Source organism: Dermacentor andersoni, chromosome 9 (assembly GCF_023375885.2).
Source record: "Dermacentor andersoni chromosome 9, qqDerAnde1_hic_scaffold, whole genome shotgun sequence".
NCBI lineage: Eukaryota > Metazoa > Arthropoda > Arachnida > Ixodida > Ixodidae > Dermacentor > Dermacentor andersoni.
Genome location: NC_092822.1, coordinates 126,153,086 through 126,435,000, shown reverse-complemented (window position 1 = coordinate 126,435,000; position 281,915 = coordinate 126,153,086). Strand labels below are relative to the sequence as shown.

General features: G+C 47.0%; 2 protein-coding genes, 1 long non-coding RNA gene and 2 pseudogenes across 15 annotated transcripts in view; 1 reads left to right on the top strand and 4 right to left on the bottom strand.

Annotated features, from left to right (window-relative positions):
• LOC126529739 (uncharacterized) overlaps positions 1 to 53,620 on the bottom strand; it is a 345,564-nt gene extending 291,944 nt beyond the window's left edge. For 3 of the 13 annotated variants that reach the window (XM_072284293.1, XM_072284295.1, XM_055069955.1), the window contains exon 1: positions 9,309 to 9,403. In XM_072284293.1, the coding sequence (XP_072140394.1) occupies positions 9,309 to 9,388 (80 nt within the window). In that variant the 5' untranslated portion in view covers positions 9,389 to 9,403. Of the gene's footprint in view, positions 1 to 9,308; positions 9,406 to 10,275; positions 10,390 to 53,528 lie in introns of those variants that run through there. The other 10 variants (XM_055069962.2, XM_055069964.2, XM_055069959.2 and 7 more) reach the window with 6 other exon arrangements.
• Positions 53,621 to 79,336: 25,716 nt separating this feature from the next.
• On the top strand, positions 79,337 to 81,693 carry LOC129384479 (uncharacterized). The gene is made up of 2 exons (XR_008612200.1): positions 79,337 to 80,134; positions 80,454 to 81,693. It is a non-coding gene; the product is annotated as an uncharacterized lncRNA (long non-coding RNA).
• A 5,962-nt stretch (positions 81,694 to 87,655) lies between these two features.
• On the bottom strand, positions 87,656 to 271,764 carry LOC126529734 (uncharacterized). The gene is made up of 11 exons (XM_055069954.2): positions 271,327 to 271,764; positions 249,060 to 249,273; positions 212,801 to 212,863; positions 191,707 to 191,770; positions 179,378 to 179,462; positions 158,981 to 159,137; positions 144,927 to 144,983; positions 141,287 to 141,356; positions 120,061 to 120,276; positions 109,925 to 110,202; positions 87,656 to 92,192 (listed from the first exon to the last, which is right to left on the bottom strand). Exons 1-11 carry the CDS (start codon positions 271,596 to 271,598, stop codon positions 91,815 to 91,817), a joined length of 1,854 nt encoding a protein of 617 aa, XP_054925929.1. The 5' UTR covers positions 271,599 to 271,764; the 3' UTR covers positions 87,656 to 91,814.
• On the bottom strand, positions 167,757 to 169,193 carry LOC140213261 (uncharacterized; annotated as a pseudogene).
• Positions 169,252 to 169,996, bottom strand: LOC140213260 (uncharacterized; annotated as a pseudogene).
• Positions 271,765 to 281,915: the final 10,151 nt, after the last annotated feature.

Sequence of the window (281,915 nt, the reverse complement as noted above, 5' to 3'; positions counted from 1 at the left end):
TGTTTGCTTTGCTCCCTCTCTTTTTTGCTTGCGTGCGTGTGCGTGTGCGTGTGCGTGCGTGCGTGTGCGTGTGTGTGTGTGTGTGTGTGTGTGTGTGTGTGTGTGTGTGTGTGTGTGTGTGTGTGTGTGTGTGTGTGTGTGTGTGTGTGTGTGTGTGTGTGTGTGTGTGTGTGTGTGTGTGTGTGTGTGTGTGTGTGTGTGTGTGTGTGTGTGTGTGTGTGAACATAGTTGTCTATGAGAACATCAATATGGGCTGCGCACGCGTGTGGTAAGTCATAATAGTACGATAGCGTAATAATAGTATGCATATAGTCGCAGAAAGATACACGACTAGAAGTGTTCCCCCGAGTTTTTTCTGCAATTGCGGACGTGGACCACGCTGCTGTCTGTGGTAGACCCTCCGTGAGACCAACAGCGCCAACATCGGCTTTTGTATGTTTTTTTGCGATGCAGCACGCTTGTCTTGGCATGGCCCATTGGGCCACGAAAAAGAGCATGAACACCGCCTCGTCTTGCTTATAGTGAATTCCAATGGCAGAATCAATGGTGAATTCAATTTACCGACGAACTCTGCGGCGGAGCCCAGCAACTCCCGAAGGGGCGCTAGCGCACATTCGTTTCCGAGAGCGCCCAGCATTTCTCGCATTTTTCGTCGTTTTCGGCCTTTCTAGCACGGACTCGCAGGCACGTTATGTGCAGAAGTTGAGCGCTTCTTCTTACGCCACGTGCGCTCTAATGGAAATCACACCACATGTAGGTCTGCTTCTCTCGTCCGCCCTGACTGTGCGTCGGAAACATCAGAGACGAGGCGAAGCCCGCGATCAGTTCGGTGGCAACCTATTGGAACAGCCTGAAGTGCCTTCGGAGCTGCATTTCATGAGCAAAAGTAAAGGCTGCTAAAATGTAAACCTCCGAGCCTTGTTACCTGGCGAATGACGTCGTCGACAAAAAGCGTAACTTTCAGTGTCTTGGCCGCCTGCCAAAACATGATGTCGATAGCTTGCTTGAATACACTAGCTACCGGAGCTTCGTCGCTTTAGACCGCGCTGGTCAATTCGGAACTTGAGCCAGATGAATCATCGCTCTCCGCAAGCAGTAAAAGCGCAGTTGACTATGCGAAGTACCGCTAATTTCTTCCCAGAGATTCGCGTTCACAGGCGCCCGCGCCATATGTTGGCTGTGGGTGGACGGATATCAAGCGATTTCCGGTCGACTCCGCCATTTTTGCGGAGTGGACAGCGGCACTCCGTGGAGTGGATCTAGTGGCCGAGCTGCTCCCGATCCGCCAATGAAAGATACGGGAGGCAATCTCAATCTCCCAATTGAGTAGACTCGCTCCGCGAAAACCAGTATATCTACTACCGCAAGTACTCCTAATCTGCAATTGGAATTCACCGTTAGGAAACCGATGGCTTCATTAAACTGCGCGATAAACAGCAGTGATAACTGCTCGTCTTGCTATCCAAAATGTGGAGTGTGTGACAGGCCAGTCGGAGTGATCAGATTTTGACATAACTTGCGGGAACGCGAAAGTCGTATGTGCCGCCAGTTTCGTTACACAGGTGAAAGTGGATGGCGCGGGATAATTTCAGCCTGTTTATACTGGCTGCGCTGTGTGAAAAAATGTGATCTGAATGTTTTCGTCTGAGCATCATAAACACTAAAGTTTGATTGAGCATGTGCGGTACCAGGTACTTTTGACGCATAAGCATTCTAGGTCGACTTTCTTCGGAAATATGTCCATCGAGCTGTCTCTAAGGCGTGACACGATGCGCTCCGTAGGTACACATGGGGCCGTGCGGCGTCGGTCGTCTCCCTCTTTGTCGTCTGCGTCTCTCTCACGCAGTTAACAGGGCAACATGAGAATAGCATGTGACTACGTATGGCCACCGAGATTTACGATTGTGACTCATATCATAAGAAGCCAACAAACAATGACACCAAGGAAAGCATTGGGGAAATAACTTGTACTTACTAAACGAATTAAAGAAATGGTAAATTAATGGAAATGAGAGTGGTAGCATCTGTGGGTTCATTGACCAGTCACCTTCACCCATATAAAGTTCACGTACTCGTGACGCCTGCGGCAGAAAGGATGTTCCACATCCGCCGACATGGTTTGTGAGTGGTGGCACAGGCTAACACTTCCGGGCTTAGATCTAGTTGTAACACATAAATACCCCAGAAAATGGACGGGAAAACGGCGCCGTGGTAGTTCAACTGGTAGAGCATCGCACGCGTAATGCGATGACGTGGAATCTTTCCCCAACTGCGGCAAGCTTTTTCATCCACTTTCATTTTCATTCATTTATAATTTCTTTAGTTGAATAAGTAAGAACAAGTAATTTCCCCTGTGTGGCCATTGGTGCCTTTGTTTGTTGGCTTCTGATGATTTGATTAATAAAAATCGGGCCCCTCGGTTAACTCCCGCTCTTCTTTTATATATATATATATATATATATATATATATATATTGAAATACCACGGTCGAGACGACGCTTTATTCCAAGAAGGAAAAATGGAGCCGATGCAAAAACGAACACGAGCTGATGATTGATGATTACTTTGTACAGATGAAGGTGAAGTCCGCATAAATGCTTACACTAATTTCCCTCGTGGATGGAAGTGGCCAGCCTGGCTGCATATTAGACAGTGGAACAGAGATGAAAGGGCTTCAGGAGGGAAGCGTGCACGATCTCTGTTTTGCGGTAGCGTCCGTCAGTTGGGGCATCAACGGGTGTAACGCGATAGTTCACCGGCGAGGTCTGCTCTATGACTTTGTAGGGGCCATTATATCGAGACTCAAGCTTCTCACATAAACCGGGTGTTCGTGCACGTGTCCATAGGAGCACATCGTCACCAGGGCGGCAGGAAACGACGCGGTGAGAGGCATCGTACCAATGTTTGCGATCGTCTTGTCTGGCTTCAGTGTTCATACGGGCGCGACGACGACATTGGGCAAGACGAGACACAAAGTGGTCGCAAATGAATGGTGAAGCGTTGACGGGGCCAGAGAAGAAAGAAACGTCGAGTGATGAGGTTGGGTGGCAGCCGTATACTAAGAAAAACGGCGAGTATCCGGTGGTCCGTTGAACAGGCGTGCTGTATGCAAATGTTACAAATGGGAGAATCGCATGCCAGTTACGATGGTCAGGCTGAATATACATGGATAGCATGTCGCATAGCGTGCGATGAAATCGCTCTATTAGGCCGTTGGTTTGAGGGTGGTAACTAGACGTTGTCTTGTGCATGGTGCTGGACGCTTGCAGAACTTGATTAAGAGTGCTTGAAAGAAATGCCTTGCCTCGGTCGCTCAAAAGAACGTGAGGCACCCCGTGACGTAAGTAGATAGCCTCCAAGAAGAAGGCCGCTACTTCTGATGCAGCTCCTGAACGTATTGAGGCTGTTTCAGCGTACCGGCTCAAGGGGTCGACTGCAGTGACGATCCATCTGTTGCCATCTGGAATAGGTGGGAGGGGCCCGAAAAGGTCACTGCCAACGACAGAGAAGGGTTCTGCTGGACAAAGAAGTGGCTGTAGCGTCCCGACCGGAGCAGTAGTAGGTCGCTCGCGGTGTTGGAAAAGCGCGCACGAGGCAACATATCTAGCTATGCTCGTGGAAAGACCTGGACAAAAGAATCGGCTGCGTATGAGCTCGTGCGTTTTGTGGTAGCCCAAGTGGCCTGACGTAGGGCGATCGTGTGAGGCCTGCAGAACTGCAACGCGAAGAGAGCGCAGTAGAAGGGCAACCCATCGATGGTCTCCCAGGTGAAAAATGTACCGGTAGAGCACGTCGTCTTCGAACTTGAACGGTTTGCGCTGTTTCCGTAGCCTGGGATTGGGTGGAGATGAAACACCGCTAAGGGGATTGATGATACCATGGCAATAAGAAACGGCGCGCTGGTGAGTGGAAAGCACTGAAGGGTGGTTTGATGGAGTGAAGCAAGAAATCAGTGTAATAGACGATGCGTCCTCCGTGCAGCCAATTTGACAAGGGGATGTGATGTGCTCCGATGATGGTGGTAATGGGCATCGTGAAAGAGCATCGGCATCTCAGTCCTTCCTTTCGCATTTGTATATGACATCGAAATTATATGCTTGCAATCGGAGTATCGAGCGGCCAAGGCGTCCAGACAAGTTTTTGATTGTCGTCAACCAACATAGGGCATGGTAGTCGGTCACAACCGTGAAATGTCGACCGGGGTAATGTGGACAAAATTTCTGAATGGACCAGAAAGCAGCCAAACACTCTTGTTCGGTTATCGAGTACTTCTTTTCCGCAGAAGTGAGAACGCGGCTTGCATATGCAACAACCTTTTCGCAAAATTCGTGGTCACGCTGCAGCAGTACGGCACCAATTCCTTGACCACTAGCGTCAGTATGCAGTGATGTGGGCGCCTTGTCATCAAAATGACAAAGGACAGGTGGGGGACATGCTAGTGCGCGCTTGAGTTCTTGGAACGCGGCTTCACATTGATCGGTCCAATCGAGGGAACTGGAACTAGCAAGGAGCTTGTGGAGGGGCGAGGCAATGCTGGCAATGTTCCGGAAAAAAGGTCGACAGTATGAGGCGAGTACAATGAATCTGCGCAGTTCTTTTGCACGTAGTGGGCGTGGAGAGTTGAGCGCCGCGGAAATTTTGTCCGGATCGGGCTGGATGCCGTCTTTGCTAAAGGGATGACCCAGGACTTTAATCCTTGTACTAGCGAAACGGCACTTCCTCGTGTTTATTTGAAGTTCGGCATTAGAAAGGCACCTGAGCACTTCATCTAAGCGTTGCATATTGTCAGTGGAAGTCGTGGAAAACACAACGATGTCGTCGAGGTAACATAGACAAGTTCTCCACTTGAGGCCGCGAAGAACAGTGTCAATCATTCTTTCAAATGCGGTGGGGGCATTGCATAGACCGAAAGGCTTTCCGTTAAACTCGTAAGGACCATCCGGAGTAGAAAAGGCGGTCTTTTCTTTGTCCGCTTCGTGCATCGGAATTTGTCAATATCCGGAGCGAAGATCAAGGCTGGAGAAGCATTGCGCGCCTTGCAAAGAATCAAGGGCGTCATCGATACGGGCACCGGATATACATCCTTACGGGTGATCTTGTTTAGCGCGCGGTAGTCAACACAAAATCGTACCAATCCATCCTTCTTCTGCACTAAAACGACGGGTGATGACCAAGACCTCGTGGAGGGACGTATGATGTTTCTTTTCAGCATATCGGCGACGCTCTCCTCGGTGATTTTGCGTTCGGCCAAAGGAGGACGTCCTAAAATTGTCTGGCCATCGGTGTCAATACGATGGAAGGCAACGGAAGTCTGTCCGAGTGACGAAGTATCCATATCAAAGGAGGCCTGATGCTTCGTGAGCAATTTTTGCAACACTGCACTCTGAGCAGCAGTAAGGTCAGGACTTATCACGGAAGCAAGGGTAGGTGAAGCACATATGCCCTGTTGCGGAAGAACTTGCGAGGCGGCAAGAGGAAGCTGTCAGACTTGTTGGGTATCCACACAACAGGTCACTGCGGAGCCTTGAGGTAGGAGGATAGTCTCAGTGGTTGCGTTTAAAGCGATGATTAATGTAGAGCTTTCTTTGAACCGCACCAGGCAGGAAGCGAAGACAATCCCACGGGCAAGACAGCGGTCTTAAGGAGTGATGAACACGTCGCCATTGGTGATGTCCGTAGAAGAGAGACTTATGATTTGCTCGTGACCTGGAAGCAGTACAGAATCGGCAACAGTGAGAAAACGGAGTCATGGCTCATAGGCACTACTGCTGCAATGAACTGTCTCGGTCATATGGACTACACGTTGACGGCAAGAGATTAAAGCGGACGCTGACGAGAGAAAGCCCCAACCTAAAATTAGTTCATGAGCGCACGGGAATAAAATCGCGAACTTAATGTGATGACGGATACCATCAATGAAGACGCGTGCTGTACATTGGGCTGATGGTCGAATGATTGCTCCATTAGCCCCAATCAAGGATGATCCAAAATAAGGCGTCTTCACTTTCTGCAGACGAGACCACAGGTCCGCCCGCATAAAACATATAGTAGCTCCCGTGTCAATCAGAGCTAACAGACGCACACCCTCTACAGACACCAATAACATGTTCGAAGGACGTTAAGGAGGAGTTGGAGCACTTCGCGGCGATGCAGTTTTCCCTCCAAAAACTGCACTGGTTAGTTTTCCGGTTGCTGGACATGTAGTTGGGAGACAGGTCGAAGTGGCGAAACAGAATGTCGGAGCGGCGATAGGGAGCGGCGTCTCGAGGCACGTGTGTTATGTGCGGTGTTGGAGAAGTCGGCCGGAGATGGAGATCAGCGAACGGGAGGAGCATCGTCATAAGTGCGGCAGACGCGAGGAGGTGGCTCATCGCGTTCAAAGGCAGCGTAACCACGACGTTCGTCTTGCTGGCGGCGTCTGCAAAACCGGGAAATATGTCCTCGAAAGCCGCAGTAATAGAAACAGGCCTCGACGAACGCCAGGCAGAGTAGTAAGGCGGGTTCGGAGCTCGGGCGACTAAAGGTGCCAAGTGATCGTGAACAGGCGCAGGTGGTGTGATTGGAGACGGCGCGGCTGGCATTGCAGCAACCTAGTCATAAGAAGCCGGTTGTGGGCAAGGAGAAGCGGTGGTATTGTGGGCGTTCTGCAGGGAGGCCCATTCCTCTTTAATAATGCCGCGCAGCTCAGCAGAAGCAGGTTGTACGTCAGCGCTGCTGCAAGGGAGTGAGCCATGCGCTTGCAATTCCTCGCGAACTATGGCTCGTATGATAGACCGGATCTCAATACTGTTTGCCAGGAGGTTGTCGGAAAATTCCGGTTGCAAGCGAATCGATTGTAACCGCTTGAATTAAGTATGATGAATTAAATAAAAAATAAAATTAAATAATTTATCATTCGCAACTGACTTTTTAACCTAAAAAGTTGTAGATGACAGCAACCCGGACACTCACAGAAGGTCTTTAGAATAAAGAAAATTTAAATGCTTATTAGTCTGCTTTCACCTGACGGCATGGAAGGAAACTTGATTAAAAATATTCTTCGTATAATTAAAAGCCTATCCATTTGAAACCGTTCCATCTGAGTTGCCCCTTTGCGTGCTGATACCGACATGAAGGTGGTTCGTATTTGACCAACCGTCAAACAATCCGAGAGTTTCATTTCGGGAAGGCGTGTTACCCTCCTGCCTTTCACTTTTGTGTCAAACCACGCAAAAGACTTAAGTTCTGCTTGAGCAGCGTCGTTAGTCCAAACCCACGAGCTACCGTAACTCGCCTCGCCTGTATCGCTGTCATTCAGGCTTGGATACAAATGTAGATTTTAAATCGACGCAGCACGAATTCAAAAAGAGCTGCCCGCGACTAGCACAGCTAAGTTTGTACTTCGTCCTGTGAGGGATGAGGCAGGCCACCGGTAAGTGCGACATACAAAAGAAAAGGACAGATAATGGAAGAGCGAAGGGCGTGCCCGACTGGCTAGCATGCACAGGGGGAGAGAAAAATTTAATGGTAATTTGATGGCAAATGCGAGAGAAATGCGGTAACTTAAGCTTTACGTCGAACCTCTGTATCCATGATTTATGCCACGTTTACCAAATCGCAAAGTGCTCTTCAGGAGCTTACTCGACACGCGTCCTGTCTCTTCGAAGAGCGAAGTGTAACCGAAGGTAGAGTCAGGAGCAGACCACCGTCCATTTATATACATTCTCCCACGAGACCAGTTTGCCAACTTCACACGTTTACACTTTTTTTTCCTTTGACAATCCTAATACTAATCATTCAAAGATAAACAGAGAGATAAGGAATAAGGAAGATAAGAAAAAGAATGAAGAGGTAACCAGAATGGACACTGCAGTGCACAAAGTGCAGGCTCTTTCAAGAACTACAGTTGGTGTTTTGTGGCCTTGTGCATCGAATAATGCTTAGGCCAAGTTCCCAGGATATTTTTCCTCTCGAATGGTCTGCCGTCGAAGCAGCTAACGTAGCTCACGGAGCAGAATGTTGAGTGTGGAAGTGGCAGAGATGGTTCTCTACACTGTGTCGTCACCCGCCGAAAATTGGACGCGCCGCTCCTGGCCATTCCTAGAAAGCTGTGTATGCGACGCCCAGCCATATGCAACATGGCAACATTGTTTTGCAACGGCAGATTCCAGGTGAAAGAGAGGGTGATTATGGAGATGTAGAGACGAGATTATTTGCAGCAATCTAGAACTGAATGAATGAATAGATTCATTTAAAAAATGAGAACCAAACGTCGGTGGAAGCACGTCTCAGCACATTGGGAAAGGAAACGAGGGACAAAAAGAGGGAAAATGCAGTCTAAGTGTCTAGCGAAGTCGCAGTGAAGGGTCGAGAGAATGTAAGCGGGAATTGGTGAAACCAGCTTAATTTCAGTGCAGATGTGTGATGTAGCGAGCAAATGGAGTCACCCCCCAAGCATCCGTCCTTTGCGGTAGTATAAGCACCCGCCGTTCTTGGTATTTAACGTTTACTGAATACAAATCTTGGCAATTATTCATCGGCCATACTTCGTCGCGTATTCCTTAGTGGCAGGCTCTGAATTACATCTGCGCTGTCATGACAACTTACGACCATACCGTGATTCTAGCGGTTACGGGTGTCATACTCATGACTCTTGCTTTTGCGGGAACACTATAAACATGGGTTTACTGAACAAGTTAGAGAACATACAATTTAGAACAGCGTTTCTCGCCTTGCATACGCTCAACGCAAGCGCCTTTGCAGTATGTTACGGTGCGTGTCTCTTCAAGACAGAGACGCGAACGCAAACATCACAAGGTGTTAGTAGACAGGACACTCTCAAGGCAATCTCTGCCGTCTTGGGCCTCGTGCCGAGCAGGAGCGTACTTGCGGTTCCGCGATGAAAACTCAAATAAACCACTTTAAGAAGTATATATCAGTCCGTCGCTGGTGCAGAAAGTCATGGTGGCGAGTGCCTTGTGTTGTGTGTATAACAAGCTGCGAGAACTGAAAAACTCGCCATTTTCGGTTTTCATCATCCAGTACCTGCTACGTGCATCGGCAGTATGATGCCATTTCGTCGATACATGGTGCCTGCCCCTATTGGCAGCGACAAGACCTGAAACATAGTATCCTTATGCCATTTCTTTAAAAAAATAACTATTTCTGTAAATGATTGTTCAAGTCATGATGAAACTGTTGCTGGTTTGAAGTTATGAATGAGCGTTCTTGGTTTAAACCAACAAAGCAAGAAAAAAATACAAGGGCATGTCTCATTTTTGTCGAGCGTATCAGTTTTAAGCGATAAGAGTAAGTGAAAGCAAATTTACAATAAAGCTAAGGCGACGATCTGCACGCATCCGCAAGCCCACGTGCGCTTCGATGAGAGTAGCCTGCCAAAGTTAGCCATGTGTCCGCTAGCGGCTCAAGCAATCTCTTCTTTTCGTCCGTTCTGCCTGCGTCAGCGAAGAAAACGAGAAGTGGAAAGGCAGATAAATCGAAGGTAGCGGAGGGAGGCGGTAGCGCAGTGGTTAGCGTGCCCAGTTCCCAAATGTAGAATGCTGCAGATATATGGGCTCGAATTACGTGGCTTGTTTGTGAAGACACCTTTCTGTGCTCTCTGGGGATGGCGAAGCTCATAATGAGGCGGCGGCCTGACGACAACGGTCGCCGTCAGAGTAACAAAATAAGCGGGTGTGCAATGTCGCATCTAAATCCGAAAGTATATTCAGAGCAAATACAGTATGCTCCTATCGAAAAAAAAAGTTATGAATAACGAGCGGTGTCGTTGAGCGAGGTTGCAGACCGATAATGTCACCAAAGACAGGCCCACGTTCCTATCCCGGTAATCAGAGAAAAGGTACATCGACAGCATGTCAACTAGCGTGTAACTGATACTTCATTAAGGTAGTTGCGTGTGTGCGTTGTGTCTAACACGAGCGAGTAGTGTATGCAATGACACTGGAGGGAAAGCGGTGGGCAAAGTACGCGAAAAGTACTTGAGGATAGCCATATTGAAGCTGAACACCATGTTGAAGAAAGCCTGCGACTTCAGTAGCTCAGGTCGCCAGAAAATCTTGAGTGGTAGCGTACCGTTGGGCGTATTTTGTAACCACAGCGATGGACACAAAGTTTGCGAAAACGAAAACAGAAATAAGGCCGAGTGAGTGGAAAATTGGATTAATGAAAGAACTCGTGTTGTATATCAAGAGATTGAAGAAGGTAATCAGGTTAGATGGGACGGCCTTTTCAAGCTCTGGGATAGATGAAAAATGAATGAGGCGAAGTATAACGCACAAAATAGTGTATGCCAACCCAAATGAAGCAGCCTGGTCGTACTTGCGCGACACGCCACGGTTGCCTGCCACCAGGACATCATGGAGTTGCGGCGATGGCAGTTTACATTGGGTGCTAGAAAATAAAAACGAGCACGTCAGCTACGTCCGAGGGACGCTTCTACGGTACAAAATAACATCCCGAAAAAAAAAAGCTTGCGAATAGGGGCATCAGAAGACCGAGCACTACAGCGTTTGTTAATCAATTGTTTAGGATGACGTCAGCGTTTATTTCTAAGAAAGTGAGTTCAAGTTGCGCTTATTTGCATTACAATTACAATTACAATTACATTACAATTACAATTACAATTACATTACAACGGCGGGCATAATCAGGCAAAAAGTGAAAGCATTTCACTAGAGGGTGCCTGAGTACTCTCTGTGTGTTACGTAAGACTAAGATAGTAAAAATACGGCATTATTAGAGAATATAATTCGAAAACAAGTTCACTTATTAACACAGTGCCGTAAAAAGGAAGTGCCTCCCCGATATAGCTGTGGAGGACGCAAATAATGAACAGGCTGAAAAAAAACAGTCTTGTAGGTCTGCAGTAACCTTGATATACAATTCGCGTCTTGGCAGCAGGATAAAGTTACTCCAGAAGGCAAAAAGTCTAGTGGGCGGATCAGACAGTTAGATAGCTATAGGGGCTTGTTGGTGGGGCTCTCGCAGTGGTGAAACCCCACGAAGGACGTGATGACGCCGCGACGACACGCGACCTTACGTCAAATAATGAAAGCAATTTTTTTTTAAAACGACGCTTTCTTCGCCTCTTCCTTCGTCTTTTCCAGTGCTGCTGCTGCTGCTGCTGTCCTGCACACCGCGACGGGGGAGGGCGTGCATATACATGGAAGTAACGGGGAAGATTGGAAAGGCGACGCGAGAAACTTGTTTGGACCTTTTCATCGCGTTACGTGTGCACAGTACTCTCTGGAGCTCCCTGGGTGTCGTTAGATTCGCCTCTTTACAGCTGTAATTATCTGTGACCCCCGCCTAAGCATTGCACAAACTTTCGTTCTACAAACCGTTCTACTAACGTGCAAGTCCTGAAGAGAGGTAAGCAGAACGGTAGATACGGAGCAAGGAGATGAGGCAGCGAATGCATAAAACTGGCGCAATCGCGAGACGAGTGAATATTAGCCTTGCCACTCTTCGCTCGCAGTTCGGAAGGAAAGTCGGGACATGGAAAAGGTGACGTTAGGGAAACGAGGATAAAGAAACGCTGCTATCATAGACACGACAACAGTTGTGGGCAATCTAAAGGTATGGTACCGAACGTTTCTGCTATTTCTGAAAAATAAACACCATGCGACTTCGTCAAGCGGACAACTGACACAGGGCGTGCAGATGCAAAGCCATATTAAATCACTGTAGGGTCTATGCAACACTGCGGAAGAGATCGCACTTCAAATCAACGCTTCTTTGCCCACCACGGTAGCTTGCATCTATGGCATTGGTCGACGTCATGGTTTCTATCCCGGCCGCGGGAGCTGGATTTCGACGGGAGCGAAATACAAAAACGGTCGTGCACGTTAGGTTAGCTTCAGGTGCACGTTAATAAACAGCAGGTTGGGACGACAAGTAGGCAGCTGCTCGCGCTTACAGAGAGGTTCTTCTTGTAGAGAACATCATTACGGAAGCAGAATGATGGCAAGCTTCTTGCAAATGTTTTGGGAGCGCTTGTAATCCGGCCTTCCAAACATTTTACTAGCGGAATCAGTTTGCTTTCTTCCCGCTACTGACGAGCAATAGTGGCCGTGTCTCGAACTCCTATAAAAGCCATGTCTTCGCCATCTTCTGTAACTTCCGGCTTAATCGGTGACCTTGATAGGCAATCGGCCGGACTTGTACACCACTGTCATATCGAATTCTTGAAGCCTTAGGCTCCAACGCGCTAGTCGACCGAACGGATCCTTCAAGTTCGTCAGCCAGCAAAGTGAGTGATGACCGCTGACGACACTGAAGGAACGATCATAGAGATATGGTCGAAACTTCATAACTGCCCATACCACCACAAGGCATTCCTTTTCTGTGGTTGAGTAATTAAACTGCGCACCTGAGAGCGTCCAGATTGCGTACGTAATGACTCTCTCGGCTGAGTCTTGCCACTGCACGAGCACAACACCTAGACCTACGTTGCTAGCATCCGTATGAATCATGGTAGGAGCGTCCTCGTCCAAGTGAGTCAGTACAGGATGTGCTTGCAGGCACTGTCGGAGATGATAAACGCTGCTTGTTCTTCTTCGCCCCATACGAAGGCAACGTCTTCTCTTATAAGGCACGCTAAAGGTGAAGCTATATGCGAAAAATTGGCAATAAAGTTTCGGTATTGCGCGCAGAGACCTAGAAAACGCCTCACTGCCTTCTTGTCCGTTGGCGCTGGAAACTTTGCGACGGCAGTGATCCTGTCGGGGTCAGGGCCGCCGCCTTGATTACTCACAACATGACCTAAGAACTGGAGTTCCTCGAAACCAAAGTGACACTTTTCTGCTTTCAGTGTTAGGCCGGTGGGCCGTATCGTTTGTAGAACTTCCATCAGCCGTCTCGGATGTTCCTCAAACGTTTCCGAAACAACTATGACGTCATCAAGTTACACGAGGCATGTCTGCCACTTCAGGCCTGACAGAACCGTATCCATGAGTCGTTGAAAAGTTGCTGGAGCTGAGCATAAACCAAAAGGCAGGACCTTAAATTCGTAAAGCCCGTCAGGCGTTACTAAAGCAGTCTTTTCTCTGTCTCTCTCGTCAACCTCGATTAGCCAATAGCCGCTTTTTAGATCCATCGACGAGAAGTAGCGGGCATACCTCGGCCTGTCGAGGGAATCCTCGATACGCGGTAATGGGTTATACGTCTTTCTTTGTCACCCGGTTCAGCTTACAGTAGTCGACACAAGAACGTCGACTGCCGTCTTTTGACCGTCACTACCGGCGATGCCTACGGCCTATTTGATGGCTGGATAACGTAGTCGTCTAGCATCGTTTTCAGGTGCTCTTGGATCGCTTCGCGTTCTTTTGGTGCTACGTGGTACGGTTTTTGTCGGATTGGTCTCGCTCTCTCCTCCGTGATCATCGGTGCTTCGTCAGTGGCGTCTACCCGACTCTGAATGTCAACGAGAAGCAATCGCGAAACTGGTGCAACAGGTTCACAAGACGCTGCCTTTCCGCTGACAATAAGCACCCGCTCACGTCAAGAACAGGTACCCGTGCCGAAGCGTCTTGCTCTCCCTGTTCATTCGCATTCGCCGAATTCCGCAATCTCGTCGAGGTAAGCAACTGCTGGGCCTTATGCAATGTGTCGTCCTTTCTTGCTGAATTTTGTCAGCAGTACTGTTTGCCCATGCCTTACTAGGATGAGACTTCTGGGTATGACAATACCTTGAGTGAGCAAAAGCGTAATTATCTGCTCGGCATGACCTTCCCCATCGTACACTGTGTCGCACCTGACGGAAACAAGGCGGCAAGATGACGGTGTTACGGTTACGTCGTCTATGATGCGCAAGGACTTCCCTTGTAGTACTGCACTTTCGTTCCCAGACAAAATTAGTATACCTTCTGGTATGTTCATGACGGCGCTGTACTCGGGTAAGACGTCTATACCTAAGATTACATATTTGCAGCAGTTGGGGACAATAACAAAATTTGCGACGAATGACGAATCTCCTGTGTTGACCCTTGCAGTAAACTTGCCAATCGTCAGTAGCTGGCCTCCAGCACGTCTAATGTGTGGCCCTGGCCACTCAATTTTCACTTTGCGAAGTCTGTCCGCGCGTTTTTCACTTACAATCGAAAAGTCCGCGCCAGTGTCTACCAGCGCCATCAAGTCGTGGCTATCAATTGAGACAGTAACATCGGCGCTAACAATCTCGTTTGTCATCAAATCATCCGGCTGTATTGGCTCTTCGTTCGACGCCAATGGGGGATTTTCGGCACTCCGACGTGTGGCAACTCCCCCCCTGAGGTCGCGGCCTTCAGTTTCCCCGGCGTGGGCTGGGGGATCGCCCTCGGGCCACGTCGGTGGAGAGGGAGAGTAAAACATCTTTATTAATAATATTTGAATGGCGAGAGCAGTGCGGGAGGAACCCTCAGTCCAGGGTCCCTAAGATGATTCCGGCGATGTTTCGAGCCCGTTTTATCACAGCTCGGAGGATCGCGGGATGTCCGTCGAGGACGGCGGTGGTGCAGCGTGGGTGCGGCGAATGCGTGTATAGTGACGGAGTATGTCTTTCTAATGGAGCAAGGGATGCCCCCACTCTGAACTAGTCACTGCACCACGCCGAGTCGCCCGGAGGGAAATTTATCGGGCAACCGCATGTGCGCGTTCGTTACCCGGCAGCGAGGTATGACCAGGGGTCCAGAGTAAGTGGATGCAGGGAGGTGTGGTTGGTGTATTTTGCGGGATCTGTTTGAGAATTTGGTGCGCCGCTCTCGGGATGCCATGTCCTGATAGGAACGCCCGGCATGCCTGTTGCGAGTCCGTCAATATATACACTTCCTTAGGAACACGGATGGCGTATCGAATTGCAAGCGCAACACCGAGAATTTCTCCGTAAGCGGCATTTGTTCCGCGCATTGCAGCAGAGTCTCTCAGGGATTAGGTGTCATCCAAAACTACCGAGGTATAGCCCTCTTGAGTGCGTGATGTGTCCGTGTATAAATTATGTGTTTCCGGGATGTTTGCAAGCATGCAGCCAATGTATCGTACCCGGGCTTTGCGCCGCCCTTTGTCATGCTCGGGGTGCATATGACGTGGCAATGGATGAACACTTAGTGCTTGGCGTATCGCTGACGACAAGATTGATGGATGGGTTTCAGACTCAAGGGGAGGGACAGAGTATCCTAGCTGTGTGAGAAGATGGCGGCCAGTAGGAGTGAGTAGGAGGCGCTGGCGATGGCTGAACCAATGTGCCTCTAGCAGCACGCCTAGTGTGTTATGTGTCCCTAAGTTCAGGAGACGGCGTGTGGAAGTATAATTCGGGAGGCCATAGGCCAGCTTCGTCGCTTTGCGAATCACTGCGTCTATGCGAAGTTGTTGCGCTTGGGTCAACCGCTGAAATGGGAGATAGTATGTAAGGCGGCTGATCACGCATGCCTCCACCAAGCGCAGCAGGTCCTTTTCTCGAAGGCCCGAGTGCCTGTTGGAGACCCTCCGGATCATGGCCAGAATTTGCTCAATATGTCTGGATAGAAGGGAAACAGTGTAGTTTGACCTGCCATCCGCTTGGACGTGTAGGGCGAGGATACGAGCACGATTAACCTGTGGTATCGGTGTGCCATCCACGCGCACAGTGATAGGGGGAGTAGAGGAACGGCTCCGGGGGCGAATGATTATGAGCTTTGACTTTTCCGGAGCACATCTTAAGCCGCATTTTTCTCGCGTACTCGGAAACTGTACCGACTCCTTGCTGCAGTCGGTCTTGGATGGCTCCGTCGGAACCCCGTGTCGACCAGATAGTAATGTCGTCCGCATAAATAGCGCGCGCGACATCAGGGATCTGGTCGAGTAGCCGGGGGAGCCCTGCGAGCGCGATATTGATATAGAATAGGGGAAAGAACTGAGGCCTGGGGTGTCCCACGTCATACAAGACGAATCGTACCGGATAGATGCGGTCCCATTCCTACGGCGGCTGTGCGATCTCGAAGAAATGCGCGGATATAGTTGTACATACGAATTCCACAGTATGAATGTGCAACATTGCGAAAGATGAGGTCATGTTCAACATTATCGAATGCCCCTTTTAGGTCTAAGGAGATGAGTGCTCTCGTTTGGGCGGACGACGGAGGTCCTATGACCTCCTCCCGCAATTGTAAAAGCACATCTTTGGCACACAGATGAGCCCGATATCCGAATTGTGAGTTAGAAAAGAATGATTTTTCTTCGAGGAACGGCTGCAGACGCCGCAAGAGTACATGCTCCATGAGCTTACCAATGCAGGATGTTAGGGAGATGGGTCGTAAGATTTCAACCTTAACAGGCTTGCCCGGTTTGGGGATCAGTGTGATGTCGGCGCGTCGCCATGCTTGGGGAAGCATGTCCTTGCGCCAGCAATCATTGAAGACATGGGTGAGGTGGCCAATATCCGCGTCACTGAGGTTACGAAGGGTGGCGAACCCGATGTGGTCGGCTCCCGGTGCCGTGTTGGGGCGTAGGTCTTGTAGGACCACCCGCACTTCGTCAGATATGATGTCTGCATCGAGCAATTCGTTCATCTCGCCTACATAAGGATAGTCAAGGTACTGCGGCGGCGGGCCTGTGGGTATGAAATACTTATCTAGCTCTCTGAGGAGTGTCGAGACATCGTCCCTGTACTCGTGCATTAGGATGTGCAGCTGGTGAAATGTTTTTCCCTTTGTTGTGGTGGGATCTGTGAGAGTGAGCGAAGAATTGACCACGTTTTTGCTGTGCTCAATGTGCCTGAGAGGCGATCGCAAAATCCTCGCCAGTTATTCCTCGTAAGGATCTCTGCATACTCCTGAGATTCCCGTGTAATTTGAGCTATACGTTTCCTAAGTTTGCGGTTGAGGCGTTGTCGTTTCCATCGTCGTGTCAACCCTCTGCGGGCGTTCCAAAGATGAAGTAAATGCGGGTCTGTGTCTGGTGTCTCGGTTGTGGTGCACAATGTGCTCGTGGTGGCCTCTAGATTTTGTGCGAGAGAGTCAAGCCAGCGTTCGTACCCTTGGCGCTCAGGTGGGTCCTGGCGACGTTCCCTGAATTTCGCCCAATCCATTATACGCACATTTCGCTCGGGCCTGCGCGCACCCCGTAATGACAAGGTGGTCGCCACAGTGTAGTGGTCACATCCAAGGTGCTCCTCTAAAGGCCCGTGCGCAACGACTGGGCCAGTATTGCGCACGAAGGTAAGGTCAGGGCAGGTGTCACGAGATACGCTGTTGCCCATCCGAGTGGGGTGCTCTGGGTCGGTAAGCAGTGTGTATCTCATGTTACAGATGGCATTACATAAGCGGGTCCCTTTAGCCTGCGATTTAACGTAACCCAATGCAGTATGCGGAGCGTTAAAGTCGCCGGTCACCACACAAACCCGTCCAAACCTACCAAATTCTGTTAGTAGGTGCTGAAAACAATGCGTTCGCGAACGGGGGGAACTGTATGCATTGAGTATAAACAGACACTCGCTGCGTTTACCTTGCGTAATTATTTCCAGTATTTGGTGAGGAATGTCCATTTTAGTGGTATGCGTGCGACATGTAACATGTTTCGAAACTAAGGCTCCCACAAGAGGGGAGACACCCGGGAGCGTGCTGTAGCCAGATAAAGAAGGGGTGCAATTGACTTCCCGTAAGAGGATGACATCGGGAGGGTTCGTGGATGTGGCGATATACTGCTGTAGACAACCTCGTTTTCGGTGGAATCCCCGACGATTCCACTGCCACACCACTAGTTGCTCTGCGTTACGCGGCGCCATCATCATCGCGAGAGGAAGCAGGCGGTCGTGCATAGGGATGCGGGCGTTGGGTGCCCACATTTGAAGGTTGCGACCGAGAGGCTTGGTCGGAAAGCGCGCTTTCGTTGTTACCGCTAAGCTCAGGAACTTGCTTGCGTGCGAAAGTACACTCTATACATGATTTCACTTGCTCCGTAATCCCTATTTGAAGGGCCTCCATTTGGCGTTCTATCCTGTCCAGAGCCGCCTGCATACTAGTGCTCATGTCTGCCACCAGCGCGTCCATTTGTTTTTGCAGGCGCTCACAGCGCGCCTCCATGTCACGACGTTGGCGGGCTATTTCTATTAGAGGATAGGGATTTGATAACGAATTGGTAATAGGGGAAGGGGTAGGGAGAGATTTACGGGGCGGAGCGAGCTGTGGGGGACCCTCCGCCCGACCTACCTCCCGAGGCGCCTCCATTGCTGTTTTCTTCTCCGGGGTCCGCTGCACCCCTGAAGGGACCAGAGTCACCTTGGCGGGGGCGCTGGTCTGCAGGGCCTTCTTGTAAGGTTGTTGGGAAGATGGGGAAGGAGGGCGCTTCTCTGGGAGGCGCACCGATGCCTCGCGGGATCGGGACCGAGACTTGGAGGGGGTCCGGAACTTGCGGCGGTATCTCGAACGCGTCTCCGACCATGTCTTGTCTGGTCTCCTTCGTTGGGGCGTGCGACGTTCGGGTCTCCGCCGTATCTGTAGTAGTAGTCGGGTCACTGGAGGGTTGGCGTTCACGCTGCTCTTTCTCGAGAGCTTTCCGCACCCAAGCCTAGCACGCCGCGGGCAGTTTGGATCCGCTGTAGGGTGGGTCCCGTCACAGGATCTGCAGTGTGGGGTGCACACATGTGACGGGGTGGGGTTGTCAATCCCGCACGTCGCGCAAATGACCACGTGCGGCGTAGGACAGTAATCAGCCCAGTGGCCGAGTTTGTGACATATCTTGCAGACCAGTTGGCGGGGTCGATAGGGGTAGCAGCGGAGTTCTGCACCATAGAAACGCACGTAGCGAAGTACTTTAAGCCCTTCCAAGGTTGCCAACGCAACGTTGGTTTGACCCATCATTCGTGCTTGAAGTATTTGAATTCCAGGAGCCAAAAGCTCATCCACTAGCTTGGAAGACGGTGTACCGGGCAAAAGACCAGGAACAATTCCCTTGCATGAGTTGTCTGGGGCCGCAAAATATGTTGTGATGGGATAGACCCGCTGACCAAGGTTCAGCTCCCTCACCTTGTACAATGCGTCGGCTACGTGTGACTGGGGTGTGGTGATGATTGTCAAGTTCTGCTGAGGTCGCAGTCGGAATATGATGTCCTGACGATCGTCGGTGGTGAAGCCGGCTGCACTCCATAGAGCACTGGCGAGTTCTGGGCGCGCCCACTTATTGAGGCAGAGTCCTCCGCGGCATGGCATGGCAAGAACTTTATTTTAGTCCAGAGAAACTAGGGTCCGAGGGCACAAGACCCCAGGCTAAGTCGGTGGCTCCGCCCACGTAGGCACCGGTAGGCCAAAAGCTTTCCCGGTGTCGTGAGCTCTCCGGACGGCCAGGAGTTGATCTTGGAGGACTTCGCTGGATATGCGCCGACTCCAGTCCTCCTCACTGTTGAGATCCGAAGCCCTTTGGTTAGGGCACAGCCAGAACATATGATCAAATAGACACGGAGTGTGTCCACAACTTTTACATTCCGCGGGAAAATCCTGGTCAATTTTGTTAAGCACAAAGGGAGTGGGATAAGATTTAGTTTGAATCATTCATAATGTGTCTGCCTGAGTCGGTTGAGCTTCTGATGGGGGGGGGAGGAAAAAACCTCCTGCCGTCCCTATAGTGTGAGGTGATCTCGTGAAAAGTAGTAAGTGGGTCTTTGTAGGAGCCGCAGTCATCCTGGAGCAGTTCCTGATCTGATGCGCGGCATGTGAAATCTCGCACAGCAGAGTGAACTTGCTCGTTAGGATTGCAGCCATTGGGGCTGACCGAGTGGCCCTGATGAGCCGGATACAAGACTAGGTGTGAGCTATCCAGTTGGTCGTAATTATGAGTATTAATACTGTGTATAAGTAACTTGTGTGCTTCCACTGAGACGAAGCCGGCTGAGTAATTCCTAATAGCTGTACGGGAATCGGAGAAAATCGTGGAGCCTCTCCTCATTGTAATTGCAAGTGCTATGCTTGCTTCTTCGGCGGCATGAATGGAGCTCGTTCTTAGTGACGCCGCGCTTATTAATTTACCGCTCTCATCGACCACGGCAATAGCGTAGCGGTTGCCCGATCCATAACTAGTTGCATCGACAAAAAGAGCTGAGCTGTGTTGTTGGTGCAGTTTACCCAGAATGCATTTGGCCCTGGCGTCCCTTCTGCCCTTGTTGCGGACAGGATGAATATTTCTAGGTATGGGGTCTACAACTAATTGTGTCTCCACCTCCTTGGGTATTTTGAACTTAGAGACGTCTCCTCCTCGAGGCAGTATTCCGACTTCATCTAGAATTTTACACCCTGGCTTAGTGTTGGAGAGTCTTGCAATTTGTGACATCGAATGTGCCTCAATGAGCTCATCTATAGTGTTATGAAGTCCTAACTTGTTGAGGAGTTCGGCGCTCGTTCCGTGCGGGAGTCCCAGAGCCCTTTTGAGTCTGGAGCGTACAAGTGCGTTTAGCTTAGCCTTCTCTCCTTTCCCCCCGTTCAGGGTATGATGCAAAGTACAAGTCATCCGTGAGGCCGCAGAATTATCTTTTCATCGTGCAAAGGAAGTTGAGGCAGGTTCTGATTCCGACTGCGCTTGCGTACGGTAGGCTGGGAGACGTCCGGAATGCCCAAGATGTTCTCGGAGGGTTGCGTCTTAGCGTGCGTTTGACGTATGCGTCCCTTATGTATGGCTGTCTTCCAACAGCCACCTGTGTCGTCGTCAGTTTTGTCGTCGTAAATGTTCGGGGTAGAATCTTCCTCCATCCTTTCCCCGGTCGGAGTGTCTACCTCTCGTTGTTGGGAGGGAAAATTGGCGACGATGGGATCGGCGGCCACTCCCGCGGTATCCCCCTCGGGCGTCTTCGTTGTTGTCGAGGAACGCGCGGCGGCGTTCTCCGTCGCCGATTGCGTCTTCTGCTCGTTTGAAAATGACGTTGCGGTAGCTAAATGCTCCATCGAAACAGAGCGGTGAATTGGCCGAAGGCCCTTTGCACGCCCGTTTAGAACATGGGCCTCGGAAGAGCTGGTCGCTTGGCGCTCTTGTATCATGGTGTAGAAAACACGCCTACGCAGCCATCACGTCGGTGGAGCTGCGTCTTGCAGCTGGAAAACGATGTCCCGGAGAAGGGGAGCGTGACCGGTAACCGGGAGAATCGGCTTGCCAGCTCGTCGAATACGCGTCGATTCGCGTCAACACATTCTACTTGAAGGCATTGACATTTCGTGGCTTCATGTTTTATAGTTGTATTATACACAGTAGGTACAGTTATAACTTCTTTATGCTATGTGCATGTTGCAGTTTCTGTGCGTAAATGTTGCCGCAATAATAATTTCTTTGGAATGCACAATCATCGATTGTTATTTGCTGTTCTGCCTTACCTCTCCTAGGGCTTTCATTCCTGCCTTAATGCAGCCATTGTACTAGCCACATTGTGTATGTTAGTGTTTTTAGCTTTCAGTTCTTTTTGCTGGCATTTATTCTTATTTTTTCAGACATGACAGCTCTCTTTTATGGAGGGCTGGGACTCAATATGCTTTACTTCGGGCATCGTACCCAGTATTTTCAGACAGCTTGGGTGGAAACTTCAGCACTCAAGGCCAGTGGCAGAAAATGAGCCTCGGACCTGCATGTCTACAGTGCCATTGAAGGTAACGTTAGAGAGCTCTTATTTGACGAGGCATAAGTGCACTGATTCTTACTTCCAAAATTCATGGTGTTCGGAATGAAACAAAAATTGATGGGAATGTTTTAAAGGGAAAATTTTAATGCACCTAGTGTTGGCTACAGTTTGGTGGATGGAAATTTTTATATAGAACTTCCTCCTCGGTGCAGTTCCATAGAACTGAGTTTCCACACATTTAATTAATTAATTGCGGAACTGTTTGTATGTCACAATGCTTTGGATATCAGCCAAAACTGTTGATACTCTATGTTACTTGCATTGTTTACCTAGGCGATTTGGTTTTCCAGAAGTTCTTCTACAAGGGAAAATGTGACGACCCATGCCATTTGTCAAGCAGCAGTCGCCTGGTTGAAGAATTTCCCTTTGCGAGCGGATAAGAAGTTGGCATGTTATGTTATGCTTATTGTTCAGTTAGTTTTTATTCAGAAATTTAAACTACACTAATGTTATTGAATAAGTCATCATTGTGCAGCATGTTTACACTTCCATAAAATTGACTGTCGGTTCTACATAGAAATTTAGTGCATGGTACATGATTAATATTTTGTCTTAGGGTTCTAAACTCTACCTACGTCAAATGTCACATGTGGTCTTCAAATACCTATGGACAATGGCCAGATAACGTCCAAGGATCATCTGTGCATGCTCTTCTGACAACATGTCTTACTGTGGTCTTTCGGAAACTTGTATACATTGTGATATATCATATATGATATAATTTTTCGAACACCAAGTAGTGCAAGACATCAGTTATTGCAGTGGTAATTGGCGTTTAGGGCAGCTTGCCAACAAGATGCAACGTAAAAGAAAGCGATAATAACTTCCAAGCAGCAAAAGAACATGGAGATGCTTTGGGTGAACATGAATAGGCATTCTAATTTGTAGAGTCAATTATACCGGTCTTCTGGCATTATGCTATGCCTTCACTTTTATATTTTCGTCCCTAATTATGGTGCTTGTTATTGTTGTATTTGTTTTTATGCCGTTGTTCAGCCTTGGGGACAGCCACTGAAAAGCGAGGCTTAAAACAAGCGATCATGCAATGTGAGTGTTAACTCAGGTAACTCAGGTAACTATGCATCGTGAGTGTTCAGGTCCTAAAGTATTGTAATTTCATAACTAGCATAGAATCAGTCCTTGAAGTCGATGTCAGCATTACAGAAACTACAGGGTTATAAATATACACTTGACAGCTCTCAGTGGGGAACAGCATCTTTTTGGATAGTGTCATCGCTATTTTTTATATGTAGACATTATTTCTTAATCATGTTTATGTTAAGCATGTAACTCTTATTTGCTGGTTTTACTCTAAATGAGGGTTTTCTTTTTTCCTTTCTTTTTTTCACTAGCGCAGGTTCTTCAAAAGCCACTGCGCCTGCCACCAGCTGACATGCCTTTCTTTGTCTTTCTTAGTTCTGTACCTTAGTCTTGTTAGGATACGAATGCAGGTCAGTTTTTCTAGACATACCATTCATAATATTATAAAGGAGATTTATTCGAGTTCGTAGCGACCGCCGGTTCTAGGATGTACCGAGAAGTTTCCGAGCTCGAGCCTCTGCTGCGCGCTTGATGCTGCCGATGCTGCTGACCCAGTGCACCCGTTCGTCCTTACAATGGCCCCGCGGAAATAAAGGAGCCATCCTGGCGACTTAGTTTTCTGGAAGAACGGTAGAATGGTGATACGGCTTGAGACGCTGAACGTGAACGACGTCGCGGTTACGACGTCGCATGTCGGACGGCGGCGTTAGCGGCTCAACCAGGTAACTAACGGGTGATGTTCTCTTCAGAACGCGGTATGGCCCGTCGTACTTCGGAAGGAGTATTGAAGCGAGCCCAGGCGTGCGGTGTGGCCCTAAAAACCAGACGAGAGCGCCCGGGTGGAAAGTGGGAGTCGAGTTCTGGGCATCTTGAACGGCTTTTTGACGGTTCTGGTCGTCCGAGGTGAATCGACGGGCCAGCTGGCGACATTCTTCGGCGTGTCTGGCGGCTTGCGAGATCGGCAGGCATTCGTATGGGTCCGGCCGGTGGGGCAGAATGGTGTCGATTGTGTGCGAAGGATGACGGCCGTAAAGAAGGTAAAAGGGTGAGAATCCGGTAGTGGCCTGAGAGAGAGTAAACCATCTTTATTATTAATATTTGAATGGCGAGAGCAGTGTGGGAGGAACTCTCAGTCCAGAGTCCCTAAGATGATTCCGGCGATGTTTCGAGCCCGTTGTATCACAGCTCGGAGGACCACGGGAGGTCCGTCGCGGAGGGCATCGTCCCACAGCTCTTTGTTGCGTAGGGGGTAAAGGAAAGTTGGCAAGGGAGGAAAGAGGTTTGCAGTGCACTCAATCGTGACGTGGAAGATTGTGGGCGAGCTGCCACAGCCAGGGCACAAGTCTGCATAACAGTGTGGGTAGAATTTATTGAGAGAGACAAAATTTGGAAAAGTTACGGTTAGTAACTGGCGTAATGCTACTGTTTCCTCCCGCGAGAAGGACGGTGGTGGTGCGGCGCGGGTGCGACGAATGCGTGTATAATGACGGAGTATGTCTTTGTAATGGAGCAAGGGATCCCCCCACTCTGAACTAGTCACTGCACCACGCCGAGTCGCCCGGAGGGAAATTTATCGGGCAACCGCATGTGCGCGTTCGTTACCCGGCAGCGAGGTATGACCAGGGGTCTAGAGTAAGTGGATGCGGGGAGGTGTGGTTGGTGTATTTTGCGGGATCTCTTTGAGAATTTGGTGCGCCGCTCTCGGGATGCCATGTCCTGATAGGAACGCCCGGCATGCCTGCTGCGAGTCCGTCAATATATACACTTCCTCAGGAACACAGATGGCGTATCGAATTGCAAGAGCAACACCGAGAATTTCTCCGTAAGCGGCATTTGTTCCGCGCATTGCAGCAGAATCTCTCAGGGATTCGGTGCCATTCAAAACTACCGAGGTATAGCCCTCTTGAGTGCGTGATATGACCGTGTATAAAGTATGTGTTTCCGGGATGTTTGCAAGCATGCGGCCAATGTATCGTACCCGGGCTTTGCGCCGCCCTTTGTCATGCTCGGGGTGCATATGACGTGGCAATGGATGAACACTTAGTGCTTGGCGTATCGCTGACGACAAGATTGATGGATGGGTTTCAGACTCAAGGGGAGGGACAGAGTATCCTAGCTGTGTGAGAAGATGGCGGCCAGTAGGAGTGAGTAGGAGGCGCTGGCGATGGCTGAACCAATGTGCCTCTAGCAGCTCGCCTAGTGTGTTATGTGTCCCTAAGTTCAGGGGACGGCGTGTGGAAATATAATTCGGGAGGCCATAGGCCAGCTTCGTCGCTTTGCGAATCACTGCGTCTATGCGAACTTGTTGCACTTGGGTCAACCGCTGAAATGGGAGATAGTATGTAAGGCGGCTGATCACGCATGCCTCCACAAGCGCAGCAGGTCCTTTTCTCGAAGGCCCGAGTGCCTGTTGGAGACCCTCCGGATCATGGCCAGAATTTGCTCAATATGTCTGGATAGAAGGGAAACAGTGTAGTTTGACCTGCCATCCGCTTGGACGTGTAGGCCGAGGATACGAGCACGATTAACCTGTGGTATCGGTGTGCCATCCACGCGCACAGTGATAGGGGGAGTAGAGGAACGGCTCCGGGGGCGAATGATTATGAGCTCTGACTTTTCCGGACCACATCTTAAGCCGCATTTTTCTCGCGTACTCGGAAACTGTATCGACTCCTTGCTGCAGTCGGTCTTGGATGGCTCCGTCGAAACCCCGTGTCGACCAGATAGTAATGTCGTCCGCATAAATAGCGCGCGCGACATCAGGGATCTGGTCGAGTAGCCGGGGGAGCCCTGCGAGCGCGATATTGATATAGAATAGGGGAAAGAACTGAGGCCTGGGGTGTCCCACGTCATACAAGACGAATCGTACCGGATAGATGCGGTCCCATTCCTACGGCGGCTGTGCGATCTCGAAGAACTGCGCGGATATAGTTGTACATACGAATTCCACAGTATGAATGTGCAACATTGCGAAGGATGAGGTCATGTTCAACATTATCGAATGCCCCTTTTAGGTCTAAGGAGATGAGTGCTCTCGTTTGGGCGGACGACGGAGGTCCTATGACCTCCTCCCGCAATTGTAAAAGCACATCTTTGGCACACAGATGAGCCCGATATCGGAATTGTGAGTTAGAAAAGAATGATTTTTCTTCGAGGAACGGCTGCAGACGACGCAAGAGTACATGCTCCATGAGCTTACCAATGCAGGATGTTAGGGAGACGGGTCGTAAGATTTCAACCTTAACAGGCTTGCCCGGTTTGGGGATCAGTGTGATGTCGGCGCGTCGCCATGCTTGGGGAAGCATGCCCTTGCGCCAGCAATCATTGAAGATATGGGTGAGGTGGTTAATCTCCGCTTCACTGAGGTTACGAAGGGTGGCGAATCGGATGTGGTCGGCTCCCCGGCGTAGGTCTTGTAGGACCACCCGCACCTCGGCAGACGTGATGTCTGCATCGAGCAATTCGCCTCGCCTACATAAGGATAGTCAGGGTACTGCGGCGGCGGGCCTGTGAGTATGAAATGCTTTTCTAGCTCTCTTAGGAGTGTCGAGACATCGTCCCTGTACACGTGCACTAGGATGTGCAGCTGTTGAAATGTTTTTCCCTTTGTTGTGGTGGGATCTGTGAGTGAACGAAGAATCTACCACACTTTTGCTGTGCTCAATGTGCCTGAGAGGCGATCGCAAGATCCTCGCCAGTTATTCCTAGTAAGGATCTCTGCATACTTCTGAGATTCCCATGTAATTTGATCTATACGTTACCTAAGATTGCGGTTGAGGCGTTGTCGTTCCCATCGTCGTGTCAACCCTCTGCGGGCGTTCCAAAGATGAAGTAAATGCGGATCTATGTCTGGTGTATCGGTTGTGGTGCGCAGTGTGCTCGTGGTGGCCTCTAGATCTTGTGCGAGAGAGTCAAGCCAGCGTTCGTACCCTTGGCGCTCAGGTAGGTCCTGGCGACGTTCCCTGAATTTCGCCCAATCCGTTATACGCACATTTCGCTCGGGCCTGCGCGCACCCCGTAATGACAAGGTGGTCGCCACAGTGTAGTGGTCACATCCAAGGTGCTCCTCTAAAGGCCCGTGCGCAACGACTGGGCCAGTATTGCGCACGAAGGTAAGGTCAGGGCAGGTGTCACGAGATACGCTGTTGCCCATCCGAGTGGGGTGCTCTGGGTCGGTAAGCAGTGTGTATCTCATGTTACAGATGGCATTCCATAAGCGGGTCCCTTTATCCTACGATTTAACGTAACCCCATGCAGTATGCGGAGCGTTAAAGTCGCCGGCCACCACACAAACCCGCCCAAACCTACCAAATTCTGTTAGTAGGTGCTTAAAACAGTGCGTTCACGAACGGGGGGAACTGTATGCATTGAGTGTAAAGAGACTCTCGCTGCGTTTACCTTGCATAATTATTTCCAATATTTGGTGAGGAATGTCAATTTTAGTGGTATGCGTGCGACATGTAACATGTTTCGAAACTGAGGCTCCCGCAAGAGGGGAGACACCCGGGAGCGTGCTGTAGCCAGATAAAGAAGGGGTGCAATTGACTTCCTGTAAGAGGATGACATCGGGAGGGTTCGTGGATGTGGCGATATACTGCTGTAGGGAACCTCGTTTTCGGCGGAATCCCCGACGATTCCACTGCCACACCACTAGTTGCTCCGCGTTACGCGGCGCCATCATCATCGCGAGAGGAAGCAGGCGGTCGTGCATAGGGATGCGGGCGCTGGGTGCCCACATTTGAAGGTTGCGACCGAGAGGCTTGGTCGGAAAGCGCGCTTTCGTTGTTACCGCTAAGCTCAGGAACTTGCTTGCGTGCGAAAGTACACTCTATACATGATTTCACTTGCTCCGTAATCCCTATTTGAAGGGCCTCCATTTGGCGTTCTATCCTGTCCAGAGCCGCCTGCATACTAGTGCTCATGTCTGCCACCAGCGCGTCCATTTGTTTTTGCAGGCGCTCACAGCGCGCCTCCATGTCACGACGTTGGCGGGCTATTTCTATTAGAGGATAGGGATTTGATAACGAATTGGTAATAGGGGAAGGGGTAGGGAGAGATTTACGGGGCGGAGCGAGCTGTGGGGGACCCTCCGCCCGACCTACCTCCCGAGGCGCCTCCATTGCTGTTTTCTTTTCCGGGGTCCACTGCACCCCTGAAGGGACCAGGGTCACCTTGGCTGGGGCGTCGGTCTGCAGGGCCTTCTTGTAGGGTTGTTGGGAAGATAGTAGTCCTGAGTCGCGGTTTTGTAGGCGTAGGTGACAAACGGTAGAACTTGGTCTCAATCAGGTGAGACATACATGGCGAGCATGTCACCAAGAGTTCGAATAAAGCGTTCCATGGTACCGTTAGTCTGTGGGTGATAAGCAGTGCAGCGATGAACAATAGCGCATTCCGCAAGCAGTTGTTCAATGACTTCAGATAAGAAAACGCGGCCTCTGTCGCTTAAAACTTCACGTGGACCTCCATGACGAAGGAGAAAACGGCGAAGTGTGAAATTGGCGACCTCCTGCGCTGTAGCATTTGGTAGAGCAGCAGTCTTCGCATAACGGGTTATGTGGTTGTTGTAGCTTCGACGGGGCGGCCGGACGGAGGGTTTACGGAATGAGGCCTACACGGCCGGGGCGCGCAGCGCCGCAAGAAAGAGCCGGACTGCTCCAGTCGGGGACCAGACGAAGAATGCACTTTTATTTCGCCGAGGGGAAGCAGGAAAGCAACTTACAGCGTTTGGCGCTGAGTGGCGCCCTGATGTAAAGACCCAAAACCGAAACCAGAAGTTAACACAGGATACCACATCACCTCTCCATCACTTTACATTTTACGTCCCCTTCCCTTTCTACTTCTGCTGGTCCCCTGCTTCCGGCATGCAAGACGCTACGTCCACTTCGACGTCGTCCACCGCAACTCCCCCGCCTTTGTTCTCCGTGCCCAACATGGCGTTCGCACCACCCATGCCGCCTTTCCTTGCATTACCCAGTACTCCTCCGGTACCGTGGCTCACATGGAAACGTTCTTTTTGCACGTTTCTTCAGGCGACCGGATGCCAAGCATTACAAGACGAGAGGAAGAAAGCGATTTTACTGAGTAATTTAGGCTTTGAGAAGCAGCGTCTCTACTATGACCTCGCGTCGCAAACGGACCAGACCGCCGCTACGTTCGAAGACATTCTTCGCATCTTCGACCAGCACTACGAAGAAAGCTCCAATCCCCTGGTGCACCGCATTATCTTCCGGGACAGGAAGCAACTACCTGGGGAAACCTTCCAGGACTTCATCACCGCGCTACAAAGGCTAGCGCCTGCTTGTGCGTTCGGCGCTTGGCACGACGAGTCTCTTCGCGACCAAATCCTCCAAGGCGTCGCATCAAAAAGAGTACGAGAACGGCTACTATACGAAGGATCGTCCCTCACGCTCAAGAAAGCCGAGGAAATCGGACGAAGCGTGGAGCAAGTTGACAAGTAACTTGAAGTCTTCAGCAGTTCGTCTATTCAGCGCGTCTCGACGCAACGCCAAGATGGCGTCGCCAGCCATCTCCTTCCTCGCCCGGGCGCGCAAGATGGCGGTCTCCGCCCCCCTTCTCCCTCGACCCGGCGCCTTCAAGATGGCGATCAACGGCGTGGCGGACAGTCGCATCCTCGAGCGGCCGGCCACCGTGACGCCCTGCCCGAACTCTGCGAAGCCAGTCGAGAATTCGCACCCCATTGCTACCGATGTGGTTCACCTCACCACATCGCATCCGATCCAGCCTGTCCGGCAAAGCACGTTACCTGCCGTGCGTGCGGAAAAGTGGGACATTACGCTTCGGTTTGCCGTTCCAGGAACCGAACGCAGCGACAGCCTCCTGCTCGAACGCAGCTTGTTTCCGTTACCGCTGATACAGAATCAGCCTCTACAGTCCCGTTTGTGCTTACAATTCAAGCACCGAATTTCCGTCCGGCAACAATTCGTGCCGAAGTCCTCATTGCGAATACTACACTCGAGTTGCTCGTGGACACAGGAGCTACAGTGTCGCTGATGAACAGCTCCCTATACGGAGAACATTTCAAGGTTTTTCCATTATCTCCTTCGAGTCTTCGACTCAAGAATTATTCGCAGCAAGAAATTCTGCATTCAGGACGTTTCTCCGTGCTCGTCAAGTATCGCAACAACGCTGCAGTAGTGACATTTCACGTCACGAACCAAGGCACTTCTCTTCTGGGCTTAGATGCCATTCAAGCTTTGGGCATTGACATTCAAGGGTCTTCGCTCACATGTCAAGTATCAGGACTTCCAGCTGACCCAAGCGTTCAGCCTCCGTCTCTTCCGCACAACGCTCCAACAGAGTTCGCCCATCTGTTCTCAGGGCAATTGGGACTTGTAAAGGGCTTCGTCCACGACGTTCGTCTCAGACCTTCAGTGCAACTAGTCTCAGCGAAACTGCGTCCTCTACCTCTGGTTCTCCGGGAGCAAGTCTCCGCCGAGCTGCAACGCCTGGAATCAGCTGATGTCATCGAACGAGTCACTGCGTCCGAGTGGATTTCTCCGCTCGTCGTCGTTCGAAAGAAGGACAATTCCATTCGACTTTGCGTCGATCTTCGAGACCCCAACAAGGCTATCATCATCGACGCCTTTCCACTACCAAGAGCTGACGAACTGTTGCATCGACTCGCTGGTGCTACTGTCTTTAGTAAGTTGGACTTGCAGTCCGCTTATCATCAGGTTTTATTATCCGAGAAAAGCCGTGAGCTTACTACTTTTATAACTCATGACGGTCTTTTCCGCTTCAAGCGTGTTTGTTTCGGTTTGGCATCTGCGCCATCAGCTTTCCAGCAGATCATGTCATCTGTTCTGAAAGACTGTCCAGGCACCTTGTGCTACCTTGATGATGTGCTTGTATGGGGTGACACTCAACGTGACCACGACAGAAATTTGCAAACAGTCCTGTCTAGGATAAGTAATGCAGGCATGCAGCTTAACCACAAGTGCGTATTCAGTGTCCCAGAATTAACTTTCCTAGGACATAAAATTTCCGCAAACGGCATTTCGCCGATGGATAGTAAAATTCAGGCAATCGTGGCGGCACCACAGCCTAAGGACAAAAAGGCTCTACATTCATTTCTGGGCCTCACGGTATATTACGCTAAATTTATCCCGCAGTATGCCGACGTAGTCGAACCGCTAAGGAAACTCCTAAGGCAAGGACAAGCTTTTGTCTGGGATCGGGATACTGAATGCAGCTTTCAGGCTATTAAAGACGTACTTGCATCACGCCCAGTGGTACGCATGTTTCAACCGCATCTGCCTATTGTTGTGACGGTTGATGCTTCTGACGTTGGTATAGGAGCTGTCCTACTGCAAAAATGCGTAAATGAGCTCTTTACAGTAGCTTTTGCTTCTCGTACGTTATCTTCCGCAGAACGACAGTACTCAGTAGGCGAACGGGAAGCATTGGCATGTCTTTTTGCGTGTGAACATTGGCATGTTTACTTGTGGGGTCGACAGTTCACTCTACGAACTGATCACCAAGCTCTAGTCGCATTGCTCTCTTCAAAGGGTCCTGGACAGCGACCGTTAAGAATTTCAAGGTGGAATGCAAGATTGCTGTATTACAATTTCTCCATTCAGTACTGTAAAGGTGACCAAAATGTCATTGCGGACGCATTGTCACGCCTACCTGTCCCACCCTCGTCGCCAGTTTGTTGTAGCTTCGACGGGGCGGCCGGACGGAGGGTTTACGGAATGAGGCCTAAACGGCCGGGGCGCGCACGCCGCAAGAAAGAGCCGGACTGCTCCAGTCGGGGACCAGACGAAGAATGCACTTTTATTTCTCCGAGGGGAAGCAGGAAAGCAACTTACAGCGTTTGGCGCTGAGTGGCGCCCTGATGTAAAGGCCAAAAAGCGAAACCAGAAGTTAACACAGGATACCACAGTGGTCTACCGCAACGATTATCTACCTGTTGCCGGTAGGAGTCAACGGAACTGGCCCGTAGAGATCTATGCCCACGCGATCAAAGGGTCGGGATGGGCATTGCAAAGGCTGGAGTTCACCGGCGCAGTTGTGCGTAGGCACTTTGCGGCGCTGGCACTCATGACAAGAGCGGACGAACTTTCGAACGAAACTGTACATTCCCCGCCAGTAATAGCGGTGTCGAAGTCTTTCGTAGGTCTTGAAGACTCCCGCGTGGTCACACTGAGGGTCGACGCGGAACGAGGAGCAGAGCTCTGATCGCAAGATTTTCGGAATGACGAGTAACCAGCTGCGTCCCTCTGGGGCATAGTTGCGTCGATATAGTACCTGGTCTCGAAACGCAAAATGAGGAACTTGGCGCCGAAGCGTACGTGAGACTGGAACTTTCGACGTATCCGAGACAAGGTCGAGCAGAGATGCAGTCCAGGGATCATTACGCTGTGCAGCAGCGATAGTGTCAACGTCCAGAGAGGATAATGTGTATTCGCAGGAGGAGTCGTGACTGGCCTTCGGGGGAAGCGGTGATCGGGATAGCACATCAGCGTCGGAGTGCTTTCGCCCGGAACGGCAAACCACGCGGATCTCATATTCTTCGATTCGCAATGCCCAGCGGGCAAGGCAGCCCGATGGATCTTTGAGTGTCGACAGCCAACATAGTGCGTGGTGGTCGGTCACTACGTCAAACGAGCGGCCGTATAAATATGGGCGAAACTTGCCAAGCGCCCATACAATGGCCAAACACTCCTTTTCAGTAACGCTGTAATTGCTTTCGGCCTTGGTTAACGTGCGACTCGCGTATGCGACGACGCATTCTGTGGCCAGGTTGATGCTGTGCCAACACAGCGCCAAGGCCTACGCCGCTTGCATCGTATGGATTTTGGTTGGCGCTTGAGGGTCAAAATTGCGAAGAATGGGTGGCGTCGTGAGAAGACGGCGCAAGGTTGTGAAGGCGTCATCACACTCGAGACCGTGATGAGAGATCTCTAGCGCCACCAAGGAGCTGCGTGAGAGGCGATATAATTGACGCAAAGTTTCGAACGAATCGCCGGAAGTAAGAGCAGACGCCGATAAAACTGCGTAGCTCTTTCATAGTGGCACGTTTTGGGAACGCAGTAAGAGCACGTAGCTTCTCGGGATCCGGGCGAATGCCCTCCTTTGACACGACATGGCCTAAAATTGTGAGCTGACGAACAGCAAATCGACACTTCTTCAGGTTAAGTTGCGACTGGGCGTTCGTCAAGCAAATGAGTACGTGCTAGCTGCGGAGCAGGTGCGTTGCGAAATCAGGGGCCAACACCACAAGCAAAGACAGACTTTTCATTTGAGGCCACGCAGAACATTATCCATGATTCTTTCGAACGTAGCAGGTGCGTTACAAATTCCGAAAGGCATGACGGTGGATTAATACAAGCCGTCTGGTGTAACAAAGGCAGTTTTCGGGTGATCGGCCTCTGCCATCGGAACCTGCCAGTATCCCGACCGCAAATCCAGCGAAGAAAAGAACTCGGCTCCCTGCAAACAGTCCAGAGCATCATCAATGCATGGTAACTGGTAGACGTCCTTCAGCGTGACCTTGTTCAACCGTCGAAAATCAACACAGAAGCAAACGGGACCGTCTTTTTTTTTGTGTGTGACGAGGACCACAGGAGAGGCCTATGGGCTTTGGGAAGGTTGAATGACGCCTCGGCGGAGCATGTCATCGATCTGGTCTGCAATGGCGCGACGTTCCGTAGCGGACACGCGATATGGTCTTTGTCGCAGCGGTGAGTGAGAGCCAGTGTCGATGCTCGACCGTCGATGCTCGACCGTCGATGCACGGTGTCAGATACGGGACCGTTTCCTGAGCCTACTTCGAGTTCCCCAGACCACATCGAATCGCACCACAGCTAATTAAGGAGCGCAGAAGCACGGTTACCACATTTCTGAGGCACGGCACGTGCAAACAAGTTGGCGGACCCCACTTCGTGTGCAGCCGGTGGAGCTATTCACTGCTTGGCTCTTCCCGAAAGTGAAGCGAGAGCCTGGCACTGTGGCGGGTAAAGTGGGTCCCGAAGCAAGACGGCTGTAATGCGCCGTGACAACCTGGCGGCGTAGCCCCCATCCATGTATTGTGACGGCGCATTGCAAGTCAGCAAGGCAGGACCGCAGGAAGAAGAAAGCCCTCGGACAAACACACGAGCAGCGACTCTCTTCGCCGGGTGTGACTCCATCGCACGGGCGCTTACCATTGGCCGAAAATGACGACACCCGAGCGGGCTCGCCGATTGGCCGAAAATGGCGTCACCTGAGCGGGCTCTCCCATTGGCCGAAAGTGACGTGTCTTCGAGACACAGAAGGGCTTAAAAGACGCAGACCGGGAGCAGCAGGAGAGCATTCCTAGACCATTCCTTGATTCATCTCTTTCGAGCTTCGTGCCACGGGCCGCAGCGTCCGAGTTGCTGCCGGCCCGTAATGACTTTAAGACTGTTAATTGACTCTCACTGTAAATAATGTAAATAAACCTCCCAAGTTTTTCATCCCGACGTCCTCCTCAACTCCTACAACTGGTTGCTAGCGGTGGGATCGCCTCCAAATGCAACAACGGCCAAGAGGTGTTTGTGCAACGTCGAAAGAACGGCGGAAGTGCTGAAGGATTGCGAGAAGTGGAGATCGCTGCGATTGCGTCAGATGTTCGGCGATGAATGGGCTGAACACACCAGTCCATGTTGAGTCGGGTATGGAGAGGGCACTTAGTTCATAGACGGCAGTAGAAGGCACTTCGTCAATGACGGAGACAATTCGCGTAGAATCGACCGACTCGATGTAACCAAGGCATTCGCGGCGGAGCAGTGATCGCGGCGATGAAAGATGGTTGTAAATGGGCATCGTGCTGACACCGGCGGCAAGGTCAAGAGCTGCAAAGGGCAAAGGAAGCGCTTTTCGGGTAACAAAGTGAGGAGAGGGCGTGAAGAAGACCGTCCCGTCGGATATGGTACTACAGAAGACTGGTACGAATGCTGAAGGGCACGGGCGAATACAGGTGTCTTCTTTCACGACAATTTTAGCGGCAGGATGAGCATAGATTGAGGCCAGGTCACCAAGGTGGAAAAGTTCAATCTCAGCCCGAGCGCAATTGATGATGGCATTGTGGCGTGAGAGAACATCCCATTCTATAATAACGGCGTGGGAGCCCGATGAAAGAACTATGAATTCCATCGTTTACAAAACGTCCTGTATGGTCACACGGGCCGTACAAGCAGCGGTAGGGCGAATGGGTTGAGCACTCGCTGTTCGGAGCGACAATCCACACAGAGACGTCGTCACTTTACGAAGCGAACGGCAAAATCTTGCATCCATAACTGAAATAGCGGCACCAGTATCGACGAGGGGGACTGTAGCGACATCTTCGATAAACACATCAATGGCATTGGCAGGTAAATGAGGAGGACCTCGGCATGTCGACCTTTGCGCAGTTCTTGCCTCAGGAACTACATCGTCTAGTTTCCCTCTTCGTTAGAGACGGGTGTCGACGCATAGGGGAAAGCGATCGGCGACGTGGGGAGGGTGACCGGAGGCGTTTGAAGCGAGGACGTCGATCAGTCTGGGAGCGAGCTGGTGACGGGTCGAAGGGTCCGTAAGGCGCATTTGGATCAGGCGGCGATCGTCATCGAACGCCTGCGATCGACGGCGGCAGAACCTTGCGACATGACTGGGATACCTACATGCGAAGCATATAGGGTGATTGTCCGGCGTATGCCACGGGTTAGCGACGGCAGTAGTGGTCCAGGGGACGGGAGGTGGAGGGCGGTGCACAGGCTGCTGAAAGCGACGCACGGGCAGTGCGAGGGGCCATTGCAGCAACCGTAGCATAAGTGACTGGTGTATTCACGACATCCTGCTGGTGAACAGCCGGCAGCGCTTCCGCGACCTCTTCATGGATCACGTTACGGAGATGAGACGGCAAAGTGCTGGCAGACTCCTGAGTGACGGACACCAGGGATAGCTGTCGTGCGACTTCTTCGCGGACGAAATCCTTGATTTGTGTTATTAGGGAGGCTTGTTTGGGGCCGGTGGTGAGGCTGCAGAATGACGCCGCATTTGCTTGGGATGTCGCCTTGTCAGAGCTCGCTGCTTACGTAATTCATCATAGCTTTGGCACAAGCTGATGACGTCGCCAACAGTGCGCGGGTCCTTGGCCAGGAGCATCTGGAAAGCGTCATCATCGATTCCCTTCATGACGTGCTTGATCTTTTCCGGTTCCGTCATGGCAGCGTTCACGCGCCTGCAGAAATCTAGAACGTCTTCTATATATATAGCTGGTGAATGCCTCACCCGTGTCCTGTGCGCGTGTATGCAAACGCTGCTCGGCTTGCAGTTTCCTGACGGCGGGTCAGTCAAATACTTCTGTACTTGACGTCTTGAACGCCGACCATGTTCGGATATACCGCTCATGGTTTCTGAACCAGAGACTGGCCACGCCCGCGAGGTAGAATGATACGTAAGCCAGTTTGTCCGAGTTATTCCATTTGTTGTGAACGCTCACCCATTCGTAGGACGACAGCCACTCTTCAACGTCGTTGTCGACGGTTTCGCTGAAGATAGGAGGCTCCCGCTGGCGAACGGTGCTGGCGCAAGGGACGGGTGGCGATGGAAGAGTCTGCTGGTCGGCGTCCGGCATGGCGGAGGGTGGCGTCCGAGAACGCAGTTCCAGGATGGCAGAGTGGAACGTTACCCCGCACGGCTCCACCACTTATAAAAGCGATTTATTGGGGTTCGTAGCGATCGCCGGTTCTAGGATGCACCGAACAGTTCCCGAGCTCGAGCCTCTGAGCGCTTGATAACGATGATGATGATGATGATGATGACGCTGGTGATGATGATGATGATGATGAAGCCCCAGTTAATGGCACAAACCCACTGTGGGGGATAGGCCACGAATCGGGTGGTAATATGATTCAATAAATAAAATAAATTGGTTAATAAATAAATAACACACGAAAAAAAAGAAAGGAAAACAAATAATCCAAGATGCAAAATAAACTGTGAATACATGAGATAAAGTATTGATCAATACTATAGTAAGCCTTGCGTTGATAGGAATGTTAAGAAGAAAAAAGTAAGAAAAAAAGGGATATACCTAAACATGAGTAAGGTAAATTATGAATAATAATAGTGACTCTGTGCGCACGTTCGTTACCTTCCTTACAATATATATATTCTAGTCAGTTAATGCAAAGGATATGCATGCGATTCATTACCTTCATATAAATTTAGTCACTACCAGTGCAAGCCAAGCAGATGTACGTAATTTGCAAGAATAAGAATTTGTATTTTGCTGGTTTTCTTGCCTCCTAAACCTTGGTATGAAAGGCTGGTTATAAAAAAGGCACCTTACAATATTTTTACAAGGTGGCTTTTCAGCGTGTCTCATTCAACATCTTTGTATGCTGCATGTATTTTTTTGTGTTAGCAGTATACCCGAATTCCTAAAGTGCTGTTCACTTACGAAGTGTTATGCTGTTGCGAGACTATTCATACATGAAGAATTTCATTTTGGTGCAGAAGTGACATGGCTGCCATATGTGCATGTTTGTGTGTCATACACAGGCTCTATATGTTATATACCCTGTCAAGCGGGCAAGTTAAGTGCATTTACGGAGAGTGCACTCGATATTAAGAGCACTTTCCCAATTCTAAACGTCGCAAGCGGAGTGTACTGGCAGAAGAGTGCGCTCTGGTCGTAGTTCGTGCACGGAACGCACTTTGCTGGTCAAGTGCGTAGCCTCGCCGCCAGCGGTTTCAACGATGCAAAACACAATGTATATAAAAAGGACGCAGAAGTTCATTGCAGCTGTTGAACAGCTTTTAACAAAATAATCACAACTCGCTGATATTCTGTTCTAGTAGGATCAAATGCCTCCTCGCCGCACGGCACCGTCTTGTTCTCAATTGGCTAGACATTCGTCTTGGCTGGCCTTGACTTGTAACACTCTTATGATAAAAATATTTTTGTTTCTTGTTGGGTAAATATAGACTAACATTGTTTTTTATTTATAAAACAACTAAAGCAAAAGCTCTTTAGAAGGTTTTTTTTATTTTAATCTACATCTTCAAATATATTATTTTAGTCTGTCGCCATCTATTTTAGTGCGAGTGCACTCTGTTTTCCCGTTTAGCACCGCGTAGCCTAAAGTCACTCAAGTTCCCGAAGTGCACTTCCCGTAAGTGCACTTAACTTTCCCGCTTGACAGGGGTATTACACCTTCACAGATTTTATTCCAAACTGTGGAATCTATGCAGGTGATTTCAATAATGTATGCCTTTTCAAAAGCCCGCATTTAGCCCCTAATACTGAATGTCTTTCAGATTAGTAGATTTCTTACTGTTTTAATTTTGAGGTTAGAACCAGTCGTATTGAATGCACGTACATTTACTAGAAATCTTGAATCATGACACTGGTTCCAATAAAGGCATATCAGTACGAGTGATCTGCATTAGCGCATGATTAACATAGTTAACCTTTTTTTGTTACAGTGCAGATGCGTACAGGGTGTTTCAGCTAACGATTTCACAAATTTTTATTGCCTGTGGCAAATAGCACAATTATAGTCCTAGAGCTGGCCTACTCGAAGAGACAGAGATTGCTAGCACAAAAAAATTTAATTTATGATCGACTCATTATAAAATTCACTAATTAACTTTTAACTAATTACCTTATGGTACATATTGCAATTTACCAATTCTAGCCTGACAGTTCGCAAGGCGGATCCACTTGTAACGAATTCTCAGAATGACATTTGCGAGATATTAATTCCCAAACTTTGCAGAGAAACGCATCGGTGTTCCAATTACTTTTCAGCTTCAATGCATAAAACGACGTTTTTTTTTTTTAATTAAGTGGCACGACAGTACATTTTTACTGCAAGTTTGACGGCGCATATTTCGTAAATGGTGTCATCCACACAATTCTTTTCAAGTGGATATGCCTTGCAGTCTCGCCCGTTGGTATTTCTAAATTACAATATGGGCCAAAACAAATAGCCTAAAACTTATTTAGTGATTTTTTTAATTATTCGAATATGCATTTCAATATTTTCTGCAAGTAATGCCAGCCTCTTCGAGTAGACCGGCTCATGGAATAGGATTGTTCTATCTGCCCCAGGAAATTAAAAAAAAAGTTTGCAAGTGTTCGCTGAAACATCCGGTATTTTCTCGGGCAAGCAAAATAAGCCCTTATGCGCGAGTTCTACACATAGTCTAACGAAAAGCTTGCGAATCCTTCCCCAAGACGAATACGCAGGGAGCATTAGCTTGGCTTCAGGAGTGCTTGTGGAGTTTGAGGGCTATTGCTCAGCCTGTACAAGCCGGATTGTAGACAACCTTTTGTCTGGAACAAGCCCAAATGTATATGTCTTCTAGATGGGTTTGTGCTACCTGAGATAGTAATCAGCAGATTTGACACTCAGTCATGGTGATTTCCCGCTCGGGATCATGGATATCGACACACTGTCAAACCCCCATTGTGACGTGACTTACTGTGTGCGGCGTATCGTTTGCAAGCTGGACAAAGCTAATAACAGCTGCGCTCTTGCTCTCGGCTGGTAAAACGCAAGCCTCGGCTATCTTATTGTTTCGTTTTCTCTCCCGCACGCTGCAGCGTAATCGATCAGGCTTTATCATCTAACAATGCCTGAATGTAGGGATTGTTTTCTTTTTATGGTTAGGAACCCTGAAACACTTTTTATCCACGTTTAGAAAGGCATCTGAAGTTAGAATAGACCATTTCAGAAATACTTTGCAGCAAGAAGTACATCAATGCATTCATAAGAAGCGCAGTTATTGGCAATCAAATTGGCGAAGATTACGGTGGAGCAGGGTGTGCTTACAACGCTCTGCCTACCAGTACAATTCACGTAGACTCTTGTCAGCAGCTAAAGTTCGCTCAGCCAGAGGACTCGTCGCGGTGGCCGTGGTATCTACGCTCCACAGATACATTCTACGCTATTAGATCTACGTATCTACGCTACGTAGATACAGCAGCTACATTCAACTGTAGTGCCTATGCGCAGCTTTGAATTTGTGAGGGCTTGAGGCTTGAATGCGCGCTCATATTGTCACGTGGTGGTGACGTTGAATAACGCAGCAGCAATACTGTGAACGACAAAACTAACTTTTATTGGGTGAACCTGTGCCCACAACACAGGCTACACTTATAGCACAACGATAGCGGCGAACACGCTCGGCGATCGTCGGAAATCTGATCAGCGGGTCAAGCGCGTCGGCTTTTATAGATCATTCATCGAATGTTCCAGACTAAACGTTGGGACCCGCATGCCTTCTACAAAACTCTACACCATTCGTGTCAAGCGATGAAATCAGATAAGACAAGGTTCGGCGACAACAGACAGCGGATAGAAGCACCGATAACTTTCCAGAAACTTCGGATACATGCAGGCGCGTCCCGCGCTGTGCGATAACATTTGTTAGGCGGCAAAACGTGTCGCCCGATAAAGACAAGTACACGTGTCAATATAGTGCCGTCTGGCAACGCTATGTTGGTGCGGTCCGGCCTCCTGCATCACCTTGACCGACGGATAGCAGCCACATCCAACATGCGCATTTTGAAACGCTGTCAATAACCGAAAACGAAATCAAGTCGGCCAGGAGCGGAAACGAGGAGTGAGATCGCGCTGGCAAGCGTGTGTGGTTCGTGTTCAAAACTGGTCAGCGAGACCCGATGGCTACGCCACAGGGCGGCCATGGCTTCATTCCTACGCGGGAGGCCGCGGCCGAGCGTAAGCAGACGACAGTCTGTTTTTTGGATGTGCGTAATTATTATCGAAATTCGAAAGTAGATTTTGGCTTACTTCAGCCTGTTCATTAAACGGAATCAATACATACACGCACTAACAGTAGTAAGAAGCGCATTGATCCAAACAACCTTCTTGATCGGTGTCAGCTATTGGCCAATAAGCAGCCCCGTGTATGATCTGCAATATTACGAAATAATCGTCCAAATGAGTGAGGAGTTGGCTTCTGATGAACATAGAACGTTCGAGGGAAAGCTGATTTCGGGCTCCGCATGCAAACTCTACGCGCCACGCATGACTGCAAAATTTGGCTCAAGTGTTCACAGTAGCGTGTGTTATCCGCAGACTGTGTTTTAACGGAAGAGCGCTAAGGAGCCGGTGCAGCAGAAATTCCCGCGTCGGCATCCCACGTCGGACGTTGTTTTGTGAAAAAAAAAATTCGGACCAAATTCCGAACCGCGCATACCCAACCACTTCTCTGACACCAAAGTTGCTCATACCTTGTCTTTCATTCTTTATAAAGTTATTCCTCGGAATTTTGAGAACGGCAGCCCGCAAACAAATGCAATGGAAAAAACACCGACAGTCATTTATGTTAGGTCTTCTCAGACTGAAATATTAAAACTGTGAAATAATAACAGGAGATCGACCCACTCAAGAGGCCGCGTTTATACCAGAAAGCTCGCCTTTGTGCATAGCGTTCGGAGCCAGCGTTTCCCGGTAAGCATTATGGTTACATAAGCTGCAGTTGCCGGGGACCATGTAAAGCCGTTAGAGGTATTTGAACGCTATCGCGTTCTATTCTTAAAGGCGAAGCTAAACCGCCCTCCATTTTTTTTTTCACCAAGCCCGAAGGGTTGTTCAGGACCCTTTTAAGAGAATTTTTAACAATCATCTGGGGCATGCAGCACATTTCAGCTTCTAGAGCTGCATTACTCTCAGAGGTGGATATCGTTTGCATGAAGAATCAAAATGAATATTAAACTAATTAACAAAGTTTCGCAAATAAGCTTTTAAACTAAGCACTTTAGGCACATATTGCAATTTACCAATTGTTGCAGGTGACTTCGTAATCGTATCCACTTGGAACTAATTCTGAGGATGGCACCAGTTTCAAGATATGCATACTCAAAGCTTGTTCTTCATTTGTATTACAGTAATATTTGAGCATCAATGCATTAAAATACGTTGTGTTAAAAAAGTCTCAGGTATACCCAAAAGGCGAAGCATGCTTTGCGATAGCCAATTAGTAGCGAGTTATACGAAGTAAGCATAGCAGTGTTATCGGCCATATAAACTTCTAAACATTCGCTAACTAACTGAATTAACAAGCAGTGTCACTCGCGCACAAGTAAACATGAACACATCTCACTCGATGACCGCGAACGCACGCTGCCAAAACGCTGGTGTGAGGAAGCGCAGCAGCAGCATCGAGCGAAGTGACCGTCCTGCTGCCTATCGCTTCACACAATCTGAGCGGCGAGAAGACAGTGCCACGAGACGTTCATTTGAGGGATCGCCAGCCATCTGTGCTCAGGCGCGAGAGAGAAAATCTGGGGGCTTTTGCTCATTGAATACTGGGGGCGAGCTCCACCACTGGAAAAGCTGGCGCCACCGTCGGCGTGACGTGACATGAGGGATCACGTGGACACAGCGGCCGCGTCGGCTGCTTCGGAAGTGCCGAAGCGAGCTGAAAACGGAAGTTTAAAGTCCGTCCTGCGCCGCAATTCTGATTAAGTGATGAGGCTTTACCGCCTTGGGTGTCTGCTTGAGAACATTTGAAAGTACTATAAAAGGAAGTGGCTGTCTTTAGAGGCGTGCAGTATGGTAGGCTATTGCTCGGTGCCGCAGTGCCGTACGTACGCGACGGAGCCCGGTGTCAGCCTTATTCCCACGTAGCCGCAGGGCAAGCAGCTGCGGGAAGCTTGGCTGGCGAAACTTAGAACCGGCTGACAGCCATCGGCTACAACTCGGGTATGCAGCAAGCACAGACGCGAGGAGCATTTCTACTACGGCGCCGGGGCTACGCGATGTTCGGTGAGTAGCAGAAAGAGAGAGACGCTTGGCGCGTTGAGTCGTGCGGATGTGCTCCGTATGGGCTCCCGAGTTCTTGGTCTTTTCCGAGCGACTTTCTGTACCAGCAGACTCGGACCTGCTCCCACAAGGTCACAGAGAGTGCCTGGAACCCTGCCGCTGTTTTTCGAGGCGCAAGACCCCTTTTTACCCCTCTAGGGGCACTTTCGTTCACCGGCCGCAACTAGTCGAGCTGGACCTACTTCAGGCCTAGCGCAATTAGGGGCGCTATCGGCGTCGCCGCCGGCCCCTCGAGCCGTCACTGACGCTGTCGCGATGGAGTACGCCGTAGACGGAGAAGAAATCTCCCCGGAGGAATATGAAGACCGAAGCCTATGGATACAGGCTGCCATCAAAGCCCATGATCGAGCTCACCCCAAGCATGGGGACGCCAATACCCAACAGGATGCAGCTATGACACCGACGGACGCCACCGGCAAGGCCGCCCAGACCAGTGGGGTGAACGCATCGATAAGACGCCGCCCATATAAAAAGTAAAGATCAATCCTTTTAACAACTCCTTTACCGTGAGCACCCCTTCTATGGAACGTGCAGGGAAATACGCGGAAGTCCAGCATATCAAAATCCTAGACCAAGTCTATTCGACGTGTGCCTACGTAGCGGCACCGGACAACAGCATCAAGGGGATTGCGTATCGCGTTCTAGAAGACCAAAGCCACGCCGAGATCATGGGCGACATCGTTAAAGTCAACCCACAGCTAGAGATTGTGGACGCAAGAAGGATGGGAAAATCATCAAAAGCCCTGTTCATCACTTTCGCAAACACCAAGAGACTCCATTAGATTCGGCGGAGGAATCCACAACTGCTACCTCTTCAGACCCAAAGTGGAAGCATGCTAAAGCTGTAGAAGACCGGGACATCGCTCGGACGTGTGTCCGGATGAACGAAGAAATCTCTGCTACAGGTGCGGCGATGAGCATCCGGTCCAAGACGAGCCCAAGGGAGATCCTGTGCAAGGGAGATCACTTCACGGGATCCAACCAATGCAAGATCAGATATGAGAGACCGCCCACCAAGGGAAACAAGAAACGAAGTGGCAAGCCTCAAGTGGGATTTCAGCGACCGGAGGGACAGGGAGCGCAACCTGCGCACCCGAAACAGCAGCAGCAACAGCGAGGCAGAAGCAGATTGAGAAACCGAGCCCAGGGTAACGACCGAGGAAAACGAGACCGCTCGGAGTCCTACCCGGCGCTACCGAACGCCTGGCGAGAAGGAGCACCACATCAGGTGAGCGGGACACCGCAATCCTCCCACGAGAGCAATGAAATTAAGGAACTTAAAGCAATCATACAAAAGCAGGAAAGAATAATTCAGGAACTAATGAAGGCAATAACGCAACAGCAGCAAGAAAGTAAAACACATATTGCTCAACAACCCGCGATAACACAGGAACCGTGGAGGGCATCCCTCCCCCCGTCAAACGCATCCTCTAGGGCACCCTCACCTGCAAGAGGGCCACCGGCAAAAAAGAGGCTGATGGAAGACTCAGAGAATCACGAAAAACGGAATCACGATGAAGTAATGAGCCAATTAAGAACAGTGGCAACGAGATTAGATAAAATTGAGGAAAGGCAAAACAACATTGAAGCAAACATAGAAGCACGCTTCACAGCTATCAGAAACGAGACCAGGGAACAATATAAAACCTTAGCAGAACAAGTAAGAGTCCTTACAAATGCAGCAAAGGCTACAAACGAGCTAGTACAGAAACATGACAATCAACTGGTTAAGGTGATGGGCAAACTCTTTCCGGCCCCAGGACCCATGGCCTCCACCACAGCGCAATCCATCTCCCTCCCTAAAGCCAATCATGGGGAAGGGCCAGACAGAGATAAGAATATGGCAATGGAACTGTAGGAGCTTCCGCGGAAAGCAGGAGAACCCAGAGCTCCACATTCAAAACCTTGAAAAAGAACAAATTCCCGATGCCATAGCCCTACAAGAAACCAAGAAAAAAGTAAAGCTTCGGGATTATAAAACGTATGAAAACGGCAAGGAAGAAAAACCACTCACGGCCTTCTTGATCCATAGAAATCTAACTGCAATGGAGCACGAAATTCAATCGAACGGTGCAGACTGCCTCCTGATAGAGGTCATACCCCTAAAAAGAAGCGAGGCCCCGCTCTTCATTCTAAACATATATAGCACCCCCAAGGCGGGATCCTCCCCCATAATAAAAGCCATGAACGAAGCCAGAAAAATCAGTAAAACGAATCCCCTAATAGTAGTCGGAGATATGAACGCACAACACATGGCATGAGGTTACAGAACAAATTTAAAGAAGGGTACTAGCCTCTGGCAACATGTTCCGGACGAAGGATACACGCTCCTGACAGATACGCTGGTGCCAACTAGGATAGGAAACAGTCTGCAAGCTAACACATGCCTTGACCTGACCCTATGCAAAAACATAGTCGACGCACAATGGCACAACACGAACGAAAACCTAGGGAGCGACCATTACATTATAGAGACCACTATACCCAGCAGTACGCTCAAGAAGGAAAGAAGGGTGACACGAGTGGTAGACTGGGATAAATTCAGAGAAAGGAGACAGGGTAACGCAGATGGCAAGAAGATTGAAAACCTAAATGAATGGATTCACAAACTATTGAAAGACGCAGATCACACACTAAGACAACAGAGATAGCATCCGAAAACAAAGCCGCTGATAGCAGATTATTACACAAGTGGCAGGCACATAATAGCTTAAAAAAATATGGATGAAACAAAAACACAACAGAAAACTTTGAATTAGAATAGCCAAACTAGAAAGAGAAATCGAAAGTAATTCTCAAAACTTAGTTAAACAACAATGGGGACAAACATGTGATCAAATGAGCGGAAAATTGGGGCTCAAAGACACATGGCATTTCTGAGACATCTTTTAGACCCAGAAAACAGCAGAGCCGCTCACCAGAAGGATGTAGCACGCATAATTCATGCAAGCCCACTTAATGACGAAGAAATGATAACGGAATTACAAAACCGATACCTATGCACAACGATAAACCTGACGCTTCCCAACTACAGCGGCAACCCCAACCCTGAACTTGACGAAAACATAACGGTAGCAGAGGTAAAGGCGGCCATGCAGAAACTTAGAACATCCTCCGCTCCAGGAGCGGATGGGGTGACGAACAAAATACTAAGAAATCTAGACGAGGACTCTATTCAAGGGATCACGGAGTACTTAACAAGTGCTGGAAGTATGGGTGGCTGCCAGAGACGTGGAAACACGCCAATGTAACTCTCATGCCCAAGCCAGGCAAGAAACCCGAACTAAGCAACCTCAGATTCATATCCCTAACATCAGGCTTAGGGAAGCTATTGGAGCACGTGGCGTTATCTAGATTACAAGACCACATGGACAAGCACAATTTCTTTCCGCACACGATGATAGGCTTCCGGCCCAACCTGTCTACGCAAGATACAATGCTCAGGCTTTCGCAAGAGGTAATAAACACACCGAATAACACCAGCAGTAAAGCAATAATGGCACTGGACCTCACCAAAGCCTTTGATAATGTCACCCACAACGCCATCATGAATACCCTCTCCGACTTAAACGTGGGGGAGAGAATTTACTCATACATCAAGGCTTTTATAACCGACAGAACGGCTCGAATAACATTCGGAAGCATCAAGTCGGATACACTACAATTAGGAAGCAAAGGCACACCGCAGGGGTCAGTGCTGTCACCCTTTCTGTTCAACATAACTCTTATACCCATGGCCAAGCTTCTTGCCGCCATACCAAACTTATCGTCGGCACTCTACGCAGACGACATCACCCTCTGGACAGTCAGGGGAAGCGGAGGTGATATTGAGAGCACGCTACAGACGGGAGCGAATATAGTGACCGGATGCGCCAGGAGAGTTGGGCTAACGTGCTCGCCACAAAAATCTGAACTCCTAGTTATCAGACACAGACCTAAGAAAAACGATCCCCCGGCACAATTGGATGTTAGGGTTGATGGTACAAAAGTTCCAGAAGTACAAACCTTGAGAATCCTGGGAATGCACATTCAAAGCAACGGGAAAAACACAACTACATTAAACAAACTAGTCGCATGCGTTGGACAAACCAACAGGCTCATAAGACGAATAGCTAACAAACACCAGGGAATGAAAGAAACAGATTTGAGGAGGCTAGTGCAGGCTTTCGTGCTCAGCCGTATAGTATATTCTCTCCCCTATCTCAAACTTCAGGCTGCGGAAAAGAACAAGGTTGAATGCCTCATAAGACAATCGTACAAGGCAGCCCTTCATCTCCCTAAGTATACATCAACAGAAAGGCTGCTAATGTTAGGCATACACAACACGCTTCCCGAGCTAGTCGAGGCGCACAGAATCGCACAGTACGACAGGCTAACAAAAACACCCACGGGAAGACACAGTCTAAGGACCTTGGATATCAGGCAAGAAAGCATAGGGACGGATGCCGTGCAAATGCCTAGAGACATACACAAGTATCTGAGAATAGATCCAATCCCGAAAAACGTGCATACCGAACACCACGAAGAAAGGAGGAAGGCGAGAGCCAAAGCCCTCCACATGCAATATTCAAACCGTAAGGAGGCAGTCTGTACGGACGTTGCAGAGCTCTGTGATCACGATGCCTTTTCGATAGGCGTCGTGGGCATGGACCTAAAACCAATCTCAGCCGCCTCTGTGCGGAGCAAAAAGGCACACGAGGCGGAGGAAGCGGCCATCGCCCTAGCCATTATAAGCACTAAAGCAAACACGATTTTTAGCGACTCGAAGACAGCCGTTCGAAACTTTGCAAAAGGGAGGGTCCACAAACCCGCCAAACAAATCCTAAAACCGCAAAATTTCAACGCCAGACCCATTAGAATCATATGGGTTCCGGCCCACGCGTCGCATCCTGAGAACGAGGCGGCCCACAACGTAGCCCGAGATTTCGTCAACCGGGCAGTGGGCGAGCCGGTCCTGAGGTCAGCCAGAGAGACCTTGACCACCTACCACGAGATCACATTATATTACAGAAACAACAGAAGGACGCTCCCGCCGCCGGACAAAAGCCTTAGTAAACGTCAACAAGTGGCCTGGCGGAAGCTACAAACTAACACCTTCCCCAACCCCTATATATACCCAAGGCCTACCCAGGAGTCTACACCCCCGAATGTAAGCTCTGCGGGGTCACAAAGGCAGATTTAAAACACATTTTATTCGATTGCGACAATCTAAAACCGAAAAGAGAATGGCATCTCTCTAACGAGCAAGAGTGGGAGGATGCGGTGTCCAGCTCGGACCCAGCGGTTCAACTGCAGGCCGTCAGCTGGGCTTTGGAAGTCGCCGACAGACAGGGCCTCACGACCATAACAGGTGGCACTAGAGGAACTGATCGGACGGCCACCTCACGCACCCTGAAAGCCCACTAAAGTTAACCAAATCTTTTCTGTTGACAAAATAAAGTTGTTACCCCCACCAGTAGCAGAAAACGCGCACTGAGACGCTCGCCGGCTGCCCGGCTAATGTCATGACGGTTTTGTCTATTAACTTTTTGATGCTAGATACTGGCAAGTTCACTGGAACGGAAAGAGAGCGGTAAGACGCACCTTAAAAAAGGCCACGGCATATGGTCATGTTTGTGAAATGAATTAATGCACTGGATTACGAAAAACAAGCAGAGGGAAATCGCACGCTGAGAAAGCCGATAAACCTACAGTACGACGCAACTTGAGAAATAATATTGACATGTCCAAGAATTTAGAAGAAAAAAAAAGATTGAATCATCGCGACGGCACATCACAGTCGCCGTAGCTAGGCGTCGAAGTCTCTATAACGGAATTATTTTTGAACAGTTCTGATAGCGTCCACGGAACAATGGTTGCTGGTGTACTCTCAAATGCTTATATACTACTGCCTAAAGCTCACGGCATCGTGCGAAAACGCGCTCCCAGCCAAAGCAAAACATTGTGCGCGGACATGCACGCAGACGCGCCGTCGCTAGCTGCGAACCCATGCTATCGCTGGATTTAGGCTCTATTCTGTTATGCCCCATTTGCTTATACAGACAGCCCACTATAAGAGCATATTTCACATACTTTACTCTCAGCGTTTGGCTACCTTTCACGCAAGAAGCCGGTTCGGGAGACTCCATCGCGGCGACCGCGCGCAGTGACATTCGCTGTACTTATTCGATAAAGAGACAGCGTCTGTAAACGATTGTGTGCTTTCAGTTTGCCCAAGATTATTATATCGACAGCCAAAAACCTCCCTCGTTTTGAGAGCCCCTACATAAATGTCCAAGGGGGCTGCCGCGTGGTGTTCTTATTGAGCGCCGTAAGCGAAACCTATGAGGAGCGCGCCACGTAATCCCTCATACTACGCAAGGGCGGCGCTTCCGAAAGATGGCGACTCCGTAACTTCTCGCCGCCAATATGACTCTGCCTAGGCAATACGGAGGAGGTTTCTTAGCGTGTGTTGTAGGCGTTTGTCCCTCGGCGTACTTAAGGTCCCTTAGGCGTGCCGGTATTGCGGAGTGGGGTCGAGTTTGTTTACGCTCGGGCGCTGCTGAAGGACCGCCAGTGACGATGACTGACCCAGCGCCGCAGGCGCGAGAGTCTGTCCGACGTACCTTCGACAGGCAAAGTCCTGACTGGTGCTGCACAAGTCGCGGGGCGCGGTAGTGTTGAACTTAGCGTCACAAGTGGGCGGCTGGACGTAACTATATTTATTCAATCGTGCTCTTTTTTTTTTACTAACTGAAACAACGTGTCATCATTTCGCATTATTGGCGGCGCCTCCAGGACACCAAAGAGGCAACGCGGACACCAAAGCTAGAACCCGGATTGGTGCGTGGGCTGGCGCTCGCCGAGGCCTGCGCGTGCCCAACCCACAAGCCGCCCTGCCTCCAGCTTTGATCACCCCGCTCGCCCTTGGGTGCCCTGGAGATGCTGCGCCGCTTGCTTTATTATAATCTCAGGTGCTTTCCTGAGACCTCCGTTTGCCGGTTACATGCGCCCTCCTGTAGCAGTGCTTGTAAAAAATCCAATCTATCGTCGCGACGAAAAAAGCGACCCGCGGCTTATACGACACCAGTCAGAACCGTGCCCGTTCAGATAGAGCGATCACCAAATAGGAGGTCCGTGCCCACTGCCTCATCGCGCTGGCAGCCAGCGGCGGAGCGTAAACAAACTCGACTGCACTCCGCAATGCTGGCATGTCTAGAGGACAAACGCATACAACACGTGCTAAGAAACCTCCTCCGTAGTGCCTAGGCGGAGTCATATATTCAAGGAGCAAAAGCCTGCTCTTACTCGCGCCTGCGCACAAACGACTAGTGATCCCTCAAATGAACGTCTCGTCGCAGCGCCCATGCAGCTAGGAGCCGTCGGCGCACCTAGACTCTGCCGGCAAAGCAGATCGCTTTCAAGATAAGGCGCGCGCGATCGCTCGCGGCCCCGCCATACGCAGCAACCGCAGAACGCCCCCCCCCCCCCCCCCCCCGTCCATAGCCCCCCGTCTGTTGCCCTGCGGAAGACGGCGCGCTTAGTCCCCGCTTTCCACCATTGCGCGCGCGAGATTAAGCCGCCATGGTCGGCTCACCTTCACACGTTTACACTCGCACGTACGCAGCGTACGCAGCGCGTCGACGATGTTATCGCCCCTAAGCTTTAAACAAACTTTACTTAAACTTTACACTGGGACGCCGACGGCGACGGCAGAGATTCTCCCGCAGGGTCATTATAGTTGTATCGCGATAAAAAGTCAGATGAACAACTGTCCAGTTTTACCGCAAGTTTTACAGCGCTTATCAAAATTGGCGCTAGTTTCAAAATTTTTTCCAAGTGCATGTGCTTTGTGATATAACTGGCATCAATTCTAAAATTGCAATACGTGCACTAAAGTAATTAGTTAAGCAGCTGATAAATGAGATTTTCTTGATAAGTTATTTTCGCGACGGTGTTTTTTCTGCAAGTAATGCCTACCTCTACGAGTAATCGAGCTCAATTAGTAGATTTACGGTATATGTAAGAGCAGGCGTTTAAAAAAAAGTACCGTTAAAAACACCCCGTTTATTTATTTATGCTGCATACTTTCAAGGCCCGAAGGCACAACAGAAAGGAGTGGTAAGAAAGCAAAAGATCTGCAGATTCACGTCAGACTTGCACTTTGACATGAACAGTAATAAACAAATTGACTGCACCTTTTTGGACTTCTCTAAAGCATTCAATCGTGTAGCGCATATTCGCTTGATATCAAAGCTCTCTGCAATTAAACTTGACTCACTAACCCTACCATGGATTCGCTTTTGTCTTTCTAATCGCGCTCACTGTTGTTGGTAACATTTCCTCTGCTCTGTCTGACGTCACTTCCAGTGTACCTCAAGGCAGTGTACTCGGACCTCTTTTCTTTTTAATTTACACTAATGACTTACCGAATAATATATCCTCTTCTGTACGATTATTTGCTGACGACTGCATTGTATACCGTTCGATTAACTGTTCTGCTGACCACGCGGCACTCTAAAATGATCTTGCACATATAGATTGGCGTGCTACTTGGCTCATGTCCCTAAACCTGTCGAATTACAAAGTAGTTTCCTTTTCTTTAAAAACTGCTAACTCTCACTTTTCTTATAATTTGGATTCTAGCATAGTTGACTACACCACAGAATATAAGTACTTAGGAGTGCTCCTTGCGCAGAATATTTCATGGACTAATCACATCACCTTTATTTCAGCTAACGCCTCCAGGTCATTAGGATTTCTGCGCCACAACTTAAGAACTGCGCCTTCACCACTGAGAAAACTAGTTTACATAACTATTGTACGACCACAAATTGAGTACGCCTTTTGTATATGGTCTCCTCATCAAAAATACCTCATCGAACTCCTCATCGAACATCCAGAATAAAGCAAGCCGTTTCATTTCAAAAAATTATAGTGACCTGTCAAGTGTAACCCAAATAAAAGTCGATCTTTCGTTGCAGCCACTAACCCTGATATTTCCCTTCTATCATTATTTCCTAGATTCATTCACACAGTTGGCCTATTGTTATCGAACCTGAAAAAAGCATCCTCGACGTCACAAAGACTGTACAATCAGTTCAGCTGCACCCGAATTTATGGCAACACACACGCTTTTAATTATATGGAACGCTCTACCAGACAACATCGCTTGCCATTCTAAACACTGTGCATTTCGCAATGTTCTAATCGGCCAATACGCCGTTTCAACCGTTTAACACGTCTTCCCTTCTTTTAATTTTTGTCTTCTTTCCTGTATTTTTCTACAGGTGAATAAAAGAATTTCAGTGATCCTAATTTTTTACTACACTTATTACTATATACATGCAAAGACGTTTATAATGCTATTATGCTATTAGGTTTACTGTTTTTTGTTATTGCTCTTTATATTGTATTTGCTAATGTCGTATTAATTTTCCATGTTGCGTGAATATTTCATTCATTGTACTGATGTTTCTTTCCCCCTTACACAATGACTTCTCGAAGGCCAGTAAGGTACATGTAAATAAATAACTATAATGAAAAAATGTTACTTGATAGTGTGGTAGCTTGCTGTTTTAAATCAAGAGATGTATGTAATCTGAGTTCTTGAAGCAGGAAAGTGTTTCGGAAGATTGTTCACATGACGCTGGTTCGATTCTGCCCAGCACCACAGAAATTTGAAAGTACACTTTTATTTTTTGTCATTGAACAGGGGCACATAGCATACGCACTGATCCAAGCTAGTTCCCTCAATATAATAGCTGGTTTCCTCCACACAGCATCCCGATGACGCATTAGACTATGAACTACGTATGAGTTGCGAAAACGGTTGGATACCAGCACAGGTAGACATCGGAAAGGACGCAAAGTATCTTAAGAATCATAATCACACTACAAAAGCCGTCAATCCGGCCAGTCCCTGCATGGCGACGGAACTTGGTGTCTAAAGCCCGCACATTGCCATGCATTATCGTAGTGCAGAATTCAGCCTCCCCCCTTCGACCTCGTGTACGCACGTTGAAGAGCCCCACATAGTGGACATTAATCCGAATCCACTCACTGCGGCGTTCTTGATAATTAGATCATGGTCTGGGCACCTAAAAGCCCAAAATTAAAGTGTTTTGTAGCAAATTTTGCTCAGGAGTCATAGTTCATCATAGTACATCTTGGCGCAAACCATCTTTAGCTCCAAATTTTCAGTCAAAGTCCAGTCAACGAATGGCTTTCCTGCACCAAATGCTTGTATTATCATTCCAACACTCCTTTCGCGGCCATTGAGCATGAGAGAACGCACACTATCAACTTTCTGGTCTTCGCATGACGTGGTCGCGCGACGTGAATCTTGCACCATCCTTGCGGTCTTCACTGCCTGGCCGAAAACGCAAGGCCCACTTTTCTTCAGCGCACTATTTTGCCGACTGACAGCATGAACGCTTGGCATAGAACTTGTGTGTGTCACACGACTCCATAAGCAGAGTTTTTTTCTTTTTCTCATCACTCTAAAGAACACTCGTAACCAAGCCCACTGTCCCCATGTGGCAGCTTTTCACATATCTTCTCAAATGTGACTTCAAAAACTGGCCGGCACAGCAGGAAGGACTATGGAATATACGGCAATTGTGTGGAAGCGTTTCCACAGGGATAACCAGGAAAACAGGTGAGCATATTGGCACGAAGATTTCCCGTCTCCCACTAGAGCTGGAACAAGCGGAGTGCGTAAAGCGACTAAACACATTCTGCGAGTAGCCAACAGAAACGCGAAGTAACTTCCCAGGAGAAAACTCCATAAAACACGCTCTTAAATATGGACGAGAGCAGCCTACGGAGCATACAAACCGTTAAGTACGAACAATAATTTCCAAAAGCCACTTATCAAGCTTCTTTACAAAGAATGTCAGCACGCGCATTTATTTGCAAAGGGTTGTGTAGCAAGCATTGCGAGAAAGCTGTGCATTAAAATGACAGCAAACAGAAGATCCAAAATTTATCTCGTAAAGTTGATCAGAGTACGAAGCGCCGTACGAAGAATGCATGAAAAATGCGCACGAACGGATAAGTCTCTGTTCGGAACTCACCAAGCCCGGACAGCCGGTTTGCCTCAAAGCATGCCGATGTGGTGCGGCACTCGGCGCAGCAGACGTCGGCCTGAAGCGACGTTGTCTTATCAAGTACGTGCGCGAAATGCAAACACGGCCCATATTGCGCAGCAGCTAGACTGATAACGTTTATCTAATTGGCATCTGCGTTCATGGCGCGTCGATCCAAACATGTTGTTATGGGAGCAGCGATTGAAGCGCCACTTTGTGACGAGGGAACAAAAATTGAGAAAGAAAAACCATTAGTTAATTAAAGCGACATACAGTTTGAGTTCACTGAACGGAAACACAATTCCCAATACACCTTAGATAACTGCGGTGAGGAAAGAAAGTATTATCTGTTTTTAATTTATCGTTACGAATAAACACTGCTTTCTAGCACTGACATTGAACAGCACGAATAAAACAAGGACACCAAGAATCAAATATTACAGACAAGCGTTGACTGCCAGCTCGAAGTATATTTCAAGTTCACCAGCCATTTTATACCTTTCCCAGTATAAGCATGCGCATACGTACACATCAACAAAGTCAGCAAAATCCTGTTATTTCATGCAAGAAAGCTATTTCCATTTCCGACGAAGCTCACGAGGGAGCGCTTACCCATTCATCTCCTTCCTCTAGAATATGACATGCCTCTATTATTTCCCTTTCTATCTTACTTTTTCCGATCCCTATTATTTTCAAACATGGGAGTGCATGCGCACTTGTTACATTTACCTGATAAATGGCTTAATTCCATGTAAATTCTTTACGTCTCTTTACGTTTCTGTTAAAGTCTGGAAGAAGGCCAAGTGCCTTTCAAAACGAAAGCCGAGTCTTCTAGCTCTACTCCTAGTGCTTCGCTCGTGAATAGCTGTTCCCTGCTTAGTCGCGATGGAGATGGAGGCGCCTCCGCCGGACTCGGCAGTGCCCACGGCGGCTGCCTGCGCAACTGCACCGACGACACCGTGCCGTACTCTGTCAGCAGGGATGTATCTTGTGACAACACATTCGAGCTTGTGTGGAGTCGTAAAGCAAAAAGGTTCATCGAATTCGACTGCGTCCACCGTGAGATCTGCGCGGAATACCGAGGTACTGACCATCCGTTTCGCGCCACTTCTCGTCATTGAGAAACTGAGGCACTTCAACAGACAAGCCGTGTCTTCACATATACAGGCGCTGGTTCCGATTGAAATCAATGACATCAGGGTGAACACCTGTAAGAACGTCTTAGCGATTGACAATGCACGCGTGGTTGCATTGGATTCTTTGCGCAAGGTTCCGATTGAAATCAGGCGTCAGAGTAAACACATGTAAGAAGCTCCTAGTGATTGACGATGAACACGCGGCTGCATTGGATTCTTTGCGCAAAGTCGTGAAACTTGACGGGATGAAAGTCCGCCCTCATATTCCTCTGGGCCAAGAAGTCAGTACTGGCGTAATTTATGATGTTGACGAGATCATTACCGACTGTGACCTGTCGATCTTAAGCCAGCTACAGAAAACACCGTCATCACAAACGCGTTTCGTCTAGGCACGTCACGGTGTAGAAAGATCGTGTTCAAGGGCGAAGCCTTCCGTCATATGTAAAGGTGGGTCACATCCGACACGCAGTTCGCCCCTTTATACCAAAACCGCTAGAGTGGTGAAAGTGCATGAAGTTAGCTCACGTGACCGTGGGTTCTCAGTGCAGTGGGCTTCACACGTGCGAGACCAGTGTGCTGAAATGCACAAACTGCACCTGCCGTCACGCTCCCTCCTCGAATGAATGCCCTTTGGTTCGAAAGGAAATGGCAATATTGAAGAAAATGGTTAGAGACCGCTCGCCTCACCGAGAAGCGGCAATTAAGCGACGACGGTCACATCGCCGACGCCGATTAAGGACTTCCGAAGCCTCTATACATCACCACCCCTTCTCCCGCCCAGACAAAACGCCGTCAGTTCTAACGACAAATGAGCATCGAACCGCACGGCTGCTGTCACTTGGCCTGGACTCCCGAGGCAATATGCACCTACTGAGCGAGATCAGACTTCTACAGCAAAGGACACTTCGTCTGTCCCTGATAAACTGACAGACCAAGATCATCAAATTGTTCTCATGATCAGCTCTCTGGTGAATGCTATTCGCGTCCTTCTGGACGCCAAAATCTCCAAGTGCGTTGCAAGTGCTGGATACCATCAATCCGGTCCTGACAAGCCTTCAGAAGTCCAGTGCTTGGAAGCTTCTGCAGCAGAACCATGGCTCACCGAAAAAAGCAGCGATTGCTCCAGGATGATGTCAGAAGCGCCTCCATATTCCAATGGTATACGAGAGGCCTGAGGTCACGTATTTCGGATTTCTGGCAGTTCGTGCTTGAAGACCACTTTCTATACTGGTCGTCTGTGAACAGAACCTATCAGCCGCCGTAAGCATACCCATGAATGATTGACATTTTGTTCAGATTCCTTTTCTTTTTTTTGCCACCACGTGGCGTATCAACCTAAAAGATTTCAAAAATCGCGCCATGACGTATGTCATGACGCACAACTAAAGAAAACACAATAAGAAGAAGCACGCCCTGACACTGTCGCTTCCCCTCGGTACATGGAAACGAGTGCGCGTGTATAACACCGTTGTCTCCAAGACGGCCAACTACTTGTTCTACTAATAATGAATCGAAGGTTTTGCTAGACACCTGGCCACACAGCGCGTCGGCATTCTGGAGCGATCTCTGCCCTAGATGAAGGCTCCCGCGAAGCTTCCGTCGGATATGTTTTTCTTGAGCGGCTCTCTTTTCTGCGTCACGGTGGTCGCGGGCTTGCGGATATGTGAGTGTTTTGTTTCCAGGGTTTTCTATAGAACCGGCGAGATCTATCGTTTAAGAAGCTTTAGCTCGGGCCTATCTTCGATTCCGGCTACTCGAATACATGTAAAACGCAGGAATGCTTTTATGAGAAAACAGCGGAACCGACTTGAATAAAATTTGTTGCACTTAAGAGAGAAAGTTAAATTGCAGTGACTGCATCAAATGGAATTTTGATTTAGACAAAGGAATTTTTTATAAGAACTGCAGGAAATCGGTAAACTTCCCAAAAGAATAGAAACATGAAGTTTAGAAATCCGCGACTCACCTATGGAAAACAAATACGAATTTCTCTTAACTTCATCGGTTGGAGCATCAAAAGTGAACAAATCTTATGCACGAATTTACAACTTATGTGAATTTGTTACAATGTTTGGAAGGGTGTTGCAACATTCACAAGTTAATTAGGTATATATTTCACGGTGGCATATGATATAATACTGCTGTCCGCTTTAAATGTATTATCAAGCGCAGTTTTCAGAATTGCGATATCGTTTTTAGTTGGTGAGGTAATACTCTACACGTGAAGTTCTGTTTCTTGAAATTTTGCGATATTTTGAAGGTTTACGTAAAGAATGTAGACAACGTAAATAAAATATCGCTTCCTGAAATTACTACATTCTAACGCTTTCTTTTAAATTCAACATATTTCATAACATTCGGCACAGTGGTTGCTCTGAAAAGCGGTCGCCGATTTCGCATGTATTTAGATAGGAGCCCCAGCTGAAACGGTAAAAGAAATCAAGATTGCTGCAGTACACCACATCCGCAGGCAATGGACTCCAAGCGACAGTTGTTATTAAAAGAAAGAATAAATAAAAATGTTACTGCACAACTAATCTCACGATGACTGTCGATAGGGACGCTTAGCATTCGAGCGTGTAGCGACGCACCATATTTCTGAATTGGCGTTTGTTTAGCATCGGTAGTTGTGAGACTTTCGTTGGTATGGTTATGTGTGGCCTAATCCAGTATCCTCTCGTGTTGTTATAGCATTCAATTGCCATGGCAAGGCTTGAACATGGCGGTGTGACGACGACTGTATGACGCCGACGAACTAACGACTATGGAATCAGAGAAAGAGTGACGTCGATGAAACGACAAAGGCGATATGACGACAACGGGCATCGTACGAACATTCTTAAATGATGACGTTGGCATAACGGCGACAGCGTGACGACGATGACGAGTGTATGACGGCGAGGGCGGCACGGTCTGGACACGGCGCCACCGACAGCACAATTACGATAGAATTACCAAGACGGATTGACCGCAGGGCGACGATGGGATGACGTTAGTGACAATGGTACAACGACGGCGTGGCCACCATGGTACGACGACTGTGTGCCAACGCGGCTTGACGAGAACGAAGATGATAGAACGACGGCATCACGGCCACGCTACGAGGACGAATGCACGACGACGACGATGGCATGAAACGAGGAAAATCAGATGACCGCCAGTGTACGAGAACAATGGCGCAATATGCGTGACGACGCGGCGGCATGACGAGAGGCGCGGTTGACGAAGCTGGAATGACGATGTTGCGACGACCACGACACCTCGTGCGTGGCCCAAAACAACTTGGCTCACCGGGTGTGCGTGACGATGACGCCATGGTTTAGTTTTATTTCCTCCCCTATTTCAGGGGGCGTTACATAAGGGGTGGGATTATATTTCGAATAACATTTAACATTGAAGATGAACATGTTACGCGTTCTTGAAAAGTAGATAATGTAGCGATGGACGCGATGTCATAAGGTAGGCCATTCCAGTCTATACCTGCTCTAAAAAATAATGAAGCCGAAAGCGTAGTAGTGTGCGATGGTGGACGGACAACTTGAAATGGATGACTTGTGCGGCAGGATATATGCGTGCTGCGGCTGTAATATACGTTCTTTAATTGAGAGAAGAATAAAAAAAAAGCTTGTGAAAAAGAGCGAGGCTAGCAATGCGGCGACGATAGGAGAAGGACGGTAGTCAGGATTGTGCTTTCAAAGATAAAATGCTGACGTCGTATGAATATTAGGAATGAATGAACGGCTTCCAATGTTGTGATTAGATACGCTTGATGCGAGCTCCAGATGGCAGTTGGATATTCTAATTTCTATAGTCGTATTCTGATAGTCAAATAACAAAGCTTAAATGACGATGATTGAACGACCACGATGACATCACGTCCATGACCTAGTGGTCCGAGCTGCTAGATAACTTGGGCAATTGTGTCAGTGAAAGAGTCTACGCAGGTAGATGCGATATACAGGGTGTTTCAGCTAACTTTAGCCAGAGCTTAAAATATGCGGATGCACTCTATAAGACGACGCGACCAAATGCATGTTGCTCACTTTTGTATGTAATGTGTCACGCTATTTTTTGTGTTATGCTTAATTAGATAATTAGTCAAGATTTATTAGCTAACTTCTGAAGCAACAAAGCTAGGGAAAAAATTCCAGTTAGAAAGTTGCAGAGCGGTTTGCAAAGCGTCCGAATAAACAGCTTCCGTCTTTCTGCCTAGTAGGTATCAGTGTTTTTTTATCTTACTGCCGGTGCCCGCGAAATACAAAAAAGCACAACGTGACATGCCCGCTTGCGCGTCGTGATTGCGCTGCTCCCAAACCTTCCGCGCACAAACGAACATATCATTTGGTCGGGTGTGCTTCCGCTGCGTCTGCTTATCGCTATCATGGACCGCCGCCAGGGACGCACATCGCCCGCGTAAATCGCACAGCCAACGCTTTCGTTACTGCCCTGTCTTCTTTTAAGCGGCAGCACGCCCTGCTAGGCTGGTGCAGCGGTGGCGTAGAGGTATAGTATCCGCCTCGCGCGCAAGAGGACCGTGGCTCGAATACCGGTGCCGCGCAATTTTCCACCGGAAAAAAAAAAAAACAATCCGCGTGTTGATAAAATTGCACAAACAGGCCTCGGGTGCGGCCTGATCCCGGTGACCAGAACCGGTAACGCACTCCCTCACCAGAGCAGGATTGGCCACCCTGGTGCAGTACTTGGCCACAACCTCCTATATGACTACAACAATCAAACCCCGGCCCCTCAGTCCCCAGCAGCTGCGAAGCAACTGACCACGGCGGCGGTCAGACCTGCGACGCAGCAGAGGGTGCTAAGAATCCCTGGCTCCCGACAGGCCGCCATTGGAATATAAACCTGGCAACGTTTAACGCTAGAACGTTATCTAGTGAGGCGAGTCTAGCAGTGCTATTGGAGGAATTAGAGGGCAGTAAATTGGATATATTAGGGCTCAGTGAAGTTAGGACGACAAATGAAGCATATACAGTGCTAAAAAGCGGGCACGTCCTGTGCTACCGGAACTTAGCGGAGGGACGAGAACTAGGAGTCGGATTCCTGATTAACAACAATATAGCTGGTAACATACAGGAATTCTATAGCATTAACGAGAGGGTGGCAGGTCTTGTAGTGAAACTTAATAAGAGGTACAAATGGAAGGTCGTGAAGGTGTACGCCCCTACATCCAGTCATGATGACCAAGAAGTCGAAAGCTTCTATGAAGACGTCGAATCGGCGATGGGTAAAGTCAAAACGAATTACACTGTACTGATGGGCGACTTCAATGCCAAGGTAGGCAAGAAGCAGGCTGGAGACAAGGCAGTGGGGGAATATGGCATAGGCACTAGGAATAGCAGGGGAGAGTTATTAGTAGAGTTTGCAGAACAGAATAATATGCGGATAATGAATACCTTCTTCCACAAGCGGGATAGCCAAAGTGGACGTGGAGGAGCCCGAACGGCGAGACTAGAAATGAAATAGACTGCATACTCGGCGCTAACCCTGGCATCATACAAAATGTGGACGTGCTCGGCAAGGTACGCTGCAGTGACCATAGGATGGTGAGAACTCGAATTAGCCTAGACTTGAGGAGGGAACGGAAGAAACTGGTACATAAGAAGCCGATCAATGAGTTCGCGGTAAGAGGGAAAATAGAGGAATTCCGGATCAAGCTACAGAACAGGTATTCGGCTTTAACTCAGGAAGAGGACCTTAGTGTTGAAGCAATGAATGACGATCTTGTAGGCATCATTAAGGAGTGTGCAATAGAAGTCGGCGGTAACTCCGTTAGACAGGATACCAGTAAGCTAACGCAGAAGACAAAAGATCTGATCAAGAAACGCCAATGTATGAAAGCCTCTAACCCTACAGCTAGAATAGAACTGGCAGAACTTTCGAAGTTAATCAACAAGCGTAAGACAGCTGACATAAGGAAGTATAATATGGATAGAATTGAACATGCTCTCAGGAACGGAGGAAGCCTAAAAGCAGTGAAGAAGAAACTAGGAATAGGCAAGAATCATATGTATGGATTAAGAGACAAAGCCAGCAATATCATTACTAATATGTATAAGATAGTTCAAGTGGATGAGGAGTTCTGCAGAGATTTATACAGTACCAGTGGCACCCACGACGATAATGGAAGAGAGAATAGTCTCGAGGAATTGGAAATCCCACAAGTAACGCCGGAAGAAGTAAAGAAAGCCTTGGGAGATATGCAAAGGGGGAAGGCAGCCGGGGAGGATCAGGTAACAGCAGATTTGTTGAAGGATGTTGGGCAGACTCTTCTAGAAAAACTAGCCACACTGTATAGGCAATGCGTCATGACTTCGAGCGTACCGGAATCTTGGAAGAACGCTAACATAATCCTAATCCATAAGAAAGGGGACGCCAAAAACTTGAAAAATTATAGATCGATCAGCTTACTGTCCGTTGCCTGCAAAGTATTTACTAAGGTAATCGCAAATCGAATCAGGAACACCTTAGACTTCTGTCAACCAAAAGACCAGGCTGGATTCCGTAAAGGCTACTCAACAATAGACCATATTCACACTATCAATCAGGTGATAGAGAAATGTGCGGAATATAACCAACCCTTATATATAGCTTTCATTGATTACGAGAAAGCGTTTGATTCAGTCGAAACCTCAGCAGTCATGGAGGCATTACGGAATCAGGGTGTAGACGAGCCGTATGTAAAAATACTGAAAGATATCTATAGCGGCTCCACAGCCACCATAGTCTTCCATAAAGAAAGCAACAAAATCCCAATAAAGAAAGGCGTCAGGCAGGGAGATACGAGCTCTCCAATGCTATTCACAGCGTGTTTACAAGAGGTATTCAGAAACCTGGATTGGGAGGAATTGGGGATAAGAGTTAATGGAGAATACCTTAGTAACTTGCGATTCGCTGATGATATTGCCTTGCTTAGTAACTCAGGGGACCGATTGCAATGCATGCTCACTGACCTGGAGAGGCAAAGCAGAAGGGTGGGTCTAAAAATTAATCTGTAGAAATATAAAGTTGTAGCAAGTAGGTGACGCCCCCTTGGACATAATCTTGGTTCACCCGCCAAGCTCGGCGGCCTGCTATAGCTCGGCAGGCAACAGTGGTCACCTGTACCACAATAAACACCGACGAGCACGGCAGCTCGCCGGTCAGTAATCTTTCAGCACCACCACGCTGAGAAGCCCTCCCTTGTTCACGACCCGGGGTGGATCGTGACACTGGCGACGAGGATGGGATCCTCGTGACTCTAGCGACGAAGCTGGCGACGAGTACCTACGGAGCGTCGCACGCCGCCGCGAGCGGCGAAACACCGCCCCCCGTTGCTGTCGCCATGCCGCTGTACGGAAGGCTCGAGCCGTTCGAGGGAGATGGGTCCGCCTGGCAAATTTACGAGGAGCAAGTCCACGTGTTCTTCCGGGCAAACGACACACCCGAGGCCAAACAGCGGGACATTTTCCTGGCCAGCTGCGGGACCCGCGTCTTCAGCCTCCTGCTCGACCTTCTCAAGCCAGCCACGCCGCACGTTAAGACGCTGGGTGAGCTGCTTGCCATACTGCGCTCGCATTTTAACCCAGCACCGTCCACGCTAATGGAGCGTTTCCGCTTCAACAACCGGAGCCGCCGGGAAGGAGAGACCCTCGGGCAATTCGTTGCTGCGCTACGAGGGTTAGCGAGTGCCTGCGCCTTCGGGGACCAACTGGACTCGCTGCTCCTGGACCGTTTCGTCTGCGGAATCAACAACCCCGCCAAGCAGACGCGACTCCTGGAGTTTCCCGACCCGTCGCTGGACGACGCCGTGAAGGCAGCGCTGGCAATGGAAGCTGCCGCCAAGGACGCCGGCGAGATTTCCCGTGCGACTGGCTTACCGTCGGCGGAAGCGGCGGTCAACAAGTTCGCGACAAAGGGCAGTACCTGCGGTCGCTGTGGTGGTGCCCACTCCCCTTCACGGTTCCAGTTCTCTCAAGCACAATGCTTTACGTGCGGGAAAACTGGGCACCTGGCCCGTGTATGCCGAAGTGGGAGGACGAACAGCAAGCAGCAGCCTGATTCAAGCCCAGCTACAACACAAGCCCGCGGCCAGGGTAGCCGTCGCAAGGGTACGCGGCGGAGGCATGCGGCAGCAAGCTCAAGCTCTTCCGCGGCCAGGCTCCACGTCGTGGCCGAGGACCCGCCGATTTTCGACATGTGGCACACAGGCTTTGTACCGTCGTCTGTGCCGCCATACATGCTGACCGTCGAAATCTGCGGGCACCCCATTTCCATGGAGCTGGACACGGGGGCCAGCGTGTCTGTAATGGCCGGGAAGCTCTTCAAGCGGACTTACCCCGGCGTGTCCGTCGAGGCTTCGGGCGTGATGCTGCGCAGCTCCTCCGGGCAACTCTCCCAGGTCCAGGGTCAGGCACAGGTCAGCGTTCGTTTTGGCAACAGGGAGGCAACCCTTCCCCTTTACTTAACGAAGGGGTCGTCGCCGACGCTGCTGGGCCGAAACTGGATTCATGTACTGGGCATTCGTCTGCCAGAGTACCCGGAAGCCAGCCTGCATGTGATGCAGAGCTGCCAAATCTCCCAGGAGCATCAGCGAGCCTCGCGTAATGTGGAAAGCACCCCCTGGCCGTTCCCACAGAGACCCTGGTCCCGCCTACAGGTGGATTTTGGGGGCTGTGGCGGTGGTGGCGGAGCAGCCTCCCTGCGCTTGGAGGACCTGCAGAGCCAGCTCGAGGAACAGTGGGAGCTGGCATCGGCACGGCTGCTGGAGCTGGAGCAGCTTCAGCTTGACCACAAGGAGGCCCTGAAGACGGTGGAGCGGCTGCGGATAGAGCTGCGGTCGCTGCCCAAGAGCCTGGTGGTGAGCACGGCAGAGTACAAGTGCCTGCAGAGCCAGTTCTCCGTGCTGTACAACGAGAGCACACAACTCAAGACTCAGCTGGACGAGTGGCGCTCCTTGCTGTCGACAGCCAAAAACTCACACCTTCGCCACATTGAGCAGATGGAAAGCGAGGAGCTCGTTGTCCCGAAGAAGCTTCGCTCGGAGGTCATCCGCCTCGAGGACAACATCGCGCAGATTCGTCGAGAGTACGAGAATCTGCGCACTGAGTTTGAGGCGTCGTCGGTGTCCAGCGAGCAGGCTCAGCCAATTAACCGGGAGATGCGGCACATTATAACGAGCCTGCTGAGCCGCAACAGGCAGCTCAAGAGCGAGGTCTCCCGCAGTAAGCGCAAGCTGCGCAAGGCTCAATCAGAGAAGCAGAAGCTGGCTGCTGACCAAGGGTGCCGTCCCGGGCCTTTGCCAGAGTCGGGAGCTCCAGTTGTCGCCAGGAACTTCCGTCCTGGCCCACCCTGGTCTGCCGGACAGGTGGTGTCTCCTGCCAGCGCCTCATCGCTGCTCGTCCGCATGCCAGATGGGGCCATGTGGCATAGACACGCCGACCATGTCAGACCTCGCCTCGGGACCTGGCCAGCACCCTCGACTGCCACTGAGTTCCAGCCCGCAGGAGGACTAGCGGCAGCACCAGTCGCTTCCAGTGGAGTACCACCTACCTCGGAGGCGGCAACCGTAGCCAGTGGTGCGGCACCCGTGGGACCGGTGTCGAGCCCAGCACCACTCACGAGGCCGACCACTACGGACCCCCCGGACGGAGCAAGGCTGGCTCAGGCAGCACCCGGCGTTACCACAGCCGACCCGTCAACACCGGTGCCCAGGCGGAGTACTCGACGGCGGAGGCCACCAGACCGTTACTCGCCTGGGTAGCAGGCACCGTCGACCCAGTTAGGGTGGAGGCAGAGCCTCATAGTGTGAACTTGGACCTTTGTTTGAACTTGGACGTTTGTTTTTTATTTAACAAACAAACTGGGGGTGAGGGGTTGTAGCAAGTAGGTGACGCCCCCTTGGACATAATCTTGGTTCACCCGCCAAGCTCGGCGGCCTGCTATAGCTCGGCAGGCAACAGTGGTCACCTGTACCACAATAAAGACCGACGAGCACGGCAGCTCGCCGGTCAGTAATCTTTCAGCACCACCACGCTGAGAAGCCCTCCCTTGTTCACGACCCGGGGTGGATCGTGACAGAAGTAATGTTTAATAGCCTCGGTAGAGAACAGCAGTTTACGATAGGTAGCGAGGCACTGGAAGTGGTAAGGGAATACATCTACTTAGGACTGGTAGTGACCGCGGATCCGGATCATGAGGCTGAAATAATCAGAAGAAAAAGAATGGGCTGGGGCGCGTTTGGCAGGCATTCTCAGATCATGAACAGCAGGTTGCCATTATCCCTCAAGAGAAAAGTGTATAACAGCTGCGTCTTACCATTACTCACGTATGGGGCAGAAACCTGTAGGCTTACTAAGAGGGTTCTACTTAAACTGAGGACGACGCAACGAGCATTGGAACGAAGAATGATAGGTGTAACGTTAAGGGATAAGAAAAGAGCAGACTGGGTGGGGGAACAAACGCGAGTTAATGACATCCTAGTTGAAATCAAGAAAAAGAAATGGGCATGGGCAGGACATGTAATGATGAGGGAAGATAACCGATGGTTATTAAGGATTACGGACTGGTTTCCAAGGGAAGGGAAGCGTAGCAGGGGACGTCAGAAAGTGAGGTGGGCGGATGAGATTAAGAAGTTTGCAGGTACAACATGGCCACAGTTAGTACATGACCGGGGTAGTTGGAGAAGTATGGGAGAGGCCTTTGCTGTGCAGTGGGCGTAACCAGGCTGTTGATAATGATGACGCCCTGCTAGATGCTATGTTCGTTTGTAGACGGACAGTTTGGGAGCGCTGCAATCACGGGGCGCAAGCGGGTATGTCACGTGGTATTTATCGGCATTCCTTGCGCTACTTCAGGCACTTTATCTATCTATCTATCTATCTATCTATCTATCTATCTATCTATCTATCTATCTATCTATCTATCTATCTATCTATCTTACGCCGTGAGACCCAGTTGTTTTCTATTAACTTGAGACACTACGCATGTCCTCGGGGTCATAGCAGTTCCATTGTCGTCATAGTCATGATGATTCCGTTTTAGTCACGTTCTCGTAACGCTGTCGTACCATCGTCATCATCTCATAAACGTCATCAAATTGTCGTCATACGCTCATCCTCATACCACCTTAGCAGTTCCACCGACGTCACTCCATCGTAATCATGATGTCGTCATTCAATCGCGATTATGTCCTAGTCATATCGTAGTCATTGCATCGTCGGCATAAAGTCATCGTCATGCATTTGTCATCGTAGTCATGAGATCGTCGTGGCAGTTCTATTGGCGTCATTCCAGCTTCGTCATCCGATTCTCGTCCTACTTTCGTCGTCCCGACATTTTCGCCATAAAGCCGCCTTCACACTGTCATCATTGAACATTTGTCATTCGATTGTTGACAGGACCACGTCGTCACGCTGTCGTCGCATCGTCGCCATCATTACAGAAATGCCGTACAACTGTTGCCATGCCGGCTACGTCTTTCCATCAACACAATTTCTCCTCACAATTGTGCAATCAGTCATGACACCATCGTCGTGGCACTCTGATTGCCTCGTGGTTATTTATCATCACGACTTTAGAATCGTGCCATCATCGTCATACCATCGTCCTCATAATGTTTTCGTCGTTCTATCGACGTCATTATGTCTTCGCAATTCCATCGCCGTGACTGCATGCGCCGTCGGCCTGCAGTCCTCGTCCGACAAACTTGACAAGCGAAGTATATGTTGCATATAGCCGAATCACTTGAAATCTTAGGAGGATCAATACACATTCTAAATAAAGATATCTTCGTCGATACGGTGAGTCACGGCGGCGTTGCTACATTGTGTGAGTGCTGATCGCATGAACTTCGACAGTCATTTTAAGGTGGGTTCTGCCTAAATTATCTTGTCTTCGCGACACCAGAAAGCTCTGGTGAACGTTGTTCCCATGTTATTAAGGCGGAAGCCTTTAATGGCTCATTGTCAAGGTCATCTGGAGTTAGCAGAAACTGTCACAGTTTTCCGGCCTCCTGATTGGTATCCTCTGTGTCGTGGCGTCACTGTCACTAGGCGCAGGTGTGCGCCTCCTGATTGGCTCGCGTGCGTGACGTCACTGTCGTCAAGTGCGGATGTCGGGGTGGTTCGGCGCCGCGCGGGATGACTCATCACATCGGCACGCGTGGCGACCGTGTGTTCCACGGTGCGCCCTGACGTCCCTGTCAGGCGCTTGAGGTGGCCTCCCAATTGGGCGCTGTGTGGTCTGACGTCACTATCGCGAGGCGCGCGTGGCGACTGTCTGCTTGGGTGTGGTGTGGCGGCGGCGGTAGCGGCAGTTTACTTTGCAGTATCGTGTGAGAAGGATGCCTCGTCTCGCCATACCAGTGTCTCCCAACACGCGACGTGCGGCAGCCGCTGAACGCAAGCGGCGCACAAGAGAAGCTGAGCGTATACGTCGCATGCATCAGGGCGGCGAGGCGCGTCCGACACTACAGAGTCCAGGGAAGCCATGGGCCAACGCAAGAGAGGCCATGCGTTTGAAGCGACTCGCTGCATCTCCGGGTGCCAAGGCAAATGAAGCTCGGAAGCGCCGTGACCGCCATCTTGCCGCGGTAAGCCGAGCGAAGTGGATGATGAGGACTGCCAACTACACCCCGACACCGCCATGGAAGACGCGTCTCTTCCTGATCCAAAAACGGCGCTGCAACAGTTCGGCGCTGCAAAGCAGCAATCCTGGATGTGGACCCACTAAAGCGCAAGGAGTTCACCGGCCATGAGTTGCAAGCCGACATCCTCCTAGATGACAGCTCTGAAATGATGCACTCAGAAGACATCGACACGATAGACATATGCTTAAACGACGTTGCAGGTATTTAATAAACAAACAAACATTCACATAACAGTGTACGAGTTGTGTGCCGCCGTGGTGTTTCCGACGCAACAAATCTCCGTTGGCAATTGGTGTCAGGCTTCCGCCGTTTCACACTTTAGTCTCGACAAAGTGTCTTCCGCTTTTTTTTAAGGCTTGGAATTCCTAGAGGTAATCATGCTCAGGCGTGGGAAAGACGACCCGCAGTTCAATGGACGTAACGCTGGGAGTTTGACAAGGGGAAGCGCAATGGGGTGGTTGGAAATGGCGGAGAAAGGCAAACTTCAAGAGTCGCTAGACCTCACTGAGTCTAATGAAAATGACGGATAATTAGAAAGGTATTTGCATTGCAATCGCGATAAAGAGAGTGGGAGCTATTTGATTGGTGCTTGACTCGCTGCAAAAAAAAAAAATTCACTAGGCTGTGTTCAGGTATCCAAGAAGCTATCTTTCATATAGCAACCACAAGAAGAATCAATGACGAGAGGAGTTTCGGTACAGCTGGTTACATTTTTCAAAAGCGCAAGACGTGCCTAGAGGCAGAATGGTCTGCAGCATTTTGTTGTTGAAAAAGAAATTGGCATGTTATAATTTATTTATTTATTTATTTATTTATTTATTTATTTATTTATTTATTTATTTAAAGATATGTAGCGTTCCTAGTTAAAGGACACAGTAGATGTAAAGCATTGCTGTGGAACTGGCGTCCATCTCATCTACATTTATTTCTCCCTTCTCTTCCTCTGTCCCCCTGGTTCCCGCGCTTCTTCATCTTCTATTCGAAGGCTCATACCGCTTCACCCTTCCATGTTTCTTTTGCTAACCCCTCCTGGGGTAATACTTGAAAACGTTTCCAAGCGAAACACATTCAACTGAGCCCCGTTCATTAATGTACCACACAGTCTTCAATATTCCTTTCTGAGTGGCTGTCTTTGTCACAGAGTAAGGACCATAAAATTTGGCACTGGATTCTCTTACTCATTTCCTAACTAGAATGAGGTCGGTAACTTGAATGTCTGGGATATCGGAGCGATGTCTCTTGTCAAAATTTTTTTTTCATTCGTTTACGGTACCTCTCCTCCTGTGATTTTTGTTTCCTCTCCTCGACGATCTTGAGCTTTTCTAACAGCCCCACTTCACGGTCCGCTTGAAGAATAGGGGTCTCTCCTGAAGAAGCAAACTGCGGGCTGCATCCCAAGCCACTGGTGTAGGAGCGATTGTGATGTCTTACAGCTGCTTCTAAAGAGCATTTCCATCCACCAGGGAAACTATCGTACATCCTTATGTATTGTTTCACATCTCGTATAGCACGCTCTGCAAGCCCACTCGCCGCGGGATGGTATGGCGCACAGAATTTGATTGATATATGGTGGTCTCAAGCCCATCTTGCTAGTGTTTCACTCTTGAACGCTGGACCGTTGTCACTTACGATCTTCCTGCTTGTCCTAAACATATCCCGCTGGAGGAGGGCGATGACACTATTCGCATCTTTTCCTGCCCGTGCCGCGACCATCCTGGTGCACTCATCTATGGCCAGAAGAAAAGCTTGCGTTTTTCGGACTCCTTCGCGTTTCTTATTTAGCTCGGTAAAATCCAAGTGTATAACTTCAAAAGACACGTTCGAGTGGCAAGGTATTATCACGGCGTCCGTAGGCTGCTTATATTTCACTTTGTGGACTTGACAAATGTGGCATGAACGAACGTATTGATTGACGTCTTCTTTCATGTGAGGCCACGTAAATCTCTTGACTAGTTTGTTGTAGGTGCGCCAAAATCCGTCGTGTCCTCCAGATTCTGGGCTATCGTGGTACAAATAAAGCACCATGGGAACCAGCGTTGACGGGACTTGATAGCGACCTGCCATAAAAATTAATTGTTCAGTGCCTTCCCACAATTTTACTTCATTGATTTCTTCCGATTGCTCTTTGTTGGCCTGTAACATCAGTCTAGACAATGCACCTGCATCAGTCAGAAGGGGTCCAGGTCTGTGGGAGATGGTGAAATCAAACTGCTGCAAATAGTTCACCCATCTGGCGATAGGTCCCTTAGGTTGGGTCATATTCAAGAGATGAGTGAGTGCCTGGTGATCCGTGAACAAAGTAAACTTCGCACCTTCTAGGTACGTACGGAAGTACTGAATTGCTTTAAGGAAAGCAAGAGCTTCCTTTTCAGTAGTGGTGTAGTTGACTTCAGGTGGCTTGAGGGTGTAGCTGTAGTAGCCTACTATATGTCGCTTTTCTCGGCCGGATGCTTCTGGATATTTCTGGTACAAGACTGCACCTGTTCCATAATGTGAGGCGTCGGTATTCAGTTCAAAGGGTAAAGTGAAATCTGGTATGCGTAGAATAGGGTCAGCAGAGATTCTGTGCACCAGATCACGGTAGACTCTCTCACATTCCTCATCCCACTCAAATGGAACTTCTTTCTGCGTTAGGCGCGTGAGGCATCTTGTTTTTATAGCAAAGTCTTTTATGAAAGGTCTGAAATGTCCTGCTAATCTCAAAAACACACGCAATGAGTGGACGTCATATGGTTTCACCAGTTGGGATATTCTCTCGACGGACTCTTGTTTCGTGCTTTTGATAGTCCCATCAAATACTCGTCGAAGAAACACAACATTTCTTTGAAAGAATGCACTTTTCTTAAAATTAACCTTGAGTTGTGCCAAGCTCAAGGCATTTAATACCTGAGAAAGGTGTTCCTGATGTTCAGCCTCTGTTTTGGAGAAGACGATAATATCGTCTATGTACACGTTACAAAAGACACCTAGGAAAGGCTTCACGACTTCGTTCATAATCTTCTGGAACCATGCTAGCGAGTTTTTCCAGCCGAAAGGAAGCCGGTTGTACTCGTACAGATTGAAGGGCGTGATAAAAGCAGTGTACATTTTTGTTTCTTCGGTTAGCGGGATCTGGCAGAAACCTTTGCACAAGTCAATGCGTGAAAAACTCCAGCAACCACCTGTCTCATCTATAATCGTGTCTATCTTCGGCATGGGAAATGATATGGGTTCTGTCTGGCGATTGAGAACCCTGTAATCTGTGCACAGTCTGAAAGTTCTATCTTCCTTCGGCGCAATAGTTACGGGAGAAGCGAAGGGTGACACCGAAGGCCGCATTATATCGGCGTCTAGCATCTCCTGCAATTCTTTCTTCAACCATATCTTGCGTTCTCTTGACATGTTATAAAGTGATTTTCAGATGACGGTCTTGTCAGTTAGTTCGAAAGGCACCTTGTGCGACTTCATCGCTTGTGGATAGCTTCCTATGCATACCAGTTCAGGGTAGGTCATTGCAATATCCTCCGCGCACTTGACAATTCGCAGGTTATCTTTTCTATCTTGCTGTGTCTCTTCCCTTGATAGTCCTTCCACTAAAACTGCATCGTCCCAGTATACGTTGATTTTTAGTTTCTTTATATCTGGTCTGGATAGCAGAAAGTCGTACGTCACCCCCGTTATCACCAGTTCTTCACTATTTCATGACCTTGGAACTCGATGTTTACTGAGGCCCACTGATTATGCATTCTCACTTTTCCATCGTACCCTTGCACCCGTAGTACTCTTCCACTATGCAGGTGACTTGAATCTACCAGCTTGGCATTTATTACAGACACAGAAGCACCGCTGTAAACCAAAGCCATGATATGTCTATTTCCCACTTTGACAGGAATGTGAAGTAGGCTAGAGCAAGTTAAATAAACAGTCTCAGTTGTGGTCATCGAGTCGGACTGATCACCCTTGTTTATTAGTTTTTTGTCGTCAGAGACTCTTGAGCGTCTGAAAGTAGGGGGACAGGGTCATTGTCGACGTTATTCACGCGACCACTGGGAGCACGCCAACCCAAGTTCTCTGTACTGCCTGCAAGGCGGCTCGGTTCTCGCGGATTACGGCATTACCAATCCGCGCCGGTCCGTCTGAAGCGACTGCTTGAGCCAGCGGTTATATTTTCTTCTGAAGTAGATGGTATGTCGTGAAGGCACTCCAGGAGCCCGTCTATAGTTTTAAGTGATCATGCTTGCACTAGCTTCAGGACTTCCGCGGGCAATCCGTGCATTATTAGAGCTACTATGGCAGAAGGAGGAAGCATAGGCTCGGCCAGCTTTAAAAGGCGGCGTTATTAAAAGAAATACTCGACGGGCGAGCCCTGCTTGAATTTGAAATTAAGCGCGGCGGCCCATCTTTGCACTGGGATGCTTCGGAATGTCGCAAAGAATTTTTCCTTCCACTGGTTCCAAGAGTTGCCAACATCTTCAATAATGTGCAGATCGTACCACTTCCGTGCAACACCTCTTAAATAACTACGCATGTTGGCAATCTTGTCCTCATTAGAGTGCCATTTGTTCTTCCCAGCGGCATATTCATAGAATTCAAGCCAACTTTCTGGGCTTGAAGACATGCCGTCGAACGCATCGGGTTCTACAAAATTAGTCGCCGGCTTCTCAGCGTTTAGAGAGCTTATAAGTGACGTCACCAGTTGGTTTTGTTGCGCCATCTGTTCTTGTTGTAGCTGAAGAGCTTTCAAAACGAGGCTCACCTCTTCTGTCGAAGACCGTGATCCAGAGTCCTTTGGACGCATCGGTTGAAGAACAAAGTCGTCGAAGATCGCCAGACGCAAGTTCACTTTCACCGCACCCTTCCGACGTAGTTCAGCAATGTCTATGGAAGCCTTCTCTAAAACCAGGTTCACGAGTTCTGCCGAGTTGAGTTCGCGAGGTAGTTCCACCGCTGGTTCCTCTTGAGCTTGGTATCTTGAAAAGATGATCTTCTCTGCGGAGGTCTCCTCGAGGAAAAATGTCACCCACATGTTGGAGTCAGTTGTCGGCTGCGCCAAAATATTGTAGCGTTCCTAGTTAAAGGACACAGTAGATGTAAAGCATTGCTGTGGAACTGGCGCCCATCTCGTCTACATTTATTTCTCACTTCTCCCTTCTCTTCCTCTGTCCCCCCGGTTCCCGCGCTTCTTCATCTTCTATTCGAAGGCTCATACCACTTCAAGATACATCACAGGCTCCGGTCGGAGCACTGAGTGACGGGGGATTACACAACAAAATGCTTGATGAGCATGAACAAGAACAAAAAGTAACAGTAAGCAGAACAAAATAATACACCATTATACAGTCTCAGTTCCTAAAATGCGCATACAAGCGCTCGCGGGAAAGTTTGCGGTTAGTGATTGAAACAATGGCATTTAGAAGATCGTTCCAAAGTGTGATGGCTTGTGGCAAAGCCGAAGAATTGAAAGCTTTACGGTTTTCATAAAAAGCGCTAAAGACGAAGTCGAAGGAACACATACGACAGGAGTGGCGCCCCTGTCTTCCTTCGCCTTTAGCGCGTTTTATTAAAACCGTCAAGATGAACCAACTCGCCCAAATCAAAGTATTGTTGAAAGCTGCAGTTTTACCAAATACGCATTTGATGCTTTTATTTTATTTATTTACAAATACTGTCAGTCCACATCAGGACGAAGACAGGAGTGGTAACAATATATCAACATACAGCAAGCAATGAACGGAACAATAGAATACAGTGATACAGCAATATATGCGCTATTGTTGAAAATATTCGGACAAAAGTTCGGAAAACTGCTCGCGGGTCCCTGCGTTTACAATGTTTGCAGGGAGACAATTCTACTCACGTGCTGTCGAAAGGAAGAATGAGTATTTGCAGCAATGCTTGTGAAATCGATTTTCCTTAACGTGTCTGCTATGTATATTTCGCACTGTGCGGGTCTTAGATTCATTTATGTAGCGAGACTTATCAACAAGTAGCAGCTCATTAATGATTAAATAGAAAAGGCTAAGTCGTTTTTCCTTCCTCCTGACAGTAAGTAGGGGCTTGGCAGCACCGGAGAGGCAAGTATGTTAAACCCTGTCTTGCTGTTTGCACAAGTGCTGCTGCTGCTGCTGCTTCGTTCGCCTACAGGACAGGCAGATAACAATTTTACTCCGTCGGAACATGCTGCTTCGTGTTTGGACGTGTTTGGACGGGGATTGCGAAGGCGCCTGGATGTGCGTTATGATTTTTCAAGTGGCAGTGGGGATGGCATTACGCTGTGAATATAGTTGTGTATTAGGCATAAATGTGCAACAGAACGACGATTACTTAACGTCTGGAGTGGAATGTCTAGCTTAATTTTTGTTATACTGAAATGGCGGTTATAGTTACATGAAATGAAACGAAGGGCTCTATATTGTACGGCTTCCAGCATTAAAATTGAATACTCTTGATGAGGCGACCAGATGGACGAAGCAAATTCAAGCTGTGGGCGGACAAAGGTTAAACATGCTAGTTTTCATGTATGAGCTGTGCAGTCACGCAAATTTCGACGTAAGTAACCCAGCGTTTGTGACGCTTTAGCACATATGTTGATGAAATGCAATTTCCATGAAAGGTCGGATGTAAGATGCAAGCCTAAGTATTTATATGACACCGCACAGTGAAACGTCGTTTACAGAATACGTGAAGTTAGAAAGTGAGTAAAGTGAAAGAAAGTGACGTAAGGAAATTGTTTTGCACTTATTCGAGTTCGTCATAAGCCAGTTTTCACACCAGGCATAAACAAGGTTAAGGACCTATAAGGTTAAGGTGCACTCCCATTTAATGGTTGCGCACTGGAAAAAAATGTCTGAATATTGTAACAGGCATGTTTGTCTCAGCAACGTCGGCACGGCGTCAGGAAAAGGGCCACTAACCCAAGGTAGCCACAGCCCGAAAAACCGACAGAGCGAGACACACACAAACGTCAACTTCTTCCTCCGTGCTGGCACAGAACTGGCGCCGAGGTGCTCCAGTACAACACTCACCGCATAGAAAGGAGCCAGCCTGGCGACATAGGCAGAAGACAGCACAGGCAGGTCGCGGCACGGTTTAAGCCGTGCGACTCGAACTCTTTCGCGCCTTCGGAAACGATTGTCGGGAGTTGGCTCGACCGGCTCGATGACATAGTTCACGGGCGACGTTTGCTCTAGGACTCTGTAAGGACCGTGGTACTTGGACAAGAGCTTTTTAGAAAGGCCGAGAGTGGTGGGTGGAACCGATAGTCAAACCAGCTTTACGGGGGAATAGTGGGCAGTAGATGCAGCGGCGTCATGGCGAGATTTTTGATGACACTGGTCTTGCGTGGTAAACGAACGCGCCAGTTGACGGCAATCTTCTGCATAAGCAGCCGCTTCAGAAATAGGTTTCACTTCAGAAACGTCAGGTCGGTATGGCAGAATTGTGTCTATGGAGTATGATGGTTCATGTCCATAGAGAAGAGAGAAAGGTGAGAAACCAGTGGTAGCTTGGGCGACAGATTTATCAGCATAGGTTATGAATGGAAGTACCCGGTCCATATTCGTGTGATCGTCGGACACGTACATCGCCAGCATGTCACCGCAAGGGTACGATTGAAACGTTCCGTCATGCCGTCAGTTTGACGGTGGTAGGCTGAGGCGGTGCGATGTACAATTTGGCATTCCTTTAAGACGGCTTCGATGACGTTTGAGAGAAACACGCGGCCACGGTCGCTTAGTAATTCACGTGGCTGGACCATGTCCCAGAATGACGTGATGAACTTAAGGAAGCAAGCAAGCTCTTTTGCGCTGGCGGTTGGCAGCGAAGGTGTTTCAGCATGCACTGTGAGGTGGTCGACGGTGACAATGACCCGCCGGTTGCCGTAAGGATTCGGGAGGGGACCGAAAATATCACTCCAACGCGGTCGAACGGTCGGGCAGGGCAATGGCTGTAGAGGACCGGCGGTACTGTGCCTTGCGGCGCTGACACGTAAGACATGATCGAACATACTGGCGAACGTAGCGATACATGCCGCGCCAGTAGTACCGTAGGCGAAGACGGGAGTACGTCCTGAATGTGCCAGCGTGGCCACATTGGGGGCCATCGTGGAAAACGCTGCAAATGTCCAAGCGCAAATGACGAGGAATAACAAGGAGCCACCTGCGGCCGTCGGTTAAGTAATTGCGACGGTACAACAAGTCTTCGCGAACGGTAAAGTGTGAAGCTTGACAACGAAGGGTGCGTGAGGGAGAGTAAGGCGAAGCGATCCAGGGGTCTGCGTTGTTGCGCCGGCATGTCGGTGATAATGAGGAATGACGAATAGCAGGTGGAAGTTGTTGAACAGACAGGTTCAGAAGGTAGGGGTGAACGGGAGAGGGCATCAACCTCAGAGTGTTTTCTTCCGGAGCGATAAATGACAGAAGTATCATAACCTTGAAGGCGTAAAGCCCAGCGAGCGAGGCGTCCAGTGGGATCTTTCAGCGACGATAACCAACACAAGGAATAGTGGTTCAAGTAAAACTCTTGCTTGGGCTAGTTGGTTCATGCTTGAAGTAGGTAAAGGCAAGGCGCAGAAGACCAGGACTTAGGAAGAAGAACACAAACGACACAAGCGCCCGTCTTGTCGTTTGTGTTCTTCTTCCTAAGTCCTGGTCTTCTGCGCCTTGCCTTTACCTACTTCAAGCATAGTGGTTGTTTCATCGTGAACCGATTCACGCCGAGTGCCTGCGTAGTTTTCTCATGGTCTGATTGCCTACTTTTATGCGAAGCATATTACTAGAGCTCAACCCAGCTCCTCAGGCGCGGCGGTGTCGCCTTCAATACCACGTGACACCGTGACGTCACGACAGAGGAGAAGCGGGGCTCCAACTCGCGGCGTCGCCTTCAAGGCTGACCACGTGACACCGTGACGTCACGACAGAGGAGAAACGGGGCTCCAACCAACACCCTCTCAATATTCTTCGAAGAATATTCAGAGGGTGTTGCTCCAACTCGCGCCGTCGCTCGCGGCGTCGCGGCGGTATATAAGCAGCTGCGCTTGTTTCTAGGTGGCTTTGGCTCAACTCTTGCAAAATGGGCTGGGTGGGAATCGAACCAGGGTCTCCGGAGTGTGAGACGGAGACGCTACCACTGAGCCACGAGTACGATGCTTCAAAGCGGTACAAAAGCGCCTCTAGTGAATGCGGTGTTGCCTTAGAAACGAGCTGTTTCTAAGGCTCAGGCGTGAGTCGCTTGCTCAGGCGCACATTTCGTTGCCGCGCCGAACGCTGCGTTGCTCGACGCTCACCGCGTCCAATGCGGGGCGCGTAGTCGCTGCGCCGTAGCCCATTGTCTTACACCCCTTGGCGGGTCGACGGGAACGCTGTCGCGTTCCACTCTTGAAGGCGAAGCAGAGTAACGCATGAGTTGTTTCTTCGTCTAGCCGAACCAAATATAGCCAAGCAACAGCAGTTCACCAGGCTAAACAGTGGTTCAACAACTAAAATAAAGTCTAGTATGCTTCGCATCCTGGGCTTAACCTTAGCTAAGCCACAGCCATTTTTTTAAGCTGGTACTGTAATTACATAAACGCGAGCTATACCGTTTATCGACATGTATTACTTCGTTGACAGTCTTAAAACTGCATCACGATGCGAATACTATATATCTGCGTCCCTCCGATTAATTGCATCGACACGTAAGCACGTATGTTCACTATGTCCACTGCGTTCTCTTTTTTATTGTCACTTTGATCTTCACATTATAGAAAACTTCGCAAAACTTGTTTGGTCCCATAGCCTGGCTAGCTAGTAACGGGACCAATTGTTCGACATACCTACATAATTCGGCTAGGAAAACAAAACTAAATGCGCATATTAGGAAGCGCAAAAGGAGAACAAAAAGCAACATGGCGCACCACAACAAAGTGAGACTTCGTGCGAATGAAGTCTCAATTTGTATAAAATACGCTTTGATGCAATTTTATTTTTTAGTACGCGTGGCCTTGGAACAGCAAAAGCTTGATGCCCTGCCCAATACAAGCACTCCTCCACAGCAATGCTGCCCGATGCAGTGAGGCAAGCATTTCAGCGAATATGAACCCTCATTTACATGCATAATGATTGCACTCGCGTAATGATCGCACCCCTGAATTTTGCCGTCAAAATTCGATTTTGTTTTTTTTCCCCGTGTAATGATCGCACCCCGAACTTGTTGCAACGATATGTTGTGTGCTGTCGAATGCTAAGCGAACGACTCTTCAAGACATACCAAGCGGTCTGCACACACCAAACATGCTTAAGCAGATGCCCCATTTTATTCCTTTCATCACTTTCCACATTTCCATGAAAAAAAAAGCTACAAACAAACTTGCCTTGGCTTTATTATTTGTAGGCTTTATAACGGTTGTGGTGAACAACAACAAAAAAGGCGCCTTTCGATTCTTCTCGTCCGCACTCGTGGGCATGCAACAAATCGCGAGCGGTAACGATAGTAGCCACGTTTGCACCGATATGTTAGAAGTGTACCCTATTCACACGCCGGCGCTTGTAACACCCCCAAGATATTCGCCCATCTTTAGTGGAAACGCGCCATATTAGGATAGAAGTGAAGACAAATGCCGCAGTTTCCGCAGCATACCCGCCATGTGTTTCTACGTCACTGGCAGCTAAGCACGCCCATCTCTGTTTCTGCCCCCCTCAAAGTGGATATGGCTATGTTATTGTTGCAGACTTGCCGATATTAACGATATTATTCATTACTGATACGGAAGAAATCACTTAAATGCGCGTAATATACTCGTGAAAAGAAAATAATTCGCGTTCGGCGCATGCGGCTTGCTCCACCGGCCGCCATTTTTGTTTTGGTGTCCCACACTGTTACAACAACAGCCGCCTGTTTGTTGACCTGTTGTCATCCCGCAGCAAATGCGGGATGAAGGAAAAATTTTATTGCGAAAGCAATACTACGCCAGGTCTAATGGCTCGTCGCGTATGCCGTGCCCCCCCCCCCCCCCCAGAGCCGGCGCTGCGCTTAGCAGGTGGTATGACGTCAGCTCTCTCCGTTGCAATGACGACGCGTGACGTCAGCTTGATCCCCGCCGCAGCTAGAAGGGAGCCGCTCGTCGCGTGTGCCGTGGCCCCCAAAGCCGGCGCCGCACCTAGCAGGTGGTCTCTCCGTTGATATGACGATCTCCTCGCCTTGCGCTCGCTCTGTGGCGGCTTCACTGGGATATATAGCGGTGCGCCATGCTTTGGTTGATCAGCCTCGCCATGGAAGTTACCAACGAAGAGTCTATATCTGAATCTAGTTGTTCTACTGCTTTGGAACACTTAAATTCTAAGGCGAAAGCTAAGCAAGCTAGGAAGAATGAGAGAAAGAGGTTGCAACGTTGCTTTCGCAATTCAGCCAGGTTTAACCAGAGCTAAACCACAGTCAATTTTTCTTTTCGCGGGAAATTTAACCCGTGTTAATGATCGCACCCCTGAATTTGCAGCAATTTTTCTGACAAAAAAGTGCGATCATTATGCGAGTAGATATCGTAGCATCGAGCCAGTTTGCACCAATGATGAGACTAGTTTCCAAGAGCTTGGGAAACCAGGATTGAACCTGCGCAGCTATATAGGAGCATATTTATGCAAGCTGAAGGTGCATCATGCAGCATTAGCTGCCGTCCAAGCTGTCAAAATGTTCACGACTCCTGTATGTCTTTTGCAAGTGCTTTCAGACATTTGCGTATTAATGAAAGACATGGGAAGACTGTAAGACATTAAGATCAAAGGCTCTTAGCAGTAATCAGTGTTCCCTACGAAACTCGCAGAATGGCAATGGCCGATTACAATATGTTCTTTGAAGACTAGGATAATGTGACCACATTAGAATCCAGGTTCAGCTCCAAACCTGCTTGTCGATGTCAGCTTGTAAACAAGACCTTTATGAATTTACATTATGAGCACGTTTTCATAACTCGTGCCAGATGTAATTTTTCCCTTACACCTGGCACGAGTTACAAAAACATGGTATGAATGTTAGTGACTTCATTATCTTATTAACGAGAAGGAAGGGAATCGAGAGGCCCGATTTTTATTAATCATAAAAGCCAACAAACACGGGCACCAAGGACAACATAGGGGAAATTAATGGAAATGAAAATCAATGAACAAACAACTGGCTGCAGGTGGGGAACTATCCTGCGTCTTTGTATAACGCGTGCGATAGTCCTACCAACTGAGCTACTGCGGTGTCCTTTCCCCAACCACTTTCTTGGGTATTTATGTTTTACTGCTAGAGCTTACCCTGGGAGTGTTAGCTAGTGCCACCACTCACAAACTTTGGCAGCAGATGTGGAATATCCTTTCCGCCACAGGTGTCGTGGGCACGTGATTTTTTTGGTTGAAGGCAACTGGCCAGTAAGCCCGCACATACTGCCTGAAGGCCGTATTTGACATATCGTGTCCATGTTTTTGAGTTGTTGCATACACAGTAGGTACAGTTACAACTTTTATGCTGTAAATCTTCCAGTTTTTGTGCGTACGTGTTGCTGCAATAATAATTTCTCAGGAAAGCATAATCATCTAGTGCCATTTGCTATTCTACCTTAACTTTTCTGGGGCTTTTATTCCTGCTTAATGCAGCCATTGTAATCGCCACATTATGTATGTTAGTGCTTTTAGCTTTCAATTCTTTTTGCTATCATGTTGTTGTTTTTTTTGTTTTTTCTAGACATGACAGCTCTCTCTTATGGGGACTTAAGATGCTTCATTGCGGGCATACTACCCAGTATTTTCAGACAGCGGAAACTTCAGCACTCAAGGCCGGTGGCAGAAAATGAGCCTCGGACCTGCATGTCTACAGTGCCATTGAAGGTAACTTCAGAGGGCTCTTGTTTGACTAGGCATAAGTGCAGTGATTCTTACTCCCAAAATTCATGGTGTTCGGAATGAAACAAATTTATGGACACCTTTTAAAGAGAAAATTGTCATGCACCCACCGTAGCTGCAGTTGGGCGGATGGCAACTTTTATATAAAACTCCCTCCCCCTTGCAGTTCTATAGAACTGAGTTTCCACAAATTTCATTTATTAATTGCAGAACTGTTATTATGTGACAATGATTCGGTTATCAGCCAAAACTGCTGATACTCTGTGTTACCTGCATTGTTTGACTAGATAGTTTGGTTTTCCAGAAACTATTCGAAGCTATTCCACATGGGAAAATGCAATGACCCGTGCCATCTTCCAAGCAGCAGTCACCTGGTTGAAGAATTGCAGTTTACAAGCGGGTAAGAAGTTGGCATGTTGTGTTATGCTTATTGTTCAGTTAGCTTTTATTCAGAAATTTAAACTACACTAATGTTATTGACTAAGTGAACATTGTCTAGCATGTTTACATTTCCATAAAATTGATTGTTGGTCCTACATAAGAATTTAGTGCATGGTATATGATTAATATTTTGTCTTAGGGTTCTAAACTCTACTTACATCAACTGTCACATGTAGTCTTCAAATACCTATTGACAATGGCCAGATAACGTCCAAGGGCTATCTATGCATGCTGTTGCAACATCATGCTTCACTGTGGTCATGCAGAAACTTGCATAGATTATGATATATTCTATTTTAGACAATAAATTTTGGAACACCGAGTAGAGTAAGACATCCGTTATTGCAGTTCTAATTGGTGTTCAGGGCAGCTTGCCAACAAGATGCAAAGTAAAATAAAGCGATAATAAGTTCCAAGCAGCAAAAGAGCAAGGGAGATGCTTTGGGTGAACCTGAATATGCATATTAAATTATAGTGTGAATTATACTGGCATTCTGTCATTAAGATATGCCTTCACTTTTATATTTTTGGTCCCTTAATTATGGTGCTTGTTATTGTTGTATTTGTTTTTCTACCATTGTTCAGCCTTGCAAGGACAGCCACTGAAAATCGAGGCTTAAAACAAGCGACCATGCATTGTGAGTGTTAACTCAGGTAACTTCATAACTAGCATAGGATCAGCCCTTAAAAATGATGTGTGCATTACAGAAACTACAGGGTTATAAGTATACAGTTGACAGCTCTCAGTGGGGAAACAGCGTCGTTTTGGAGTGTCATCGCTATTTTTTTATATGTAGACATTTCTTAATCATGTTTATGTTAAGCATATAACTCTTATTTGCTGGTTTTACTCTAAATGAGGTTTTTTTTTTTTCTTTCATTTTTTTAGTAGCACAGGTTCTTCACAAGCCACTGGGGCCTGCCACCAGCTGACATCCCTCTTTCTCCTTCTTAGTTCTGTACGTTAGTCTGGTTAGGATGGGAATGCAGGTCAGTTTTTCTAGACATGCAATTCATTACCTTTATATAAATTTAGTCACAATCGGTGCAAGGCAAGCAAATGTACGTAATTTGCAAGAATAAAAGCTTGTATTTTGCTGGTTTACTTGCTTCCTAAACATTGTTCTAAAAGGCTGGTTATAGAAATGGCACTTACAATATTTTTACAAGGTGGCTTTTCAGTGTGCCTTATTCAACACTTTTGTATGCTGCATGTATTTTTCTTGTGTTAGCAGTATATACTCAAATTTCTAAAGTGCTCTTCGCTTACGAAGTGTTATGCTGTTGCGAGACTATTCAAACATGAAGAATTTCATTTTGGTGCAGAAGTGACATGGCTGCCATATGTGCACGTTTGTGTCATACACAGGCTCTCAACGTCATACCTTCACGAGCTTTATTCCAAACTGTGTAATCTATGCCGGTGCTTTCAATAATGCATACCTTTGGAAAAGCATGAATTTAGCCCATAATACTAAACGTTTTTCAGATTAGTAGATTTTCGAGTGCTTTTGCGAACAGATGAAGCCGAAATCTTCAGCACCTTCATGAACCTCAACAATAGCAAGGCCTTAGACGTAAACAATATACGAATAAAGCCTGTGAAATATGTTATTACAGTCGACTCCCGTTGATACGAAGTTCACGGGGACCGCAAAAAAAATCGAATTAAACGAATTTCCAATTAAGCATAAAAACAGCAGTTTATTGGTAGCGAAATCGAGTATTTTCCCTAAGAAAAATAGTCGGTCATCTTGCTGTTTCTTCTTGCCGAATCGCGCTGCTGAAAGCAAGTTCTGCAGGCTGTAGATGTGGCGGAACGCTTCTTCCGCGTTACCTTCAGCGGCAAGGAAGCGCTCCGCGAGAGCAAGGCCCGCAGCTGCATCGGCAGCCTTAGGTGGCGGCTCGTCTTCAACGTCATAGTCGCTTTCCTGGGGCCGAATAATCTCCACAATCTCTTTATCCGTTAGTGCACCGCACGTTTCGACCGCCTTGTCTACGGCGACGTAATCTTCAAAATTGACGTCCCCGAGAGCATCACCAAAATCAGTGCTATCAAGCTCGCTTGTTGACGCTTCCTCCGATGAAATTGCAGAGGCTTCCTCCGAAGAAGCTGTCACAAAACCGCAAGCCTTGAAGCAGTTTGCGATTGTTTCTTGCTTCACACGATCCCATGCTCGCGCTAACATGTGAATGGCACTGAGCAGGCTCACCTCGTATTTTGCGGAATTATTCATGCACAAAATCATGCGCTCGATGAGGTGCCGCCTGTACAGGACCTTAACATTCTTGGTGATGCCTTGGTCCATTGGCTGCAAAACAGCTGCTGTGTTTGCAGGCACAAATGCGAGGCGTATTGCACTTCGAGGCGTATTGCACTTAAGGCTGGCACATTCACGTGAGCACTGCAGTGATCCACAAGGAACAACACCTTGCGGTTCGAAGAAGCAAACTTGCGGTCCAATTTCGTTATCCAGCTCTTGAAGATTTCGGCCGTCATTCACGCTTTCTTGTTCGACTCATAGTCCACAGGCAGCGCCTTTATGCCTTTAAAACACCTCGGCTCGGCGACTTTCCCGATCACAAGTAAGCGACATCGTTCCGTGCCAGTCATGTTTGCCGCGATCCGCACCCACACCCTTTCCTTGCTGCGTTTGCCCCCAGCACAGTCGCCGTCCTTGAATGTCAGGGTATTCTCTGGTAGAAGCCGATAGAAGAGTGCAGTCTCATCTGCATTGAAGATGTCTTCCGGTCTGTATTCGCCGAGATATTCACGCAGCTTTCCGTCCTTCCACGTGGCCCATGTTTCCTGGTTAACGGACGCTTTTTCACCACACACGCTCTTAAAGACGAGGTCATGGCGATCTTTAAAGCGCGTCAGCCATCCACCTGACGAAACGAAGTCATCGATCCCCAACATTGTTGCAAGCGTTCCGGCTTTCATCGCAACGATGTCTCCGCTGAGAGGAAGTTTGTTGCTCCGGGCCTCCCTACCAAACCAGCAGAGCCTTCTCCAGCTCTGGGTAAGCGCCGGTGCGCATTCGTTTCCGAGACGTCTTGAACTTGTCGTTCTCAAATGCATCCATTATTGTGGATGTAGTTTGAGAGCGTGTTCGGCTTGATCCCGTAGTTCCCGGCTATGTCTTGTTTAGCGGCACCTCCCTTCTCAACTTCCTTCAAAACCTCGACTTTCGTTGCCAGGTCGAGCGTGCGATAAGAGCCACGGTTTGCCATGACTATCAACTGTGCGACTATGTAAAGTCAATTCCGAAGCGTAGGATCACCCGCGGAACAACCTAGCCAACGAGCTACCCGCACAAAGGCCCTCGACCAACACACGCCACAGCACACGCCTCGACATACGCTGCAAGCCTAATCTCGCACAATCTCGCCACTGCCAGTATGCAGCGCTGCGTGCCATCCACGAGCAAAATGCTAGTGGATGGCAAAGTACCTGACGAGTGGAGGCTAAGTGCGATGAGAATGATATATAAGGGAAAGGGGGACAAAGCTGACATAAATAACTACCGGCCTATAACAGTGACGTCAGTGGTTTACAGGGTGGTTACGCAGATTATAAAGGACAGACTGCAGGCATGGGTAGAGAACGAGGGGGCACTTGGAGAGCTACAAAATGGGTTCCGGAAGCATAGGAGGATAGAAGACAATCTGTTCTCGCTAACACAGTGCATCGAAATAGCTGAAAAGGAACACAGACCCGTATGGCTGGCTTTTTTGGACATCAAGGGAGCCTATGACAGTGCACTTCAAGAAGGCTTGTGGGGCATTCTGGAAACTTTAGGAGTGCAAGATGGAGTAACGAATTTCTTAAAAGATATCTATAAAGGTAACCGGGTCATTATACAATGGGAAAAGCAGGTTTCGGAGCTTGTAATGATTCGGCGGGGGCTTAGGCAGGGGTGCCCATTGTCACCTCTGAGGTTTATGCTGTACCTACAAGGTTTAGAGGCCAAAATACAGCAAAGCGGACTCGGCTTCAACCTATCATTTTTCAAACAAGGAAAATTGATTGAACAGTCATTACCAGGACTGATGTACGCGGATGATATTGTATTAATGGCTGACAATGCAGAAGATCTGCAGGAATTAATGGACATATGTGGTACAGAAGGAGACAGATTAGGCTTGAAGTTTAGCAAAGAAAAATCAGCAGTCATGATTTTTAATGATAACATTTGCGGCGAGCATAAGATACAGGAGGCCACGCTGGAGATAGTCGATAAATACAAGTACCTTGGGGTGTGGATAAATAATGGCATTGAGTATCTGACAGAGTACGAAAAATATCTAACGACTAAAGGTAACAGAAGTGCAGCGATTATGACGAGTAGGGCACTGTGGAACTACAATAGGTACGAGGTAGTACGAGGGATATGGAAGGGGGTAATGGTACCAGGCCTGACTTTTGCCAATGCAGTTCTATGTATTAGAACAGAGACCCGGTAGCAGTTGGAAATTAGGCAACGTGGTGTGGGTAGGCTCGCTCTGGGAGCACATGGCAAGACACCAAATCTTGGAGTGCAGGGGGATCTGGGATGGTCTTCTTTCGAGGGCAGAGAGGCTAGTAGCAAGATAGCATTTGAGGAGCGATTGAGAAAAATGGAGGAAATTCGGTAGGCTAGGAAGGTTTTCAGTTACTTATACACGAGGAATGTTGACACGAGGTGGAGGAAGCGAACTAGAAAATTGACAAGCAAATACTTGGGCAGTAGCGGGGGGACAAGTAAGGAATCATCTGTCAAGAAAAAGGTTAAGGAGACAGAGAGGGGTATGTGGAGTACAGAGATGCAAACCAAATCGGCATTGGAGACATACAGGACGTTTAAGCAAGAAATAGCCAAAGAAAATATTTACGATAACTCTAAGGGAAGCTCATTGTTTGAAGCCAGGACAGGTGTACTGCGGACTAAAACGTTTGGCGTGCGAGGCATGTGGAGAGGAGAAGGAAACGGCTGAACACCTGATACTTGCTTGTAAACAACTTCACCCTGCAGTTGAATCTAACGGGGAACTATTCAAAGCTTTGGGTTTTAAAGACAGTGAAAGTAGAATAGACTTTGAACAGGTAGAAATCGGGCGCGCGCCGCCGCCGCCCGATTCAAAGGGTTGAGCCTCAATCATCCATCCATCCATCCATCCATCCATCCATCCATCCGCATTGGTTAACCTCGGTAGGATATTAGAGGTCTCCTCGATTTGGCTGCACTTTTTGCTCTAGTTCAGAAAAGTGTCGTACCAGTGTAGCGCCAGTTCTTGAAGTGTGAGCGTAGCGCCACACTAGCGCTTTCGGTGCAGCGGTCAAATCGAGGACGAAAGTGCAGGAACGTACAGGCCTTCGTCTGCTGCGACTGGGCGGCTGTGGCTTTTCTTTTGTTGGTGTGTACCGCAAGCGTAAACGTGTGCGCAATGGCCCTTTTTTTTTGTCCTCTGGGAAGAATTTATGTATTAGTACCTGGAAATTAGTTCAACTTCGGCATAATTATTCGGAAAGCCAGACCAAGCGCAGTTTCCACACCTTTCTGAATCATATAGGGCACAACGTTTCAAACGACGGACCGATGTGGTTTCGCGTAAACTTAACGTCGAGGTAGCGGTAAGCTCGTGAAAATTATTACAAACGACTGTGACCGTGGGAAAATCCCGGCCTTCAGTGCACTTAGCAGCAGCTGAACCCGGAAAGCGCCCTTAACAAGATGCTGCTTACACATCCTGAAGAAAACTGGCGTCCGTGCTGCGTTACTAACAGGCGCCGTCGATGCCGTCTACCAACACCCGCATGGCCACGGAACCGCATGTGTCGTCTGCTACCAAGAACCTTGCACTACGTGCACGAGAAAAGAACTTGCGGAGAGTCTAGTGCCAAAGTGTACATGAACTCGTGCAGCGCGACGTCAAATCGAGTGCCGAAGTGCAGGTGGCGCTAGCTGCACTGGCAAATCGAGTGCCTGAGTGCTGCACCCCGTGAACTAGTGCAGGAAGTGCAGCCAAATCGAGGAGACTTTAGGCAGCATAGTAGCAAGAGCTTGGTGGCGCAACCCACCGCCCTGTTCCAAAGGGGACGCTCATAACATCCATCCAGCATCCGCGTGGCCTCCGCGATCAGCTCCGGCGACGCGCGGCAGCCGCTCCGCCGCCGGAGCTTATCGCAGAGGCCACGGCAGCCGTAGCAATAAATAATCGCGCCGCTCCAAGAAGGGCGGCGTCGCGGACGGCTGAGGTGGCGATGACACCAACGCAGAACACGGAGTTGTTGCAGCACTTTAAAAAATTGCACATTCTACCAAAGAATGACGGTCACCTCGAGGATCCCGGCTGAAAATTAACTTCCAATTAAACAATATTACTGGATGAGGACTTCGAATTATCGAGCGATTCCTTCCATAGGATTACATGCAAAACTGACGGGACCAGCACGTCACTTCTAATTAACCGAAAATTCCAATTAAGCGGCTTCGAATTATCGGGAGTCGACTTACAACTCCAACTTCTGAGCCAAAGCATATATTCAGTCTTGAGCTAGAAACTGCCACTTTTTCTTAACAAATGAAGAAAACAACGATTTCTGTAATACATGAAGAGGGTGAAAAGCAGATAATAAATAACTACAGACCTATTTCTGTTCTCTTGGTTTTTCAAAAGGCTTAGAAAAATAATTTGCACTCATATAACAAGCTTTTTTTCTAGCAGACATATTTTATCAGATGTGCAATTCAGCTTTCAAAAAGGAAGGTCGACCGAAACAGCGTTACTAACTTTGAAAGAAAACGTAGTACATAGTATAGATAACAAACTTTACACGCTAGGCCTGGTTGCCGACTTCTCAAAGGCGTTCGACTCTCTCAGTCATGACATTCTTGCAGACAAATTATTCATGTGTGGTTTTCGTGGGAATCCTTTGGATTTGTTGAAATCTTACACAATCGCCAGCAGTAAGTATGTTTGTAAGATTCACAATCGTCGTTTCTTCCTGTTCTAAGAGGTGTACCCCCAAGGGAGCATTCTGGGTCCCCTTTTATTTAATGTATACGTAAATGATCTCATAAATATTGATAAACCAGCGAAATTTATTATATTGGCCGATGACAGCACCATACTATTTTCTGGTCCTGACATCAACGGTTTGGCATTTAAAAGTAATAATGCACTTTCAAAGTTTCCCACATGGTCCAGCTTCAATGAAATAAGTATTAATCCTCTAAAAACAAAAGTAGTTCTATTCCGTGCAAGAAATAAAGCACCCGATCTGCTAAACCCTATTTTATAGAAGGTCAGAACATCACTAAAGTAAGCGAGCACAGGGTACTCGGTGTTACATTTTCCGCTCACCTTCACATGTAGAAGCTGTGCAAAAGACTTTCATCCACTGCTGGTACGTTATCACGACGTCAACACTTACGTCCCTCGAAGGTAAAACTCCAGGTGTATTACGCGCTATTAGCGTCACACATTAATTACTGCAGCTTGGTATAGACTACTACAACAGAACCTAAATAAAATTCTGCTTTTGCAAAAGAAAATTCTTTGACATGTAGCAAATATTCCTTATCTGGCTTCAACTAAAACAGTCTTTTCAAGATTACGATATCATACAAATTCGGCACCTGTACAAATGTCAGATTTTACAATCTCTTTACTTTTCAGACACTTTTAAAGAATTCCTTGCGACAATAGCATGCCTAAAAGCTGACACTAATAGGCGTACGCGACAAACGCCTCATGGTTCGTACCTTGTTTCTGAACTAACTACAATTTACAAGCACTTCATTTCAACTTACCATGCATTTTGAATAAATTTCCAGAAACAATGACTGCTACACACTGACAATTGCGGCAACAGTTCGTATCCATGTCGTGAACAACAGTTTTCACGTGATTATTGGAATGACATATTTATGCCATTTTATATATTGCTCTTACCTTGTCGCCCAAGTAGGTATCAGTCTCTCTCATCCACTATTTCGCTATATGTTTCTTAAATTTCTATTCTTGTATTCTTCATAGTCAATTTTACTTGCTCATTTTCGACTACAAAGACTTACTGTGCATTTAAAATTTGTATATTAAGATGGTCAATTTATTAGTACTTTGTCAACATTTCGCGTGCTTCATATTGTAAATCTGTTATCTTCATAAGTACCAACATCCACTGTAATTGCGACATGTCTGCATGATTTGCCGCATTTGTAAAATTGCGGAAGGAACGTCGCATGCTGCCAATGTAACGGTCTCCAGGGACCCAGTCAAGCTGCCTAGAGCGGCGCCCTGAAGACCATCCAGATTTTCTGGATAAATAAAGATTGATTGATTCATTGATAAAGATTGATTGAAGTTAGAACCAGTCATATTGAATGCATGTATATCTACCAGAAATCCTGAATCATGACACTGGTTTCAAGAAAAGCATACCAGCACCAGTGACCTGCATTAGCGCATGATTAACATAGTTCACCTTTTCTTTTTAAAGGGTAGATTGCATACCGGGTGTTTCAGAGAAGCCCTTCACAAATTTTTAAAAAATTGCCTCTGGCAAATAGCACAATTCTAGTCCACGAGCTGGTCTACTCGAAGAGGTGGACATTGCTTGCACAAAAGAAATTTAATTTATAACTGACTCATTAAATCTTCCTAATTAAATTGTAGCTAATTACCTTACGACACATATTGCAATTTACAAAATCTAGCCAAGGAGTTCAGAAGTCAGATCCACTTGGAACGAATTCTCAAGATGGCACCAGTTTTGAGATATTAATTCACGAACTTCGCGCAGAAATGCATTGGTGTTCCAGTTACTTTTGTACTTCAATGCATAAAACGATGCTTTGTTAGGAAATTAGGTGGAAAGACAGTGATCTTTTACCGCAAGTTTGATGGCGCATATCCCACAAACGGTGTCATCCACACAATTCATTTCAAGTGGATATGCCATGCGCTCTCACCCGTTATAATTTGTAAATTATAATATGTGCCATAAATCAATAAGACTACAACTTAATTAGTGTATGTTTGTTAATTAGTCGATTACGCATTTCAATTTTTTTCTGTAAGTAATGCCCGCTTCTTAGAGTAGACCAGCTATTGGACTAGGATTGTGCTATCTGCCCCAAGAAATTTTCTTTAAATGCTTGGAAGTGTTCGCTGAAACCCCCTGTATTTTCTCGGGCAAGCAAAATAAGCCTTCACACGCGAGTTTTACATGTACTTCCCAAAGACGAATACGGAGGGAGCATTACCTTGGCTTCAGAAGTGCTTGTGTAATTCTAGGGCTATTGCTCAGCTTGTACAAGCCGGATTGTAGGCAACCTTTTGGCTTGAACAAGCCCAAATACTTTGTCTTCTAGATGAGTTTGTACTGCCTGGGTTGTATACGAGACCATTAACAGGGCCTAGCAAGCGTTCCTTAATTATATGCGCACACCTGCGCCATGCACCGAGAAGCTGAGAAAAACCATCTATGTTTTGGGAAAGCTAGCGAAACAGGAAGGCAGTGAAATGAAAAAAAAATAGTCAATTAAGGAGATGTTTAAAGCCAACAAAAGAGGAGGGATCAACCTAAAGCTCTGAAGGCCGGCCAGTGAACATATGCGTCTCAGTGCTCATACTGAGACCGAAACAGCGCACGTGCATGTGTAAATAAAAAAAAACATGTGCCATGTCCCGTAACAGTCGCACTTTTTTCAGGTTGGTATGCTTCACCGCATAACGTGGCTGTATTGCGGTGACTGCCAAGGCAATACTGCCAAGCAAATCAACAGCGTGTCCTGGCATTTTTTTTGCCTTTCGTTTAATCTGAACCGCCGGATAATACATGCCACAAGTTTCGTCAGTCCCATACTTAAGGACTGTATTAATGGAAGTCAACTGCATATTGAACTTATTCGCATATTTTTGTGAACTCGGTTGTATGCGTATTTGACAGTATCAATGTGTACGCTCATAATGATTGTTAGATATAATGAAGGTATGTTTGTGTCGGATCTGACTGCATTATAACCCCATTCGACTTTAACACTATTCTAAAAGCTCTGCTGTGCCTCAACCACTACGCCTACCAGCTTTCACTTGTGCGTCTGGCTGCAGGTGCACTGGACCCGATCATGACAACCGTCGTCTTACAAAATGGCTGTCCTGTCACTTTGACATGTGTGCCACCGGGTGTCGTTCAACAGCTAAAGAAGCCCTGTAACACTTCTGTAACTAATCATGGAATGGCCTCACTATTAAAGAATGTTGTCTCAGGAATCTCATGCCGAAAAAGCTTCATGAATCCTTCAACTGTGGGCAGAGTTATCACACCGATACCTGGCTTTCTTTCTCCTTTCGTCTCTGCTAGCACACTGGAAGCTACACAGCGGATAGGCCAAGAGGACAAAGCTCTTGACCAAAAAAAGGTTGAGTGCCACAGTGGTGAAAGGGCTTGTCGTGGCACCCAGTGACGGCTGCAGTAGACAAAGCTGTGCAACAAAGCTATGCCACCTCCGAGGCCACGCACAGTGGAAAGGTGAAATATTTTTTCTCTTTTTTCACATTGCGGACAAATATTGTTCATTTAATTTAAAACTAGCAATTATGTATTACTGGGAATGCTCTCGCAACCAAGAAATCAGCAAACAGTATTGGTGGCCAGCTGCTTTCGATGACACTGCATAACGGCATTGCAGAAGCGAGAGCAAGCATCCTTTTGCTTTTTTTGACATGAGATTGTAAATTCCCTGCTGCATGCAATGCAGTAATAGTTGGCTCACAAATTCACAACAGCTTCTAAGACAAATGAGCAAAATTTTCTTACAATGTTCGTTGAGCAGCACATTTCATAAGAACTTTCCAATAGTGCCTGGCAAATGGCCCACAAGGAGTTTCCACTAAAGACCTTTCTGCCTTTAGGTCAAAGAGCCATTTAGAGGAAACTAAAACAAAACGATATTTTGAGGGGAAACCCATCAACAGTCGACACCGTACATGCCAGAACAGCCAAGCCCGAGCACTGTGACGTTCGACCTCCACCCATCAGGAACTTTGAAGAATGGCTCCACAGTTTTCTGTCTATACTCTGTCCAATGCAAAGCCTTCACATTCTCACCACCACACTGTAAAACCACTGCAGACCTGTAAGACCACTGTAGAAACGACTTGACACGTTCTGGGGAAGTGTCATGTTGGCACAGGCTTCGAGCCGAGTTTCGCCAGAGCAACGCCGTAGTCACGTCTAGGCGGCAAGCAGCATGGATCGCAGTTTCCCGCACACACTGTCCTCTGCAAAGCCTCTCTCCTCGTGGGTGTTGCCGGCATTGGCCAGAGCACTGGTGAAGCGGCTGCATGCCTCCGAGCGAAGCGCCAAGTCGGCGCGACTCTCTGGCAGCGTCGTCCCGTGCAGCAGGGCCACCAGCAGCGGCTGCAGGTGTTGCGGCAGATGGTACCGCTTCTCGGGCACCAAGTCGAGACGATCGGGCAGCGTGGTGTACGGCAGCCGGGCCACCGCAATGTGGCAGTAGTCGCCCAGCGCTTGCGCGTGGTTCGAGAGCAGCGCCGCATATGTCGTGTGGTACAGCTCATCGATGTTGCTCTCGCTTGCCTGGCCCAAGTCCTGCAGAGAAATGTAGTTTTGCACTAGACCAAATGTTGTTTTAAAAAAATTTAACTCTAGGGCTTTACGTGCCAAAGCACAACCTGACTATGAGGAAGCATAGTTCATTTTCACTCATTGGGGTTCTTTGACATGCACCTAAATTTAAGTACACATGGGTTTTCTATTTTAATTTCCCCATGGTCAAAATGCGACTGCCGTGGCCGGGATCGAGCTCAGCAGTGCAAGGCTGCTGCCACTGGCCTACCATGGAGGGTGAACAAAAGTGGGTCGACCAGCTTCTGTTCGATCCAGTCACAAAAGCTCAACACACATAGTACACCCCAGTCCAGTGTTCAAGAGAAACCAGTTGGGCGAGGGAGTAACATACCTGAACTAAACTACAGAATCGTAAAATAAAATAAAATGCAATAACAATATGACATGTCGGGGCCTTCACAGGCTCTCAAATTGCTTTGTCGATATCACCTTTTATTTGGTGGCCGTGCATTTCAGATTAATTATACATAATACAGATGGGCAGGCACAGTAGGCATCAGTAGTTTACAGACCAAAGAATATGAGAAATTATTGAATTTCCAGAGAAATTTGTGACCACAACCAGTAAAACTGCATGTCGCTATGTTGTTGATGTACCGTAAAGTCTCGGTGATACGTTTCCATTATGTATCTTTTCCCGGCGCCAATGTTCGCAATTGAGAACACAAAAAATTACCATTAAAGTAAAGCTAATTTTTTACCGGTTCATATGTTTCCGGAAAACACAATTTTTTGGCACCAATGTTCAGCACGTTGCCAAATTGTGATCGTACGATACGTTTTCCAGCAGCTAGATCCCATGTAAATAAGGAAAGGCACGAGACGCGTGCAATCGAGAAGAGTGTATAGCCACCAATCTCACATGAAAATGACGGCGCCAGAAAATTCCGGTACTAGCAAATCTCCGCCCCAGTCGTCACATGCTGCATTCACAGTTATCACCGCCCAATTTATTGCAATAAGCATCTTCACCTATCTGTTTTACAGTGCGTGGTGTGTAGTGCCATTAGTAGCATACTACATGCAGTTAGTAGGCGGTAATCCAAACGGGCCGCCATTCCCCGCTGCAGGCGGCGGCACTCACCAGCTCGATTTTGTTTTGGTTTCTGGTCGCTTTCTTAGAACAACACGCAATAGGAAAACAACAAAACACATCTCGGGCGGCCGGAGCACCACCAGCCCGATGCGCGACACTTCGCATTACATAGATGTCAACTATAGTTGTCCGCCAATCTTTTTAGTTACTTCGGATCATACGTTTTCCCAGTTAGTATGTTCTTGTAGTTTTCTTTTTCCAAAATCTATGAGTGAGGTTCTATGGATACAGTTGCCGACCGTTTATTTGGACCTCACGGGGACCGCAGAAATGTCCTAACAAAACAGGCGTCTGAAAAAATAGTTCTGGAAAAAAAAAAAAGAAATCTGTAACGAAGAAGAGTAGCCTGCCTGCGCCACAGCACCATCGCTACCGGCATGAGCTCGTGGTTGCTGTCTTTTGACGAACGCTTGTGACGGCTACCCATTCGCGCCCGTTGCTAATAAATCTCTTAGCAAGTGGTGGACGTGCTGGGTTTCGACCACCTTGGAACTTCGGAGTCGCACTCTACCCCCCATCATGCCCGACGACGCACGCACTCCTCCAGCTCCTCCAACCTTGGTTTGTGCCGGTGCCTTGCGTCAGCGAGATCCCCCTATCTTCTCCGGCACAGATGACAAAGACGTTGAAGATTGGATCTCGTCTTATGAGCGAGTGAGTGCCCATAACCAGTGGGACGACGTTACCAAGTTGAGAAACGTCGCATTTTATCTTACGGACGTTGCGAAACTATGGTTTCTAAACCATGAAGCCGACCTCACTTCGTGGTTGGTCTTCAAGACCAACTTTACCCAAGTTTTCGGTCGGCCTGCAGTAAGAAAGCTTCGTGCAGAACAACGTTTGCGCACACGATCCCAAGAGGCCGGGGAAAACTTCACGAGCTACATTGAGGACATTCTCGACCTTTGCAAACGGGTGAATGCGTCGATGTCAGAGGAGGAGAAGATCAAACATATAATGAAGGGTATTCAGGACGACGCATTTAAAATGTTATTATCGAAGAGTCCTCACAATGTCGCTGAAGTGATAGAATTGTGCCAGAGTTGCGACGAGTTGCGCAGGCAACGGCTTCACCCCCGACGTCCCACCCCGCCCGCCGACTCTCTATCAAGCCTTGGAGTCGACGACAACCATGCTGCTCTCTTTGTAAAAATCCAGGAATTCGTTCGCGCAGAGGTCGCCCTCCAGCTATCTTTGATATCTTCTGTCCAGGAACCACCACCTGCTTTGCATCCTACGATCCGCGACTTCATTCAAGAACAAGTATCTCAAGCCGTTCCTCCAGCCGTTGAGCAGACACCAGTCACGGCTCCTCTCACTTACGCTGAAGCAGTTTCCCGATCTCGTCCACAAACGCCCCTGCCGCCCTCTATGCATCGACCACCGACATTTTTGCCGCCATCTATGCCGCTTCACGACCGACGGCATTCTCCTCCTATGCCGCTGCCCGACCGACAGCATTTTCCGAATCCTCAACCGCGACTCGGACCTTACCCACACCAGTGGCGCACCTTCGATGACCGCCCAATATGTTTTGCTTGCGGTGGTGCTGGTCACGTGGCGCGCCATTGTCGTCGTGGCATGCTTCCTCTTCAGAACATCCGGCGAGCGCCACCTTTCCCTGCTCCGTTTTCCTTTTCGCCTTCCAGCCTTCCTACCTCTTCCTTTTCCCCTGACCGCCCAACCGCCTCTACTCGCCGCTCACCATCTCCCCGTCGTCGCTCGCTTTCTCCGATGCGGCGCCGTCCCGTGTCCACCGAGCAGGAAAACTGATGGCCGCAGTTCCCGAGGCACGAACTACGTCCGCGTCGCAATGCCCAAGTCCTTGTCCCTCTCCAGCCAACATAATTGAAGTCTCTGTCGAAGGAATCGCCGTCCTGGCACTTGTAGATACCGGAGCCGCCGTATCCGTAATTTCCGCCGAACTCTGCCGCACACTACGAAAGGTTTTGACGCCTCTCTCCGACTTCTCCCTTCGAACCCCGAACGCTCAAAATATAACGCCTCTCGCTGCCTGTACTGCTTGCGTCTTCATTCAAGGTCTACTGTATACCGTCGAATTCGTTGTGCTGCCCACGTGTTCCCATGACATCATATTAGGCTGGGACTTCCTTGCAAATAATAACGCCGTTATTGACTGTTGTCATGCCGAACTCGAACTTTCTGCACTTCCCTTCCGGTGTTAAACGACCCTTCCAGTGTTAAACTGTTTGTTTCGGAAGACAATTCCGTCCCTCCACGCTCTTCCCTGCTTGTGCCTGTGTCGTGCGCCGCTATTTCTGATGCCACTGTTCTCTTTACGCCCTCTGAGCTGTTCATTCGCCACCGACGTTCTCCGCTGCCCTTTGCTCTCCTTACTCTTCGCAATGGCGTCACGAAAATGGTCGTCGAAAATCCCACAGCCTGCCCTTTAGCTTTATTTCATGGTGAATGCCTAGGCCTTGTTGAACCGGTCGACACCTTTTGCATCTTTGACGCTCCTGCCATTTCTACTTCTGCGGGCCTTGGTGCACTCACTTGTGACTCTGCGGTTGATCAGTCACTCCTCGACGCTTTCCACTGCTCCATCGACGATGGCACGTCATCTTCAGAACGAAGCCACCTTATTGCTCTCCTGCAGAGGTTCAGCGCTTCTTTCGACAGCCATGCTTCCGGTTTGGGCCGCACATCGACCGTTTTTCACCAGATAGATACCGGCAGTCATGCACCTTTACGGCAGCGCCCTTACCGAGTATCTGCCTCTGAGCGCCGTGTCATTGACCACCAGGTTGCTGACATGCTCAAGCGTGGCGTTGTGCAACCTTCCAACAGTCCCTGGGCATCACCGGTCGTCCTCGTTAAGAAAAAGGATGGCTCTATTCGATTCTGCGTCGACTACCGACGTCTGAACAAGATAATGCGCAAAGACGTTTACCCGTTACCGCGCATCGACGACGCCCTCGACTGTTTGCAGGGAGCCGAGTTCTTTTCTTCGTTGGATTTACGTTCCGGATACTGGCAAGTTCCCTTGGCACCATCTGATCGACCTAAAACAGCATTTGTAACACCTGACGGATTGTACGAATTCATCATAATGCCTTTAGGCCTGTGCAACGCTCCAGCCACTTTTGAGAGAATGATGAATAATATTTTACGTGGCCTCAAATGGAACACATGTTTATGCTACCTGGATGATGTAGTTGTCTTTTCCGCTGATTTCCGAACCCATCTCAGCCGTCTCGAGCAAATTCTGAAATGCCTTACTGACGCGGGACTTCAACTTAACTTAAAAAAATGTCGTTTCGGCACCCGAAAGCTCACTATTCTTGGCCATGTTGTATCACGAGACGGCGTCCTTCCGGATCCAGCCAAGCTCCGTGCTGTCACCGACTTTGCGCAACCAAAGAAGTTAAAGGAGCTTTAAAGTTTTCTTGGTTTATGCTCTTACTTCCGATGTTTCATTTGAAATTTCGCTTCCATAAGTGCACCCCTGACAGCCCTTCTAAGTGGCGACAAAGAACTTTCCGCTTGGTTGCCCGCCTGTGATGACGCCTTCATGAAATTACGCCGCCTGCTAACCTCGTCACCTATCCTCCGCCACTTCGATCCTGCAGCGCCCACAGAGGTCCACACCGATGCCAGCGGCGTCGGACTTGGCATCGTACTCGCGCAACGAAAAGCGGGGTTTGATGAATATGTCGTTGCCTACGCGAGCCGAACTCTGACAAAGGCCGAGGCTAATTACTCTGTTACAGAGAAAGAGTGATTAGCTATTATTTGGGCCCTTGGAAAATTCCGTCCTTATTTGTATGGTCACCCTTTCGATGTCGTCACTGACCATCACGCCCTTTGTTGGCCGTCTACCCTTAAGGACCCATCTGGCCGACTTGCTCGCTGGGCCCTTAAGCTACAAGAGTACGACATCCGCATTCTCTACCGTTCCGGCCGCCGCAAACACACGGACGATGATGCCCTTTCTCCCTCACCGGTCTCCGCTGACTGCGCTTGCCTATCCGCCCTTGAGCCCACAGTTCCATCTCACGCACTGCGCAACATGCCGTCGGAGCAGTGCAAGGATCCCTGGATCAGTGCTCTCATCAGCATCCTTTCTGATCCATCCACCTCTTCACCATCTCGTGCTCTTCGCCGCCAGGCTACCCACTTCTGCATTCGCGACGGCCTTCTTTATCATCGTAATTACCTCTCTGACGGTCGCAAGTGGCTTCTCGTGATACCCCGCCATCTCCGTGACCTTATCTGCGACGCTTTCCACGCAGACCCTCAGTGCGCACATGCCGGCCTCTTCAAGACCTATGCTCGACTACGCATCCGATTTTATTGGCGCGGCATGTATAACTACGTCAGAAAGTTCATTCGCTCCTGTGCTCAGTGCCAACGCCGAAAATTACCTCCCGGACAACTCTACCCGTCACAACCCCTTCCCTGCCCTAGTCGGCCCTTTGGTCGTGTTGGTATCGACATCTACGGACCGCTACCCTTCACTCCAGCAGGCAACCACTAGATTATTGTTGCAGTGGATCACTTGACCCGCTATGCTGAAACAGCTGCTCTGCTGACTGCCGCCGCCCGCGACGTTGCATCGTTTCTGTTAACGACATTTCTTTCTTTGCCACGGTGCTCAAAACTTGTCGCAAAGTACCTAGGACCCTACCGCGTTCTGGAGCAAACGTCCTCTGTCAATTACATCGTAGAGCCCCTCACGCCATCGACGGACCTACGCCATTGCGGCCGCGAACTTGTCCACGTCTCTCGCATTAAGCCGTACTACGACCCAATAGTAGTCTCTTCGCCTTAAGCCGCCAGGATGGCGCCTTTTTCTGCGGAGGGCGATTGTAACGAAGAAGAGTAGCCTGCCTGCGCCACAGCACCATCGCTACCGGCATGAGCTCGTGGTTGCTGTCTTTCGCCGAACGCTTGTGACGGCTACCTGTTCGCGCCCGTTGCTAATAAATCTCTTAGCAAAATCCTTTATTTCCAAACACTTATTCGGGCTCGGCAGTAGGCTTGAAGAAATCGTGAATGCACTGTTGCACGCTGTTCCGTTTACGTGCAATCAGATCAGCCTGAATCTCGTAGAGGGTTGTGCGGTTACTACAGGCGGCTGAAAGCATAGTCACTGCTTGTACACGCTGCACGTGAGACAGCAGTGGCGCACATGGTGCATCATCTTCCAGCTCTGAGTCATCGTCCGGTGGGGCAGCAGAAACCTGACGAATGATCTCCTCGTCGTCGAATTCTGTGCATGTCAGTAAAGCACCATCAGCATCTATGAAACTGTTAAATGAGACAGTGTCCGGAATCGCAATGCCACCACTGCGCAGGTCTCGAAGAACATTTTTGGCGTCAGTAGGGAGCAGATCAGAAGGCAACAGATCCTAGTCCTCCACGGCACCCGCTTCACCGATTACAACAAATCCAGCGTGACAAACCAATTCTGTAGAGTGACAGGGGTCACCGCCTTCCATGCATCCGCAAACATGTTTATTGCCGACTTCACTCCCTTGAAACATCTCGGGCTTCTTGATTTTCCAATCACAAGAAGCGGAAGATTGTCCGTCCCTGACATGATACTGCCTACCATTTTGGTGACGCGCTCTTTAATATGCTTCCTGCCGTGGCAGGGATCGCCAGACACAGAAAGGGTCTTATCGGGCAGCATCTTATAGAATAGAGCTGTTTCGTTGCAGTTAAAAACATTGTCTTGTGAAAACTGGCACAACAGCGAATCCAGAGTCTCCGAGCGATAATTTGTAACAAGGGTCCAGTCGACGCCACCACTCTTGCCACACAACTTCTTGAAAGCGAGGTCATACCTTTTCTTGAAAAGACGGAGCCATCTGTCAATGAACATAAGCCCTCAATGTTCATCCGGAGAGTGAGCGTCTCTGCCTTCTGCTTCAGAAGGTCTCCAGGCAGAAGAATCCGCTTCTTGGTGACCATAGCACACAACCACATGTGGAGGGCTTCTTCAAGCTTCGGGTGGCTGCCGTCTCTAAAATTTTTCTTTTCCAAGCTGCAGCAAGACTTAGTTGCTTTGCCAGAAATCTTCATCTTGTTTCGCATGTCATCCAAGACCGTCTACTTTGAAATATTAAATTCTCGGGCGACTCTGCTTTTGAGACCCATCGCTCTGAACTTGCTCCACGATGGCAATCTTTTTCGCCATTGACATGTGGTATATTTAAAACCACGCTTGCCGGCATTCCACAGCGCAGTCTGCTCAGGCACTGCCGGCGCCATTAGACACTTGACGCGATGTTTCCACATGCCACGTTGGATCACCGCAACCTCGACACAGCACACAAAACAAACACCACCGCGCCGTCATGCTGACACCGGTCGCACAAACTAAAGACGTGGCCTACTCGCAGCATTGCGTACGAATAAAGAAACAAATGAGCTGCTGAATTGCCTTGACATGGCTTACTAAGCCGAGACCGGAAGTGCTGTGGCCACTCTACCGAACCAGGCAGAAACGATGATGATGTGTGGGGATTTGCAGTAGTGCCACCTCATGGGGCAGCAAGAAGGCTCAGTTCAAAACAAAAATGGCGTTCAGCAAGTCAAACCATGCACCGATCAGAGTGGGTGGGGGCAAGTGCCATCGATTGAGTTGGCTCAAAGAGTGTCCAAAAAATCAAACAAGAGGTTGCAAGGTGTCCAAACTTTCGGCAGTCGTTATACATTATGGTCTATGGGGAGAATGGCAGTGCCACGAAGCAGTCCGAATAATCGAGCATGTCCGAATTTTCGGAGTCTGAAAAATCAGTCGGCAACTGTATACTAGTAGTACGAATACCAGCCAGCATGCCCTCGCTGCAGATATATGCCATATATACTTGCATAATCGATGCACTTTCTTCGTCTAAGAAAATGGAAGCAAAGTTAAGGGCGCGTGTTTAATATGCTGGGTATAATTTATGGCAACTTTTTCGCAACAGCAAAAATTGAAAAGTAAGATGGTAATGAGTTGAAAAATGCATTAGATAACTTATCTTTGGAATAAAAATACACGTTTACTATTTGGAAACCGTAACAGTGTTTCTATTGCACTTCACTCCGCACTGGAGTCCCGAGACCTGTCGCCCAGGTCGCTGGCCGCTTCGTCCCTATCGTAGTTCTACAACAGCTCACTCTCGCAGCCGCTTCCCACTGTCTGTCGTTATGACAAGCATCACGTTAAAGCGCTGCTTTTCAGCACCCATTGTTTTGACAAGCACACTGCATGTGCGCCTCTTTCCTTGGCCATCCCGCTAATCGGCATGTCATTATCGATGCCTGATCAGCGTTTCTGTTTTGTGAGCAGACAAACTCTCTGTTGTGTAACAGGCTTATAACTAGACTTTTGACCCATCGCACACAGCAAAACCAACGACAGGCAGCAAAGCGAGCAACAGGTATGCAAATTCAACGCTACGCCCGGCTGTGCTGACCAAAGTGCTGACCGCCCCTTCTTCACTTAGACTTGCCTGTGTGCCGCACCCAGCCACGCATCTGCGTACACACTCTCCTATTACGTTAGAGTATAAACTGTGCAAAGTTGGTGTTGCAGAGAGCCCAGTTGCTTGTTTTTTTTTCTCTCGAGTCACCTGAGCACTGCCACTGGTGGCAAGCATGCGCTAAGAATAGGCTGTATGCTCGCCGGCACTGTTCTCTTGCCCTGGCTTTCTCGCCAGCTTCTCAGTCATCGAACCCCTGCCGGTGTGCCCCCACGGCTGCTAGCGCGAATATGCAGCCCACATAAACTAGCTGTGGAATATCATTTATGTGATCTCGCCGTTTCTCACTCGGCATCCTCATTAAATGTTTCCAACACAGCGACGTACATCGAGATTAATTGCGCTTGCTTTACACGCAAGTGAGAGCAATAGGTCTCTCCAAAAAACTGCAGCACGACCACTTTATCATGGCACTGCACACAAGCAAAGTTGGGGGTGTAGTTAACGTGCGACGAAAAAACAAAAACCCACATTTGCAAGAGCAAAGTTTGGGGTGCACTTATTATGCGAGTGCATTCATTATGAGAGTACACGACGTATACAGATTTTTCTCAAATCCAATGGCCCGTAAACCTCATATGCAGACAGTGCAAGGTACATACAGTAGAACCTCATTCATACATTTCGGGAAAAAACTTGAGGAAAAACCGTACTAAACGAGAAAACATGCGATCCAATTACTCTGAGCAGAAAAGAAAGTGCGCAGCTGGAAAATGTTGGTTTGCGCGTGCGATGATTTCTACTCGTTCTGTCGGTATAAGTAGCCATGCTCTCTTGAAATTAAATCTGTCAATATTTTGCCCACAACCTGTTGTCTTTCTTGTTCGTGTGAATCCAGCAGTATGACCTCAATTATTCTAATGTGTTGCACAATGGCTGCCAGTTTTCTTAAGTCAGCTTTACTGTTAAAGTTGTTTCACACGGCGCAATTTTCACTCGGCAACCAAGCAATTTCTGTCGATCTGCGAGTGCTGTCAATAGTTGCAGCTCTCTGCAACTAGGTTCCGCCAAATTGGTCACACAATCACAGAGATCGGCACAATTTTGGAGAGGCCAACAGTAAGCTCCGTGGAAATTGGGCTTTTGTGTTGACGTCTATTTTACGATGCGTTGTGCTGGCATCTCCGTAAAGAGGGTGCACTCGGTAATCGTAAACGTAGAACACTATTAATGACCCTAAAGCATACTACTCATTCTATTTTCAAATAAGCAACAACATCAAAACAGATTACTGGTTTCCGTGTTGTTTTATTGTAACAACTGAGGCGTGAAAAGATTGAGAGCTGGGTTCAATATTGGACACCTCTCTCGTGGAAATCGCGTTGTCGCCAACGCACGTGAAAGCTGGCAGCGAAGGTCAGTGACGTGTGCGGCAGCAACGATTTTTTTTTTTTTTTTGCCAGAGTCGTACATGTGAAACAGCCCATATGCAGTAAAGCATACGAATACCACGAAGGCAGTACTGTTTTCGTACAGACCCTTTACAGCGAGCAGTCTGTGCGTCGCACACCGTGGGCCGCCATCCTCCGATGCCTTCTGAATCGAGAGCAAGCAGGCATCAGCCACGACTCGAGCAACGGTCCGCAAAGAGGCGATTTACTTAAAATGTGCAAGAGCAGAGGGAAGACATGGTCCGTTGTGCGGCAGAGGCTCGAATGCGTGAAACGAGAATGTGCAAGCTTCATCCACGTCACCTGCTGTATCTACGACCGTTTGTCATGCATGCCTTTGTGCAAGACCACTGCAAGAAACTCTACCACTGCCGCTGGATAGCGAGTTGCCAGCAATGCCAAGCAAACACCACTTGCAGCAACAGACACCTACACTGGCACAAAATATCACTGAATGTTGAATTTCGATACAGAGTCCTCCGACACGAGTCCGCCAATGCAAGTCCTCCCCTCTACGTCCTCCCCACGCAAGCATGACTGACATACTGAAGCGATTTCACTTTCCATAACAGCCGAGTCAAATGTGGAATATGCGAGGACTGCGAGTTTGCTTTCTGCACTGGGAATATAACAGCAGGCAAGTGATAGCTCGGCCCCTTACATCTTTTTTCCAAGCGTATGTGAATACATCTTAATGTGCACTGAAAGTAATCGGAAAACCATTCCTAAGTTATCTGACCACTGCTGGCGACAAAAATTAAGTGGTCGGAAGCAACCGCCACAGTCGGAGCAGGTCGCAAACAGGCATTTTCTGTGCATGTACATTCCCGGACGAAGTTGTTGCACATAGAGTCAATGATGACAACAGGCGCACGTTCATAAAAGCCCTACAAGTGTACCACTGTAAAGAATACAATACAAAGGCTTTAGACATGAATTACTAGAACCGACTTTGGTGCTAGTGTCTCCGGGAGCTGCAAACGGGGTGGTTCCGCCAGCATTGGAATTATGGGTAGCGCGTGGATTTGCATAAACTTTGTCCTTATGGCTTCAAATGGCATGGCGACTTTGCATACTCATCATTTCAAATAAAGTCATCATCATCATCACCATCAGCCTGGCTACGCCCACTGAAGGGCAAAGGCCTCTCCCATACTTCTCCAATTAACCCGGTCATGTGCTAGTTGTGGCCATGTTGTTCCTGCAAAACTTCTTAATCTAGTCCGTCCACCTAACTTTCTGCCGCCCCCTGCTACGCTTCCCTTCCCTTGGAATCTAGTCCGTAACCCTTAATGACCATCGGTTATCTTCCCTCCTCATTACATGTCCGGCCCATGCCCATTTATTTTCCTTGATTTCAACTAAGATGTCGTTAACTCATGTTTGTTCGCTCACCCAATCTGGTCTCTTCTTATCCCATAACGTTACACCCACCATTCTTCTTTCCATAGCTTATTGAGTCGTCCTCAATTTAAGTAGAATCCTTCTTGTAAGCCTCCAGGTTTCTGCCCCGTAGGTGAGTACTCGTAAGACACAGCTATAATATACTTTTCTCTTGAGGGATAATGGCAACCTGTTGTTCATGATCTGAGAATGCCTGCCAAACGCACCCCAGCCCATTCTTATTCTTCTGATTATTTCAGTCTCATGATCCGGATCCGGGGTCACTACCTACCCTAAGTAGATGTATTCCCTTACCACTTCCAGTGCCTCACTACATATTGTAAACTGCTGTTCTCTTCCGAGGCTGCTAAACATTACTTTAGCCTTCTGCAGATTTTATTTTTAGACCCACCCTTCTGCTTTGCCTGTCCAGGTCAGTGAGCATGCATTGCAATTTGTCCCCTGAGTTACTAAGCAAGGCAATATCATCAGTGAATCGCAAGTTACTCAGGTATTTTCCATTAACTCTTATCCCCAATTCTTCCCAATCCAAGTACTGAATACCTGCTGTAAACACGCTGTGAATAGCATGGGAGGTCGTATTTCCCTGCCTGACGCCTTTATTTATTTGGATTTTGCTGATTTCTTTATGGAGGACTACGGTGGCTGTGGAGGCGCTATAGATATATTTCAGTATTTTTACAGATGGCTCGTCTATACCCTGATTCCGATTAAATAAAGTACTGTGTTATAAATAATCAAATGAACACGTATAACATTATCCGACGGCAGGATTCCAGCACAAGACATCTAGTACAGAAGGAAACCATTACATCATGGACGCATGCTCTGACAAGCGGCATAGGACACCCTTATGAATTTCTCGGAGGTACCGTATTTCTTTGAATCAAGGCTGATAGTTTTCTTCAAATAATCATATTCCGAACTCTAGGGCCGGCTTAGATTCGAGGATTTTAAGAAATGCGCCAGTTTTTCATTGAAACTGCTAAACATGGTGCGTAGCTAGCGCCCATCTAGAAAAGTCAGTATCGCAACCGCTACTAGCCGTGCCAACAACCAACTGCACACAAGCAAGGTCGCCACTTTGACCTGTGTCGTGTCAGCCGTATCGGTGTGCGGTGTGGTGTTATCGCAATGGCACCAAGCAGGAGATGCCACTACAGTGCTGCTTTAAAGCAAAAAGTTGCGATAGCAGCAGAGGCATCGGCGAACCTTCGAGCCGGGCGAGACTTCGGCGTCGACGAGAAAAATGTCCGTCGTTGGAGGGGACAACGACAGCAGCTTTTTGCGTGTGCCGCAACAAGGATGGCATTTAGCAGACCAAAGAAAGGCCGTCACCATGAAGTGGAGACAGTGTTGGCCGACTTTGTTCCGACGTAGAAGCAGCTGCCCTTCCAGTGACAACAGAAGTGCTCCAAGCGAAAGCTAGGGAACTTTCGAGGGAGCGAGGCCTAACGCCAAAGGATTTCAAAGCCAGCCGGGGCTGGCTTCAGAAATTCATGAAGCGCTTCGGCTTCAGCCTCCGACGTCGCACTTCAATCACCCAGAAGCTGCCAAGCAATTTAGAAGAAGAGCTGATAGCTTTTCAGCGCTACGTGCTGCGAAAGAGAGAAGCGGCAGGCTACAACCTTGGGCAAATCGGCAACGCTGACCAGACGGCTGTGTATTTTGATATGCCAGTGGCGTACACCAAGGATGCCAAGGAGGTGAAGGTGCGCTTTGCGGGCTACGAGAAGCAGCGCGAAACTGTGATGCTGTGCTGCACAGCTGATGGACATAAACTCCCACCTTATATGATATTTAAAAGGAAGACACTGTTGCCTGCTTGAGAAACTTTCCCAAGAAATGTCATTGTGAGGGCAAATGAGAATGGGTGGATGACGGGTGCGATGGTGGAAGAGTGGGTTGAGATTGCGTGGCGACAGCGTCCAGGAGCCCTTTTGACAAAGAACTCGCTCCTTGTCGTCAACTCTTATCGTGGGCACTTGACCGACAACGTGAAGGCTGCACTTGCCCAAGCGAACACGACCTCGCTGTCATACCGGGCGGCATGACGGGCCAGTTGCAGCCACTTGATGTCTGCATCAACAAACCTTTCAAGGATCGTCTGCGGAAATATTACACGGACTGGTTGACTGAAGAAGACCACATGCTAACGGCAACGGGCCGCATCAAACGTGCATAGCTATCACTGCTGGCAGGCTGGGTAGCTGCAGTGTGGGACGACATCCCAGGTACTTTGATTGTGCGCGCCTTTAAAAACTGGAGCATTTCTAATGTGCTCTTTTTTTATGTGCTTTTTGTAATATTTAACAGTCTCGGAAGAGAACATCAATTTACGATAGGTAGAGAGCCACTGGAAGTGGTAAGAGAATACATCTACTTAGGACAGGTAGTGACCGCAGATCCAGATCATGAGACTGAAATAATCAGAAGAATAAGAATGGGCTGGGGTGCGTTTGGCAGGCATTCTCAGATCATGAACAGCAGGTTGCCATTATCCCTCAAGAGAAAAGTGTATAACAGCTCTGTCTTACCAGTACTCACGTACGGGGCAAAAACCTGGAGGCTTACGAAAAGGGTTCTACTTAAATTGAGGACGACGCAACAAGCTATGGAAAGAAGAATGATAGCTGTAACGTTAAGGGATAAGAAAAGAGCAGATTGGCTGAGGGAGCAAACACGAGTTAATGGCATCTTAGCTGAAATCAAGAAAAAGAAATGGGCATGGGCAGGACATGTAATGAGGAGGGAAGATAACTGATGGTCATTATGGGTTACGGACTGGATCCCAAGAGAAGGGAAGCGTAGCAGGGGGCGGCAGAAAGTTAGGTGGGCGGATGAGGTTAAGAAGTTTGCAGGGACAACATGGCCACAATTAGTACATGACCGGGGTAGTTGGAGAAGTATGGGAGAGGCCTTTGCCCTGCAGTGGGCGTAACCAGGCTGACGATGATGATGATCTAATGCGCTTGACGGTACCGAAGATAGTGCACTGTTTGAAGGTGACAGTGACAAGGAACACAGCGACGAGTCTAGCAGTGACAACGACGTTGAATGAGCTCTGCACATTCAGATTCAATAAATGCTGTAATTTGTGAACGCTGTCCTCGCTTTTTTGTTCGGCCTACATTCGAGGTAATAGATTTTCTTGTTGCTGGCTTCGGACTTTAGGGGGTCGGCTTATGATCGGGGTCGGCTTATGAACGGGGTCGGCCTAGATTCGAGTAAATACGGTAAATGAGTGCGTTGAGAAGCTTGGCCACCTCTACAGGTTGAAGAAGTGCAATTAGTAGCAATTATGCATGTTCATAACGTCCTCTGCATTCATACAAGTATAGATTCCTTTGAATTTTAGTACAATGAAGGCAGAATAAAATCCACAAGCACGAAGATCAGACAAATCCATGTACTAACCATCATTCCCACGGTGATCTCAGCACCAGAGTTCCCTCTAATCTAGGTGGCGATATGCTGGCACTTGCGTAAGATCCACTAACTGCTACGTCCACACATCATCAGCTGCTAATACCAAAATTAGATAGCCCTGCAGCTTTGCCACGATGGCTGCAGTGGTATATGCAGTAAAACCTTGTAAACTCCAAGTCTGCCAGATCGCGAAACATCTTCAAATTAGGCAGATTTTTTAATTTCATGAACAGAAAAGTAGAACTCAAAAATAGAAGGGCAAGCTGCACAACAGAAGCATGTAACATTTATTTTCTATATAGCATAACTACTTTAAGTACTGTAAAATCCCAAGCAAACGCATCCCCCCCCTCCTAAGCAAGTCATAATTACCGGCAAATTGGGGGTAGGGAGGGGCTATTCAAGATGGCAGCGACAAAATTTTCTTGCCAGAAGAAGAAAATGCAGTGGGCATTGATTTAAGATTTTATTTAACATGAACTTTACTAAACCAATGATTTGTTAGCGCTGATCATCACTGTCAAAATCATCAAATGACTCTTCAGAGTCAGTCGGAAAAAGGAAGTTCGCAGTATTTCGCTTGAAGTCCAAGCTCAAACATGATAAGCACTAATGGGAGTTCCGATACAAGCTTGGCTGCAGTGCATGGCTGCTGACGGCGGATAGCGAACCGCGGCTCGGTAGTGCTCGCATAGCAGCTGACATCGCTGTAAAAATCGGCATGTTTTCTTCTTTGTGTTAAATTATTGCAAGGAGAGGGTAAAGCAGCAACAACAGTAAGAAAACATTGCTGCTGGGGAGTGTCGGCTGTTCGTTCAAAAGCGCCATCCACTGCAGATTTAAAGTGAACCGAAAAAGGCCTAGTGACAATATCAGTGGCGAGCGATCGGCGGTAGTGAGGCTGCCGGGACACCAGAGCATAGCTGTGACCACTTCTCTGTCGTTGCTTAGCCACGTCGCCGTGCCACAGTATCCATATGTGTTTTTGCCTACTACAAGAGAGCGAGTCAGAGCATCATCATCGGGAATAAATGTGCCACCTTTGCTTTTCCATTTCTGGTTTTTCTTGTGCAAATACCATACCAGCTGCATAGCATGTGTTGTCACGTTTTCTCCATTGCTGGTGTGTTGTGTGTGTACAATTCTCGACCACCTGAAAAACCACGGCCACATTTTACGATGATGGCTACCATCATGATGGCATCATCTAAAGTAAGATGGCAGGCCACCATCATGATGGCCTGCCATCGTCTACTGGCACACTGTCGGCGACTTTGTCCTCCACGTAAGCATATAATGTCTCCAGAAAGTTCAAGTAGTAGCCATCATCCGAGTCCCATCTTGAACGTCATGCGCTTATGTACTGCAAGTGCCTGAAGCAATCAATGTGACTAGATAGCAAGAATGGCACACCATCGACTGAGCAAGCGCTAGGTTCTGCTATGTCGGTGCTGATGAGCCGTACTACTATGCGAAGTGCTTGCATTCTGTGGCTGTGCAGTTTAGCTATGTGTTATATGGATGTGTCACACAGTACTATGTGACAAGCACACCTTTCCATTTGCCAGCGAGACCGCTGTCGGCCAGCTGTAAGGGAACAGCAAACTGCGTGCGGCGAGTTGCCGTGTCGCTAACGGGGACGCTAACTACAAAAAATAAAAAAATAAAAAATAAGAAAGCCACGGAAACTACTTTTTGTGAACTGTGAACTGGATGTGGCAGGCCAGTGTTGCCTGGGCACAGTGCATGATAAGGGCGCGAAGCAGGGAGGGGGGTGGTGGGGGGCGCTTGTTCGGAATTTTACGGTAATCATGGATGTGGGACTGCTTAGAATGGTAGTTCGCTGTGCCAAGGGTCAAGATGTCTAGCCCATTAATCCTTTGCAGCATATCACAGCCACCGCCTTTACACTCAATAAAGCTGCAGACAATGTTCAGGAGCATGATAACCAGGGCTAAAGAGTCCCTGCCATTGTCTTTACTGGCACATTTTCGGCGACTTTGTCCTCCACGTAAACATATAATGTCTCCAGGAAGTTCAAGTAGTCAGCATAGTCTGACAGTCGGTTGCCATCATCGTAAACTAACAGAAACATGCATGTGGCCACGGTTTTTCAGGTGGTCGAGAATTGTACACACACAACACACCAGCAATAGAGCAAACGTGACAACACGTGTTATGCAGCTGGTATGATACCTGCACAAGAAAAACCAGAAATGGAAAAGCAAAGGTGGCACATTTATTCCCGATGATGATGCTCTGACTCGCTCTCTTGTAGGAGGCAAAAACACATAACTAAACTGCGCAGCCACACAATGCAAGCACTTCGCATAGCAGTACGGCTCATCAGCATCGACATAGCAGAACCTAGCACTTGCTCAGTCGATGGTGTGCCATTCTTGCTATCAACTCACTCTGATTGCTTCAGGCACTTGCAGTACATAAACGCATGGCGTTCAAAATTGGACTCGGAGAGCTGTCGCCGCTGCAATTAGGACACAAATTAAATTTCTCGCTGAAAGCAATCGCAGAAGCAGGAAACATGTCATCACTGCCATATTTCTGACATATTTCCGAGACATGTGAAGTCGTAAGCACGTAGCAGCGTGCCGGTCTCAGGATCCACAACCGGAAACTATGAATTATCCAGAGGGGGGGATGCATGCAAGCTTTTCAAGTTATCCGGTATACCTCGTACTGCACATTATGGAACTGCACGAATTCTACAAAATAATGGATTTTCAAATAAACCGAAATAAAAATATTCAGGTTTTACTATACCTCATTTATAACCAGCTTAGCCAAATTGAAGTTTCATCATTGCAGTCAACCTCCACCGATGAGTGGAAAGAAAGAGCCGCTTGTTAAACGCACCTTGTGCCGTCGGTAGGCCTGGTGCTTGAGCAGTGCGCCATCCGATTCGAGCACCAGCATCTTCACGGGGGAAGTGGCGGTCGCCATGGCAGAAGGATTGAAGTGAGGGCATGGCAGCTGTGCCATGGCCATGGCCCAGTCATGCGTGACGTGCGCATGACCGACCGCCACCTCGTCCCACTCGACCCGCACGCCCAGCTCCCCCCGGAGCAGTTCACACAGCTGGGTCACCGCTGCCACGTGGGGCTCACTGTCACGTGAGTACACCACCTTCACCACTGCATGGTTGGCACGAAAAGCACAGTCAATGTGATGCATGTTTTCATTAAGTCAGGTGTCACAACTGACAAACCACAGCTACTTGGGTGAGTCGATACAATTGAATGTTTACTTACAGCACGAATGAAACAGACTAGAGACTAAGGAAGGACAACAGAGCACGAGCACTGGCTGAAAGTTTGGATTACTTTTAACAACAGGCTGACATAAAAGCGCTACAAGAAGAAACAAGATGGAAACACACAAGTTGGCAGGACAAAGCACGATTGACAAATGTTCATTTTTCATACATTCGTCAAATTTATATGGGTACATCACAGGCACCAAATCGAAGGAACATCACGCACCCCTACACCATATCGTTGTTCTGCACTCTGGCAATCAAATGAATTTCCGCATGCGACAAGCAGGCAGATGGTGAACTCGCACACTTTTCTGTGCATTCAAAAACTAGTCTTTCCTTATCGTCTTTTATTCACTGTAAGATTCTTGTTCTGGAAGACTCCAGTGTGCATGAGCATTCATTACGGTGCATAGCTAGGTTCCCGGAGTAAGTTACCTGTTTACAATAGTTTTTATGGGCATAAAAGCAATCGCAAGTGAGCGTAACAACAATTATAAGGAAGTAACTCACTCCGGAAACCTAGCTACACACAGTAATCAATGTGCATGTGCACCGGGGAATTCCTAAACAAAAGTCTTACAGTGAATAAAAGACAACGAAACAAAATAAAAATTCAAAATCCACAGTCATGGCTGGAGTGGGAGCAGAGAAATGTGTGAGTGCACCATCTACCTGTTTGTTGCATATGGAAATTGCTTTCATTGCTGGAGTGTAGAAGAATATGGGGTAGGGGTGCGTGATGGTCTATACATTTCTTGCCTTGTTAGATACGGGACCTTTTCCTGAGCCTCCTTCGAGTTCACCAGACCACATCGAATCGCGCCACAGCTAATTAAGGAGCGCAGAAGCACATCTACCCCATTCCCGAACCGCAGCACGTGCAAACGAGCTGGCGTCCCCCACCTTGTGCGCCGCAGGTGGAGCTATTCACTGCTTGACTCTTCCCGAAAGTGTAGCGGGAGCCTGGCACGGTTCCAGGTAACGCAGGTCCCAAGCAAAGCTGCTTTGCAGCACTGAAACGTCGCCCCCATCCGCCTATTGTGACGGCGCTTGCTAGCCGGGAAGGCAATACCGCAGAGAGAAGTAAGCCCTCGGACAATTGGGGCCCAAGGAGTGACCCTCTGCGCTGGGTGTGACACAATCGCACGGGCGCCTACCACTGGCCGAAAATGACGACACCTGAGCGGGCTCGCTGACTGGCCGAAAATGTCGTCACCTAAACGGGCTCGCCGATTAGCCGAACGTGATGTGACTTCGAGACACCGAAGGTGGTTAAAAGCCAGAGACCGGGAGCAGCAAGAGAGCATTCCTTCATTCATCTCTTTCGAGCTTCTTGCCACGGGCCGCAGCGTCCGAGTTGCTGCCAGCCCGTAATGACTTTATGACTGTTAATTTCTTTGTACTCTCACGGTAAGTAATGCAAATAAACCTCCAGTTTTCATCTCAAAGTCCTCCTCAACCTAGGCCAACTCCCGCACCCAACGGCAAGCTCCAAAAATCTGGGGGACAGACATTGGGATTGTCCTCCAGATTCAACAACTGGTGGCAGCGCTAGGGATGAACCTTCATCCAAAGAGATCCAACAACTGGTGGCAGCGCTATGGATGAACCTTCGTCGAGTGAAATCCTGAGGAACCCGGAATAGCGAAAAAGAGCCTTCGTCCAAAAGGAGTCCCGAGGAACTTGGAACAACGAAGAAGAGAGAACCTTCGTCCAAAGTAGTCCTGAAGAACTGGGAACAGCGAAGAAGAGCAAGCCTTCGACCCAGAGAGTCCTGAGGAACCGGGAACAGCGGACCGATGAACCAGATGGCAGGGTGCTGCAACCGTAAGTGAGCGTGTGGTTTTTTTCCTTTTGATTCGCCAGACTTCAAATGTTGTGTTTATTTTGATAGTTCTAGGAATCGGGAATTTGTTGCATATTGTGTGTTTGCACAAATTAATTAAGGAAAACAGTTCTAACCACCAGTCGGGGCAGCTGCCATGGATCTTGGAAGGTTGATGAGGTTAGACTTGTTGTTGGTGTGCAACGATTTGGGAGTTGAGGCAGACAAACAGATGAAAAAGCCAGCTATCATAAAGGCAATTCAAGATAGTGGCAATGATGATAAAAGCATTAAGATTGCTTGGGAGGTGATACAAGAACCACGGGAGCGTGAGCGTCGTGAACGTAAGTGTGAGTGCCAAGAACTTAAGATTAAGAGTGAGCGTCAAGGACGTGAGCGTAAGCAAAAGTACGAGAAAGAGAAGGCAGCATTCGAAAAACAGATACAATATTTTCAGCAGTTAAAGGAACAAAGACAACGCCTGTCTGAAAATTCTGCAGACAGTACAGAGCAAAAGAATGAGGAAGTATCGAGCGGATTTTCGCCAAAAGCCAACGAGAAGAGTAGTGCCTGTGAGATTGGCTGCACATTCATAGGTGGACGGAAAGGACTAGCCACTAACGATGCCTTAGTGGCAACAGAGGCCATTAAAGGCCAGAGTGAGAGCGACGAGGTGCTGTGCCAACAGAGGACTGTAGAGACAGCTAGGCCAGCTGCGAACAAATTGGCACAGTTACCGCGCGTGTGCGTCGCATCTCATGGTATCGAGGTCGTTAGCGAGGTACCCGACAGACGCGAGCACCCATGTCGAGTTGGATCTGCGTGCCGAAGTGCAGTGCCAGCTGGACGATGCAGTTGAGGGCAGCTCTCAGGATTGCGAGCTGCGTAGCTCAAGAGAAGACAACTGCATTGTTCAGGGATCGGTGCAGCTCTCCGCCAGTCTAGGTAGCCAAGAGAGGGATGATTTAGTTAAGGATCATTCGGACTGTGCGGGTAAGAGAACGATCCAGGCCGACGAGATGTGTACCAGCCAGCACAAGGCGCCAGAGGACGGCATGAAAGTGAGTGCGAGGAAAAAGTGCCGCAGAAAGAAGCGCCGTAAAGACCGAAAGGCGGTAAATAAGGTAGTGCAGCCAAAGTCGGCAACAGGCGTGAAAAGGCCGGGTGCGAGGAAAAGAAAGGTGCGGTCGTCGTTGACGATGCTGACGCATCAAACACGTTCGAGCCACCGGTCAAAAGGAGACCGAGAAGTATGTTCTGCACGGACGCGGACAAAGGGCACGGGTCAGTTATGTTCCTTGTCGGTCCGTCGTTCTTTTCGAAGTTCAGCGTGTAGACCAAAGGAGCGCAGGGTGGCAAGACGAGATAAGGTGGTACGGAGTCGTGACGTGGTCAGCCGAGATCGTAATGAACGCGTGGTGCCAGGACGCAAATTGGCAGGAGACTGTAACGACTCGGAGGAGCTGATAGTGAGTCAGCCCTTTTGTTGTTCCTCGGTAGCTGGAATAGCTTTGGAACTGCGACCACCTCGAGTACGGCTCAAAAGTATGAGTCAGTTGTAAACATTTGGAACGGGAGGCCAAAAGAGCTTCCGTAGAAGTAAAATGCGTTATTTTGTTTTATTTTTGAGCATTTTGAAACTTTTCGCAATTTGAGACTAGAATTTCTTTGAATATTTACGTAAGGTATGAGCTTCGGGTTTTGTTCGAGAAGCTCTGAGATTGGAAAGATGCGTTTTAAGTAAACATGTAGTTAATGAGTAGATAGTAGACTTCTTTTTTTTTTGTGTGTATGAGTAACCTGAGTGTCAAGGTTATCTATGAGAGGCCTATGGTAAAGCGCATGTGTGTTATTTAACCTTCCTTTTTTTAAGTGCTTTTGAATTTTCTAAGCTTAAGCATGTAGGTTTTCAGCAAGTGCATAATTTGCACTGAGAAGCGTTCTTATTGCCATTAGCGCGTCCTGTGCAGACGGAGGGAAGCAGAAGGTTTATGACTGGGTTGCTCGTGTGTGTTGAGGGCGGCCATGCTCTGACTTCTCTAGTTGGCGTGCATGGAAGTAGTCATTAGAAGATGCATTTGTTTAAGGGTTCTGTGGAGTCCGTAAGTAGCGCAAGTTTAGTTGTCATTTAAAGTACGTGTCCAGTATGGACTAGAGAAAGAAACGGAAGTTAGCGTGATGAAACGTTTGCCTACAACGCAAGTACGTGTTCGGAATAGGGACCACAAAGCTAGCACGCTTGCGATTATGTACTTGTAGAGTTGACCGGACTGTTCAGTGGCCCCAATACGTACGATAAGTACGCCACTGCGATAGGTTGGAAACATGCTGTTCGTGTAGTTAGGCCACTTACGTTATGTTCGGCTGTTTTCATTTTTTGTTTGCAATGACAACGGCCCTTTGTTTTGCAACAATGTCACTCTGGCCTTGTCGGCATTCGGAGAGAAATGGATAACAGTTTAGAAAGGTGGTTGGAACTGCTTTGTAAAAATTGGGGAAATAAATGATCAGGGTTCATTTTGACTCAGTAATAGCCTGGCGAGTCAGGGGTGAAGAGCCTGCGCTTACACGTGGCGCAGCGCTGTGTTGTTTTGTTTGTTTGACGTACGTTTTCCAGGGCCCAGGATACCGAAGTTCGTCAAACGAGGCTCGACTCCAGTACCCTGCAGGTTCTTTCAGCGTTCCTCATGGCCAGCGAATTGATTTCACCGACCATTCCGAACTTCCGGGGCGAGGAGGAGCTGTTGGATGCAGGACCTTTTCTTGAGCCTCCTTCGAATTCACCAGACCACATTGAATCGCGCCACAGCTAATTAAGGAGCACAGAAGCACATCTACCCCGTTCCCAAAGCGCGGCACGTGCAAACGAGTTGGCGTCCCCCACCTCGTGCGCCGCAGGTGGAGCTATTCACTGCTTGACTCTTCCCGAAAGTGTAGCGGGAGCCTGGCACGGTTCCAGGTAACGCAGGTCCCGAGCAAAGCTGCTTTGCAGCACTGAAACGTCGCCCCAATCCGCCTATTGTGACGGCGCTTGCAAGCCGGGAAGCCAATACCGCAGAGAGAAGTACGCCCTCGGACAATTGGGGCCCAAGGAGCGACCCTCTGCGCCGGGTGTGACACAATCGCACGGGGGCCTACCACTAGCTGAAAATGACGACACCTGAGCGGGCTCGCCGATTGGTCGAAAATGGTGTCACCTGAGCGGGCTCACCGATTAGCCGAACGTGACGTGACTTCGAGACACAGAAGGGGTTAAAAGCCAGAGACTGTGAGCAGCAAGAGAGCATTCCTTCATTCATCTCTTTCGAGCTTCTTGCCACGGGCCGCAGTGTCTAAGTTGCTGCCAGCCCGTAATGACTTTATGACTTCATTTCTTTGTACTCTCACTGTAAATAATGTAAATAAACCTCCAGTTTTCATCTCAAAGTCCTCCTCAACCTCGGCCAACTCCCGCACCCAACGGCAAGGTCCATAAATCTGGGGGACAGCAATTGGGATTGTCCTCCAGATCCAACAGTCTATCATTACCCCTATAAATTTGACAAACCTACGAAAAAAAAAACAGTTAGTCGTGCTTTGCCCTGTCGACTTGTGTTTCCATCTTGTTTCTTCATTTAGTGCTTTTATGTCAGCATGTTTTTAAAAGAAATCAAAAGTAACCAACTATTGTTCTGTTGAAAGTTTGGAGGTGAGACATACCCATGAATCAAGGCGAGTCAGTCCTAACTGGACAGATGGGCGCTTGATCCAATTGCAAGTACCCTAAGCACCACCGAAACAGACGCTGCGCTACTGTAGCCACCGGTGGAGCCACAAGTGGGGCGAGGCGAGCGTGTGCTGACCGGCCATGTTTGAATTATCTGGCAAAGGCTAATTTCAGGATTTTAGTAATGAAAGTTTAGGCCCATAAATAAGCCTTGGTACCAGCCAGGAGCTTCGGTCTGGATTGAATTAACCCAAAAATTGAATTAAGCAGAGCCAAATTAACGTAAGTCTGCTGTAACTACAGTAAAACCTCAATATAACGGACCTCGATGTAATGAAAGCCACAATGTAAAAAACTATTTTTATTTCCTGATCTTAGTTTGATTGAAAACTGTGCATTTCTTTTCGTGATTTAACGAAGTTTTGACTCATTTCAACCCTGTACTTGGAGCCTGTATGGCTGGTAAATCTAGCAAAAAGCTATCAAAATGTGGTGCATGCAGTGGAATTGCATCAGAAGTACAGCGCTAACTTGCGCTTTTGCTCACCTATGCGTTTGGTGACTTCGTTGAATAGTGTATGCATTGCAATCAATATATTAGCAATTACTCTTTTTGAGGCGAATTAACGATCACTTCGACATGAGCAGACATCGCACCATGCAGATTTGTTTGAGATTTAAGTCTGCACTTACGACGTGTGCCAATTACTGAGGTACAGAAGCAGTATTACATCAAGGGCAGAATTTAAAAGAATGTTCGAGACATCGCATTACTTAATAAAACCAAGCAGCTATCAGCTCAAATGGGGTTCATTGCGTTTGTCTGCGGAACGCACCTGGCATGTATGTGGACCTGTCGCAAACACTGGTAACATCATGTTCACCTCCGCTCCCATAGATGCCAGCTTCTTTTCTGCTGCTGTCACAGCAGAAGAAGCAGTCTGGCATCCGAACAAAGGAGAAATGACAGCTGCAAACTTCAGCCATCCTGTGCTCGGGAGCAAAACTGCTCCTGAGCGCAGTTTTGGAAACGCTCGCTAGGTGGCTATCAGTAGCATCTCTACAGGCGGTGCCCTACACGTATAGTTAGAATTTATGGAAAATAGCAACAGCATGGGCCAAGAGCCAACAGCGACGTTTTCATGGACAGCTCATACGGTGACGACCGATGGGTTGATGGGCAAAATTCTTAATTTTATGGCTTTCACTATAACGACCTTTCAGAATAAAGAACAAATTGCCACAGTCCCCTCAATTTTTTTTATATCGAGACTTAACGGTATTGAGGTTTACTTGCTTTTAAAAAGCAGTGCTGCAAAGTTGAACCACAGGGATGTGAACTGCACATACAAAGCGCATCTATCGACTGTTTGTGAAACCAAATAGAGGGCGCACATTAAGGGCAACAACAAGCAAGAGCCTGGAGCTGCAAGTAGAGCACTTGGGAAGGAGTGGATTTCCAGCAACAGTTATAGTGGCAGTGGCGGAAAGTTGCCTGAAGGCAATCAAGGGAAACCGCAAGCAACCAATACAGCAGCCGACCGATTTTCTGGACCTTGCAGGAACCGAAAAATAGTCTGAAAAATCGGTCAGAAAAATGAAATTTATAAGGCTTAGAGCAGCTTGAGAAAATCCCTAATAATGCCCTGCCTTCGAGGGCAGGGCATCGTGTCAAGGCAATCAGATTTGTTTAGATTTGCGCAAGAGTGACATCTTCTCCGTATACAGTTGACAAGAGCATCCCTCCATTGGCGATCTCTGTTGGCGAAGATCTCCATAGAGATCGAAGAAACAAGTGACGTTTCTTCGCACCACTTGGCTCTCATGAAGGCACAGGAGGTGGTACCGATCACACAAATGTGAAGCTGCACAAACACGCATGCCGATCACGCAGATCCGAAGCTGCACAAAAACACACAAAGGCGCAATGTCTCCGAGACACAATGACTCTCTGGACATCCCGTGCAAAATAGCAACCGAAACTTAAAGAGGAAAGAAAGAAAAAGACTGATCCAGTGTTAAGTGACTATGGCAATAGTGCTGACTGAAATAAAAAATGAAGAAAGAAGTGCTGTCGCCTGGGGTGTTTTGTCGGCCAAGAAAGAGCAGGCATAGCCTCCGATACGTGGGGATCATGTGTGCGTCCCAATCTTGAAGGCTATAGAGCGGGCTATTCAAACCAAGCCTGGCCAAGCCAGCGTAAAATCCAACATGGCGGTCTCCAAGATCAGGTAGCGTGGCTCGGAACGGGCAATTTAGTCCGGAAAATTGAAATTCGGCACCCAAACTCATTCGAAAAGTCAGTCGTGAGAATGCATTAGCTCTATGGAAACCCTGACGGTGCATTTATGAACTCCGGAATATCCAACAAGTTTGAATTTTTGGAGTCCAAGAAATCCATCGGCTACTGTAGTTGTTTTGCCTAACATACACACGGTAGCGCACAGGTTAAAAGATGTGGCTTTCCAGTATGATGTGCAGGTAGTATTTTCAATGCCAAGGAAGACGACAGGTATGTGTAAAAAAGTGAACATGGAGACCAATGATAGAGACCTTGAAGTAGCAGAATGTGGTGTCCTATTGTAAATAAATTCGTTGACTAAAACGTAGGGGTGGTATACAGGGCCTCCCTGTCTTGTGGAGCACTCTACATTAGACAGATGGGCAGGTGCCTCAATAAGAGGCCCCAGCAGTTTTAGTAAGCAGCAAAAACATGCTTAGAAGGACAGTTACAGAAGCCTATAGCATGCTTCCAGGAATAGACGGCTTATGCCTAATTTCACCGTAAATCGCACTCGTGGACAACCTATCCTAGGAAACCAGGAAAAAAACTTGGAGCATGCATACAACTTAGAATTTGGCTTAATCAGTTCTTTAAGAGAGGTACTAATAGATGGGCTGCACGTGTCAAGGTCAGTTTGTGCATCACTCTTCGTGCATAGCGTTGTTGCCCACAAGATACGCCCCCTATTTGTTTTATTAAACAGTTGATAGATGCGCTATTACGAGAGATAGTGCGAGTGTTGCGCTGCTGGCGCTGCCTGACAGCGGGGTTAGTCGGGTGCGACAGTCGGGCGTGGACGTCCCGCACGTGCACCGATCTGCGAGACCATCTCGTGAGGTCTCTAGGATGCCGGAATAGATGAACATGATGCGTTGGTGTCCAGCATGGGGCAAACATATTCACTCGCCATTCGGTTGCGGTGAGCCAAACTTCCTAGATTTGTTGCACGCCCATCGGCATGTTCTCTAGATAGCAACTTGGCTAGCAGGCGTTAGAAGAACTTCACATTGACCTAGTTGGTGTTTACTGCATATCATATTGACTGCAGATAAAAAAGTTGAAAGTTACCGCCCATGCTGTTTATGTGTTCTCTCCCTCTGTCCCTGTCTTTATTTGCGGTCAATATGATAGCAGGCATTAGTGTATGAAAGGTGCAATAAATGCCCTTGTGATTGTTTGCACTACTGTGTTGTTGTTCCTTTGTCCCAAGCACACGGGTGGGACTCCGCATATTCCAACTAGCCCCAACCTAAGCCTTAATCAAATGAGGTTTAACTTTATAAATTTAAACATCGATATAACGAAGTAGGTAAAATCGGCAATTTGCTTTGCTATTGCTTTATTCTGTTGAAATTCAACCTTTTATGCAAATAAGTAGTCACCAATAGATTTTTCTGGCACAGAAAGGGGCCACAGAATTTTCCGAATTATCGAGCAATTGAAAAAAGCAAGTTTTAAAGAGAAAACAATTCATTTTGGTGAATTTGGGAGTCGGCAACGGATGATATTGTTTCATGCCGCGTCAACAATGTCTTCACATCGGCGGTACGAATTAAGTGAAGCCAGCCACGCTTTTGCATGCACTTCGCCTCCATGGCTGATAGTGTCGCCCGCACTGGGACGACACTATCATGAAAAGCGCCAGAAGTGGGGAGTGCATGCTTCAACTGCCTCTCACTTTAATGAGTCACCAAAACTCAAGATTACGCAACATCCAATACTAAATGGACGGCAAGACAGCTCACATGATGCTACACCATCTCGGCATGCCCACTCTTTGCACACGCAGCAGATTACCTCTAAAGCAGGGTGCGCGGCTGCATATGCGCTCAGTCGCGCTTACTGCCATGCACAGACACAGCCGGCGCATGCGCCAGACATCGCCAGCATGCAAGCTGCCTTTTAAGCACTGACTGACCAGGAGGGCCCGGGTTCATCTGAGGCTTGCGGCACACTGGCGGGGGTGAGCCCAGGATGAAAAGCTTGTTGCGTGCCATCCAGGTCCGACGCCGCACCCAGAAGGCAGCCAGCACAATGACCGCAGCTGCACCCAGCAGAAGTGGAAGCAGAAGCAGCCACAGCAGACGACTCTGTGCAGCTGCCTCGGCCATCTGGGACCTAGGGCCTGTTTGAGCTGTTCACAACAGTTGCATAGTCAAGCTTGTGCACAACAACTGATTACAAAAACAGAGTTCAAAGCAAATAATCTGACACTACCATGTTTGCAAGTTCCTCACAGCGAGAATATTCATATGTGAATGGTTCAGCTTGCCTCGCAGAATGGCCACCATTACAGATCTTTCTCTGAATTGTATCTTCACATTAAAGAATTGAGAATTATAGGCCCATTAGCGAGTTTCCAGTATTGTATAAAATATTCACCAAGATAATTTCCAATAGAATCAGGAACACACTTGACTTCAATCAACCAAGAGAACAGGCTAGAGTCAGGAAGGAATATTCTAAAATGGATCATTATTAACTTACTATTACTAAATTATGTGGTTTTACGCGCCAAAACAACAATCTGATTATGAGGCACACTGCAGTGGACCATTCTGGAAACTTGGACCACCTGGGCTTCTTCAACATGCACCTAAATTTAAGCTAGTACACAGGTGTTTTCGCATTTTGCGCCCACCGAAATGTGGCCACCGTGGCCAAATTTAATCTTATTGTGCCCCGCGCACCGTTTGCTTTAGGTGCAAGTGAAAACGTGGGAGCGCGAGACGAAAGATTGTGGCTTCACGAGTGGCGTCTTCCCGCATTAGCAAAGGGGAAGAGGGAGGGGGAGAGCCCGCGGTAATGCAATCAAGCGCGCATGAAGGGGAGGAGTTGGGAGTAAGATGGCGTTCACCTCGATTTCTGGCGCGCTTCTCGTCCGTGGCTGCGCATGGCTCTAAGCGCGGCTGAGCACACCCTGCTTTAGAGGTGATTTGCCATGTATGGAAGGAGCGGATGTGTGGAGACAGCATGGCATCATGTAAGATGTACTCCTGCACGTTTAGTATTGAAGGTTGCACAATCTTGAGTTTCGGTCACTCGTTAACACGAGAGGCAGACGAAGCATTCGCTACCCGCTGCTGGCGCTTTTCCTGATAGCATCGTCCCAGTGCGGGCGACGCTATCAGCCGCGAGGGAGGAGTGTAAGCAAAAGCTTGGCTGTCTTCACCTAATAATTCAAACCACCTATGTGAACATATCGTCGACATGGTGTGAAGCCGTATTATTCGTCACCGACTACCAAATCGATTAAAATGAATTGTTTTCCGATTCAAATATGCTTATTTCGATTGCCCAATAATTTGCCCGTGTCAGTGTAAGAAAAATTGATCGGCGACTGTACTTACTTGCATAAAAGGTTGAATTTCAATATAACGAAATTTTGACACAACGAAGCAAATTGCCAATTTTACTGACTTTGTTACATCGAAGTTTAACTGTAGATGCAACATTAAAGTTTAATAATGATGTTTAAAGACTACTAACAGAAGGAAATGGAAACATGATGGAAACCAGAGCCCAATGAATGTGTACCATTTCTCACTTTCTCCAACTTTGTTGACCTGCTGGCAATGTCCCACCTAACCTAACTGTACACCTTAGCGCAACTGCTCGTGCTACAATTTTAGTATTGTTCGTACATAATACAGTTAAACCTCGATATAACAAAGTTGATAATTCGCTTCAGTATATTGAAATTTCTTTATAATAAAATTCAACCTTTTACGCAAATAAGTACAGCTGCCGATAGATTTTCCTGGCATGAAGCGGGCAGCAAAATTTTTTTCATTATCGGGCAGTCAGAAAAAGCAATTGTGAATCAGAAAAACATTTACTTTGTTGAATTTGAGAATCGGCGACAAACGATACGGTTTAAAGCAGTGTTCATGATATCTGAAAATGGCCGTTTGAAGCAAAGCCGGCCACAGCAACCACTCCGCCTCCACAGTCGATAGTGTGCCCTGCAGTGCAACAACGCTATTGTGAAAAGCGCAAGCAGTGGTGAGTGTATGCTTCGTCTGCCTCTCGCTTCCAGCACGAAAACCATTTTGCAATGCATAACCAACTTGCCCAAATCACCACTTTGACACTTTAATGAGCCTCTGAAACCCGACATTGCGCAAGATGCAGTGATAAATGCGCAGGAAGGCGAGTGCATATGATGCCAAGCCATCTCAGCACACCCACACTCTTTATAGACGCAGCAGATTACCTATAAAACAGGCTGCGTATGTGCCTCGTCTCCCTCTTTCCCCTTGATAACGTGAGAAGGTGGAGTTCATCAAGCCACTGTACTTCTCTGCTCACCCTCGCACGCTTTCACTGGCACCCAAAGCATACAGCGCGCGGGGTGCGATAATATATTATCGCACTTGGACTTACTACGGAACATGACGCTGCTCCACTTCTGTGGTAGCTCTTAGTTGTGTGGTGCACGATCTGAGATGTGCGTTCACAAGCAACTGCATGCAATTCAACTATTTCACCATCCGCGTGCACGAAAGTTTTCATTGTCTCGGTATTCCTTCACGGTGGCAGTGAAATTTCGTTATATAATATTTAAGTCATGTATAAAACACTTGGTTATATGAGGTTCTAAATACATGGTGTTCAGACCAGGGTGTCTACCAAGTTGACATTTCCAAATTCCATGAGTTTTCCAGGTTTTCTCTGAGTGGCTTTGTAAAATTCCCTGAGTGACAGAGAGCTTTGTTTTATTCTAAGACGGGCTGACACTATGTCACCCAATGCTGTCACTCTCTAGTAAGTATCTTAAAAACAAAAGAAAAAACTACTTAATCCAGTTTTAATAGTAAGGAGTAGCGTAAAGAAAACAGAAGGAAGGGGTTAGTGAAATGCATAGCAAATAAAGTACCTTTGAAAAAGGAAAGGGTAAAATCCATTGCGAGTCGACTTGAACATTCTAACATACGAATAAAAAGGAGATCCACATAGAAGCAAATATTTTCAATATGAGCTATTTCTATCAATTGATAGCAAGCTCATTCGTATGAGGCCAGAACTGTCTCACAAGTAATATTCTCTCTCACAACAGCTTTTAAGTAAACCAAAAAAAAAATTATGGGGTTTTACACGCCAAAACCACTTTCTGATTATGAGGCATGCCGTAGTGGAGGACTCCGGAAATTTCGACCACCTGGGGTTCCTTAACGTGCACCTAAATATAAGCACACGCGTATGTTCGCATTTCGCCCCCATCGAAATGGGGCCGCCGTGGCCGGGATTCGATCCCGCGACCTCGTGCTCAGCAGCCCAATTTATGTAGACCTCAACAGTTCTCACTCGAATACTCTCAACCCGTGCACAACACCTCAGTGTTGCGTTTCACTGCTTTAAAGAGTTTATATTGTTTGCACGAAGGGCACCTGCATCTCGGCATCAGCCAATACTTTATTTTTTGTGTGGGCTCAAGATCCTTCAAAGAAGCAGTGGCACGCTTCCTTTCCTGTTCAATCTTCAATGCATAGGTCCTCTCTGTTCTCGTCTTCCTCCTGCCGCATGTTCACCCCACAGACCATTTTAAGCATCCTCTTGGTCAGTTGTACAGTCAATGTCCAATTTCAGGGATTCTCGAGGGGCCGCGAAAACGTCCGAAAAATAGGGCAGTTCGAAAAAATGAATGCGTGTATTTTACTGCCCTTAAAGGGCCCCTCACCAGCCCCCATAACAAATTTGGTTATATGCTGGAAGTTGTTACGTGTCCTCTAGGGAGCCTTCTGCTGCAAAAAAATTTTAAAATCGGCTCATTAATAACTCACAATTTCAGGAGGCGAGCTCCACTGCTAAGCAAGACCCCATCTCCACTCACCCCGTCTAACCTCCATAAGTGAAATTCCTTCACTGCGTTCTCTCACACCAGACCTCAAGGATCGCGTGACGCATACCACACGGGCACTGCCTTCATTTTTTTTTTCTCCTAGCTTTTTTTTTCTTTTTTGTTTTGTGACGCTGCGCACTTCCGCTGACAGCATTGCGCGCAAGCTGTTGTGACTGTCTTGTTTCGCGCAGTGCATGATTTTGCACACTTTGTACGAGGACACCCGACTAGCTATGTAAGTCAGTGCTACGTGAATACTGAGTGAATACTGAATACTACGTGAATACACAAGCGGATCATAGAGCATGATCCCACGCCTTCGGTGTCTGTGTAAGCGACTGCACAACGTGGGAACAAGCAGATGAAACAGAAGTGCATCTCTCTTGCTGCGGTGCGAAGTAAAACAAAAACATGCAGACATTCAGTTTGTGTGTTTTATTATTTCTCTAAGCTTTAATTCGTCTATTCAGGCAACATATTACACAAATAACAGATGTTGCCTTGAATAATTCTTGAAGTCACGTGTCTCCACGAGCTACGCCACAGTGCAAACACATGTACGTAGGCGCCCTAGCACGTGTACGTCATCCTCCGACTTGGAGCGCAGCGGCCACGAGGAGAAGGGAAAGCAGCGTTCAGTTTGAAATTTCAGGTCTTTCTACAGTGTGTAGTGATATAATACTTTGCAAACAGGACTGTTATCACACAATGTATGCTCTGCGCTAGTCGGCTCAAAATGGCCAGACCTAGTGAGGGGCCCTTTTGGACTCGAATTGCCACAGGCACATCTGAGAAAGCTCTAAATGCCTGCCAGTATACTTACTAGGCATATTGGTGCTCATACTGAGACAGGAGATGGCGAGTGCACGCGTGTATAATTAAGGAATACATAATGTGTCCCGTGACAATTGCCCCTTTCCACACTTATGTTTCACCGCGTAGCACTTCTGTACTACGGCGAAGCTGACTTTCGGGAACCAACATTATGCAACATGTCGTGCTTTACGAGCTTCGAGGACAATTACGAGGATGACAAAGGTGGAGTCGATGGCATTGCTGACAGCGGCGAATTGTTTTGATGAAATATACGGCGCCGAACAGCAAGAAGCCTGGTAGCAATGGTCGAAGCAGCTAGGCGTGGCGTTGCCGCGGTGGTGGCTACTGCTGCTAGCGGATCTGGAGCGAAAGCGCCGGTTCGAGGCGGCGAGGTAATCAAAGCGGCAGTGGTGGCTTTGAGTAATGCGATTTCAGACCTGCGGTCACAGCAAAAAGTCCAAAAAATCAGACGGCAAAGGGTTCTTGCGTCAGGAATTTCAGACGTTCTTATACACTGACTCTATGGGGTAGGTGATGGTGCCGTGAAGCTGTCTGAATTATCTGGCGTCCGTAAAGTCGGTCGTTGACTGTACACTGGCAACTCCTCCAGCCGATGACACGGCGTCAAAGTAGATACTTCACGACTGCTCTCTGTTACGCGAGCCAGAAATACCGCGACTTTCGTTCTCTTTCCAAAAAATTGCACCCAATTTTCTCTGATATAAGCACAAATTCCCTGAGTTTTCCCAGAGTATTTCCAGACTATTCAAAATCCCAGAGAATTCCCGGTTTTCCCGCATGGTAGAGACCCTGTGTTCTATGGACAAGAAGTAATCAAAAATTGAATACAGGCGAACCTCGATATATAGAACAGCGCAGTGATCATGAAATAGTTCAATATAGCCAGAATTCGATATGTAAGCATTTATGCAGACTTCATCTTCATCTCTACAAAGTCATCATCAATCATCGGCTCGTGTTCGCTTTTGCGTCAGCGCCATTTTTCCTTCTTGGAATAAAGCATCGTCTCGACCCTGGTATCTCAAGTGGTGGAGGCACTTTAAGATCCCTTCGACCTCAATCCTCTTCAAGATCTCTCCTGGAGCTACGTTCGGGACGCTGCTTACGCCAAGAGGCCGCCATGTCGCAAGACCAGCCCGCAGCGTCCACCAGCCCTTTTGAAGTGCCAGGCACCCCCACTACCAGCCCTGCCAACAACCGGTATCGAGATCCTGAAATCTTCTCTGGCTTGCCTGGTGAGGACGTTGAAGACCGGCTCGACAACTACGATCGTGTCAGTAAGTACAACTGGAACGAGACATCGAGGTTGAAAAATGTACCATTTCACGTCTCTCAAGCAGCCAAGACATGGTTCCTGAATCACGAGAGAGACTTCCTAGATTGGTTGTCTTTCAAGAAGCAGCTACAGCGGATTTTTGGCACACCCACGGTTTGTTCGGAAGTTGCGAAAAAGAGGTTGTCTGAGCGCGTCCACCATTATGGCGGGTAGTATACCTCGTACAGTGTGGACATCCTCGCGCTTTGCCGCCATGTCGACAGTGCCATGCTAGAAAGTGACCGCATGCAACACCTTCTTAAGGGTATAGGATCTGCTGCCTTCAACGCACTCGCCGCTCAAAACCCTTCAACGGTATTGGACGTCGTCTCCTTTTGTCAGCGCCTCGACACCCTGCAATCAATCTGCTTGCAACCAGACTTTTCTGACAACCCCCTGGCAAACAGTATTGAGCTCCAATCTATCATTCGAGCCATAATTCGTGAGGAATTGCAAGCACATGGCTCCCCCCATTGCAGCAGTGCTCACGTCCAACCTGCTTCTAGTGATCTGCGTGGCATTATTAAGGAGGAAAGGAAGAATTGGCCTCCCTGCAGAACGCCCACCATGCCAACGCTTCTCCTTGCCCATAACCGGCTTCTTATGCCCAGGTTGCTGCAATGCCAGGCGCACTGTCTCCAATCACAGCACCTGCGCCTGTTCACGTTCACCTGGCCCCTTTTGTCGCCCAAGCTCCGAACCCACCTTACTACTCTGCCTGGTGTTCGTCGAAGCCTATCTGCTATTACTGCAGCTTTCGAGGACATATCTCCAGGTTTTGCCAACACCGCTAGCAAGACGAACATCATCGTTACGCTGCCTTTGAACGCAATGAGCCACCTCCACGCGTCTACCACACTTATCACAATAATTTTCCCACTCGCCGATCTGCATCTCCAGCCGACTTCTCCAGCACCGCCCACAACACACGTGCCTCGAGACGCCGCTCCCCATCGCCGCACTGACGTTCTGTTTTGCCACTTCAGCCTGTCTCCCAACTACATGTCCAGCGACCAGAAAACTAACCAGTGCAGTTTTTGGAGGAAAAACTGCATCACCGCGAAGTGCTCCAAGTCCTCCTGAACATCTGTCGAAAATGTTATTGGTGTCTGTGGAGGCTGTGCGTTTGTTAGCTCTGATTGACCCAGGAGCTACACTATATCTGTTATGCTTGTGGACCTGTGCTCTCGTCTGCGGAAAATGAAGACGCCTTATGTTGGATCATCCTTGATAGGGGCTAATGGAGCAATCATTCGACCATCAGCCCAATGTACAGCATGCGTCTTCATTGATGGTATCCGTCATCACATTAAGTTCGCGATTTTATTCCCGTGCGCTCATGAACTAATTTTAGGTTGGGACTTCCCTTCGTCAGCATCTGCTTTAATCTCTTACCATCAACGTGTAGTCGATATGACCGAGACAGTTCCTTGCAGCGGGAGTGCCAATACACCACGACTACATTTTCTCGCTGCTGCCGATTCTGTACTGCCTCCCGGCCACAAGCAAATCATAAGTCTCTCTTCTACGGACATCTCCAATGGCGACGTGTTCATCACTCCTTACGGCCGCTGTCTTGCCCGTGGGATTGTCTCCGCTTCCTGCCTGGTGCGGTTCAAAGAAAGCTCTACATTAATCATCGCTTTAAACGCAACCACTGAGACTATCCTCCTACCTCAAGGCTCTGTGGTGACCTGTTATGTGGACACCCAACCAGTCTCTCTGCTTCCTCTTGCCACCTCGCAAGCTCTTCGCAAGCCCTTGCTTCAGTGATAAGTCCTCACCTCACTGCTGCTCAGAGTGAAGCGTTGCTAAAATTGCTCACGAAGCATCAGGCCTCCTTTGATATGAATACTTCGTGACTCTGACAGACCTCCGTTGTCCCCCCATCGTATTGACACTCATGGCCAGTATGCCGTCGTCCCTACCGAGTCTCTTTGGCCGAACGCAAAATCAAAGAGGAGAATGTCACCAATATGCTGAAAAGAAACATCATACATCCCTCCGCCAGAAGAAGGATGGATCGCTATGATTTCGTGTTGACTACCGCAAGCTAAACAAGATCAACTGTACTGAGTGAGAGCTACAAGCGCTAACTCTGTTCTCTGTTCCCTTTCTTTACCCCTTCCACCTACCTTTTTGCTCTTTCTGAGCTGTGCTACCATCATCATCATCAACCTGGTTACGCCCACTGCAGGGCAAAGGCCTCTCCCATGCCCCTGGAAACTTCTTAATCTCATCCGCCCACCTAACCTTCTGCAGCCCCCTGCTACGCTTCCCTTCCCTTGGAATCCAGTCCGTAACCCTTAATGAGCATCGGTTATCTTCCCTCCTCATTACATGTGCTGCCCATGCCCATTTCTTTTTCTTGATCTCAACTAAGATGTCATTACCTCGCGTTTGTTCCCTCACCCAATCTGCTCTTTCCTTATCCCTTAACGTTACCCCCATCATTCTTCTTTCCATAGCTTGTTGCGTCGTCCTCAATCGAAGTAGAACCCTTTTCGTAAGCCTCCAGGTTTCTGCCCCCTAGGTGGGTACTGGTAACACACAGCTATCATACACTTTTCTCTTGAGGTATAATGGCAACCTGCTGTTCATGATCTGAGAATGCCTGCCAAACGCACCCCAGCCCATTCTTATTCTTCTGATTATTTCAGTCTCGTGATCTGGATCCGCAGTCACTACCTGTCCTAAGTAGATGTATTCCCTTACCACTTCCAGTGCCTCACTACCTATTGTAAACTGCTGTTCCCTTCCGAGACTATTAAGCATTACTTTAGTTTTCTGCAGATTTATTTTTAGACCCACTCTTCTGCTTTGCCTCTCCAGATCATTGAGCATGCATTGCAATTGGTCCCCTGAGTTACTAAGCGAGTCAATATCATTAGTGAATCGCAAGTTACTAAGGTATTCTCCATTAACTTTTATCCCCAATTCTTCCGAATCCAGGTCTCTGAAAGCCTCCTGTAAACACGCTGTGATTAGCATTGGAGAGATCGTATCTCCCTGCCTGACCCCTTTCTTTATTGGAATTTTGTTGCTTTCTTTATGGAGGACTACGGTGGCTGTGGAGCCGCTATAGATATCTTTCAGTATTTTTACATACGGCTAGTATACACCCTGATTCCGTAATGCCTCCATGACTGCTCAGGTTTCGACAGAATCAAACGCTTTCTCGTAATCAATGAAAGCTATATATAAGGGTTGGTTATATTACGCACATTTCTCTATCACCTGATTGATAGTGTGAATATGGTCTATTGTTGAGTAGCCTTTACGGAATCCTGCCTGGTCCTTTGCTTGACAGAAGTCTAAGGTGTTCCTGATTCTATTTGCGATTACCTCAGTAAATAGTTTGTAGGCAACTGTCAGTAAGGTGATCGGTCTATAATTTTTCAAGTCTTTGGCATCCCCTTTCTTATGGATTAGGATTATGTTAGCGTTCTTCCAAGATTCCGGTACGCTCAAGGTCATGAGGCATTGCGTATACAGGGTGGCCAGTTTCTCTAGAACAACCTGCCCACAATCCTTCCACAAATCTGCTGTTACCCGATTCTCCCCAGCTGCCTTCCCCCTTTGCATAGCTCCCAAGGCTTTCTTTACTTCTTCCGGCGTTACCTGTGGGATTTCGAATTCCTCTAGACTATTCTCTCTTCCATTATAGTCGTGGGTGCCACTGGTACTGTATAAATCTCTATAGAACTCCTCAGCCACTTGAACTGTCTCATCCATATTAGTAATGATATTGCCGGCTTTGTCTCTTAACGCATCCATCTGATTCTTGCCAATTCCTAGTTTCTTCTTCCCTGCTTTTAAGCTTCCTCCGTTCCTGAGAGCATGTTCAATTCTATTCATATTATACTTCCTTATGTCAGCTGTCTTACGCTTGTTGATTAAGTTCGGAAGTTCGGACAGTTCTATTCTAGCTGTAGGGTTAGAGGCTTTCATACATTGGCGTTTCTTGATCAGATCTTTCGTTTCCTGCGATAGCTTACTGGTATCCTGTCTAATGGGGTTACCACAGACTTCTATTGCACACTCCTTAATGATGCCCACAAGATCGTCATTCATTGCTTCAACACTAAGGTCCTCTTCCTGAGTTAAAGCCAAATACCTGTTTTGTAGCTTGATCCGGAATTTCTCTATTTTCCCTCTTACCGCTAACTCATTGATCGGCTTCTTATGTGCCAGTTTCTTCCGCTCCCTCCTCAAGTCTAGGCTGATTCGAGTTCTTACCATCCTATGGTCACTGCAGCGTACCTTGCCGAGCACGTCCACATCTTGTATGATGTCAGGGTTAGCGCTGAGTATGAAGTCTATTTCATTTCTAGTCTCGCCGTTCGGGCTCCTCCACATCCACTTTTGACTATCCTGCTTGTGGAAGAAGGTATTCATTATCCGCATATTATTCTGTTCTGCAAGCTCTACTAATAACTCTCCCCTGCTATTCCTAGTGCCTATGCCATATTCCCCCACTGCCTTGTCTCCAGCCTGCTTCTTGCCTACCTTGGCATTGAAGTCGCCCATCGGTATAGTGTATTTTGTTTTCACTCTACCCACTGCCGATTCGACGTCTTCATAGAAACTTTCGACTTCCTGGTCATCATGACTGGATGTAGGGGTGTAGACCTGTATAACCTTCATTTTGTACCTCTTATTAAGTTTCACAACAAGACCTGCCACCCTCTCGTTAATGCTATAGAATTCCTGTATGTTACCAGCTATATTCTTATTAATCAGGAATCCGACTCCTAATTCTCGTCTCTCTTCTAAGCCCCGATAGCACAGGACGTGCCCGCTTTTTAGCACTGTATATGCTTCTTTTGGCCTCCTAACTTCACTGAGCCCTATTATATCCCATTTACTGCCCTCTAATTCCTCCAATAGCACTGCTATACTCGCCTCACTAGATAGCGTTCTAGCGTTAAACATAGCCAGGTTCATATTCTAATGGCGGCCTGTCCGGAGCCAGGGATTCTTAGCACCCTCTGCTGCGTTGCAGCTGCGCTACAAGCCTAAAAAAGTCATGACATACCAACTCACCCAAACTGCGACGCTTTTGAGCCCAGTGTGCACACACTGTCACAAGTGTTTGTGGATGCAAACCGCCATTCCTCGCAAGACGCGGCAGGCGCGGAGTCCGGCACTGAGGAGGAGTCAGTGCGCCAAATGCAATGCTTCGTTGATGTTGTTGAACTAGCCAAGCCGCCACGTGTCTACGCCGCTACATTCAAATGGGAACGCCCATCGCTATCTTCGAGGGTGCTGCCGGAAAGCCGGTCGCCTGTCAACAGAATGCATGTGGTCTGGGGTGGCGGAGTTCGATATAGCCATTTTACTTCCGAACCCATTCGATATAAAAAATTAAAAATGCATGCCATTTTCCAGGTGATATAGGAAGTGTTTGATGTACGCAATAATTCTATATATCCGTGTTCGATATATAGAGGTTCGACTGCACTTCATTATATACCGAATTTCGTTATATCGAGGTCTAACTGTAGTATACAAGCAGTCTACATGCTGTTACATGCTGTTTACATGCACGCCAAGCCAAGGTGACAGCAGAACCTTACTCGACTCTAACAAGCCCTAAATGGCAATGTGTGTCCGATTTTCATGGCAAGAAACTAAAAATGAAATGCTTGATGATAGCATGCACCTCGATTTTCACACAATCAGATCCCGATCATGCAAGAATCTCTTAATTTGAATTGACGAATAATTCAGACTGTTCTCTTGGTCTGCGCAAAGTCTTATGTATTTGAATAGAGAAAAACTGCCGTGAATTCGAACTCCAACAACGGCCCAACAGTTATATTGAACAAAATTTCTTGTTCCCACAGACCACCCGTCGAACAAACACAAGCCAAAGACAAAGGTTCGATTTATCGCTAGCTACCGTAATGTCACGTGCCATAAAAGTAACGAGCAAAGACAAGCGGGAAGCAGAGACCAAATGGAAACAAGCCGAGCTATCTGCACCCTCCATTCTCATTCTGCTTAAAAGGGACAGGAAGAAGGAGACCTTAGCAACCGCTTGATCACATTACTGCTCACCGCTCCCCTACAATGCCCCCTTTACCCTCCCCTCCCTCCCTCTTAGTGCATGCTTGATCCCGTTACCGTGCACTCAGCCATCTTACTCCTACTGACTGCGCTCAATCAGATCATCTCCAATGGAGCAAAGCGTGTCCTTCTTTGTAGTACCTAGCGCATGTGTGCGTGGCAAGACTCACACATGCACTCTGGGGGACTGGGGGACTGGGGGACTGCACCTAGGTACGGAACAAGACACGCTTTGCTCTGTTCGTCCTTAGCCAATGGCAATGCGCACTGTGTGAGAACCGGTGCCTAACTTCTGTTCAAACAGAATCACAGCAGCCAATACAGAATCCATAATGTGGAAGCAAACAAACTGACAAATTTACAGTAACAATGTGTCATTATTTATTGGTCTGTGACCGCTAAAGCAGCATCTCCTTAAACCCCAACCCCCGCACTTCACGCCAGGTCATTTTGTTCCCTTAGGGAGGAACTCTCCATGTCAGACTTGGTGGTGAAGCATAGGTAAAAAATTACTGTGGAAGTGAAAGGGGGAAATGATATAATGCAGATTAAAAAAAGACAAGGAGAAAAAGAAATGTTGGAACACGTCTTTGAACTATTGACCTTCCAATCACCGGTGCTGTACTGCGGCCACTACACCACGAAAAAGAATGGAGGGAGAGCTTATTCAGCAGTATTTATCTGCAGTTGGGTAGTGCAGCTCAGCTAGGGACAAATGGCCAAAACCTGTCAGCATTGCTCGTACCTATGCGCATTTCCCACATTTTTCTCTCACAACTCACACATGCACACACGCATGACGATAATGTGCCGTGTATCTCACGTGTCTGCGCCACTGATAAGATAGAACCATGCCATCAAGCCACCATCCTTGTTGGCTCGTCCTCACATGTTTGCCCTTGTAGCCACGAGGCTCAATCTTAACACACTGAGTTTACATGATACGGAGGCTTCTTCCGGCACGTAGTCACATGCTGATGAAGGAAAGACTTCTTCAATGCGAGCCAAGTGACAGTTTTGGTTTTGCATGCTGTACCGCACAATTGATTGGTCCCTGTGTTTAAAAAGGATCTCCTTAGTTCAAACTCCACATTACTCTAATAAATTTTCAATCCCCTTGATGTTTAAATTAACAAGATTTTACCGTACTTAAATAACTACAAATGCAATATCCGCAATCGTTCCATTCCTGATTCACTAGAGCAGAAATTCTGGCTAGTTGCTTATTCATGGTCGACTAATAACAGCACATAAGACAAGGCAAGAACGTAGAAGAGACATACTTGCACTTGGAAGCAAGCGCTGTGTGTCTCTTCTATGTTCGTCCCTTGTTTTACACAGTTATTAGACGTATACATATGTGTATATGACAGCGCAGCTTATCCACTTTCGACCACTCGGCCTTTTGACGCAGTGCAAGGTGGAAATACCTCATGTCTCGTCGCCTTACGGGTGAGAGAAGTGACCACTTCCACCATTATTTTGACCCCACCTCGTTTTAAGTGCTGTCCGAGGTCGTCGGAATGCCTGTACAGTTTGCCTAGCCGAGTTCACGGCTGCTTGCTCACATCAGATTCCATAATTACAAGGCCAGAACCTTTTAGAAATCGTTCTACATTGAGTTACCCATTGCAATCAGCAAAACAGATCTACTACGGATAAATCAAAGAAGTTTTTAGGCATGTAGGGCCCTCTGGGCTGTACTTGTCGGCGATAAGGTAGCCTCTCTGCCTATGGGATTATTTGACTGAGCTATGTCGAATGCTCGCTTGCCATAGTCGGAAGTTCGAATCCTTCTAGAAGGGTTTTTTTTTTTTTTTTTATGGTGGTGAGCTTGAAATTCACCTCCTCCAGTGCACTACATCTGCATTCTTGGAGTGATGCTCGACATCAGCAAAAGGTGCCGAGAGCGAGTGGGGCTATACTAATCCAGGTACAACCAAATTAGGAAGGCCCACTAAGCTTCAACAAAGACACTCCCTCACCAGAACAGGAATTAGCCTCCCTTGTGCAGTATTAAGCCATTACCTCCTTCATGATTCCTATAGTTAAACCATGGCTCTCAGTCGCCAGCAGCTGCGGAGCATTTGACCAAGGCGGCGGTCAGACCTGTAACGCAGCAGAGGGTGCTAAGAATCTCTGGACCCGGACAGGCCGCCAATGGAAACTGACCCTGTCAACCTTTAACAGCCAAACTCTGTTGAGTGAGGATAGCTTAACAGGACTTTTTGAGGAACTATCAGATATTGTTTGGGATATCATTGGCCTTAGCAAGATTAGAACTGGTGAGGCTCATACAGTGCTAACAGCCATGTCGTCTGCTATAGAGGTCTCCGAGATAAAAAGCAATACGGGGTAAGATTCCTGATCCATAAGGACAAAGCGGGCAAGATTGACGAATTCTACAGCATTAATGAGCGGGTAGCCGTAGTCATAATTAAACTTAATAAGAGGTATAGAGAAAAGGTAGTAGAAGCCTACGCTCCAACATCCAGTCACGATGATGATAAAGTATATCAGTTGTATGAAGATGTTGAATTAGCAATGAGAAAAGTGCAAACTCAGTATACTGTAGTAATGGGCAACTTCAAAGGAAAAGTGGGAAAAAAGCAGGCTGGTGAACTACGGTGTCGGTTCTAGGAATGCTAGAGGAGAGATGCTGGTAGAATTCGCAGGAAGGAATAAGCTTCGAATAATGAACACCTATATTAAGAAGCGTAGCAACAGAAAGTGGACTTGGAAAAGCCGTAATAGTGAAACAAGAAATTAGATTGATTTCATACTTTTTGCCGATCCCAGTATAGTGCAGGATGTAAAGCGATAGTTAGGGTAAAGTGCAGTGATTATAGGTTAGTGAGAGCTAGGATTCACCTCAACTTGAAGAGAGAAAGAGTAAAATTGGTCAAGAAGAAACAGGTCAACCTAGAGGCACTAAGGGTAAAAGCAGACAAATTCAGGCTGGTACTACGAAACAAATATGCAGCCTTAGAACAGAGAGATGACGATGACATAGAACTAATGAATGAAACTGTAACTAGGCTCGCTTCAGAGGCAGCAGCTAAAGTGGGAGGCAAGGCACCAAGCAAACCAGTAGGTAATTTCTCCCAAGTAACAAAGAAACTAATAAAGAAAGGACAAAGAATGCAAGTGTCCAACACAAGAGATAAGATAGAATTCGCAGAACTGTCAAAACTGATCAACAAGGCAAAAATAAGTGATATCCGAAACTATAACATGAGAAAGACTGAAGAAGCCGTAAAAAATGGACCCAGCCTGAAATCAGTGAGAACGAAACTTGGCAAAAGACAAACCAAGATGTGTGCACTAAAAGATAAGCGGGGGATAAGCAAGCAGGGGATCTTGCCTGGGTCTGATTGCACTCCGCTCGCATCAACGAGATGCCCAAGGACAGTAATCTGGCAACGGCCAAATTGGCACTTCGATGCGTTGAGTTTTAGACCGGCTCGACGAAAAACATCCAGGACTGCTGAGAGGCGCTCGAGGTGCGTAGCAAACGTTGGGGAGAATACTATAACGTTGTCCAAGTAGCACAGGCACGTCGACAATTTGAAACCATGAGGAAGAAGTCCATAATGCGTTCAAAAGTGGCAGGAGCGTTACATAGACGGAACGGCATCACTTTGAATTGATGGAGACCATCTGGTGTTACAAAAGCAGTCTTCTCGTGGTCGAGATCATCCACGGCAATCTGCCAGTAGCTGGAGCGAAGGTCAATAGAGAAGTAGCGAGCACTGTGGAGGCAGTAAAGAGCGTCATCAATCCGAGGTAGGGGATACACGTCCTTTTTGGTAACCCTGTTAAGGTGCTGATAATCCACGCAAAAGCACCATGAGCCCTCTTTCTTTTTTACCAGTACAACAGGTGATGCCCATGGACTATATGACGGTTCAATAATGTTCTTGGCAAGCATTTTGCGAATTTCTGCGTGAATAACTTGATGCTCAGCCGATGACACTCGATACGCGCGGCGATGAATAGGAGGGGCATCGCCGGTATTAATGCGATGTTTAACAGCTGTAGTTTGGGCCAAAGGACGATTGTTAAAGTAAAAAATATCGTGGTAAGAAAACAGAACATGGTAGAGCCCACGAGAGTGCTCGGACGGCATGTTGGGCGCAATCATTTTCTGTAAGTCGGCGATGGTACAAGTTGCCGACCGCGATGGTAGAGGAGGATCAACTTAATTGTTGTCTACTGCAATACATGCTACTGAGTAATCCTTGAATGAGCGAAGCTGGGCCAGAGACATCCCGCGTGGCAGCACTTGTGTTGTCAAGCCAAAATTGACCACTGACAGGCAGACGCAATTCACCGTGATAGATAAAACTGTATGAGGTACTATGATCCCGTATGTAAGGAGGACGTCTTGCATAGGAGCTGCAATTGTAGCGATCGTCGGGCACTGGTGGGGATGACACTAAGTCAACGTAAGTCAGTGCCGAAGGTGGCAAGCAAACGAAGTCAACGAAACTGAGGTGACTGGGGTGTGGTTCAGCGGGATCCAGAATGGGCAGGTCAAGGCAGAGAGTACTGGCAGAACAATCGATGAGAGCAGAATGTGCGGAGAGGAAGTCTAAGCCGAGGATGACGTCGTGGGGACAGTGGGCGATGACTGTAAATAGCATGATCGTGAAGCGATCGGCGAAGGAGACGCGGGCGGCACACATACCAATTACAATACCAATTACCAATTACGTCAAATTCTTGATGTGCCGACTTGCACGTCAAGAAGGTTCAGATGAGTGGGCAACGTCAGTAGAGGATTTGGCGGCATAGGGAGCAATGCAGCGTCACCTCGAGGCGCCAGATCGTCTACTTTTCCAGCTGGGAGCGGTGTCCGAAGGGAGTCAGCGAAAAAGAGCGACGGGGCTGGGGAGACCGAGATTGTCGTCGTTGGGGCGAAGGCAAACGAGAATGGGGGCGGTTCGGCGCAGGAGAATCAGTGGCGGCATTATCGGAGCGTGCGACATAGGAATGAGAAGGGCCACCTGAGGTGCAAGAGTAGTCAGTATAAGCAGACCAGGTCGAGGAACTCCAGCGACTGCGACAGTGCCGAGAAATGTGCCCGTTTCAACGGCAGTGAAAACAAATGGGCTTGTCGTCAGCAGTGCGCCATTCAGATGGGTTGCAGAAACGTGGTGGGTAATAAGATGTCGGACGGGGCGGAATCGATGAAGCCGGGTGGTTATCAGGGCGATGGGCTGAGGAGATGGTGTGAAGACCCATGTTTGCGAATTCCTGGCAGACAATTGCCTGGATCAGGGAAACCGTGACTGCAGGTGCGTTGGAGGGGCTGGAGTCAAAGGCAGCCGGATAGGCGGCCTCGATCTCACGGCGGACGATCCGGGTAACATCGCCAGTGTTGGTGGGATGAGGAGCGTCGGCACAGGAAGATGTCGCTGGGGTGTTGGGCAGATGGGCAAACTGCTGGTCAATACGTCGGCTTTTAGAGAGTTCCAGGCGGCGACACTCTTTTACAACTGCATCCACCATCGCCACGTTGTTAAAATTGAGCAAGTTGAAGGCATCATTGGCAATGCCTTTGAGGATGTGGGAGACCTTGTCGCGCTCAGTCATGTGTGCGTCAACTTTGCGGCACAGAGCCAAGATGTCCTGAATATATGTGACGTAGGGCTCCGTTGACGTCTGCACGTGGCTAGATAACGCCTTCTGCGCGGCAAGTTGGTGACCGTAGGGGTTGCCGAACAAGTCTCGGAGCTTTTGCTTGAGCGAATCCCAACTGGTGAGCTCATCTTTGTGCGTCCGAAACCAAACTCGAGGTGTGCCACCAAGGTAAAAGTCTACGTTGGCGAGCATGATAGTAGGGTCCCACCGGTTATTGCAGCTGACGTGTTTGTACAGGCTGATCCAGTCATCGAAGTCTTCCCCATCTTTGCCCGAGAATACACCAGGATCACGGGGAGCGGGGAGAGTGATGTAGGTCGTCAAAGTGGCAGCAGGTGTCGGAGCCGGCGGAGTCGAGTTGTCGTCGCCGGGAGCCATGAAGGAAGGCTCGAGGTGCCGTCCACTGCGAAGCTCCGTGACAAGGTACAGGGAACGTTCACCTCTACCAGATATGTTACGTAGGAAGACGCAGACGAAAAGCTATATACAAGTATATTTACAAGGAAATACGCCACACTTGGCCAAGAGGCAACAGCCTGCGCTAGCTTCTAATCGTCGTCGTCATCTTCTCACTGCTCGCCTCTTCGACATTGTAAACACTGTTCCGTAACAATATCATCAGCAATCTCAAAGGCATAGTAAAAACAGCGGAAGAATTCTATACTTACCTGTACTGTACTTAGAGGAGTCAGGATACCTCCCTTAGAAACAGCAACTAAAAGAATACAGAAACTCCTCCTATAACTAGCGATGAAGTCAGAAGGGCCTTACAAGACATGAAACGAGGAAGAGCGGCAGAAGATGGAACAATCGATTTAATTGAAGATGGAGGAGACATAATGCTTGGAAAACTGGTGGTTCTTTATATGAAGTGTCTATCGACTACAAGGGTCCCACAAAAGTGGAAGAATACAAGCATTATACTAATCCACAAAAAGTGAGACATTAAAGAATTGAAAAATTATAGGCCCATTAGCTTACTCCCAATTATATAAAATATTCACCAAAATAATTTCCAAAAGAATAAGGGCCACACTGAACTTTAGTCAACCAAGCTTCAGGAAGGGATACTCTACGATAGATCACATCTATGTCATTAACCCTTTGAGGGTCGAATTATTTTGAAAAAAAAAAAAAAACATTCCCAGGTGGTCAAATTACTTTATTGCCGATCTTGAATGTACAAGATGTATAAAGTCGGGAATAAATAGTAAAAAAAAATTAGGAACAGTATTTTGGTGTCGGTATCACTCAGAACTGCAAAATGTTCAATAGTATTTCAGAATGTCGTACTCCTTGAAACACGGGTCTATCTACGCACAGCACCTTATCGCAGTCTGCACACCTAAAACGCGTGTCTGTTCTCCTCTTGGAGCGACGAGTTGTGTTGGCACACACATGACATCTTCCCTGCGTGCGGCTGCTTTGGGCAGAGGTCTGAGGCACCCTCTTGCGAAAGCGCGTTGCTGGTGAGAGCGAGAATACCTCGCGAGCGGCGGTGATAAACAAGCTAAGAGCAGCGCCCATCAAGATGTAAATCAATTTCTAACGCCCTGCAAGAGAGTGCCAACAAAGAGAAAAATGACATTTTGGGCGCCTCTGTTGCAATCACGCTGCGGAACCGAAACCGCAAAAGGGGTGTTGCCACAGTCTGCGCGACACGCTAAAGCTAGAAATCAGTTGTGTTTATCTCCTCAAGAAGGTAGCACAAATTTCAAACGCTTCTTGTAAGTCCTAAGAGGTGGCAGCACCTCCCAGTGAGCACGCATCGTCATTATGGTGCGAAATTTTCAAACGGAGGGTCGAAACCGTACCCGTACGGCAAAGACCTTGCGGGACAGAAAACCGCCGCTGTACATGTACGGCAAATACCTTCAAAGGGTTAATCAGGTAATCGATAAATCCGCAGAGTACAATAAGCTTATCTATATGGCTTTCATAGATTACGAAAAGACATTTGATTCAGTAGGGATACCAGCAGTCATAGAGGCATTACTTAATCAAGGAGTACTGATCACTTATGTAAATACCTTGGAAAATATTCACAGAGATTCCACAGCTACCTTAATTCTACAGAACTAGGAACATACATATAAAGGAAGGGTTCAGACAGGGAGACACAATCTCTCCAATGCTATTCATTGCATGCTTGGAAGAAGTATTCAAGCTATTAAACTGGGAAGGCTTAGGAGTAAGGGTTGCCGGCAAATGTCTCAGCAACCTTCAGTTTGCCGATGGCATTTTTCTATTCAGCAACACTGCAGACGAATTACAAGAAATGATTGAGAACCTTAACAGAGAGAGTGTAAGAGCAGGGTTGAAGATTAATATGCAGAAGACAAAGATAATGATGAATAGCCGGGCAAGGGAACAAGAATTCAGGATCACCAGTCAGCCTCTAGAGTCTGTGAAGGAGCATGTTTACCTAGATCAACTAATCACAGGGAACCCTGATCATGACAAGGAAATTCACAGAAGAATAAAATATGGGTTGGATCACATACGGCAGACATTGTCAGGTCTTGACTGGAAGCTTACTATTATCATTGAAAAGGAAGGTGTACAATCAGTGCATTTTACCAGTGCCGACATATGGGGCACAGACTTGGAGATTGACAAAGAAGCTTGAGACCAAGTTAAAGACCGCACAAAGAGCGATGGAACGAAGATTTCTAGGCATAACGTTAAGAGATGGAAAGAGAGCAGTTTGGATCATAAAGAAAATGGGTCTAGCCGATATTCTAATTGACATTAAGAGAAAAAAATGGAGCTGGGCAGGTCATGTAATGCGCAGGTTATATAACCGTTGGACCATTAGGGTTACAGAATGGGTACCAATAGAAGGAAAACGAAGTCGAGGGCGGCAGAAGACTAGGCGAAGCGATGAAATCAGCAAATTCACGGGCGCTAGTTGGAATCGGTTGGCGCAGGACAGAGGTAATTGGAGAACGCAGGGAGAGGCCTTTGTCCTGCAGTGGACATAATATAGGCTGATGATGATTATGATGATGATGAGACTTTCAATATGCTCGTTGTTTCTTTGTGATAAAAGAGGGAGAGTAATGGAGACTTCTGTGAAGAGAAAATTTATTGCATATAATGAGACTGGGCATAACACTTTGTCACTGTTGGAGATTCCCTCATGAGGCACAAAAGCACACTTGCAGGGGTGCCGCCCGACTTGGCATTCAATATATAGAAAATAGCGGTGGTTCGATACGCGCTTAGTACAGTGCTATACTTTTGCATGGGATTTTCAAGGAGATGTTACGCCTTTTGTATATGGACAATAATGCAATGTATCAGAGTTTGATATATTGGAGAGTGACTGTAGTTGTCCATTCTGAATTTCGAACACACTCATGGCATCATCAACCACTGACAATGTATAATGAAAACTGGAAATGCATCACGAGGTTGTACTATGCTCACCAGAGAACAGCTGGATGACTTTGGAGGTGAGAGTGAGGCAGTCCTCGGTTGGATCGCACACGGGAGTCACCTGAATCATTAGGTCATGATTACAAGAGGGCACATGACTGCAACAACATACCGAGGCTGAATCTCTGCATTTACAATACTCCACACATGCAGCATTTCAAACTTTCAGAATAATTTAAGAAATGTCCTGTGTAACTCGCATTTTCAATTTTCAATGGGCAGCCACAGTGCCCTGTGTTCATTAATGAATTCAAGAATTCTTCCATTCTTTAGTTCCGTCTTCCTTCGTCTGCTCTGTCAACAAGGTTACCACTACATGCCATGCCATTCCGCATTATTTCTGCACATATTGTATCGCAGACATTGAATTATTGAAATAGAAGCCAGGGCTCCATGCAACTGTACATTTTCTCCTACATTTGAGACATACCTTGAGCATGTCGCAGCTATCCTTGATGTGTTCTGCAAGGCTGGGCTTCAATTAAACTCATCGAAGTGCCACTTTGGGCGCCAACAGATTAGAGTGCTAGGCCATCTCATCGATGCTTCCGGAGTACAACCCGACCCGGAGAAGGCTCGAGCAGTAATGGCTTTTCCTGTACGTTGGTCTGTCAAAGACGTTCAGAGTTTTGTGGGGCTCTGTTCTTATTTCTGAGGGGCTCTGTTCTTATTTCGGACGGTTCGTGAAAGGTTTTGCAGCAATCGCTTGACCACTCACTGAACTTCGTGCCTTTTATATGGGGTTCCTTTCAGGCTGCGGCATTTTCACGCCTTATCACGATTCTCATCAATCCACCGGTCTTCGCCCACTTTGACCCGTTCGCACCTACAAAGGTGTCCGAACTTTCGGCATTTGTTATACATTATGGTCTAAGGCAAGAATGGAGGTGCCGCGAAGCAGACCGAATAATCGAGCATGCTCGAATTTTTAGAGTCCGAAAAATCAGTTGGCGACTGTATAGCCTACGCTAGCCGGGTCCTGAAAACTGCAGAGCGCAACTATATTCAATTACCAAGAGCGAATGTCTTGCTCTCGTCTGGGCTGTTTCAAAGTTCCGCCCATATTTATATGGCAAGCCCTTGTGAGTAATCACAGACCGTCATGCGCTCTGTTGGCTTTCATCGCTCAAGGATCCCACTGGCCGGCTCGGTCTGCTGTGTGTGAGAAATGCCAGCAACGCAAAACACCATCGACGCTCCCTGCTGGGTACCTTCAACCACTTGACATTCCTGCGGAACCATTCTCTCGGGTTGGTTTGGACTTACTTCGCCCTTTTCCTCTTTCTACCTCTGGGAACAAGTGGATCGCTGTGGCCACGGATTACGCCACGTGCTGCGCCCTCATCCGAGCGCTTCCTATAAGCTGCGCCACAGATGTCACCCATTTTCTTCTACGCGACGTGATTTTATTACATGGAGCTCCGCGACAACTTCTCACAGATCGTTGCCGGACATTCCTATCAAAAGTTATCGCGGACATCCTGCAGTCCTGTGCCACGAAGCACAAACTCTCCACGTCATACCATCCGCAAACAAATGGCCTCACGGAGCGTCTGAATCGCAAGCTCACAGACATGCTCGCGAAATATGTCTCTTCAGACCACACTGGCTGGGACCTCGCTGTACCTTTTGTCACATTTGCTTATAATTCCTCGTGCCACGACGCAGCTAGTTATTCCCCATTTCTCCTTCTGTTTGGTCGAGAACCAGCACTGCCCCTCGACACAACCCTCCCTGTTCACGTGGCACGGACCAGTGAATATGCACTTGACACCATCGCCCGCTGTGCCCACGCAAGGAAAATTGCCCGTGACTGCCTTCTGAAATCCCAAGAGAGTCAAAGGTGTTTGTATGACTGGTGACACCAAGACGTTCACTTCCTGCATGGTTCTTTGGTGCTTCTACAATCCCCATCACGTCATGTCGACCTGTCAGAGAAACTGCTGTCTCGTTACACAGGCGCATACCGAGCGCTTCGTGCCGTGACTTCCGTCACCTATGAGATCGCCCCTGACACCCCAACTGCTTCCCAGTCCAGAGATATTGTGCACGTTACACGAGGTGGATGTCTCATTTTCCCTTAATTAACGTTACACGACTCAAGCAGTATCACCCTCCCAGTGATGACATTTAGACGCTCCGGGACGTCGCGTCTGCCACCGGGGGATTATGATACACGCGTGTGGTATTTGATTGATTGAACGAGGCGTGTGGGCACCATCACTTGAGAAAACAGGAGGAAGAATGAACGGGGCCCACGCTGTGAATATAACCGGTCAGCGTTGCAACTGCTGTTGTAAATATAACCGGTAAATAGTTGCTCGTCTTACTGACTCGTCCTTCGCGTAGCAATATTCATTGATGCAGCTTAATAAATGGGCTGAAGTAAGCGAAAGTCTGTCAAAATTCAATAAGAACTGTGTACATTCGGAAGACGCCGCCTATCGTCTGCACTCGCTCGGTTGTGGCCGCCCACGTAGGAATTAAACTATGGCCACCCTGTTTATCAGTGTCGTAGCCATTGGGTCTCGCTAATTTTGATTACTTTTGAACACTCAACTGCCCTCGAACCACGACACTTAAGGTCAGACCACACGCACGCTTGCCAGCGTGTACTCACCTCTAGCTGCTCCTGTCTAGATGCCTTGACAGACTTGGCTTCGTATTGAGCTATCGATAGCGCTTCAAAATGCGCAAGCTGGATGTGGCTACCATCCATCGGTCAAGCTGGTGCAGCACAAAGCCAGTCCACACCATGTATATAGCAAGGATAGACTGTAGCACGAGCATTCACGCAAGCCCTGTTGTGCAAATGCTGCGCATGCACACTACTATTTTAGTCACCACAGCAATACAGTTGTACGTAGCTGCAGTCTTCTACATAGCATAAATACTACAGCTGCCGCAAAGTGCCGCGACGAGTCTGCTCACGCAGCGTACACTCTAAAAGAAGTTTACACCCTTTGGGGTGTATATCTGCCACACAACTATAATCGTCATCTGCCTTGCTTGCGCTTCCTTTCTTGAAAACGCCGTGCCCACTACTTTCCTGTCGGCAATGCTCTGTCATGCTGATAACGCACATGCCGTTCGTTACTAGGAAGTACGGGGCTCACAGCGTTAAAGAAGGGAAATGCGGACAAGACAAATGACGTTTATCGTTGTGTGGCAAGATACGACTCAAAGGGTGTAAACCTTTCTTAAAGTGTAGTGCGGCTTGCTGAGGACAGCAGTGTTTGGCACATCGTAGGCACCAAAATCAGAAATAGTGGCATCTATGTGAACACCCAAAACCAAATTTTAAATGCGTGCCACGGTGACGTTTGGTAGGTGTGGCTACGCCCCACTCGGGCATAGCAGTAGAAGGCATGGAACAGGAGCAAAGAGGGATCATTCAGACGCGACCTTAGATGGCCAATAAGTAACTGCCGTTCAGCAGAAGCAAAGCATCTGCTCAACGCACTGATGTACTTTTTGTGGCACAGTATTTATGAAATCGCCCATTTTAACAAGAAATGGCTTGGGGGCCTCTTTATATGTTGGGTAGTTATGAGTAGTGCCAGTGTTCGTCTGCATCACTATGTCACGTGCACAGGCACTCACTGCACACACGCAAGGGGAACACACTTACCCGAACACAGTAGTTCCCTGCGGTCAAGTTTTCAAACAGCACCACCACAGAGAGGTTCTGCGAAGGCAAATCAAGCATCTATCAAAAATTATGCAACTGACTGGCACTTGCACTAATGCAGCAGCCGCTCATCCATACCAGGTGTATGTCTGGGTTCCAAATATCGCTGAATTTGACATGTCAAGCCGGTTTCCTTTGTAACATTTTACTAAAAACCAAACATGCATGTCAGCTTGATATCTTTTTGTCAGCCTTCTTTATTTGTTATGCAGGAATATTCAAACTGCATGTAACCGAAAATTTCACACCTATAAAGCATTCTCAGCATGAAAAACAAAATATTTGAAGGTGGCATCACGGGCGTCCCACTACTGTTTACGGCACTGTTTTTCGACTGCACAGTCCAATTCAGCGCTAATATAAGTAACTAATATAAGTTGTGTCAAAAACATTTCTGCCTCATTTTAGCATGCTTAAATGTAAGTACCTATCTTGCGTTTCTTACATTGTCCGTAATAGAAAAAGATATTGAAAAATTCGAAACACTCCCCAAGAAAAGCTTTAAAATTTTGATGCGCCTTTGTGCATTTTCTATTTCCCACAGAAGCTTGGCAACAGTGTCAAATACAGAACGTTACTTTTGCAACACTTCTGCAAAAAATTGTGTTGCTACAAAAAACACAACACAATATCGTTAAAAAAACAACTTTATCCAATAAGGGCAGTCTCAAAAAACAAAAAAGAAGAAATCTCCAGTCCCAGTTCTTCAAAAAAATTTGGGTGGAAGTCCACTTATGTCAGATAAAACATGGGTGCGTTATTTTACCTCATTTGCTTTATTCACAATACATAACTTTTCAAAGCGGCCAATGTTGAGTATGCTGGCTTTGGTGCTACAAGGACTTGTTTCAGTTTGTTAACGCTTGCTATCTGGGAAAAAAATCCAAGAAAAAAAATAAAAGCAACGGTTGCCACAAATGAAGGAAGCTTTACCTGGGTTTTTTACTGTGGCCAGTATATTGAACGTGTTTTCTACTCTGTTTCCTGGGACGCAACAAAGAACAAACTCAACACTGCTTGCGGTGCTCTGCTCGACTGATTGGGGGAACACATCCACACATGCCACAATTGAATTTCTGGCACAAGTGGCAATGACTTCCATTCCAATAAGCTCTACCGACGATGCTGCTCAATGGCTTCAGCAGGCTCATGAAGCAGCGCAACATTCTTGAAGTTACCACTAAATTGGGGGACCATCTCAGGCGCTGGGTGAATAAAGCCAGTGCTTCCAGACCTCAGGTTGTGCAAAGATGCTTGGTGCTCAATAAGTCCGCCCATACCGTCACAGGCTTTCGTTCCATACCTGGCAGTGGAAAATAACCCCCTTGCAGACATGCACTTGGAGCGGCACAACTCATACAGTTGCTAGTTATTTTTTAAATGAATAGAATGCGTCATACATTGCCTTGAGATGCTCTCTCTGGCCACTCGTGATAACTGACACAACCTCCTTGCTCGGGCTCTACCGAGAGCACCCAAGTTAATCCTTGGAGAAGTAGTTGAGCTCAGCTTGTACATTCAATGGGCTTAACCTTAATCTTATGTACAGATTAAAATCGAACCACATGCCATGCTTCTCGTGCCAATTTCAAGCCTTTCTGAGCATGTATGTCCTGATAGCTGGTATTGCCTCTTGAATGCGTTCGCTTTAAACTTCAGGTGGCATGATGGTTAAGAGATGGAGGTGTTCTCAATAGAACCCTGAAGCCTTGTACGCTTGCTTCAAGCTAGTCAACCAGCCGGCGCATGCCCGACATTCTGTCACAGATGGTCCAGGTATTCCGTCGCTTACGCATGCAACGCCTAAAGTCGAGTGCATCTTCATCACCATGATGCTTTTAATCTCAGCCCATTTTTTCTTTTTGTAAGATCATCTGCTTCGTTTGTGAATGGAAGATGGTGGCTTCAATGGTGAAACATCAGAAGAAAGCTGGACGTACCTGTTCAGGTAACGAATCACTTCATCTTCCTCAAGGAAGGCCTCATTTGTTTCATTACGAGTCGCAGTAGATGAGGACACAATTTCTTTGAGGCATGCGAACCAGTGCTGGCAGACCTCATCAGTGTCGTAAATATCCTCAGCTTCAGACAGTAACTTCCACAGGGAGGCAAACATCCATTACATTCACAGAACAAAACATTTTTTCTTAGTCATCTGCACAAATAATCAGCACAGTACACTCGAGCCGAGCTACGAGCTGCATGCATCGCGCCTAGTGAACAGCTAGCAGCCCAAGTCAAAAGGAACAGTGCCACGCTCTTGCTGTCGCTTTTTCAACGCTGCTGTCATGACTGAGCCTCCAAAATGTCTCACGGTTATGTGTTTTACGAACAAAGCCGTTTAAATAATTTCACTCTGAAAATGTGCAGGCCACACTCATTGAAGGAGAACGTCCGTCTGGCGCCACCAACCACCTCTCCTGTTCTCGGCACGGGAAAGCATGTTAACAGGGTGCTTCATAAAACCACAAATTAAGCAGCTTCAGCAGCTTTTGGCTCGGTAAAGCCTCACTGTACTCTTTCGGGCAGCTGAAATGCAGAGGCAAAGGTTGTGGCAATACAGGTAGACACTACCTTTGATCAATGTGCAAAACCTGTGATAGCAGGAAACGAGATAAACGGCTTGGGAATGTTAGGAAACAGTTATCTCCTCAGATAATTTTTCTTAATGTTATTTACAGCACAGCGTGGTGCTGAAGAAGGTTCCACTGCACATGGGGTAAGAACAGGGGCCGCAGGCAGCGAAGTAGCTTCTGTGACCCCCAACAATGGCACACCTGTTGATTATGGCCATCGCTCAGTCATTTATGGATTAGCCAAGTCATGCCTTGGCGGAGCTTACAGGCACTTTGCCAAGTGCACCAGGCAGGTTTTGGCCAAGTTAGCCAAAGCATGCACTCACGATGTCTTGCGTAGTATTTTAACAAGCGATTAATGAGGGTGTAAACGCGATGCCCACAGAAGATATACCATTTCAGCACGTAAACCGTGCGCCAAGAATACTATGTTAGGGAACCTTTCGGGCTTCGAGAAAAATTTAAAATACGATTGTAACACTACGCGATGGCACAAAGAAACAGGAAACAAAAGTGGATAGCCGCCGGACTTTTCTCATTAGTACTGTGAAATGCCATCGCAAAATAAAGTGAAAGGTCAAGTAATCGCGCAATTTACTACTTGTCACTTCTGGCACCATTGTGGCTGTTGGTGAGAACAGTTCTCCATGCCACCACCAATGTTACTAGGAAAGGCAACTCTTCAAAAATTCCCATGAGATAACCATAGCACTGCAAAGCCTTCCCATCACTGTGTGGTGATGCATTGTGCAACTTCGAAGAGCACTCGCTTGAGGCACCTGCAGAACAGCACCGTCTTGCTCCATGTTGCGAATAATACGCCATATACACAATAATGCGGCAGTGTTCCAAGTGAGGAGAACAAAGAAGGCACGAAGTGTACAGTGCCAACCTCCCCAGCTCGCAAAACCTGCTCTTCTCGCACAAGCCGTAGAAGCAGTGCTAGCGAAAATAAAAATGAAAAAAATAATGGGTTATATTCATGTAATGAACACAAATACAACAGGAGGCATATTCTCTGGCCAGCCATTTAGGAAAAGAACTCGCATTATATTCATGCAAATATGGTATGTTGGTTGTAGGCTGCAAACTTTGGAAGGCAGCAGCACACCCACACGACACAAAGAAAATCTGAGAATACGTATTTCTAGAAAACAAGCCCCAAGCCCTTTAGCAGCACGGAAATGAGAACTGTACCTTTACGTACAGTGTGAACCGATAGACAACGAGCAAAGCCACCGCGAAAGCGAGCATACCCAACATCGGTCCCTTTGGCCCGTTTCATTTTGTGAATAAAGCTAATGAGGAAACATATAACACACCAATGTTTTCCCTGATAGAAGCAAACCTCCGTCCGAATTTTCATTCTATTTTTTTGAAAATGTACTTTTTTTGCAATAGTTTATTTCTATAATTATTTTTTTGTCTTGCACTTTTTGTATAAACAGAATCTTTCACAGGGATGTTGCAAAAACAATGTCCAATATTTGACACCCTTTACAAGCTGTTGTGTGAAATACAAAACAAGCAAAGGTGCATCAAAGTTAAACTTCTCCCCTACGAGGTGTGTGCAAAATTTTTTTTATAATTTTTTTTGTGGGGAGGGGGGAACAGCATAAAAATGTGCACATGGGTTACTTACATTTAAGTGTACTAAAACAAAGAAAAACAGAAGAACTTATTTAGTTTACGCTGAATTCAACTGTGAAGCTGGAAAACATTGCAGCAAGCAGTAGGACGCCCACTGTGCTAGTACTTTAAATGTTTTTTATTATTATTTATTATTATTATTGATAACATTGGGAGTGCCTTACAGGACTGAAATTTTTGGTTTTGTGCATTTGATTATGCTTACATAAAATATTATTGAAACAATACCAAATAATTATGTTAAAGGGGCCCCGAATTGCTTTTCGAACACAGTAAGAAAATGTTTCCTGTCTGTTGTAGAGGCTGCTGCAAACATGTGAGCCAAATATTACTGTACTGTATGCAGCAACGGGTTTACAATCTCCTGTGAAACACATTAAAAAAATCCCTTGCTTTTGCTCCTGCAATGTTGACATGCAGTGTCATCGCAAAGCAGCTGGACCCACCAAGGCTATTGGCTCATTTCGTGGTCGAGGGAGTATTCTCAGTAATGCGTAATTGTTAATTTTTAGATAAATTAATGATAAATACATAGTTCTGCGATATGAAAAAGACAAAAATAATTTAATCTTTGCACTCTGTCTGCTGGGCACGACCTCTGAGGTGGCACTGCATAGCATAGTTTACTGCGGCCGCCATGGGGCAGCGCGACACTCGACTTATGGCTCAGGCTTTGACCTCTTGGCTTCTCCGCTGTGCAACTTAAAGTGTATTAACGGAGACACAAAGAGAGAGAAAGCGAGGTATCAATGTGATAACTCCACAGATAGTTGAAAGATTTTTTTTAAATATTCCAGCATGAGATTTGTGAGTCAACACTCTTTAATAGTGAGGCCATTCCATGCTTAGCGCTTTAAAGGGCCCCTCACCAGCTCTGGCCATTTTGAGCTGACAAGCATAGTGTGTACAAAGCACGCTCACGATCATGTCTGCTAAGAATGGACACTTTGCAAAAAAGCTGCTGTGCATGTGCAAGTGCCCCTTATGCAGTTGGAAAGCTAGCAGACGACTCCCCACCTGGCAGGGCATTCTGGCACGCTCAGGCAAGCTCCCGTGTCCACGTTTCTGAATGCCATGCCAGCGCACTGCGCCACGTATGGATGTACGAATTACTATGGCAAGACTAATGTTATTTTTGTTATTTAGTTGTTTCCGTCCAAGCAGCGGTACCCGCTAAAAAGAGTGCCGTGGGTGAACGCCACAAAGCAGTTGAACGCGGACGGCTCAGTTTGGAAACCCGGGATTTGGATTTGCAGCGAGCACTTTATAACAGGTATGCGTCATGAATTTTGGTCTGTCATGAGCCCTTTGTATTAATATCTGCCCTTCTTCAATCCTAGGCCAGCTTCAAACTTTTCTAGACACCCTGACTGCGTGCCAACTATCTTCACATAAACCTGAACTTCTGGTCAGGCTGCGGTGCAGCGGCACGGTCGCTGCATGGATAAAGATGCACGTAGGAGCACATTAATGACAGCAAAATAGGATTTCCGTGTGGCATCTGTGCACCGGTGTCCGCTAGTGGGTTCAGAGTGCGCTTTTGTGCTCGGTGTATGCTTGAAGCTCTCGGCGTGTGGGCTCGCTTCGTCGGCATATCGCATGTTTAAATCGTGCCTGTGTGTGCGCGCCAGCTAATGCACGCATTTTTATTGCCAGACGAAACGAAAATCAAGGGCCAGATTTGCTAACGATTATTTTTAAAATCATGTCATAACGTCTCGCACGTCACTACACATTCGACCGCACATAGATTGGCTACTTGATGCAACGAGTAGTACGACATAAATGCAGTCTGTTGGAAAATAGGGCGCAAAGTCCGCGATCATTCTATGCTGCTAATTGAAGTGTGAGATAAGTGAGTGATACGAAGCGAAGGCCAGCCGACCGAATGCGGCCAGCTTCGGCAGCTGTCAACGCGACAGGTTGTATGTGTTAGCGTCTACCCAAGCCACTCGATCCAGTTCATCCCTGAACTTCATTTTAGCTTTGTTTTAATAGATACATGTAACAGTTTGCGCAGCACTAAATGTGCACTGTAATGCATATAGTTCAGCTTCTACAACACTGCAGGAAGAGAAAACCAAGAGTGAATCTACAGACATCAAATTCAATGGGGTAAATGCAACCTGCCTGAACAAGAAGCCCTTGTGGGTAACTGACACTCAGATTGAGTGTAACGTTCTTCACGTAACCCTCTTTTTTTAAATGCCAAACCACGATGAACCTGACGCACGGTCGTGGTTGTTGAGTGCACGGAGCTGGGCACCTGGTGGCTGGCAATCGAGCATCGCGAAAAGTCACAAGTCCATCCCGTGTCCAAAAAAGAAAACGGAATGCAGTCTTCCTCCATCATTTCGACACGACGTAAGGAGGATAAGCAAACAATGCAAGCTGAATTTCATGCCATGAAGCTCAATGGCACAGGTAGCAACAAGGCAGCGACGGGAAATGTTTTCCACACAAATACTCTTGCACCCATTGCCCCGAACGCTTCCTCAGGCCTATGGCAGGGGGCGCTCACTTTTCTGCAAAGTGTCCATTACATCGTTATGCGCCGCAGAAAGAGCTGAAATTTCAAACTAAATGCCATATGCCCTCCTCCTCACAGGCGCCACGCTCGAAGACGGGGAGATGACATATATCAGCAAGGGCACTTGTGTACATGTATATGCTGTGATGTCACTCATGTGGACACGTGACACTTCGAGAATTATTCGAGGCAACATCTGTTATTTGTGTAATCCATTGCTTCAATAGACGAATTGAAGTTTAGAAAAATAATAGAACACACAAGCCGAATGTCAGTGTGTTCTTGTTTTACTTCACACCGCAGCAAGAGTCATGTACTTCCATTTCGGGTGCTTGTTCCCACGTTATGCACTTACGCATGCTGAGAGCGAAACTATGTCACTTTCTGCCATGTTCCCGTGCCAAATCATGCTTTGTGATCTGCTTGTGTCTGCCTCAGTGTATGTGTAGCCCTGACTTACACTGCTAGTTGGGTGTTCTCGTGCACAGTGCACAAAATCGTGCACTGTACAAAATAACACAAACGCAACAGCTAGTATGCAATGCCATCAGCGGAAGTGCACGACTAGGCACAAACGCGAGGAGAAAAAAAATGAAGGCGGCGCCTGTGACGTATGCGTCACATGGTCCTCGAGGTCGGTATGAGAGAACATAGGGAAGGAATTTCGCTTGCGGAGGCTAGACGGGGCAAGTGGAGAGAGCGTCTGAGTTGGCAATGACGCTCGCCTCCTGAACTCATGGGTTCGCGACACTGAAATATTTCTACCTCGGCTAACTATGAACCAATCGGAAAAATTATTGCAGTAGAACACTCCCAAAAGGGGATGTAACAACTTCCAGTACATAACCAAAATTTGCTATGTGGCCTGGTGAAGGGCCTTTAAGCGAACATGCATGTTTGATCTCCTGTGGAATCGCCCTAGCACTAAGCAGAACATTTGCATAATCATGCAAAGGGTCTGGTCAGTGTGAGCAGCCTGCAGCTATTGCAGCAACTTGAGCGAGAATATTACACACGACTTATTCGCTGGGACTATTGTTCAATAAAACCTACTTGCATTTACTTAATATTTTTACGTTACATAATTTTTACTTAATTTACTTTACAGGGATAACAATTCCCAAATACGAATACGGAGCCACCAGCTCTAACTTGATCACCAAAGTCACGTTTTCAATAAGTTGAGGGGCACTAACATTGAATTAACACTTCAAGCTGGGCGAGTTCGTGATTGAGCATGTTCCTAGGGGTGGGCAGCGCAACCCGGGTGTACTTCCTTTGTCTTTTGTCTGGGTTGCGCTGCCCACCCCTAGGAACATGGGCATCAACGTAACACCTGCAAAAGGGGCAGTTCATAATCGTCTACATCAATCTTTTCTTCTATGTGGTTGGCTATGGTGGCAGCCTAGTGACTTTTTCGCGACCTTTTAAAGGGCCTCTCAACAGGCCCCACAGCAAATTTTGGTTATATGCTGAAAGTTGTTACGTGTCCTCTAGGAAGCATTCTGCTGCACAAATTTTTCAAAGCGGCTCAATAATAGCGGAGATAGAAATATTTCAGTGCCGCGACCACAAGATTCCAGGAGGCAAGCTCCACTGCTTAGCGAGGCATTCTCTCCACTCACCCCGTCTAGCCTCCGCAAGCGAAATTCCTTCCCTGCGTTCTCCCATACCGGACCTCGGGGATCGCGTGATGCACACGTCACGAGCCCCGCCGTCTCCTCTTTTTTTTTTTTTTTTTCTCCTAATTATTTTTCGACGCTGTACACGAGCTGTTGTGACTGTCTGGTTTCGCACTGCGCATGATTTTGCGCACTAGCAGCAAATTCAGCGCTACACGAATACTGAGGCAGAACAAGCGGATCACAGAGCAGATCACGCCGCTGAAGAACGGTAGAAAATGGCATAGTTTCGAATCCTGCGCACGTGACTGCACGGCCGTGCGAACAAGCAGACGAAGTGGAAGTACCTACTCTCTTGCTTCGGTGCGAAGTAAAACAAAAACACGCAAACATTCCGTTTGTGTGTTTTATTATTTCTCTAAACTTCAATTCGTGAATTCCAGCAACAAATCTCTTTTTAAAGCCCTGAAAGATGAAGAACGACGACTTCTTTGGGAACGTAACCTCTATCGGCTTGACAAGCCGCTTGACATCCAATTGCACTCTGCGCGAGTTGCACATTGAGCCGCATTTTATTGCGGGAGACTACATGCATACCATTAATGATGTTGAATTTCAAATGCCAAGGGAAACGCAACGCTTAGCAATGATGCAGTTCCGACAATTTTGCCCAACCTGCATGCATATTTGACACGAGAAACGTCGGCTCCGCAAAGCGGCATTAATTGCCATTAATTGCCTTAGCTATTGCAATCTTGCCAAGAACGTCATTGGATCAAACGTTCAAGAGTAATTTGTAAGCTCGCTTTTGACAGTTGAAAACCAGATTGCTAGTTCGTACAAGCAGCAGCAGTTGGCTTGTCGCATGATGAGAGATCTTGAAGGCACCGAAGGTTCGCTTGATAGCAGCTCTCTAACTGTACTCGACCACCCATACATAATTAACTGTAGTGACTCAAGGCTTACTTATTATGCGGCAGGCTTTGTTGCAAGGAAGTGTGTACTGAAAACAAAGTGTAATGCATGCATGACACAGCTTCTGCTGCCTGCTTCAGATGGAAAGTGCTTAAATGTTGCCATTTTCACGAAATTTTGCGAATTCGCTGTTTTTCTCTACCCTTCACTGAAGCTTTCTGTGTTTATCAGAAAGTTAATTCTTGCTAAAGCAGCCAGTGAAAATGTCTTCAAGTTCACTGATAAACACAGAAAGCTTAACTACACAGAAATTACACAGAATTACACAGAAAAAATTAACTACATCCAGACAGCATTATGGATCTGTTGGCAGTCATCAACAGTAGCAGCATTGGTGGTGTTGGTTGTGGTGAACATTGCAAGGTATTAACGCGAATGTGATCAGTTTTTTCTTCGTCACACGAATGCACTTCTACATCAAGGGTCTGAATAAGTCGCATGATGAGAAACAAAGTGCACGGCAGCAACTGAAGTCAGTTACATATGGCTGCAGTGCCATAAATGTATGCTGCCATTCTGGTGCCTATTCTAATGCATTGTGTTAATTTTTGAACTAATGTGCAAATAAGAAACTGTTTTTGAACAATTTGAATAAATAACATGTGCTTTTGGTCCCACGTCTAATGACCGCAAGCTGGGAGAAATGGAGAACAAGATGTGTACAGCAAAAGTGTTGTATTTCTTGAATGCCACCCGTAAACCCAACGTAGAGTGAGCTCCCAAACATTTGCGTAGTGTATTGGTAAAAGTAATTATGCATTCAAAGCTAGTCTATCTTGTCGCGTTTGTGACAAGTTGTCATATAAGGGCAGCGGTGACTGCGAAGTAGCAGTGGGTAAAAGCTGGAAGAGAAAGAGTGATCATGTAATCGCTGCCTGCTCAGTATACATGGAAGTGAGCTGCAGATTTTAACATGTAAATTTAGAGCGATGCTAAGATTTTTTTGATTGAATAGTGTTTTACACGCCAGCCTGGCCAGTAGCGTACATGGAACTGCTGAAATAAAGGGATGGTACAGTGTGCACATATTCAGTCATTTTGCACAGAGAACAGAAAACGTGAGAAAAAGAATGGGTGTAAGGAAATATGATAGAATGTCTCATGGGTGCACCCATTCATACGCGACGTGGCTTCGAGCGTGCTCAGAAGCAGATAGCGGTGCCGGTTACTGTAACCGCTCCATTTGCATACAGTACTGAAGTAATCAGCCGAGCTGTCTTATACTTCAGGCACCTCCCATTAACAAGCGCACCTGTGCGGATGCGCTTTCCTTATGAACAGATTTTCCTTATGAACAGTGAACTCGCTAAACCAATGCACCCCTTTTTGTTCCTAGCTTCGAACTGAAACATGGGACACGCCAACATTTCTTCGTTCTGTGCGCGCATATGGACGTGTTTTTGTTATGTACCGGCTAGCGAGTTTGTCCTAAGAAATCCCCTTCACTACAATGCTGCGCCGCTGCAAGCTGCAGTGCAGCCAGCGGCATTTGCCAAAAGTGGTCAACGCCAGAGCCGCCGCATCGTTCCACGCTTAAAGGCCCGCTCCCAAGAAGCCGCTCGCGCCACTAGAAAGCCTTCGAGTTCACTGTACCCCTGCAGTAAAATGGCTATATTTTCTGCTACTTTTCACTTTACTGGCTACTGGAACACTGAAACTATATTCATGCCCACACAGAGTTCTGCATTTTACTTGGTTCGAAACCCAGGCACCATGCTCTTTGTAGAGCAGCAGCAAAGAATGCTATACAAATACCAGAACCCACATGTCCATGAAGCCCCAGATCACAAAGCACCGCAAATTACTACAAACACCCAAAAGACTACAAATTTGGTGCCTTTTAGAGAACTGAAGAGAAGGTGAAACTTTAAGAGCGGTTTTATCAAAACTATTTTCTTGCTTTTCTGCTCAATTTCTGGAGCTGATTTCTTTTGTTACCATTTAGCCTTTTTTTACTTTTTTTTTGTCACATTCCTTGGGCTACAGCGCAGGTCATGACAGTATCGCTTTTTTATCACGACTTTTTATAAACTTTATAATGTGGCCATTCGTTCACACCGAAAGTGCACTTGATGCAAAGGTAACATAATAAATGACACTCCGAAAAATCTGTGTCTTGTAAAAAAAAAAAAAAGGAAGACTGTCGCAACCTTGACCACACATTTAGCTATGCAGCCAATACTCAACGAGCCTTCTATCACATCTTTTTTAATTTCCCCTGGCCCTCCAGAAAGTTCAAGGAAGAAAAATTCTGCTCAATAAAATGTTCCCAAGGTATTCTTCTGAAACTTTTATGGAAGCATCACGGAGACATTTTAAACATTTGTGCCAATTTTCAGCAAAATCCATGAAGAAATAGGCAAGTTGATTTTCAAAGCCCTTAGCAACATGGCGCCACCACATCCAGCAAGGCTAGGGATTGTGTGCGATTGCCCATCTCGTCTGAGTCGCACCTCATTATCTGCACTTGCTGCTGACTCCTAAACAGAACACAACTTTACTCGTACTAGGTGCGGTTATTGTAACCATAGTAACGGCATCATCAAACAGCGCAGCTGTGGCTCCTGGCAGGAAGACTACAATGTAAAGAAAGCTTCCGGTCATGCGGCGGGATGTAAACTGCGTTTTGACTGAAAGCAGCATAAAGCCTCAATGTGTGAGTGAAAGGAGAAAGCTTATGCCTCTTTTACCTGCTTTATTTTGAATTAGTAAGTTGAATAACTTTTCTTTGGCTGTGTCAATTTTCAGTTTACCTTTTTTTTTGCATTCTCTTTGGGATAACACAAGGAATGTGCTGTGGTGCAGAAACTGGCAGGCAAAATAGTCGCAGGGTCCCTTGGAACTGCACCTGAGCAAACGATTAATGCAGCACCTGGTGGCGTCGCTGTGGCTCAAGTCTCAGCACGCCACAACCGAGATTTTTGAGCGTGCCAAGGGCACCGGGCCTCATGGGCTAGCTTGCATCGCCATGCCTGGAGAACCACAGAGGCCAATTGGAGCATGCGGCAGTGCAAGTGCTTCGGTAACAAGAGGTCTTGTTGCAGTAACCAGCGGCAACCATGGTATCTACGCTATGCAGCAGTGTGGCCTCCAGGATTGTACAAATTTGTCGTTGCAATCTCCGAGGCCACGCCGAGGAGCCACACGTTCAGTGATGCGTCACTTCCGGCAAGCAGTAATAGCAGCGTTTCTTTTTATTTTATTTTTTTTTCACTTTCAATATCAAAAACAGCTATTCTTGTAAGCTTTTTGTGAGACATACACTTGTATTTCAAAAGTTAAATTCTGCATGGAGGCTTCTTTATGTCTACACTATCTTAACCCTTTGAAGGTTTTCGCCGTACATGTACGGCGGTGGTTTTCTGTCCCGCAAGGTCTTTGCCGTACGGGTACGATTCCGACCCTACATTTGAAATTTCGTGCCATAATGACGATGCATGCTCACCGAGAGGTGCTACCACCTCATAGCACTTACAAGATACGTTTCAAATTGGTGCTACCTTCTTGGGGAGATAAACAGAACTGATGGCTAGCTTCAGCGTGTCGCTCAGACTGCGGCAACGCCCCTTTGGCGGTTTCGGTTTCGCCGCGTGATCGCAACGGAGGCGCGCCAAACGTCATTTTTTTCTTTGTCGGCACTCTCTTGCAGGGCGGTGGAAGTTGATTTCTATCTTTATTGGCGCTGCTCTTAGCTTGTTTATCAGCGCCGTTCGCGAGGTATTCTCGCTCTCAGTGGTAACGCGCTTTCATGGTTTCGGTTCCGCTGCGTGATCGCAACGGAGGCGTGCGAAACGTGATTTTTCTCTTTGTCGGCACGCTATCACAGGGGCAGCAGAAGTTGATTTCTATCTTGATTGGCGCTGCTCTTAGCTTGTTTATCACCGCCGCTCACGAGGTATTCTCGCTCTCTGCGGCAACGCGCTTACGCAAGAGGGTGCCTCAGACCTCTGCCCAAGGCAGCCGCGCGCAAGGATGTCATGTGTGCACCAACACAACTCCTCGCTCCGAGAGAACAGACACGCATTTTAGGTGTGCAGACTGCGATAAGGCGCTGTGCGTAGACCCGTGTTTCAAGGAGTACCACGCTCGGAAATACTATTGAACATTTTGCAGTTCTGAGTGATGCCGAAACCAAAATACTGTTCCTAATTATTTTTTACTATTTATTCCTGACTTTATACATTTTGTACAGTCAAGATCCGTAATAAAGTAATTTAACCACCTGGGAAAGTTTTTTTCACAATAATTCGACCCTCAAAGGGTTAAACTAGGCACTTTCTTCTATTAACCGTGCAAAATTTGGTTGCAGTTGGCGTTTAATGGGCACACCGCCAATGCCAGCCCATCACCTCCTCAATTTTTCATAGTACGATCGGTGCTGCCTAATTTGACGACAGGTCATGCCAAGACGCCACACTGGTTTTCGATGTTCTGCGTTTCGCTTTGTTTTTGGCCAGCAGTGATGGCAACATATCTTTTCCTTTTCAGCATGAAAGACATCCATCTTTGTGAGATTGTCACAATGTGCACAAACCAATATTGCCCGAATTTTGCAGGAAGGCTGCTTTACATCTATGTTATTTGAAACTGCAACAGTCCAAAACTACAAGCATTGGCCAGTTCCTTCCTCGCACTACTTACAGCAATGGTCTTTGTCTTTTCGCCTGCAAAGATGATTCCAGTGAGGCAGGGGGTGGACTGGTCCCCCTCGCTGCTCATCACTTCCCACAGACCCACGCGCAGCTGTCCACACTGGGGCGTCTTGTCCTCAAAGAGGTTCACGGATGCCGTAATGCTCCTGCAAGGCCAGGCAAGTTTCGACACACAAGGCTAATCAAAGGCACAAATTCGTGATGTATCAGCTCAACAGATACAGATGAAAAAAAAAGTGACGGACACAAGTGCCGTCTTTCAACTGAAGGTTTATTACAAACATGTTACAAGTATATGCAAGGCAGGTTGTGCCAAAACACAAAAAACAGACAAAAAGAACCTTAAAAGAAATGTTCATAAATTAATCAATGCCTCGACAACAGCAACCATGTGTGATTAAACATGATCCAAGAAAGCACATTTATCTTGTGGTAAGGACAATGGCGTAGCTAAGTCATCTGGCACCCGGGGCCCATAGGTCTTCTGTCAACCCCCCCTCCCCTCCCCCCCTCTGTATCGTATCTTGGGCCTGGTCTGTTAAACATGACGGGAGAAGCGAGCAAGAATTGGCAGACGTTCAAGCAGAGATTCGAACTCTTCCTTGCGGCATCAGAACCGGATGACAAGAAGCGATCAGTGTCGTCGAAGACAGCGCTGTTTCCCAGTGTTGCAGGTGAAAACGCCATCGAGATATTTAATACGCTCAGCTTTGCAGAAGGCTAAGACAAGGCCAACTACGCAACGGTCATTAAGAAATTTGACGATTACATCAAGCTGCAGACCAACGAAGTACATGAACGCTACATATTTCGGAAAAGAGTTCAAAGCCAAGGTGAGCCATTTGAACACTTCTTGCGGGACCTCAAGCAACAGGCACGGGCGTGCAATTTCGGCGCGCTTCAGGATTCTATGGTCCGAGACCAGATTGTGTACGGAACCAACGACGACAAGGTGAGAGAAAAGCTTCTCAGGGACTGTGAGTTGACATTGCAGAAGGCTGAGCATGTCTGCAAGGCAGCCGAAACATCGGCTCTCCGCCAAGAAACTTGGGAACGAGGTCAAAAGCAAGTAGACACCATTCGCTAAGCATTCTCGAATCCAAAAATGGCGCAAGCCAAGATGTACAAATGCTTCAAGTGCGGACGCACACATCAGCCTAGAGACTGTCCCGCGTGCGGACGAACGTGCAGAAAATGCCAAAGGAGAAACCACTTTGCGATTTGCTGCAGAGCCCCCGAGCTGGTAGGTGAAATTCAAGATCACAAAGATGACTTCAGCATCTTAGAGGTGTCTGCAAGAGCCGTCATAAGCGAACGCGACTGGATGGTTCGAATGAACGTCAATAACGTTTCGGTCGAACTAAAAGTCGATACAGGGTCTCAGGTCAAGTTGATGCCCATTGGAATTACGAAAGGATGCGCCCAAGCCCTGAAATGAAGCAAAATAGTGTGGTGCTACATTCGTACGGTGGAGACATGATCAAACATCTTGGAGTCGTCCGAATGGAAGTAACGCTGAGCGACCGAACTGTTCCCCTCGAATTTTTTGTGGTGCGCAAAGGTCACGCAATCCTAGGCTTACAAGCAACCGAACGACTTGGATTGCTCTCGCGCGTCCACAGCGTATCACAGGACGACTGTGAAGAAATCGTGAAAGAATTTCGTCACATTTTCACTGGGACAGGCTGCGTGAACAAAGCGTATCACATGGTTCTTCGAGACAATGCCGAGCCAGTCATTCAACCAGTTCGATGCGTACCGTTGGCACTGACAAAACCATTACGGGGTGAACTTGAGAGGATGGAGCACGGCGGAATCATCACAAAAGTCACCGAGCCTACTGACTGGGTGAGTCCCTTGGTGATTGCTAGAAAAAAGAACGGGAAAATTCGTCTCTGCATTGACCCTCGGAAAATCAATGAGTGCATAAAGAGGGAGCACTACATGATGCCGCGACAAGAAGATATGGAAGCTGAGTTAGCTGATGCAACTGTATTCTCCCGCTTAGACACTAACTCTGGATTCCACCAAATCCCCTTGGATGACTCGACATCGCACATTTGCACGTTCTCAACCCCATTTGGTCCTTACCGCTTTTTACGATTACCCTTCGGCATATCGTCTGCCCCTGAGGTGTTCCAAAAAACGCAGAATGAAATTTTCGAAGGCCTTCCCGGCGTGAAAATATACGTGGACGACATTCTGGTATGGGGCTCATCGGTAGAAGAGCACAATGAACGTCTTAAATCTGTGCTGCTAGCAGCAACATGCGCCGACTTAACCTTCAATCCTGATAAGTGCAGTATCGGCGTCCATGAAATCGAGTTTCTTGGAGATGTAATCGATAAAGCAGGCATCAGGCCGAGCCAGACGCTGATTAATTGTATGCTGCACATGCCGGCCCCAGAAGACAAGCTCGCGGTGCAAAGGATGCTAGGTGTCGTCAATTATTTCGGCAAGTTTCTTCCATGTTTAGCTCAAAGAACAGCTCTTCTGGGGAGCTTGATCAGACAAGACGTTGTCTTTGAATGGACCAATAACCACGAAAAGGAATGGCGAGAACTATGTGACTACCTCAGCAGACAGCCCATGTTGTCGGTATTCGATCCGGCCAAAGCAACAAAAGTGTCATGCGATGCATCCCGAGAAGGAATCGGAGCCGCTTTGTTGCAGTGTCACGACACATGGAAGCCCGTGGCATATGCATCGCGAGCGTTTGCCGAAACGCAACAGCGTTATTCTAAAATTGAGAAAGAAGCTATGGCCGTGGTTTTTGGCTGCGAAAGATTTAATCATTTCGTCTATGGTCGCCAATTTACTGCTGAAACAGACCACCGCCCTCTGATCGCTATCTCGCAGAAGGCGATTGGTGATATGCCTCCGAGGTTGCAAAGATTTTTTTTCTGAAATTGCTGCGTTATGACGTTCAATTAAAATTTGTTCCAGGCAAGCAGCTCCTCCTGGCTGACATGCTGTGCCGTGCCACAACCAAGACAACGGCCTGCGACCTCGACAGCAACGATGTAGAGGTGCATGCCATGAGTACGGTTTCCTCACTTGTTAGTGAGAACACATGGAGGTGGCTGGCTGCGGAAATGGCGTGTGAGGAACAGCGAAGAAACGTGCTGTAAGATCTAGAAGCTGGAAAATGCTTGGAGGGGCTGTGGAAACAATTCCAAGGCGAGTTATCACACGTGAAAGGAGTGTTGCTCAAAGACTGCAAAGTAGTTATTCCGGCTAGCATGAAAAGAGAGACACTGGAAAGAATTCATCAAGGGCACTTGGGAATCAACAAGAGCAAAGCCAGGGCAAGACAGTTAGTTTTTTGGCCAGGAATGAACTCGGACATAGAATCTTTCGTACCGACATGTTCTATCTGCAAGAAATATGCATATAGCCAACCTCGAGAGCCTCTACTGATGCGCCCTGTGCCAGATCAACCATGGTACCGTGTCGGCATTGACATTTTTTAATACGGCGGAAGGTTGTACCTGTGCGTTTACGACGCCCTGTCCAACTTTCCTGAAGTGGAACTGCTCAAAGACACCTCGGCCAAAACAGTAGTTGACGCAACAAGTTCGATCTTTGCTAGACACGGCATTCCCATAGAAGTTTGTTCTGACAATGGCCCTCAATTTTCATGTCACGAATTCACGTTGTTCTCACAATTGTATGATTTTAGGCATGTCACGTCTAGCCCGGGATACCCACGTTCTAACGGGTTGGCAGAAAAAGGTGTTCAGATAACTAAGCGTATCCTCAAGAAAACGACTTAACTGAAACAAAATTTCTGGTTGGGACTGCTCGCTTTCAGGACCACTCCTCTGGAGTGCGACGCGTCGCCCGCTGAGCTGCTGATGGGTGAAGGCTTCGCACAACAATTTCCGACGTTCAAGGCAACCCCAGTCACGAGGTCATCCGGCGCCTTCAAACAGACCACTCTAGGGGATCAATGGCACGCCTGAGCCCTGGAGATACGGTCCGGATCAAGAAAGGTGCATGGAACATGAAAGCGAAAGTTCTCAAGCCTGCTGGTTACCCGAGGTCGTATACAGTCGTCACAGAAAACGGCATGGTGTTGAGGCGCAACCGGCAGCACCTGCTATTGACCCGGGAGCCCTTCTAACGCAGCGTACAGGAAGACGACGACGATGACTTCGAGGGAAACTCGGGCCAAAGAAATGGGTCGGCACCTAGCTACACAGAATGTACAGCCCCGTCTATTCCCTCTGAGCCCTGTGCCCCAATTAGTGTCTCGTCCACACCAGCCCCAAGGAGGTCGCTCAGACAACGTCGACCGCCTCAACGTTTGGCCTACGACGAGAACTTCGCGCAAGTTGCTTGAACTAAAGTGTCTGACAATTTTCATTAATGCTCTTTTCCCATTTCTTGTTTTGTTTTTCGTACAAAGGAAGATGTATCGTATCTTGGGTGCCGAGCGCCACACGTGTTCCGCGCAAGCGCATCGTATTTCAAAACGCATGCACCATGTGCATGCTGTGCGAGCAACTTATCTGTTCTTGATAATAAGACACACCCCTTCCTAAATCCTATATATGTACACATGTGCAATAAATCAGAGTTCTTTCCCCCACTGCCCCAGCCCAGCATGTTCGTCTTCCTAGATGCTACGATACACCCTCCCCCCCTCCCCCGGGTGTAGTCAGGAAGGCGAGGATATCGAAAATATCCGGGGAGTAGGGGGAGGGGGGGGTGATGCTTCAGCACGAGTATTAAAAATGGGAAGAAAAATTTAGAATGATCGTCATATAAAAAGGTCGAAGTGCAATTATGCATATTCCATTTCTAATGCATCAACAACAGATAAAAAGTTGGCCAACATGTACAGGAATATAAAAATGGAAATAAGCAGGAAAACTAGTTAAATGGAATGAAAGAATAAAGTAGGTAAAAATAAAACAAACTGGGATAACAAGCAGGATTGCCAGAAAAGTCTATGATTAAGCTTGCTCACAAAAAGGCATGAAAAGAATATATAATGAGCTAAAGAGAACTCAGAGAAACCAATTGTTAATTAATTCGTTTAAGAAAATAACCGAATTCAGCATATAGTATGAGAACAGCTGAACTGGCTCATTTCCCTTGAGCATTGGCTTATAAATACCCTGAATACACCTAGTTGTGTGCTGTGACGTAGCTAGGCCATCTGGCACCTGGGACCCATAGGTCTCCTGTCAACCCCCCCTCCTCCCCCTCCCCTTTCCCGGGTGTAGTCAGGAAGGCGAGGATACCGAACATTTCTGGGGAGTGGGGGTGATGTTTCAGCACCAGCACAGCGGCCTTGAACCCTCCCCCACACCCTCATTCGCTTTCGTTCCCAGAGATTGCTAATGTAGCAGGTATACAGGCTGTTTTATTTTCTGCACCAAATAACACGGTGATGCAATGATAACTTGTGATAGGCACATTTGCACATCTACTGCACATCTATGGCTTGGCAGCCAATACAGATAAAGTTTTAATTAGCGATTTTAGAGGCAGTATTGCATTTGCAAAATTGAAGCCCAAAAGTCATATGTTGCCCAACAACAACTTCCCAAAAATCGTCGTAGGCACTACGGCGTGCAGTATTTTGCCTGTCGCCAGCCCTAAACCCAAACGAAAATTAATGCGTCAGTGATGCTGATCTCCACACCCTATCGGAAAATGCCACCTGCTTTCTTGCTGCGTAGGCGCCAATGCTATGACAATCATGAGTTCTCTTCATTCTGATCCACAAACCCTTTCTTTATTTGCTGCTATTGGCAAATGTGATCATCTGAGCTGTGGTACCGCCACAAGGTTGGAAACGGAAGAGAGCGTGCTCTGCGTTGATTCCTGGTATCACCCTGCAAAAAACTAGAAGGCCACCATGAAGCCCGTGCCAGCAAAAGCTTGCGCTACTGTTGGTCTTAACTCACAATGGAGAGGATAGAGAGATCGACATCGCTGGTGCCCTACAATGGAGAGGATAGAGAGATCGACATCACTGGTGCCCTATTTCATATTTCTTTCGGTACTGCCCTACTGGGCCGCCTGCAGTGCCAAAATACTGCAGGCTCTAGCACCCAAGACAATTTTGTTTAGAGAAGTTTTTGTTGAGTTAATGATATGACTTTGGGTCCTTAATTCCAGAATTGCAATGCTCTATAATTGCTAATTAAGCAGTTATTTAAGATATCCTTATTAATTATCTGCCACATTTTGCATTATACCGAGTTCCTAGTGGTCACGAAGACATTAACCTGATAGAATACCGAGAGATATTCTCAGAAAATTCAACTTTTTGTGAAATTCCGTGTAGCTGAAACAGGACACTATTTCTGAAACAAAGTCACACAACAACAGCGAGAGGAGTAGGAGGAGGAAAAGAATGAAGGAAAGGTAGGAAGTTCAACCAGGTGCACGTCCGGTTTGCCACCCTAGACAGGGGAAGGTGTTTAAGGGAAGAAAGGAGCGGGAGGGAAGAAGGTACTATCAGTGTGAATACGTGTGGATGTCCATAACTTCGCGTCTATAATCGGTCACTGAGGTCAGTCAATTTCATGAAACGTAGCAGTGCCCACATCACTTTGTTAGCCTGCGATGCGTGGGGCCATTGTCCAAGAATGTTAGTCTCTGAAAAGGTCTGCTATCTAATCAGCTTAACCCCGTCCGAATAAATATTGCGTTCAATCTCATAGAGGTTACAAAAACACAACACGAGCTCGATCGTCTCTTCAAATTTCCACAAGTCACAAATTGGTTTGTTGGCCATTCCAGTAAGGAATGAGTAGGCTTTTATAAAAGCCACCCCTAACTACAGGTGGCACAGTAAAGTTGCATCACGGCAGAAGAAGTTTGATGGAATCTGCAGCCTCAGTGTAGGATCCAGCCGCTGGAGATGACAGTTGGAGAAAATCGAAGTGTTCCACAAAGTTTCAGTCTTGATTTGAGCATGTAAATGACTCCTCACAGCGTCTGTCCTTGATAAGGGTACAGGAAGTGTCACAATTTCTTTATGGACTGACCAGGCCTCACCATCAGCAAGGTCATTTCCGTTCTGCCGATGCCACAGCGTCCCGGAAGCCATAGGAAGATGGTGTTGTTTCCATTTATGTGCGTGTGATGGAGAACCTCTCTGGTCTCAAACACCAGTTGTTCATGGGTCTTGCGTTGTAAGGCTGACTGCAGACTCTGAAGGGCTGCCTAGGAGTCACAAAGAACGACCCAGTTTCAAGGTTTGGCTTGCACGGTGTAATTAACAGCAACACGTAGAGCGGCAAGTTCTGTTGCTGTAGAGCTTGTTATATGGGACACTTTTTAAATTTAACCAGCGCCTGTGGAGCTGATAGCTGAGGCAGATCCATCAGTGTAAAGCGGCATTCTTTGTTCATATGCCTCGTTCAGTAATGACAGTGTGAACTGACGTAGAGCCACTGTTGATTGACGGGTCGTCTTCGTAATTCCTGGAATCGTGAGGCGTACTTGTGGCTTACCAAGGCACCAGAAGGGTAACAGTGGTCTTGCTGTTGGGTAAAACCCAACGGAAGGTAGCTCTGGTGTGTCACAACAAGTTTGGAAAATGTGGCTTGAGGTCTTCGTGCTGGCAAAGCAGCAATATAGTGACTGGGTAATGTGTGCTTTTGGGTCGCCAATCATTATATATGTTGAAAGCAAGTAGTCTCTAGTAAGCACGAGTGTTGCACGAGTCGAGGCACATCGCGGTAGTCTGTAGAGCATGTCCGTAGAGCCTGGCCTTGCAAACTTTCGAGGCTACGAATGTTTGTTTTACACATGTTCACCAAAACCGACAAGATGTACTGCAAAAAGCCAAGAAACAGTGCTCTGTACAGCTGCAGCATGGAACATACCGACGTGCCCAGGTTTTTCCGCACAGGTAGATGCAGTGGGGCTCCATGAAAGGTCCCTGTCAATAATCACACCTAAGAAGCAGGGATACTTCTGGTATTTGATACCCTGGCCCTTGAGAGAAACAGGGTACGGTGCCATGGGTTTGCACGTAAACGCGACTAACACGCATCTTTCTATGGACATACTAAGGCCTTGTTTGCGGAGATACAAGCGAGTTAGGGTGGCTGCCCCCTGAATTCTTGCACGCACTTGAAGACGAGTCACTGCAGAAGACCAGACAAATAGCATCAGCATAAATTGATAGGTGAACTGTCTTGGGTAATATTTCAGCAAGGCCAATCATAGTTAGGTTAAAGCGAATAGGGCTCAATACTCCGCCCTGTGGGACGCTGTTGTGCCGGCAACGGCAGGCAAGCGGGGGGCCCCGACCGGCGAACGCGCGGCTAGCGCCGGCGCAGTGAAGGAGACACGGAGCTAACTGCTCCTGATGAAAACTGGAACGAAGACTCAGCCGACCCGCGGCCATTTATTATTAAAAAGGCTTCACATGCCAGATGACAACTCCCGATTGGTCCAAGCTCGTCACATGACAGAAGGGGGGTGCGCCATCTAGCTAAACAACTACAAAACATACATGTACGATGACACAGAGATCTGACAGGGGGCGACACTATACTACAGACGCCACCGTACCAACAACAAAATGATGGAGATGGTTAGCTATAACTAGGAGACAGTGTTCTTATTCAACACCACGAAACTGATATAAAACTAATACAAATGATACAAAACTGATAAATGGAACACTGTAGGGAAGAGTCGGGAGGAATGGGACGTATTTTTATGAGACGTATCATAAACATATTTTTAGTTTTGTTTATTTTAAATGCAACCAGTTCTTTGATGGATTACAGTACAAGTCGAAACATGCTGCACAATTCTGAGGAGCACTGGTTCCTACCGCTTCTGGCGCAGCTTTAAAAAAATAGTTTCTAACAGCTAGAATCTGTCCCATTCCACCCCTCCCTTTGGGTGGAGTGGGACATCATCTGGGAGGAATGGGACATTTGCAACGCACTGGTTCCAACGTCTTCAGCAAACGTTATAAGCCGATAGGTCAACATCAAACTTGACGCAAGGTCGCAGACGCTTTGTTCCCCCGATAGTTTTAGGAACTGGCACCTTCATCACCATGTCTGTGACTGGTACATTGCCTATATCTTTATGAGGAAAGTAAAATTTTTAGCTCTCTTTCTTGTCTAGAAAGTGGACACACACATCAACGTTGTCACTGCTCTCGACTTTACCAGTGTAATAGACGTCAGATTTTTTTTTACTAAACCTGACAAGATCAAAGTCACCCTTCGTCGCTTTAACAGCTTGATTTGGCCAATCGGCCTCAGAAATTTCCTGCATCTCATTATTGAAATCTGAGATGTCACCGTCAGAATCATCGAATGCAACGGCAACAGTCTCTTCTTCACTTGAAGAACTGAAATCCTTCTGAAGACACCGTTTCTTTTTAGGACGAGTAGTGGCGGCAGTCTTAAATGTGCTGATTAAGCGCTCTTTTTTTCAGGCTGTGTTGTAAAAACCTCTCTGCAGCTTCTTGCTCAATTGCATGTTTCTCCGGTGTAAGGACTTTTGCCGTACCTTCCTTTTTGGCCTGTCTTGTGCGGTGCAGCCTTAGGGTAGGGCCTAAGATCACTAGGAATAATTCGGCTTGGAGATGCCGCTGGCATCGAGGCTGCTTTATCGACAGTAGGCGTGAAGAGTTGTGTAGGGACGTTTTGAGCTCCCTCGGTGTTTGTCTCAGAGTTCAAAACATTTGCCAGAAGCCTTGAGCTGTTTGTTTCACTGATGACGGTGGCTGTCTGCCGTGACACTTCTCCACTTGGGGATGTTACACGTCGGTTCCCCAATTACCGATGACATCAAGTAGTCATCCGAAGTGAAGGGTTCACTATTGAAAGGCCAAATGCCCATTTTCTGAAAGCCCGAGATTATGTCCTTTTGTGTCACCGTTAATACGTAGGCAGATCCCAATAGTTCTCCAACATTATAGATGAAGACTGCCTTCCCTGGGTTATTTATGAGCCAAGCATTGCAAGCAGCATTGTACCGAGATTTGAATGCACCATATATGGACATATCAAGTGACTGCAGGCGGTGGCTACAGTGTAGAGGAAAAGTCAGCAGAATTATGCCACTCTCTTTAGCCTTGTTGATGGTGCTGATGCTGACATAGCTTTCATGATTGTCAAGAATTAGAAGAATGGGTGCTTCCTTCAAGCACTTTGTATGCCTCATAATGTGTTCTAATGCCAGCAAAACATTTCACTAGACATCCACTCTGATCTGTTTGCCAAACCAAGAGTTCTGTCTGGGGCGCCTTTCAGAAAAAAAATCTTTAAGTTTCACCTGTGGAAAAATTAACACTGGCGGCAGAGCTTTTCCTATGCCATTGACACTGCACAAAACAGACACCAATTCACCGTGATCTGCTGATGTGACTTGACCAATTTGCTTCTCACCACGTGCTGCTACTATCTTTGGCGGATTGTGTGCAGTTGTGAAGCCCGTTTCATCGCAATTGTAGATGCAGTCCGGAGTTAGCTTATATCGGTCGTAGATGCCTTTCAGAAAAGCATAAACATTGTTCTTGATGAAGCTTGTTCCCTACCAAGACTGGTCGCTTCCAGCAATCGAAGCGATAGCTTTGGATGGCGGTCCATAAAGCCCATAAACGAGCCTCCTCCAGCTACCTTGTTGACTTCCCATGATGCCGAGCACTTCCGGTTTAAGGCTGTTGCAAAGCGGTACGCCAGTGAACGAACCTGCATTTTCGTAAGCCAATAATGCGTCTTCCTTGCTTTCAGCAAATACTCTTTCAAGAGTATTTCACCTTCTGCTGTGAAGACTTCTGCTGTGTTCCACAGACCAAATTGGACTTGAACAAGACGCCGCCTCTGTCATCACATTCTTTGTACTTCTTCGCTGCTCGACCAAGCGATGATATTGATATTTTAAAAGCTTCTGCTATGTCTCTTATACTTTTCTTTTCGTTGCACACCAATCTCACAGCATCCAACATCAAATTGTTCAATGTGTGCACTTTGCCGGAATGCTTTCTCTTGAACACCCTTGGCATCTTCCTGAAAATTGAAATGGATCGATAATTTGCAAATGTATATATTCATGTACACGAAGTGTGCTTAAGTTCATTGCATGCACACTTAACAGCACTCGTGCTGCAGCCTCCTATTGTCACGTGGTGGTGACGTTGAATAACACCGTAGCAATACTATGAACGACAAAACTAACTTTCATTGGGCGAACCTGTGCCCAAAAAACAGGCTACACTTATAGCACAACGATAGCGGCAAACACGCTCGTCGTTCGTCGAAAATCTGATTAGCGGGTCAAGTGCGTCGGCTTTTATACAGCAGTCATCGAATGTTGCAGACTAATCGTTGGGACCCGCATGCCTTCTACAAAGTTCTACACCATTCGTGTCAAACGATGAAATCAGATAACACAAGGTTCGGCGACAACAGACAGCGGATAGAAGCATCGATAACTTTCCAGAAACTTCGGATACATGCAGGCGCATCCCCCGCTGTGCGATAACATTTGTTAGGCGGCAAAAAGTGTTGCCTGATAAAGACAAGTACACGTGACAATACCCCCCTCCTAAAAAGCATCGACCAGATGCTGCAAACAAACGAAAGTAATAAATAAGTACTCGTAGCAAAGAAAAAAACAAAATAAGGAAAGTTTGTTAGCGTCGGTAAAACGGTTTAAGACGCACCACGTGGACCACTTCAGGTCGTACGCGACGCCGCTGTGAATGCGAAATGCCGTCTGGCACGACTTCATAGTCCAGTGCGCCAATACGTCGGATGACCTTGTAGGGTCCGAAATAGCGTCGCAATAGTTTCTCACTCAGGCCTCGTCGGCGTATCGGGGTCCATACCCAAACACGGTCGCCGGGCTGGTACTCGACGAAGCGTCGTCGGAGGTTGTAGTGTCGGCTGTCGGTTCGCTGCTGGTTTTTGATCCGTAGGCGGGTGAGCAGTCAAGCTTCTTCGGCGTGCTGGAGATAGGTAGCGACGTCAAGATTCTCTTAGTCAGTTACATGCGGCAGCATGGCGTCGAGCGTCGTCGTCGGGTTCCTGCTGTAAACCAACTTGAACGGCGTGATCTGTGTTGTTTCTTGCACCGCCGTGTTGTAAGCGAATGTTACGTACGGCAGGACGGCATCCCATGTCTTGTGTTCGACGTCGACGTACATTGCTAGCATGTCGGCGAGGGTCTTATTCAGCCGCTCCGTGAGACCATTAGTCTGCGGGTGGTAGGCAGTTGTCCTCCAGTGCCTTGTCTGACTGTATTGCAGAATAGCCTGGGTGAGCTCCGCTGTAAAGGCCGTTCCTCTGTCGGTGATGAGGACTTCTGGGGCGCCATGTCGCAGCAGGGTGTTTTCGACAAAGAATTTCGCCACTTCGGCGGCACTACCTTTCAGCAGTGCTTTAGTTTCAGCGAAGCGGGTGAGGTAGTCCGTCGCCACGACGATCCACTTATTTCCGGTTGTTGACGTCGGAAAGGGTCCCAACAAGTCCATCCCGATCTGCTGGAATGGTCGGCAAGGAGGCTCGATTGGCTGTAGTAATCCGGCTGGTCTAGTCGGTGGTGTCTTGCGTCGCTGACAGTCTCGGCGTGTTCTGACATAACGGGCACCGTCGGCGGTCAGGCGCGGCCAATAATACCTTTCCTGTATCCTCGATAGTGTCCGGGAAAATCCGAGGTGTCCAGCGGTCGGATCGTCATGTAGGGTATGCAATACTTCTGGACGCAGTCCTGACGGGACAACAAGAAGGTAGTTGGCGCGCACTGGTGAGAAGTTCTTCTTTACGAGTAGGTTGTTTTGAAGCGAGAACGAAGATAATCCTTGCTTAAATGCCCTAGGGACAACGGCAGTGTGTCCTTCCAAATACTCGATGAGGTTTTTCAACTCCGGGTCTGCTCGCTGCTGTTCAGCGAAGTCTTCTGCGCTTAAAATGCCAAGGAAGGTGTCGTCATTTTCGTCATCTTGCGGCGGTGAGTCAATGGGGGTGCTTGATAGGCAATCGGCATCAGATTGTTTTCGTCCGGACTTATAGGTTACTTTGAATGGCCTGCCATATAGGTACGCGCGAAATTTCGCTGTAGCCCAAACGATGGCGAGGGATTCCTTTTCAGTTGTAGAATAATTGCCTTCCGCTTTTGACAACGACCAGCTAGCGTAAGCTATCACATGTTCATGACCATCTTTTCTCTGGACTAGGACGGCACCGAGGCCTAGGCTACTGGCGTCAGTGTGGATTTCGGTATCGGCGTGCTCGTCGAAGTGCGCAAGTACGGGCGGCGACTGCATGCGTCGTTTGAGTTCTTGAAATGCGTCGGCCTGCGGCGTTTCCCACTTGAACTCGACGTCACATTTAGTTAGCTGTGTCAGCGGCTCAGTGATACGTGAAAAGTCCTTGACAAATCGCCTGTAGTAGGCACACATGCCAAGAAATCTATGCACTGCGTTCTTGTCGATGGGCTGCGGGAACTTTGCGATGGCAGCTGTCTTCTGCGGGTTGGGGCAAACTCCAGACTTGCTGATGACGTGGCCTAGGAACACAAACTCATCATAAGCGAAGCGGCACTTTTCTGGCTTCAGAGTGAGCCCTGATGACTTGATGGCCTCTAGTATTGTCGCAAGTCGCCTAAGGGGATCGTCGAAATTTTCGGCGAGGACGACGACGTCATCCAAGTAAACAAGACAGGTCTCCCACTTCAATCCTGCTAACACAGTGTCCATGACGTGCTGGAATGTTGCAGGCGCCAAGCAGAGTCCGAATGGCATGACCTTGAACTCGTAGAGGCCGTCTGGCGTGATGAAGGCGGTCTTTTCGCGATCTCTCTCGTCGACTTCTATTTGCCAGTAGCCAGACTTGAGATCCATCGAAGAGAAGTATTTTGCGTTGCAGAGCCGATCTAATGCGTCGTCTATCCGTGGTAGGGGGTATACATCCTTCTTTGTGATTTTGTTCAGTCGACGATAATCGACGCAGAAACGTAGGGTTCCGTCCTTTTTCTTCACTAAGACTACAGGAGATGCCCACTGGCTTTTCGACGGCTGGATGATGTCGCCGTGCAGCCTTTCGTCGACTTGTTGTCTTATAGCTTCACGTTCTCGCGGCGAAACTCGGTAAGGGCTCTGGCGGAGTGGTCGAGCGCACTCCTCGGTTATTATTCGATGCTTGATGACTGGTGTCTGTTGAATCCTCGATGACGTCGAAAAGCAGCCTTTGTATCGTTGGAGCTGACTTCTGAGCTGCTGTTGCTTAATCAGGGGGAGACTTGGATTAATGTCATAGTCTGGTTCGGGAACCATGGTCGTTGGGGTAGATGTGGCGGAATCCGAGAGGACAAATATTACTGGTTTTCAGAATTTCCTCGATGTACGCGATCGTCGTGCCCTTATTGAAGTGCTTGAACTCCTGGCTGAAGTTTGTCAGCAACACTTCGGTTCACGTGGGCGCTCTCCAAGCTGTGGACGCGGCGCGTTGACGGCGAACCCTCTCAGTCCCAAGTCGCGGTATGGGCATCGGCGATACACATGGCCGGCTTCTGCGCAGTCATAGCAGAGCGGGTGGTGGTCGGGGGCTCGCCAAATGTCTGTCTTCCTCGGGTAGCTGCGCTGGGCGACGGGTGGGCGTGCTGGCGGCGGCGGCGGTGGTCGACGGAATTGTGGCGTTGCAGGGCCCTGGCGCGGTCGTGGAGGGGGACCTTGACGGCGAGCGACGGCGGTGTAGGTCATCGCTTCTGGCTGGCGTTGCGAGATTGGGTTGTAACTCGGGAACTCCGAGCGATTGTTGAACTTCTTCTTTGACAATTTCGGCGACTGTGGCCACTTGAGGTTGCGATGAAGGGAAGATCCTTTGAAGCTCCTCTCGTACGACTGCCCTGATGGTCTCGCGCAGGTCGTCGGTGGCCAGTGACTGAACTCCGGCGTAGTTTGTCGAGTTCGTGCGGCGGTTGAATTTCTGGTTCCGCATTTCGAGTGTCGTCTCAATGCTGGTGGCCTCGCGAAGAAACTCTTCTACGGTCGTCGGTGGGCTTCGTATCATTGCGCCGAAAAGTTCCTCCTTTACACCACGCATCAGCAGGCGGACTTTCTTCTCCTCGGACATTTCCGGGTTGGCGTGGCGGAACAGACGGTTCATTTCCTCAGTGAAGATTGCGATCGTCTCATTCGGCAGCTGCGCTCTGGTTTCCAGTAGAGCTTGGGCTCGCTCTTTTCGCACGACGCTTGTAAATGTTTGCAGAAAGCCGCTTCGGAACAGGTCCCACGTCGTCAAGGTGGCTTCTCGATTCTCGAACCACGTCCTGGCGGCGTCCTCCAATGCAAAATAAACATGTCGCAGCTTGTCGTCGCTTGCCCAGCTGTTAAACGTAGCGGCCTTTTCATATGTTTCCAGCCAGCTTTCCGGATCCTCCAATGTGGAACTGCGGAACGTCGGTGGTTCCCTGGGCTGCTGCAGCACGATTGGGGATGCTGGGGCTGCCATTGGAGTTGCCTTGGCCACAATCTTCTTGGTCTCAGGTAGAAGTCCGTGCTCCGGGGGCAGCTGTTGAAGACGGCGGCTTGCTCGATGTTCCGGGATGGCGTTGGTGTTGTCATTGCGGTCCGGGCTTGAATTACGGCTTGTCGGGGGCATCCGGTACACGAACGTAAAGCACCTCCACCAGATGTCACGTGGTGGTGACGAATAACACAGTAGCAATACTGTGAACAACAAAACTAACTTTTATTGGGCGAACCTGTGCCCACAAAACAGGCTACACTTATAGCACAACGATAGCGGCAAACACGCTCGTCAATCGTCGAAAATCTGATTAGCGGGTCAAGCGCGTCGGCTTTTATACAGCAGTCATCGAATGTTCCAGACTAATCGTTGGGACTCGCATGCCTTCTACAAAGTTCTACACCATTCGTGTGAAACGATGAAATCAGATAACACAAGGTTCGGCAACAACAGACAGCATCGATAACTTTCCAGAAACTTCGGATACATGCAGGTGTGTCGCGCGCTGTGCGATAACATTTGTTAGGCGGCAAAACGTGTCACCCGATAAAGACAAGTACACGTGTCACTACTCACGCAATTATGCCGAGCTGCTCACAAATCTGCGGAGTAATCTAAGCTTTTTAAGTGGAGCAAGATCGCATTTTATAATGCCCCTTTCGTTTAGCATGTCAACAAGATATGTCATGTAGTCAGCGTGTCTGTTATTTAATATAATTTTCACAGCACCATATAATTATGAGTATAAAATATGAAATAAACAGATGACAGCTTTCGGAGATAATGCGGCTCAACCATGAAGCTGATTCGCTAGACAAAGCACCAGCCTTACTGTTGGGAGGAATGGGACAGTGTCCCATTCCTCCCAAGCTACGCCGCCCAAAGTAAAAAAAGAAACATTCAATGGCAAACATTTTCTTATTAGGCCTAAATACGTTATTGCTTGAAGTACGAGGTTGATGTGTGTTTTTGGAGACAAATCGGTATAAGCCTACGCAGAACGGTTTAAATTGGAGAGAGGTGCAAGTGAGACAGCAGATACTTGCTTTTGACACGTGAAAAAGGAGATTTCTAGTCTCAGAAAAATCGATCCACAGAAGACGTCCACCATTACACCCAGGCTCTCGGTACGCAAACGCCATCTCGTGAGTAGTCGCTGAACGTGTTTGAACTAACTGTAGGAGAGATACACAAGTTGTCCCATTCCTCCAACTGTCCCAAACCTCCAGACACAAAAACATGGTAGTACATGAGCTCACTGCACGAACGCCCCGCACATGAAACGTTCCGCTACCATTTACACGCCAGTGGAAAGAGAGGGGGTCTTCAGGCATATATAACACCGCTTTTCACCCTGCATCTGGCACCCAGGCCACCCCCACACCACCCTCCCTCCCCAGTACTAGGCCACTGGGCAGGGAGATCGAAGTCCAAGTCTCGCACTCTTGTGCATGCTTATGGATGACGGATAGATAGATAGACAGATAGATGAGAGCCGTGTGTGTGCCCTTTAAGGGGGGACGTGGCAATGAAAACCTTTGTTTTAATTAGTGGGAATAAATTGGTTAAATTTGGCATGCAGGTGTGATTTGTTATGCTGATATCATAACTGAAATTAGTTTTGTGCTATCTATTATAGTTTTCGAGTTACACAACTGACAGCCTGTAATGATCATTCCCAAATTAACTAATTAATTAATTACACATAAGTTAGCCAAGATTTTCACGTCTGCATGTTCACAAAGGCCCATTCTGTGCAATAAAGCTATTGGTTTATATTTTATATGCCAAAATGAGCGTAAAAATATTTTTTTAGCTCTCCTGTGCATATTGTCTAACAACTTTTGCAAAAAACCGATCATAAATTTTTTTATGAGGTGCAGTTAAAATGGACAGCTTTATTGCACTCATCAATGTTTCAGGATCGAACTGCAAAAGACAGAATGATTTTGTCTTCATTCATTGTGAAATGCCACTGGGAAGACTGAAAGCAACTGCACAAAAAATGAAAGCTGAGAAAACAGAGCTCGATGTTTCATTTGTTGTAAACATTTAAATCTTTATTTTAAGCACCTAAAAACCGCCTGGAATGTGGTCCTTTGCCTGTGGGGCCACATTTTCTTTACATTTTGAGGTATTTTTTTTGCGTTCTTGCAGCAGTTTCATGCGCCGTAGTTGCCTTTTTGGTCACCATGTATCCATCTGTCGTGCAGACGCAGGTGAAAGCGCATTCAAAACGTCCGCTCTTGTCTCTCGTTGCGCAATCTCTTTATTAGTGGAGTTGGAGCTGAAATTCGCAGTTGAATATTTGATGCAAAAACTTCTGCTTCGCCGATGTCGCGTTGCCGTCACGACCACACGCAGACATACCGACACCATCGCTCGTGGTTGCCCCTTCACCGTTGCACGTGGTCGCGCCTTCACCGTCGCTCGCGCCTTCACCATCGCTCGCGGTTGCGCCTTCACCATCACTCACGGTTGTGTCTTCACTATCGCTCGCGGACGTGCCCACACCATTGCTAGCGGACGTAATGTCACTGTCGCTCGCGCCTTCACCGTCACTCACGCACACCCCTTCACCATCGCTTGCGGTCGCGTTTTCACCATCACTCGCGGTTGTGCCTTCATCATTGCTCACGGTCGCATAGGTGTTCTGTGGTCACGTCGTCAGCACTGCCCATAGGTGCGCTTTCCCAGTCACCCACAGACGCGAGTCGTGCCTCGTCGGCAAGCTTGGCGGTATCCGCTTCCACGAGTAGTTTTCATCCACTTTTCTATGCCTTTCGTGGTCTTCCGTACACGTGGGCTGTTCAGGACTTCATTCCTTTGGGGCTCAACGCAGAAAACATGCGTAAGCTGCCACGATCATCAGTCGCGTTGATCAGCACGCTCCGGTCGCTGCTGTGCAAATGCGCACAAGAGGTTCGTCAGCAATTTAAATCTACAACAGCCAATAGGAGCACGCCCTGTGCCCCACGTGACTGCTACACCCAATCGCAATGCCGGGTTTGCCGTTTTTGCGCTTGCATTTGGTGGTTTATTTTTCGGTGGAGAAATGCATCGCTCCCGCTATCTTTAGCTCCGATCTCTCCTCTTTACGATAATACCAAGATGGCGGCGCTGTGTCAATGGATAGCCGGGCGATCCGCGGTGCGACGGGGCCTTCCGAAGCCCGATTTTTTTGCTATTTTTGATGGTAGCACTCTACGAAAGTGCTGTTTTCTCGATTTCTATCACATATTTTGTTACAATATTTTACCACAAGGTAAATAAAGGTCCGTGGATCGGGAAAAAATATAAATCAGAAAATAAATTTTCACAATTTGACCACCTCAATTGCCGCGTCCCCCTTTAATGAAGTGTGGTGCCTGATAAAGTGTGGTGTGGGATCAAGAAGATTGCCCATAGTTGATTTTCTTAGCAAAAAAACTTTGCAACATATGTGCATCTATTCAGAGAAGGGCTGAGTCATCGTAACAGTGGGTGTTCAGTCATTCAAGCTCTACGCCCTGTGGCAGTGGCATTGGGCACAGGGTCCCACTTTCTTGTAGGCAAGGTCTGCGAGGCATTGCGTAAAAATTGTGGCTCTCCCAGTAATGGCCTCCGAACATTTCATTCACTTATGTCTTGGCTGCTAATGAATGCTTTCTAAACATTCTTGCAGAAGAATCTTCCCTGGATGGTGCTTTAGAATTAGTGTAAGCAAAATTTTCTGGTGGGGCCCGATGAGGGGCTCTTTCAACCTTTTCACACAGCAGGCAAAAACTGTTTCACAGAAATGCAGTGCACATACAGCCAGGTTTCCAATGCAAGCATTTGAGCCCCCCCTCCACCAGAAAAAACAAAGTAAAGAATGACAACTACACACAATGGCATTAGCATTCACAAGTGCCACCACCTGGTGTCAAAAATTGCAAATAGAAACAACATTAAAGATGTACCTATTACCGGTTCACACTGTTGGCCATTTTGGGCCATACTTATAACACTCGCCTCATTCAGGTGTGGGATATTCCATGCACGCGCACTAACTGTGGGAACTAAATTCTGCATTTCCTTTTGTTGTTTCACTTGAATCAACTGACGTAAAAATATCAGTTGCAGCACTTTACTGTGTTTTGTGTGCAGCTGTATTATTTTGTTTATTACTGCTTTACCACTTCTTTATGCTATTTCAAAGGTGCTGATTGTAGGGCTAGTTGGTCTATCATGTTGACTGGCAAACAAATGTTGGGCACAGACACATGGAACAGACAAGTACAAACGCCATTGTTGCTATTGTTGAACTAATGCTTGATGCACTTTTTTGTTTATACAGGCTGATTCGGTCCATGTAATTTTTATTTTTTACATAGTGTAGACTTATTGCTGATATCTCGTGTTTATAGCAATGTAGTGCACTCCTCGCCCGCCTTCAATGTAGACGCTCTGTGTCATATATATGCTTCTATTGGATCTGCACCCTCAAAGCATATCTGCGATTCTTTATTTTTTGCTCATCTGTGCACAATTTATTTTGTTTGCATAAGTGTATTCTTGCTGTGCTGTATTTGCGTGTCCCTGCCACTTGTGCTGAGTCGTGCTCCTAGTAAAGCCCGTGTAAAGGCTTTTTGATCCCAGCTCTCGACAACTTGAATAACAGAAGAAAGTTTCATTCGATGAGCATTTTTGTCATTGGCTGTAACGCTACATATTCTGGTGACGACTACCCCTGTAAATGGTAGAGAAAAAGCACACGTGCAGCTCAATTACACAAATACCTTCATGTGCACTCATTAAGATGCAGCCACGACAAGCGGGAACCAACGTGTGATGCAGTGCTTGACAGCACAGCGCCACTGGCAACTGTGCCACCATGCTGGATAAATTACCAATATGAAGAAACAAAACATTCACTTTTGCAAGAGGTTACTCACTGTGCATAAGAGCCTTGAACGATCACGGTGGAATTCCAATTCCTGCAGGCTGGCCCTTTGTCTCTAATGCCACTGCCTCTGTCATCTGCGATATGTCACGGTACGGAAGAGCTCACTGAACAGGCTGCCGTACCATGTTACACTTGCAAAAAATGTAACTTCATCAGACATGCTCCTTATCCCTGCCATTGTTTATGGTCCCAAATTTATCGAAAAAGAAAATAAGCAACAGCCAAGATTACAATTTCCCACCATTCAGGCACTATCCTTCTTGCCATCAAGGGAAGAATTAACAGCTTTTTCTTTCCTTTCACCCAACAGATATCCAGTGTGCGCCTCTTGTATGCAAATGGAAAGGTCCACTTTGGGAGAACTTTGGGAAGTGGCCAAGATAACATCTTGTAGGACATATGACAGACCAATGCTCTTAGCGACTACCTTTGGTTTTTGAGCCTGGTAAAGTGATAGCACCAGCATGTAGCTTTCTTTCAGAACATCAAAATGAAACTGTCCTTGACATTTTACTAATGGGCTCATTAGTGGTTATTTGTGGCTCAAGTCCAAATCCAATAGCTCTGTTCGCTGAGTTCTTGAGCTACGTAGTCCCGGCCTCTCTGTCGGCTCCCAGGGTTGCCCACCAGGATTACTTTGGTCCCTTAAACATTCTGGAGGTTCTCTGGAAGCTAGCAGAGGACACAAGCTGAAACAGCAATACTAAAGAAGACAGAGGCAGACAAATGGCGACTGTCAACTCTATTTCACTGAAAGAAATCCATGGAGATCAACCAATCAGACCTTGCAAGAATGATGTACCAAATGATAAAATATGTGCAACAGAGAATGCACGGGTAACAATCCATGACATACAATCCACAATTTCACTCATTCTTTCTCAATTTTATTTGCTTTCGCTTTTACATCCCACAAGAGATTCAGATAGTCTATAATAGCAAAAAATTGCTTGCCCTTCTGATTGCCCTAAAGTCAAGAGTGGTGTCTCATTCGGCTCCTATTTTTTTTTTCTTGTTGTTGCTGTTATCTCATGTGGCTAACACTTTTGGCCTGAAAGGGATGCTAAAGGCAAATACTAAGTCTGTATGGACTGTTAAAACACCATTCCAGAAACCTCGCAGCGCTTGTTTCGTGGTAAGAAAGACTTATGTTTAGGATAAAATCGCATCTGAAGGGTCTGCATACCTTTAGTGAAATTCAAATCCCGAGTGGTGACAATGCATGCGCCATCACCTCCCGTTACTGCCGTCTCTGACTAAAACGTGGATCTCTGGTAAAACGTGGGCGTGGAACCGGCGACATGGCATCAACGCTTATATATTGTTTACTGCTTTCGCAGATTGGCCTCATGAACGTTTTTGTGTCACGCTGCACTTCAGCATCAGCGTACATAGGCGGCGAAGCCCGACTGGAAGTGAACTGCGATGGATTGCCTTTTACGTGGCTCTGGGACCAACAGACGTGCCCGGCGCTCGCAGAATCTGACTTCTTCCCACTTCACGAATGGCAACTGTGTGCCCGGGAAACGCTGGCGGTATCCTTCAGCTACAAAAGTCTCAAAGCGGCACTACGACGACGGGGCGTGGAACCGGCAACATGGCATCAACCCTTATATATTGTTTACTGCTTTCGCAGGTTAGTCGCAGGCACTATTCTTCGATCATTGTTAGCATTACTTTGCCGGTTCCACCCCAAACTCTGTTTTTCTTGTGTTCAAAGCAGTGTTTCTTTGAAGTCATGCAGGGTGCTCGTACGACATCAGTTTGTTGTTTGGAGGTGTTCCGCTTTCTATTTACTGATTTTGCTGCTGTGCGGAAGCGATATAGAGCTGAACCCAGGGCCTGATACTGCACAGTTTGAACGAATACTTGAAGGCCAAAACACAATATTGAAAAAGCTGTCAGCAATGTAGAACAAGTTCTCTGCTGAAATAGAAGAACTGAAGGCACGTATTGTGTCATTAGAAGACACAATCACAGGAGTGGATGATATTCGTTCTTCACTGGCTAACGTTGAGGCACAGCAGCGTCAGAATCAGGCAACATTGTCGCCTTTTGGTTCAAGAATTGACGATATTGAGAATCGTCAAAGGCGGGATAATCTACTTTTTTATGGTTTTCAAGATAGTGATATTGGCGAAAATGCAACTAAATTAAGTGAACTTGTCTCAAACCTGTGCCGCACTAAACTGGAACTTAATGCTGTTGCAATTGAGCGTGCTCACAGGATAGGAACTTATCGAGCAGATAAAGCACGCCCAATTATAGTGAAGTTTTCCTCCTTCAAAAAATGCCAAGTGTTAAATAATGCACGCAAGTTAAAGGGCATGAACTATAGCATTTCCAAAGATTTTTTCACGCGTGGTGAGGGATAAAAGAAGAAGCTTATGGAATTTTGCAAAACAGAATTGGCAGGAAGGTATAAAAGCAGTACTAAAGTTTGATACCTTGCACATCGACAACAAACGCTATCAGATTGATAGCGTGACCAACAAAGTGAAGCAGATGTGACCATCACCAGTGACTAACATAAAGGAAATGCTCAGCGTTTTGGTGATAAACTGCAGGAGCATAAGAAATAAAGTCGATTCTTTCCATATCCTTCTTAGATCAGTTGAGCCGTCAATAGTTATTGGCACCGAGTCACGGTTGGACTCGAGCGTCTTAAATTCTGAAGTTTTTCCAGATGGCTATCATTGTTTCAGAGGTGATCAAGGAGCAAGAGGGGGAGGGGTATTTATTCTTTTTAGCTCAAGCTTATCGCGTGTACCACTGGAAGGTTCTACAGCCGATCTTGAGTCTGTTTTTTGCAAAGTGAGGCTATCTAATGGGAAAAGTCTAGTTATTGGATCATATTACCGTCCTCCCGGATCATCATACGACCAGTTTCTTCAGCTGTCTGCTTTCCTTGATATGCTTGAAAACGATATCATAATACTAGGGGGAGATTTTAATCTTCCGGGTATAGACTGGTCGTGCGATGACCCTGTAGCGTCGGTCACTGGCCATGCGTATTCTGCATTTTTGGATCTCGTCTGTGATTTTACGTTTCAACAGTACATTCGTGATGCATCACGAAGTGACGGCACAGGTCACATACTTGATTTGCTCTTATGTAATGTCCCGAACATTTTAACAAATGTGAATGTACTTCCCGGCTTAAGTGACCATTGTGTTTTTATTGCTGATATAAACGTTCAATATGTGTACGTGCCGAAGAAGGAAACAAGAAAGATTTACGTGTATAAGAGGGCTGATTTTGGGGCTATAATTTCGGCGTTTTAGTCATATTTTCCTATCTTTGATGCATTAGTTGATGAAGTGAGCATTAAGAGTTATGAAAGCTGTTTAAAGAAAAGCTGTTTGAATTGCGCGATACATTTGTTCCTACTCATGTTATCTCATCTAAATGGTCAAAGGATAAGCCCTGGTTTATACATCAGCTGCACACAGTAATACAAAAAATTAGGAGAGCTTATCTCAAGTTTCGGAGAGCGACGTCCCAGAATACTTGGTTAGAACTTAAATGTTTGAAAAAATCTTTCACAATCTTGCGGAGCAGGCCAAGCATACTTATTTCGAAAACCTTGGGGTGAAGTTGCTCAAAAATTCCAGAGAGTTCTGGAGATTTGTTAGGTGTAACGCTAAAGAAAACAATTCCATCCCCCCTTAAAGAGCTCTGAAACCATAACTGATGCTGATGAAGACAAAGTGAAGCTTTTTAGTAATTTTTTCTTGTCAGTGTTTAGACCAAAGCGTTCTTGCACTCTTAATGTGATCTGCCAAAGACATTAAACAAATGCCTGAGGTTATATTTGGTGTAGAAGGTTTGCGTAAACTACTGCAAGAGATGAAGCCGGCGATTGCTTGTGGCCCTGATGATATTCCAGCAGCGATTCTTAAAAACTGTTCTGGAATATTGTGTTTTTACTTTTCTCGGTTATTTACAAAGTGTTTATCCGAGTCTTGTTTACCGCGTGATTGGAAGCTGGCACGGGTTGTACCCATTCACAAAGGCAGATCGAGAAGTCTGCAGTTCTCAACGGTCTGTAGTTCTCAACTTCCGTTGAGAACTACAGACCGGTATCTTTAACAAGTATCACATGCAAGCTAATGGAACACATAATTTATACTTCAATCATGTCGCATTTAGTTAAGCACAATATTATAAGCTCTAGTCAACATGGTTTTTGACAAGGTTTTTCATGCTCTACACAGTTAGTAGAATTCTTTCATGATCTGGCCTCGGCAATAGACAAAACCAAAATAATTTACTGCATATTTCTAGATTTCAAAAAAGCCTTTGATGTTGTTGCACATGATCTTCTCATCTCAAAACTTAGGGCCTACAAATTGGACAACAGTGTCGTAGCTTGGATTGCCGAATATCTTCGTGCAAGAGAGCAGCCTGTGGTGCTCAACGGTTTTTCTTCTGTATATGTTCCAGTTACCTCAGGTGTACCTCAGGGATCAGTTTTAGGTCCCCTTTTATTTCTACTCTTTATTAATGATATTGAAAGTGAGCTTATGTCTTCATTTAGAATGTTTGCGGATGACTGTGTCATTTATAGTCATTGACTGTGTCATGACTGTGTCATTTATAGGATGACTGAGTCATTTATAGAGATAACGCAAATGACATTTCATTATTACAGACTGATTTAGACCTTATAGGAACATAGTGCAATACGTGGGAAATGTCACTAAATGTTGAAAAATGTGCTCACGTCACCTTTTCAAGGAAGCATGCGTTTCAGTCATGCACTTATACCTTGAGTAATATGGCATTAAAGAAGCTTGACGAATACAAATATTTAGGAATTTTAATGACGTCTGACTTAAGATGGGACAGGTACATTACGCATATTAAGAATAAGGCAATACGTTCATTGCAATTCCTCCGCCGTAACTTTAGTCAGATACCGAATAAATTACAAGAGCAATTGTATTTCGCTTATGTTCGTAGTTTACTTGACTACAGTTGTATTTGTTGGGATCCGTACACAGCTGATCTCACGGAACAGCATTGTGCAGAATAGAGCAGCTAGGTTTGTTCTTAATAACTATAGTAGAAAAATAAGTATGACAGAAGTAAAATTAAATTATCGTGGCAAGCATTAAAAGACCGGCGAAAAAATCTGAGGTTGAGATTTTTTCACGCTGCTTATTATTCAAAAACAGGGATTGAGAGAGAAAGATATATTAAGTCGCCTACTTATACGTCGTTGAGACGTGACCATGCGCTGAAAGTCCGCGAGTTTCCTTTCAGGGGTGACGTCTCTAGGTATTCTTTTTTGGTCGGTCTATAAGAGAATGGAATGCTCTTTCACCTGGCATTGTTAGTATTGAAAACAATGATGCATTTTATCGCGCTTTATGTCTGTGATTACTTGTTCCTTCCTGTGAAATGTAATCACCCCTGCTGTAATGCCCGCATGGGCGATGCAGGTATCTAATAAATAAATAAAATAAATAAACGGCACCCAACAGATGGCGCTAGTTTGTTGCACGAAATGGAACTGTGCAGCCGTGGTGAAACCAAACCAAGACAGAGTGGTGGATTCACCGTGGCAGCTGCTCTTGGCCAAGTGGCATGGACCGTTCGGGCATCCCCCAAATTACATGGATGTGGCATTCTCTGCTATTTGCAGTTTGTGTGATTTTAGCAAGCCAGCAAAAAAACCAGTGCAGCGCTACATGATAGTGAGTCTACTGAAACGTGAAAGTGCCGGCAGTGCCTGTGTCGAGCGAAAAGGAAACCTTTCGAATGCCCGTGTTGTTGTCAAGGGCAAGATCAATGAGTTCTTTCTTCTAAAAATCAAATAGAACTAAACAGGTAACATTTTCTTCTGTTTTATTATGTAATGCAATTATCTTATTACAAATGGTTAAGTGTTCGTGACAGAATTATAATAACGAGCGTCCTTGTGCTAGTAGCTGAATGCCGTAGGGGAGTCGCAAATAGTGTCCTGAATTTACCTCAATTTCTTGATTATTAAATCTCTGTTCACAGTAATACTGATGCCTTAGACGTTCTTGAGCATTAGTCTATCACTTTAGCATGACTTAATATTTGCCTTTGCTCTCTCTTTAAGATCACTTCGATGTGCCACAATTGAAGGCACTGCTCACAACAGTAGTGGCACATAATGTATTGAAACACAAGCCGCATCCATACAGGTGTGGTGAGCAAGAAGCTGCTGGCTGGTTTCTCCTTCATTTATGGCTTCATCTCATGCTGCGGGCTTGCTTTTGCAGGGACAGTAAAGGCTAATACTTAGTCAAGCTAAACTGATGGAACAATGCTTCAGAACGTCTAAGGCATCAGTATTATCCAGAACAGAGCTTTAATGATAGAGAAATTAAGCTAGATGTAGGACACGATTTGAGATTCCACCGGAACATCCTAGTACAAGCTCCATGACATAGCAACTCATTATAGTTCTGTCACTTGTAGTCAACCACTGATGATAAAAAGGTAATAGTTTTGGAGCATTATAACAAGGAATAAAATATAACTTGTCTACCTCTATTAGATACTCAGAAAAAAGAACTTATCCATGTTAGTCTTGTCAATCACTTAGCAGGTGATCAAAAGATTGTTTTCGCTAGACTCCACGCCACCTGCACTCTCATTTTTGGGTAGTTTCTGTATTGCATATTGCTGAGCTTCTTTTCCTGGCTTGCAACGCTCATAATAAAGAGGCAACCACATGCATGCGTCATCAAGCAACGCAATAGACAGACCCTGTCATACTATCGTGTCTCACTGTGGGACACCTACAGTAAAAGCTTGTTAATTCGAATTTCCCGGGGATGCTCACTGAATATGAGCTAAATTGAATTCAGACAAACGAGGCTGATACACAGAAGGCTACATCTGAATGGGAAAAGATGTAGGAGCACCTCTGAAACCATAACCTTTTACATAAGAAAAAAATCCATGAATATTTTATGCTTTTTTTCTCTGAAAGTGATTGCTGTAAGCTTATATTTAAGAGCTCAAATGTGTCGGAAAGCATCTTCCTCTCATCCTCTTCAAAACTCAGCAGCCATGCGTGATTCAGTCCTTCCATCACTTGCGATAACAAAGGTTGCATTGGTGCTCCCTCTTCCTCACGATCGTCATCTTCCACTGCGTGGTCATCACCAACTACCGTCTACGACAGCACCGCAATTCATGGTGCAGTTGTCAGCACTATGTAGTCTGCAAAGTCCACATTGCCAAACACTTCATTGACAGACCTCATATGTGTTAACAACGCTCGAGCCGATGGCCGGAGATACCATTCACGCCTTCCACTGGCACACCGGCAGTATCAGCGAGCTTAAGTGCCTCTCACGCCGCTGCTCAGTTCAAGCACACAGCATGTAATCTCCCCGACAACATGTGTGTGCCCGTGGAAGTATCTCTGGGCACACACTCGCGCACTGTTAGCAGATTGGAGGTAGGTACAGTCCCCGCGGAAAAAGATTACGACTGGTGACCAGAGCAGCAAAATCACAACACACGGCACTGCTGTTCCTGAGTGTGCCATTAGCGAGAGCCCCAGGCCCATTCAATTTTCCAAAGCAGGGGTGGCACGCCAAAAGCGACCCATCTTAAGAGGAAGCTTTAGCTCGGGCCAAACTCCGACATGGCCTATTCAAATAAATGTAAAACGCAAAAACGTTTTTCTGAGATAACCCCGGAACTGATTTTAATAAAATTTGTTGCATTTGAGAGAGAAGTTAAATTCTAGTGACTGTTGGAAGCGAAATTTCAATTTAGGGTGCGCTGAGGCAAATTCCGAGCTGGATGGAAAACAACAACTTTGAAAAGCCTCCCGCATGTGAACACGCAGTGCAAGAAAAGAAACTCAAACAAAAAAGGCCAATCCAATCGGAAGAAACCATGGAGGTTCAAGCAGCCAATGAGCAAACGACGAATCAGCCAGAGCGGCAGAAAAGCAAGGCGTGCTGGCAGAAGGGGGGCGGGGGGAGTTCCAGGAAGCGACGCCAGGAGAAGGTCGGCCACCGAACCAGAAGTTGAAAACAGGCCGTCAGGTTCCAGGCCCGAGCCACCAGGACTTCACCGGACTGGGGCATCCTGCCAACCCGTTCCTGTGCATCGCCACTCTACCCAATCGTGAACTGCTACCCAAGGCTGGCAAGCTTCTGTGCCCGTGGGCAGAACGAGAGCAGTCGGGCTACGGGCCCGAGTTCTACGCCCAGCGGCCTGGCCAGAACGCCACCGCCATCTGCTCGTGCCGCCAAGCCGCCTGCCTTCCCTCTCCAAGCCAGAGCTGCCGCACTCTGGTCGCCCGGTCAACGGTCCAAACCCCGACCCTTGGGGAGACCGACACCACTTCTCTCGTCATCTTGTCTCCACTTCTCCACATCAAGACTACTATGCGCCCTCACAGTCGTGGTCAGCCCGAACTCGTGTACTGTTAATACCACCCTAGCCCTAAGTGCGTTTCTTGCTGTGATGTGTCTTTGAGTGTTTATTTTACGGTTTTTTATCCTCGTTCTAGTATTATTAAAAGTTGGTGTTTTTTGAAACAAATGGCTTTGTCCTCAATTGGATACCGTCTGAACCTTTAACAAAGGAACCTGCTTCACAAATTGGCCAATTTGTCCGCCAGGCCCGGGCAGCCTGTCCTCAGTACGTCACTTGACCGGGCTTTCGCTAGCGTTAGCATGGGCCGGGCCACCACACATGCATTAGAATACATGGGCAGTGTGCCGATTGACATGCAGGGCTCCTTATCGCACATCATGCAAGGACGTGCTCATTACTCCTGTCACTTACTGTTGAATGCGCCTAGTTTCTGCGAGCACATTTGTTGCATTTGGCTGGCACGACTGATTGCGTTTCCAGCATATTTGGTTTTCTTTTAACTGCGGTGAACAAGCATGCAAATATTTCGCACTAATCAATAAGTTCCAAGCAACGGCTCGATCACTGCTATGTGCCCAGTTGCAACACAGGATATGTGCAAAGTGAAACTACAAAGAAGTTTTCATTATTCAAGGTGCCCGCTGGTCTTAAACGAAAAAGACAATGGGAAACAAATCCTCACATGGCTAAGAAGCCGCTCACCACTGACTATGTCATACCTGCCAACCTGGCGAGATCAAAAATCGGGAGACTTTATTCGCGCCAACGGGGGGGGGGGGGGGGGGGGGTTCGTTCAAACCTTCAGGCACTGTTCGATGAGTCCTTTTGCAGGCCCTTGCAGCAGCAGACTTTGCTCACTTCAAAAATTCGTCAGGGTAGCTTTGCTCAAAATGTGGGCCAGACTAGCATGTGGTCCCTTCACTAGCAGCAGGTGTTGGAGGGTTGTGTTGCACGTTGATGAGCGGAATGCAGTCCTAGTTTTTCGCGCCGTGCTAAAAGCCTCACACTCTGCGTTGCTATGCGGTATCACGAGTAAATCCAACATCACCTTAGCAACACAGCCAAACACGTTTTCCATCAGTGTTTTTCATTTTTCCAACCACAGACCACTGCACGTCCCACCTTTCTTCATTCAGAATGTCTTCTGGAGTGCCTGTAGTGTGGCACACTCAGCTTCGAGAGTATCCAAAGCGTCTTCAGCAGATTCAGTGGAATCTTGGGGCAGCAGCTGAGGAAAACTCTGAATAAAGAAACGAAGACTCAAGAGCGATGCCTGCGAAATAAGTTTCAGGTTGGCCACCTCCGCATTCTTCAGAGTTGCGTTTCAGAATTGTGTCCACATCCATAGCGCTTCGTTTCATCGCATTTCGGAAATATTTTCCGTAGAAGAGGCCCAACGTAGTCGCTGACACTAGAGGTAGGTTGTGTTCCGACGAGGAATCCCATAAACAGATACTCCACACATATAACACTGTCGTAGCACTTGTTCCGGAGAAAGTTCACTATCTTTCCTTGCTGCTAAGCAGTGTGAACATAGCTTTGATGCTTCGCCGTACAAACACGCAGGTTCAAGTCGCCTTTGACACTGCGAGACATGCTGATGCCGCATCCACACGTTGTACAATATGCAAAATGTTTTCCTTTTCTTGATGTCAAAAAGCACGGAAATTCAGAAGTATAAGATCGCAAGAACTTCTGCAAATACCTTGTCTTGGGCTTTGATAGTGCCATGGCATCAAGCAAACGAGGATTCTAACTTTACACAGTGCACCGCACATACACAGCCTAGCCAACACTAATCATGCACACAAGCAGCAGCAACAAGATGCACCATGGAGGAAGGCATGCATGAAATGCAAGAGCTACATTGGCTCTGGCTTTGGTCGGCTTACTAAGCACCATAGTCGGCTGCTTAGTCGATGATACCAATGGTGCTAGTGCAGCCATTGGTGATGCTGACGATTACGATGTGGCTGTATATTCCGCGGTGCCAGTTTCGTAAATACCATTATTGCGCGAACGGAGACCACTTTTCGGGATATAAGACAGTGATCGTACAATCGGAAAGTTCAGTAAAGAATCGGGAGTCTCCCGGGCGAATCGGGAGGGTTGGCAGGTATGCTCTGTGGTTGGCGAACTCCATTTTGAATCATGCTATGTGATTAGAGAGTTTGTGCACGTTGTGCAATGCATAGCTGCTTTTTTTGGTACAATTATTTCAGATAGAAGGGATCCTTTCATTCTAAGAAGAGGGTCCATTTCAATAAACTTCGAACACTCCTAATATTTTTCTCTACACTCAGTAACCTACAATGTAGCCTACAATCTACTCAAACTTTGAGCAAATAACTATCTTTCCAATTTTTTTTTATCACCGTTCAGACTATTTTTCAAACTTTTGAAATTGACGGTTCATTCATCATGAGTGACCAAGAAATCCACACAAAATAAACGTTAGGCCCACGCAGAGAAAACATGACCGCTTTAGCAATCCAGCAACCGCTCGTGAGCCAGTGCATGACGCCCCTTCACCACGACACACTTCACGATACACTTTCAATAGCTAGCGCCTACAGCGCTGCCACTACTGGCGACACAAAACACGTCAGGTGGAACGGCCCAGTCACGCCACTACGCGAAGATTCTAGAGTAAAGCCTCATTACTACAAACATCACATTAACCAAGTTTTTATAAATCGCCTCCCGACTTCTTATATTGTTCATTTTAAAAAATTGCATTACTAAGAACTTCTGTATATTTAACTTTTCAGAATAACGACCGTTATTCAGTTTCCATGTCGTGTTAACGCCCGAGTACTACTAACTAATATTCCGAAATGTGGAGATTCTTACATTTCCATGAATTGTTCAGGGCATTCGGAACGGTAATCCAGCAGACGAGAAGGTGCAGAAACTGGATACCACGGCGCATGGGTTCAAAAAACCTGAGACGGGACTGCAGGAGAAAAGCACGAGAGGGGACTTCTTTTCTTCTGTTGCCGAGGCGACAATGCATCAAGTTTTGTGAGCTCATGCTCCACCCAGACAAGCGTCACGTAGCAACGGAGGTGCATCTTCTTTCACTCTTCTTTCTGCAGCCGTACCAGCTATGTGTGCGAACCTCCGTGCGAACTGGGATGCCACACGGTCGCAATTTCCAGACAGTGTCGTTTACATCCACTTACGCTTGGGGTGTCTGCCTCAAGCGAGACAGTACACAGCAAGGAACGCGAAGACAAACAATGAAAAGGAAACATTGCACTTTGGAGGCAACATGGAGCTTCCTCTCTGGCAGTGGCTTTCTTGGGGTCAGTATCTTTTGCACGTGCCACTCTTACTATCACTATACCGTGGTGCATGACGGCAAAATCTATGGAAAATAGCAACATCGCAGGCCAAGAGCAAACAGTGACATTTTCGTGGATAGCTCACACAGTGACAAGTGAGGCATTGATGGGCAGAATGGTTAACATTGGTTAACATTACATTTCACTGTAACGACCTTTCCAAGTAAACAATTAGCTGTGGTACCCTGAAGTTCTCTAAATAAAAATTTCACTGTATAGTACACTATAACTTTGGGATATACTGTTGCATAATAAGAATATTGCTCGCTGTAAATAACTTTTCGCAATGAGGAATAAACATAGGCTTTCATTATGTTCTTGTGAACCTCAAAGGTCCTGCCCCAATCCACAGAACTCTGCACTTATTATCATCCAAACGGGGATACAAGGATGAACGTGTAAGCGATGCCCCACACAGAATGGCATCTGCGACAAGCTGGTTTACCAGACCTGCCGAGCCTAAATGCAGTGATCAACGTTAGCACACAACACACCAAGATAGCACCAAGCACTAAGTGACACAGCAAAGTGGTCAACAATGCTGAGACATGCTTGCACATTAGCAGCCGCTTTCAAGCAACACCATACCAGAGTTTTGTTTCTCGACTTTAGCCGGCTGCTCCGATGTGAAATTCCCACTGGGTGACTGCACCTGCAGGATGACAATATGGTCAGAATTGCACATCTTTCTTCCTTTTGAAATTACAGTGCAGCTGAAAAACTACATGCAATAAGCTTCAATTCAATGAGATTCACAATAAAACAAACTCATTTGTCAAAATAAAACAAACATTGCACGAAAGTACAGTCAAATCCACTTGTAGTGGTACTGCTTTTAGCAATATATATTGGATATAACGATGAGCAGCCGATGCACCCTAAACTTATACTTGTATGTGTTCTACGGCAAAATAAACCACTTATTACAATGCTCCCATGCCATGTTGTCCATTATAACAATTAAGTTGGGCTACTATTGTTCTGTAGGAAGGCACGTCATCGTGATAAGCAGTAAACACACGTCTGGTGACGTGTGTGTAGGCAAAAGAATGCTTAAACATGGAGCACTGAAAAAAAATTTAAAAATATGGCATAACATACAAAAGACACCTATTTTCCCCATGGTAGGGAAAAAGTTAGAAGAAATGTTCCCCTTCACTTTGAGGGTTATGACCTGCTCTTCCTTTTTCCATGATGGACGAGACCCAGAGTATGCCGGGTGCCGACTAATTGCAATTTGCGCAGTGAGGTGTGCAATCGCAGTTGTTGGCAGGATGTTCTTGCAAAGCACATTTCGCACAGCTGAGGCAGCCTTCGCAGCTCCGAGAGCCGTGGCCAAAAAGCTTGCATTTGAAGCAGCAGCGTGGGTTTAGTATGTAAGGTCTAAGACCCCTGTCACACAGGCAAACTTAAGCGCACTTTGAGCGAGTGCACTTCACCGCTAGTGTCATTCGCAGGCTTCCACACGTTAAAGCTTTGTGACACCTGCTGCAGAGCACACTTGTCGGTGAGTGTGTTCGGTGAACAAACTTCGCAGCAGCAAAGTGTGTAGCCTCGTTAGCAATGAGTAAAAAATAAGTAAAGTAATATTGAAAGCAGTCAGGAGTAACTTTTAATACCATTTGAGTTTAAATGGCTAACTTTACAAGGTAATAAAATGTGCCACACTGCAAAAAAAAAACTGCAGAAAACTACTCTCGCTTTCGGGCTGTTTATGACCACGCCAAGTAATGGGGCCGAACGCGTCATTTGGACTGGTACTGGTCAAGTCACCGTCGCTGCCATAGCTTGTTTGTAAATGCTGTCCCTGGCAATAACAAACCCTTTTTATGCGTGCATTCTTAAGTTAACAAATATATGCTCCCAATCGCCATTGCATGCACCAATTTGAAAAGATTTCTCGCGTTGCCAAAACAGCACGTCAGCGCGCTCAAAGTGCACTTTAGTCTGCTCCCGGTGTGACAGGGGTATTACATGGATTTTCAGATAGCCTGTTTCAATGTATTCAGGTAGTGCGCTGATGGAGAAAGCCAAGATGAGGTGTTTAGTTGGGTCTTATTTTGTTCTGGTGCAAGCTGAACAAGGACAACAGAAAGGCAGATCTGACACACCGCAGTGGATTTCCTTGTCTCGTTGGGTTTTAATTTGTTGGGACATTCGTAACGTGTTGTTCCTTCCTTCTCTCAAGGAGCTCAGTTTGGGTCAAACCTAGAAGAAGTCTTATTCGGATATCACTCCTCGTGTGCTGTTCAGAGAACGGTGCAGGCTTGGAGTGTTTCCAAGTTCAAGTTCGGACAACTTCTGGGACTGATGTTTGTGATGGACTTCGAGCAAGAGATCACCGCTGGACATTTTCGTGATCTTCTAACCGGGGCCTAGTTTTTCAGTAATACATTTCGCAACTACAAATGGTGACATCATTCTGGCAGTCCTTTCAGGATTTTTACAGTGAATGACATGGTACCTTGAGTAGATCCCTTTGTGCTGTATGGAAAAATTCAGCGAGTCATTGATGCACCCTCTTTTCGAAAGAAGGCGACAGGCAATTTGGGGAAAGAGCTTAAAGTCATAAAGAATTCATTTGATTTTGGTACTTACACCAGCCGCACACTACTGAGCCAATCAAGGGGACACTCGAGACCCAAAGGAATCGCAGATGCCAGCTGTACATAGCTACTATAACCTAATATAATATTGCTGTATTATCTTCGTTGTGTCGAAATCCTCCATTGATGCTCCCAATGAACCAGAACTTACTTGGTGCTCATGTCGACGGTGTCCCTTTGACGGCGTTAATAGATACTGTAGCCCAGGTATCCATAATGAGTTGTAACCTCCGTCATCGACTGAGGAAGGTTCTCACACCTGCTACTACAGTTGAACCTCTATGTAACGAACCTCTATGTAACGAATTCCTGGATTTTACGAAATTTTTCAATTTCCCGACACATCCCCCATTGAAGCCCATGTACAGGCGACCTCCATGTAATGAACGCGTTGCGGCGGTTGACCTTGATGTAATGAATTCGTAGCACAGATCATCGAGCTGTATCTTGTAATGTTTTGCCCAAAATTCGACCGCGCAGTGCGCAACTTTAATGAATATTGTTTAAGTAAGTTTTTATATCGATAGGTAAAGTAGACTGCGAGCAGAACACTTGCAATCGCAGCAAACAAGCAAATCTCGGTGATGATGATGATTTTGAGCGCTGCTCCGTGGCAAGCGTAGCAACCTTTAAGCTTTCATTTTGTAGCTTGACACTAGGTGGCACTACTATGACAAATTCATTGCGGTGTCTTGCGGCACACTTATGATAAGCCTTCTTCGTCAGCGTGTTGATGTGCATGTGCAGGTGTGTGTTTACGGTGTCGGTTCGTTGCGATGAGTTCCACTGTGAAGAAACGCAAAGTTTTGTCACTTGAAGATAAGCTCTCGATTCTGAATGCGGTTACCGCCGGCGAAAAAAAGAAGGATGTCGCTGCCCGCTTCAATATACCAGCCAGCTCCCTGTCAACCATTCTTGCTGCAGAACAAAGCATCCGCACTGCGATGGAGTCGGGCACAAGTGCCAAGAAGAAAAGAATGAAGACGTCGACCTATGCTGATGTGGACAACGCCGTGTTTGCATGGCTTTTGGACAGACGAGCACAAAACGTGCCCATAAGTGGCGCGATTTTGCAGCAGAAAGTCATAGATTTTGCTTTCATCCTGGGCCACGACGACTTCAAAGCGAGTAACGGCTGGCTACAAGGATTTAAAAGCCGGCACGGTGTCGTCGGAAAGGTGATATCTGGCGAGTCTGCCTCCGCAGACAGCGATGCTGCTGCCTCATGGGTGGCCGAGAAGCTTCCCGGCATTTTCAGTCGCTATGAAGCTGCCGACATTTATATTGCTGATGAGACGGCCCTGTTTTATCAAATGTTACCGAGCCGCACGTTGTCAATGAAGGGAGAAGAGTGCTGCGGTGGAAAGCAAAGTAAACTCCGCATGACGGTTTTGCTTTGCGCCAACACTGATGGCAGCGACAAGCGAATCCCATTGGTTATTGGCCGCAATGCCCGGCCTAGATGTTTTAAAGGAACAAGGCGGATGCCAGTAAAATATGTGGCAAACTCCAAAGCTTCGATGTTGCGGGCAATTTTTTCCGACTGGCTGAAGGAGCTCAACCAAAATGTCAAACGACATGGCCGCAGCATTTGTTTGCTGCTTGACAACTGCTCCGCGCACCATGTGGAAGGCCTACAGCTTTCGAACGTCGAGCTGCAGTATTTGCCACCTAACTGCATTTCTCTCATACAACCCTTAGACAAAGAGATTAACAGCTTTAAATGCTGCTACCGCTGTCGATTGATACAGAAGATGCTCCTGGACATCCGCCTTGAACGGCCGACAAAAGTGGATATCTACCAAGCAATCCAAACGCTTGCTGCATCGTGGCAAGAGGTCAGATCACAAGTGGTTGCCAATTGCTTTGCCAAGGCTCAGGTAAATCAGGCCATTCAAGCTACAGTCCCTGAAGACGAACCTTCAAGCCCACCCGAGGTCGCAGAAGCGTGGGATGAACTACGCATGAACGGTGGGGTGCCCGACGGTGTTGAACTGTGCGATTTTTTGTTCATAGACAATGGTGCCGTGTCGACGGAAGAGATGACTGATGCGGCACTTGTGGAAACAGTTAAAGATAGCCTTGAAGGTGATGGTCCGTCAGAGCCTGACACGTCTTGTGCGGCGCCTACCGCGAGGGAACTGATGGACGCGGTGGACGTTTTGCACCGTTTCGTCGGCTCGCAGGACGATGAAGCAGCCCTGGATGCCTTAGTTTCTTTGGAGCGCCGAGTAGTGGCTGCGATCGGGCAAAAACAGCAAGCAATAATTACGCAGTTTTTCTCTATTAAATAAATTCTTTGAATGGCGAGTTCATTTCAATTGATAGCTGTCGAATTTTTATTTCATTTTGGCATGATCCTTACCAGTCTAAAACCGAAATTGCATCTAACGAAAACCTGAATATAACGAAAAATTACGAATTTTTTTCAATTTCATTATATCCAGGTTTGACTGTACATGAGCCGTACACGTGGCCGATGGTAGCCCTGTTGACGTTACTGGAAGGTGTACTTCCCGTATAAGCATTGCCGACCGTCACCTTTCTGTTCTTTTTACAGTGCTGACCAACTGTCCCCATGACCTAATCCTCGGTCTCGACTTTCTTACGGCGCATTCAGCTTTGATCGACTGTTCTGCCGGTACCCTTTGCCTCGAACTTCCTCTACTCAAGCATATTCGTGCTGAACTGTCGAACAAATTTAGCACGACCGCCTTCGTCCGCCTGCTGCCAAAGCCTTGACTTTCGTAGATTTGCTATCATCTTTCCCTGTGCCCGATGGTGATTACGTTGCCACACCTCTTCCTGGAGTGCTTCTGATACGCAATATCACTATGTCCCCCTCCATCCTCACCATCGTCGATAACCGGACATGCCTCCCCTACCCGTCGTCAATTTTGGCCTGACAAAGGAAGTTCTACCCTATGGCATATCAGTTGCAATGCTGCGTGCTATAGGAGATGACCACGTCACAACGTTTTCAGTAGGCGTTTGCTCAGATTCTTCACCATGTCCACAGGATGCTGTTTGCCTGGATGCAACATTTCGGCCCAGGATTGCTACGGACCTATTGCCTGAACAAGCAGCAGCTCTGTGTCACCTTTTGGTTTCCTACCCCGACATCTTCGACCTCAACAATCACCAATTGGGCCAGACTTCAATTGTTAAGCATCACATAAATACTGGTGATGCCACTCCTATTCATCACCGGCCATATCGAGTATCTGCTTCAGAGCGTAAGGTTATTCAAGATGAAGTGAACAAGAAACTTGCCAAAGGCGTTGTTGAACCTTCGTCAAGCCCTTGGGCGTTGCCCATGGTGCTTGTTAAAAAGAAATATGGCACATGGCGTTTCTGCGTAGATTATCGTCATCTAAACCGCATTACCAGGGAAGACGTCTACCCCTTGCCTCGCATTGACGATGCCCTCGATTGTGTCAACTACTTTTCATCAATAGACCTTCGGTCTGATTATTGGCAAATTTCTAAAAAAAATTAAATCATGGGGTTTTACGTGCCAAAACCACTTTCTGATTATGAGGCACACAGTAGTCAGGGACTCCGGAAATTTGGACCACCTGGGGTTCTTTAACGTGCACCTAAATCTAAGTACACAGGTGTTTTCGCATTTCGCCCCTATCGAAATGTGGCCGCAGTGGCAGGGATTCAATCCTGCGACCTCCTGCATAGTAGCCCAACACCATAGCTACTAAGCAGCCACGGCGGGTTTGACGAATTTCGGTGGATGAAAAGGACCAAGAGAAGACCGCATTCGTCCCACCTCATGGTCTATCCCCTTCAGCAACAGCGTACACATTTGCGGACGCACTTATTTTTGTCATTACTTTGCAGTGATTGCAAGCAATAGACAAGGAACACTATGCTTTTAGTAAATTGAACATTCTGCTTTCTTCAAGTACAGCCATTTCACTTCTGAGTGAAATGTGTCACTTCAGATGACCGCTTTGGTGAAGGCGCTACCTTATTTGAAGGGGCGTCTGAAGTGGGGCGTTTCGGTAGTACAGTAAAACCTCGTTAAACCGTACCCGCTTAAACAGTAGTTTCGTTTTAAAAGTAGTAAAGTCAAATCCCTGACTCAGCGGCCATTGAACATAATGCGTTTTGTATCCGCATAAGCCGTACCAGCTTAGTGCGTACGCATCAGTTAAAACGTAGCGTTTCCACTTTTCATCGCGCAAACACTGCGGTGCATCGCCTCCATCGGGCGGCCCTGCAGAACAACAAGCTTCAGAGATCAGAACAACGGCTTCTAAGCGCCCTGTGCGTTTGCCCGTGAAGCCACATTGACATCAACATCATTTCGATGCCATGCCAGAGAGCATTGTGGCGTCAAGCTAGCGAGGACTCGCGTCATGCCAAAGCTCGCATAAGAAAGATGCCGGGTGCTCAGCATAGAAGAAAAATTAGACATCATCTGTGCTATCGAACGTGACACGAAGCCGGTGCTGGCACGCGACAGGGATCTGCTGTTGACTACGGTGTGTGGCATTTGGAATACGAAAGAGTTGCTCGGCAGCACTGCTGCGACCGGAATCGATGTTGGCTACGAGGTTCGACTTTTCACCCTCGTTGCCTCTGTTGTTGCCGACGTGTCAACTAGCGACAGTGATGAGGACACAGAAAGCGAAAGCCTGTGCGATTCAGGCCCAAAAGTGGCAGAAACTGCGCGTTACGTCAGCCTCATGAAAGCAATCGTTGCAACGAGAACAGGGGTGCGATAACGTAACTCTATTCCAAACAAAAAGTATTCCAAACTCCGGCACTCAGCAATGAGAAAGGCGCCCTGGGACTTCTGCAGCACCACTGTACGCGTGCACGGAGAATACGTAACGCTAATGAGGAATCTGCCATGCGAGTGTTTGCCGAGAATAGGGGGCTGGCTGAAAAGCTGGCACGCAGCTTCAGTAGGTTTTAGGCCGCTATCGTCGTGCTAGGCTGCTGCGGCATCTAACGAAAATAACACTTTTGTCGCGCGAAGTGAATAAATACTACATGTTTTTTCCCCCTTTCATCGCACTCTCTCTGAGTTTCATTTTCGACAAGTAAGTGGGCGATCTCATGCTATTTTGGTTAAACAGTACTACCGTTCAGTACGTACTTTTTCTGAGCTCCGGCCAACTACGGTTTAACAAGGTCTCACTTAATTGCGAAATATATTTTTTCCCCTTGTTGTAATGCTTACCCTCAATAAATAACCAGTGCATGTCATTCAAACGGCTGATTCAATATTTTTAATGAAGAAACAAAGCTTGACTGACTACAATAAATGAATATTTAATTACTACATAATTATGATGGGTCTCTACAAAATGTAGAGTCATTCTCATCCCCCCTTAACTTGCTTTCTATGAAGTATTCAGCACCTTGGCACAAAATTATGCAAATTCAACACTTTTATCGACAGTCGATCATAATTCGTGACTGAAGGGGCTATATCAAAGTTATGCCATTCGGTCGATGCAACGCCTCAGCAACATTCGAATGTATGATGGACTCTTTGCTTCAAGGGTTCAAATGGTCAACATGTCTCTGCTACTTAGATTATGTTCTCGTATTTTCACCTACATTTGAGACACACCTTGAGCACTTATCAGCTGTTCTTCAAGTCTTCCGTGAGGCTGGACTCCAACTAAATTGATCGAAGTGTCACTTCAGTCATCGCCAGATTACAGTGCTGGGCCACCTCGTCGACGCTTCCGGTATTCAACCAGACCCGGACAAAATTCGTGCTGTCACGTCTTTTCCTGTACCTCAGTCTGTCAAAGACATCTGAAGCTTTGTAGGATTCTGCTCCTACTTCTGACGTTTCGTTAAAGACTTCACAACGATTGCCCGACCACTTACTGTTCTTCTGAAGAAGGACGTGCCGTTCACGTGGGGCCCCGCTCAAACTGCCACCTTTGCCCACCTCACTAACATTCTCACCACGCCACCTATACTGGCCCACTTTGACCTGTCCTCTCCTACAGAGATGCATACTGATGCCAGTGGTCACGGTATCGGAGCAGTCTTAGCCCAGCGCCAACAGGGTCAAGATCGTGTTATCGCCTACGCTAGCCGCCTCCTCACAACAGCAAAGCACTACTATTTGATTACAGATCGTGAATGCCTGGCTCTTGTCTGGGCGGTTTCCAAATTCCGCCTGTACTTGTATGGCACGCAATTCTCTATAATCACAGACCACCACGCGCTCTGCTGGCTTTCCTCACTCAAGGATCCTACTGGCCGGCTTGGTCGCTGGGCTCTGCGGCTGCAAGGATATTCCTATGTAGTAGTGTACAAGTCGGGCCATTTACATCAAGACGCAGACTGTTATTGACGCTATCCAGTGGACGAACCACCCGCCGAACCTGACTCCGACGCCGACGCTTGCATTTTCTCCGTTTCTCATCTGCTACATGTTGCTCACGAGCAACGCCGTGATGCCACCTTGTGCGCCATCATTGATGGCTAGGAATCTTTGCCTTCTGATTCGTCCCTTCACCTGTTTGTTCTCCAGGATGGTGTATTATACCGCCACAATGCACACCCTGACAGTCCTGCCCTACTCCTTGTCATTCCCAAGCACCTTTAGTGAGCTGTTCTCCAAGAACTTCATGATTTACCAATGGCAGATCACTTTAGCGTCTCCCGCACCTATGACCAGATTCGTCGATGCTTCCTTTGGCCAGGCCTTGCCTGCTCCATCCGGAAATACGTTGCGGCGTGTGAGAAATGCTAGCGCCAAAGAACACCATCGACACTCCCTGCCGGGTGCCTTCAACTGCTCAACATTTCTTCGGAGCCATTCTTTCACATTGGCTTGGACTTACTTGGCCCTTTCCCTCTATTCACGTCTGGCAACAAGTGGGCTGATGTGGCAACAGATTACGCCACGTACTACGCCATCACCAGAGTGCTTCCAACAAGCTGCGCCATGTGTCACCGATTTTATTTTACGTGACGTGATTCTGCAGCATGGTGCTCCACACCAACTGCTCGCTGACCGTAGTCGGACATTTCTTTCCAATGTCATCGCCAACATCCTGCAGTCCTGCTCAACCAAGCACAAGCTGACTACGTCTTACAATCCCCAGGCTAATGGTCTCGTGGAGCGTCTGAATCGCACCCTAAAAAACATGCTTGCAAACTATGTTTCGCCCGACCATACTGATTGAGACCTTGCCCACCCTATGTTACTTTTTCATATAATTCTTTGTGACACGACACTGCTGGTTATTCCCCGTTCTTTCTGTTGTTCGACTGAGAACCCACATTGATACTGGACGCATTCCGTCCATTCGCCGCAGCAGAGACCAGCGAGTATGCACTTGAAGCCATCACCAGGGCAGCCCTAGCACGCGAAACTGCCCGTGCTCACCTCCTGACCTCCCAAGAGAAGCAACAGCGTTTGTACGATTGCCAAAACAGAGACGTCCACTTTTCACCTGGATCTCTGGTACTCCTGTGGTCCCCAACTAGTCACGTTGGCTTGTCAGAAAAACTCCTGGCTCGGTACACAGGCCCGCATAGAGTGCTGCATGCCGTGACTCCAGTTACGTACGAAATCACCCCAGTGAGTACCAGTACCTCATCTGCCCCGAATTCCACTGACGTTGTGCATGTCGCACGCCTCAGGCCAAATTACTCTCCTGTTATCACCGATATTTAGACACACCGGGACAGTGCTTCTGAAACCGGGGATAATGATACATGCATATTGCGTGTTTCTTGTGGACAGTGCACGCAGGCGCCCCGACGAAGACGACGAACACTCTCTGGCTCTCGAGCTGTTGGCTGAACTGGCCAGTGCTGCAGTTATCCTTTGTAAACATACTTTGTAAATAGTCTCCAGTCTCCAGTTCTTAATCCTTTGTTCGCATAAAATAATACCCAAGGTAGGATAAACTACACCAGGTAAACTTTTGCTGCCTGGAAAATTGGAAGTAAAAGGAAGAGAAGACAGGAAAGATGCAAAATAAGAAAGAAAGGTGAAGATTCCAGAGGAGAACAGGAAAAGGCAACTATCGATTTGCCCTGGGTCAGGCAGTCTGGGGGTGCCGTCTATGTGAAATCGAGGCCAAAGGAGTGTGGCCTCCGCCAAGGGGCCTTCAAGGCACAAGCACTCAGCATCGGCTCAATTTATTTATTTATTTATTTATTCATTCAATTTACCCTACAGGCTCGGAGGAGCAGTGGGTAGGGGGGGTTACAGAAAGATGACAATATTTAAGGCAAAAAGGTAACTACATAGTAGGAGAAACAAATAAATTTGTACAATGGAAAAAAAAGGAACACTTGTAAACATTGAAAAAGAAATACAAAGTCAAGGGAATACAATACAATACAAAGTCGTAAATTAATACAGAGGTGAATAGAATACAAAGTCGAAGAACATAGTTTAGCGAACATGTTGTTACGTTTCGCCTCCGACACGCGGTATAGCTGGCATGGATGCAACGGACGCCGGGACTTCGTTCAAAGCGGCGGACATTTTGGCCCGTTCAGCGCTGCCGCAACGCTTCCTGCCAAGCGCGTCCAGGCATGTTTCAATGCCACGTGTCTTCGTGTGTGTGTGTGTGTGTGTGTGTGTGTGTGTGTGTGTACATGTTGGTGCCCACGCTTGTCAAAGCGCGGCAGCCGGAGAGAGGAGCTCCCCAACTGTGAAGCGAGGAGGTCTGACCGTCGCCGGCCTGGCGGATGCGTCACTTCTCGTCTCAACGTGTCCATGCGCCGCCGTCACGTGCGCCTCATCCCGAGCCATTCCTTCTTGCCCTCGACTCCGAGAGTATAAAAGCAGCTGCCCCCAGACGCTGAGAGTAGCTCCGATTTCTTCCATCGAGTAACGTGGTCTCCCGTCTCTCCACTTCAGTCGACCTGACCGGCCGCTCTTTTGCGATGCTATAATAAACAAGTTGTTCTGTTAGCAGTCGACTCATCCTTTGCCAAGACCTTCGGATGCTTCCAGCTGTGCCCCAGGCCGCCAGGCCAACGCTGCCCTTGGGGCTTGCGACCCAGATGCAACAATTGCAGCAAAACAGATGCAGCAAATGTTCATGAAATTTGGCAGGACCTTTTAATGAAACAATATCATTTGGAAGGCTATTCCATAGTGTAATGGCACGCGGTAATGCAGAGTTATTGAATGACTGTGTGCGGCCAAAAATGTGCCTGAAACTGAGATGATTACGAAGTCGAGTAGATGTACGAGAAGGAATTTCAAGCGACAAACAGCTGGACCACGAATTATATTAGTGTATATGAAAGGGCATAGAAGGGCAACAGAGCAGTGGGAATCTAAGCCGAGAAGGGGAACATCGCGTTTAATTTGGGTAATGCTAGATTGACGACTGTAATTAGAAGTTATAAAGCGGGCAGCACAATTTTGGATTGATTCCAATTCATCTATTAAGTATTGTTGATGAGGAGACCAGATCGATGAAACATATTCCAGTTGAGGGCGTACAAAAGTTTGGTAGGCCCGTTGACGGATGGTAGATGGGGAAAGGTGCAGATGACGACATAAGAACTCTAAAGTTCTGTTAGCTTTAGCGGATATCTTCTCGATGTGAGAGCGTCAGGCAAGATTCGTACAAAAATAAACACCAAGATATTTGTAAGTAGAGCCACAAGGAACTTCAGCCAAACAGATTTTGCAAGGAAACTTACGAGCTGATTTCATACGACTGAAGGACAGAACCCAGCACTTAGATGTGTTAAGTGTCATTTGCCAACGGTCACACCACTGATTAACTAGGTGAAAGTAATTTTGTAAAGTTACATGGTCATCATGACAGTTAATCGTTCTGTAGATTACGCAAGCATCCGCAAAAAGTTATATGCAGGAGGATATGTTGCTGGCTAAATCATTGATAAAAATTAGGAAAAGAAGAGGGCCTAATACACTACCCTGGGGTACACCTGATGTTACAATTGATGTGGAGGAGCTAAAGTTATTCACTGACACAAACTGTTGCTGATTAGACAAGAAATTGCAAAGCCAGGATAATGTTAATGAGTTAATCTTCACAACAGGTAATTTAGCTATTACATGACAGCGAGCAATTCTGTGAATAATTCTGCTATTATTCATGCCATAATGTAAATCTGACGTAAATTACAAAAGTTGGGTGTCACAAGACCACACTTTAAGGAAAGCATGTTGATTTTGTTGTTTTGTTGTTGGTTAATGACACTAAACATTAACAAATGCAAAAGCATGTCGTTAACCCGCAGCCATAATCCTCGGACGTTTGCGTACACAATAATTTCGCTCATGAATCAACTGACACTTATAAATACCTCGGTGTCACTGTATCAGACGACCTCAACTGGCGTACGCATGTGCGTATACCATCATTTCTGCTTCTAACAAAACTTTAGCTTTCTTAAAACATAATTTGCGGAAAGCCACAAATCCCGTAAAATTACTTGCCTACACATCACTTATACGACCGAAACTAGTATACGCCTCAGCAGTCTGGAATCCGCATCAAGCATATCTCATTGACGCTCTTGAAGCAGTACAAAATCGCACCGCTCGATTCAACCATTCGTCGTACTCATATGACCCATAAGCGTCACGTCACTGAAATCCCCATCTAGGCTTCCGGACCTCGTTTTACGTCGGCGCATTACTCCCTCTTTCTTTACCACAAATTCTTCCACACTCCTATCCTTCATCAAGCACCCTAATCACGCCCGCAGTGGGCATATCATGCCAGACCAGTCACTCGCAGCAGGTTTCACGACCATGTTCACGAACATCAACATTTTTAGCCTCGTTTTTTCTTCACATGGTGGCAGACTGGAATGGCCTCCCCCTCTGCCATTGTCAACATAATCTGCCCACCCGTATTTTTACAACAGGTCACTGACCATCTCCAACTACGTTATACATGAATGTTGTAACAATGTTTAAAGTACAATGTATCAAGAAAATGCTATAGATGTACTTGTCTTTGTTTCTATTGGTGAATATGTGCACACTTCTTTTTTTTTTCTTTTTTTCTCTCTTTCATTGACAAACTAACAGGAAGTTTTCTGGTCTGAGTGTGTGTATATGCGTATTATATGTACTCTGAATGTATGTATGAATCCGTGCCTGTTGACATGAAAAGGGGCAAGGACCCAGTCAAGCTGCTGTTTTGCAGCTTTTTGTTCTTGCCCTAGCATTCTTTTTCTGCTGTAAAAAAAAGAATGCTGAAATAAAATGAAATATAATTTTCCTTATATATGTTGTTTGTATTTACATACATGTATGAATGTCTACATATATAGGCTTTGATATGTGTGTATACAGTGCGAATATACTTGAATATGTATACCTACTATGTATGTGTATATATAAGCGTGCTTGAACTTGAACGTTACTTGAACGACTGTAAATTCTAATCTTATACCCACCACTTATGTAATACCCCTGAAATTGGGGGTTTTTAAGGAAAATAAACTGAACTGAACTGAACTGAAGGAAAAAGTTATTAGATTCAAGATGGTTGGATATATGGGGGGCAATGATGTGCTCAAGAAGCTTGCAACAAATGCATGTTAGCGAAATTGGGCAGTAGTAACCAGGTGAGTGTCTGTTTCCATCTTTGACTATCGGAATAACTTTGGCTATCTTCCAGTCAGCAGGAAGAAGACCGGTTGATGAAGAAGACTGCTGAAGAATGTAGTATAAAATCTGACTGGACATAGCTGACATGTTCTTTAGAATTTTAGAATCAATATTGCCAATGCCACATGATGTAGACACCTTTAAATCGCGCATCAGTTTTGAAATGCCTTCAACACTAATACCGTATTCACTCGCATAATGATCGCACTTTTTTGCCAGAAAAATTGATGCAAAATCAGGGGTGCGATCATTACGTGGGTTAAATTTCCCGCGAAAAGAAAAAAAAAAAAAAATTTTTTCGTCCCGCGTTTGCTGCGGGACACCAAAACAAAAATGGCAGCCGGCGGAGCAAGCCGAATGCGCCGAACGCAATTTTCTTTTCTTCTCGTAAGTACATTACGTACATTGAAACAGTTTCTTCCGTATAAGTAATGAATAATATCGTTAATATTGGCAAGTTTGCAAACGTAGCCATGTCCACTTTGAGGGGACAGAAACAGATGGGCGCGCTTAGCTACCAGTGACATAGAAACACATGGCCGACAAGCTGTGGAAACTGCGGCATCTGTCTTCACTACTATCCTAATACGGCACGTTTCCACTAAGGGTGGGTGAATATCTTAGCTGTGTTACAAGCGTCAGCATGTGAATAGGGTACACTTTTAACGTATCAGTGTAAACGTGGCTACTATCATAGCCGTTCGCGATTTGTTGCGTGCCCACGAGTGCAGATGAGAAGAATCGAAAGGCGCCTTCCTTGTTGTTGTTGACCACAACCATTATAAAGCCTACACATAATAAAGGCAAGTTTGGTTGCAGCTTTTTTTTAGTCATGGAAGTACGGAAAGTGATGAAAGTAATGAAATGAGGCATCTACTTAAGAAATGTTTGGTGCATGCAGACCGCTTGGTTTGTCTTGAAGAGTCGTTCGCATAGCATTCGACAGATGGTAAGCGCGATTAATATTAGCTAGACTTGGCACACAACACATCGCTGCGGCAAGTTCGGGGTGCGACCATTACACGGGAAATAAAAATTGGAATTTTGACGACAAAATTCAGGGGTGCGATCATTAAGACAGTAAATACGGTATTTATAGGGGGCATGAAGCGATAATCAAGGTCGGAGATACGAGGAATGGAGGAGCAGTCTTCTTTAGTGAACACAGAGCAAAAAAAACGAATTGAAAGTTGAAGCACACTCGGAGGCAGAGACAGGAACATTGTCAGCGTTATGTAATGTAACTACTACAGCTATGATCAGAAGAGATAGCTTGCCAAAACTTTCTATGGTTAGTTTATAAAAGTGAGGAGAAATCGGTGGAAAAATACTTTTTCGCTTCAGATATTGCAGGACAGTAAGATTTTAAACAATCTTTATATTTAGACCTTGATAAGGGACATGACAGCCATTTAGCAGAAGTGTACAACCTTTTTCTTTTCTGAGCTATCTAAGCGATTTATAAAACCACGGGTTATGTTTGTCATTAGATATAGTGACTAGTGGCACATATTTATCTAATACAAGCAAGATAATATTTCTAAATGAATTCTTCAACAGACCTGTTTGTGAATGATGGAAGAAACGTTTTCTGAAAGAAAACCTCAAGTTCATTGTTCATTTGTTCGCAAATTGCCTTGTTATAATCCCTGATAACCTTACGTTCAACACCACCAAATTTCAGTGGAATATCAACCGAGAACTATAGTAGGTTATGGTCACTAAAGCCACCAAGCTGCACAACAGCGCTCATGCTATGTGGCTCTGCTGTGAGAATAAAGCCTAATGTATTCGTGCCGTGAGTAGGCTCACAGACAATCTAGGCTAAACTCCCAGGATCCCCTCTTCCCCGGACACGGTTAAGCCATGCACGGTTAAATGCAGCAACCCCGTGTGCTCGGGTCCGTGGTGCAGCAACACCCTGCTCATGCAGATGGGGCCCCCAAAGGCAATGAAGGGACTTCTCTTTTCACACTCATCCAGCCTTGGCCTGTGTAGACTCGATTGCTGTTTCAACATGCCAATTCAGCGTGGTCTCATATTGCATCAAGCACAATATGTTCTTAAGAGGAAGCTTTAGCTCGGGCCCAACTCCGACGCAGCCTAGTCAAATACATGTAAAACGTAGAAACACTTTTCTGAGATAACATCCGGACCGATTTTAATAAAATTTGTTGCATTTTAGAGAGAAAGGCAAATTCTAGAGACTGTTGGAAGCAGAATTTCTATTTAGGGCCTTAATTTTGTTAAAAGAATTTTCCAAAATTTGAAAGTTAGAAATATACAAGCACGAAGTTTACAAATTGATAGCTCTGCATCAAGAACAGATATCTCGTTTCTGCAAATGGCATCCATTAGACCATTCAAAGCTGGCAAACTTCATATGTCAATTTATAGCTTACGTGAATTTGTTACGTTTGTACAAGGGTTCTGAAAAAGCTATATTTCCATATTACTAAATTTCATTAGATTCATGTGTAACGTATCAATTTCGTCCACTTTAGATGTACTCTTAGATGTAATTCACATATTTCTAATACCATTTTTGATTGCCGAGTTACAGTTGTAAACGATAGTTTCGTTTTCTGAAAATTTACGATTTTTGCCAATTTTTTATTGAAATTGATGACTTAAATCAAAAATTCGAAACAGTCACTAGATTTTAAGATTTTCTTTTAATTGCAACAAACCTTGTCAAATTTGGTGCAGTGGTTGCCAAGAAAAACGAATTCTCTTTTTACATGTATTTAGAGAGAAGCACCCAAGCTAAAGCTTCCTCTTAATCGTTTGCAGTATCTTGTTTTGGTAGGTCACGTGTGGCCATATTTGAGTTAACTGTGTGTCACGTGGCAAGCCTTTGCGCATAAATAGGCCGGTTTCGATGCAAATAAAACCAGTTGTTAGTCGGTGCTTGCAATGCGCTTTTGTGTTTCTTCTTCTCAGTCGCGCTGTACTTTTTGAATAGCTATGAAGCAACTTGCCCAAATCAGTTTTACTATAAGGCAACAATAACTGAACAAATATAACTATGTGGTTTATTGACCTGTAGCTTGCAACAACCAGCAGCAGCACCACCAGAATACCAGCTGTCGTCTCTCCTTCTGCATTTTATTTATTTATTTATTTATTTATTTATTTATTTATTTATTTAAGACATACATTTTGCAACTATGGATCTGGACCTCTGCACAATGATGGGTTAGAGACTTGTTGAACATGTTATAGGAGTAAGTACTTCTTATATTCCCAGGGGTGGGCAGCGCAACCCGGATGAAGGACAAAAGGCCAGGTTGTTGTGTTAATTCAGAGTACTTTTTGTTTGGCCAGTTGGTGAAACATGGCTATTAGAAAAGGGACGCAAGTTAATGCATACACTGATGATGTAGACAGGACTAGCAACCGGCCTACAAGTATCCAAACAGGACAAGTGCCCAGTGCACTTCGTTCATCTGTGTGTTCATTTGTGAACCTCTGACAGCCACGGACACGTCGATGTCCCTTTAGTACACCGAGGAAAATTTTTTTTCGCTTGCATAAACGAAAGATTCTGGGGTTTTACATGCAAGAACCAAAATATTATGAGGTGTGCTGTGGTATCCTGCGTTGGCTTCTGGTTTCGGTTTTGGGTCGTTTACATCAGGGCGCCACTCAGCGCCAAACGCTGTAGGTTGCCTCCTGTTTCCCCTAGCAGAAATAAAAGAACATTCTTTGTCCGGTCCTCTACTGAAGCAGTCCGGCTCTTTCTTGCAGCGCTGCGCACCCCGGTCATTTAGGCCTCATGCCGTAAATCCTCCGTCCGGCTGCCCCGTTGGAGCTACAACAAACTGGCGACGAGGTAAACCATTACTCTGCTTCCTACGTGCCCTTGCCGTACTTCTGCTCCTCCTCCTTCTTCCGGCATGCAAGACGCCGCAACTACGTCTCCTCCGTCAACCCCAACTCCCCCGCCTTTGTTCTCGGTGCCTAACATGGCGTTTGTACCCCCCATGCCACCTTTCCGGGAGCTACCCGGTACTCCTGCGGTACCGTGGCTCGCATGGAAACGGTACTTTTGCATGTTTCTCGAGGCAACCGGAGGCGAGGCACTACAAGACGAGAGGAAGAAAGCCATTTTACGGAGTAATTTAGGCTACGAGGGGCAGCGTCTCTACTACGACCTCGCGTTCCAAACAGACCAGACGGCTACTACATTCGAAGACGTTCTCCGCATCTTCTCCCAGCACTACGAATTAAGAACCAATCCCATGGTGCACCGTATTATCTTCCGGGAAAGCAAGCAACTGCCCAGAGAAACCTTTCAGGACTTCGTCACCGTGCTACAAAGGCTAGCGCCTGCTTGTGCGTTCGGCGCTTGGCATGACGAGTCCCTTCAGGACCAAATTCTCCAAGGCGCCGCATCCACAAGAATTCGAGAAAGGTTACTCTATGAAGGATAGTCCCTCACGCTCAAGAAGGCCCAGGATCTCGGCCGAACTGTACAGCAAGTTCACAAAGAACTTCAAGTCTTCAACAGCTCGTCTGTTCAGAGCGTCTCGACACAACGCCAAGATGGCGTCGACAGCCATCACCTTCCTCACCCGGGAGCGCAAGATGGCGGTTCCCGCCACCCTTCTCCCTCGACCTGGCGGCTTCAAGATGGCGCTCAGCGGCATGGCGGAAAGTCGCGACCTGGGGAGGCTGGCCAACATGGTGCGCGGCCCGAACTCTGTGAAGCCCGTCGAGACATGGCGGGCCATTGCTACCGATGTGGTTCACTTCACCACATCGCATCCGATCCAGGCTGTTTAGCCAAGCACGTTTCCTGCCGTGCGTGTGGAAAAGTAGGACATTTCGCTTCAGTTTGCCGTTCGAGGAACCGAAAGCATCGACAGTCCCCTGCTCGTATGCAGCTTGTTTTCGCTGCATGCCAACAAGTGTCAGGAGTTCCAGCTGACCCAAGCGTTCAGTTTCCGTCTCTGCCGCATAACGTTCCCTCAGAGTTCGCCCAGCCGTACTCAGGACAATCGGGACTTGTAAAGGACTTCATCCACGACGTTCATCTTCGAGCGTCGGTGCAACCAGTCTCGGCGAAACTGCGTCCTCTACCTCGGGTTCTCCGTGAGCAAGTCTCCGCCGAACTGCAACGGCTGGAATTGGCCGATATCGTCAAACGAGTCTCAGTGTCCGAGTGGATTTCTCCGCTTGTGGTTCGGAAGGACAATTCCATTCGACTTCGCGTCGATCTTAGAGAACCCAACAAGGCTATCGTCATGGACTCTTTTCCGCTACCAAGGGCTGACGAACTGTTGCATCGAGTCGCTGGTGCTACTGTCTTTAGTAAGTTGGACTTAAAGACCGCTTATCATCGGGTTTTATTGTCCGAGAAAAGCCGGGTGCTTACTACATTCATTACTCACGACGGTCTCTTTTGCTTTAAGCAAGTGTGTTGCGGATTGGCATCTGCGCCTTCCGCTGTTCAGCAGATAATGTTATCTGTATTAAAAGACTGTCCAGGTAACTTGTGCTGCCCAAGTGATGGTTTGATTTGGGGCCGCACACAAGCTGAGCATGATAAAAATCTGCAAACTGCGCTTTCCAGAATCTCAGCTGCTGGCATGGAGCTAAATGCAAAGTGTGTATACAGTGTCCTAGAGCTCACTTTTCTTGGACATACGTTCAGTGCAACCGGCATTTTGCCACTCATAAACAAAGTTCAGTCAATTGTTGATGCACCGCAACCAACCGACAAGAAGTCACTGGAGTCATTTCTTGGCCTCACACGATACTACTCTAAACTGATCCCGCAGTACGCTGAATTGGTAGAACTGCTTAGGAAACTGCTAAAGCAAGGACAACCATTTGCCTGGGATGAGGATACCGAGTATAGCTTCCAGACTATTAAGGAGGTGATAACATGCGAATTCGGCTCTTACGCCAAAAGTGTTAAGACGTACGTGGACCGTCGTTGTGCAACAAAATGCCCTCATTTTCGTCCAGGAGATCTTGTCCGAGTATGTAACTCGAGAATGTCCGATCCTAAATACTCGGGTCCATTTAAGATTTACCGTAGGATAGGTCGCAATACTTTCACGCTGGAAAATGGCAAACGATGGAATGCATCCAAACTTGTGAAATGCCCTGCACTACAGGATTTTCTTGGAAAATTCACTGAAAAGAGTCACTCCAGTGACTACCCTTCCCTTGATGATTGTCTCTCACCTTTTCTTCCAGTTACTACTGGTATAGGGGATACATTACGTTTCTTGTAGTGTAATCGTGCAGTACGCACATCATTACTACGGTGCTGAACGCCATGCAAATTTGTCTTTCATGCCAAAAAGAAAAAGAAAAAGGTTTATAACATTTTCAAGCGAGCATTCTTACTGGGGGGGGGGACTATGGAGTGTAAAGTGCTTGCACGCACAATCTCCAATCCACGACAGCCACAGAGACTGTCTAGAGTCCGGCTCAAAGCGAATGAGCCACCCATCAGTGCTGCTGTCCCAGGGGGGGCACCGATGTTTGCACTGTCTATTTTTGTACTCTGTGAATTTTTTTTCATGTGTGATCAGTGTGTGCAAGGCTGTATCTCATCGCTTTGCCAAGACGGGTACTGAAAATCTGCAGAACTGGAGTGCAATCGTGTTCATTTTCAGTTTTCATGTTGTGCGCTTTTCTTAAAATAGGGAAGCCAAAGATGTCATTTTCTATTGTGTAAAGATGTCATCACGAAACACGTGTATTACAGTGCTAACATGTGTTCTTCGGTAACTCATGACTTACTTTTGTTGCGAGGAGAGCGAGTAGCGCATTTTCCTTTCAAGGGAGAGGTGATGTGGTATCCTGTGTTGGCTTCTGGTTTCGGTTTTGGGTCGTTTACGTCAGGGCGCCACTCAGCGCCGAAGGCTGTAAGTTGCTTCCTCTTTCCCCTCGCAGAAATAATAGAGCATTCTTTGTCCGGTCCTCTACTGAAGCCGTCCAGCTCTTTCTTGCGGCGCTGCGCGCCCCTGCCGTTTAGGCCTCATGCCGTAAATCCTTCGTCCGGCCGCCCCGTCGGAGCTACATGTGCCAAGTGTGTGTGTGTGTGGGGGGGGGGGGGGGCGACTCCAAATTAATTTTGATCACCTGGGGTTCTTCAACGTGCACCCAATGTGCGGTACACAGGCATTTTTGCATTTCACCCACATCAAAATGCAGCCAAGATTCGTTTCCACGCCCTCAGGCTTAGCAGCGCAACACCAAAGCCACTATGCCACCACAGCGGGTTCACTTGCATAGTGAATGGAGTGAGAGACAAGACAACCACCACAGCTTTGCCTTCCCAGATAGAAACCAGAGCAAACCATCAATTGAGCTCAAATAAACAGACTGCACGACAACTGAACAACACCAACAGATATTGCCTTCATTAATGAATGCTTTGCAGGTCCTTTAGAAGTTTGCAAGTTGGCTAGAAACCAAACAAATGCCCACTCACCACAGCACAGTAACTTCCAGGTTGCAGTCTGCCAGCAGGAAAGGACATCCTCATATCCTCAGCCTGCATAGACAAATGCCTTGGTTAAACCCACACAAAACTTAAGCCTGTTTCACAAGCAAGCAATGGCACGGCAGTGGGCACGGCAGCTGAGCGACAGCGCGGCGCGCAGGCACAGTTTCATTTCATATGCCTCATTTTGGCACGACGCGTGCTGCTGTGATCCACAGTGTTGCTTGCGGAAAGCATCCGTGAGCCGCGGGATTCACCAATCTTCAAGAGCTGCACCTTGCTCCACATTTCTATCTTTTGGCGCACTTGAGCTGCGGATTCAATCGGTGTATTAAGTTAGTGCTCCACTTTCATGCTTGTGAACCTTGACAAAAATTAAAAACACTTGTGTATCGAACGGTTAATACACCTATTTCTTTCACATTTATATCTCTTTTAGCTCTTTATAGGCGACACCTTAAAAGTCTTGCTAAGTACACGCACACAGAATTAGCCACATGGAAGCAAATGAATGAGTTGATTCAAATTTCCTCGATCTGGGCTTGAAGCACGTGCACATCTGCCAATAGCTCTTGTTTTCGTATGCCGCGAGGCATTCGGGCACCATCTCTGCCACCCGGATGCAAGAGCCCTATGGACGGCTTTCAAAAAATATTGCATCCTTTTTCACCTCTAGACATTCGAGCTCAGGGTACGTGACCTTTTACCTGAAGAAAAAAGAACAAACAAAACTACGAACACGCTAGCTCGGAGTTGTAAAAGAGAAAAAAAACAAACACCTACAGGTGCTGCAAACAAAACATATGGACTGCCATTTTGCCCCGTCTGTCTGGATCCATATGTGGTCACCATCGGGGAGAAAAAGAGGCAAGAAGAAAACAACCCATCGGGACACTTTGGCTCCAAAAAAAAGGGAACTCGAAAACAACAGATGCAAACAAGTGGCAATTCTAAGGCACCAACAGACATGGCCGATTCAAGCAACGCTGACATTTACTTTACAGAAGTGAGCGTCACTTGCGGTGATGAGAATGAATGAATGAATGTTTGATGTTTAATGGTGCAATGGCCAGGTATAGCCAAAGAGCGCCAATCTAGTGTTAATAATGAGTTTGTAGTGGTCTAATGGGATCTGTGAAGGTAGTGTGACGTGGCTGTAAAAGGGCCTAAAAGACGTTGCTGCAAATAGCATAAAATCTACACGTAATAAAATTATGGCAATGATTAATGACGTGTAGTGTGAACACTAAAATGCATTGGGAAAAATGATGCAATATACAAAATATGTGAGATGCTAAAATTGTCTAAGAGCACTACTGCCTCGCCAGAGCCCTTGAAACACAAGGGCCGAGAGGCATGTGCTATACGAAACAACTATCACAGAGCTATCCTCTGGAGAGAGGAGGTGCTACGAACGCATAGGGCTAATTACATGTAACACAACATCTTTGAGGAAACCTAGGACTGCGTTGGTGTCAAAAAGCGGTTCTGGGCCGAGCAACATTACAGGATGAAGGGGAATGTGCTGTCGGTATGCTAAGGGAAAATGTTTCTTTCGCTCAGATTCGGCTTTCCGACACTCCAGAAGGACGTGGAGGACGGTCAGCCTCTCCCCGCATCTCCCACAGGTTGGAGGCTCATTGCCAGAGAGCAAAAATTATGGGTGCCAAACATGTGTGTCCTATTCTTAGACCACAGAATAGGACATCTGTTCGGCATCATTTTGTTGCACAAGGCCAGAACCCTAATGGTGGCTTTATTACGTGCAGCTTATTATTTGTTTTCATGTCCCACAAGCATTGCCAGTAGTTCCGCAGTTTCCTGCGCAAGAAGGGCCTCAGATCTGTGACAGGGACTGCAGGGGTAGGATTAACAGAATACAATGCAACTGATGTGGCTATCTGGTCCGCCAGAACGTTCCCTTCGATGCCTCTATGACCCGGCACCCAGCATATGATGACATGCTGGTTACATATATACGCATTACATAGGACAGAATATAGTTCATTGGTTACTGGATTTTTGTGCTTACAAAATGACATTAAGGCCTTCACAGCACTTAGGGACAGGGGCGTAGCCAGGGGGGGGGCTTATGGGGCTTCAGCCCCCCCCGAAATTTTTTCGTGCTGTCCATGCACCGCCGACGAAAGCAACCCCCGGGGCCGGAAATCACTCTGGATTTTGTCTAGAATGTCTTTTTGACGCTCGAAAAGACATTTAAACGCGAAGATAGCGAACTTGGGCTGGATTTCGCGGCAACGCCCATGCACCGAGAGTCACATAACGCCAAGCAGCCCCATCCGCTTTTCTCTGGCCGAGTGGATTTTCGCCTGGCAGAGTTTTGGACACTTTCTGGCTAGCAGACGAGAAAAAGAAACAATGGTCGCTCGCCGCAATCACTGTGAGGACTCGACGGATTGCACCGCGTTCGCTTTTGCAGAACTTCTCCGGAAAGTCTTGTCTCACCGGTGCAGAATACCGTGCAGTATGCGTATGGTTGGTTCTCAGTGGACCAAGCGTCTCATGTTTTCTTCGATATTCCTTCCATAACCACATTAGGTGCCCAAAGTAGGCATTCGATTGTAACGAACATACTTTCCTGTGCGTTTTTTCATTTCGGTGCCCCCGCCCCACAGAAGAAAAAAAATACATTGTTGCGGCGCAGCGAATTGTCACATGGTGAAAGTTCGATTTGGTTACTTCTTTTGTGGAAAGTAATGAGCCACGGGACGCTTCGGTTGCCAGATACTCTCATTACATTATTGCGATAGCAATTCAATGGACACTCCAGGCGCATTCCTGCCGTCGCCGTCGCCCTCATGTTTCGTATAAAGTCCAAGGGTGATAACATCGTGACCGCGTGCCGCATGCTGTATGTGCGAGTGAACGCGTAGGAGGGGGGTGGGGAATGGCTGAGCCGATGATGGTGGCTCAGTCCTGTGTGCGCAAAGGAGAAAAGCGGGGAGCAAGCGCGCCGCCTTCCGTCGGGCGCGATACATCGGGTGGAGTGGATAGAATTGGGGCGGAATCTAGGATTCTGTGAATCTGTGATCGCGCAACATGTTTATTTGCCTTGTTTGACGCATTATATAAAGCGACTTTTCTTAGATACGTAGATTTATTGGAGACATACGTATATTTAAATATCTTGTGGCGAGGTTTCGCGTATACGTACAGTGAACTTTGTTTCGAGTCACACTTTTTGCCCTTTATCAAGCTGTATCTTCGCATTTGTATATCCCATTGTATCTTCGCATTTCTAATGCACGAGTGCTAGTCGTAATAATGGTTCGGTTCATTATCTGTGAGGAATTCGCGTAGCAGAGTGGCATCTCTCATTTACAAAAGTGGTATGCATGTGTAAGAATAAATGTTCTTTAATGCTCTCATACACTGGGTTGAACATGGTTACCTGACATAATGGACACCCCAAAAGCTGAACAGCACGGTATCGCGAAGTTTTTGACAGCTAAAGGTGTTTCCCAAAAGAAATTAATCACCGTATGGCTGCCGGGTACGTTGAACATTGCATTTCATTGGCCACTGTAAAGCGCGGGAACAAACGGTTCAAAGAAGAATGGGAAAGTTGCAAAGACATTCCAAGACCTGGCCAATGTCATCGTGCAATCACATCCCACACAATTTCAAAGGTTGATGAGCTGATGAGACAAGAATGGAGGACAAGCATCGATGAACTGGCAGAGCGTGTGAAAATCAGTCACGGCTCGGTTCACGCCATAATTCATGAGCACCTCGGTTATCGGCTCGTGTGTGCGCAATTGAAGCCCAAGATTTTGATCCACCGCCAGAAGACGGAGAAGTTTGGCGCTGCTTTGGCTAATCTGATCCGGTATCACAATGAGGATGACGATTTCTTGTTTGCTATTGTGATCGGGGACGAACCATGGTGCCACTACTACGAGTCTGAAACACGACAGCAAAGCTTACAGTAGAAACATTCGACTTTACCACGGCCAAAGAACGCAAAGGCCGTCATTTGCGCCGGGAAGGTGTTGTTGACTTTTTTTTCGATCGTCAGGGGCCATTACTTATAGAATTTGCTCCATCTTGAGAGGCTATCAATTGTTTCCGATATTGTGAAACGCCGGAACCACTGCGTGTCGCAATCAAAAACAAACTACGTGGAAAATTGACGAATTGGGTCATCTTGTTCCACGACAATGCCCGTCCCCACGTCGCTGATGTGGTTCATACAAAACTGGCAAAGTGCAAGTGGGAAACCCTGCAACATCCGTCATACAGCTCAGACCTGTCCCCTTGCGACTTCCACATTTTGGGGCAACCGAAAAACAGCTCAACGGAACTAGATTCGTGCCGGACGATGACGTGAAAGAGTCAGCTACAGATTTTTTGAAGCAGCAACCTAAGGAGTTTCATGAGACGGGAATCACGCGACTCGTTAGTCAATAGGACAAATGTCTAAATTCTCATGAAGACTACTTTTTAATAATGTACCCCGTTTGTCATATATTCGCATTGGCTCACATTCATTTGACTGGCCCTCGTATAGCTTGCAGAACTCCTGCTTTTTATACGTGTTCTCTGTTGCGACTATAATTTCGGTGCAATTACTCACGATTAACGACCGGTGACAGCTGCTCCTGCGTAATACATTGGAACAAATGACAGCATCATGGAGATTTTTCACTGGCCATTGCATATATACAAGAATGTAAACACGGTTCTTGAATGACTAAGTTTCATTAACAAATTTGTCCTCAACTTGTTCATTTCATGGCCTTCCCATTTTTCATATAAGCGGCATGCGCTGGTTTCCTGGTTTCGAACTGATATAGTTCTAAAGTTCGTGTGATATTTTCTTCACTTATTAAATAGACAAACACATGGAAGCGTTCATATCAGTTACTTTGGGCACAGTTTTTGGCACATACGAGAATATTCTTTTATGAAAATATACACATTTTACTTGTTTGAACAGTGCGTAGCGTTGAAGAATTCATTTAAAGCATTTTTTGACAATGGTAATGCAGTTATTATTCATGTATTTGATCCCTCGACAAATTGTTTAAGAGGAAGCTTTAGCTGGGGTCCACTCCTTACAATACATGGAAAACGCAGAAACGCTTTTCTGAAATATTCCTGCTAATTGCTTTTAATGAAATTTGTTGCATTTGAGAGAGAAGGTAAATTATAGTGTCTGTTGACGCGGAATTTCGAGTTACGGCCTGAATTTTGTATAAAATGTTTTGAAACTTTGAAATTTCGAAAATATAGAAGCACGACGTTTACAAAATAATAGCTACGTACCAAGAACAGATATCTCGGTTCTGTACACGGGAACAATTAGGAAAGTCAATGGGGACAAATTTGGTGTGTCAATTTGTATCTTGCGTGAATTGGTTACGTTGTGTACAAGGGTTCTGCAAAAGTCGTATTTCCATAATACAATTTTTTTTTAGATTCATGTTTAACATATCTATATTGTCCGCTGTAGATGTACTATTAGATGCAATTCACAGAATTGTGATATCGTTTTTCATTCTTGAGTTACTGAATTTTAAACTTGATAGTTCCGTTTTCTGAAAATTTGTGATTTAGGCCAATTTTTAATACAGAATTGACCGCCTAAATGAAAAATTCGACACCAACAGTCACTAGAATTTAAGTTTTTCTTTTAAATTCAACAGACATCGTCAAATTTGGTGCAGTTGTTGCGAGCAAAAATGAATTACACTTCTACATGTATTTCAATAGCAGCACACGAGCTAAAGCTTCCTCTGAAGGAGGAGGCCGAGCTGCAACATGAGCCCCCCCCGAACGAAATTTCTGGCTACGCCACTGCTTAGGGAGTCCGTATATATAACAGATTTTTGAGTTTTGTTTTCCTTATATGCTGCACAGCCGACAATAGTGCGTATGCCTCAGCCGTAAAGATGCTTGTTTCCGGATGCACTACATCGGATTCCGAGAAGGATGGACCGACGGCTGCATAGGACACCCCCTCGCGTGACTTCGATGAGTCTGCGTAGAACTCCGTAGGAGTGCTTGTACTGGAGTTCCAGGAAATGCATTCGGATTTCGATATCTGGGGCGTGCTTTGTTACTTGTAGGAAAGATATATCACATTGTATCAGCTGCCACTCACAAGGCAGTAACAGCTTAGCTGGAGGCATTAAACGATGTTTGAGGAGTGAAACATCCATTTCAACACTAAGCTCCCTCACTTGAAGTGAAAAGGGCTGTCTTACAGAGGGACGACTACAAAAGAGTGTAGCATATGTCATATCGTTAACGGTGTTAAAACACGGATGTTGAGGATTAGAGTGAACTTTCAGAAAATATGTTTGGCTGATGTATGTTCTCTGCAGATGAAGTGACCACTCATTTGATTCTACATACAAACTTTCAATGGGACTTGTTCTGAAAGCGCCAGTGGCCAGTCGGATTTCTAGATGGTGGACCGGATCTAGCATCTTAAACGCGCTCTAGGCGGCAGAATGATAGATCACGGCACCGTAGTCCAACCATGATCGAATGAGGCTCTAGTAAAGATTCATTAAACATTTCCTGTCGCTGCCCCATGTTGTGTGGGATAAAACTTTCAGGAAGTTCATTGTTTTTAAGCATTTGACCTTAAGATACTTTATGTGTGGAATAAATGTTAGTTTAGAGTCAAGCATGATCCCTAAGAACTTGTGTTCTTTGTTCACAGGTATTCGCTGACCATACATTTCGATACTGGGATCTGCAATGAGCCCTTTGTTTCTTGTAAAACGCACACAAGAACTTTTGTTCGGGCTCACTTTAAATCCGTTTTCGTCTGCCCATTTGGACACTTTCTTCAAGCCCTGTTGTACTTGCCTCTCACACGCTGCAAGGTTGCAGGATTTGAAACCTATTTGTACGTCGTCGATGTAAATGGAATAGAAGATCGCTGGCGATAATGCAGCACGAAGGGGGTTCATTTTCACAATAAAGAGCGTGCAGCTAAGCACACCTCCTTGGAGTACACCAGTTTCTTGTATAAAAGGTCGCGACACTATATTGCCGATTTTCATGCGGAATGTACGTTTGGACAGATAGCTTTCTAGTACGTTTAACATATTTCCACGGATGCCCATTCGCGATAAGTGTCACAGGATCCCGTATCGCCACGTTGTGTCATACGCCTTTTCCATATCGAGGAATATCGATAAGAACTGTTTTATGTACAAAAGCATCACGGATATTTCCTTCAACGCGCACCAGATGATCAGTCGTAGACCGCCCTTCTCTGAAGCCACATTGATAGGGATCAAGCATATTGTTAAGTTCAAGGAAATCTATGAGTCGATGATTAATCATTTTTTCAAATAATTTACACAGGAACTTGTAAGAGCTAGCGGACAATAACTTGCCGCCAAGGAAGGGTCTTTACCGAACTTCAAGACGGGAATAATAATAGCTTCCTTCCATGAGGATGGGAGGTATCCGGCAGCCCAGATAGAGTTGAATAGTGCCAGAAGTGACATCTGTGTGTCGCTGTGTAAGTTTTTAATCATGTCATATATGATCCTATCAGCTCCCGGTGCAGAGCTTCCACACGACCTCAAGGCAGCTTTATGCTCGGCAATATTAAAAGGATGGTTATATGGTTCATCCGGACGGCATTTACGATCAAGTGTATTAAGTTCAGCTATTTGTTTATACTTGAGGAATGATCTTGTGTAGTGTGTGGAACTTGATACATGCTTGAAGTGTTCGCCCAAAGCGTTGGCCTGGTCTTCCAAGGTGGTCCCTTGGGGGTCAACCAAGGGCAATGGGTGGATTTGCTGCCCCTTTAGCTTTTGTACGCCATTCCAAACTTTAGATTCTTGAGTGTAGGATGTGATGCCCGAGAGAAACCTCTCCCAGCTAGCTCTCCTTGGCCGTCTCCGCGTGCGCCTTCCTTGCGATTTGGCCAGTTTAAATTCAATGAGGTTTTCTGCAGTTGGGGAGCAACGCAGCAAACCGCACGCTTTGTTTTGTTTCTTTCGTGTGAGTCTGTACTGTTCATTCCACCAGGGAACCAGTCTTATACAAGATAGACCCTGTGTTTGTGGAATGAACTTTTGAGCTGCGTCGAGTATAAAACAAGTAAAATATGCTACTGCTTCCTCTATGTTAAAATTACTAATAAAATCCCCTGATAAGTAAGTGGATGTTGATGTATTAAATTTAACGTTATAGGGAAGTTGTCACTTCCATAGGGAGGTTTGGTTACATGCCATTGTAAATCAGGGGAAATTGAGGCAGATCCAATTGACAGGTCTATTAAGGAATATGAATTATGATAACTGTTAAAATACGTTGGTTCTTTTTTGTTGAAGAGGCATGTACCGGAATTCAGAAGAAAATTTTCAATAAAACGACCTCTCGCGTCACATCGCGCGTCTCCCCACATAGTATTGTGGGCGTTAAAATCGCCTACGATTAGGTAGGGGTCCGGGAGCTGAACAATCAGGTTATAAAAATCGCTTTTTCGGAGATCATGATTTGGGGGTATGTATATGCAACATACAGTGATTAGCTTATTAAAAAGAATTGCCCGAACTGACACTGCCTCAAGGGGCGTCTGAAGGGCGACATGATGACAAGCTACTGACTTGTCAACAACTATTGCTACACCGCCAGCCGAGGCGTTCGCCTCGTCGCGGTCTTTACGATAGATTGTGTAGTGACGGAGAAAATTTGTGTTCGTAGGTTTCAGATGTGTCTCTTGAACACACAGCAACTTGGGATTGTGTTTGTGAAGAAGTTTGCTAATGTCGTCTAGGTTATGGAGGAGTTCTCTCTAACATTCCATTGTAGTATTTGTGTATTCATTATGCAATATTGACACGTGTACTTATCTTTATCGGGCGACCACGTTTCGCCGCCTAACAAATGTAATCGCACAGCACGGGACACGCCTGCATGTATCCGAAGTTTCTGGAAAGTTATTGATGCTTCTACCCGGCTATCTGTTGTCGCTGAACCTTGTGTTATCTGATTTCATCGCGTGACGCGAATGGTGTAGCACATTGTGGAAGGCACGCGGGTCCGAACGATTAGTCTGGAACATTCGACGACTGCTGTATAAAAGCCGATGCGCTTGACCCGCTGATCAGATTTCCGACGATCGCCGACCGTGTTCGCCGCTATCGTTGTGCTATAAGTGTAGCCTCTTTTGTGGGCACAGGTTCGCCCAATAAAAGCTAGTTTTGTATTCCACCGTATTGCTGCTTTTCTTCACCGTCACTACCACGTGACATCTGGTGGAGGTGCGGGGTAAGTCCGGTCATGAATGGTTATTCTTGCCGTGCAGATTCCAGTCGGCGTGATGAGGTGCCCTCCAGCGGTGCGAATTTGAGGGCCTTCCCATGCAGTTTTAACTTTCTTCAACTGCGCGGCGATGGGTCCACTCATGACGGAGTAATCGGCTCCTGTGTCCACTAAAGCGGTGACTGCGTGGCCGTCGAGAAGCATGTCGACGTCGGTGTTTCTTTGTCTGGCATTGAAATTAGGTCTTGGCATCGGATTACGGCTGCGTCGTGTTGAACTGAAGCAGGAACGTCGTGTTGTCAAGTCTTCGTCGGTGTAGTCTTGGCTTCCTGACTTCGTCGGCACGGCGGCGTGTTGTTATTATGTCGTCGAGATGGTCTCTTCGTCGTCTTCGTCAACTCGAGTCGTCGGGTTCCTGCTGTATGTAACCTTCGCTTACAACACGGCGGTGCAAGAAACAACACAGATCACGCCGTTTAAGCTGGTTTACGGCAGGAACCCGACAACGACGCTCGATGCCATGCTGCCCCAAGTCACTGACGAAGAGAATGTTGACGTCGCTAGTTATCTCCAGCGCGCCGAAGAAGCCCGACAGCTCGCCCGCCTATGCATCAAGAACCAACAGAGGACCGACAGCCGACACTACAACCTCCGACGCCGCTTCGTCGAGTACCAGCCCGGCGACCGTGTTTGGGTTTGGACAGCGATACGCCGACGAGGACTGAGTGAGAAACTATTGCGGCGCTATTTCGGACCCTACAAGGTCATTCGACGTATTGGCGCACTGGACTATGAGGTCGTGCCAGCAGAATTTCGCATTCACAGCGGCGCCGCGCACGATTTGAAGTGGTCCACGTGGTGCATCTGAAACCCTTTCACGGACACGGACGAACTTCCTTATTTTGTTGTTTTATTTGCTACGGGTGTTTTTTTCGTTTGTATGCAGCATCGGGTTGATGCTTTTTAAGAGGGGGGTATTGACACGTGTACTTATCTTTATCGGGCGACCACATTTCACCGCCTAACAAATGTAATCGCACAGCACGGGACGCGCCTGCATGTATCCGAAGTTTCTGGAAAGTTATCGATACTTCTACCCGGCTGTCTGTTGTCGCTGAACCTTGTGTTATCTGATTTCATCGCGTGACGCAAATGGTGTAGAACTTTGTGGAAGGCACGCGGGTCCGAACGATTAGTCTGGAACATTCGACGACTGCTGTATAAAAGCCGACGCGCTTGACCCGCTGATCAGATTTCCGACGATCACCGACCGTGTTCGCCACTATCGTTGTGCTATAAGTGTAGCCTCTTTTGTGGGCACAGGTTCGCCCAATAAAAGCTAGTTTTGTATTCCACCATATTGCTGCTTTTCTTCACCGTCACTACCACGTGACAATATGTGTTGGGTGCTGTGTGTTTAAGAGACTGAGGTTCGCTCACGGGCCTTTTTCTGGCGCCGTGACGGGAGTTTTGTCTCTTCTGGAGCGATCAAGAGTGCCTCGCCGCTCCTTAGGCGCTGGTGGCGCCGTCTTGCTGGTGGTTATGTCCATCTCCTCTTGAGGCGCTGGGCACGTGCTCTTCCGAGCGCTTTGTTTGGCGTGAAGGCCTCGGCACGTTGGACGAGGCCTTTGAGGTCACCTGCCCGGAGGTAGATGGCCCCGTCTGCTGGGTTGGCGTAGCAGCGCCAGCTGCAGCCGCCAGGGGGGCGGATGGCGTCACTGCCGCCTCACTGGGCGTGGGACGGTCAGCCGCCGGAGACCGTTGTGGTGCTGCCCCCTGATGCGCCACTTCGGCAAATGTGTTCTTAGGCAGGTATGCCACCCGCCTACGTGCCTCCTTGAACAAAATATTTTCTTTCACTTTGATCGTGACAATTTCTTTTTCTTTTTTCCAAGGCGGGCACGACCGCAAGTACGCGGCGTGCCCGCCATCACAGTTTACACAATGCAAAGAGTTCTCGCAAGCTTCAGACGTGTGTTCATAGGCACTGCATTTCGCACGTGTTTGGTGGCCTCGGCAGCTCTGCGAGCTGTGGCCAAAACGCTGGCATTTGAAACATCTCAGGGGATTTGGCACATACGATCTTACACGGAGCTTCATGTACCCGGCCTCGATTGGCTCGGGATGGACACTTGAATTGAAGGTGAGTATTAGGTGTTTGGTCGCAATTTCTTTACCATCTCGCCTCATCTTGATTCTTTTGACATTTATAACATTCTGTTCACTGAAGCCCTCCAAGAGTTCAGCCTCAGTGAGCTCCAGCAAATCATCGTCCGAGACAACGCCGCAGGTGGTATTCATCGTACGGTGTGGGGTTACTACTACTTGGGTCTCCCCAAATGATGCTAGTTTAGGCAGTTTCTCAAGTTGTTTCTGATCGCGGAGCTCCAAGAGGAGGTCACCGCTGGCTCATCCTCGACGCCTTATAACCTGGGCCAAAAACTTCGGTAAGGGACTTCGATACAAGGAATGGTGAAATTGTTCGCACTGGTTTAGCTGGTTTTTCAGAATGGATGACGTGGAAACAAGGGAAAGATTCTCTTTGCCGACCAAAAAATTGGAACAGTTCATCGGTGCGCCCTCTTTTCTGAGGGCGATCAGGGAGTGGGGTGAAGGAGCTAGCCATAAAGATATGCGAGATTTCAGCAGTAATGCCAGCCACCCACCGTGGAGTCCTACAAGGGGACGCTGCAGGTCCTGTGAAACACGGCCTGCAAACGCCAGCTGTACATTACCACTATAACCAAATATTAAATAACCTAGGTTGGCTATTCACAAGGTTAACCCTTCCTACCTGGAAAAATTGGAAGTAAACGGAAGCCAGAAGTGGACAGGAAAGGTGGAAAGTAAAGGAAAGACGAAGGTTGTAGGGAGAGAGAGACAGGAAAAGGCAACTACTGATTTCCCCCGGGTGGGTCAGTCCGGGGGTGCCGTCTACGTGAAGCAGAGGCCAAAGAGGTGTGTTGCCTCCGCCAGGGGGCCTTAAAGGTCCGAACACCTGGCATCGGCTCAACCTCCAGGATCCCCCTTTGCCCGGACATGGCTAAGCCGCGCACGGCTACACGCGGGAGGGTCCAACCCTCGTGTGCTCGGGTACGTGGTGTCGCAACACACCAAACGCCTGCTGACGCAGACGCCCCAGCGAGGTGCGGTGATGAGTATCTTCGGCTTCAGTCAATAACTTCTTCCCAAAGAACCCTCCTTTTTGTTGCGAAAATCCTTCATTTTAGCATCCCAAACAAGTGGATACTGCAACACTTGAGTGATGAGCAGCTCGTTGAAGACTGCGCGAGATATTGCTAACCGGCAGCGCACGTTGTCTGCTACACATGTCGTCTGCTAGAACCGTCTGCCCGAGCAGGAGAGTTCCCCGGTTCCCTGCGCTGCCAGCGCTTCAGCCACGCCTCTGCCACATAATCTTAACGTCACTGCTCAAGGCACTCCGCCATTAGTTTCTGCCCTCGCCGTCCACGAATTTTTCCAGATGTGATCGTGATCACAGCGGGGTGCACCACTCGGAAAACTGGTAATGGGAAAGGAGGCTTGCTCATGTGACAGGCGCCGCGCCGTTTCTGGTCCAAAATGGCTTGCACGTGAAACAGGCACGTGAAACAAGCTGGGGTGCGTTTGGCAGGCATTCTCAGATTATGAACAGCAGGTTGCCATTATCCCTCAAGAGAAAAGTTTATAACAGCTGTGTCTTACCAGTCCTCACGTACGGGGCAGAAACCTGGAGGCTTACGAAAAGGGTTCTACTTAAATTGAGGACGACGCAACGAGCTATGGAAAGAAGAATGATTGGTATAACGTTAAGGGATAAGAAAAGAGCAGATTGGGTGAGGGAACAAATGCGAGTTAATGATATCTTAGTTGAAATCAAGAAAAAGAAATGGGCATGGGCAGGACACGTAATGAGGAGGGAAGATAACCGATGGTCATTAAGAGTTACGGAATGGATTCCAAGGGAAGGAAAGCGTAGCAGAGGGCGGCAGAAAGTTAGGTGGGCGGATGAGATTAAGAAGTTTGCAGGGACAACATGGCCACAATTAGTACATGACCGGGGTAGTTGGAGAAGTATAGGAGAGGCCTTTGCCCTGCAGTGGGTATAACCAGGCTGCTGATGATGATGATGATGAAACAGGCTTTAAGCATCCCCGTACTCGCACTGCTTCATTTTGTTCACATGCATACAAGGTACACCAATGTGTACCTTGTGTTCATCCACCAATGTGGTGGATGAACACCGCATACAAGGTACATTTGCTATTCAATTTTAGAGACTGATAAGGGGGATCTCAAGAGGGCGAGAAAAGGGGCTAGTCGATCGCTACTGCTTTTTTTATCGTGCTATGTGCAACCCTGAGACCAGAAAAATGGAATGCACAGACAAGAAATTTATTTCAATATGCCATGAATAATTGTAATTTTTTTTACAGGCTTTTGCAAGAATCAGCATACTTAAATGCTTTTAACGCCTTCCTTTGATTTCCTACATTTATTTTTTACTGATCATTGCCTTCACCACACTTTATATAGATATTTAACCTGTTAAATAATAAAACAGTGGTAAGCTTCCGCACCATTCATTCATCCGTATGCTCCCTGTTTCCATGTTGATATACTTAGTGCCGTACACACCTCAACCAATAGGCAGAACACAAATTTATGGCTCAGATTACTCTTAAGGAAGGGTGAACGATGTGAATTTGCAAGCTGAAGCTAATACATTAGTTTTTAGAGCCTATTAGAAGGCATACATGATATGCTATTAGCTTCCTGCTTAGCACAGCAAAGTGTATCGGCTTGAACCCTTGAGATAATAATGGTTGGCACAGGTCAATGACAAAACTTAAGGACCCAAAATACTACTTTGACCATGATTAGTGGGAAGACCAGAGCAAGCAGCTTTGCATATTATTCCAATGGCTGGGAGCAGAAGCTGCCTGTGTTCAAGCGATGAGGACATGCTGGGATTGTACACATGGTACTGAAATGCTTGCCTGTCATCTTTTAGGCTCAATGCCCAGATGCTCGCAAAGGATAATAAAACTCATGGGAAATGACAGACTAAAAAAAATTAAATGAGAAAAACTTGCGCAAGCTAGCCCGCAGCAATTGTTACACTTTGTGTAATAAGGGAGAGAAAGGGAAAAGACAGTATGTGTCACTGTTTCAGGAAACGATTATGACACCTGGTCAAATATTTCCAATGCCTCACATTATCTTTTAGACCTACAACACTTTCTCCTTATATATTGCTGGATGAGCTGAAGTGCGACTTGTTCGCAATTAGTACCGGTTTGCTCGAAGAAGGTATAAATGCTGTATAATGTATAAATACTCTATACAAGGCATCCGTGTGAAATGCATATTTTTTCCTGCAGTTCACGGCCAGGTCAGATGACAGGCAGAGCAGACAATGCACAAGAGCGACAATGAAACAATGCGAGCAGTGATTACACTCTTGTGCTTCATGACCAGTGAGCCAATGGGCAATTTTAAACACTCAGTCATTCGAATTTGCTCATAGTATGCGTTTCTGTGCACCATATGATGTAAAGGCAAGGCAAGGCCCCACAAAGTGTGTGAAGTAGCCTAATAATGCCAATCGCATTAAAACCTGGGCTGTTGGACAGGACAGTTGTGAGCCAGCGCAGTGCGTCCTTCCTATTCATCCTGGTTTTTGTGAGCTGTTACATATCGAAATGATGAATTACCAATCGAATTGAATTCTGGGGTTTTTATGCGCCAAAACCATGATTTGATTACAAGGCACGCCATAGTGGGGGACTCCAGATTAATTTTTACCACCAGAGGATCGTTAACGGGCCTCCAATGCACGAGACATGGGCGTTTTTTACATTTCACCCCCATCAAAATGTGACCACCGCGGCTGGGATTCAATCTCGCCACATTGTGCTTAGCAGCGCAACACCATAGACGCTAAGCGACCACGACGGGTGATGAATTACCAAGTCGCCCAAATTGCAGTTTTATTAAGGAAACTAGCCCACATTTCTTCTACGCCCTGAGCACAGACCTTCTGAGGAATACATACGACACTTTACTATTGATTCACCTATAGAAACAGTAGACTAGTACAGTCGAATCCGGCTATATCGAATTCGCAAGAAAACGCCTATAAGTTCGATACAGAGCATAATTCGATATAAGCCTGCTAAATAATTGGATGTCATAAAAGTGCATACCATTTGTAAAGTCACTTTACTGATGAATGTGGCTTAGTTTCGCATTAAACAGTCCTGCATTTTCTGCTTGAGCAATTTCGCTGCCTGCGACAGATGCACTTCTCCACATTGTCTAGGAGTCGGTCGGAGCAGCTGAAGCCGCAACCTTCCGCATTCCCGCAGAAGCACCGGACTAGTGCGAGCACACCAATAACTTCGGAGGATGTGGGCAAAGGACCGTCGCTGCTTCCCTCATTGTGCCCACTTGTGCTCGGTACGAGGTTGACAATGTAGTCTTCGTTTTCGGGCTCTCCTGTGGTCGCGACACCATCATTTGCACTCACAAACTCTTCCACCATTGATTCGTCAACAGTTTCGAGAAATTCTGACAGCTTGCTCCAAACTTCGGCAACACCGGCTGCGGCTTCGTTGCATTCATAAGAATTTAGTCATCGCCGAGCACGCGGAAGCCGGCATGGCTGAAGCAATTTCGAATGAACCACTTGTACACGGTCGTGCGTACGCGTCGGGCGGCACGGGCATCGGGTCGCGAGTTTGGCCGCTTTAGCCCTAATCTCCCCCTCATACTTCCAAGATCGTGCTGAGAGCGCTCCTCGGAATCCTGTACGCTGTGGGGACATCCGACTTCTCACCGCGTTCGACCCGATTTATGATTTTGAGCTTCACGACGAAAGGCGAATTCTGCCGCTTCATCACCGCAACACTGCGGCAGAAGGCCCACAAAGTGCGCACACAATGAACCAGAAAAGCAGTGAGACAACTCGCACTTCCACCATCTTGCACGATGAGGGCACAAGAGCCTCTGATTGGCTGTCTGAGCAAGCGCTGCGGGTGAGCCAGGATCATTTTTGCAGGGGGGTGTCGACGGCTCGTTCGAGGCAGTGCGTTCTTGGTAGGGAGAGTGGTTAGATGGAGCCGCGCTGTCAGGTATCCCCGCCACCGCGAGGGAAAGCCAACTTCTGGGGCACTTTTCCACCGCTTGACGTTCGATATATCGGGAGTTGCTGCTATTTTTGGTCGATGTAAGCGTAATTTTTGCTATAGATACTCATTTTAACTATACCATGTCCAGAAATTGTTCTTTATATAATATAATTCGACGTAAATGAGTTCGATATAGTCGGGTTCGACTGTAGCAGCAAACTTGGAACAAGACAAACTGACAAGCAACATACTGCTTTTAGACCACAGTGACTTCGCTGCCAATTTCATCTGCTTCAGGAACTTGTTTGAATAAACTGGCTCGAAGCAAATACACACTGGTGTCATTTCACTACGAGAAAACATCCGAGGGGGTGATCAGACACAGACGAGCCAAACTTTTTTTCACAAAGAAATTTTTTTAATTGACGTAACACTCGTAAAATCATAAACCAAACCCAAATTCATAAGCTTCATGAAAAAAAATCAGGATGGTTGGCAGGTACGACGAGTAAACGCTCTTAAGAGCCAGGGCCTTTGCAGCAGCCTTCAATACAGCCAGCAACTGCTGGATGTCTTGAGATAGAGAGACACATCCCACAGCCAGCTGCTTGACAAGCGCTGCCATGTCTCATTCACTTCAGTGCTTACTCACACCGCTTGCTTTCTACCTTGAGACAGTATACACGACTGACCAGTGGTGATGAGTGCATATTCTACGCCGTGTTATCGCTATCTCGTGATACGCAAGTGACAGTAGGCCTACACAAGCGACTCAGCCCGACTCAGCTGGCTGAGAAACTGTCAAAAAATCACGAGCCATTCTCCTCTGTAAAGGTGGATGACCACCGAAGCTGCGTAGCACATGACAAAGGGGTGACAGAATTTGGAACAAAGGTATAAACACGATGTCTTGATCGGTGGTCATCATGACTACACATATTTTTATACGCCCCAATTCATGTTATACATTCGGTATATACATTTTTGTTTTCACTTCGTGATATATTGAGGTGAAGAATTTGAGACCAAAATCACCGCACTGACTGGCAGTGGGCCAGTTCCATCAGTACCTTCACATAGGGAAGGGCAGTATGGGAATTCTAGTATGATAAGCAGCATCAGAGCCAGCTGTAGAAAAAGACAGCGAAGAAGGGAAGTGATATATTGAGGCAAAGAATCCGAGACCGAAATCACTGCACCGAGTGGCAGTGGGCCAGCCCCGTCAGCGCCATCGCAGAGGGAGGGGCAGTATGGAAATGCTGGCATGATGAGTGGCATCGGAGCCAGCTGTGGAAGAAGACGAGGATGACAAACACGCAAGCAGTGGCACAAGCCACGGCTAATGACGGTAGTTTTTGCTCAGACCAATCAGTTGACGGAACAAAATATGTACAAAACCCTAGCCATAACAGCTTTGCTGTAATATCACCAATAGCAATGCACACGCCACAGGTAGCTGCTTGCATGACACAAGCGCTGGCGCTGCCGTCTCTCGTTCACTTCACTGCTTACTCGTGCCGCTTGCTTTCTACCTTGAGACAGTATACGCAACCGACCAGTGGTGATGAGCACACATCCTAGGCCGCATTATCGCTATCTCGTGATATGCAAGTGACTCAGCCTGACTCGGCTGGCTGAGAAGCAGTCAAATATTACCGATAGCAATGCATGCGCTCTGGGTAGCTGCTTGCACCGTCATCTCTCATTCACTTCGTTGCTTACTTGCACCAAGTGAGGAAACTTCAAGGCACCACATTACATACATTTCTCTTTATAAATTAAAAAGCCTCTACTGTCATAATTTCTGATAATGTGAAAAGTCATCAATCTTGATTAGAATATGAACACAGCCGTGAACAGTACAGAAAGTCGCATACGGTTTGTAATGTTCAACCAATATTATTTCAAATGGACTAATAAAAAAATGAAGGCCCGAACACAAATGACTACATCATCTGAGAGTGATGCGAATGCACACCTGCCAAGTTCAGAGAAACCAAATCCAGGATATTTTCTGACTAGGGGGACGGGGACGGTCTGTTACCTGTTGCCCACCCCCCCAATGATTATTTTTGCAAATACTGAAAATACTAAAAAAAATTATGGGGTTTTACATGCGAAAACCACTTACTGATTATGAGGCACGCCGTAGCTGAGGTCCCTGGAAATTTCGACCACCTGGGGTCCTTTAACGTGCACCTAAATCTAAGTACATGAGTGTTTTTGCATTTCACTCCCATCGAAATGCGGCCGCCATGGCCAGGATTCGATCCCGCGACCTCGTGCTCAGCAGCCCAAACTGAAAATACTGACAGTGCATCTGCTTACAGACTTACAAATGACCACATGAAGGTCATCAAGGTCTCACTTTTGCAAGCATTTCATTGTTATAGATTTTGCCCTTCATGAATTCTTAAACCTTTTATTAAACAAATTAGTGGGTTTTACCTGCCACAACCATGATCTGAATATAAGGCAGGCTGCAGTGGGGAAGTGTGGATTAATTTGGACCACCTAGGATTCTTTAGCTTGCACCAATACACGGTACACAAGTGTTCTTGCATTTAACCCCTATCGAAATGTGGCCGCCGTGGACGGGATATGATTCCATGACCTCGTGCTTAGCAACACAGTGTCACAGCCACTGAGCAACCACAGCAGGTGTTTAAGTGTGATGCATTCCATTTCATGTACATTTTGGGCAGAGGACGTTTCCCAGCGTCCCATCTCACATGGACAAGCGGAACTATGTTCTTATCTTTTTCCCGGTGCTAAACTGCCGCTCACACTCTGCATTGCTCTGCTGTATCAACAAAATACCCGGCGTCATTTTGGTTGAATACTAGTTTAAAAATACTTGTAAATACTTAATGCACTTGCGCTCCTTGCTTAAACCCATAACTGACAGTAGGCCTACGCAACACTAAAGCAGCCAATACCGAAGAGGACGATGGAGAGGCTAGTATTGCTAGTTGTGAAATGCGCCATTCCCTCACTAACCGAACAAGGTTAGGACCATTCTAAAAACCCTCTCAGCGTAATGAGCAGCACTGTGGTTAACAATATATAATGCCACGTAGAGATTCCCTACTACTTTCTTAACTATGCTATGCGCCGTGAACTTCCAACTGGATTGGACTGGGTTGGATCTTTTGCCAATGTGGCCCGACAAAGCACTGGACGCGGATAGAAATGGGGCACAATGGCAATTTGCGGGAGAGTTTTCTGTCAACCGTACAATCTCAATGGTCAAAATCTGTCTCGCTGATAATCCAGGAGACTCGGCATGTTTGTAATTGCTACAAGCTCGAATTATGAACAAAACATCTTTATGGCCCCAAACGACGAGGAAAATGCGGCGATAGACTTGCCTCTATGTCAAAATTTCATGAGGCAGCTTATTAGCATATTTCATGCTACTCAGCACCATAAATTGCTGCAGAGAATGATGCAGCGTTGTTTAGCCCACGTGCCGTCTACCACACATGTTTCTTGCGCATACTGCCCGAGGCTATAAAAAGCCTCTCTTCCAATAAAGCTTGTTCACTCTTGCATGCTCGTGTCTAGCTGCTTCAGCAGCGACAAGGCTGTCGAACTGCTCAGCAGCCATGGCTACACACGGGGGTGCACCAGTTTTTGGCAAAGAGGCGGACAACTGGGAAGCATATCTGCTGCACTTGGAATTATACTTCGAGGTGCCCGACATCATCGACAAAAGCAAGCGCCAGGCACTTTTAGTCACAGCACTGAGCACCAGGACAGTGGATCTCTTGGCTGCACGCTGCGCATCGGCTGAGATACAGGAGCTGAAGTACAACGATGCAGTGAAGTTCCTGGGTGCGTGACTTGCCGTGATGTGCCACGCAATTGCCAAATCGTACAATTCTTTTACAAGAAATCAGCTTGCAGGCGAGTTGGTAAACAAATTTATACTCAATCTACAAAAGATTGCAAATAGTTGCAACTTTGGCGATGCGCTCGACAGAATGCACAGGGACCATCTCATTCGTTGGTTGCTTGACACGTATGTGCATTGGAAATTGTTGGCAAAAACAGAACTCGCACTGAAAGATGTGGAAGAGGCCGCACGTGCAGCAGAGATGGAGGCTATATATGTGTAACAGATAGCAGGTGCACCATATCAGGGCAATGTGCCCGCTGTGCTGAGGAATAAATGCCCTTCCAGTGGATTTCAACCACCGCAAAATGCGACAAGCTGACACGACAGGCAGCACGAAGTGGAGTGCCTATGTTGCAGTGGAACCGGTCATGCAGAGGGGAAATGCAAGTTCTGTCATGCAAAATGCTACTTTTGTCCTCGACAAGGGCACATAGCTCATATCTGCCAGCAACAACAGTGTCAACAGAGCAACGTAGCTCACTGTTAAGGGTACTGGTCGGACAATGATGACTACGAGCAATTCTTGCTCAACCTGCAAGCGCCGTCGGTAAACATGGTTCAGCGACTTTTCTGCACCCTGGAATGGGATGGCATGCTGTTTCGAATGCAAGTGGACACAAATTCCCCTTGTGTCAATCGTCACATGGCCCACATATTCCAAGAACCGTCAAACCTGGCCTCGACTTCAGAACACATCATTGCAGCTGACCTGCTTCCTCGGACAGCTTCCTATCAAGGGTCAACTAATCGTCTCAGTAACGTACAGCGGGACAACTCTGGAAGCTGCCTTGGTGATACTACAATGCTCTGGGCCTAACCTGTGTGTGTGGGGCGTCGTCAAGGCATTTGAACAGCATGGGAAGCAGGCGACCGCAGTTGGAATCCAGGCTGCTCCCGGTAAGCCTTCGTTTACTAAGGACTCGATGGAAGTGAATCAATTAGCGAGTATGGTAATTAAATAAAGGACCACCCGTTCGTCTGTGATAGCGCAATGAAGCAGTACCTCGTCTTTTGTTTTCAAGCTCGCTCAGTACCCTGTGCGATGAGAGACGCAGTTGGCACGAAAATAGATCGGCTCGTTGAGATTGGAATTGGGATGCCTGTTGCTAGCACTTACTGAGCAATGCCATTCGTGCCGGTCATAAAAAAAAATATGAATCAATTTGACTGTGTGGCGATCTCAAAGCAACCATCAATGCTGCATGCCACACAGAGAAATATCCGCTGCCTAAAAGGCAAAACATCTTTGCAAACTTGAGTGGAGGAGAAGTTTTCAGCACTGAAGGACGCATTCAGTCAGCTGCCACTAGATTAGGAAACGAAGGTGCTTTTAGTGGTGAACACGCAGAAGGGACTATTCTGCCAGTACAACAGGCTACCTTTTGGTGTGGCTACTGGGCGATTTGGCCACGGTGTTCACGCCACTCTACGAGCTGCTAAAGGAAAACATGAGCTGGCAGTGGGGATCAAGACAACAACAATCATGCGATGCAACAAAGCACTTGATGAAATGCACCAAATATTTAACTCGCTATGACCTAGGAAAGCTTATTGTCTTAGTAACAGACACGTCTTCATACAGCATCGGCGCTGTGTTATACCACTGCGTCAACGGAGACTCAAAGCCAGTTGGTTTCCGGTTGTGCACCCTGACTGCCATGGAGCGGAATTATGCATAAATTGAACGAGAGGCGCTGGCAGTGGCTTTTGGTGTGACCATGAATACCTGCTTGGCAACACATTCATGTTAATTGCAGATCCCAAGCCACTGCTGCGACTTTTCAGCACAGACAAGCCCATGCCTGTGCGGCAGCTGCACAGGTTCAAAGCCAGTCTGCTGCTCAGCAGCTGCTAGAACAGGTATAAGCTGGAAAGGCCCTTCTGGTAGCAATGCCCCTGGAATGCCATTTTGTAGGAATTCTATTACTTTTTTATGCCTTTTGCTACCATCACCGCGCTGCCATTGACCAAAAAGGATCAGCTCATGCCCATTTTGTCTGTCAATCACGCGACGTCAGGAACCCGCAAAAACCAGAAACATCAAGGTGATGTTGACATTATGTGGAGCACAAGGCATAAATTTTTGGCACGACCAGAGGAATCGCTTGTAAAGGAATAAAAAATGGCTGCCCCTCTCATCGCTATGGCGGTGGCTCTTCGCCATCGCCGACGTGAACACGGAGAGCCAGACGACACGTTTGACATGCTGGATGGCCATTTTCGACAGCACTTTCACCTCTCGCAGGGAACGGTGCGGTTGTTCTGCGAGGAACTGACGGGGGAGCTACAAGCGGAGCGAGCGACAGGACTGTGGTGGAGCAGAAGGTGTTGTGTGCACTGCACTTCTTCGCCACTGGGAGCTTCCAAGCATCCATAGGGAGCGAGGAGACTATCCGTGCGTCACAATCGACGGTGAGCGAGTGCGTGCGATACGTGGCATAGGCTGTCGTGAACGCAGGGGCCCGCAGCAAGTGGGTCCACTTTCCTAAGACGACCGAGGAAAAGGCAGCCGTGAAAGAAGGTTTCCTTCAGCACGGTGCTATTCCTGGCGTCATCGGATGTGTGGACAGCAGCCTCATAGCCATTATCGGACCGAAGGACAAGCACGTGGCTGCACCCTCAACTGCATGTTCGTAAGTAAACATCACATTTTCTGGTGCCAATCATTTTTGGCAGTTATGTTGCTCTTTTCAATGGGCAGTTTCTCTGTTCACATTTCACTTTAGATCTGCGAAGCGGACAGGAAGATCCTGGCTGTGGACCCTATGCGACTCAGGGTTGGACCACGACTCGTTCGTCTGACAGGTGCCATGGCTGCGCCGGCAGTTCCAAGCAGGGCACATCGCAAATCCCAGGGAATACATCCTTGGTGAGACAAAACATTTTTTTGGTGCGGTCATGCTTCAGTAGCAACAGAACGCCATGTCCGCTCCAACACAAACTTTTAATTAAATTGCAAGCACATGAGTAAGTGTCAAGAACACAAGAAATGAAAACATTTACTGCCACCATTGGCAATGTTCGAAGTTTTAAGTTACAAGCATGTTATCAGATGCCTGCCAGGAACAGATGAAAGCAACACGGATTAGTGCTGCCACTGCACCCATTGCCTGCCAAAAGCAGAAGAAATGAGCACACATTAGTGCTACTACTGTGTTATTGATAGCACCAACAAGTGTTGATTTCTTCTGCTTCAGGCAGGCACTGAGTAGTGCGCTTGTAAATTGGTGAACAGTCTGTGTCGGGTACGGACATGCTCAACTCATGCTTTTACTTGGGACTCACAACTTCTGAACTCTAACTTTGTTGAATGATGCTGTAGCTTTCCTCAGTTGCCAACTTGCCTCTTGTCAGAGGAGTACTCAATGTACTATTTCCATCTGATGACAGTGGCTACCCCTTGGGGCCGCGACTCCCGAGCCCAGTTCCCGACCATCCTCTAGTGCAGACAGCTGATGGGCAATATAACACAGCACATGCTGCCATGCATTCTGTGGTGGAGAGGTGCATTGGGCTCTTAAAGAGCCGTTTCCGCTGTCTTCAGTGATACTGCACCCTCCTCTATGAGCCGGAATCTGCGGCCAAGATTATCACGGCATGTGCTGTGTTGCACAACCTTCGGCTTTCTGAGAGCAACATAGAATCGGACGATGACAGTGATGACGACAGCAGCAGCAGCAGTAGTACAGTCGAACCCACTTATAACGACACTGTTTTTAACAATATATCAGTAACAACAATGAGAAGCTGCTGCACTATCAACTTTTGTATGTTTTTCATGGTGAAATAACCCGCTTACTACAAACCCCGGTGCTGCATTATCGATTATAATGATGAAGTCTGGCAGCTGGACGCCCAAGTCGAAAGAAAGTGAAATGTGAAATCCTTGAAAGGAAAACAAAAAACGAGAAATTCGAGCCGCTGTACGACGGGCCGCTGCTTCAAAACCCGCCGCACACTTATTTTCCAGACATATGCGCGCGCCTCTCTCCCGTTGCCCTTCCACCCCTACGAACACGAATGAGCTGTGCTCATAGCACTAAGTCGCCCCACCCTCCGAAATACAAATGGACCGTGGAAACTGCGCTGCTCGCAGATTGCTCGCATGTTGCTCGCTGGCTCTTCATTCAGCGCAGTTCTGCAAACAGCTTAATCACTCCTCGTCGTCGTTCGTCTTTGTTGGTTGCATCAAAATCGTCCTGGCCATGCGGTTTCTCAGCCTCGTTTGACCAACAGTTGGTGTGATTCGCCACCAAAACGGAAGATGGCTGATGCGCCCGCTGATCAACAGTGATGCATGAAGTTGCCGGTGAAAAGAAAGCATATGGCTATAGATTTGGAAACTAAGTGTTTCGAACTGATGAGGCGATTGTCGCAAATATGCTTACATCAGATAGCAAATGCTTACATCAGATAGCAACGGCGACGACGCCAGTGATGACGCAGTAGGGCAGGCTGCCTCAACGTTGTCCTCACAGGTTGCCCAGCAGATGATTCAGTCCCTCCGGGACTTCGTTTATGCGAGGAACCTTCCACTGCACTACGTGGAGGCCCTGGATGCCTTGGAGATGGATGTTGGCAAGCTTTGTGTAAAGCATGCAAGGCTGACGGACATAAGGTTTTCTTGTGCAAGCCAGTGAGAAGTAAGTACATGGCGAGGTGCTTGTGGCAATCTCACCTCAGCATTTCTTCTGGATTTCTCAAGCTGACAGGCTGTCACGGCAACCTTCTCGTATTTTTTAAAAGGCCCCTTTTGGAACTACCCATGACCCTTCTTTGCATTTGTTACAGCAGTGCCATTCTTTAACACCGACAGCCGTGGCTTGCTGCACGCAATCGGATTGCCCAGGAAGCACTTAATTCCACGGTACTTCCGCTCGATTGGAAAGTAGCACGTGTTGTCCCTATATTAAAGAAAGGTGACCCAAGCTCAGTCCTAAATTACCGTATGATTTCCATATTATCCTCTTCTTGTAAATTATTTGAACACATTGTTGCCGAGTACATTAATGATTTCTTAACAAGCGTAACATTTTATCTCCTTTCCAACATGGCTTCAGGAAGGGGCTCTTGACAGTCACCCAATTAAGCACAGTCATTCACTCGTTTGCTTCTGTCCTTGACAAGGCTGGCAAAGTGGATGTGATATTTTTGGATTTTCAAAAAGCATTTGATGCAGTTCCTCATGACAAATTAATTTGTAAATTACAATTCCTCGGTCTTCCTGCCTTTATCCTGTCCTGGGTTTCAGCTTACTTGACGCGTCGAAAACAGTACGTAGTGATTGATGGGCAGCAGTCCGATTCTCTTTCAGTAACCTCTCGCGTGCCTCAAGGTAGCGTCCTTGGCCCACTACTATTTCTTATTTATTGTAATGACATAGTTGATGTAATAGAGGCCCCTGTCAATATTTGACTGTTCGCAGACGACTGTATCATTTTTAACGATATTAATACAGTTCATGATCAACTATCTCTTCACTTAGCCTTAAACAACATTCTTGAGTGGAGCAACAAGTGGGGAATGAAACTTAACTCAGATAAATCTGTGCTTCTACGTATAACAAACAAAAAACTACCCCTAAAATTTTCTTATTCTATTGGCCAAAATCCCTTGGCCGAAGTGAGCGAGTACAAGTATCTTGGAATTACAATTCCTAACAACCTAAATTGGAATAGCCATATTGCTGCTACCGCCTCCGCTGCTTTCAGAAAGCTATGTCTACTTCGCCATTAGCTTAAACATGCATCCCATGAAGTAAAATCCTTAGCCTATACCACATTTATTCGACCCAAATTGGAATACTCGTGCGTTGTTTGGGACCCGTTTACCAAAATCAACATTAACACCCTTGAAAGGATACAGAGAAGAGCCATAAGTCTTATTTTTTCCAAATATGGCCGAGAAGAGTCTGTAACTGAATTACTGCGGGCAAATGGTTTTCGCACCCTTCAAACGAGGTGAAAAATAATACGCCTGCAGTTCCTTTACTCCTTGATAAACCGTAAATTTTCTTTAGATCCTAGTCCATACATAACACTTTCTGCATCCAGGAAAACCCGTCATTCCCACCCCCTCGTTCTCTCCCCTTACATTGCCAGGACAAACCTCTTTAAATTTTCATTCTTTCCTCGAACTATAGAAGAATGGAACCTCATCCCTTTCCATCATCTGAACTCACCTGAATCAATTCAAACTCATATTATTACTATTTATTACATAAATACTAGACGCCCACAGTCCAGTGGGCGTCTAGTATTTCCTAACTAACAGTTCAGTGGGCTCGACAACGCAACTGCGATGGGCTTCGCTCTAACTCATCGCCTTTTTGCCGTGCAGGTAGTGAACCTTGCCCTGGCCTGTTTTTCGTCTACCTACGCCTTAACCGGACCCGAAGTACCAAGAATTCACCGTTCATTTCCCTTGGACTTACCCCCTCTCCCGTCTGATCCGTCACCAGCAGAACAATTGCCAGCGCTCTTGTACAGCAGTCCTGTAGTGTGCTCTTCAGAGCATCCAGTCTGCGCACCGGACGAGCCTCTTGGATCACAAGCCAACAGATTGCCAACAGCATCAAGCGAAGATGATAAAAGGCGCGGCGCGCTCGAACTGCTCTTCAGCGGGCTTGGCAACGCAACTGCGATGGGCTTCGCTCTAACTCATCACCTTTTTGCCGTGCAGGTAACGAATTGCTTTTCTTTACACGCCCCCGTACTTGCTACCCTGCGCTCTTAGCGTTGCTGAGCCCACGCTTTTGTTTATCCATTGCATATGACTGTGCCAAGGTTGTTCTATCGCTGTTAGTTCTGTCGGGCAATGTCGAACTAAACCCAGGGTCTACTCTTTGTTCCGCATCCAGTCAAACAATTGGTAATGAAGCAGTTGGCGAAATAATGACCGCGCTTGAAGAACTGATGTCAGGACAGTCATCGTTACTTAATGAAATAAAACATATCTACGCCAAGTTGTTGCAAAATGACAAAGCATTTGAAAAAATTCGGAATCGCCTCCTAAAAATTGAGCAGGATTGTTCATCCGTTCCCGCACTGAAAGAAAAGTTAGACGACGTTGAAGCTGTCGCAAACGAAAACGCAGATAAGCTTTCCCAATTTTCGTCAAACCTTCTATTTATGGCATAACCGACAACCCAGTTCAAACTTGGAACAAAGCCGAGGGTTTGGTGATTGAGCTCTGCAAAATGAAGCTCAACGTTGATTTGCAGCCAGTTGAAATTGAGCGCGCTCACAGGATTGGCTCTTTTGATGTAAACAAAACAAGACCTATAATTGCCAAGTTCGCGCACTTCCAAGTTAAAGAGCGCATTCTGGCAAACTCGGGTAAACTGAAAGATACTGATTTCAGTGTATCACCAGACTATTCACCAAACACGCGGCTCGCACGCAGAAAACTTGTTGCATTTGCAAAACCTCAAGGCAAACATTATAAACTTCATCACAACAGGTTAATAATGGACAGCTCCACCAATGTATATGATCATTCTACGGACAAAGTAATTCAACGACCATCATAGCTAAAAAATTATCCTGGTGAACAACAAAGAAAATGCCTTCTTTCGATTTTATATACCAACATTAGAAGCTTTCTGCCAAAGCTCGACTCTGTTTCTAACCTTATTTCCACTACAGATAGCAACGTCCTTATTCTAACTGAAACTTGGCTAAACACAACCATTGACAACACCGAAATTCAGATTGCCTTAACCGACTTCGATATATTCCGTTGCGATCGTGATGTGAGGCGAGGAGGAGGAGTGTTATTAGCCACTAAGCGCAACCTTCATTGTTTCAAAATTGATATCTCCTCTTCATTGGAAATACTGTTTGTGTGCACTAAAAATTCTCACCCACCCTTAATATTTGGATCTTGCTACCGTCCTCCTGATGCCGATTCAAGCTTTGTTGCATGCTTCCATGAGGCACTTTGCACTCTGGCACATTCTTTTCCTAACGCGCCAATCATTCTGTTCGGCGAATTCAACCTTCCAACATTAGTATGGTCTGACATAGCACAAACATTATCGAAGCGCAATGCAGAAAGTGAATTTCTTGACACGTGTCTTACGTTTGGCTTATCTCAGCTCATCTTCAATCCAACAAGGCATATAAATCAATCGTCCAGCTTGCTCGACCTCTTGTTTGCCACGCATCCTGACAACTTTTCTGAGATAACATTTTTGCCCGGGCTTAGTGATCATGCTGTAATTCACGCTACTTATCAATTTCATATAGCATATCCCCCCAAAATAAGAAAGATTATAACGCTCTATGACAGGGGGATTACGTCGCGTTCAATGAAAAGTTAACTCAGTTCAGTTATGTAGTATAGCGTCGCCCCCTGCCAGATCTCTTTGTTATCATACATTTATGTTTGATAGTAGTTTAGCTAGATGACGCACCCCCCTTCTGTAATGTGACGAGCTGGGACCAATCAGGAGGTGTCATCTGGCGTGTGAAGTCCTTTTTAGTAATAAACAGCCACGAGCCGGCTGAGTCCTTGTCCGGTTTTCATCAGGAGCAGTTAGCTCCGTGTCTCCCTCTCTGCGTCGGCACTCGCCGCGCGTTCGCTGGTCGCGGACCCCCGCTTGCCTGCCGCTGCCGACACAACAAGTTACTCCTTTCTTGAAATGTTCACTTGTCGTTCCGTTGAAGATAACTGGTTGATGTTTAAATCCAAAATGCAAGAACTAACGAAAGCCCATATTCCTACCATCACTGTAACTGAACGGCCCTCATCCCCTTGGTTTATAACACATTAAAATGCCTGACCAATAAAAAGAAAAGGCTTTATCGTATCACCAAGCAATCTAACATGTCACGCGCATGGGAAAAGTACCGCTGCATTGACAAAATGTTTCAGTCACAAGCTAACAAAACTAAGCGATCATTCTTTTCAAACCTCACTTCCTGATATGCTACGTAATAACCCTCGTCAATTCTGGAAGGTTGTCAATCCATGCCCAAAGAAATCGATAAATATACTTGACCAAAATGGCGTCCCTATCCCTGATACTGAACTTGCAACAACACTTAATTCAACATTCTGTTCAGTTTTTACGAAAGAATCTGAAGGCAATCTTCCTTATTTCCCTAACCCTCAATATCCTCTCATGCCAGCCATCATGTTTGAACCTCATGGCATTTGCAGACTAATAGAATCTTTGAAGCTAACTTCATCGGCTGGCATTGACGAAATTAACGCGAAAGTGCTTAAGAACACAAAAGATGTCACTAGTGTCATCTTATCACAAATTTTTCAACAGTCACTCTCGTCTGGAGTGGTGCCGCAGGACTGGAAGACAGGTAAGATCATTCCAGTCCCCAAAAATGCTTCTTCAAAGTCATGTCTTGACTACTGGCCAATTTCCATTACCAGCGTTTGTTCCAAACTGATGGAGCATGTAATCTTTTCCCACATCATGAGATTTCTAATTTCTAACAACTTTTTTCATCATAGTCAGCATGGATTTCTTAAGAATTTATCTTGCGATACTCAACTTGCACTCTTTATAAATGACATCAGTTTCCAATTAGACCTTAATGTACCGGTAGACTCATTGTTTTTAGACTTCGAGAAAGCTTTTGATAAGGTACCCCACAACCATCTTTTCTTGAAACTTTCAGTCCTGAATCTCAATCCCCTAATTTATAATTGGTTGCGCAGCTTTCTGACCGGCCGGCAACAGTTTGTTTTTGCAAATAACTTTTCATCCCCTCTGTCTCCTGTACTTTCTGGGGTTCCTCAAGGTTCTGTTCTTGGCCCCCTCCTCTTCTTAATCTACATTAATGAACTTCCTAATGACATATCTTCTAACATACGCCTATTTGCAGACGACTGTGTTATTTACCGACGCATTAACAATAGCTCAGATATCCCTGTCCTGCAGCGTGACTTACAAACAGCTGAAGAATGGTGTAAGACATGGTTAATGTCATTAAATGTAAATAAAACCTCATTAATCTCTTTCAATCGTCGGCATTCTTATGTAGCACCCTCATATCTCTTAGGTAATTCAATAATATCGTCTGTGACCTGTTATAAATACTTGGGGCTTATCTTAACTCAAGATCTTTCATGGTCCTCTCACATCGCTAAAATAACTAACGAGGCTAACCGCACCTTAGGCTTTCTCCAGCGACATCTGAAATTTGTCCCTCCTCCGGTAAAAACTCTTGCCTACAAATCTGTGGTAAGGCCCAAACTTGCATACGCATGCTCAATTTGGGACCCTCACCATACTAATCTTTCTAACATGCTTGAATCTGTCCGAAACCGCGCAGCCCGATTTATCTTCCATGATTATTCTTCATATACAAGTGTCAAAGCACTAAAATATAATGCGAATCTTCCTAGACTAGAAGCGAGACGTCAAGTGTCCAGGCTCATTCTATATCACAAGTTTTATCATGCCCCGATTGGTAACAGAGTCATATCGCCAGCTCACCGCCATTCATCCCGGACCAATCATTCAAAGTCAGTGTACCCCCCGCATGCGCGCACATCATCCCATCTTCATTCGTTTTTTTTTCCACGTACAGTGAGAGACTGGAATGATCTGCCTGAAGAAGCAGTGGACCACTCCAGTGCGACTGCGTTCAGGACTGCCATCGAACGCATTTTCCTTTGAAGCAGCCCACCCCTCATGTAAAACCCCTCTCCAGGGGCATTTGAGGAATAAATAAAAAATGAATAAATAAATAAATAAACATTGCTGTTTCGTGCTATATTGTTTCATTTCTTGAATTTCATATTTTTGCAATTCTGCCTTTTATACGTGCACTTTTATTTGTTACCATGCCCCTCCTGCTTGGGCCACACGCCCTGCAGTATGATGTAAATAAATAAATAAAATAAAGAACTAGCGAACACAATCAGCAGCCGGATGGAGGAAGCTGGTGGGGAGGGGCCCTGGCCTCCCCGCCATTATAGTTCTCTCACATCAGCTCTGCCATCCCCCTATTTCGATTTTTTCATGCAACCCGATTATAACAATTATCAGTGATAACAATGGAATTTTCGTGGCCCTTTGATTATTGTTATAAGTGGGTTCGACTGTACTGAGCTCGACGGTAACAGCGACCCGATTCCGCACAGTCTGCCCTAAAACACGGTGTCTAGAATGCATTATTTGAGAGGGCAGTCTGTTCGAGACACAAGCAATACACTAGCAATATTTACTCACCTCACTCTTGTATCTCACGGCTCCTACAAGCAGCGCCTGCAATTCTTTTCAGACGCTAGTATACCACCGTGGGCCGCAATTAGTTGTGCTGCGTTACAGACACGCTCGGAGCAGTCAGCCTGTGTACAGACATGCTAGGGGCTGTCAGCTGTTCAGTTTCAACAGAGGCCACCATTTTGTCTGCACTCAATGGTATGGATTGGATGCAGATCCGACAAATGTGTGACTATGGCTTCCAAAATAGGAGCACTTGCCTTAGCATTTCTTCAAGTTGAAAGTTGCGGCAGCTTTTGCATTGTAAGGTTACAAAATGAATCTGCTTTACGCAGCATGGAAGTCCGCTTTTATTAAGTGTTGTTTTACAAAATAAATTTGCTACACAGCCCCGGAAAAAGAGAACATGAAAGAAACATTGGGCCAACGAGGGAGCTTTTCATTGGCCTATCTAAAAAACGTCGTGCATATGCAACCACCATCTTCAAAAGTGCTGACCTCACGCGAAAAGGCATTGGCACGAAAAAAGTAATTTCTACAAAATCACACCACTGAGCCGCCTCCCGGTGTGCCTTTCGCACGAACACAGTACCCAGAAATCTATAAGCAAGGATGCCCACGAGTATGTACTTCTCGCTGAGTATTTTGACACCACACTTTTGTAGTCAAGTGATTTGGCTCGAACGACAGAAGCTGAAAGCACTCTCAAACAAGTAGCTGCCTATATCCATGATGGTCGGCCTCAGAAATTGCCAGCTTCGAATGCACACTTGTGTCCATTCTTTTTCAAAAGACATGAACTTGTGTCTAGTGGTGGTACTATTGCCCAGTGAGGCCATCGAGCAGTAGTTCCAGTGTTCCATGGAATATCGTGTTGCACATGCTACATGACACGCTTCAAGGAATCATATCAATAAAGAAGGCAGCGCACCCTTTGGTATCCAGGGCTGGATAGAGATATTGAAGATCTTGTTGGCTTTAAGGAATCATATCAATAAAGAAGGCAGCGCACCCTTTGGTATCCAGGGCTGGATAGAGATATTGAAGATCTTGTTGGCACGTGCCCTTCACATGTGCAATGTTGCATCACGCCACCAGCCAAGGAGCCCATCCCGTGGCTCACAACACTAGAAAGGGTGCACATAGACTACGCTGGGTCTATTGACCGACGTGTTGCTCATCACAGTTGACTTGCACACTAAGTGAATAGAGGCGAGCCCATTGAATATAGCCAGCGTGGAAAAGACTGTCAAGGCGCTACAAACAACGTTCAGTAGATTCGGCCTTCCCCAAACTGTGGTCTCTAACAATGGCCTACAGTTCATAAGTTTATTTATTTTATTTTCAGAATACTGCCAGCTTCCATTTGGAAGCCCAGGCAGGAGTGGTACAAACATCACGTGAGTTCAAACTTTTTCCTCAAGGGGATACAAAAAAAAGTAAAAAAACCAGCCTAATAGGCAAAGTTAACACATGCAAATACACAAAAGAAATACGATGATGCCGTCACATTGCTGCCAATAGGAAAGGCGTAATAAATGACTCATCAGAATATGTAACAAGCAAAGGTACAGTGAATGCCTGACATTACAAGCACGTCTGTACTGCAGATAAGAAGGAACCTGGAGTGGCTGAGTTGACCACGCTTTGCGGAAGAGCGTTCCATTCGCGAATTGTCTTGGGCAGGAAGGAATAAAGATATGCGTTTGTTCTAGCGCGCGGCAATAATATTGTTTGATTGTGCTTACCTCTGGTCAGTCGCGATTTGTTAAATTGCATGTAGTTGTCAAATCTCATTTTAGTGTGGTTGTTAACTATGTTATACATTGCTTGTAGACGGTGCATTTTGCGACGAGTTTCTAGTGTATAGTTTCAGTCTTTCACAAAAGAAAACGAGATTTTTCACTTACGCACCACACCTTATCATCCCCAGTCAAATGGTTTAGCAGAGAGGGCGGTCTAGACAATTAAGCTAGGACTGCTCAAAAATCCTAGTGGCACAACGCAAGGCCACTTGGATAGAATTCTACGTCACTATCATCACACTCCTCTGCCGAACAGGGAAACGCAAGTCACTATGCTCCTTGGCTTCGCGCCTCGGTGCCTGTTGGATAACATCGTGTCGTGCCCATTTTCTGATGCAGATACGAAGTGCCGCAGAATCCGCCAAGTTGGAGAACCTATTTGGCACAGGAACTACGGGGCAGGAGCCAGATGGAAGCCACACATTGTGCAAGCCCTAAAAGGCTCCCGCATGGCAATGATCAAGGTAGAAGACAGTGAGCTTCATCATCGACACGACGACCAGTTGAAAGCCATAAAGACCTGACACGCGGCATCCGCTGCCAGTGACACGGGAATCAAGCACGAATCGAGCATTCAAGCAAAGAAAGCCGAAGTTGCAGAACCCGACACACAAAGTGACTGAAGAAAACCCCAAGAGCGAAGGTTGGGCCAGTAAGCGGCAGCCAACAAATTACGGATGGCAGACAATTCCAAATGACATCCGTGATGAGAATGGTGTTGCCAACTAAAATTCCAAGCCTGGCCAGAACATGTTATGGCGGTCAACCCGAACCTAATGTCCGCCGAATCGTTACCAGCCGCGAGGGAAAAGAAGCCTGATGCAGCGTCATTTGGCACGTCTTTTGTCTAATGCGCACTTTCCTTACGCATACTGCCCGAGTCTATAAAAAGCCTCTACACCAATAAAACTTGCTCAGTCTCGCATGCTTGTGTTTCGATGCTTCAGAGAATCCCTGCAGTCACATCACTGCACGCTTACCGGTAAATAAAGGCAGGTGTAAGGAACCCTGACCGCGCTGGAACAAGAACACTTTGCTAGCATTCCCGCACGGTCATGGCATACCTTAGCACATCGTCCTCCATAGTACCAAGGCAAAGGCACATTTAGAAGCAAGATTTCCCAGCTAAAGTCCCCAAATGTCACAAAAGTCTATAATAAATGTCCCTAGTCCCCCCACTTTTAACCGGTGTTTTGTTAGAAAAGCTAGTACATCTATTTACATGCACACCACGGCACCTGGGGACGCAGAATACGAGTTAATTGACAGCAAAATGAATCCACGAAGTCAAGTTCAGCTTTATGTCACACTGGATATTACGTAGGAGAATGATACAGCCATGTGCTTATTGCCTTCCTGAACTTTGTATTTTATGGAGAAACATGAACTGCAATGCCTTCACTGGTTCATCGTGGTCTAATCATTGCCTCTGAGAAAGACTGCTATGAATTTTTAAATCCGACAATAGCCTCGGCTTGATCAGAAAGAATAACCTGGTGCAGCTGCTTTGCATGGCACACAATAAATTGGTGAAATAGGAAGGTAAATAGAGTGCAGCTTTTCAATTAAAGAAAGTCGCACTGGGAGCCATAAAGTTAATTTGCTCTACAATTTCATTAAACAAACGCTAAAGGAAAAAGTTAAATAGAGCTACATTAAAATATTGAACTTCTGTATTAACGAATTCATCATTCACAGCAATAACGGAGCGTTTGTAACTGAGAGAAGTGACACAAATGAAAAATCAGTTCGCGCTGCTTGCCATGGAGTCTGTCTCTCGTGTGACACCGCGGCACCGAGGGTCTGGCGCTGACCGCTAGCCAGAAGATTCGACTTGAAAGCTGATCTGCAGATAGCAGCAAAGGTGGTGGCTTCGGCACAGGTGACTCAAACTGAGCAGCGGCAGCAGGAGTTTTGGAGGCAGTTTTCCACACAACAAAGTCATGTATTGGCGCCCAGAAAACAATGATAGACTTCTACACAGATCAGCTATCGAATTAACTTAATATTTTCCTTTAGTGTCCCTTTAAAGAGGGTCTTATTGTTTCTGCAGCAGAAATTAGATGCTTCCAAAGCATTGGAAGCAATCTTATTGTATAATACAACCGGAATGGGCAGCCCGAAATGAGGTTGAAATAAAATAAAAAATTAGTGCAATAATGACATTCCTGCAATGTTCCAACTCAGTACATTCAATACGAATAACCGAAGAGGCATGATTATGATGCAAGTGTGGGGCCTCTATTTTTTATGGCAAGGTGACTTACCTTCTTGAAGCTTTAGACACAGCAGGTCATGGTACTGCATGCAGTGGCAGACCCCACGTGCCAAAACAGTGCACCCCAAGAGTACACAATGGGTGCGGCAACTTTGTCAGCACCAGCTTTAGTTCACCACCCACCGGCAACCACCACTCACATTTACACTCACTTAAACTCACATTCTCACATCTACTCACATCATATATTAACATTCCATTTTAATTTGACCCTCATCGTTCGCTCGGACATGACTCGAATGTTGCTGATTGCCGGTATCTCTGGGACCAGCCACTCAGCCTGCCGCAAGGTAATCAAAGAAGAATTAAAAAATGAAATGGGATGTATAAAGCATGGGTGCTCTTAACTCTTGACGGAAAGGTTTCTGCAAATGATGCCAACTTCCTAAGCTTTACGGTCCACCATCAAGAAGTGCTGAAAAATAGAAGGACATTCCAGCACCACCAGAGTCTGACTGTGTGTGATCCTCAGTAACTGCTGTTCCGAGTTTATGCACTGGACAGTGTTTTAACCCATAATAATATTAATAACGGGTTAGCATTTTGTTAAAACGTCAACCCACTGCGTGCAGACTCCAACTACAGCTGCACCTGGCACTCCCCTCTAGCCAAGGATCAACTCGGCCAGATGCAGTAAGTAACACAATTGAAATAGATTTTCTCACAACTCACCGTGATTGGCTCCATTTCCACGACGGTCCCTGCCTCACTGTCTGCACAGCCAATGGCATCAGGACGAAGCAGCACCAGTTGCAGGGATGAACCTGTTGGCACTCCGCTTATCTCGGCCACTAAGCTGTCACCCTGGTAAGTCACTGACACAGTCCCCAGGGCAGAGCAGAAACCCAGCAGGGTCGCCAGGAACGTGCTAGCATGCAGCATGCCACTGCAAAGCAAAGAAGAGAAAAAATTATGCAGATCCAATGCACATCTTGGAATCTATGTGAAGCAAAGCTTTAGTAGTGTTTATTTAAATTCTTTACAAATAACGGCAATTAGTACAACTTTGTTTACCTTCATCTTAAGCAAGAACATATCAGGCGCACCCCTAGTGGCACATAACTAATCGCTAGATCAAAAAAAGTAAATGAACGAATTTGTGAAATATATTTACCGATTCTATTAACAAATCAATGTGCTTTAGAGATATCTGTGAGGCCACATTATATTTTCATGTTTTATGTAAGACCCCTAAGTAGTGGGACATTCCCATTGTCGAGAAATGGTGAAGAATCAAGTGGGAAATACCGAGTGATTAAATCTAAGAAAATCAAGTAAATCACAGAATCTGTTAAATATAATTCGCTATTCCATAAAGAGATTGGCACGCTTTAGCGAAGCCTGTGAGCCAACATTATATTTATTTATTTATTTAAAATACCTTACAGGCCCTATGAGGGCATTGTGTAAGGGGGGTTACAAAATCAAAGGCATAAAAAAAAAGAAAGTAAGCAGCCTTCAGAAATCTGGTACAAAAGATACGTCCAATGCATGGCTTATCAACATTACTAGAAAGATCAAAACATGAAAAAAGAAAAACTGAAGTGATAAACTGCCACGAAGGTACACTTCAAGGAAAAAGCACGAGTAAAATTAACAAAAGCACTAATACTAGAAAGTACAATACAGGAAAAATGAACAAATAAATGTTCAGGTTCTATGCAAGGTATTAATTAATATAATCACCCACCATGGTTGCTCAGTGACCATGGTGTTGGGCTGCTGAGCACGAGGTCGCGGGATCGAATCCCGGCCACGGTGACCGCATTTGGATGGGGGCGAAATGCGAAAACACCCATGTACTTTGATTTAGGTGCACATTAAAGAACCGCAGGTAACCGAAATTTCCGGAGTCCTCCACTACAGCATGCCTCGTAATCAGAAAGCGGTTTTGGCCCGTAAAACCCCATAATTTAATTTAATTTATTAATAAATCATTAATATACAATTTAAATTATTATTCTGCATACTTGGTCAGCATACAAGGGTTGTACATGCCACTTTGCTGGTAGTTTCATATAACCTTTGTATGCACAAATATATTCGCCGAGATAGTCACCATCCCAACAACACCCAGCAGCCAGGCCAAACCGGGGAAAGCAGGCAAAAAAAGCTTCGCTATAAAACAAAACTGCCATCACTAATCCACAAGTTCCCGGCAGCTTGAACAAGCTAGCAACAGTTCATTTCATCAAGTTCACAATGCACAACATTCTGGTGTTTTACGTGCCAAAACCACAATATGATTATGAGGCACACTAAAATCAACACTAATGTTCGCCCCTTGGGGTACCTCTCACCAAGTTTCAGAATGCAAAACAAACACATAGATCACGAAGTGGCAATTGCGTGTGCAAAGTATCGCATGACTGTATGGCATAAAAACAGCAGAAATATTAAAAAACATGCTCGCGCGCCCTTCCTCTCGAGGGAGCCATGCTTTCAGCGAAGGAATCAAGGTTACCTGCACAAATGCCTCTACTTAAGATGCACTGCTTTCAATGTGCCCGGTCATGGTATGTGACCTTGTCAAATCATCCAAAGCAGAATATGCAGTACTGTCACTGAGAGTGCACCGTGAAGCAAAAAGAAGGGGAGAAAAAAAGAAGACACTAAGGGTTGCACCATAAAGGTGCCTTGACTCTGGTATGGGAGAAGATAGGGAAAAAAGGCTGCTTGGGGATGCTAGTCGAGACAGAAGGGGAGAGAGTTTACACTGGAAGTGAAGCTCATCTCCTGGCAGCATAGCAACATGACACTCAATATATCCTATCTCCTCTAATAATGAACCAGTTTGAGAAATACTTGCTGTAAAACGCTCCCTAGACAAGCGCTACAACATCCAGTGTAAAACCAAAATTTGCAATGGGCACTTAAATGCACAAGTGTAAATGCACAAGCCACCCACAACCTCAAGCTCAACAGCACAATGCCATAGCCACCACAGCAGGTTGTGTTCACAGTGCACACAAAATTAATGTACTGACAGAAAATGTTTGTCTCGGCTTTATTCTTTTTATTGAATAGCTGTCGACCAGCAATGGTACTGTGGAGCCTCAATCCCCAGAGAGCACAACAAAAAATTAATTACATTACCTTTTAATGTGACCAGTTTACAATGTGTGCCAAGTGCAGCGCAGATTTGCATGTGAAAAAAAGGGGACTGATAACGTCGCCAAAACCTCATGCTGTGGCCTTGTGTTACCAGACACCACCGAGGCATACACACACACTGTGCTGCCGGATTCCTTTGAAGGTTCAACAAGATAAGATTCACCCTACAGACCATTTCAAGCATCCTCTTGGTCAGTTGTACGGTCAATGGCCGATTTTTCGGACTCCCCAGGGGTCGCGAAAATGTCCAAAAAAGTTAGCAGTCCGAAAAAAATGAATGCATGCCTTTTACTGCCCCTAAGGGCTCAAATCGCCACAGGCACATCGAAAAAGCTCTGAAAGCCTGCCAGCACACTTATTAGGCATATCGGTGCTTGTACAGTAAAACCTTGTTAAACTGTACCCGCTTAAACAGTAGTTTCGTTTTAAAAGTAGTAAAGACAGATCCCCGAATCAACGTCCATTGAACATAATGTGTTTTGTATCCGCATAAACCGCACCACCTTACTGCGTACATATCGTTTAACACGCAGTGTTTTCACTTTTTAACAGGCAAACATGGCGGTGTGTTGTCTCCATCAGGCGGCCCGGCAGAGCAACAAGCCTCAGAGATCAGAACAACGGCCTCCAAGCACCCTGTGCATTTGCGCATGAAGCCACATCAACATCATTTCGGTGCCATGCCAGAGAGCATTGTGGCGTCGCACAAAGGACTCGCGTCATGCCGAAGCTCGGATAAAAAAGATGCTGGGTGCTCAGCATAGAAGAAAAATAAGACATCGTTCGTGCTATCGAACGTGACACGAAGAAGTCGGCCCTGGCACGCGACAAGGATCTACTGTTGACTACGGTGTGTGGCATGTGGAATGCGAAGAAGTTGCTCGGCAGCACTACTGCGACCGCGAAGAGATGTCGGCTTTCAGGTTCAACTTTTCGCCATCGTTGCCTCTGTTGCTGCCGGAGTGTCGACTAGCGACAGTGATGAGGACAACATGGAAAGCGACAGCACGGGTGATTCAGGCCCGACAGTGGCAGAAGCTACGCGTTGTGTCAGCCTCACGAATGCAATCGTCGCAACGAGAACAGCATCTCGCAATGAAAAAGGCGCCCCGCTACTTCTGCACCACTACCGTGCGCGTGCACGGAGAATACATAACACCAACAAGGAATATGCCATGCGAGTGTTTGCTGAGAAGAGGGGGCTGGCTGAAAAGCTGGCTCGCAGCTTCAGTAAGTTTGAGGCCTCTGTCATCGTTGCTAGGCCACCACGGCATCAAACGAAAATAACACTTTTGTCACGCAAAGTGAATAAACACTGGATGTTTTTTCCCCTTTCATAGCACTCTCTCCGAGTTCCATTTTTGACAGGTAAGTCGGCGATCTCGTGCTATTTCGGTTAAGCAGTACTATCGTTCGGTGCGTACTTTTTCCGAGCTCCGGCCAACTACGGTTTAACAAGGTTTCACTGTACAACGTAACCGATGAGCACAAGTTGTCATACTGAGACGGGCTTTCATGACAACGGCACCGACAATATCAGTGTGCAGACCATCATTCGACCGAACCCCGTGTGATCGTTTGTAGAACTCACAACACGATAGCAACAGCGTCTTCGCTTGATATATATCTATAATTAATCGCGCTCAAAATAAGTCAAACATGCCTACCCAGTTAAAATGCACAAGCTTCAACCCTCTCAAGCAGCGCACACGAGCCAATGCTGATACTGTTCAGCGAAGGTTAAGCCTGGCACCATGGAGTTCGTGCGCCCACTACCGGTGGTCCTGAACTGAAATGTGAGCAGTAAGGACGAAGGAAGCTGCTTTTATAGTTTTGGTTTTTGCAATTTGAAATCAATTACACTTCACTTAGCATGGCGCATACACAACAAGCGGCAAGCGGCGACATAGCGCGTCACCAAACCCATAGGCTGCCGGTCACATTCACTACGTAGATGGGTGGGTCTGTGCATGTGGTTATGCTGACACATTTCTCAATTTCAGAGATTCGCTGTTTACCTCTGCATCAAATGGGAAACAAGAGACGGTGCATTCGGTATACAGCAGCATAAAAAAAGATCTCGCTCAGTGATGGCATCTGCATTTTCGCGAGAGAACAACACAGCCTATAAATGAGCGCTTATGCCAAGTACAGTTTGATCTAATAATGCTTTATGGCATGCACAAACTGCAAATATGATGGAGTTAAAGAAATGCGAGAATCAGTAATAAATTAACAGCTTGTAATATATGCATCTGGATCACAGTTGCCATTGTTTAAGTGGTTCGGCCGCTCATATTCACTCGTTTCAGGGTGGAACAACACGGCACATATGCGCAGTAATGTACGCTTTGCTAATGTCGATTGGCTGTAAGTACCCGGCAGGAAGCGTTGCTATCTTTTTGCGATGTTCACAGGGCTTACAAGCAGCTACATAGCACCATACGGAGTGTGCGAGGCTGGACCAGTAGAAGCAGCAGCGCACGCGGTCGTAAGTGCGAGCAAACCCAAAGCGTCAGGCAGGTGGGGCTTCGGCAATCGAAGCCACTTGAGGCTGTGATGAAGGCAACAGCTTCTGTAGTTCCTCCGGCATGACCACTCGGATAGTCTCGCGCAGGTCGTCGGTGGCCAGTGACGCAACTCCGCCGTAGTTTGTCGAGTTCGTGCGGCGGTTGAATTGCCGGTTCCGCATTTCCAGTGTCTTCTCGATGCTAGTGGCCTCGCGAAGAAACTCATCAACGGTCTTCGGTGGGCTTCGTACCATTCCGGCGAAAAGTTCCTCCTTTACACCACGCATCAGTAAGCGGACTTTCTTCTCCTTGGACATTTCCAGGTCGGCGTGGCGAAATAGGCGGCTCATTTCTTCTGTAAAGATCGCGGTGGTTTCATTAGGCAGCTGCACTCGGGTTTCTGGTAGTGCTTCGGCTCGTTCTCGGCGTACTACGCTTGTGAAGGTCTGCAGGAAGCCGCTTCGAAACAGGTCCCACGTCGTTAAGGTGGCTTCTCGGTTCTCGAACCACGTCCTGGCAGCGTCTTCCAATGCGAAGAAGACATGTCACAGTTTGTCGTCGCTGTTCCAGCTGTTAAATGCAGCGACCCTCTCATACGTCTCAAGCCAGGTTTCCGGGTCCTCGAATGTTGAACTGCGGAACGTCGGAGGCTCCCTGGGCTGCTGCCGCACGACGGGGGACGCTGGGGCTGCCATTGTGGTTGCCTTGGCCACAATCTTCTTGGTCTTCTCAGGTAGAAGTCCGTGCTCCAGGGGCAGCTGTTGAAGACGGCGGCTTGCTCGATGGTCCGGAACTACGTTGGTGTTCTCTTTGCGGTCCGGGCTGGGATCATGGCTTGTCAGGGGCATCCCATACATGAACGAAAAGCACCTCCACCAGATGTCACGTGGTGGTGACGAAGAATGCAGTAGCAATACTGTCAAAGACAAAACTAACTTTTATTGGGCGAACCTGTGCCCACAAAAACAGGCTACACTTATAGCACAACGATAGTGGCGCACACGGTCGGCAATTGGCGAAAATCTGATCAGCGGGTCAAGCGCGTCGGCTTTTATACAGCCGTCATCGAATGTTCAAGACTAATCGTTGGGACCCGCATGCCTTCCACAAAGTTCTACACCATTCGAGTCATGCGATGAAATCAGATAACACAAGGTTCGGTGACAACGGACAGCGGATAGAAGCATCGATAACTTTCCAGAAACTTCGGATACATGCAGGCACGTCAAGCGCTGTGCGATAACATTTGTTAGCCGGCGAAACGTAGTCGCCCGATAAATATAAGTAATATAAGTGATAAATATGTCAATATTTATAACAGCGGACAGCGCTCATCCTGTGTCCTCCCTTGTCCGTGTTTTTTGGCGCTGTTTTAAATATGAAGGATCCTTCTCTGTCTAAGGGAAAATAAATACTGAATTGAAAACTGAATTCAATGTATCAGTGGCGTCGGTACGTAACACGAATGTTGTCTTAGCTCGGCTGCTTTGACAACTGGTCCAGATGCTAGAGCCTGCTTGAGCGCTTCAAATGTTTCGTTTGTTTCAGAATTCCAGGCTACCTTGTTCATTTCCTTCTTCCATGTCATCTCAGTCAGGGGCTTGGCTTTCTTTGCACGTCATATCACGTCCCAGCAGTAATATCCCGCTAGGCCGAAAAAGGAATGAAGCTGTTTTTTCATTTCTGGTCTTGGGGCTTTTGCCACCCTCGTTATTGTGCTCTCTACCAGATGGATCTCCCAGTTGATGACCAAGGAAAGCATGGGATGTTATGGCGAGCCATCAGCGTTTAATCGACGAAGTGGCACCTAAGCACGCAGCTCTACATGCCACACGCTCGAACAAGAAACGATCGGACCAGCTGCGTTCAGTGATTTCGTCTGTGTTCGACCAACGAGTAATAAAGAATGTGAGAGATCATAAACCACATGTCTTCCCACAAGTGGTGACCGAGATGTGATTCGAACACGCAACTTTCTGATCAACCTTGAGGTCATTCCGATCTCGCATTATTGAGGCTTGGTTTTCAAACCCGCTTCTTTGATCCACTAAAACAACTGTTTCAGGATTCCTAGATGTTTTTCCCGTATAGATGTGGCAATCAGAACTTTGTCTATGTAGCGCACTGCGTATTGGATGCCCGCAGTAGCGTCCTCATCAACCATGTAAACATTGCTTAAATGATATTGCGCGACATAAAAAACGACACGGACGTGACAGAAGACGACACACCAAGCGCAATGCGCTTGGTGTGTCGTCTTCTCTCTCGTCTTCTCTCACGTCCGTGTCGTTTTTTATGTCGCGCAATATCATTTAAGCAATGGATTACCAACTTGCCCGGAATGCTGCTCTCGTGTAAACATTGCTGTTGCCGTCTTGATTCCAAAAGGCACGTAAAGAAAGTGATAATGTACCGATTGCATTTTTCTCTAGGGGTACTTGCCAATGGCCTCTTGTAAGGTCCAACTTTGAGAAAAAGGTCTTCGTTCTGACTTCGCTTAACATAATGTCAGTCCTTGGTATGGGTTCGGCATCAGATACCAGAATGTCGTTGATGTGGCAAAAATCAATGCATTCACAGAAGCTGTAGTTTGGTTTTCTTGACGAGTACCAAAGGTGAGTTACAAGGGAAGTGCGATCGTTCAATAATGCCCAGCTTCAACATATCTTGGACCTCTTTCTCTACAATTTCCTTCATTGCAAATGGCAATAGGTATTGGGACGTGTTAATCAATGCCAACATAGTGAGCTCTAGTTGACACTCAACTATATTCATTCTCCCAAAACTTTTGAAAACACGTCTCGGAATGTGTCCAAGTGATTGCAGATATCAGCACATTGTGCTTTGTGCAGTTTGCTGCTGGATTTTATCGCCTCAATACCTTTGCTCTCGTTTACTTTAAACTTAGGAAGGGGTGTGTGATTCTTCTTCTTTGACAATGATGAATGATGAAGCCTGAGGAACAACTTCTGGCCGGCGTTCTTCTTATCGCTTCAGCACATTAACTCTTTCAGGGTCAATGACGTCAATATACAGTGCCGCAAACAAGTCCAAAATGGTCGATGCCGTCACCTGTGCATTTAAAAAGCACGCCAATTTCCTAACTTTTTCTCGCTTGGCATATCCTGGCACTATGCAGGAACACAGGAAATTTTTTTTCTCACGCCAGTTTCTCTCGGTTTTCATAGCATGGTTTGCTTGCTCTGGCGCGTCTGCTATCGCTTGCATATCGGCGCGCGCGGGGGTTAGTTTGGGTTTTGTCCCGCAAGCTGTTTCGGCTTTTCGCGCTCCCCAAACTGATGACCACCTCGTTACTAATTGCTGAAAGGGTGACTGCCTGTTACTCACTCGTTTATTGCTCACAGGGGTGCACATACGCAAAGGATGCCTCCGTGCATGAATTTCTTTTTTCCAAGAGTCGCAAAAACTAATTGCCTCTGGTTGGTGATAAGATGAAGGATTATCAGAAGTTTGTCACACGTTTTGCTTTTTTGACGGGCACACAACCACACAGTTTTCTTGAGTGCGCTCACCTACGCAGTTCGATTACGCTATGGACGTAAATATTAGTCAAAAAGGAGGAACATCTGAGGCTTGTGAAATATTCTCATGGTACACATTTTCTAAGCTTCTGAACTTTGTGTATAACAATGCATCAATTTTTTTAAATTCTTATAAGTTCATTTCCCATTTTTATTCTTGTTTTTCATGAATAAACAGTACATATATACCCACGCAAAATATTTTTTCTCACTGGGCCCTAGAAAAATTACGGTAATTTTTTTTCGAAATAGGTCCCTCTGAAGAATTTAAATCTGCGATAAAAAATCCTGGCGGTTGCATATGGCGAAAAAAATCGACCTTGAAAGGGTTAATATGAAGCAGTTTCACAGCATGTCCCAAGTCCAGCCAATAGTCGTGGTGTGGTCGCTCTTCTTCCCTGTAACATGAGATGACCCTTTCCAGTGCATAAGTAGCTTGTTTTCAGCGATTGGGAGTATTACAACAGCCCTGTCACCAACTTTAAGTTGTCGTTTCTGGGAGCTTCGGTCAAAATACTTTCACTGTGCGTTTTGAGTTCAGAACAGATTTTCTTGTGCCAGCCTTAAAGTCTGTTCAAGGCATTCTCTCAGATCAAGTGGATATCCGTATGTGGCCTTGACCTCGTCATTTAAGTAATGCCCAGTCCACAGTTCTTGGCGAACATTTAAAGGTCCTCAGACATGTTGGCCATATATTACCTCAAAAGGACAGAAGCCTATGCTGGCCTGGGGCACCTCTTGATATGCAAATAAAAGCGGTGCAAGAAAGTGTTCCCGTGACTTCGGTTGGTCTTGGCACAACTTGCACAGCATCTGCTTCAAAGTGCCATTGAATACCAGACCATTGCACATCGGCTGATAAGGCATCAAATTCAAGTGCTCAATTCCCAGTAGACCATTCACCTCCTTCATTAATTCTGAAGTGAAGCAGAGGGCTTGATCACAACGGATCTCCCATGGAAATACTATCTGGGAAAACATTTCCATCAGCCTATCTGCTGCTGTTGCTCAATCTATTGCGGGCAGCGCAACAGCATCAGTATATCGTGTGGCGAAATCCACCAAGGTGAGAATATAGCAATTACCTTTTGTTAAAACAGGCATCAGAGGTCATATAATATCCACGACCACCTGTTTGAACGGCGTATTGAGAAGAGGAATTCGTCCAAGAGGTGCTTTGCCTACTTTGACTTCAGGATACGTTTTCTGGCAGGTGTCGCAAGACTTCACATATCTTCGGACTTCCTCTTGCATACCAGGTCAGTAAAATGACTCCAAAACTCATCCTTCGTTTTCTTGATACCCTGATGTCCAGTGATTGGCATTTCGTGAGCCAAATTCAGCGCTTGGCCACACAAAGCTTTTGGAACCAACACTTGTTGAAACATTTTACCAGGAGCCAGGTGGTATCAGCGGTACAGAATTCCTTTGTCAATAATAAATGACCGGTATGTGACCACTTTGCCAGGGATTACTGTGCCCACTATTGCCCTACAGGCTTCCAATGTCTTCTCCTTTGTTCTTGGAGAAAAGATTGCCGCATTACAAGTTTCCAAACTTAGCAGTTGTCAGCTTCTGGCGTTGTCCTTTGCTTGAGAGACCAACCAGAAGTGAGCAACACTCCGTTCCATACATAGTGCTCAGTCAACGTTGTGGAGGCTACTAGAGAGACTTCTTACAGTGGCTTCGTTCACACTTGGATATGGTTAGATGTTTTTTTACCACTATTGCGTGCAACTGCTTTTTTTTATATAGGCTCAGTATTGAATGAAACAAATTTTAATCCTTAGAAATAAACACACTGTGGTATACGGCTGCTAAGTCGTTGCTTCAGATAATTTTTATTTTGTTGTTCTTTTCGAGTTTTTTATTTGCAACCTGTCGCAAGGAGCCTCCCGTGCATGCTTGCACAAGCGAACGCTGTTGGCGCACAATGAAGCATGGACGGAACAGAACACCCAGTGAAGCATAGACAGAACGCATGGAGTGATAACTTTTCTTGACCAAACTTCTTCCGTAGCCTCCACAGCATTGACTGCTATGTATGGAACAGAGTATAGGCGTTCTGCAGCCATCCTTGGTGTTTGCTTCATAGTTGGGTGCCTCACTAGATGTCGGTTTCTTCTGGTTTGCTGACTCATTCCATGTTGTGTCTGAGTCATTAGTGTCATGGGAGCAGGAGACATTTCCTACAATGACCTCGTAAAGAGGTGATGTCATACGCTTGACTATTGCCCTTCCAGAAAAATAAGGCGAAAGCATGCCTACCTCTGCTTTGGGTACCTCGATACAACTACTATCAGCCAATAAAATGCTGGCGGTAGTATTCATAAGCACTGCATCTGAAACTGGTGAATGGCGCAGAACAAAAGTGTTGCTTCCAATATCCCTCAAGATGGAGACTGGCTGAACACCTCTCCTTGCAACACGGGCAAGTTAGGTGTAGCCAGTGCGGTGCATGTTCTTGGCGCACTGGCAATGTATTCATTTTGTTGAAAGTCATCGATAGATTGGGCATGTCCGATTTATCGTCAGGTGACACAATAAAGGAGGCAGTCTTCTTTGATCAACCGTTATTCTTTGGACATGCATGGTCTGCGACAATACCTACAAAAGAGTTGCTCGGGCTTCGTGTAGCAAACAGACGCTCTGTGTCCCGGTCGACTACAGATGAAACATCTGAGTTAAGACTTGATAGACGTACACCCATCTTGCTCTTTGAAAGAGCTCTTTTCAGACTTATATTGGAAAAACAACAAGTTTGGTTGCTGTTGGGCCTCAAAGAAGGTATCAGTGGCTTCTGCCATTGCATTTCTTCTCTCTTAGGAAAAATTACAGATGACAGTTACTCAAGAACTGCTCAGCTAAAATGAGGAGCACATGGATGCGAAGTCTTTTTCCGTTTTCCCGACATTTCCAGCCAGCAGTCAAGGAAGCTATGTAGTCTCGTGGCGTACTGTTTGCCAGTTTCCCCGTCTTGCAGCTTCCTTTGCCAAAACTTTCCACAATAGCCTTCAGCTGTGAAACGAGACCTTTGCAGCAAGGCCATTTTAGTCTTCTTGCAATCCATGGAATCTTCTGGCGACAGGTGACCGAAGACTTTCAAGGCTCCTCCACTGAGGAACAAAGAGCTGTAGCCCATTTCTCCTTAGGCCACTCTTGACCATTAGCTTGGTGCTTGAACCTCTTGAAATACGGATCCAGGTCATCACGACTCTCGCTGAACACTTGTGTTAGGTTGTGAGGGTTTATCAAGCTCGGCTGGCTTCGATTTCTTTCCGCTTCTCTATCACGCACTGGTTGTTCTTGGCCGCTTTCAACTTCGGCCAGTTGATGTCGCAGTTGAAGAGCCCTCTCTTCCATCTACAGACGTTCTTTCATCACCTCTCTTTGTGCGACCCGTTCCTCACGTGCCTTAAGAGATCAGCCCAATCTAACTGTGTGTCTACCCATGTCCTTAACACCGACCAATAAAGTCTCACTCATTCCACCAGCGTTACAAGCTCTTGTTGACTCATCTTAACTATATATATCTCGACTCGGTAGAAATGGCTTCGTCCTGTCGCCGTAGATGCCATTTGTGAGAGAAGGTTCAGAAAATCATAGTAACGAAGGCGAAACTTTCGTTGCCGAGAGGAGCAAGACTGCATTTTGACAGATTATTTTAATACAAGAATCAACGAGGTGAAGGTTACTACATTAGAGAAACACTAGAAAAACTTCTAAGTACTACACACTTGCCTAATACCACTAAAGTCGCACAGAGCTACATAGTCCCACACCGCGATAAATGTTTGTGAGTGTTCAGCGCGTGGATGTCAATGTACTGTCTGCGGATCAGTAGATTCCGTTTCATGATGATGGCAGGGATGAGCATGGCATGGGCAGACAGGTCATGGGAGGCCTGGGGACGAACGGCAGGATAGGCCTGGCACAGTCTGGTCCCAGTCAACCAACGGCTGGGATTTGTACCAGTAGGGGTGCAGCGGACCATGGCTGGCTGAGGAATCACTCGGTCACTGGAGTAGCCAGGCAGCAGCTGGGCTTCGGGAACCGAACGCAATGAGCTCTTGTGGCACTGCTCACTTCTCTGCTGCTCCACAAGCTTCTCCAAGCACATTTTTCCTTTTTTTCATTCTTCGCATGTTACTTCGCTATTGATCGAACTTGTTCATTTGTCATTTCAAGTCTTCTTTTTCTTTATCGTCCATTCACCCACATGCCAGCATCATTGTCTCTTTGTCTTTTTCGTCATCCTCACATCATTTCGTCTAAGCACACCGCACAGCACCACGAACACTGCTCACCACATCTGAATACCATGCACAACATGGCAGTGAAATAGAGTTAACTTCCCATGGGCCAACAGTACAAGTGGTGCAGATTTACCAAAAACATTTTGGCGGGGCACAATGCATTAATTTTAGAGTGATAGGCATTCAAATTTGTAAAATCTGCAAGTCAATAAAACTCTTTTCCACCTTCAGTGAAATATGAATTTTTTTCAAGAAAGCCACGCTATGTTTCACAAAACGAAGTTTGATTCCTTTTTACAAAGACACTTTCCCACCTCACATAAAAAATTTTGCTAATGACTAGAAATAGTCGAGACCCCCTAAGTCTGTCCTTATCTAACACACCCTGGTGTCCAAATAGATGCAATATTCATGAATTTTTCAAAGGCATTTGACAAAGCTTTGCATAAGAATTTTACTTTTAAGCTAGACCAGATGCTTAGAAACTCAGTTAACAAATTGCATTACAGCCTACCTAGTTAACAGACAGCAATTTGTTGTATTAGGGGAACAATGCTCTGAAAAGGTTTCCGTAGATTTTGGCGTTCCCCCCGAGACTCATGCTTGAACCACTTTTATGTATTATGTTTATCAATGACATTGTGAACAACATAGCTGTTAAAATCAAATTGTACGCAAATAATTGTGTTATGTACTCTCAAGTAAAAAGCCCAGACGATGAAGTGTTGTTAAACAATGTCTTTCAATAAGTAATTGCTTGGTGTGATGCTTGGAAAATACCTATCAACTTCACCAAAACTGTATTCATCACAATTACATATAAAAACAAGCCATTAAAATTACAGTACTTTTCAAACAAGAATTTTCTCTTTGAAGCACAGCATTATAAGTATCTAGGGCTCTGGATTACTAACAATTTTTCTGGAATAACCACACCGATTACATCACAAGCAGTGCTAATACAAAACTTTTCTTTCTTAGAACGGCCTTCAAGCATTCTACTCCCACTGTTCATTTGCTTACCTATACATCCATAGTAACACCTTAACTTGACTATGCTGTCATTGTTTGAGATACGTTACACCAACCAATGAGGGTACAATTGAAAGCGAACAAAAGAAGGCAGCTTGTTTCATCTACAACAATATTGGGCTAACGTCAGTAAGCACTCGCATAGCGAGAGCAAACTCACCTTACCTAAGTGAAAGAAATACAGTCTCTTGTCTTAAATATTGATATCAGATAATTAATGGGCACTATAATGTAGGTCTTGCTAATTTCTTATATTTTTCCTCTGCTTACGCCACCAGACAGCACCATGATTTAACCATAACATTCTTTCAAACATGCAACAGCTGTTTTAGGTACTAGTTTTTACCAAGGACAGTAAGGGAGTGGAGCAAACTGAGAAATTACGTTGTTTTGCAGCAACCTCTTCAAATGTATGCCTTGCATATCTAACGATTTCCTGCATCAGGATGTAGTGTTGTTCATTGTACGACTCTGTTTGTACAATTTGTTGTTCCATTTTTTTGTTTCATCCTGGTTTTGCTTATGTATACATTTTTAACAAATTTTTATTTTATTTTCTTGCCAATTGTTTGTAGTATTTTTGATTGTATTTACCCAGCTTGCTAAAATCCATTTTTTGGGACTGATGTTTGTATAAATAATTAAATAAATAATTATGTCTTACCGACATGGCTGTACATCGCTTGTCAAGTTCTAATGCTGCTGATCATCTGTGGGAACACAATGAGTTTACTACACTTTCACTTCAATCCAATGGAATGTAGGTGGGAAATGGAGCAGTACCCTGCAATGGAATGGACCATGCAAGGAAATTCCCTACGGTGCATAGACAATGAAATAGCTTCGGTTACTACATCTGTACCAAGGCCCCAACTACCTGAGCATACATGAGGAGGAGCTGAGGACAAAGGCAGCACGATACCATAGGGTTCTATGTAGGCAGACTCTGTACACCTTGAACAAGTTTGAGGTGACGAGCAGGTTGTGGAACATAGTTGCGGTACCAGGGCCGAATTACGGGAATGTCGTGCTATGCGTGTCTGCAAGCACAGGAGGGTGCCTAGCGAGGCGCCAAAGGAGACATGGGGTAGTCCACGCCTGTAGCTTACGAAGAAGCGGCCAAGGTGAAAAAAATGGCATCTGGGCCCACCTAGCACCAGCCTTGCGAAAAACACGCCCTCTTTGCCAGTTAAACTAGGTGAGCATGTTGCACGCACACCCTGTGGGATCACTACACACCCACGGAAGCCGAGGCTCCAAAAATATCAGCCACAGAAATAAGTCTACAAGTGCGGCGATGTGAGACAGAAGAGTGGATGGACCTGGCTCAGAAGAAGCCCTCCTTGATGGTGTATCAAATGTGGAAGAACACCATCAAAGGAGGACTTCCTTGATAACTTAAGGGGAAGCAACCTGTTGGCAGAAGCATGCTCCAGAGAACTGCGTACTAGACAGTGGATAGCGCACTATGTTGGCGAGCTGCAAACACAGTGCATCCTCTGCAGTAGGTCGGCCGAAACCATTGAACACATTACCACTCAGTGCCCAAACGTACATCCGGCCCCCAGGACAAGCTCGCTATAGACTGAGCTCGAGTGTGTCGATGGTAACAACCAGCAAGAACAGAGGGAAACTCTGCAAACGAAGTGCCAATCGGAATACAGGTGGTGTTACGGGGTACAACAACAACCTTGGGCGTCTTCCATTTTATCTGCTGGTTTTTTCTTTTCATTCATTTGATTGTGTACATTTATTTATTTATTTGAATACCTTTAGGACCCATGGGAGTTACAGAAGGGAGTGGGAACAATAAATAGGAAATAAAAAACAGAAAGCAAATGTTAGGTAACATATTCAAGCGTATTCTTAAAGTCACTGGGGTCCATAATAGATACAATGAAGGTGGGCAAGTGGTTCCAATCATTACAAGTTTGAGGGATGAAAGAATGAAAGTGTTGGTTAGTGTGACAATGAGGAACAAGCACTTTATAACGATGGTCAATACGAGGTGATATGAATGAAGGGTGGGAAAGTAATTCTTGCTTACAATGAGGGTTACGGTAGTAAATCTTATGAAATAAGGAGAGGCATGCTATTTTCCTGCGTAAGGAAAGGGATGGAAGCTGTAATGCTGTTTTCATAGATGAAACACTGGAAAGACAGGAGTAGTTGGAAAAAATGAACTGTGTGCTACGGTTCTGCACAGTTTATAGGTGAATAATAAGTCTTTCAGAAAATGGGTCCCACACAGCTGATGCATGGGTGTTGGTTAAGCTGCACTCCTCGCATGTGGTTACCCAATCTAAAGGAAAAAGCCAAATCGACATTGACAAAAGTGTTCTGTGTGGTCAATGTGTGTGGTTTATGCCCCATACATACTGTGCACATTGAACATGCAAAACACCACACTTCTTGGCAGTCAATCCAAAATGCACTCGAATAGCACTGGGCACGCACAAGATTTCGGAAAGTTTCAAAGCAGACGACAAGGCACTGGCCCCGCAGTCTTGACGTCACACAAGTCCTATCAAAATAGTGATGCAGTCGCAGTGGCACGGCTGTCACCTCCAAGGCAGGTGAAGAAGACGGGCTCACGTGCAGGTAGCTCGAGAATAGAACACAGTAGCACGCTCGACATGAGCGGCCGTGGTGTCGGCCACTCCCGAGATCCCGCAGCTCCAAGGCTGGCCGGCCTAAATAAACTGTGGCCACGGCGGCTACCTCTTTGCGCCACCTCCCACAAATTGGTAACCCGGACGACCGAACCCAGCCTTCCACACAGTCATTGCGAGAGGCTTAGAAACACCAATTTCAAATTTACACTTCTGGTTAACGTATGTACTGCAAACCCAGTTTTTATTTTCTGTGTTTAACCTTACTAGCTCCGTACTCACAGTTACAATGATAAACTGAGAACAGTTGGACAAATGCACTATGGCCCCTTTAAGAAATGTTCAATAGTCAAAGTTAATCTGGAGTCATACGATATGGTAGCTCCCAAAAGTGCTATGTTAACTTGGGAGGTTAAACTACAATAATTAATCAAACAATCAATCAATTAATCCGTGCAGACCTAGTGCCAGCAAAAATACATTCAGACTGTGTGCACCACAATGTACTTTACAAATTTAGAAAAATTATCTGAGCTATACTATAGTAAATTACACTACTACAATACCAAAAAATCCAATACTACCAGGACAAGGTTGCTAAGCCAGGAAAGATGCAAAAACGAAAGACCGGTGGCAACGCCGTCTGATTGAGCCTAGCTAACTTTCTATGGATGGGGACGCACCACACTGCATTCTGACGGAGCCAAAGAACAAACTGGGAAAGTTTGAATAGAGTCACAATAGCCCAAATACGAGAAAATAGCTTGCAAAGCGTGACACACTGGCACTGGGGTTCCGGAGCAAAATTAAACTTTGACTTTTTTTCCTCTTCTACTAATCAACCAATTACTGCAACATTAACAAGAATGAAGTTTTGAAAGAACGCTATCGCTTCACACTGAGTTAGTGTCTCTCCCCTGTTTTTTCAACAGAACAGCAGCCCAGTGTTTCTACTCTATATTGATGTGAAGAGTTCAGTTAGACACCATGTGGTCAGGTAAATGCATCATTAATACAACAGGGGTTGGGGATATTTACCTAGTCGACATGTCCATTTTGGCTGCAGTGACTGACTGGGGGGCACCAGCATGAAAGGGATCCACACCTGGTTTCCTTCTCACTGCTTCAGCTCAGCCAATCAGCAGTGGTCCACTAGGTGGACTCTTAGAGACTAGCCCACCAGGTCACTGACCACTGTAAAAAATAAAAGTTGAGGTTTCGGGGTCTGTACCTTCTTCACAATGAGTCGGTCCTACTGTAAAATTCGTTTACAGGATGCGTAGACAATTTCTTTTTCGAAATTCCCCAACTTTTCCAGGCTTCCATGATTATTACAGTAAAAATTCCATGACTAAAAAAAAATATGCCAGCAGACAGCAACCACTTTCTTTAATATCATTTTTCACGCAACATCCAAAAAATCGGGCAATCCAGAAGAAACAATACCTGGGGGGTAAATTGTCAGCTGACACTGGCAGCAGGAAAAATGCCATCATCATCATCATCAGCCTGGTTATGCCCACTGCAGGGCAAAGGCCTCTCCCATACTTCTCCAACTACCCCAGTCATGTACTAATTGTGGCCATGTTGTCCCTGCAAACTTCTTAATCTCATCCGCCCACCTAACTTTCTGCCGCCCTCTACTACGCTTTCCTTCCCTTGGAATCCATTCCGTAACTCTTAATGACCATCGGTTATCTTCCCTCCTCATTACGTGTCCTGCCCATGCCCATTTCTTTTTCTTGATTTCAACTAAGAAATCATTAACTCGCATTTGTTCCCTCACCCAATCTGCTCTTTTCTTATCCCTTAACGTTACACCTGTCATTCTTCTTTCCATAGCTCGTTGCGCCGTCCTTAATTTAAGTAGAACCCTTTTCGTAAGCCTCCAGGTTTCTGCCCCGTACGTGAGTACTGGTAAGACACAGCTGTTATAAACTTTTCTCTTGAGGGATAATGGCAACCTGCTGTTCATGATCTGAGAATGCCTGCCAGACGCACCCCAGCCCATTCTTATTCTTCTGATTATTTCAGTCTCATGATCTGGATCCGCAGTCACTACCTGTCCTAAGTAGATGTATTCCCTTACCACTTCCAGTGCCTCACTACCTATTGTAAACTGCTGTTCCCTTCCGAGACTGTTAAACATTATTTTAGTTTTCTGCAGATTAATTTTTAGACCCACCCTTCGGCTTTGCCTCTCCAGGTCAGTGAGCATGCATTGCAGTTGGTCCCCTGAGTTACTAAGCAAGGCAATATCATCAGCGAATCGCAAGTTACTAAGGTATTCTCCATTAACTCTTATCCCCAATTCTTCCCAATCCAGGTCTCTGAATACCTCCTGTAAACACACTGTGAATAGCATCGGAGAGATCGTATCTCCCTGCCTGACTCCTTTCTTTATTGGGATTTTGTTGCTTTCTTTATGAAGGACTACGGTGGCTGTGGAGCCGCTATAGATATCTTTCAGTATTTTTACATACGGCTCGTCTGCACCCTGATTCCGCAATGCCTCCATGACTGCTGAGGTTTCGACTGAATCAAACGCTTTCTCGTAATCAATAAAAGCTATATATAAAGGTTGGTTATATTCCGCACATTTTTCTATCACCTGATTGATAGTGTGAATATGGTCTATTGTTGAGTAGCCTTTACGGAATCCTGCCTGGTCCTTTGGTTGACGGAAGTCTAAGGTGTCCCTGATTCTATTTGCAATTACCTTAGTAAATAGTTTGTAGGTAACTGACAGTAAGCTGATCGGTCTATAATTTTTCAAGCCGTTGGCGTCCCCTTTCTTATGGATTAGGATTATGTTAGCGTTTTTCCAAGATTCCGGTACGCTCGAAGTCCTGAGGCATTGCATATACAGGGTGGCCAGTTTCTCTAGAACAATCTGCCCACCATCCTTCAACAAATCTGAAAAATGTAAGTATAGTAATCTTCCCGTCATTCAATGCTGGTTAAATAAATTTTTTGGTTACATCAATCACAACCGAAGGTCCGGGCCGACTCCCATAAACTTCTATGGGCTCAAACTTTCCTTATTTGAATACTACAATTCGGCTTCACCGGATACTTCCGTGCTGATAAGCACCCAAATTCCTATCTCTGAAATTTCTATAGGTAAATGCATTGAGAATTATGAAGCTATGTTATCACTTGCAACGCCATGCAGAACAATATCAAGAGAAATCTTGCAGGGTGTACAAAATTTCAACCACCATTATGATTGAGCTGTACGGGTCACATTATCATGCCATGATAAAATTATCTTTTTTCAGGGTCTGTGAACATCTGTTTACAATATCTCGAGAAAAATTAACGATGTTTTTTTAGTAATATTTTATTTTTAAATAGCATTCATTCTCATCAAAACTATACTGTTGAGGCGAACTGTAGAAATGGTAATTTGTGATACAACAACAATATTCAGCACAATTGTTGAACAGGTTAAGTTCTCATGGCCCACTAAGTTTTCAAAGGCTACATGCATTGGTTTAGGAGATGAAAATTTGTAAATAAGGCAACTTTTGGAAAGTGCTGCAAATTAATATATTTTTCTATAACAGAAGCCACAAACAATGCTATCCTGGTGTTAACAGTGCAAAATGTAGACGAGAGACGAGACGAGAAGACGACACCACAAGCGCTGAAAGTCAGCGCTTGTGGTGTCTTGTCTCTCGTCTACATTTTGCGCAGTTAACACCAGGATGGAAAACCAACAAGCCCAAGCTGCTATTCTAGTGAAACAATGCTAGCTGACTCTTCTTTATGTATATGTCTTACACAAAGAATGCATTCTTTGTAGGCGTAATATTTCATATTTCAAGTTCTGAAATTGCAAGAATGCCCATGCATGAATATGGTGCCTCCACACTGAAAAACTTTGGTATTTTTTTCTCCTAAATTATCCATTTGCCAAAGAAGCCAAGTTCACTTCATGCTACCGAGCAATATGTGCATAAAATATCCAATGGAATCTAAAATAGGAACTTTAACGACTAAGATTTCAAAGTACCAGGAGAAAAAAAAATATTTTTCAGGGAACATCTCCCCTTAAACATTTCACTACTAAGGAAGAGCCAGGCTTGTTCAGTGTTTCCATGTTTTAGTCTGGACTTGCCCAGCTCGACCTCAATGGTACAAATTCGAACACCACAAGCTTGACTCATCCTCGGTAGCAAAAGGGTTATTTATGTGATGCTGCTGCTGCGTGCTTTTAGTGACTCTGGGGACGTAACAACTGTGGTGGAACTAAATTTTATATATACAGAATTGGTACCTGAAAGGGACATAGGCCACAAGTTTCCGTTTACCTTTTTGCACAGGAACATAGGGGGTCAGGCGCTGTAAAGTGCCTCTTGTACCTGGCTATACATTTTCTGAAAGTAGGTTACGAAGAATTGAATTAAACTTTTTAAAAATTATTAATATTAGTTAACGTATTTCAAATGCAAAATTTAATATAGCCAGTGCTTGGGGCACTTCCACTAAGTAGGATACTTGAAACTAGCACCGGTATCCCAAATCCACGCACAAACACAATGCACTAGAATTCTGCTTATTATTTTCTTCTTTTTTTTAACTGTTTCTTGCTCACTGCAAGACCAAGCTTGTACAGAAAGACCATCAAAATATTTCGTAGGTGAATGATCATAAAATGGTGGTCATATTTACATGCTCTGAGCATTTATCAGCTTTCCAGCATTAAAAATTGCAACATGTGTCCCAATTAATAACAGTTTATCAGTGAAATTGGTTATTTAATTATTGATAGGCAACTACAACAGATCCTGAAGTGTGCCACAGCTATGAGCTTCTGCCAGCAATAACTGCGTTACCTTCAAATTTCTTTATGCATGTAATAACTGCGACAGCTGTAGCTGAAAAACCTGGTATCAATTTCCTTACGCACTAGCAAAATTAAATTTGATTAAATTATGGGGTTTTATGTATCAAAACAACAATCTGATTATGAGGTATGTTGTAGTAGGTTACTCCAGAAATTTGGACCTGCTGGTGTTCCTTAACATGCACCAAAATCTAAATACATGGGTGTTTTCACACTTCGGGTCTAGTAAAAGAAGACTTAGTGTCAGAAACTAGACTATAATGTAAAGCAGTATCAGGTTGTTGCTTTTTCAGTAGGTGACAACATAAAAAATAAAAGACAATGAGGCATTACCATCTGCCATAGTAACGACGAGTGGACTGTATGCCACCTGTCAACATATCACCAGGTTTGCAATCAACACAAGCACATTGAACTCATGAAACATTTCTCAGCAACTTCACTGATAACAAGTATACATGCCCCTATAGTGCACCACGTAAATGATCACATGAGAAACACCCGGGTCTCTCTCGTAGCTATCACTGTGTAGACCATTATTTTCCAATGCAATGCCACACCCACCTGGTATCCCCTCTACTATGCGTGAGCATCAAACAAAAGCCACTGAAGCATAGAAACTGCTACAAAGCTTAATTAGGGCGAACTTGTTAATTTTGACAGCATTATATAACAGCATTAAGGTCATTAGTTAATCTTTACAGCATTATATAACAGTGTCAAGACCATTAGTCAATCTCCACAGCATTAGGTAACAGTGTTAAGGTCATTGGTTAATCTTTACAACATTCTGTATCAGTGTTAAGGACGAGAACGAAAAGAACACATGCGACCTTCAGGTTGGCAGTAGACATCACTCCTCGTCTTTAGCGCTCTTTTATGAAGGCCATCACAGTAACTGACATTTTTGCAAGTGTGCAGCTGGACAGCGTAACGATCACTCCGCGCGGCGCCCATCCATTCGCGCACCACACATTGCTTCCATTTCGACGGCACTCCAATCAAAGTTGAGACAACGGACCTTTGCTGGTCAGCAGACAGACTTCGTGCACACACTGCTAACCTGCTGAAGTTGGACCCTCGCTTAGAAAGCTCCCACAGGCCTCGAAGGAGCCGACGAGGGGCGGTAGCGTTAGTGGGTTTGTTTAGCGTCCCAGGGAACCCCCAGAATCTATCACGTGTCACCGCACCGCGCGGCCGCACAAGCCCCTGCCTCCAGCATGCTTGCCTGCACCAATCCTCGGACGTCTCGCTCGCAAGTTTTTTTTTTTTTTTTTCCGGTTTCATAATCATTTACTCGTCAGCGGGCAAGACGCTCGGGCGGACGCGAAGGAACGCGAAATCATGTGGAGTGACGAAGCGCGGCAGTTTATCGTCGCGCTGTGTCGCAGGTTCCGGTCTATAGTTCCGCGTTCGAGTATCGGCATTGTTTTGTCGCATATATATATATATATATATATATATATATATATATATATATATATATATATATATATATATATATATGTATATATGCGCGTTATCTACGGGACAGGCCCCGGAGGATACCACGAAGTGGACCCGCGCAATCAACACGTTGCCACACGACGTTGCCACAGCTGCGGCGAGCGCTCTTATCAGAGAATTTCCCGCGCGCGCGCATCCTCTCGGATGCAGCGACGCTGGCGACGCGACTCGTGTAAAAAAAAAGCAAAGAACCAAATCGTCGTCTTATCTCAGCTGAACTCACTTGGTCGTGCTGACCACGGCGACTGGCGTCGTCGACAAGAGAGCCGGCACTAAACCATCGAACAGACACTTCGCGAAGAAGTTGTTTCACTCAAAACTGTTTCAAAAGTGTCGCGACCGCTTTTTCAGCAGGTGCAGCGTTGACGCGACGTTCGCATAGCAAGAACGTTGTTGTGCGTAGAAAACGAGTTTCGAAATATCGGCATGGCTCCTAGTCTAAATTATACACCTGCCGAATGACCGCAAAGCTGCATTCGGAGGCGCCACTTACGTAAAGCATAGTTTCTCACTGGTTAAAGAGGCGCATAGAGTTCCTCACTAGAGGCGTGCGTCCATTTCACGACCTACCGTACTCCAGATCTGCACAGATCTCCCTGCTCCAGCACGCCTGGTCTAGTTCGCCCCCTTTCGCCGCTAGGGAAGGAACGTACGAGCATAGTGACGCTAGTTGTAACCTGCTCGCTGTCGTCTGCTTCTGCGATTTGTTTAGCGCTCGTGTTGCCATTTCGGCAGGCACAACGCGCTTGTATTGGCGGTAAATGAACAAATTCAGAAATATACAAAAGAAAACAGATATTTGCGAATGCTTTGCGTTTGAATAGTGAAACTAGAAGAGGAGGTGCGGTGCAAGAAATGTAAACAACGAGCGTAGGTAGCCGCTGCAATGCTAGATCGACGGCATAAATTTCCCTTTCCTAGCCTCCGTAAGAGACTGGAAAAATTGTTTTAAAATATTCATAGGATAATCTAGCCTTCTTGAGTTGATTACAGATAGCCTAATGTCGTAGATGACATTAGGATTTACTGCTGTGCGCCGTAGTAAAAGGCAGATGATCTGATAAAAGTATAGTAAAAGTATTCACGAGTAAGTCCTCCGCCCCATGGACGTCTTGCGCTGGAGGATGATGGATGGATGGATGTTATGAGTGTCCCCTTTGGAACGGGGCAGTGGGTTGTGCCACCAAGCTCTTGCTACTATACTGCCTAATAACATACGTAGGTTAAACAATGAAAAAAAAACACTATGAACTACCACGCCCAAATTTTCTGATCCCCTATTGCGAACTGTGCTTTTGTACGTCTCCGTCTTTTGTCGTTCCCCTACTTTTCCTCCACCAATCCTCCAATCGCCTCTTACTAATGTCTATTGCGGACCTGTTTGCTTTACCACTGTTCCCGCTAAACCCAAGGGATTCAAGGAGGCCAGTGGTGCCTAAATCGACCGCTGGGTAGACGTCTTCACATTCCAATAAAATATGCTCCGTCGTTTCCCTAGCTTTACCGCAGTTACCGCAGTTTGAGGTATAGTAGCGGCGCCTGGTGGCGGCGCGGCAAACGACATCTGGGTCGTACCAGTTTCTTTATTCTATGGTACCAGCTTAGGTCGTATTGAGCCCTGGCTGTGGCGAAGCGCGTTTCTATGCCAAGTTTTGCGTCGATTCGCACTTTTTTCTGCCCTGTTGCGAGTGCGAAAAAATTGGAGGACGCTTAAGCTTCGCCTTCAAGAGTGGAACGCGACAGCGTTCCCGTCGACCCGCCAAGGGGTGTAAGACTGCGCTACGGCGCAGCGATCACTTACGAGGCGCCCCGCATCGAACTTTGCGCCCACCTATCACGCGGTCAGCGTCGAGCAACGCAGTGTTCGGCGCGGCAACGAAACGTGCGCCTGAGCAAACGGAATGAACCAAAGAACTCGGTGTCTCGTCGTGATCGTCGTGATCGGCAAGGGCGGAGAGATAGATAGATAGTGATCTAAAGAAAGGAACGACGCATGATTCTGCAACCCGTGTGGGAGCTCGGCGAAGCGTCGTCAGGGGAGAGGGAATCGGGGCCGCGACGCGCCTCGCACCGGTACCCGCACAGCCCCAATGCGCGCGTGGCACGCCACCTGTCGGGGTTGCGCCGTACATTGAGAGGAGGGGGTCTTCTGTGTTGGCCGCAAGATGGCTCTGCGTGTGCGGAAAGCGCAGAAGAAATGTAGCGGAAACTTACTTCGCTACGCGTTTAACTGCGACTTCTGTAATTTACATGCTCCTAATTACCGATATACACAGCAGTATAGCTTTCTACGGCACGTTTGTAAGGCAACATCGCATTCACTATAGAGGCGTTCTTGTCCCCTTTTGAGCGGTCGAACTCATGGCTGAACATTCTGCTTCTGGACGCCGTGCAGTACGGACGCAGAATGGAGGGCTCCTCGAGAGCTGCGAAAGCGGCCGACGTTGGCCGTGGTACACCGTGTTCTGCATTGCCCAAGGATTACCGTGTCATCTTGCCTCCGTTACCAACAGGTGAAGGACAAAGGCGCGCAGTTGTATTGCACTGCGACGTCACTGGACGGCCTTATAGAATCGACGACTTCCGGAAGCCCTTGAAGGATGCTGGAGTAATTCAGCAAGTAGGTGGAATTGGCGCCTACCAAATGTCGCACGTGTGGCTGCTGAACATGAAGACAGATGAGGCAAAGCAGACGCTGCTAGACGCCGGACCACTACTGGTGAAGAACCGGCCATGCCTCGTCATTGATCCAGCGAAGCAAGAACTCAGGATTAAGCTACTTTAGGTCGCGTTCGACGTGACCTCTGAGACCATTCGACGAGCCTTCCGAGAGTATGGCGAGATAAAGGAAGTCATCAGTGATCGGTGGAAGGCCGAGGACTTTGAGGGCGCCGAGTCAACGACACGTCTGGTGCGTCTTCTGCTGCGCGATGGTGTCACACCAGACCGCATCCCACATCAGATGCGTCTTGGTAGCGGCACTGCGCTAGTGGTTGTGCCGGACGTGCCCCGTTATGCCTTCGTTGTCACAACACTGGACACATACGACGTGAATGCCGATTGCCCAGGTGTGCTGCCTGCCGAGCGTTCGGGCATGAGCAGGCTAATTGTACTCGCTCGTACGCCAGAGTGGCAAGCGTAGGCGGTGAAGCAGACCGGAGCGAGATGCTCATGGACGAAGAGGAAGCGGAGAGCGTGGCTGGGATGGTGGCGTCTATCAGCGACGCGGCCGCAGTGGCGGCGTCCACCAGCTCAGCAGGTTCGCAAGAGAACAAGGCTGCAGACGCTCGGGCAGCAGACGCCACTCTGGAAGACGCTTCGACAGGAAAGTACGAAGAAGGTTCGGCAGAGCGCCCTTCTGAAACCCACTCTTTAGGAAACCAGCTGCCACTAAGTGCGTCCGGGAGTGGTGAGAAAACAGCTGAACTCAAGACCGCAGTAAGCGAGGTCGTTGCGACGCTCGAAGACAGTGATTCGACGGATGAGGCTGCGATGGACGCCGAGGCAACACCTACGAAGCGCCGTCTCGGCAAAGCAAGCACGGCTTCTCAAGACACCCGGCTACGAGCAACGGAGAGGCGTGGGACCGAGCCTGGAACCAAAAAGCCTCGGGTGGCCACCAGCCATCAGCGGTCGGCGTCGCTTACACGCGGCGGCGGCAAGTCGACGCCCTGAGCGTCGACTGGACTTTGTGTTGCTACAAGGCAAGGTCGGTGAGGGGAGCGCCGTAGGCTCGGTCTGGTGTCCCTCGCCAATATGGAGTCCTTAGAGAGGTCGATAAATATTGCAACACTTAACGTCCGAGGGCTTAGTGCCAAGAGGCGGCAAAACCAACTTTACCGCCTCGTAACGGAGCACGATTTTGATATTGTAGCCATTCAGGAGACCAAAGTAGAGAGAGAGGATCAGACAGAGCGTATGGTGCGTCCTTTCACGAGACGCTATAACGTGTGTGTTGCCCATGCGGGGGGGAGGTCTTCGGGGTGCATTTTGTTAATTCGGCAGAGTCTTGGTGCTGTAGTGCAGTCGGTGACTACCTGTGAGTCTGGCCGTTTCATTGTATCTGACTTTTCCCTGTCAACAGAAAATTGGCGAGTAATTTGTCTTTATGCACCAACTCAGGCTCAAGAGCGAAAGCTTTTTTTTTGAAGAAATGGAGACGTACTTGAAATGCGAGCGTAGACTAATCCTGGCGGGAGATTTCAATTGTGTCTGTACGGAACGTGACAAAACCAGTGGGAAACACAATGATGCAAGTACTGCTGTATTGAAAGACTTGATTGCGGAATCTAGAAGACGTGGGTGAATGTCTTTGCGGTGGAAAAGCGGTCCTCTTTACCCACTTTCAGGGTGCGAGCCATGCTAGACTTGATAGAGTGTACGTGTCGGCTGAACTAATTCAGTCGTGTCGAGATTATCGAGTCACACCTGTTGCATTTAGTGATCATTGTTTGGTTTCTTTCCGTGTTGGAAAGGAAAAAACAAATAGCAAAGAATTTTCCTGGGATCTTTGGAAATTTAATGCAAACTTGCTGAAAGACGACGAGTTTTGTGAGCAGTTTCGCAAGGCTATAGATAAAACAACAACTCAAAACTTAGATAGTTGGGTACATAAATGGGAAGTTTGTAAGCAAACAATTAAATTGAAAGCACTTGAAAGGGCCAGTGTTTTAAGTCACGCGAAAAAAGAACTCGAGTCCCGTCTTAGATTGAATCTGAAGCAATTATTGGAAGCTGAAAGTATACAACCCGGTTATTTCTTAGAAGACATAAAAAGCATAAAGCAAAAACTTGAGCTGATAGACCTAGAGCGCTACAATGGAGCATTGATTCGAGCCAGAACTGAAAAATGGTGCACAGGAGAAATGCCGACAAAACGTGCCTTGGGAGTCGAAAAGAAATATGCTTCCCAAAATGCAATAACAGAAATAGAACATAATGGGGTACTGTCTACCAACAAAGAAACAATAGCAAGCTGTTTTTTGGAATATTACAAAGTATTGTTTTCTCGTAGCCAAGTTGACACTGATAGATTTAAAAAAGACTTCATGTCATTGATGCCAACATTAGATGATGAAACTAAGGAAGCATTAGAATTGCCCATAACAGTAGAGGAAGTTAAGAATGCGATTGACCATTTAAATAATGGCAAATCACCGGGACCGGATGGCTTAAGCGCTGCATTGTACAAGGCGTTTAAGGGGGTTGTCGCGCCTGTTTTGACTGAAGTATACAACGAGGCTTACGCGAGCAAACATCTACCGCCGTCCTTTTTGTCAGCACACACGGTCCTAATACCAAAAACTGAAGACCCAATCAAATTACGTAACGTCACATCGTATAGGCCGATTAGCCTGACAAATATAGACTATAAGATATTAATGAAAGTATTGGCTAACAGGTTGCAGACCGTAATGAAAGATTTAGTCGGTCCACATCAAACGTGCGGAATAAAAGGAAGGACAATTATGACAAATATACACATAGCACGATCAATCCTTGAATGCTGTGACGCAATGCAACTAAGTGTTGCTATGCTGCAAGTTGACCTTGAGAAGGCATTCGACCGCGTGCCGCACGATCTGCTTCTATGTATGCTTGAATATGTGAATGTAGGCAATGTGATCAGCGAGGGTGTGCGGATGGCTTACGCCGGATGTACGACGAGATTGATAATAAACAAATCAGTAGGTGAATACATACCAGTACAGCGCTCGGTCAGACAAGGGTGTCCATTATCACCGCTTCTTTTTTGCATATATATTGAGCCCTTTTGTCTAAGCGTAATTAGGAACAACGCGGTACGTGGATTTCAGTTACATCGGGCCGAGGTAAGCCTTCTTGCTTACGCTGATGACATTGCAGTTTTCTGTGTTGATCATGAAAGTATAATGCATACCGTCAATGCTGTTAAAAGTTTCTGTCAAGCAAGTGGTAGTGCAGTAAACTGGGACAAGTGCGTTGGGTTCTGGCATGGGGAATGGGACGTCGCACCAAGGATGTTTTTGAACATTAAATGGCAAGAAACACCGACAAAATACCTAGGAGTACCCCTACAGTACTACTCTGACAATGAGCCTTATTGGAAAAAACAAACAGAGGTGTTACGTGAAAATGCACAAAAGTGGAAAGGATGGGATAAGTCGATTTTCGCACGGGCCACGACGTGCAACCTATTTCTTGTAAGCAAGCTATGGTATGTAATGCAAGTTTTGCATTGCAGCAGGTTAAATGTACAAAAAATGCAGAGTGTTCGCGGTCTTTATCTGGAGCTCTCTATGGGAAAAACGAGCCGAACAAATCTGTTTAAAAGAGGGAGTGATGGTGGGCTTGGTCTAGTGCATCTGTATGTGAGACAACTCGTCAGTCGATTTGTTTTTCTCAGAGATGTAGATCATACCTTTCTCAGAACTATGATTCAACTGAGGCTGGGTAAAGTGCTACCAGAGTTTGTTGTGTCTTCGGTTTGTCAGCAAGGACCAGTACGTGGATATCTAAAAGAAGTGGTGTCATCTTACCGCTTCTTATCGGTGCGTTTTTCTTTGCAATATTTGACAGATGTGTCACGCAAAAAACTGTACAAGGACCTTGTGGATGTGTTATTTCCTGTGCCATTGTATCGTGAATTATACTGTGCAGGCAAAGGAAAGGATGTTTTGAAACGCGTTAAAAAATGCTAGTTGCGCCAGGGGTTAAAACCTTTTTTTTTTAAGCTGCACACAGGAACCTTACCTGTTAAAACATGGTTAGAAGAAAAGGGTTTATTTGTTCCGTGGGGTACTCATTGTTTGTTATGCAAAAAACCAGAGACAATTGAGCATGTGTTTTTATATTGCTGGGGTGGAGTGTTCTTCTGGGACATCTTACAGAGAACCTTGAAAAAAGAGTTGCCATTAAGTCCGCACGGAATCCGTTATCTCACGGTCGAAAACGACGATGGTGTGCCTTTCGATCTGGTTATGCTCCTGGGCCTGCACAGTATATGGCGAACTCGGACGGCTGTACACAATGCGGATATTGACGCTAGACCGGTTCGCGAATATTTTTGCGAATCGGTGTCCCATTTTGTCGAAGTGCAGAAGGTGCAGTCGTATGTACCAGAGTGGGTTCCAAGATTAGAAATGTTGTTGCAGATGCCGAAATACTGATGGCTTGTAGTCAGCAAACAGCTGACGGTTCTCGGCACTATTATCTTGTTAATCTGTTCTTCTGATCTCGTAAACTCTGTGAAAAGCGGGGCAATAAAGAAAAAAAAAACTCATGGCTGAGTGGTAGTGTCTCCGTCTCACACTCCGGAGATCCTGGTTCGATTCCCGCGCAGCCCATCTTGCAAGTTCTTTTTATTTATAAATTTCCTGCCGGAATTTTTCGCTCACGGCCAACGCCGCTGACGCCGACGACACCGGCTTTTGTGCAACAAGCTCCTTAACGCTATCGCGTTAAAAGGCTCGTCACATCTCACAGACCACGCTGCGAACTCGTCGCAGCCTATAGTTTAACGAAAACGGACTCTCATTGAGACGTAATCCTGGAAGCAGAAGGAATCGGCGACGCCGATCCAGAGAGACCTAACTCAGCCTCGAAAAAGCATCACCGTCGTTACTGCTGCGTCGTGGGCTGCCACGGATAAGAAGGCCTGAATCCCAACATCAGATTCTACCGTTTTCCTTCAAGGCCTCACGAAGCGGAGCGTCGGGCGCGCTGGTTAGCTGCAGTTCGTCGCGCTGGGTAAGCGAAACTTCGCGCCATGCTGACTGCTTCGCCTGTCTTGAACCTTTGCTTATCTGCGTTATAAAATTCGGTCTTTTGCACCTACAGTCCCGACGGCAGACCGTCATAGCAGCAGGCATGGCTGGTGATTCACGATTCGAGACCCGGCCACAGCGACAATTAACAATTCGACCCGTGTGAACTGGTGCGTGCAAATGAGCACGAATGGTCGGGCTGATTCGGTGACAATTCACTGTACCCCACTACGAGCAGCACAGGTTAGAGAGTTAAATGTGCTTATCCTTGACCTCAAGCCAGCACGTTGAGGCAGCGCAGCAAGGTAGTATTGACTGCAGCACATCGATGTTCGAGCGCTGTCATTAAAAGCTACATCAAGCGAGTAGCGCACGAGCTCGCGCGATTCGCACGTACGTTACTGCGAGCTCATACATTGCATCAGTTATTTATCAATTGCTAAAGGGACAGATGGCCGCTACTACAGTGCAGCAGGCATAACTACTTGTCTAGCGGCATGCAGTCAACAAAGATTGCAGGAGGCCCGCCGTTTCGCGGCATGTCGAAAGACCGCTGCCGTCGCGGCGCGTACGATCGTGCGCTCGAGCACTTCCGTACATATGTTGCCGGCTTATCGCTGCTGTGAATTCATTTATAGCAAGCATTTCCTCGCGTTTGTGCGCCTGAATCTAGCAGCGTGCAAACCTTACCTGAATTTCAACTTCGTACGCGACTCGCTTCACTTGCGATTGACACCGCGCTAAAACTTCACCGCTTATTTCTTGAACGGCGTACACGTATTCGGCGTTGCATAAGTTATTGCCTTTACGCAGCGTGCCACCCATGAAAAAAATCTTCGGCGCCCGATATTCGCTGAAAGCCGCGGTACAACAAAACCGAAAGTGGCGGGTCCATATTGTAAACGTGCTTTACGAAGCAGACGACCGAGCTTGGTACTACCCAGTTGAGGAGAGAGGGCGCTTTTTAGCACCATTTTCGCAAGGTAGAGTCGACTGGTGGCGGTCGTGGCTGGTCGTGGCTCGCGGACGCTCCTGTGCGCGAGGCTTCAGCGACTTCGTTCGTGGCTAAGTACTATATTATCTTTATTAGCTAGTTTTTTTAAGTGTTTTCTTTTGCATGGGAGTAGGGGCGCAGATTTTGAATTCTTGGTAGGAGTAGTAAACGTACCGGCTTTGTCTAGGTCTGGCGGCTCCCCCGTTAGGCCTAGGTGGTAGGAGGGACCTATTTGATAGGCTTATTTATTCTTACATGGAGTAGGGAGTGATAATTCTTTATTTTTGTTTGGAATAGCGGTCGAGGTCGGCTTTGCGTGAGTGATTTGGCGAACTTGCTCGTTGGGCCTAGGGACGTAGCCCTAGCGATGAAATCGAAGAACGTGAAGGCCGCGGGGGATGGGGAGCGAGTGCAGTGCGACGAGTGCCTGCGATGGTGCTTCCTCGACGAGACTAAATTCCAGAATTTAGCAGACGCGGAGGGGTCTAACTTCACGTGCAGGTCGTGCGAGGGCGTCAGGGAAGCCGTCCAAAAACTGGAAGGGAATTGGGCGGCTAAGTTCGAGGAGCTTAAGGCAAACCTGAGGGAGGAGCAGGAGAAGCGGGTAGCACTGCAGGCGAAAGTTGAAAATTTCGTCAAGGTGGAGGCAGCCCAGGCCGCGCAGTTAGTAAGGACTGTGGCCGAGCTTGAGGAAGAGAAAGAAAGGAGCGCCGAACTGAAAAAGCGGCTCGACGCGCTTGAGACGCGGGCAGCGGAGTATGTCGGGCCAGGACACCAAAGCGGTGGCAAAGACTCAGAAAGTAGGGTAGACCCTACAGGCGAAGAGGGAGGCAGGGAGCCAAAGCAAGCGGTCGCCAGCTCGCCGCCGGTGAATCGGCGTAGCTATAGTGAAGCAGCGCAACACGCCTTGAGTGAGGCGACGCTGCAGCCACAGGAAGCTGGAAAGAGCGGCACCTACCTTGAGGCCGCCACGCGGAAAAAGCAGGAGCCCAGGGGACAATGCCCTTTGTCGAGTCCGAATCACGCGGAAAAGGACACAGGGAAGCAGGGAGAGGTCGGAGAGAGTGAAAGGGTGATTATCGCTGGCGACTCAAACATGGCTGGGTGCTCAAAAGCAATTGTGGAGAGGGTGAAAGGCGACAAAAAAGTGGCGGTAGGGACATTTCCAGGGCGGACACTGAGTTCTGTCATGGAGCGAGCAAAAGAAAAGCTCACGGAAAATGCCCACGTGCGCAACCTTGTCGTAGTAGCAGGTGGGCTAAATGACGTCCTAAACAGGAAAGGGCCAGGACTAGCCCAGCGCTTGGCGAAGGGGGTGGACGACTTGCGAGAGCTATCCCCTCAGGTGCAGATCGTGGTGTGCAC

Bases quoted from the DNA above. Each gene is read 5' to 3' on its own strand.
- LOC126529734 (XM_055069954.2), bottom strand. From the start codon at position 271,598: ATGATTATGAAACCGGAAAAAAAAAAAAAAAAACTTGCGAGCGAGACG. The intron at 110,203-120,060 runs GTCAGTCAGTGC...CCAACCATGCAG, and splicing joins GATGAACCCGGGCCCTCCTG to TGGTGAAGGTGGTGTACTCA. The intron at 92,193-109,924 runs GTGCGTTTAACA...ATTTCTCTGCAG, and splicing joins AGGCCTACCGACGGCACAAG to GACTTGGGCCAGGCAAGCGA.